The following is a 226,924-nucleotide window of genomic DNA, read 5'->3' as shown; positions in this document are numbered from 1 at the left end:
GCTGTAAAACTTGGGCTTGGTAATAACTTTCAATATTATCAAGATAATGACCCCAAACATTCTGCTTTAAATACCAAGATGTGGATGCTGTATAACTGCCCCAAAGTCATTAAAACTCCTCCTCAAAGTCCCGACTTGAACCCAATTGAACATCTTTGGGAACATCTCGAACGCAAATTGAGAACGCGCAATTTTTCGAGCAAGAGTCAAATGCAACAGGTGATAATGGAGGAATGGACTAATATAGACCAAAATATAACCGCTAAATTAGTCCAATCGATGTCAAACCGTTTAAAAGAAGTTATAAGACGCGGTGGTCGAATAACAAAGTATTAATTTTTTTAAATTATGTATGTTATTTATTTTTTTGTTTTTTTGCAATGATGAATACTTTTTTTGTTTAATTTTTTGTGTTCAGCTGTAAAATGGCCCTTTTTGTTCCAATAAATACTATTTTTTTCTTTAAAAACAATGAAATTGTGTACATATATATCACACAAGCACTACTGCATCATTAGTTTAATATGTTTTTATTCCAATTGTCTTTTGTAGACTTATTAAAAAAAAAACATTGAATGATGAATACTTTTTTTGACCGCTGTAAATAAATATATCTTGAGTAGTACTGAGTTCTTTGAACAAAATATCAGCGACATGTCGCTGCACAATTACAAATTTCGCTTCAATTAATTGCAAATGTAATTAAATGCTCACGAACTGGGTCGAAGCAACTCGGTTTAATCATAGTTGCTTTTGTTGTGTGGCTTTGTTTGACTTTTGTTTGTGTATGTCGTCCAAAAGAATGCGGCATTTTTCGCCAACACTTAATAGGCAATTTTCGCATGAATGAAGTTAGTACTAGGCATAAAGAGGTGTTGCACTGAGGTCATTGAGCTAAAACTTGAATTGGACAGCACTCATTGATATGTAAGAAATTTGCCCGTTTTCCTTAATTGAATGTTAATGGTCAAATTTGCATTTGCAATAGATTATTTTCATGTAAAAATTACAAATTTAATTATATGTTATACCCACAAGTATATCAGTCCTCTTCCGATTTTCACGGAAGTTTGCGATTACAAATCGTAATCAATTCGTGCGTTACATAGGTTGATTTTTGTGCGGTTTTTATTTTATTTACTTTACATTTCGTTTACAACACTTAAACAGCTGTAGCATAAATGAGTCAAATGTTTTGCCTAATTGCTTACCCCATCTTTAATTGTTTCGCCATTAGAAGAAACGTTCAAAATTACGAAATAATTATACTACCATTGTACAATTATAGAAGGTAGCGTCACCTGCCCACCAAATTCCCACTAATCTGTCAAACGTCTATACACTGTCAAATTGACAATCTAGTTTTTATTTTTTGCCAATTGACAAAAATCCGACATCTTAAGACCGTAAAACCTTTTCGGCTGTTAAGAGCTGTTCGCGCCTTGGTCAGCAATTATTTACATATGCAATTAATTGAAGCGAAATTGGGTTTGACGTAGCAACATGTCGCTTCTATATTGCTCATAGGACTCAGTATCTTTTCTACGGAATGTGTTTGCATTGTTTTCGTCACAATTTCTTTGTAGTGAGTTTTGACAGTTGTTTGTGCGAAAGTTGGAAGTCAGTACTAGACTTCTTTTGCAAATCTTGTACCTTATGAGTGCACACTACTATATGCGTAGTCAGGAATGCTCCTATGTTTTAAAATACAACTCATCCAACTGTTATTGTGGCTGACATTTCTTTTCAAGAGCATGACGTTTTAGAATGACATTTCTCTACAATGAAAAGTTATCTCAATAACCCATTTAATGATAGACATTTTTTTTATGGGGGCTATCAAAAAGAAAAACAATATTGCAGGCAGTAATTACGCATAATTACCTAATCTAACGTCATATTTGATTACAATACAGAGACGATAGTCATTTTTCCATAATTTAAAATCAACAAATTCAAAATGAGAGAACACCGTCGCATTCTCTCATCGTTAGATGAAATCACCAACACCACTTTACAAGTTGTCAAAATTCTGGGCACACAACTCGGGATTTCATAAAAAGCATTAACTATAAAATATACGGTAAAAATATCGCCACACATATGTTTTTATTAACAATTGACAAATTGGAATATCTTCAATGTTGGTGTGTACGCAATTTGGCCGTTAAATAGATATATGTAGTAAATGTCGATATTGAAAAAGAATGAACAAATTGATGGCTTTGTGAAAAAATACAAAACCCAAGTGGAGAGTGAAGTTGTGTGTGCCGACGAAGAAAATAAGTGACAAGTAAAAATACAGCTTTTTGCGAATTACTGGTTGGTTGGTTGAATTTCTATATATTTTGTTTTATTGTTGCTACTTCTCAGTGGTAAAAGCGAAGAAGTACGTACGTGGCGTAAAATAGTCGTTTGCACGAAAATTGTTAGCTTTCCATCGTTATTTTGTTACGAATTTGTTTTTCTCTTTTTTGGGTTTTATTTTTGAACTTTTGGAAATAAATAAAGGGCCATATTGTAGCCAGCGACAGCAACAAACGAAAGGTTTTGCAAGTGAATTTGTGGAGCAGCAACTGCTGATATCAGAAATTTACTCATTTCCAGAATTGGTCATTGATTACGAGGTTTACGTTGCAAAGTCGACGTGGAGAGGAGAGTACGACGGAAGACGACGAATATAAAACAGAACTGAGGCGCTGGTGGTGTGATAATGACAGATGTTTCCGTAGTTTCTAAAGTACCCGGCAACGACAATGAAAATGACAATGACCCGGAGATGAAAGGTTGGCTTCTTAAGTGGACCAATTATTTAAAGGGTTACCAAAAACGCTGGTTCGTATTATCTAAAGGTGTTCTCAGCTATTATCGTAGTCAGGGCGAAATGAGTCATACATGTCGAGGAACAATTTCATTGCACGGTGCCCTCATCCACACCGTGGACTCGTGCACTTTTGTCGTCTCCAACGGCGGTACTCAAACATTTCACATAAAGACTGCCGGTGAAGTTGAGCGGCAATCGTGGGTCACTGCTTTAGAATTGGCCAAAGTAAAGGCCATACGGGCTATGGAAAGTGAAGAGGAGGAGGAAGAGAAGACCTTCCAAGTTGTGCCCAGCCAAGAGATCACAACAGTCGTACGCGACTTAACCGATCGTTTGGAGAGTCTACGCACCTGTTACGATTTGATAAACAAACACGGCGTCGCTCTACAGGGGGCTCTCAATGAATTGCGATCGATAAATCTTGCTGCGAGCGATGAAGAGACGGTTGTCAGTCGTATTAAAATCGTGAATGAACGCGCAACACTCTTTCGCATAACATCCAAAGCAATGATAAATGCATGCAATGATTACTTACGCTCCGCTGAGTCGCAAGGTCACAAGTGGTCAAAGGCGTTGCAGCATGAACGAGAGAGTCGTCAGCGTTTGGAAGAAATGGTCGAACAATTGGCAAAACAGCACACACAATTGGAGCAGGCCGCCCATCTTGTACAGCATAACAAGGTTGTGCCTAATCCACCATTGGCGGCACCCCAAATCATGGACTCCTCCATGACCCAGTCTAATTTTGTTTCGGATGATGAGACAGAGTTTTTCGATGCCGAAGGCTCATCAAATTTAATGCAAGACGAGTCCAATGAGGACAGTCCACAAAACGGCTCAGATGGAGGAGCATTTATTCTTCAAATGCCCCACAGCCATAAACAGATGCAAGCTGAACAGTTTAGTTGTAGTAGCAGTTCATCGGAAGCCGATCTTTCATCTATTCGGAAATTACCGCAGCAGGTCTGCGTGTTGGATAATCAGAAACCTATGGACACACCCGATCGAGCAGCACCAACTGGCGGCTCGGATCATAACGCCCAAGTTCCTTCAGGCAGTAATCCATCCCCTAATAATTCAGGTGGAGGGCATAGTGATGGATTTTCATCAGGAGGTATTTCACATAATCAACAAAATGCAGGCGGTGGTACAGGTTCTGGTGGTAATGATGACGATGATCACAACAAACCCGATGGCAGGTTTTCGCAAGGTTCAAATTCAAGAAAAGTAGCTCGTCAAAGGCGTACACGGGTTCCCGACAAACCACACTATCCACTCAATTTATGGTCGATTATGAAAAACTGCATAGGCAAAGAGTTATCAAAGATACCTATGCCTGTGAATTTTAACGAACCACTGTCCATGCTACAACGTCTTACCGAGGATTACGAATACGCCAACATCTTAGATGTGGCTGCCCGTTGTACAGATGAATGTGAACAATTGGCTTACCTTGCGGCGTTTACTGTGTCGGCCTATGCTACTACAACCAACCGCACTGGCAAACCTTTTAATCCGCTGCTGGGGGAAACATACGAATGTGACCGTATGGACGATTTGGGTTGGCGGTGCATAGCCGAACAAGTGTCACATCATCCTCCAATGGCCGCCATTCACTGCGAAGGTCGTGAGTGGACTTGTTGGCAAGAATTCACAATGACTAGTAAATTTCGCGGAAAGTATTTACAGGTAAGAGGAACTAAATTCTATTATATACATATATTTTTTTTTTTATCAAAAAATCAACTTTAAAGCTCTGTCTTACCTCGACATACATACAATCCATTTTATTTTGATTATTGTTTTCTAATTTGTGAATCCCATTTCCTTCCTCATCATTTATTGTTGCTGTCGTATCACTAAATTTTATCAACATGACCATACTGTCGGCAACAAAAGAAAGTACGATCTACATATGCATGTTTTATAAAGCAGAAATCGAATCGCTAACTATTTACTATTTATTTGCCAGATTATATAAATATATATGTCCTTTATTAACAATTGGAATATAGATTTGTATATAAAAAATAAACAAAATTGCATGAGGATTTCAAACAAGGTGTCAAATTAAAAAAAATAGACCACAAATGCGCTTTTCGTAGCCCGAACAAATTTTGTAAGAGTCAATTTGAAGGCCATAAGTAAGCCCCTGAGCATCTTAGGGACTGAAATTTTTGGTTTAAGGAAAAACTTAATAGATTAATGAAGTGGCCGCTTAAAGGCCCGGACTTTAATCCTATAGGAAACCGTAAAAAATAGGAAAATTCAATCCAGAAAATTGCAAAATTAGAGAAAGATTAATTTTCAAGTTTTTTTTTGCTCTATGGGCTAATATCTTTTTGTTTATTTCAACTTAAAAAGATCGCCTGGGAAGCAATATCAACTGAAATAATTAATAATTTATTGCCCCCAATTTCAAAAAGATGTGAGTGTCATCCAGAATAACGAATTCAATTATTTATTGTGCATCTTAAATTGGGGGTGCCTTTATCTTGTCCGCTTATATTTACGTCTTATAGTGTGTTTCGAACTTTAACTTTTTTTTATTAAATTCTAAAATCCTTAATTTTGTGTATTCCAATAATAAAGATATAAATACACAAAAAATGTATAAAGAAATTTTTCATATCTTTGTTTTCTTAAAAAAAATTTTCATTCAGAAAAATGTTCTGAGCTAAGGTTTATGTATTGGGTTGCCCAAAAAGTAATTGCGGATTTTTTAAAAGAAAGTAAATGCATTTTTAATAAAACTTAGAATAAACTTTAATCAAATATAATTTTTTTTTACACTTTTTTTCTAAAGCAAGCTAAAAGTAACAGCTGATAACTGACAGAAGAAAGAATGCAATTACAGAGTCACAAGCTGTGAAAAAATTTGTCAACGCGGACTATATGAAAAATCCGCAATTACTTTTTGCGTTGGAAACGCATGCTTCGATGTTTTTCAAACGCAATGACAAAATGAATATAAGCCCGTGCTTCGGCGGTATGAAAAGGAATATATCCGACACCGGTTGTAAAAATGAAGTGAGCATGAAAGTAATAGGACTCATCCTTACACAATCCTTAGACCAGTACCGGGTGGACCCGGTCCTTAGAGACTGGTCAAACCATATGCAAAGTAACAGGTGGATAAATTGTGTGTCCCATGGCATAAATATAAGGGAGAAAGTGGCACAGGTGGGTATTTTATCTCAAATCCTATGGGTGACCACCATACATGACCTATTACGAACGCTGACTGAGGAGGGATTTGAACCCGTTTGCTACGCAGACGATGTTATAATACTTCTAAGGGGTAAGGATCTGAACGAACTATGCAGAAGGGCCGAAAGGGTCTTGCATATGGCATATGACTGGGCTAGACCCAGAGGTCTCAATATTAACCCAGAGAAGTCTGAAATATGCCTGTTCACGAGGAAGACGAAGGTGGGCCAATTTAACGCACCACGTTTCCTCAATAAGACGATTTTGATATTTGACGAGGTCATATACTTAGGTGTGATTTTGGACAGGAAACTGAATTGAAAGTGTCACATTCAGGAGCGTGCTGAGAAGGCCCACAGATGTTGGGCCTGAATCCGAGGATAGTCCACTGGCTCTACATGAGCGTGATTAGACCAATATTTACTTACGCCTCTGTAGTTTGGTGGACTGCTATGGAGAAAAGTGCAACATGAGGACCATACAAAAGGTTCAGAGAACATGTTGTCTTGGCATAGGCGGAGCGATGAGGACCACGGCTACTAGGGCACTGGAGACTATTCTAGATATCCGCAGCTCATACCTTGAAGTCGAGTGCGAAGCACTGCTGCCAACGGCACAGTCTTGGATTAACGGAACCCTAGTATTGCTATATGGAAGATCATGTTACACGGATGAATTAAAGCTAGAGGACAGAGTGGGCCTGAGGGTTTACATTGAGAACCCAGGGACTGAGATCTGTTTTAGACTGTCTGACCATAATACGGACATGCAGGCGTAGATCCGTGCTATCACGGAATGCGTGAAGTGATGTGGTCCTAACGCGAGGACGTCGAGTGTGAACGTCTTTACCGACAGTAAAATTGCCATAAGGGCAATAAAAACCAGGACGGTAAGGTCACGAATGTTGAAGTATATGTTTAACAAATTAATATCTACTTGTATCGTTCTTTGTTATTATGTTACTAGGCAATGATTTAATGTATTTGTATGTTCGAGAAATTATTTTTTTCAAACTTCACTTCAATAAAACTTTTCAATCTAATAGGTTATGAGCCCAGCAAGCTCGAAGAAAATAAAATAATTATTGTGAAAATTTTTGAAGTCTGTGAAAAGAAAAAAAAAAAAAAAAAGAATATTGGAAAAATTAATTTTGTGAAAAAGAGGTATCAAGAAAAGAAAATTACAATGGAATTTTGCAAAAACATAAAGCCGTTATGTGTCGAGTCGGACTGGCCAATTTGGAAGCGGAAGGTGAAGGATCTTCTAGATTACTACGAGGGAGCTCTGGATGTGGTTGAGCATAGAATTACAAAGCCGGAACCCTTGGAAGAAGGAGTAACAGAAGCTCAAGAAAAAGAACACAAAAAACGTTGTGATTTTTACAAAAAAGCTAACAGCTATGCCAAGAGTCTGATCACAAACACAATTTCGGATGACATTTTCATGAAGGTAATGGATAAAGAGTATGCATGTGATGTGTGGCAAGCGCTGCATCAGCAATTTGAAGCGACATCTAAAGATCAATTATTCAAGATGTGCACGGAGCTATTTTCTTTCGAATGGATGGCAGAAAGCGATGTTTCTACACTTATATCCAAGCTCAAGAGCTTATGGAACGAAATCAATGCTGGTTTGGTAATAAAAGGAGAAAAAAAATTACCAGAATTGCTCCTGATATGCAAGATTTTACACATATTGCCAAAATCATTTGAAATGTTTAAATCCAGTTGGATGATGCTCACACGAGATGAAGATAAGTCGTTAGATGAACTTCTTATGCAACTTTGTTTATTTGAAAGAAATTTTAAGAAATCTGAAGACACGATTTCGGAGAAACAAGAAGCATTGGTTCTAAATGAGAAGCGGAAAAATAAGAATTTTGCAAATGGCAAGAAAGATGACATTTGTCACTATTGCAAGAAAAAGGGACATTGGATTAAAGACTGCAGAAAGTGGATAGCTGATGGAAAGCCAAGTAAGTCAAAACAATTGGATACATCGCACTCCAATGTTGCTCTTCATTCGGTGTCAAATGAAGTTAATTTGAGCACATCTGTCAGCGATTGGTGGGTTGATAATGGTGCAACAAGGCACGTAACAAATGCGAAGGAATTTTTTATTGACTACGAAGCATTCAAAGAACCACATTCAATACAAGCTGCTGGTAAAGAGACTTTAAGTGCAATGGGAAAAGGAACAATTCAAGTTTTATCAAAAGTAAACAATGCTGAGAAGACAGTGGAGTTGTATGATGTTTGGTATGTTCCTGGTATATCAAGAAACCTTTTTTCTGTATTGGCTTCACATGACAGAAACCCCTCAAGTAAGTCTTATTCGACAATAAAAAAGTGCAAGCTAGATCTCAATGGAGAAACAATTTTATGTGGACACCGTGAGCCAAATGGAACTTTATACAGAATAGATTTTCGACCCGTGTCTGCAAATCAGTGTGTTTCATTCTCTGTAGAAAATTCAAAACTGCAATTATACCATGAAAGATGGGGACATCAAGATAAACGGCATGTAAAGGAGAAATTAGAAAAGGAAATGGGAATTCGAGTAAAGAACAACAGTGAAATCTGTGAGCCTTGCGTTTTTGGTAAGTTGTCAAGATTACCATTTGGAAGACGTGAGACTGCAAAAGCTCCAGGAGAATTAATATCGACAGATGTTTGCGGACCATTTCCCTCTTCATTTAGAGAATATAAATATCTTGTCGTTTATAAGGATGATTACACAAAATTTCGTTATGGATATGTTGTGAAGAACAAATCAGATGTGAAGGATACATTAATAAAAATGCTTGCACATGCCAGATCTCAAGGACACACAGTTAAAACATTGCTTAGTGATAATGGTGGTGAATTCAACAATGCAGAAGTGAAGAAAATTCTGGCAAAACATGGAGTAAGTCAACGGTTTACCGCTCCATATACACCTCAACAGAACGGTGGTGCTGAGAGAGAAAATAGAACCATTGTAGAGATGGCAAGAACATTCATGAACTCAAACAAGAATGTTGAATTTCCTTTGTCGTTATGGGCCGAATTTGTGAAATCAGCCATATATATTTTAAATCGAACGGGAAAATCGTCAGAAAAGGATAAAAGTCCATTTGAGCTATGGTGCGAAAAGAAACCTAGAATTAATCACCTAAGAATTATTGGATCAAAATGCTATGTTCATGTTCCCAGTCAGCGTAGGAAGAAAATGGACAAGAAGGCAACAGTAGGTTATCTTGTTGGTTATGACGGCGATGAGAGATATCGTGTCTATATTAAAGAACAAAATATAGTAGAAATATGAAGAGATGTGATATTTTCCGAAGAAATAAATGGTTGTGCTAATGAAGAAGTTAAAGAAGATGAAGTTGTGGAAGAGCAAAACAACAAGAATTCCAATAATATCCAAGAAAAAAATGGGAAAGAAATATCAATACGCATCGGTCCATATAATCACGAAGGTGAAGAACAAGATGAATACCAACAAGAATTAGTTAAAGAGAAAGCGGAGCAAGATGCCGAACTCCAAGATGGCGACAACGAAAATCAAGATTCGACAAGTGATTTAGAAGACTTTGAAGGTTTTGAAGAAATCCAACGTAAAAAGCGTCGAAGAGATGAATTAGATGATACGTGCGATAATACTATTGTGAAACGCTTAAGAAATCGTACTGTAATTATATCAAATTGTGTCAGCGATGAGATGGTGATGATGGCACATGATTTTGTTTGTCAAACCGAACCTCCATCAAGATATTTAGAAGCTGTTGAAAGTGAAGAGAGAATCAATTGGATACAAGCCATGAAATCAGAGATGAATTCATTGATTGAGAACAAAACTTGGGTACTCACGAATCTTCCTAATGGAGCAAAGGCACTTCCCTCGAAATGGGTATATCATGTGAAGACAAAATCAGATGGCACCATTGAAAAGTACAAGGCAAGACTGGTTGTAAAAGGATTTAAACAAAAGGAAGGTGAAGATTATGATGAAACTTTCAGTCCAGTAGCAAGAATGTCTAGTATACGCTCTGTCCTAAGTATTGCTGCAACTGAAAGACTACATTTGTCACAATTTGATGTGTCTACAGCCTTTTTATACGGTGAATTGAACGAGACCGTGTACATGGAACAGCCAGAAGGTTTTAACGATGGATCAAATAGAGTTTGTCTGTTAAAACGAAGTCTCTATGGTTTGAAGCAAGCACCCAGATGTTGGAACAAAAGAATGGGAGATTTCTTAAAGAAACATGGATTTAAGGCCAACTCTGCAGATAGCTGTTTGTTTATAAGAGAGAAAGATGGTAAAAAGTTAATCCTTGCTCTCTATGTCGATGATGGTTTAGTAGCTGCATCAGACAAAGAAGAACTTGAGCATTTTCTCAACAGTTTAAAATCAGAGTTCAAGATCGTTTCTAATGAAGCTTCATACTTTCTTGGTATAAAAATTGAAAACAGCAATGATCAAATTAGAATCTCTCAAAAGTCTTATGCCAAGAAAATTTTGGAAAGATTTAATTTCTCAGAGTGTCGTCCAGTTTCAACACCAATGGAAAATACAGTCAAATGCATTTCAAAACCAGGGAAAGCACGAATCGAGTTTCCTTATAGACAAGCTGTAGGTGCTCTGATGTATTTGATGCTAGGAACAAGACCAGATTTGGCATATAGTGTCGGTTATCTATCAAGACACCTTGACAACTACACTTGTGAAGATATTCAAAAGCTCAAGCGAGTATTCAGATATATAGCTGGTTCCATAGATGTTGGAATAGCTTATAATAAAGAAGGACCCAAGCTATTAGAATGTTATAGCGATGCTGACTATGGTGGATGTGTCACTACAGGACGTTCTACAACAGGTGTTGTTGCAACTTATGCAGGTGGAGCTTTATCTTGGATGAGTCAACGACAACCAACAGTGTCAACTTCAACAACTGAAGCAGAAATTATAGCTGCAAGTGAAGCCGCAAAAGAAGTAATATGGCTTACACGACTTTTCAAGGACATAATAAATTATAAGGACATTCCAATTATAAATATAGACAATACAGCTGCGATTCGTCTATCAAAGAATCCAGAATTTCATAAACGAACAAAGCACATTGATCTAAAACACTTCTTCGTACGTGAAAAGGTAACAGAAGGTTTATTGTCAACGACTCAAGTTTCAACTGAAAATCAACTCGCAGATATGATGACCAAGCCTTTACCAAAGTCACGTTTACAGTACTTGTGTACTCGTTTAAATATAATTTAATTAAACAAGGGAAAGTGTTGAAGTATATGTTTAACAAATTAATATCTACTTGTATCGTTCTTTGTTATTATGTTACTAGGCAATGCTTTAATGTATTTGTATGTTCGAGAAATTATTTTTTTCAAACTTCACTTCAATAAAACTTTTCAATCTAATAACGAACAGTCTTGCAGTGTAAGGAGGAGATTAACGCCTTCTCTGAGGATGGGAAATTCCGCATCGTTTGGGTGCCGGGCCATAACGGAGTAAGGGGAGATGAAAAGGCAGACGATTTGGCGGTGAAGGCCAGAGGACTGCCGTCAATAAACCTTTTCGAGCCTTTCGGGTCGACGCAGTCCGAGTTAAGGGAGTGGGCGACGAATGTGCATGCAACATTGTGGAACAGGGAAACCGTCCGTAAGACGGCGAAAATCCTATGGGGGATCCAGATCGTGAGAAGACGAGGCTATTACTGAAAGGAAGCAAGAAGGAGGTCAGTATAGCTATTGGTATCATAACGGGACACATAGGACTACGAGATCACTTAAGTAAAATCGGTGCGGCAAGTGATAGGGAAAGATGATGAAACGTTGAAGCATTTCCTTTGTCATTGCCCGGCTTTCGCGTCTAACAGATACCGGCACTAAGGTGGAGACACAACACCAGACATGAACCAACTTAGGGGAATGGTATTGAAAACAATTAAGGATTTTATAAGTACCACTTAAGATTTCCTTTTTAGATGTTACTTTATAGTTTTTAGAGCGGTATATTTTTTCATACAACTTCTATCAATACCAAATTGACTATAAAGCAAATATTAGCCAAAAATAGTAAAATATTGCAGTGTACAGTTCAAAAGTTAGTAAACGTTTGCAAATCAAATTGACCCAAACAGGGCTCTGAATAAATAGATAATGTAAAGAATTCTGTTGGTGGCAAAAATCTATGAATCCATTTTTGGGCCTTTTGCTTTTTTTTTTAAATTTTGAGCGCTTTAATACAACTACATTGGCCGCAAGGTGTTCCTTATTATCATTTAGAACACATTTTGGAATTTAGAAAACATTTTAGACACATTTTGAAAACTAAACAGTTTTTGAATTTTCTACTGTTATAGATGTAGACTAATTTATGCTCCCTATTGTATTTACATACATCGCCATGTGTATATGTACGTGTCCAAGTATATATTATTCACAATCTAAACAAGCGCAAAATATTCACTGCGTTGTTGTTTCATTCTTTTCGGTTTCGTTTTTGGTTTTGGTTATTTGATTTGATAACAAGTAAGCAGAAGTAACTATGCTTATATGTAGCACTTGCGTTTGCATCCCATTGTCCTATGCAATACTAGGCGTATATTTATAAGTATGTCCACATGTATATATATATATATATATATATATATATATATATATGTATACGTGTTCGACAGCCCATTGATAATACCTTATAAATCGTGTAGTCTTAATATTTCTTCTTTATTTGATATCAGTCAAGAAACCCTAATGAGGTTCGTTAATGCCTCGGTGTTCTTTTTCCCCCATAAAATATTCTTCAAGCAATTTGTTAATTTGTACTCCCCTCTTTGTTTAATGACTTTTTGTTTCTAACAAGAAAAATCGAAACAATAAAAATTGTCAATGAAATGAAAATAGTGCCACGTTATATAAAGTCAGTCATTTGGAATAAAAGACGTAAAGATACGCTTTTAAACAATTGACGTCTTATTTTAAACCTATCCAGTGCGGCAATGTTTTTCAATGACTTGGATGTGATCCGCTCTTGACTCGAGATTATATACAAAGCACAACAAATCCTTGTATTTTTCGCTGGCACAATCGATAACCTTGCCAATCCCATGGCAGTCGGTTGTACGTACCGGATTGATTCGATAGATTCCTTCATCGACAAGGGCTGGCGCCTCAGTGTACAACAACAACATCACCTTGAGTCGAACTTTTCAATGGTTTCCATCAAATATTACATTGTCGTTGCTCCACTTGAAAGCATCAGCCTGACCAGCCCGGTTTCCAACTGCGTCTATTGGGCTGGGCTGTTCTTACCGCCAGCTTCCGCACTATCCACAATGATCACTCTCTGGCCCGTTGAAACTGTCCGTCCCGTCCCCAGCCTGTCGGCCAACAGGTACCGTGTGTGTTTTGGGCGTTTTCTTTTTAGTAACATCATCAGTGGGAATTTTGCCGCCAAAAGTGCCCCTTCCGCCTGAAACCTGAGGGACTATCGAGATGGCATCTGTCACTTCTTCAGAGATCTCTTTATGTCTCTTCTTTTCTTCGCCGCTGGCTGATTCTCCTTAGTTGATCAAATTCTCTTCACACGAGTCTGTGGCGAGGTAGATTCCAAGAGAGAAAAAGCCTGCCGCGATGTAGAAGGTACCTCGAACAGTACTCTTCCAGGCCAAGAAAGTCAGCGCAACCACATTCGCCACATCCGGGGCACTCCTTGGCCTGGCGCCAGACCCCCCCTCACTTAACCTAACCTCCACTGGTGTTACTGCGACGTGTCCAGGACCATTGGCCGCATAGGTGGGCCCCTTGTCAGACAAGCCATCACAATCTGCTTTCTTCGTTCCCAACAGTGGTGCGAGAGTTGCAACCATTTTCCACTGCTCACCGAATGAGCCATGGGCGAAGATAAGAGGAAGCTCGATTGTAGGCATCCCTTGTTTTCTTGATCTTCGGCATCTGCTTATTTGGCGGGGTATTCACACCCGACGCATCGAGATAAAGCGCACCCTGCCTGTTTAGCCTGGACCCTCTGACGTCGAATCGCTGGATACCTCCTGAATGTTTCCGACCCCATCTAAGATGGCATATGCGCCGGCGCAGTGTCGTATATTGGTTCAGATGGAGAGGGTTCTGATTTATTTGATGCTTTGGTACTGTCTTCTGCGTGGATGTGGTTGGAATCACTGTGGTCTCAAGATCCCAATGTATTGGTGGCCTGTCTTCTTGCGCCTCACTCATTGCAATATAGTGAAGTCAGATTTATATAACGGATGAATCGCAGACTGGTTAGGGAGTGTATTATCAATATTATTCTTAGCGGACAGTCTCACCAGCTCAATGTGCCTTCCCCCGATTATCATGTTGTGTTTGTTATTTCTAATGTCTTCATTCATTTTTTCGCACGAGTGTAGGAGAAAGGAGGTCCACCGCAGCATTGCCCCATGTACTGCAGAAAGACCTTGATAGAAATTGAGAAAGATTCCATTTTAATTCCTACAGCCCTGGGGTGACGTACGGTCAGCATATTTTATTAGCAGGAGGATTCGGATTCATAGAAATGAGTACCACTTTTGCGAAATGTCTCTGTGTTCTTTTCGTCGCCATTTTTTGTAGAGCTTTTCGACAGTTGTTCGTGCGAAAGTTGAACTCAGTACTAGGCTTTAATTATTAGTAATATAGTGGAGCTCTGTTAGGGTTGGAATTAAAACAATTTATCCGAGTGTATTATGAATGCAAGATTCTGTTGATACCGAGTCCGAACGGCGTGCCGCAGTGCGATACCTCTTTGGAGAGAAGTTTTACATGGCATAGTACCTCACAAATGCTGCCAGCATTAGGAGGGGAAAACCAGCGCTGAAATTTTTTTTCTGATGATCTCGCCAGGATTCAACCCAGGCGTTCAGCCTCTTCGACCTCTGCGCTACGGTGGACTCCGACAGTAGCATACCCTGCTTTAAACTGGGAACAGAGCGTTGATGAGTGAGTTCGCTAGTACCTCTAGTATTTAAAAAGTTTTTTTGCGGAAATCAGAGGAGCTGATCGGAAAAAAATTAAAATGAATTTTTCAAAAGTATGAGATATCAACTTTTAACTTGTCAAATGAATCGCAAAGAATAATGAAAGAAATATTCATCGTTTTACTACCATGTAGGAGAATGATAGTACCAGCTTACAGCTTTAATTTGTTTGTGTTTTTTGTAAGACGACAACATGATACGAATTTGTCATATTTTATTGCTAATTAATACATATAAAAAGTACATTAGTATGTTTCGCTCTTGCAAACAATTTTTCATATATACTAAACTAAAGTCAATAGGGCTTTTATACAATAAATCTACACACGTTAATGTACACCCTTTCAATCACACCTCGGCTGCTTCGACTCATATATGTATCGTTATTGTCACGCAATGATTTCTATTTTCTCTTCATATGAAATTCGATCCTCAATAACGCTTTGCTACGCGACTATACTTAAATTTATCGGGTCCAGGTCAAAATAATAATCAATTTGTAGAGTAGCTTTGATTGCAATTAATGAAAAATGTTTGGTTTAAATTGCTAACCAGTAAAGGCATTAACAACGCGACAGTATTGTAGTATGCGCTAATTTGTTGGCATACATATTTTGAGGGATGCTTGACCGAAAATTTTTATTAGGGTGTAATACACATGTATGTTTTCCTTAGAAGTATTTTAGAGGAATAAGATAAATTGATTTGATAGACAGAACCTGAGGCTGGAACTTTGAGCTCCGACTTGTGTGGTGTCCATCGTTACCACGGGAAGCTTAGCTGAAAGCTACCGAGCGTGTCCACAGGTTGCGGATGGTGGAATGCACCGTTTTTATGCGGAGTAGCTGCAAATGCAGCCTCAGGCAGTCAGCGATTTTCGAGAGGAGAGTCTCAGTGGGGAGTCAGGTGGCACTGACTCCCCACTGAGACAGAGTGCCAACGATACTCGAAATGACAAGGCGAGTTATTGGCGCCTTCAAATAACCAATGGCCAACATCAGCGTATGTTCCCAGGTTAGGGGCGGCTGGGGGCGAGCGTCGGATCTTGAAGCAAGCGGCTAGGGACACATGTGAAATCCCACAAAACCCATGCGGTTGGGGCGCCCCGTAAACTATAAGAAATGCTATGAGAAACAAAGGAATAGTAAAAACGGACCCCCCAACGTTGCCGACCCACGCAAACGAAAATAAATTGCGGAGACTGACACACCATTTCTCCAGCTTTATTTCGGTGGATAAGAGGCTAGCCACAATCCGCATAAAAGCCAAATTCTTCAACATCAGCCTTATTTGTGCCCATGCCCCGACGGAAGACAAGGACGAGCAGACCAAGGATATTTTCTACGATCGCCTAGAGAGAGAATATGACCGCTGCCCCGCCCATGATATTAAAATCGTTCTGAGAGATTTTAATGCGAAAATAGAGAAGGAAGACACCTTTGGTCCAATAGTCGGAAAGTTTAGCCTCCACGAGATAACGTCCAGTAATGGGTTGAGGCTGATAGATTTCGCTGCGTAAAAAAACATTATGCATCATTCGACATAAAAATATTTATAAAGCCACACATGGTTGTCACCCGATCAAAACACGAGGAACAATCCCATGGCAACCGGTTGTACGCACCGGATTGACTCGATGGAATCCTTCATCGGCTAGGGATGCCGCCTCAGTGTACGTGTTTTTTCGTCTTTTTTCGTCAAGGGAGAGGCACATCCCGTAGTGCCTTCTCCGCACGCTTCTGGTCCGTGCCGGGATTGAGAAGAATCCCAGATCCTACTTCTGTTCGATTTGCCAGAACTGGCTCCATCATCGGTCGGTGAGGTGTAACCGATGCATGGAGTGGGTACATTTCCGAACTAGCTCTGGCCTCACATTACTACGGGAGTATAGAATCCCAGATCCTACTTCTGTTCAGTTGGCCAGAACCGGCTCCATCATCGGTCGGTGAGGTGTAACCGATGCATGGAGTGGGTACATTTCCGAACTTGCTCTGGCCTTACATTACTACGGGAGTATAGTCATACTGAATATGTTGCAAGGTGCTATGCGAACATAGACAGCAGTGGGTCACAAGCGTCGTCGCCTTCTGCGTCCTCGTTGTTGTGTTCTATCTTTCGTCTGCTTGATTCTGTTGATTGTCAAGACGCAGGGTTAGGGTGCGTCCACAAGGATCTGGCTCTGAGTCTAGTGGGTCTGGCTGGGCAGATAAACAGGTGACGTGTATCGTGCGGTGCCTGGTTAAAATCGGGACATACATCTTGCACGTCGGCATCAATCCTTACTCTGTAGGAGTTGAGGCGGCCGCATCTGCCGGACCATAATTTAGCCATAACTACTCAGGTTTGCCGGGGAAGGTCAATTTCTTCAGGTGCAATGGGTGGCGGTCGTTCTCAAAGGACTATATTCACGCGGTAGCCATTTACCGCATCTGCTAAGGTGTCAGCATGAATGCTGTCTAGACCTGCTTGACATGCCGCTTGATCTAGAGGTTTTCTCTTGTAGCGCTGAACCTCACGCTCTAGATCATGTATATCAACCTTAAGGCTTCTGGGCGGTGGATATCTATCCACAAGATGATGATTTGGATGGTCTCTGCGATAACAGCCCAAAAGGTATTGCATGTAGTTATGTTTTCGCACTGGTAGAATCTTTGTCTCCTGATGGAGGTGGTCCACATGAGAACTGAGGACGCAGCTCTTCGCAGTTCGGAGGACGGAAAGAGAAACAAACACAAGTTGTAAATTTTAAATTGTGTCCGCCCTAACAGGCAAAAAAAACTTTAAGGTGAAGGTTAAGCGGAGTCCGGCTGGGATTCGAAGCTGTGGACACGGAGCAACAGTGAGAGCCGTCGCCGTTGTCAAGCATTCGAAGCTATAAATACAACTTCAATAATATGCAAAGAATCATGTGTATGCCATGAGAGTAGTGTAATTGTGTGGTCAAAACATCTGTCATTACACAAACACATGTTTTGGGAAAGGAACAGCCAGAAGACAGGGTTGTCGAGCGTGGATAATGTGGTATTTATATCATAAAGGTTTTTTTCGCAATAAATACGATATAAGTACAATATACCAACATATGGCCGTCAAAGCCTTCACACCTAATATGGGCGATGAGATATTCTAACCAATAGAGCGCTCAATAAGCTGATTACCGGCTTAGGTGTATGTCCATAGTACCATGGGGCGGATTAATATCCGCACACTCTTTTCAATCTAACCTATTCTAACCAAATGACCAAACGCGTCCCATAGTGGTTGGCGTGTGTTTCGATTTCAGGCTTTCCTTTTCCATTGCAAAAAAATCTACAATCATTGAGCTCGTTTCGAAAGAGAAACAGATGAAAATTGTAAAAATAAAATGATCTTCGCCCTAAAAGGCAGAACAAAATTAAATTCAAAAAATTTTTTAGGATAAAAATAAGTATTGATATTTTTATTTTAGTTTGTTGAATTTAATTTTGATGTTTTTTATTCAAGCATGAGTTCTTTTTTCATATTAATCATTTATTGATGTTGTTGTTATAGCCATGCGAACAAGCTCGTTCCGGTCTATAAGACCGATCGCCACGGAAACATGATGACCATTGATTATTTAAAGGCTCCAATATATCGCCTTGTCATATCGTATCATAGACACTCAGTATTTAAACAATAGCCGGCGCTACCCACCCAAACTCTCACTGAGACTCTTCACTCGATACCGCTGATTTTCCGCGACTGCAGTTGCCGCTACTCCTCATGGACAATTTCACTATCCGCAACCTGCGAACACGGCCAGTAGCTCCCAGCTAAGCTTCTCGTGATAACGAAGAACACCACACGGATTGGAGCTCACGTTCCAGACTGTGTGACGCTCATAGTTATTCCGTGCCTCGATTATTATTTATCGATATTTGCATATGGAAATCGTGTTTTTTTCTCATTCAAATATATCATATCTTGAAAATGCGTTTCATTGAAGTGCAATATAGGGCTAAATAAATTTAAAAGAAAGAAACACCCCTAACTTAAAAATCAGCAATATTAAAAAGTAAAACAGTCAACATTTCAGTGAAATTTTTCTTAGAGAAACATAGAAATACGAGTATTGTTTTTAGAGAAAATGTTGCTGAGTGTTGTTTTAAAGAAACTGTCAGTAATTTTTTTCACAAAAGTTGGAAAAAAAAGTAAAATGTTTTATTAAAATGCTACTCCATGCTACTATGGACATACACCTAAGCCAGTAATCGGCTTATTGTGCACTTTAAATACTAAAAAAGTAACCTCGAAAAAAAAAATTACCTCAGGAATTCCGTGCTATTTACAAAATTCCTAATTGTTTTCCATACCACGCCCCTAAGTTGGTTCATGTCTGTTAATGTGTCCCCACCTAAGTACCGGTGTCTGTTGGCCGCGAAAGCCGGGCAATGGTATAGGAAATGCTCCAACATCTTATCATCTTTTTCACATGCTCTACATATGCTATCACTTGCCGCACTGATTTTGCCTAAGTGAGCTCGCAGTCCAATGTGTCCACCTCACACATTCCTTGATCGCCCGGATCTCTGCCTGCAGGATCGCCTGGGTTCCCAATAAAGACCTCCAGGCACTCTGTCCTCTAGCTTTGATACACCCGTGTAACATGATGGCAATACTAAAGTTCCGTGAATCTAAGACTGTGCCGCTGGCAGTAGTGCCTCGCCCTCGACTTCGCGATGGTATGACCTGCTTCTATCCTCTATCCATTCTACCAGCGCCTTCAGTCTCATAGCCGCAATGGCTGCCTCACACTTAATCGATATGCCTATGGGTCGGATCTCTAGAATAGTCTCCATGGTCTTCATCGCTCCGCCTATGCCAAGACAACATGTTCTCTGAACCTGTTGTATTATTCTAACGTTGCACTTTTTCTCCATCGCAGTCCACTAAACTACTGAGGCATAAATAAGTATTGGTCTAATCACGCTCCTGTAGAGCCAATGGACTACCCTCGGATTCAGGCCCCATTTCGAGCCTACGGTCCATCCACATAGTGCCCAACATCTGTGAGCCTTCTCAGTACACTTTTGAATGAGACACTTTCAATTCAGTTTCCTGTCCAATATCACTCCTAAGTCAGATATCGAAATCGTTCTAAACCCTAAACACTTAGAAATAGCATAACATCGTCTGCGTAACCGACGTGTTCAAATCCCTCCTCAGTCAGCATCCGTAATAAGTTATTTATGGTGGTCACCCATAGTGGCGACAAAATGCCCCCCTGTGCCGTGATCTATACCACTTTCTCCCTTATATTTGCGTCATGGGACCCACAATTTATCCATATGTTCCTAAACATATGGCTTATCCAGTGTTTAAGGACCCGGTCCACCCGGTGCTGGTCTAAGGATTGGATCAGTGTGTCAATGCATACCGCCAATGTGTACATCTTGGTATCGAAGGATTCTTCTATTTTATCCACAACCACGTGCAAGGCAGTCTCCACCGAACTTTTCTTGGCATAGGGGTGCTGTTTGTACTCGCTGGATGTTCTACTCTTTATAAGGTATCCACGGTACGTTCCATGGTTTTGGGTAGAAAGGACATAAGGCTTATAGGTCTTTAGGCCTTTGGTGTCGCATAACTTGCTTTGCCGAAATCGGAGTATATGCAAGTCCTAGGCACGCTGTGAAAATAGATAATCGGCCTGACTATCTGGCGCCCCATATAGCCTTCTGTAGTAACGGAAATTTTCAATTAGGTCCGGGTTACTTAAATGGTTTGAAGCAAAATTCTGTCATGATAAGCCTTCGATCAGTCATATTATTCCAAGATTCCGGTGTCTCTGTGAGTCCTGTCGTATCAATGGAAAATGGGTTTATATCAAAAGCCTTAACATGTCCTCCGTTGTCTATGCTCTCACTCCCATGTTGCAACTATCGATAGTTTGCCAGCTATAGCGTTAACGCGAGGACGTCGAGTTTGAAAATCTTTACGGACAGTAAACAGGCCATAAGGGCAATAACAACCAGGATGGTAAGATCACGAACCGTCTTGAAATGTAAGAAGGCCATATGGCTTTTTGTATTATATTGAAATTAATAAATAAGTTAACGCCTTCTCTGAGGATGGCTTACTGAAGGAAGCAAGAAGGAGGTCAGTATAGCTTTCGGTGTCATAGCAGGACATATTGGACTACGAGCTCACTTAAGCAAAATCAGTGCGGCAAGTGATAGCATGTGTAGAGCCTGTGGAGAAGATGATAAGACGTTAGAGCATTTCCTATGTCATTGCCCGGCTTTCGCGGCCAAGAGACACCGGTACTTAGGTGGAGACACAATACCAGACATGAACCAGCTTAGGGGCGTGGTATGGAAAACAATTACGAATTTTGTAATTAGCACGGAATTCCTGAGTTAGATTTTCTTTTTCGAGGTTACTTTTTAGTATTTAGAGCGCACAACAAGCCGATTACTGGCTTAGGTGTATGTCCATAGTGCCATGGGGCGGATTAATATCAGCACCCTCTTTTCAACCTTACCTTAAGGAAAGGCCATCGGCCTTTCCCGGCAAAACAACACGTTTTTTAAGAGGTTGGAATAAAAGAAGACGCATCGCTCTCAGGTTAATTGAGAGGCTTGGTGCTAATGATCCTAAAACTCTCACTAATAGGGAGAGAGACTCCCTAAATTGAGCTCGGGGATTCGCTGCACAGACAAACCCAAAGACTACACGTCAAGATTCGGAAACTGCATCGCAAACAGCCAAAAAGATTTTCCTGGGTCTCCTCCAGTTTGTGACGATAAAGGCTGATATCGGGGCCTATACAGACTAATTGCCTTCGGGGATCAACGCTCTATTGAAATGTATCTTTGTGCGCTAAAAAAGATTGGTGAGATCTGGCCAGGTGCAGTACTCGACTTAGTCAAGAAGGAAGATATTCCTTCTCGACCAATGGCGCATGTTTGGATAACAAGGATTCCCTCAAATCCTGAATCGATACTTGGAAGACTAAGGGAATGGCGGATTGCAGAAGACTGAAAATCCCTCTGTCACAATCGAGACAAGAGGGGATGGCATCGAAACGGGACCCGACAAGCACTGTGTGGGTGGGTCATCCGTTTAGACTGGGCTCAAGGTGTGCGCCAGCCGGGAAGCACGGAATTCAAAAAGTACTTCGACAGCAGCAACTAGTGAAGCATCGAAGGAGGAATCGTCCACCCCGCAAGTGTCCAGTGTCCTGAGGAAGAGTGCATCCACAGCTTTCTTACCTGCTCCTGGATGCGTACGAAAGCTCATCATGGCAAGATTTAACGAATCTTGGAAGGATGAACTCCTGGCGGAATCGGAAGACGAGGCTAACACAACAGTGGTGGAAGATCGGAATCCTGACTATGTTTCGGTTTGTACAGATAAATCTCCACCATTGGTAGGGGGACTTGACGTGGTTCTTATCCAGGAACCATGGGCGTGTGGAGGAATGGTTCGTGGAGCGAAAATTCCGAGATTTAAACTACTCAAGGGAACGGGGAATGGGAGACACAGAGCCTGGATTCTTGCAAAGTGTAGTCTAAGTGTTTTTCTTCTTCTGTCGCTAAGCACTGAAGATTTAGTTGCTGCCAACCTTGAAGTAATAAGGTCTCATTACTGGCTGGCTTCCCTGTATATGGCACACGATTCAGAGATTACGCCTTCAAACCTTAAGTCGCTGGTTGAAGCCGTTTCAGTAGGGAAGAAAGCCTCATTGTAGGAAGTGATGCTAATGCACATCACCAGATATGGGGAAGTTCGAATGTCAACGAAAGGGGTGAGCTGCTTATCGAATATATTATAAGTTGCAATCTGGCGATTTGTAATAAAGGATATAAAACGACCTTTATTACCAGGAATAGGCAGGAGGTACTAGATATTACCTTTGTATCGGAAGATATAAGTTGAAGAATATGCGACTATCACTTGAACCTCATTTTTAATACCATATTCGTGATCTACTCCCGAAAACATTTTATTTTATTCCCATATTATCCTGATGGTTTAATATGCCCACTTGGGACGTTTTTTGTTTTTGGGCGGCCCCTTAGGTAATTACACCTAATATGGTCCGATCGGCTCACTTTTGACTTTGGATGGTACTTTTGCTGCGGTTTGGGCCCGGGGTACTTGGATTCAATTTTTCGTTTTTCGACTCCCGAATACGTTTCATTTCGTATTCGAATACCATATTCGTATTCGACTCCCGAATACCTTTCATTTGAGTTCCATATTGTCCCGATCGGTTCACTTTGATTTTGGGCTGTTTTGGGCTTTGGATGCCTTCCTATATACTTGGACCATATTCATACTCTACTCTCGATTACCTTTCATTGGTTTCCCATCTTGTCCCTATCGGTTCACTTTTTATTTTGGGCGTCCATCTTGGAACAACGGCCTAGGTACTTGGATATAAGTTTTAACACCATATTCGTATTTTTCTCCCGAAAACCTTTTAGTTGATTCCAAAATTGTCCCGCTCGGTCTACTCGGTCTATTGTTTTAGGGGTACCATAAGGTGGCCTACAAAATTTCGTTTAAATCGCTGCACCTATCTTCGAAATCTGGCGTTTTTGAAAATGGGGCATAACGCCTTGCGTTATGTCACTTATAACGCAAGGCGTTAGTTATTGGGAAAAGTGCACGGCCAAGAGTTTTAAAGAATATTCACGAAGTTTCAGTTACTTGTAAAGCCAATATAAAAGGTGGTTACTATCATTGGATCAAAATTGGTCCAAAAGATGAAATCAAAATCCTTCTGTTAATAGACAACTAACTGGCTCAACCAAACGTTAATGATTTCAAATCTGAAAATGCTATTGGAAAAATTTTGTCCAACGAATTTCACTTCTTTAAGTCATCCGACACACCATGGTGTAAATCGTTACAATATTGTGCAAAAACTGATCATGTCATATAAAGAAAACACTTTCGTCAATGGATAATGTGAGTGAAGATAAATTCCGAATTTAACTAGTGAAGACACAAACCACTGACTTAACAGTCCTCTGTTACTGCCATTAACAGAACACTGTTAAGGAACTTTGTAGGCAATTAATTAATTAAAAAAAAGTATTTGGTCATAAAAAGTAAATTTCAAAACACAAAAAACCAAAAAAAGATCTAGAAAATAGTAAGGTGATCCAACATTAAAATTTAGTTCCCTCAATAACCGCAAGGTGTACTAACAAGATAAAGAAGATTGTAAAATTGATTGATCCACTGTGCACAAATGGAAAATAGTAAGGCGATAAGACCGGTCTCAAGTGAGAGCTAGGGATGCCTAGTTTCCTTTACATATGCACACATTTTCAAAATAATCGTCTAACTATCGAATTGCAGGCAAAAACTTGAAAAAATTACCCAAACAAATAAAAAAAGGGAATTTTGGGTGAACCACTGTGTGAAAACGGAAAATAGTAAGGCGATGAGACCGGCATCAAACGACAGCTAGGGAAGCCTACTTTTCCTATACATATGCAAACATTTTCCAAATAATCGTCTAACTATCGAATTTTAGGCAAAAACTTGAAAAAATCACCCAAAAAACTAAAAAAGGAAATTTTAGGTGAACCACTGTGTGAAAACGGAAAATAGTAAGGCGATGAGACCGGCATAAAGCGACAGCTAGGGAAGCCCAGTTTCCTACACATATGTTTGCATATGTATAGGAAACCAAAAAAAGATCTAGAAAATAATAAGGTGATCCAACATTAAAATTTAGTTCCCTCAATAACCGCAAGGTGTACTAACAAAATGAAAAAGATTGTAAAATTGATTGATCCACTGTGCACAGATGGAAAATAGTAAGGCGATGAGACCGGTCTCAAGTGAGAGCTAGGGAAGCCTAGTTTCCTATACATATGCACATATTTTCCAAATAACCGTCTAACTATCGAATTTTAGGCAATATTTATAATTAACTAGCCGAACCGGGCCCGCTCCGCTGCGCCTTCTTTAACCCTCAAATATCTTTTTAGGATGCGGACGCTTCGCCCTGAATGTTTATATCGAATTGTAGCCTATGACTCTGAACGCGTTCGAATCCTGGCGAGAACATCGGAGAAAGTGGTATTTATTCCCTCTTAATGTTGGCGACATTTGCGAGGTACAGTGCCAAGCATGGTCATTTAAAAAATTTTCCCCAAAGAGGTACACTGCGGGACGCCGTTCGGACTCGGCTAAAAAAAAAGTTCCTTAATAATTGAGTTTAAACTTGAATTGGAAAGCTCTCATTGATGTGTGAGAATTTGCCCCTTCTCGGTTCCTAAGGGTAATGTTCTCATTAGGGGAGGTATGGCATCTCCGACATTTCAAAAAATTACCCAAACAAATAAAAAAAGGGAATTTTGGGTGAACCACTGTGTGAAAACGGAAAATAGTAAGGCGATGAGACCGGCATCAAACGACAGCTAGGGAAGCCTACTTTTCCTATACATATGCAAACATTTTCCAAATAATCGTCTAACTATCGAATTTTAGGCAAAAACTTGAAAAAATCACCCAAAAAACTAAAAAAGGAAATTTTAGGTGAACCACTGTGTGAAAACGGAAAATAGTAAGGCGATGAGACCGGCATAAAGCGACAGCTAGGGAAGCCCAGTTTCCTACACATATGTTTGCATATGTATAGGAAACCAAAAAAAGATCTAGAAAATAATAAGGTGATCCAACATTAAAATTTAGTTCCCTCAATAACCGCAAGGTGTACTAACAAAATGAAAAAGATTGTAAAATTGATTGATCCACTGTGCACAGATGGAAAATAGTAAGGCGATGAGACCGGTCTCAAGTGAGAGCTAGGGAAGCCTAGTTTCCTATACATATGCACATATTTTCCAAATAACCGTCTAACTATCGAATTTTAGGCAATATTTATAATTAACTAGCCGAACCGGGCCCGCTCCGCTGCGCCTTCTTTAACCCTCAAATATCTTTTTAGGATGCGGACGCTTCGCCCTGAATGTTTATATCGAATTGTAGCCTATGACTCTGAACGCGTTCGAATCCTGGCGAGAACATCGGAGAAAGTGGTATTTATTCCCTCTTAATGTTGGCGACATTTGCGAGGTACAGTGCCAAGCATGGTCATTTAAAAAATTTTCCCCAAAGAGGTACACTGCGGGACGCCGTTCGGACTCGGCTAAAAAAAAAAGTTCCTTAATAATTGAGTTTAAACTTGAATTGGAAAGCTCTCATTGATGTGTGAGAATTTGCCCCTTCTCGGTTCCTAAGGGTAATGTTCTCATTAGGGGAGGTATGGCATCTCCGACATTTCGACTCAAATAATACCGAATACCTTTCATTTGAGTCCCATATTGTCATGATCGTCAAATAAACATATTCTAAGGGGTTTTGGGGATGGGACGGCCCCAGGGTACTTGGACCCATCTTTTATTATGAAATTCGTACTCTACTCTTGAATACCTTTTATTTGAATCCCATATTGTACCGATCGGTCCACTCTTATTTTTAGGTAGTATTTTCGGGGTAAGGGAGAGGGTCCGCCCCCCTTCTGATATCAAAAAATTATATAGCCTATGTTTCCTGTCAGACCAACCTACACAAACAAACACAAATTGAATTTTATATATAAGATGATATCAAAATTTTGATTAATTGATATTTTAAGGCATATTACCAATAATATTGGCCGTTACCAATAATATTGGCCGTGAGGCTTTAGTATTATTGGCTAAATAAATGAATAAAATAATAGGCATTGGTGATTTTTTTCTTGTTATAAAGTTATTTGCAAATAAAAATGATTAATTACAACCCATATGGTTTTTTTAGGCAAAATTTATTAAAATTCGGCAAAAATTATTATTGATTAAAAAAGTTAATTGTTGTGTTTTCATCATAAATGAGCTTTTCAAAAAAAAAAAATATATAAAATTTTCTTAATAATAATTAAAAATATTTCTTTTTTCTCTTTTTTAGATTATACCATTGGGTAGTGCATATTGTCATTTCCCTAAAACAGATCATAAGTATACATGGCGTAAGGTTACAACCACGGTTAACAACATTATTGTGGGAAAACTTTGGGTGGATCAGCACGGAGAAATGGAAATTACTGGTTTAAATGCGGCGTCAGGTCTGAAATGTATGCTTAAGTATATACCATACTCGTACTTCTCACGCGACACACAGAGGCGGGTAAAGGGAGTGGTTATGAATCGTAACAATGAGGTCAAATGGGTTATACGCGGTGCCTGGGATAGTAAAATAGAAATTGCTCCCGCTCTGTCTACATCCGGGCCACCGGATAGTCCAGTCTATCAGACCGGGGCTTATAAGACGGCATGGCAAAGAAATATACCGCACCAGGACAGTGAGAAATATTATAACTTTACAACGCTGGCAGCCCAACTTAATGAAATGGAAGAAGGTGTAGCACCCACAGATTCACGATTGAGACCTGATCAACGACTAATGGAGGATGGGGCATGGGACGAGAGCAATCGTGAGAAATTGCGACTTGAAGAAAAACAACGAGCTAAAAGGAAGCAACGTGAAGCCGAGGCCGAAAGTGCGGCCAGCAAAGGCCAACCCTTCCCGCCATACCAGCCCGTTTGGTTTTCACAAGAACGGGAAGAGGGTACTGACAATATTGTCCATGTTCACAGCGGAAATTATTGGGAACACAAGAAAAGACAAGATTGGTCCAAATGTCAAGATATTTTCTAAACAGCTACAATAATCTAAAAAATCCACAATAATAATCATAATAATAATAAACAAACAACTAAGTAAGCCTACTATTGCAAACGAAAAGAAAACCCATAAATAATTTTAAACACACATTGCAAACGTTATAGAAATCATTAAACAGATAATATATGTAGTTAAATTAGGCCTTACAACAATAAATATCGAAATCAGCTAGACATCATCTTTTCCAAGACTATGGAACCCAATATTAAGAAATAAAAATGTATGCTTCAAGAAGAATGAAACCACGAAAACCAAACAAAACCGTTGTTATGTATTATTTTATTCTTATTTGCAATAAACTTATTGATAACAAATTTAAATTTGATGTATGGAAGCACTTAAAAAAACTATGAAACATTAAACTAAAATGAATATTTCCTCTTCCTTCCCTCCCTGCTATTTTGTATCGCCGCTACCCGTCGCTAGCAGAGAACAGTAATTATAATGTAACAAATCAAATATTAAAAGTAATTACTTATTAAAAAATACAAACGTATAAAACAAACACAATCTACCAGTTTTTAAGTGTAAAACAGCCGCCATGTTAGGTATGTGTAAAACACCAATAAAAATAATTAGTAAATCAATCAAATAATAAACACCACATGACAATTTTAAATAAATACAACCTATGTAATACTATGTTTCGGGAAGCAGCCGAAAAATTACACACAGCACGCAAAAATGTATACCAATACCAATTCATACTCCAAATCCCCAAAATACGTAAAATTGTCACATTTCAATAGGCCGCATCGGGGCAATTGAGGTTTCAATTAATGTATGTATGTATATCGCATGTACAATAAATTTGGTTTTTCGCCCATATAAATAGTGCAGACGATTGCCCAACCTGTCCAATTGATGTAGTTGTTATAAAACGATACCAATGTCCTTTTTTATGTTTTGTATGTTCATATGTCATAGTCGAATTGTAACACAAATGTCCGAGTCGATTTCAAATTAAAATCTCATTAGTACATAAAGCAACACCATGAAAGGGAAATATTTTTTGTAATCGTTTATTTTGAAAGTTCAATTTCTGTGTTGGCCTGTTGCAAGAAAAAGAAAGTCGATGGAAAAAAGTTTGTACAATTTTTTTGCTCTGGTTTGTTTTTTGAATAAAATTTATGAAACTATTAAGAAAATCAGTGGACATTTTTCATCTTGCTGTGCCACAGTAAGCTATGTAAGTTATTGCATACTCGTATAATTCGTGAAATTTTTAAATTGCAGCAAGCAATGTGTATAAACTTTATACAGTAGCGACCATACATATCCGGACAACCAGGCATGGGATCTTTATGCACGAACATTAAAGAGGCACAAAAGATTTAGAAGGCTTCAAAAAAATTTTGGAAAATGGCTAATGTGTACAAAAAAGTTCTAGACATGAGACAAAAACCTTTTATATTTATTAGTGGGTGATCTTTTCGTATCCCACATACGTAAGGAAAGACATGTGGATACAAAAAGTGACGTCATATGATGAGCTAACCCAAGTACTAAATTCATTTGCCCGAAATTGTGTATTAATTGTTAGCAGGGTGTACCATTATTTATATTTTCGGACTATACCGAAAGAGTATAGATTGTTAAAACTCTTCTGCAAATGTTTATGGAATAGAACGCGAACACACCTATTTATTTATTTATTCAATCTTTTGCAATACCAAAGCCTATTGTGCTCATGCAAAACTTTGAGAGATTGTGCCAAATTATAACAATTAATTAAGGTAGACGTCAAATGCCCTGTGTTTTTTCCACAAGTGACAAAAAATTTAAGGGTTCGATTGTGGATGTCAACGTTAGTTCTATTGCGTTGTCATAGATAAATTACACATAGATACAGATTTTGAAATTCACTACACAGTAGAAAACATCAGAAAAATTTTTTCAATTTTCAAAATTTAATTGAAAATAAAAATGTTTTCTTTTTTTAATTGAATCCGTATTTATTTTTCAATTACGATCGTGATTGAAATTTGGGCAATTTTCAATTAAAAAAACTAGTAAGGAAAGGCAAACGACGGGCGGAGCCGACTATATAACAACCTACACCAGCGAGTATACGTAATACTTTTAATAGATAGCACTTATATCCAAATTTAGCCAGGCATTATATTTGCATACCTATTGAAATATCGAATAGAACCTTATACGATTTTCTTACGATGGTACGAAAAGTGAGGCCTTTACAGCCTTAAAAATCGAAACGCATTAAAGATATATATGGGAGTTTTATCTAAATCGATTTAGATGAAATTTTGCACACGTATTACGATGTCAATTAAACCATCTCATGAAAAATTTTGTAGAGATCGAACCAAAGTTGTGGCTGCTACAGCCTTAGAAGGCCATATCGGATAAAAAATATATATGGGAGCTTCGGGTTGCCCAAAAAGTAATTGCGGATTTTTTAAAAGAAAGTAAATGCATTTTTAATAAAACTTAGAATGAACTTTAATCAAATATACTTTTTTTCTAAAGCACGCTAAAAGTAATAGCTGATAAATGACAGAAGAAAGAATGCAATTACAGAGTCACAAGCTGTGAAAAAATTTGTCAACGCCGACTATATGAAAAATCCGCAATTTCTTTTTGGGCAACCCAATATATCTAAATCTAGACCGAGTTTTATGAAACTTTGCACACATATGAGGACGTTGAATGAAACGGCACATGCCAAATTTTGTAAAGATCGGACCAAAATTGTGCCTTCTACAGCCTTAAAAGGCCATATCGGATGATAAATATATATGGGAGCTATATATAAATCTGATCCCATTATGATGAAATGTTGCACACATATTGGGACGTCACAAAAAGCACTTCGTACCAAGATCGGACAAAAATTGTGCCTTCTACAGCCTTAATAGGTCAAATGGGACGAAAGTTATATATGGGAGCTATATCTAAAACTGAACCGATTTAGATTAAATTTTGCTCCCATTTTGGCAAATTTTAATCTAAATGGGTTCACCAAAATTGTGGCTCCTACAGTTTGAAAGGGCATATCGGATGAAAGATATATATGGAAGTTATATCTAAGTCTCAACCGATTTCAATAAAATTTTGCAAACATTTTGGATCGTTAAAAAAACACTTCGTGTCAAATTTTGTAAGGTTCGGACCAAAATTGTGGCTTCTACACCTCGGATGAAAAAATTAATAGCTTTCGTCCTTGGACAAAAAAAGACACTTATGCAAAATTTTGTGAAAATCAGACAACAAATGCTAAATCGAATCAAGAAGTGATTCTATACCGATCCGTATACTTATCGATGATGGGTATAGCCCTTCCCCTTCTTGGCGTAGCAAATAAATGCACAAATCTATAAAACCTTGTACCACAGTGGTAGTGCAGGGTATAATTAGTTAATTTAATAATTTTTTAGTCGTATCTGAAATTTTTTCAATTTCGATCGTGATTGAAATTTTTGTCATTTTCAATTAAAAAATGAATTGATTCAATTATTTGTTTAATTGAATCTGAACTTATTTTCAATTACGATAGTGATTGAAATATTTGTTATTTTCAATTAAGAAATTAATTGATTCAATCATTTATTAATTGGATCTTAAAAGAAATTACGTGTAAAATGTGATTGAAAATTTTATCTTATTCAATTAAACAACGTAGAACAGCGTAGAACACTAACATTTTTTCTTTTGTCACTCGATACGTTCGCCAATTTAATAAAAACAGCTGTTTTCAAAGAATTGGCGAACGAATCGAATGAAAAACCAGTAAGGAAATGCAAAATTCGGGCGGTGCCGACTATATAATACCCTACAACACCTAGTGTATGTAGTACTTTTTATATGTAGAACTTATCTCGAAATCTAGTCAGACTTTAATTTGGATACCAATTGAAATAGCAATTTAGAACCTTGTAAGATTTTCCTACCATAGGACAAAAGATTTGGATTTTCACATCTTTAAAAGGCCATATCGGATAAAAGGGTATATGGGAGTTGTAACGAAACCTGTGCTAATTTTAATGACACATATGTGAAATAGAACAAATAGAACAATAGACACATAATTGAAATAGAATAGAATGGAACATTTACACCCTATAATGTAGAGATGTGACCAAAATTTTGGATTTTACTGCCTCAAAAGTCCATATCAGATGAAATATACACATTGGAGCTATATCTAAATTAGGACCGTTTTTAATGAAATTTTGCGCACGTATTGGAACGTCAATTTAAACGTCTCATGCAAAATCGGACGAAAATTGTGGATTCTACAGCCTTAAAGGGCTATATCGGATATACGATATATATGGGAGCTATATCTACATCTAAACCGATTTTTATGAAATTTTGCACACATATGAAGACGTCAAATAAAGCACCTAATGCAAAATTTTGTAAAGATCGGACCAAAATTTTGGCTTCTACAGCCTTAAAAACCCAAATCTTATTAAAGATATATATGGGAGCTATATCTAAATCTGAACCGATTTTGATGAAATTTTCCAAATATATTAAGATCAGTCACAAAACAGTCTGTACAGTATATATGGGAGCTATATCTAAATCAGGACCGATTTTTATGAAATTTTGCACACATATGTAAACCTCTAATAAAATACCCAATGCCAATTTTGTAAAGATCGGACGAAAATTGTGGATTCTACAGCCCTGAAAAGCCATATAGGATGAAAGATATATATGGGAGCTATATCTAAATCTGAACCCATTTTTTTTCAAAATCAATAGCGTTTGTCCTTGGGCTAAAAAAGTGACTTATGCAAAATTTCGTGACAATCGGACAACAAATACGACCTGCACTTTGATTACAAGAATACATGGACTCACAGACGGACATGGCTAAATCGAATCAGAGAGTGATTCTGAGTCGATCGGTATACTTATCAATGGGTCTAGCTCTTCTCCTTCTTAGCGTTGCAAACAAATGCACAAATCTATAATATATAATAGATTAGTGTTCTACGCCGTTATGTTTAATGAAGAAATATATATTGGGTTGTCCAAAAAGTAATTGCGGATTTTTCATATAGTCGGCGTTGACAAATTTTTTCACAGCTTGTGACTCTGTAATTTCATTCGTTCTTCTGTCAGTTATCAGCTGTTACTTTTAGCTTGCTTTAGAAAAAAGTGTAAAAAAAGTATATTTGATTAAGGTTCATTCTAAGTTTTATTAAAAATGCATTTACTTTATTATATATATATATATATATATATATATATATATATATATATATATATATATATATATAATATTATATATATATATATATATATATATATATATATATATATATATATATATATATATATATATATATATATATATATATATTAAAAATTGGGTTCAAGTACCTAGGAAGTCGCCCGCCCCCACCCAATCCAGACGGCATAGAGATCATATCATGTGCGGAAGATTGTACGATCATGGCATCAGCCCCCCACCCATTGTTGACATCTGCGATAGGTTGAATGTCCACTTCAACGAACTTGCCTCATATTTCGCTGCAAGAAATCTGAATATATCCGCCACCAAATCTTCAGCCACATTGTTCGCTACAAATACGAGTGAGGTGAGTACTGAGCTGACTGTGATGGTCGATTGAGAAATGATTCCGACCATCAAGTGTCCCAAAATACTTCGCGTCACGTTTGACAGCTCTTACACATTCTCCCCACATGCCACAGCAATTTGCGATAAAGTCAAAAGTAGAAACAAGGTCCTCAAGTCACTTGTTGGCAGCACATGGGGTGCAGACAAAGAAACCTTGTTGATCACGTACAAAGCAATAGGCTGGTCTGTTGTAAGTTATGCAGCGCCAGTGTGGTCTCGTCAACAGAATACCGAACTGCGACGGGCTGTCTCCTCAGTTCTCATGTGGAGACAAAGATCCTACCAGTACGAAGACATAACTACATGCTGTCTAAACAATACCTTTTGGGCTGTTATCGCAGAAGCCTTTTCCACCGCCCAGAAGCCTTAAGGTAGATCTACATGATCTAGAGCGTGAGGTTCAACGCTACAAGAGATAACCTCTAGATCAAGCGGCATATCAAGCAGGTCTAGACAACATTCATGCAGACACGGTAGCAGATGCGGTAAATGACTACCGGGTGAATGTAGTCCTTGGAGAACGACCGCTTCCCATTGCACCTGAAGAAATTGACCTCCCCCGGCAAACCAGAGTGGATATATAGACCAATCATGGCAATAAAGGGCTTAAATGAAAAAGGACTTATTTACCGACTATGATAATATGGGGCTCATATAAAAAGTATATGAGAGTATAGCACTAAGCTTATAAAGGGTGATTTTTTAGCTACAATCTTTTTGGCAACACTGTTTAAAACAGCTCACGTACGTTTCATGTTTTGTTTCACTGTCAAACATCTTCAGTTTGATCTATAATTTAACCATGAATCGTCTTACAAACGAACGACGCTTGGAGTGAAGATCAGCCAGAGCCATTGCAAGAGGTACCAATGCATCCAAAAAGTCACAGTTTAGTGCGGTTTATGGGCTAGTGGCATCATTGAACCGTACTTCTTCAAAGATGATGCGAATCGTAAGGTAACAACATTGAAGCATTTATTCGTGAAATACCGTCCGAAATGTTGGAAAGAGTATGCCAAAATTGGACTAAGCGGATGGACCATTTGAGGTGCAGTAACGGCCAATATTTGCATGAAATCATCTTCAAACATTAAAGAATCGAGCCAATAACAGAGAAATTTTTTGCTCTCAAAATTTGGCAGCAAATGTCAAGCTTATAGGTGACGGTAATTGTTTCATTTCATTTCTTCTCAAACTATCGCTACATCAGGTTTAGAAAGCTCGGCCAGCGCCGATTCCGATAAGTTTCCGTAATAAGTTGAAAACCAATTGGTCAAAATTCCGAAGACTACTCTGAAGAAGGCTTGGGCAAGATAATTAAGATTGTCCAAGCATAGAAGACATTGACGACAATGTCAACAGGATTACGAATGCAATAGTGGAGTCTTCCGAAGATAGTTGTCCTTTTCGGGAAAGGAAATCAGCCCCAGAATACCCTGGATGACCGGTGAGATTCGCCACATTTTCGCAGACTTTTTAACAGCACGTCGTAAAAAAGTGGACGTATATTGGGATGTGTATTACACACGGCTCAAGGAGTACAGTAAGATTACCAGAGCGGCAAAACGTGCCTTCTGGAAGTTATTCTGTCGATAGCGTTAATGACGCCGCCAAGATGAAAACCCCAAAAACCCATGTCCAAACTAAAACGTTAGAAGACGACATGGTAGTGAGAGCATTTTCCACAGGATACGACGAGACTCACGGAGACAACGGAATCTTGGATCGAAGGCTTATCATAACGGAAAATATGGTTAAGGAAGCCTTGAGGAGCTTCAAACCATTTAAGTCACCCGGACCTAATGGAATATTTCCAGCGTTACTACAAAAGGAGGCCGACTATCGGGCGCCTCATCTAGCCAATATTTTCACAGCGTGGCAAGGACTTGAAAATACTCCTAAAGACTGGCAGGAAGCAAGGGTGGTGTTTATACCCAAGCCCGGCAAGGCAAGTTATGCGACACTTAATGTCTACACGCCTATAAGCCTTACATCCTTTCTACTCAAAACCATGGAGATACCATGATGAAGAGTACGACATCCAGTGAACTGTTTAAATACAAACAGCATGTCTATGCCAAGGGAAGGTCGGTGGAGATTTCCCTGCACAAGATTGTGCATAAATTAGAAGAATCCATTGATGCACTTCTTGGCATCAATGGATTCTGACACTGACGGTTTGCATTGACATCGAGGGGCGTTTAATAATGTGCCGTCCGACACATTGATCTAATCCTTAGACCAGTACCGGGTGCACCGGGTCCTTAGAGACTGGATAAACCATATGCTAAGGAACAAGTGGATAAATTGCGGGTCCTATGACATAAATATAAGGGAGAAAGTGCCACAGGGCACGAAGCAGGGGGGATGTTATTGCCCGTTTTATTTGAACCCGTCTGCTATGTAGAAGATGGTATTATACGGCTAAGGAACCGAACCAGCTATACAGAGAGAGCGGAAGGGTCTTGCAGATGGCCTACGACTGAGCTAAACCTAAGGGTCTCAATGTTAACCCAGAGAAGACTGCCTGTTCACGAGGAAGTCGAAGGTGGGCCAATTTGACGGCCCACGTTTCCTCAATAGAACGATTTCGTTATCTATGTAGACGGGCTGTAGGCTGGAAATGGGTTCTGAATCCGAGGATAGTCCACCGGTTTTCAGAAGCGTGATTAGACCAGTACTTACGCTTCAGTAGTTTGGTGGACTCCGATGGAGAAAAAGTGCAACATAAGGACCATACAACAAGTTCAGAGAACCTATTGACTTGGCATATGCGGAGCGATGAGGACCACGCCCACTAGGGCACTGTAGACTATTCTAGATATCCGACCCATTGACATACAGATTAAGTGTCTGGCAGCAACTGCGGCCACGAGACTTAAGGGACAGAGTGGGCGTGGGGTCTACATTGAGTACACAGGGCTGTTTTAGACTGCCTGACCATAATACAGTCCTGCAGGCGGACTTCCGGGCGATCACGGAATGCGTGAGGTGGTGACGTGCTAACGCGAGGACGTCGAGTGTGAACATCTTTACAGATGACAGAAAAATTACCAAAAGGGCAATAACAACCAGGAGGATAAGGTCATGAATAGTCTTGCAGTGTAAGAAGGAGATTAACGCCGGGCCATAACGGAATAAGGAGAAATGAAAGGGCAACCGATTTGGCAGTGAAGACCAGAGAACTGCTGTCTATAGTCTTGGTTAAACCGAACCATTTCGGGTCGACGCAGACCGAGTTAATGGCGTGGGCGACAAACACTGTGGAGCAGCAAACAGTCGGTAGGACGCCGAAAATCCTATGCGGTGATCAAAATCGTGAGAGGACGAGCCTATTACTGAAAGGAAGGAAGGAGGTCAGTATAGCTTTTGGTGTCATAACTACGAGCTAATTTATGCAAAATGGGTACGGTAAGTAATAGCATGTGTTCGGCATGTGAGGAAGATGATGAGACGTTTGAGCTTTTCCTATGTCATTGTCCGGCTTTTGCAGCTAACGGACACCGGCGTCGACGTCGAGTGTGAACATCTTTACGGACAGAAAAATTACCATAAGGGCAATAACAACCAGGAGGGTAAGGTCACACTCTTGCAGTGTAAGAAGGATATTAACGCCGGGCCATAACGGAATAAGGAGGAATGAAAGGGCAACAGATTTGGCAGTGAAGACCAGAGAACCGCTGTCTATAGTCTTGGTTAACCCGAAGCTTTTCGGGTCGACGCAGACCGATTTAATGGCGTGGGCGACAAACACTGTGGAGCAGCAAAGAGTCGGTAGAACGGCGAAAATCCTATGCGGTGATCAAGATCGTGAGAGGACGAGCCTATTACTGAAAGGAAGGAAGGAGGTCAGTAAAGCTTTTGGTGTCATAAGTACGAGCTAATTTATGCAAAATCGGTACGGTAAGTAATAGCATGTGTTCGGCATGTGGAGAAGATGATGAGACGTTTGAGCTTTTCCTATGACATTGCCCGGCTTTTGCAGCTAACGGACACCGGTGTCGACGTCGAGTGTGAACATCTTTACGGACAGAAAAATTACCATAAGGGCAATAACAACCAGGAGGGGAGTGGTATGGAAAACAATTAAAGATTTTGTAAGTAGCATAGAATTCCTAACTTAAAATTTTCTTTTTCGAGGTTACTTTTTAGTTTGTAGAGCGCACAACTGGCTTAGGTGTATGTCCATAGTTGCATGGGGTGGATTAATATATGCGCCCTCTTTTCAACCTAACAACCAAACGTAATTATTTTTTTATACCCTCCACCATAAAATGGGGGGTATACTAATTTTGTAACTACTCGAAATATTCGTCTGAGACCCCATACAATATATATATTCTTGATCGTCGTGACATTTTATGTCGATCTAGCCATGTCCGTCCGTCCGTCTGTCTGTCGAAAGCACGCTAACTTCCGAAGGAGTAAAGCTAGCCGCTTGAAATGCACAAATACTTCTTATTAATGTAGGTCGGTTGGTATTGTAAATGGGCCATATCGGTCCATGTTTTGATATAGCTGCCATATAAACCGATTTTGGGTCTTGACTTCTTCAGCCTCTAGAGTGCGCAATTCTTATCCGATTGGAATGAAATTTTGCACGACGTGTTTTGTCATGATATCCAACAACTGTGCCAAGTATAATTCATATCGGCCCATAACCTGATATAGCTGCCATATAAACCGATCTTGGGTCTTGACTTCTAGAGCCTCTAGAGTGCGCAATTCTTATCCGATTGGAATCAAATTTCGCACGACGTGTTTTGTCATGATATCCAACAACTGTGCCAAGTATGGCTCAAATCGGTACATAACCTGATATAGCTGTCATATAAACCGATCTGGGATCTTGACTTCTTGAGCCTCTAGAGGTCGCAATTATTATCCGATTTGCCTGAAATTTTGTACGACGGATTCTCTCATGACCATCAACATTTCGCACGACGTGTTTTGTCATGATATCCAACAACTGTGCCAAGTATGGTTCAAATCGGTACATAACCTGATATAGCCGTCATATAAACCGATCTGGGATCTTGACTTCTTGAGCCTCTAGAGGTCGCAATTATTATCCGATTTGCCTGAAATTTTGTACGACGGATTCTCTCATGACCATCAACATACGTGTTTATTATGGTCTGAATCGGTCTATAGCCCGATATAGCTCCGATATAAATCGATCTCACTATTTTACTTCTTGAGCCCCCAAAGGGCGCAATTCTTATTCGAATTGGCTGACATTTTACACAGGCCTCCAACATATAATTTAATTGTGGTCCAAACCAGACCATATCTTGATATCACTCTAATGCCAGAGGAAATCTTTTCTTATATCCTTTTTTCCCAAAGAAGAGATGCCCGGAAAAGAACTCGACAAATGCGATCCATGGTGGAGGGTATATAAGATTCGGCCCGGCCGAACTTAGCACGCTTTTACTCGTTTTTCTTAAAAGCAAACAGCTTTGCCGAAATAACTAAAATAATCAAATTTACAGCAAAAAGAAAAGAAATAAAGATACACATATTGGAAGCTACGACTGCCGAAACCCTATATATGTACGTGCATTACGCCATAGCTTTCTTCACGCGAAATAAAATAATGCACATTTAGAAAATTCAAACGACGTAAACTGCTTGCGGCGTTATTCTTTCGGCCGTATTCACACAAAAATAATGGAGGCTTTATAAACGATTAATAGGCATTCTCAACAAACCTTTATTAGCCCATTCAGGTTTTACAAAAGATTGGTTCAGGGAGCATTAATTATTGTAGGCTCTGACCTTCTTCAACATACATACACTCGCAAAATAATAATACTATCTTGTAAAATATTTCGGTAAAAAAGAGAATTATTACGAGACTCTGAAAAATGATCTCCTAACGACATGGAGATAAATATATTTTATACTATTTTATTAATTAACAAAAATGCTTTAATTTTTTTTTTAATTTAATTAACATTTTTTTTTTAATTTAATTAATTTAATTAAACAAAAAAAAATGCTTTTAGTGTCTACGATACGATCAAATAGTCAAAAGCAAAAATAAACATTTTTTAATCGGTGCCTCCCATTTTGTTTGTACGGTGTGGATCAGCTGTTTGCAAATCTATTGCAATAATTAAAAATTCATTTAATTAGTTAAAATTTAATTAAAAATTAATTTAATTAGTTAAAGGCGTTAAATAAGTCAATATAAATTGTTCTAAAGTTACGTTGATCATTGCAATTTAAGATGTTCCGATGGCTATTCGTGCAGATTTTGTGATTTTGTAATAATATAGCCGGGTTTACTTTTAGTGATGCTAACTTAATATAACGCTGCACGGTTTTATAAAAAAATAATGTTTGCGTGTTTAAAACTGAATGCTTTTTATACTCCAATTGCTTGTGACAAGAACAAATGCATATGTTCTTAGTAAATTTAATTTTTTTTTAATAATTGTTAAACAAATAAGTATGATAATTTTTGTACTCAAAAAGTTGTGCAAATTGTTAATGGAAGTCGTTCCCGTGAGAGCGAGCACAATTTTGAGAGTTTGGTGATTGAGAGCTTGCAAATTTCTGCTGGAGTTTTTCTCCGGCAGAAATTTGCAACACTTAAAGCAGTTTTATGAAGTTCAGCTATTTCATAGTTGAATTAACAGGGTTGGCTCACTTGCCCAACAACAACGAAATAAACTATATAACCCTGAATATATTTCTGGACACTTCCTAGTTGAAATTCTAGTTTTTATTTGCATTATCACGTGTAGCAACCACAAGAACAAAAAATTTGTGATTAAAAATGTGTAAATGATAAATTAAAAAAATTTAAATGTGAAAAAAAGAACAAAATGTGAAAAATTTTAAAATCCAAATAAAACATCTGACGTTCTAGTGGGATTTCGAAACAACTCTAAAGTTGGTCAGTTCCATCAGCTGGGCAAGTGAGCCAACCTTGTTACATGATACAATTAAGAAGTATTGTCAATAGTACAACAACAAAAATCGACCCCCAATGGAACTACCATGAGTGACAAACGCCGTGAATTAAAATATCAAAATGATTTTGAAATAAACATTGTTTTACAACTTTCTTTATATGTGTGTGTTTTATATTTGTATTTTCATGCTTATACTAATGTTTTGTTGCTAATGTGTCGAATATCGGATCAAATAGAACATCCCCTTAAGATTTAAGAAAAAAGACTTTAACATTTAGATGTACAGGAAAATCAAAACAAAAAAAAATTACTCAGCTGTTCGCATGACTTCACCTTATACGTGCATCCTGAACTTGTTAATTCAACCATGAGCTGTTTTATGAAGTTCAGCTGTTCAGCTGTTTCAAATAAATAGCAAAAGAGAGTAAAGGCTGTTTTTACTCTCCTGCACATTTTTACTGGAAAAGCAAGCGAAGAGACCTAATGTTCATGAATACGGCTGTTTATCTATACATAATTCATCTATGTCAGAGTTGTGAAAAACATAACTTGGCAATCCTGGAGACAGATGTACACATAGATAAATTATATATTAAGGGTGATTTTTAAGGCCAATTGGAAAATTTTTCGAAAAAAACAAAATCAAAACAATTCATGAAACCTTTTAAATCGATAGTACGGTCCATATAATTTAATGCTTTAAGAGATTATTTCATGTAAATGTTGACCGTAACGGCGCCTCAAATGGTCTATCTGATTAGTCCAATTTTGACATACTCTTTTCAACATTTCGGCCGGTGTCACATGAATAGATGCTTCAATGTTGTCTTCCAATGCGTCAATTAAAGCGAGCTTGTCTGTATAGACATGAGCTTTAAAATAGCCCCACAAAAAATAGTCTAAAGGTGTTAAACCGCAAAATCTAGGCGGCCATTGACCGGTCCCGAACGTGAAATAAAATGTTCACCGAACTCGCCTCTCAATAAGTCCATTGTTACACGTGCTGTGCGGCATGTGGCACCGTCTCGTTGAAACTATATGTCACGCAAGTCAAGTTCTTGCATTTTGGGCAAAATAAAGCTGAATATCACCCCACGGTAGCGCTCACCATTCACAGTTACTTAACGATTCGCGTCATCTTTTAAGAAGTACGGTCCAATGATGCCACCAGGCTATAAACCGCAACCTGTGTCTTTTTCTGGATGCATTGGTATATCTTGCAATGCTTCTGGCCAATCTTCACTCCAAAATTGACAATTCTGCTTATATACGAATCCATTGAGCCAAAAATGCTCTTCGTCGCTGAAGAAGAAGAAGTGCGCGATGAAATTTCTTAACAGAACACGCATTTTGATAATAAAATTCAATAATTTGCAAGCGTTTGTAAGACGATTCATGGCTAAATTATAGACCAAACTGAAGATGTGTGACAGTGAAACAAAAGACGAAACGTGCGTGAGCTGTTGAAACCAGTGTTGCCGAAAAGAAAATCTCCTTATTTCGGTTGGCGATGGCGTGATCGAATGTCGAAATTTTTACAGAACGGTATTATGGTTGTCCAAGACGAAAATTCGTATACATTTTTGGTATCACATAAGTCGAATTCGACTGTCAAATTTGACAAAAAGATCGATATATAAGTGAATTGCATTACAAACTACATTACGCCTGTTTGTCGAAAGAGTATGGAACCTACTTTTATATTATTTTTTTATTTACCACAATATTTTTCTACTATAAAACTGTCGAAAGCGAATAAGTTACAGAATACAACGAAATGTGAAATTCGCCTTCGACTACGACTACTGTCGATTTTCGCCTTCGACAACGGGAATAAGGTTGAATGGCTAAAAAATCACACTTTAGATAAAGAATTTGAACTTCGCTCATAGACTGGTTGGTGGCGTTTGTGAATGTGGATAAATGAGAATTTCTAAGAACATGCCGCAAGCAGAATTCTGTTCTCAATGGCGTGCAGTTTGCGTCTCTGCAGTTTCTAAATATGCAGTTCCTTTCCCGTGAAGGAAACTAATGCGTAAATCACGTATATAGGGTTTCAGCAGTCTTATCTTCTAATATGTGTATATTTCTTTTTTTATTCCTTTTCTTTTTGCTGTAAATTTGATTATTTTATTATATTTTCGGCAGAGCTGCTTGCTTTGAAGAAATATAAAATTTTGTTATTACCGACACCCAAGGCGTATTTAATAATAAATACGTCTTGCCGACGTCTATAAAGCTTGACATTTGCTGACAAATTTTGAAAGCACAAAAATTTCTGCTATTATGTATCTTCCTTTTTGGATGTACTTTTGAAGCCTGCACTGGATACTTACCTACAAGTTCGTTGTGCTGGATGTCACTAAAATAACACAAATCCCTATCACCAGACCTACCTTCCTCAATCCTATGGCAGCCAGTTGTACGTACCGGATTGACACGGTGGAGTCCTTCATCGGCAAGGCTGCCGCCTCACTGCTACAAAAACCTGACCTTCCTAGATCAGATCAATCCAATGGCAGCCGGTTGTACCTACCGGATTGGTCAGATGTAGTCTATCATCGGCAAGGGCTGGCGCCTCAGTGTACAACACACTGCTACAACAACAATCAGACCTTCCTGGATCTGGATACTCAACAGAATCAAGCAAACGAATGATAGAACTCAACGCACTGCTGCAACAACCAGACCTCAAAAAATGTATTGTACAAACACACCCTATAATTACTTCGAGTAAATGAGCGCGCCAACTCAAGTTTTAATAAAAGTTAAATACTAAAGTACATATATTCTTTAATGGTTTATTTAAATATAATAGTTATATAGCAACAAAACTAAAAACTTAGCTGAATATTAAAACAACGTACAATAATAATCTTACAATTCACCCGTTGTTTGTGACTCGTGGTAAATATCTAAAGATCTTAATAAAGCTTCCACGGAGGGATCACGTCCGCGGAAGTGTCGAAAAACTTCAGCAGTTGGCATGGTGCTGCCTGATGAAAGGAACGTATCTTTAAATCTTTTGCCCACTAGTGACATGTCCTGGGGGCTTTCTAAAAATGCATCAGAAATATCTGCGGCTATCATTTTGGAATAGAGATGACTAAAATATGCAGCTCCCCAATCGCCAGAGAATATTTCCGTCAAGGAGCAGGGATGCGAATCTTTTTTATCCAAAGGCATACATCTATAAACGGGCCATAATTTTCTAACAATTTCCGGCCAAAAACTTTCTGACTGATGAAGTTCTATGTCTAAGTCGGACAAATAAAGTTCTTGACATAAATTATAGCCACCCAAATGTGTCTTGAGTAATCGAATATTCTTAGCCAAGTCATCGGGTATTGTTTCATCAGTTTCTATGTGACCGGATATGGTTTTCAATATAGTAGGGTCGTCCAAAAAGTTACACATTACATATCCAGCCACCTGCGAAGCGTCCCATTCCACTCCGGATAAGCCAGCCAAGTCGGTGAATGAAGATTTCGTTAAAAGGTGTTGCATTGCTGATCCAAATGTCTTGAATACCATTTTCAAGTCGTCAATATTTAGCAAATATGGCTTGTTGTCAAGTGGGGCGTTGAAATTGAATATTAAAGCACATAATGGCGAAAGGTTTGCTGAATCGTTGCGATTTCGTACACTAACCATCCAACCGTTATTCCTTCCGAATTTATTCTCTTTGGAGTAGCAGTCAACGTAAAAGCCTCCAACAGGTTGGCTGTTATTTGGATTGTCACAGTCATAAACATCAAAGTATTTGACAGATGGTTGCCATACCTGAGCTTCATTCCTTTCAACAATTTTTATATTAAACAACTTTTCACTAAGTGCGAACAAACCCGAAAATACCCTAGGAAGAGGGAAAAACAAGCGGAGTGCTTCCTCATCTAGTCTATGCTCGGAAATTAGGTATTTTCTTTGCCAGTATGTAACGTCATACAAATCTAATTTTTGTTCAAACCCACTCTTGCCAGCAAATTGTTGTAATTTTTCTATTTCCAAATATTGTGCAGGTCCTGCAAACTGTAACAATTTTGAAAATACTTGTTTGAGCTGAGGTATTTCTTTGACCATCTTTGTTTGCATGGACATCGTTGCAAAATTAGGATATCCCAATACGTTTGCTTGCCTTCTACGCAAAGCTCGAATTTTCTCCAAGTGAGTACTATTTTCCAAACTCTGCTCTACGTAATTTGACGCTTTTCGCGTATTCGCTTGCCATATATTCCAACGCTGTGTGCGATCTGGACAATACTTGAGAAACCCTTCAACAATTTGAGGTTGTAGAGTAAATTTCCATGGCCCTTGTGTCATGGGCGCATTTGAGTCAATTACTGTTGCTTCAAGCAGAGTTGAAGGAAAGTCCCGAACAAGTTGATAGTCACTGACCACGTGAGCGAAACTATGCATTGAAACGTTTACTTTGTTTTTAAAAGTAGCTCTCTCTTTACCCAATTGCATTAGTATTTCCTTAAGGCCATTGCGAGTGTCATTTTTCAAGTTCAACCCGTTAAGCTGTCCTTCTAACAAGTACTTTTGATGCAGCCTTTTCTCTTGGGTATTCTTCAAATCATCCGTCGTGTGCCTTTGCAAGGCTTCGAATAATGTTTTATTGCAGAACCTAGATGCCCTTGCATTTCTCGCTCTTTCATGTATGTTCATGTACGATTTTGTTGGGATCAGCGTACTATTTCCCAAATACAGAGCTTTCGCAATACCCCAAGTAGTGTCCAGAGGCCCTGTGACCTCATCAAATTCCTTGAATATCCGACTAACATCCACCTTCTCATGTTCCTTCAGCTCGTGCAATTCGCTCTCTACGCGTTTTACTAGTTTCTCTACTGCACCAGCCTGACTTCCAATAGCACCTAGACAATTTTCAATTGTTATGTCATTAAAGGCTGGTAAGCCATCAGGCTTTACGATAACGTCGCCCGCTTGGCATTCCTCTCCTATCTCTGGTACTCTGCAAAACAAAAAATAATTTTTTTGGTTACCTCAACCTCATGCCGGTATAAGTTCAACTTACAATACAATGTAACCATTATTTGGTTTAGTGCTGTGTAAATATCTACGAGCAGATTGGTGTTTCGCTAATTGCCGTACTGCGCTAAGCATAATTATCGGTTTTGTTATTAATAACTAATGATATTATATTTAAATTCACTATGATTTACACAATCAACGAAGTCAGCTGTGTTACTCTGACACAATCACCCTAAAGGTATTCTTCTTCCTCTGTCTGACATTCACTTAGAATGGTACATTTCTTAAAAGATAGTTTTAAACTCTCGGTCAAGGCGTATTTAATAGGTGGCCGCATCGTTTTAAATTTAAAAATGTTCAAAATTCCAAATAGCTCCAGAGGCTTTACCCACAAAACCACCAAGATGGCAGGTTTAAATAGGTTTCATTAGATTGTGTTTAGAGCACAATCACCACAAGGAAGGGTTGTGTACCCTTTTTTGACTCTCGGATATCTGTGGGATTTTCAGGTCATTTGGAAAGGACGGTTTAAGTTTGTTGGCATCGAGGTGCATACAGAATGCTGTCAAAATTGGCCAAAGGGCTTGACGTTAACCACTACTAGGTAAATTGGTATGTTCAGGGGACCTCTCCTAGATGTAATGGGGTTGATGCTCACACCACTGAAAAGCCATAGCGGACTTTGACCTTGCGCTGGACACATGGACTTTGACCTTGCGCTGGACACATGGCGGACTTAAACTCGATTTGTGGGGATGAAGAGGAGTCATAGACGGTTGAGCACCTATTGTGGGAGTGCCCTGAAATGGCGGGAGTGGGTGCAGGTTTACGATTACACAAACACGTATTTTCCAGTCTAAATCATCTTCATGCAATAGTCCATTCACCATTCTTGAATGCTATAGCTATAAATAGCATATTGGAGAGAACTTCTCCGGACCGCCTGACTATTTTTTCATGCATGTTGACTCCCAATCTTCTTCATTCTGCCTAGTATTGTACTGAGGTAAATTTTATCAGTGTACTTCTGCGCTTTTTAAATCTTTTTCGGGGCCGCACAATGGACCTAAGTTCCCTGTGTGAAGCTGTTAGTGAATGAGATTGTTAGACGCGTGCCATTATATTCCCTAAAGGCTGGTACTACGTTCTTTTTCACGGAAAAATTTCCGAAAATCGTTTTTGGCCAAAATGTTGCCATTCTTTGGCCAAAATAATGTGACATCAAACAATTTATCAGCTATTTACGAGCATGTGTACACACACAAATGTGAGTGTGTGGGTCGTATTGAAATTTATGTATGTTTTTGTAATTTCAACCAAAACCCACCCCTTCGTAATTAATATATTATGAAACACAAAACAATTTAAAAAGAGACAAATGCAGAATTTATTTGTAAAAATAATTAGATTTTGTAGTATTTTCACTGTTATATAATAAGTTAAATAAGAACAAATTTCCAAAAGCCTTTGTCAGCATATTCCACTTTTATCCAAATATTGTTGTTGTGATTGCAAGACCAAAAGCGCAACACATTTTTTCACAAACCTTATTTTTTCGTAAAGATTGATTAAGTTGCATGTTATGAAATAAATATTTATTTTTCTTTCGAGTATATTTACACTTTATTTTTTCCAACCAGAGTAAATACATGTGAGCAACATCACTAAACTAACAAACACCCAGTTACAATTAGAAATGTGACGATCGCGTTTATTTTGCGTAAGAAAATGACTTGTTGCACAGCGTCTGTGGTTGTGCTCTCAATGGGCATCCCGAAAAATAAATTTTCGCTAGATGGAAAAATAAGTTATGACGAAACGAACACATTTCAGCAAAATTTTCCGTTTGTTTTTTTTTTTATATGGAGTTTCAACGCATTAAGGCCGGTACTATATTCAGTTTTTAAACATATTTTTCTGAAATGCCAGAGCAGCCAGAGTTCATCAAGAAATCACAAAAAAGATATTTTTTAGCAAATAATATCATCGCCATCAGTTTCATTCTGAGTCTTATCTGTGGTATTAGTCGTATCATCGGACAAAACAGCAAAATTGGGAGCATTATTACACCTGAGCTGTTTTTCCCTGTCCTTAGTTCGCTTTTGATTCTTCTGCGTTTAAGGTTTTAATACCCACAAACAGAGTCACATTCTGCACAAAGAAAAGCAAATGCAAATTTGCCCATGAACATTCCATTAAGGACCAGGGGCAAATTTCTCATATACCACTGAGTGCTGTCCGATTCAAGTTTAAGCTCAGTGATAAGGGGCCTCCTTTTTATAGACGAGTCCGAACGGCTTGACGTAGCGCGAGATGTTACAGTACCTCACAAATATCGCCATCATTAGGAGGAGTTAACCAGCGCTGAAAAAATTTCGAAATTTCACAGGATTCGAAACCAGGCGTTCAGCGTAAAGGCGGACATGCTAACTTCTGTGCTACGGTGGCCTCTCACAAACAAATGAGAACGAACGAATTCCCATCTTCGATTAATTTTAATTTTGTTTGCTTAATCAAATATAATAGTAAAGTGTGCTTATACTCCCGGATAATGGAGGTAGTAATCGAAGCAATGAAAAAAAAAAAAAAATCAAAAATACCTTATCTATTCCGGATAATCGAGTTCCGACTGTAGTAATTTTTTCTAGCACCAAGAACTTGTAAAATTCCTTGTATACGTCAATGTTTCTTGAGCGAAGTTCGTCTTCCATGTTGTAACTGCGTATTCCAAGGTCAAAAAGCGTTCAAACAAAGGTTGATCTGTTCCATACATTTATAATCCTGCATATAAAAACAACATGTTGTATAGAATGAATTTCGCCACTTTCGCAAAGTTGGTTGTTGAGAGGTTCAATCTGTGAAAATGTGACCACATTCGATTATGCCCATACCAGAGGCGGTTAGTAGTAATGGCGTTTCAAGTGAGCGAAACATCTTTTCACCACGGGCCAACACTAACAAGTGGTTCCATTTTATTTGCTATTCATTAATGGCTAGTTGCTTATTACAATGGCCTAAATCCTTATGGTATGAGGCAGAGGCCGGATTATCCCGATTGTTCGCAGCTACTTGATCTGCCACTGTGGCTCTGAACGCGCAGGAAATGCACCGATTTCCCTGAAATACGCATTTGACCGATGATGGCTTTGATGTCATAAATGTAGGTATGTATATTAGCCTTATTATACATCTTACGAGCTGTGACACTTGCTGGCAGAGAAAGTACATACGTACACTTAAGTGGGTGTAAAAATCTGGGGTGTGTTTCGAACTTGATAATATGTTGTTTAGCTACTTGTTGGGCTTTTAACATCCAGGCAAGAATATTTGGGAGTTGTGAGTGACAGTATTGTCGAATTATCGTCCATATAGAATGTTGAGGGTATGAGCATAGTTTGTTTATAAACCTGTCGCGTGAGTATTACATGTGTTGTGGTAAAGGTATTATGTTGGCTGATTGCTCCAGGCTTAACACATGTGTCGACCAGATGGCGTTTAAGCTAATTCGTACACATATGTATTGAATGCGTTGTAATTGTATAATTTTATCTGCTGCACAATCGGCAAATAAGTGTGACATATACACGATTTTCGGCCTGATAGCTGCCATGTATATTTTCAGAAAGTTTTGTGGGTCTGATCCCCCACGAAACGCCGCACACTGATTAAATAATGTTGACAAAGTTTTTGCAGTTACCTCTGATGTATTCTCTAAAGTTTAGCGGATTGCAGGAGACTGGAAATTCCGTTGCCACCATCGAACAGGAGGCGAAGAGACGGGACGGGACAAGCCCTGTATGTTTGGGTCACCCAGCTAAATTGGGTTTAAGGTGTGCGTAAGCGGGGAAGGACGAAACGACAGCAGCAGCTAATCAAGAATCTAAGGAGGAATTATTTAAACCGCAAGTGTCTAGTGTGCTGATTAAGAGTGATCCAATGCTTTCTTATCCGCCCCTGGATGCGCAAGGAAACTCATCATGACAAGATCGAAAAAATTTTGTGAGACTTGAGACCGCCCTCGATTGGCGCCACGAGATTGCTGAACTGTTCAAAATGCACCTGTACTGGGTGCCGGGCTAGAGGGATATCCCGGAGTATTGTAGAGCAAAATAGCTTGCGAGACTAGGAACTACCTTGCACAGTCCAGGGGATCTGCGAGTATGCCTTTGGCAGCATATATTGGCTCGAAGGCCAATGAATGACAGATTGCGGAAAGTGCCAGTTTTGAATGCAACAAAGAAGAGGTCTATCAATTTGTTGTGATTGGTTGTCTGAAAACATGCTAGTGGATTGAAGGACACAAGTAACAACTTCTGCGATGACGATAAGAAACGCACTGGCAAGCAACAGAAGTTTTATTTTAGGTTCTCATTTCGTTGAGAACTGAATTTGCTGATGTGAGCATTCGCAAGATCTTGAGCTTTTTTTACCGATTAACGGTAGGAAGTGGAAGGCAACTTCCTCCTTTAGTTCCTATGGTATCACAATGGACGAAAACGTCTTGTGAGTCCGGTTGCAGACTACCACTTAAACGTAATCTAACCTATAACTATCAACATCGATGATAAGTACGGTGTTTCACAGGATGTACTAATAGGGAGAGGTCATGCGAACAGCATAGTGCAATTTTTTATTATTGCTTTAATTTTACAGAAAATCTTAATGTAATCTAAACAGAGATTACATTAAAATATCACTTTTCTAAAATCTTAAAAAAATTATATAAGTTGTAAAACAAAGTTTTTTTCTAAAACCACTAACACTCACGCGAAGAGCTGTTAGCAACCGGCCAGCTTTGACGGTATTAAAATGACAGATTTTTGTTTGAATCCTCTTTGTTGTTATCTTCTTTCTCGCATATTCTCAGCCCATGTACGCACACGTAAAAAACATGCACACAAATTTCTTTATGTGTGTTGGCAAAACGTCGATCAGCTTGATGGCAAGATGGCGGCTTGCACCTTATGTTTAAGGGGTGTGTATTGTATTGTATTGTATAGTTAAGAATCATAACACACAAACAATGAAAAATGGAGCGAACAAATAATAAACACATAATCAGAGGTGCACTAATCACTGATTATGACAGATAGTGCACTCAAAATTTTGTTGTTGGGCAACTGCCACTTCCTGTAAATGAATATATCTTGGGGAAAATCGAATAAAAAACTTAATAATAGATCTGTTCGCGTACTTTTCCAGTAAAAATTTCCTGAAGAGTAAGAGCCATGGAGGCCACCGTAGCGCAGAGGTTAGAATGTCCGCCTATGACGCTGAACGCCAGGCTTCAAGGGCCGTGCGATGGTATGTTGTATTTGAATCGTATTAATTGAAACAATTGATACAATTACCACACTAACCACTCTCGATAACCCAGTTTATTAGCTGTACTCATTTCCAATGCATGTGTTTGTGTAATGACAAACTTTCTTTCTGTGGCAATTACACTACTTTCGTGGTACACATGATTTTGTGCATCTGTTGGAAGTTGTATTGATGGCTTCGAACGCTAGACAACGGTAACGGCTCTCGCTGCTGATCCGTGCGCCCAGGTTCGTATCCCGGCCGGGCTCTGCCAATTCTTTTTATTTTCAAGTTTTTTGCCTTTACGGGCGAAGATCATTAAATTTTGAATATTAGGTGTGATGGCTTCAAGGGCCGTGCGTTGGTATGTTCTATTTGAATCGAATTAATTGCGAAAACACCTCTATGATACAATTATCGCATTAACCACGCTCAACAACCCTGCCTATTAGCTGCACTTTTTCCCAATGCATGTGTAATGAAAGATTTTTTCTGCGACAATTACTTCCATTAGCACCTGATTCTGAGCATCTGTTGGAAATTTTATTGATGGCTTCGAACGCTAGACAACGGCAACGCTCTTGCTGTTGCTCCGGACTATTTTTATTTAATGGAAAAATTGCAAAATGTAATCATCATACCGCAAGTAAGCAGTTGTGTGAAACAGCAGTTTCAAGCAGCAGCAATTAAAGGCAGTCTCATTTGTATAACAACCTCAAATCATAAGGTGCAATCCGCCATCTCGCCATCAAGCTGATCGACGTTTTGTCAACACACATAAACAAATTTGTGTTCGTGTGTGTATACGTGTGCGTACATGACCAGAGAATATGCGAGGTAGAAGATAACAACGAAGAGAATGCAAACAAAAATCTGTCATCTTAATACTGTCAAACCTGGCCTGGTTAACTCCTGTTCGCATGAGACTACCTTTCTAAATCCTCCTTGGCAGCATGGTTGAATTAACAATGTTGGCTCACTTGCCCAACAACAACAAAATCAACTGCACAACCCTAAGGTAATGGTGTCGCAAATTCCAAGATCTTTACGGTTCACTACCTGGTAATTATGTCATGGCAAATTCCCACAAGGCTATCAAATTTCTGGATACTTCCTAATTGAAATTCTAGATTTTATTTACATTGTCATGTGCAGCAGCCACAATATCAAAAGATTTGTGATTAAAAATGTGGAAATTATAACTTAAAACAATAAAATGTGAAAAAAAGAAACAAAATTTGAAATTTTAAAATTCAAAACCAAGCATTTGACGTTCTAGTGGGATTTGGAAACAACTCTGGAGTTGGACAATTCCATCAGCTGGGCAATTGAGACAACCTTGTTAGTTCAACCATGCACAGCTGTTTCATATTTACATCGCCGGTTCGAATTTCATTTAGTTAAAATGTATTTCGTAATAAAACTAACAAAACAAATTCAATATTGTCGTAGTATACGGAGGCTATCGACAACTCAATTGCTCTATGGTACAAAGAAAAGAGTTGTAGTAACAGGAACTGGGGCCGTATCGCCTTTGGGCAACAACTTACAGGATTCGTGGCAAAAATTGTTAAAATGTGAATCGGCCATCTCGAGATTGGGAGACGAATTTAAAGGGCTGCCATGCCAGGTTGCAGCGCAAATTCAAAAGGATGAATTGCCCCTACAAGCTTTTTTATCGAAAAGTGATTTGAAGCTTATGAGTCCCGCGACACAACTGTCGATATTAGCAACCGAGGAAGCATTAACATGTGCCAAATTAAATATCAAAGTTTTAGATAATCAAAAGTTAGAACGTATTGGTGTTTGTGTGGGCATGGGAATGTTTGATTTGAGTGAAGTTTACGGTGCTTGGCAACAATTGCAGCGCGGGTACAATCGTGTCAGTCCCTTCTTTGTACCACGACTTCTGCCAAACATGGCTTGTGGTCATATCAGTATGAGGTATGGCTTAAGAGGACCGAATCATTCTGTTTCTACAGCATGTGCCACCGGTGCTCACGCAATTGGAGACGCCATGAGATTCATTCGAAATGGTGATGCCGATGTTATGATAGCAGGCAGTGGTGAGTCCTGCATTGATCCCCTATCAATAGCAGGTTTCTGTAGACTGCGGGCATTGAGTACGAACTTCAATGAAGCACCTGCGAAAGCTTCCAGACCATTCGACAAAAAACGGGATGGCTTCGTAATGGGCGAAGGTGCTGCTATATTAGTATTGGAGGAGTTAGAGCATGCTCTCGAACGAAACGCACCAATATTAGCGGAGATTTTAGGCTATGGTTTGTCTGGTGACGCTTATCACATAACATCGCCAAGCGAAGATGGTGCAGGAGCTACTTTGGCTATGCAGCGGGCTATAATGGATGCTCAAGTACAACCAAACGATATAACATATGTCAATGCCCATGCAACGTCCACACCAACTGGTGATCGAATTGAAGCTAGAGCCATACAAAGAGTTTTTGGCGAGCATGCTTTAAACGTACGTGTTTCCTCAACAAAAGGTGCACATGGGCATTTGCTGGGATCTTCGGGAAATTTAGAAGCTGTGTTTTTGATACAAGGCTGTTACGAAAATCAACTTCCACCATCTATAAACGTAGAAGATATCGACGATAGTGTAGAGGTACAAATTGTTACAAAACCAGAAACTTGGTCCCAGGATGAACACAAAAGACGTGTTGCGTTAAAAAATTCATTTGGATTTGGCGGTACTAATGCTTCGCTATGCATTGCTAGTTACAATAATTGATTTCAATGTCACACATAATTCATCTAAATTGGAGAAACTGCAAAATGGGAAGCATTTCTTAATCTGGTGTGTTCTGTGATTCACTTTCAGTTTCCCCTTAAATCAATTTGTCACTATCACGCAAACAAAAAGTTTAAATTAATTCAGTTTTATCCTTTTTTTTGTTTTATCTAAGAAATCTCAGAATGAAAATTTGGAAAATTTTGAAACTTTATTAACATGATAAAAAGCTGTTAATTTTAGGGGAAAAGTGGAACCCAGAACTAACAGGAATAGTTTTTGTATATTGGGATTAGGATGTATAAGTAAAATTTTAAATAAAAAATTTATTTTTTATTGTCCTTTGTCAATACTTACAAATATACTTTACGTCTATGAGGAAATACACATCGTTGTGAGGCCATAGCTTATTAGATGCCACTTCAAATTCATCTTCAATTTGTTTGTTTGTATGTTTGTGTGTTCATTATAGACTCCAAAACGGCTTCACCTATTTTCTTGAAGTTTTCACAGATGGATGGGGCGGACCCTCCCTCTTACCCCAATTTTCAGAAACGCCAGATCTCGGAGATGGGTGGCGCGATTTAAATTTTTGTGAAATTTTGTGTGCTCTTGTATAGTATCCTAAAAATAAAAATTTGGTATCCAAATTTCGGATAGGACGCCCACCCTAAAACCTACCAAACATATATTTAGGCCAAATGAAAGGTATTTAGGATAAGAAAACGTATCTGATATCCGAATGTCGGACCAAGTGTTAGGGGAACCACCCCAAGCCCCAAAACCCCCCTAAATCGGACATATTTACCGACCATGGCAATATGGGACTCAAATGAAAGGTATTTGCGAGTAGAATACAAATCTGATATCCAAATATGGGACCACGTTTGTGGGGGTCCACCACTTCCCCAAAACAACCCCCCAAACTAGAGTTATTTACTGACCATGGGAATATGGGGGTTAAGTAAAAGGTATTTGAATGTATTGGGTTACCCAAAAAGTAATTGCGGATTTTTCATATAGTCGGCGTTGACAAATTTTTTCACAGCTTGTGACTCTGTAATTGCATTCTTTCTTCTGTCGGTTATCAGCTGTTATTTAGCTTGCTTTAGAAAAAAAGTGTAAAAAAGGTATATTTGATTAAAGTTCATTCCAAGTTTTATTAAAAATGCATTTACTTTCTTTTAAAAAATCCGCAATTACTTTTTGGGCAACCTAATAGAATACGAATCTGATATCCAAATATGGGACCAAGTGTTTTGGGGGCCGCCTTTCACCAAAACATCGCCCAAAGGTGATAAATTTACGACCATAGCAATATGGGGCTCAAATGAAAGGTCTTTGGGTGTAAAGCACGAATCTGATATCAATATTCGGGAAAAGTATCTATGGCGCCACCCCACCACCACAACATTACCCAAATAGTAAATATTTGCTGACTATTGCAATATGAGGCTCAAATAAGAGGGTTTTTAAAGTGGAACACGAATCCGATATATATTTTCAAGGCCAACTCACCGAATGGCCGCCCATCCCACAAAACACCCCCAAGCCGGTCATGTTTGCCGACTATGGAAATATGGGGCTCAAATTAAAGGTATATTTTCCGGGCTTAGTGTTTGGGGGACCACCCCAATCCCCTAAACACCCCTAAATCGGGCATATTTACCGACCATGTCAATGTGGAGCTTAAATGAAAGTAATTGGCGGGTTGAGCAAGAATAAATACCCTTTTTCGAGACCAATTTACAGGGGGTCTACCCCTTTCCCAAAATACCCCAAAAACAGCAATTTTTTACTGACCATCGCAATATGGGACTCAAATGAAGGTATTTGGGAGTAAAGTACGAATTTGATATCCAAATGTAGGACCATGTATTTAGGCATCCCCTCTTTCCCAAAACACCCCCAAAGGAAAAAAAAATTTCGACCATGCCAATATGTGGCTCAAATGAAAGGTATTTGAGATTAGAAAACGAATTTGATAACCTATTTTGGGGCCATGTGTTTGGGAGACGCCTCATCCTGTAAACTTCTCTTAAGCCAATGGCAATATGGGGTTTAAATAAATGACATGTAAGAGAAGAGCGCGATGTGATATTTTTTCAGGGCCAAGTATCTGGGGGTCCACCTTTCCCCCAAAAACACCACTAAATCAGAAATCATGAGAATATCGGGCTGAAATGAAGTATTTTAAGAATGGAGTACACCTTACATCCAAACTTAAATTCGTAGACCAATAAAGATCATATGGGATTCAGATAAAGGCACTTATATTTTTAAACTCTTAGTCCCGTTAGCATGGCATTTCACTAAAAAATCTTCGAAAATAAATATTCTGAAGAAACTTTTGTTCCATATAAAGTAAAAGAAGGCGCAGCGGAGCGGGTCCGGGTCAGCTAGTATAATAATAAAAACGATAGCCCTGTCATTCGAATGCATTGATTTTAATCTAAAATTTATGTGAATGTTATTGTAGCAGTTGTTGTACACTGTGGCGGCAGTCCTTGCCGATGAAGGACACCATCGGGTCAACCCGGTAGAACAACCAGCTGCCATGGGATTGACAAAAATGCATAATACCATTTCTTTCAAAATGCTATTATGGTTGTTAAAAATGAAAATTTTTATTTTTAATCAAAGTTCGCAGTTTAATTTGTAAATTCGCTTGTTTGTTAAGTATTGAGTTTACCTTTTTGTTTTTTTCATTTACTACAATATGTTTACAAAATTGTCATTCTCGGAATAGAAATTTAAACCGATGGTTTAAAGCTGGACTAACAAATGTACATCCCATTTATATCGTGGAACGTAGTCGTTTTTAATCATGTCGTATACAACAATCTATTTTCTGACGGTGGATTTGCGAGTGCGTTGTATTCTTGATATTTTTTAAATTATTTGCACACGAAAGTTTGGTAATAGAAATACGTGGAACTTGATCGTTTAAATCTATGTCGTAAACAACAATCTATTTTCTGACAGTGGATTTGCGAGTGCGTCGTATTCTTGATATTTTGTAACTTATTTCCAAACGAAAGTTTGGCAATAGAAATACACAGTATTAAATAATAAAATCGACTTTATGACCAAAAATTTAAAAAAAAATTCTTAATCGACAACAAAATTTTTTTAAAATGTCGAAAATTTACTATGTCTATATGTGGAGGTGTATCCAAATGTTTATATGTGGAGGTGGCGATCCGTATCTAGCTCCTACAGGTAAGCAATCTCGTTCCGGTCAAAAGGACTGATCGCCGCGGGAACATCAGGCCCATTGGTTATTTAAAGGCGCCAACAAGTCGCCTAGTCATATCGAGCATCATAGGCACTCAGTATTTATGCAAGAGCCGGCGCAACTCGGCCTCTCGCTGAGACTCCGCTCCATACTGCTGATTGTCTGCGACTGCAATTGCAGATACTCCCTATGGATCTTTCCCCTATCTGCAACCTGTAGACGCGCCCGGAAGCTCGCAGCTAAGCTTCTAGTGATAACTATGAACACCACAAAGATCGGAGCTCAAAGTTCCAGCTTGTGTGGTGCTTAGTTATCCCGTGCCGGGCGAAATTATGGTGATTAAGAAAACTGTATATGAATTGCGAATAACGACAATGCGGTTTCTCACAATTTAAACAAATGGTATTTCAGCACTAGAGATGTCGAATTGATGGGCCATACTTCATGGAGCCTCAAATTGGTATTCATTGACTTATTTTTATATTCACTTTAACTTTTCGGTTGCCCTTGAAAATAACTTGAGATTACCACGCAAATAAACTTCTAAAATTGTTGACAAGGGCTAACGTATACTTTTAACAGGTGTACTTCTTGGCTTATACAAAATTGAGATATATTTTACATATTTGGATTCCATTCGGTTTCGGATACACAAATACACGTTAATTCGCACATGTTAATCAAATAAATAACAATAGTTATCTACATGTAATTAAAATCATATACTTAATAAAAAGTTTAATATTTGCATATTACCAAATCCCAACAGCTATTTCAGTTGCAACAATTCTTGAAATGATGTAGAAAGTTTCTGTAACGATAAATACTCACATACATTAAAAAAAACAGACTAATTGGGGTTTTCAAAGTACCTACCGATTTACAGAATGGGCAAGCCCCAAATGCAACATCAAGGAACGTTTTACCGTCAGCTAAAGTGCTGAACCATTCTTTTAAACATTCAGCATGAAATATCAAACTGCAGTTGGAATTATCACAGGAAATTATAGGTATTTCGCCTGTGTCTAATTTGTAAGTGTAACAAATGTTACAAAATTGCAACGAGGCTTCTGATCCATCAGGAGGAGGCATGGGGAAGAAGCATAAATCAAAAATTCGCAGAAGATTTTTGTGAACATCAAGTTCGCTATCCCAGTCACACAATCCCTCACTATAAATACGTCGCAAATTTGCTACTTCTGTAGTTGGCCCAATTATATGGACGGTCATTGAACTTAAAGGAGCGAAAGGATCAGAAAATTGTAATTTCAAAAAGATACGTTCTTTAAGTACGAATAAACGCCAATTTTCCTTTGTGGTTGGCAAAGTTGGTTGAACCACATGGCACAATTCGTCAATATCTGTAAAGTTTTCGTAAAATGAAGCCAAATCTTCCAGAAGTTTTCGAAAATGCTGCAGTAATGCTGTAAGATGTCGTGGACCCCGGAGGGTCCGAACTGTCTCAGCGGAGAAAGGGGACATAGTGTGCTGGCGGGCGCTGGCTGTTGGCGTTAGAGCTCCGGCTGTGGCTCAGTCTGGGGCGCGGTTCTTGCCAACACACCATGTCCAGAGACAGCTGACAAAAAAACTAAATTGAAACCAGCTCTGGATGGGATAACAACACAGGGTCATACTTACTTTACGGCAGGCACGTTATTCGCCTTCTTACTCGCACTTACCGCTATGGATTCGCTCTTCAGGGGGCACTGAGACATCCTACAGTGCCCTGGACGGCCCACCCCAACCATGGTATCCGTTGTCCAACAGTTTTGGATACCCCAGAATCGTCTCCCCGTTCCCCCTCTACAGCATGGTGCACTACCCCTTCCTTACCTTAATGATCTACTCTTCCATAGCGAAATGAGAATACTAAGCCAAGTGGAATTTCATTTCTACGTTATAAAAGGTATGTATGGGCTTTATTTAGAGGTTACATCCTCTGATTTTGATTCTATACGTTAAATTAACATTGATCAAAATATTTAAATGTTAAAGAAAGCTTTATAATTACTGCAATTTACAAAAACAAAAAAAAAACGCAATTTTAAGGCAATGCAAAGTAAGAAATTCAATTAATTAGATAAAGATTAAAACAAATCAAACTTCTAAAATCAATCCAAAAGGACTTAAAAAAAAAATAAAAAAATTACAATATATATATATAACTGTTTTTTTTTCTTTTCAGAAAAGTGCCTTTGTTGCGTCTGTCAGATCGCCGGACTGGAATGCTTCGACGACGGCTCCCCTGGATAGCAAGACAATTTGGTAGCGGAGGTGCCCTGGATCTCCCTTTTTATGTTCTTGGTAAGTATGTATAGGTAGTTCGTGTAATGTCTTACCCTCAATAAAAATATATAATTTCTTGTTTTTCTTTTTTTTTCTTTTAGCCAACCTGCAGGGACAACATTAAACGACCAAAGGGTCTTTTATTTAAAGTGTATTCCTAGTGCCCTAGAATGAGCTCACCCTACTTCCTAGGTTGTATCGTCCGTTCAATCACCGGACTGCAGATATGAAACCCAATGTCTACCCTGTTTGCTGCCTAAGTTATTCTGTTTTCCTTTTTTTTTATTTCTTATATTTTTATTCCAGGATGTGTGTCAAGCTAAGTTTCTCTGTGTATCGTTCTAAGTATTGAACATATAAAAAGGAGCATACATCGGCCTACCTTGGCACCTACGGGCTGCTGGTGCAAAATTCCCTCGGGGACACTGGAGCAGATGGCGGCGGTGGAACCAATGATGAAGCTGGAGATGCTGATGAGATGATGATGTTGTTGAGGATGGAAATATTGACGTTGCCGTGGATGACGATGGTTAAAATTGCAGTAGAGGTGGGTATTTATTATTTGACAAAAAGTTTTTGTTGTTCTGTTTAGTCTTTGCTATGTTTTATTCGTGGCTCAAATTAACGTTCTTTTTCAAAGCTTTTTATATTTCACAGGATCTTTTTTCCTTAGCATTAATTAGCACTAATAAGTTTATTTAGCTTTAAGTTGATCTAAAGTAACTTCAGCTTTTTTACTACAAAAGCTAGTCTTTATTCCTTTCACAAAAACAAAGGAACATTTATTTGCTTTTAAATAAAAAACTTTATGCCTTTGGCATCACATATTCTGATTTGTTTTTTTTTTTCTTTTGTTTGTCAAGCTCACAATCAAAGGTTTGTAGAACACAACATAACCTTTTCTTTTTTTTAAAGTTTTCTCTCTTTTTGTAACACCACTTTCAACACTCTTGAGTACACCACCTCTTACTGCTTGCACGGCTCCATCCAAAAAGAACTCGTCATCTTCCCTTTACTGTCCATCATGGTTCCCCCAAGCCATCATGTCCACCGAGGAACCATCATAAAATTTTGTTTTCCAAAATAGCAAAAACAAACAACATATGGTTTCCTCGATTTTCATTGTAGTAGTTACCTTTGTATGTGGAGGTAACATATGCTGGTATCGCAGGGTTGCATTCACCAGCTGCCATAAAAAAAACAGACTGTTCAAACCCAGATGTCGCTCTTCTCTAATCAGACATAGGGTGACACGCTACAAACCCAATCATCCTTTAGACGTCACCGTCATAGGATGGGAGGGAAAAACAAATTTTTGTCATGTATATAATAACATAACGTGTGAACGTAGCATTAGTCAAACCTATCTCAGTGGGTGTAGCCTCCTTAAGAAAAAGTAATTCTTCTCCAATAAATGTACCTTGGGCTATAAGTATACCTTGAGTCGAGTAGTACCTATCCGGTACTCGACTAACCAGTTATACCTTCCTTAGACATACCTTGATCAAATTAATTATATCACTAAAGCGGACGGACGGAAAAAATATGCTGAATAAGCATTTAAATTAAAAGGTAAGTAAAAGTGGTAAAACTAAATATTGTGAAATAAAAACGAAAAAAAAAATAAAATAAAATAAGCATATAAAAATGCTTTGGATAAAAAATTACAAGGTGCGTCCAAAAAAAACCAAAAAAAGTGCGGTAAACTTTACGCGTGTGCGTGTGTGTGTGTATAGAAATGAATGGACGAGTAACTACGCCAAAAAAAACTTAATAAAAAACTCTACTTGCCTAACAAAACGCAATAAAAATGAAATGTAAATAAACAAAAGTGTAATGTATAGAAAATTATATGCCGGCCGTGGAGGAATTCCCATGAAAAAGTGAATTATAAGATAAAAATTGTTATACGGTGCTGTGTGTGTGTGAATGGAATCAAACGGCAGTAAACCAAAATAACAGGCACCGGCCAGTAAATAATGCCGGACAAAGAATTAATAGGAAAAAAAAGGTAAAAACCTAAATTTTTAATAACCAACAGTGAAAACTGGCAGAAAAATAAATTTAAGTGGTTATGTACAAATCATATGTGGTTTGCAAAACGTAACCTACAAAAAAACTAACTAAAAAAAATTCAACCAAAAAAAAACGGTTTAATTTGATGTGCAAGTGTGTGTGACTTTAAGTGCGTATTACTTTACGGTATCCCTACCATCATCTGTAAACCACTCAAATCATGAATGGAGGTGGGGGTGCTAAAACCAAACTGAGTGCCAAGACAAATTACTCCGCAAAAAGTGAAGTGTGAGAAACCAACAAAAACAATTGCGGAAAATGTGTGTGTGTCATGTGCCTAATGTAATGCAAACATAGAACAGGTGTTAACACTCTCTTCTTCTTGTGATTTAAACAGATCGAAAGAAACAGAACGATAATGAAATGCTGTGAATCATTTATAAGTTCAATGAACGCAAAGTGAAAGTGTTGTGAGAAAGTTAAAGTAAAATCAAGGTAAAATCTCAACTTGGAAAACGGGAAAAAAAATAAAAGAAAATTTATAAAAATTGTGTAAACACAAAAAAAATTAAAGGAAATGGAAAATTAGAAATTTTCGAAATAAAAATAAAAAACTCTACCAAAGAAAATTTTCGGAACCAAAGCTAAAATGTTTGAATGAAATTAATGTGAAACAAAAGAATTATTTCAGTGAAAATACATACACCAAAGTTAAAAATGTAAAAAAAAACAATATAAACAAAATTGAAGTCTATTTTCGTTTGGTCAAATAAGTGAAAATAACAAGCCGCTAATTTAAATCAGAAAAATTTTAAATGACAAAAAAAAACAAGAATCTAAAAAAACTACGAAGCTCCCAAAGATAAAAATACAATGAGATTCAAAAGCAAAAATTCCTCAAAATTCTAAACTTCAAACAAAAAAAAATAAAAACAAAAATTCCTCTAAAAAAATTAAAAATATCAAACCAAAGGAAAATCTTAAAATAATAAATAATTTTAAAAAAAAAATTGCATTTTGACTAAACAAACTTCCTTCTTGGTTCTCTTTCCAGATGCTGCAACGACACCAAACTCGCATCGGCCGCTTCGCTTGAGAGCACGGACCATACCAGACGTGGACCAGCGACCTAATGTGCCCGGGGCAGATGAACTGGTAATTGTCAAATAAATAATACGCCACGGCGTATTCTTTATTACTCCTCTCAGCCCCCTACTTGCACTCACCACGGCATCCCTCGCCCCATGTCCAAGATGCCATAGCGATAGAAAGACGGGTCGGCCCGACATACACCGAGGTCGTCAAGAGGCTCTACCGTGGTTGAGTGATCTCCTGGGGCCGGCATCGAAAGATGACAATCTCTCGTCCGGACAAAACGCCTTCCGCCGCAACTCGCGCTCCATGTCCAAGATGCCATAGTGATAGAAAGACGGGTCACCCACTGCGAGGTTGACAGCGAGCTCTCCGGCGGTCGAGGCACCCCAGATAGGCAGAGAGAAATGGCACTACCTCGTTCTAACCCCTGTGCACATTACACCACTGGAACACTCCTGGCGGCCCCGCACTCGCGACTGCGTAAGACCACGAGTTTCGTCGCTCTCAGTCCCCGACGGATAATTCAGGTAAGTATAAGGTAAGTATAAAGTTCCAATCCTCTAGGTCCATTTACTCATCGTACACACACACACGTCCTTCACCGCCTGTTGACCATGGGATGTAACTTGCAAGGAATTTTATGGAAGCAATTCAAATGACCATCTATAGACGGTTTCGCCTAAACTGCCGCCCAAGGCGAACAAAAAAAAATCTAAGTTTAACCCAGAAACTGCGTGCCTGCCAAAACTAAAGCTAAGTATCCTTAAATCTAAAATTAAAAGATAATTCAAATTCTAATTCATTTCAATACTTATCCTACAGCCTACTATTCTATTGCCTTGCATCTACTATCCTTGGATTCCTAAGGAGGATTTGGAAAGTACCATCAACCAGGTAAGTGATTGCTACTTCCTCATCAAAGGTGTCGCCGTAGTATAGCGATCTATCATCGTTATGCCTATTGCTTAAGATCCTTCGCGTGGTATACCCCTATTGTCCTGCCTTTCAAGTCTTCAATCTCGTAAAGACATCTTCCCACCGGGCGTACAATCCGACATCTCAAATACTTTTTGTTGAGTTTGGCATTAACGCCCTTACTAAAATCGCTCAATTGGTGATTTCGACGGTATACCTCTTGACCCGGGAAGAATCGAACCGCTCTAGCCCTTGTATTATACTTAACGGCCCTGCCTGTATAGGCCTTCGATATGTTCTTTCGAAGCCGTTCCCTTACGAGTTCCAATTGGGTAGCCTTAGGCAAAGCGGCATACTCCGGGTCCTTCATGACATCTAACTGGCGAGCCAACCTGTACACGCTTCCATGAGTTACCATATTTGTTCCAAATAGAGCAAAATATGGTGTCATACCCGTGGAAGCATGTACCGAAGATCGCAGGGCACATTCGATGGCCGAGATATTCTGGTCCCACTCCTTCTGATCTTCCTGCAAATAGGACCTTATTGCTGCCAGTATAGATTGGTTCACTCGCTCCGAAGCGTTAGCTTGGGGCGAGTAAAGACCTGTCCTGAAATGGGTGACCCCATAGGCTTCGAGGAAAGCAGTAAAATCCTTGCTCGTGAACTGCTTACCGTTATCAGACATCAGGGTCTCAGGCACGCCAAACTTATGGAAAACCTCTGTCGTCAAGAACCGGATTACGTTGCGCGATGTGGCCCTTCCCATGGGTTTGAGCAAAACAAACTTGGTGAGGTGGTCCAGAACGATAAATATGAACGAATTTCCGGTCTTCGACCGAACATAAGGCCCCAGAAAATCTACATAGACTTTTTGGAACGGCCTATCGATCTGGACTTCCTCACCCATGGGCTGCTGCATATTCTGGAAATTAGGCTTCGACTCCTTACATGTCTGGCATCTCTGCACGTAAGCTCGCACTTGAGCACCCATATTCGGCCAGTAAAACATCTCCTTCAAACGCCTCAAGGTCTTGTGAAAGCCTGAGTGGGCGGCCGTTGGTGGGTTATGTGCCTTGGCGATAGCCTCCGAGGTTACCTCCTCTGGTACCCATAGCTTCCAGGCGAACTCTTCGCTGGGTATATCTGTGGTCACCGGAACCGTCCTTTTATAGAGGCGACCATCCTTAACGCGAAGATCAGGCAACCTTTCTCCATTCTCCTCGACCACCCTTACCTTCTCGAGGTAGTTTTCGGCCCTGAACTCCGGTGCGTCCATGTCCAACAAGCGCCAGAAACCAAGCTCATCCATATTATACCGTGAGAGAGCGTCAGGCACCACATTCTGGCTTCCTCGCCGATGCTCAATCTCAAAGCTATGCCCTTGAAGCAATAAGCTCCACCGGGCCAATCGTCCGCTTAACTCCTTGTTGGACATTAGCCATTTTAGGGACGAATGGTCGGTGATTACCGTGAAGGGCATAAGCTCAATATATGGCCTGAATTCCTTGAGTGCCACGACTACCGCCAGACACTCTCGCTCTGTTACGGAATAATTTTTCTGAGCTGCCGTTAACTTCTTTGAAACGTAGGCTATTGGGTGCTCTCCGCCGTCATCGTCCTTTTGAAAAAGAACTCCTCCCACACCCACATCCGAAGCGTCGCATTGGACATAAAAATGTCTTTCAAAATCGGGGTGCCTCAGGACGGGACTCCTCGTAAGAGCCTCTTTTAACTTTTCAAAAGCAGATTTCGCTGCCTCTCCAAATTCGAAGGTCTTCCCCTTTTTCAATGTATTAAAAATGGGCTCGGCAATTGTGGCATAACCTGCTATAAACCGGCGGTACCACCCAGTCATTCCCGTGAAGCTTCGTACTTGCTTCGCACTTTTGGGGAAGGCAAAATCCATTATGGCCGATACCTTACCAGGGTCTGGCTTCAACCGGCCTCCACCGACGATGTACCCCAGATAGCGCAATTCTCGGAAACAAAATTTTGACTTGGCCACATTAATTGTGAGGCCGGCCTGCGTGAGCAGAACAGCCACTTGTCTCAGCAGCTCTAGGTGCGTCCCGAAATCTGGAGCCACGATTAGCAAGTCGTCCAGGTAGACGAACACCCTCTCACGCAGATGTGCAGGGATGACTTTATCCATTAACCTACATAACCTTTGGGCCGCGTTACACAGCCCAAAAGGCATAACGGTAAAATGGTATAAAGGCCTCCCTGGAACGGTAAAAGCGGTCTTCTCCCGGCTTTTCATATCGAGCGGGATTTGCCAGAAAGCATCTTTCAAATCCACACTCGAAATGAAATGCGTATCTCCAAGCCGGCTGAGCAGGCCCTCTATGTTTGGGAGCGGATAAGCATCCTTAACCGTAAGGGCATTGAGCTTCCGGGCGTCCAGGCATAGTCGGTTTTTTGTGCCCTTTCGGACTAAAGTCACCGGGTTATTCCATGGGCTTTGGCTTGGCTCAATGACCTTCATGTCAAGCATTCTGTCCAGCTCGGCAAACATTAAGCGCTGCACAGCTGGAGAGACGGGATAGTGCCTTTGTTTTACCGGTTCCGCATCTGCAGTGTCGATAATGTGCATCTCTAGAGAGGTCTTGCCCAAACCTCGATGCTCAAAGGATGGATAACGCTCAATTACCGTGGCCAATCTTCTCTCCTCATCTTCGTTTAAGGCGTGACGGGATGGGTCAACTGGTTCTTCATCCTCTTCAGCCCCCAGGGACAAACTCTCGACGCTGGCCACCAACTTAAAAGCCTTCATAAAATCGATGCCCAGGTATAGGGCCTTGCTCAAGGCTGGGACCAAAAAGAACTCAATCTGTTTCTCAAGTTTCTTAACTTTTACCTTCACTCGGATGCGGCCTACGACCTCTAGGGGTGTCTCGTCCGCTGTATGAACTACGGCTCTATATGCAAATATGGGAATCCTGGCCTTTTCGACCCTTTCAATGCAATCCTGGCCAAGGCAACTCACCGTGGCGCCACTGTCCAACAGTCCCTCGACCTCTTCCTCACCAATCTTTATCCGCATGTAAAGCCGGGAATCTTCACCCTCATACAATTTCGCAGAGGCTATTTCTTTCCTAAGGTCTTTCCTTTTCTTGTACCTGAGCCTGGCTTTCTCCATTCTTGTCTTATTCACCTTGAGGTTACCTTCGCTAAAAATTCTGTTTCTAACCTCTTGGTACTTCGCCCTCCTTATGGTCCAAAGCGTTATTTCCTTTAATCTCAATTCAGAATTTAATTCATTCTCCAATTCATTCTTAATCCTATCCTTATTCTCTAAAATAGTTACTCCAGCGGAGTCCTGCTCCACATGATCGGCTACTACTGGGGGTGCATCGGTTTCGGGCGCGTTTCCCCCTCTCTCGGGCCCGCTTGTCGGTTTCCCTGACACCGCGGACATTTGGGTTTCACCACGTTCTCCATCCCGCACCCATAGCAAAACAGTTTCCTTGTGGTGGATGGGCAGTCCACAAAACCGTGGCCCTTCTCCCGGCAGTTCCAACAGATATAATTGGACTGCCTACTGATGGCTTCTATTTCCAGTTCCGGCTCCTCTTGGTCATATTCCAGCTCATTTACTCTAGGGGCAAATTGCTGGCGGTGTGCCTGAGCGAACTGCCTTTGATTTGCTAGCAGCAACTCCGCCTTCCTACACTCCTCTCTGAAGTGCTGCAACCCATACATTCTTATCGGAAAGACCAGCGCCGCCATTGCCTGTTTGAGATTGCCTTTCATCATCTCCACCATCATCTCCTCCCTCATGGGCTCCCGTTGCTGGTGGCGAAGGCGCAGCATAGCGTTACAGAAGTCCTCGAACGACTCGTGGGACCCTTGCCTTCGGTCCATCATCCTCCTCTGTATATCGAAGTCGCTCTCGAACTTCCGAAACTGCGCCAGGAATGCCTGTTTCAATTCCGGATAACTGCGAATGTACCCCAACCTCCTCTGCATCCAGTACCACTCCTCCGCCGGTCCCTCCAGCAGCTGTGGGAACTTCACCAGCACCTCATCCCACTCACACCGATAATCCTCCCGAAGCTGTTCTATACGGAACATAAAATCCTCGGCGCTCATCGACTTCGTGGTGCCATCAAACTTCACCCGCCATTTCTCCACATCTATTCTTCTAATGGCCTGACGATTCGGAATAGGCGAAACTTGCGGGTAATGTGGCGCCGGCGCGTTTACAGCATCCGGAAGATATGTGTTTCTGTCACCCAGGTGGTACTGCTCCGGTGGTGGATGAGGGGATGGCCACCCATCCGGTGGTCCCTGCGGGGCGTCTACGGCTGGAAAGGTTTGGTACTGATTCATTGTTGGCTCTCGGTACTCGCTGCCTCTCGGAATTCGATTCGATGGTGGTATCTGCTGGCCTACGGCCGTGTGTGGCTGCGCTGGTTGTGCGGTCGCTGTCTGTGGGACGCCTGTGCCCATCGGAACATTTAAGTGGGCCAAGCTCTGCTGTACAAGCTGGGGTACCAGCTGCCTCAACTTCTCATCGAGTAACCTGATGAGCTCTAACTGTCCCACACCAATGGCCGAATCTATGACCGCGTTTAGGGAACCTCCTTCTCGTGGAGCTTGGTAAAGCGCCTGGCGTGCAGCATTCGTCTCCCGGTTCTCTCTACGTTCTCTCTGGACCGTCTGAGCTGTCAAGCTGCTGAACTCCGGCGTGTCCGGAGTTATACGTACGTCCGACATATCCGATACCGACAAGGCTGGACTGGAAACCGCGGACGTGACCATCATGGGGGTGACTGTTGCTGTTGTTGTGGCCATTGCCATTGCCGAGGCTGCTGCTGTGGTCGTAATGGCTGTCGCCATGTTGGTTACTGTGGTTGTTGTTGTTGCCATAGCCGATGTGGTCGGATCAGGAACCTCACTAGTGTAACTATTTGCTCTGGTATTGACCATTAAACCTACTCCAACCTATAACCTATACTACTAATTAAACTTGATGACAATTCCAAATTACCAAATTCAGCCAACTCAAACTCTAAATACACTAATTATGTCTTCTTCTTTAAACGCAGATATGAAAACCAAAATTCACAAACAAGGTAGAAAGTGTAGTGCATATATCCTACTATAAGGTGGGGAACAAGTGAGAGAAGAGCAAATCTAAGCGGATAAGCGAAGCATTCTAAGTTTCCAAATAGGACTTCTCCAAACGTATCCGGAAACTGCTTTCTCTGCCGTAATGTATTGTATGACCCTGAGATGCTGTAGTATATTGGTATTACGTTTGCTACCTACGGACATAACCACACGGCTGTTGTTGAAAACATAAAGATAAACCCAACAACGTCTCATGTGCTTTGGCTCATGGGTATGATTGTATTAAGCGGACGGACAGGTAAGCAAAAGTAATTTGGGCTATTGCAGTTAACTATTGTATATAATGGCATCTCCTTCTCTCCTCAGGCCCGTCGCAAACGAAATGCGGATACCAAAATCCTTAAACTTCGTGACTTACGGGAGTTAAAGATTAGTAAAACACCGTGCCACATCCTGCATCTAACCAGCTTCCAGTCACCACCAGTTTGGCACGCGATCCAAGCTTTTGAAAACTTACGATCGGGACTCAATCCGGTAACCGAAATCCGATCAGTTGCTGGCTGTGGCGATAAAATGATGCGGTCAACCCGATAACTCGGGCCCCATGTTGCGGGCGCCATTCTTGTCGTGGACCCCGGAGGGTCCGAACTGTCTCAGCGGAGAAAGGGGACATAGTGTGCTGGCGGGCGCTGGCTGTTGGCGTTAGAGCTCCGGCTGTGGCTCAGTCTGGGGCGCGGTTCTTGCCAACACACCATGTCCAGAGACAGCTGACAAAAAAACTAAATTGAAACCAGCTCTGGATGGGATAACAACACAGGGTCATACTTACTTTACGGCAGGCACGTTATTCGCCTTCTTACTCGCACTTACCGCTATGGATTCGCTCTTCAGGGGGCACTGAGACATCCTACAGTGCCCTGGACGGCCCACCCCAACCATGGTATCCGTTGTCCAACAGTTTTGGATACCCCAGAATCGTCTCCCCGTTCCCCCTCTACAGCATGGTGCACTACCCCTTCCTTACCTTAATGATCTACTCTTCCATAGCGAAATGAGAATACTAAGCCAAGTGGAATTTCATTTCTACGTTATAAAAGGTATGTATGGGCTTTATTTAGAGGTTACATCCTCTGATTTTGATTCTATACGTTAAATTAACATTGATCAAAATATTTAAATGTTAAAGAAAGCTTTATAATTACTGCAATTTACAAAAACAAAAAAAAAACGCAATTTTAAGGCAATGCAAAGTAAGAAATTCAATTAATTAGATAAAGATTAAAACAAATCAAACTTCTAAAATCAATCCAAAAGGACTTAAAAAAAAAATAAAAAAATTACAATATATATATATAACTGTTTTTTTTTCTTTTCAGAAAAGTGCCTTTGTTGCGTCTGTCAGATCGCCGGACTGGAATGCTTCGACGACGGCTCCCCTGGATAGCAAGACAATTTGGTAGCGGAGGTGCCCTGGATCTCCCTTTTTATGTTCTTGGTAAGTATGTATAGGTAGTTCGTGTAATGTCTTACCCTCAATAAAAATATATAATTTCTTGTTTTTCTTTTTTTTTCTTTTAGCCAACCTGCAGGGACAACATTAAACGACCAAAGGGTCTTTTATTTAAAGTGTATTCCTAGTGCCCTAGAATGAGCTCACCCTACTTCCTAGGTTGTATCGTCCGTTCAATCACCGGACTGCAGATATGAAACCCAATGTCTACCCTGTTTGCTGCCTAAGTTATTCTGTTTTCCTTTTTTTTTATTTCTTATATTTTTATTCCAGGATGTGTGTCAAGCTAAGTTTCTCTGTGTATCGTTCTAAGTATTGAACATATAAAAAGGAGCATACATCGGCCTACCTTGGCACCTACGGGCTGCTGGTGCAAAATTCCCTCGGGGACACTGGAGCAGATGGCGGCGGTGGAACCAATGATGAAGCTGGAGATGCTGATGAGATGATGATGTTGTTGAGGATGGAAATATTGACGTTGCCGTGGATGACGATGGTTAAAATTGCAGTAGAGGTGGGTATTTATTATTTGACAAAAAGTTTTTGTTGTTCTGTTTAGTCTTTGCTATGTTTTATTCGTGGCTCAAATTAACGTTCTTTTTCAAAGCTTTTTATATTTCACAGGATCTTTTTTCCTTAGCATTAATTAGCACTAATAAGTTTATTTAGCTTTAAGTTGATCTAAAGTAACTTCAGCTTTTTTACTACAAAAGCTAGTCTTTATTCCTTTCACAAAAACAAAGGAACATTTATTTGCTTTTAAATAAAAAACTTTATGCCTTTGGCATCACATATTCTGATTTGTTTTTTTTTTTCTTTTGTTTGTCAAGCTCACAATCAAAGGTTTGTAGAACACAACATAACCTTTTCTTTTTTTTAAAGTTTTCTCTCTTTTTGTAACACCACTTTCAACACTCTTGAGTACACCACCTCTTACTGCTTGCACGGCTCCATCCAAAAAGAACTCGTCATCTTCCCTTTACTGTCCATCATGGTTCCCCCAAGCCATCATGTCCACCGAGGAACCATCATAAAATTTTGTTTTCCAAAATAGCAAAAACAAACAACATATGGTTTCCTCGATTTTCATTGTAGTAGTTACCTTTGTATGTGGAGGTAACATATGCTGGTATCGCAGGGTTGCATTCACCAGCTGCCATAAAAAAAACAGACTGTTCAAACCCAGATGTCGCTCTTCTCTAATCAGACATAGGGTGACACGCTACAAAGAGTTTGAGATTTTCCTAACATTTCCTGCCAATCAACACATATTGGCAAGCTATGGTCGACTAGTTGCAGAGAAGGTAATCTTACTTCTAAATAATGTTGCTCATATTGTGCAAAGTTGCAAAACCGCACGGCGGAGCAAGACTCATTTACTTTAATTTCATATTCAGACGGCAAAAATAAGTTTGCTATTTCAGCATATATATTCTGCTCCAGCTTAGGCACATATTCAAAATGTTCCTTTCTACTGTCCGTAGCACATTTCAGCGTTGTTAATAAATCTGGCAAATTCTCTAGAAGATCCACCACAGTCCAATCTGGACTAATATTTAAGTTTTTGTTGGAAATAGTTTCTACGTTGTAGTTCAGTTGTAACCTCATTTCCCAAATTGACAATTTTGGAAACGTAGGACATGTTAATTCTATGTTAAACCACCGCCCCTAAGTATTATAAATAATCAAAGAGATTTATAATTAAAAAATTAGTTTGGTGTAAACTACCTTAACTTTTAAAGGGCCATTGAGGTACATGCCACTTTTGCTGTTTTCGGACGATTTGAGGCCAGCATATTTTAATAAAAGGTGCTCTTTGTAATTCATATCCATCGTTCCTGTTTTCAAGTACCCATATTTCTGATTAACAAAATTTTTTTGATTAATTTATTAAATCTTGAATTTGGAGTTTGTTTTCTTGTTTGGCTTGTTTTGGCTTTCTTCTCCAATCAAATAACATAACTTGATAACTTGTGACACATAAATAAATGAGCATGGTACAATTAAGAGGTATTGTCATTAGCACAACAACAAAAATCTACCCCCAACGAAACTACCTTGAGTGGCAAATGCCGTTAATTGAATGCCAAAGTGCTTTTAGAAATAAACTTTGTTTTCACAACTTATCTTTTACAAACGTGTTTTATATTTGTATTTGCATCATTGTAACACTGTTATGTTGCTAATGTGTGGAATATCGGACAAAATCTTTTTAAGTTAAAAAAAAATATCTCTTCTGTGCTATCAAGCCTTTGACATTTATATATACTACAAAATCAAAACAAAAATAAAAAAATTGTGCTCAGCTGTTTGCATGATCTCACCTTATTAGTGCATACTGTCAAGCCTTTGACATTTATTGGGTTGCCCAAAAAGTAATTGCGGATTTTTCATATAGTCGGCGTTGACAAATTTGTTCACAGCTTGTGACTCTGTAATTGCATTCTTTCTTCTGTCAGTTATCAGCTGTTACTTTTAGCTTGCTTTAGAAAAAAAGTGTAAAAAAGGTATATTTGATTAAAGTTCATTCTAAGTTTTATTAAAAATGCATTTACTTTCTTTAAAAGTATCCGCAATTACTTTTTGGGCAACCCAATAGATTTACAGGAAAATCAAAACAAAAATAAAAAAATTGTTCCAGCTGTTCGCATGACCGCACCTTACAAGCGCATCTTCATAAATGAGAAGGAAATATCCTAGGCAAATTTATACAAGGTAAAGTCATTAGGGCAGTGTAAACTAAAGAAGTTTAAGTCACTTGCCCAGCTGATGAAATCGTGGTTGAATTAAGAAGGCTGGCAAACTTGCCCAACAACAGCGAAATCAACGATACAAACCTGTGGCGATGGTGGCGCAAATTCCCACTATGCTATCGAATTTCTGGACATTTCCTAAGTGACACTCTAGTTTGTACTTGCATATCATATGTAGCAGCCATAAGATCAAAAGATTAATGATTATAAACGTGTTAATTATAAATTAAAACCATTGCAAATTGCAAATTTTGCCCATGAACATTCCTTTAAGGAACTGGGGCAAACTTCTCACATATCAATGAGTGCAGTCCGATTTAAGTTTTAAGCTCCTCCTTTTTATAGCCCAGTCCGAACGGCGTGCCGCAGTGCAATACCTCTTTCGAGAGAAGTTTTACATGGCGTAGTACCTCACAAATGTTGCCAGTATTTTATTTTAAGAATGGAGTACACCTTACATCCAAACTTAAATTCGTAGACCAATAAAGATCATATGGGATTCAGATAAAGGCACTTATATTTTTAAACTCTTAGTCCCGTTAGCATGGCATTTCACTAAAAAATCTTCGAAAATAAATATTCTGAAGAAACTTTTGTTCCATATAAAGTAAAAGAAGGCGCAGCGGAGCGGGTCCGGGTCAGCTAGTATAATAATAAAAACGATAGCCCTGTCATTCGAATGCATTGATTTTAATCTAAAATTTATGTGAATGTTATTGTAGCAGTTGTTGTACACTGTGGCGGCAGTCCTTGCCGATGAAGGACACCATCGGGTCAACCCGGTAGAACAACCAGCTGCCATGGGATTGACAAAAATGCATAATACCATTTCTTTCAAAATGCTATTATGGTTGTTAAAAATGAAAATTTTTATTTTTAATCAAAGTTCGCAGTTTAATTTGTAAATTCGCTTGTTTGTTAAGTATTGAGTTTACCTTTTTGTTTTTTTCATTTACTACAATATGTTTACAAAATTGTCATTCTCGGAATAGAAATTTAAACCGATGGTTTAAAGTTGGACTAACAAATGTACATCCCATTTATATCGTGGAACGTAGTCGTTTTTAATCATGTCGTATACAACAATCTATTTTCTGACGGTGGATTTGCGAGTGCGTTGTATTCTTGATATTTTTTAAATTATTTGCACACGAAAGTTTGGTAATAGAAATACGTGGAACTTGATCGTTTAAATCTATGTCGTAAACAACAATCTATTTTCTGACAGTGGATTTGCGAGTGCGTCGTATTCTTGATATTTTGTAACTTATTTCCAAACGAAAGTTTGGCAATAGAAATACACAGTATTAAATAATAAAATCGACTTTATGACCAAAAATTTAAAAAAAAATTCTTAATCGACAACAAAATTTTTTTAAAATGTCGAAAATTTACTATGTCTATATGTGGAGGTGTATCCAAATGTTTATATGTGGAGGTGGCGATCCGTATCTAGCTCCTACAGGTGAGCAATCTCGTTCCGGTCAAAAGGACTGATCGCCGCGGGAACATCAGGCCCATTGGTTATTTAAAGGCGCCAACAAGTCGCCTAGTCATATCGAGCATCATAGGCACTCAGTATTTATGCAAGAGCCGGCGCAACTCGGCCTCTCGCTGAGACTCCGCTCCATACTGCTGATTGTCTGCGACTGCAATTGCAGATACTCCCTATGGATCTTTCCCCTATCTGCAACCTGTAGACGCGCCCGGAAGCTCGCAGCTAAGCTTCTAGTGATAACTATGAACACCACAAAGATCGGAGCTCAAAGTTCCAGCTTGTGTGGTGCTTAGTTATCCCGTGCCGGGCGAAATTATGGTGATTAAGAAAACTGTATATGAATTGCGAATAACGACAATGCGGTTTCTCACAATTTAAACAAATGGTATTTCAGCACTAGAGATGTCGAATTGATGGGCCATACTTCATGGAGCCTCAAATTGGTATTCATTGACTTATTTTTATATTCACTTTAACTTTTCGGTTGCCCTTGAAAATAACTTGAGATTACCACGCAAATAAACTTCTAAAATTGTTGACAAGGGCTAACGTATACTTTTAACAGGTGTACTTCTTGGCTTATACAAAATTGAGATATATTTTACATATTTGGATTCCATTCGGTTTCGGATACACAAATACACGTTAATTCGCACATGTTAATCAAATAAATAACAATAGTTATCTACATGTAATTAAAATCATATACTTAATAAAAAGTTTAATATTTGCATATTACCAAATCCCAACAGCTATTTCAGTTGCAACAATTCTTGAAATGATGTAGAAAGTTTCTGTAACGATAAATACTCACATACATTAAAAAAAACAGACTAATTGGGGTTTTCAAAGTACCTACCGATTTACAGAATGGGCAAGCCCCAAATGCAACATCAAGGAACGTTTTACCGTCAGCTAAAGTGCTGAACCATTCTTTTAAACATTCAGCATGAAATATCAAACTGCAGTTGGAATTATCACAGGAAATTATAGGTATTTCGCCTGTGTCTAATTTGTAAGTGTAACAAATGTTACAAAATTGCAACGAGGCTTCTGATCCATCAGGAGGAGGCATGGGGAAGAAGCATAAATCAAAAATTCGCAGAAGATTTTTGTGAACATCAAGTTCGCTATCCCAGTCACACAATCCCTCACTATAAATACGTCGCAAATTTGCTACTTCTGTAGTTGGCCCAATTATATGGACGGTCATTGAACTTAAAGGAGCGAAAGGATCAGAAAATTGTAATTTCAAAAAGATACGTTCTTTAAGTACGAATAAACGCCAATTTTCCTTTGTGGTTGGCAAAGTTGGTTGAACCACATGGCACAATTCGTCAATATCTGTAAAGTTTTCGTAAAATGAAGCCAAATCTTCCAGAAGTTTTCGAAAATGCTGCAGTAATGCTGTAAGAGTTTGAGATTTTCCTAACATTTCCTGCCAATCAACACATATTGGCAAGCTATGGTCGACTAGTTGCAGAGAAGGTAATCTTACTTCTAAATAATGTTGCTCATATTGTGCAAAGTTGCAAAACCGCACGGCGGAGCAAGACTCATTTACTTTAATTTCATATTCAGACGGCAAAAATAAGTTTGCTATTTCAGCATATATATTCTGCTCCAGCTTAGGCACATATTCAAAATGTTCCTTTCTACTGTCCGTAGCACATTTCAGCGTTGTTAATAAATCTGGCAAATTCTCTAGAAGATCCACCACAGTCCAATCTGGACTAATATTTAAGTTTTTGTTGGAAATAGTTTCTACGTTGTAGTTCAGTTGTAACCTCATTTCCCAAATTGACAATTTTGGAAACGTAGGACATGTTAATTCTATGTTAAACCACCGCCCCTAAGTATTATAAATAATCAAAGAGATTTATAATTAAAAAATTAGTTTGGTGTAAACTACCTTAACTTTTAAAGGGCCATTGAGGTACATGCCACTTTTGCTGTTTTCGGACGATTTGAGGCCAGCATATTTTAATAAAAGGTGCTCTTTGTAATTCATATCCATCGTTCCTGTTTTCAAGTACCCATATTTCTGATTAACAAAATTTTTTTGATTAATTTATTAAATCTTGAATTTGGAGTTTGTTTTCTTGTTTGGCTTGTTTTGGCTTTCTTCTCCAATCAAATAACATAACTTGATAACTTGTGACACATAAATAAATGAGCATGGTACAATTAAGAGGTATTGTCATTAGCACAACAACAAAAATCTACCCCCAACGAAACTACCTTGAGTGGCAAATGCCGTTAATTGAATGCCAAAGTGCTTTTAGAAATAAACTTTGTTTTCACAACTTATCTTTTACAAACGTGTTTTATATTTGTATTTGCATCATTGTAACACTGTTATGTTGCTAATGTGTGGAATATCGGACAAAATCTTTTTAAGTTAAAAAAAAATATCTCTTCTGTGCTATCAAGCCTTTGACATTTATATATACTACAAAATCAAAACAAAAATAAAAAAATTGTGCTCAGCTGTTTGCATGATCTCACCTTATTAGTGCATACTGTCAAGCCTTTGACATTTATTGGGTTGCCCAAAAAGTAATTGCGGATTTTTCATATAGTCGGCGTTGACAAATTTGTTCACAGCTTGTGACTCTGTAATTGCATTCTTTCTTCTGTCAGTTATCAGCTGTTACTTTTAGCTTGCTTTAGAAAAAAAGTGTAAAAAAGGTATATTTGATTAAAGTTCATTCTAAGTTTTATTAAAAATGCATTTACTTTCTTTAAAAGTATCCGCAATTACTTTTTGGGCAACCCAATAGATTTACAGGAAAATCAAAACAAAAATAAAAAAATTGTTCCAGCTGTTCGCATGACCGCACCTTACAAGCGCATCTTCATAAATGAGAAGGAAATATCCTAGGCAAATTTATACAAGGTAAAGTCATTAGGGCAGTGTAAACTAAAGAAGTTTAAGTCACTTGCCCAGCTGATGAAATCGTGGTTGAATTAAGAAGGCTGGCAAACTTGCCCAACAACAGCGAAATCAACGATACAAACCTGTGGCGATGGTGGCGCAAATTCCCACTATGCTATCGAATTTCTGGACATTTCCTAAGTGACACTCTAGTTTGTACTTGCATATCATATGTAGCAGCCATAAGATCAAAAGATTAATGATTATAAACGTGTTAATTATAAATTAAAACCATTGCAAATTGCAAATTTTGCCCATGAACATTCCTTTAAGGAAAAGGGGCAAACTTCTCACATATCAATGAGTGCAGTCCGATTTAAGTTTTAAGCTCCTCCTTTTTATAGCCCAGTCCGAACGGCGTGCCGCAGTGCAATACCTCTTTCGAGAGAAGTTTTACATGGCGTAGTACCTCACAAATGTTGCCAGCATTAGAAGGGGAAAACCACCGCTAAAAATTTTTCTGATGGTTTCGGCAGGATTCGAACCCAGGCGTTCAGCGTCAAAGGCGGACATGCTAACCTCTGCGCTACGGTGAACTCCATGTGAAAAAAGGAACAAGGCCTCCATATGAAAAAAGAAACAAAATGTAAAAAACCAAGTGGGATTTGGATATATTAACTCTAAAAATGGAAAATTTGATCAGCTGGGCTTATGACTTTACCTTCTAATTGTACCAAGAGTAGTACTGAGTTCTTTGGGTAAAATACCAGCGACATGTCGCTGCGCCAATGCAAATTTCGCTTAAATTAATTTCAAATGTAATAAAATGCTCACGAACTGAGTCCAAGCAACTATGTTTCATCATAGTTGCTCTTGTTGTTGTAGCAGTTTGTTGTGTTCTATATTTCGTCTGCCTTATTCTGTTGAGTATCCAGGTCTAGGAACTCTGCGACACCGATGGGGTGCGTTCAGAGGTATCTGGGTCTGAGCCGAGTGGGCTGGGCTGGGCAGTTAAACAGGTGACATGTGCCGTATGGTCTCTGATCACAATAGGGACATACATCCTGCACGTCGTCATCAATCCTTGCTCTGTAGGAGTTGAAGCAGCTGCAGGGAGATCGGTCTGTATGAGTCGCCGAAGCTTAGGTCATTTCCCGGCTTCAGTAGCGGGATCACTCTGCCCATCTTCCAGACATCGGGTACTATAAGAATGTTCAAAGACAGGTTGAGGACAGTTGCAAGGTACTCAACTACAGGCAGATCCATATTCTTCAGCATGAGTGTAGATAATCCCTAGGGACCCAACGCCTTGGATGACTTGGTGCCATGGATGACATACGTAATTTCGTCCGCGGTAAATTATGATGGCTGCTCGTCGGCTCGGAGACCACAGTACGACAAATGGCTCTTCTCCAACAAATTCAGAGTGACTATACCCCCTTGTGACGTAAGGCCAGGGCAAGATCGGAAATGTACCCACTCCATGCACCAGTTATACCTCACTGACACCGACCGATGGTGGAGACGGTTTTGGCAAACCGAACAGAACCAGAGTCTGGGGTTCCTTTCAATTCCGGAACGGACCAGAAGGGATGTGCCTCTCTCATGACGAAAAAAAAGAACGAACACCTACACTGAGTCGGCAGCCCTTGCCGATGAGGATTCCATCGGGTCAATCCGGTGCGTAAAACCAGCTGTACTAACTTCATTTTCATGTGAATAAAGTTAGTACTAAGCTTAAACGTAATCAAAGAGTCAAGGGTCAGCATCACGTTGTTTTACAATGATTTTATAGGAGACTCTCATGCCGCTGGCCTTTTGACGCCAGCATCAGCTATTTTTTGTTTGCTTACAATATACAATTTATGTAAGCAATTTTACGCTTATTCTTGACTCTTTGCATGCGTTCAGACTCTAAACCTACACAGAAAAAAATAAAAACATGGTTCAATAAAGAAGTTTGTACATGCAATTAAAAAATTCGCCGAGGTCGGATATATAAACGAAGCTGTATAATTGATTAACAATAACAAAAAAAAAATTTCTTCATCATAAAAAGTGCTGTCATGTAAAAACATTTCCAAAGAGGTGTCACACTGCGGCACGCCGTTGGGACTCGGTCAAAAAATGGCCATTATCATTGAGCTTAAACTTGAATCGGATTGCACTCATTGATATGTGAGACGTTTGCCCCTGTTCCTTAGTGGAATGTTCATGGGCAATATTTGTTGTTTGTTTTGTTAACAATTTTGAAATTTGGTTTTATGAGATGCTCAAAAATCTTATTAAAGTGGTTATTTACTCAAAAAAACAACTTATTTGAAAATTGTCCCTTGTCTCAAATAACATGTATGCCAATTTAATAAAAGGAAATAATTGAAATTTTCTGCAATAATAAAAATCTTTTTATTTTATTGGATTAAATTGCGGATAAAACATGTAATACTTTGCTTTAAAGAATTTATTTTTTAATTTATATTTTCTAAGAGAAATAAATAAATTGCCTTTCCTTTGTGAGAGGCTCATTGTCCTGGTTACCGTTTGTAACAAGTATAATGTACAAAATAGTTTATATACATATTAAAGAGAATCGTTATAAATGCCAATCTTGGCATTTTGCGTACAATTCCACGAAATATAGATCCACATAATACTGCATTTGTTATCTTCCGTCATCAGCGTTATTTTCCAAACTAATGTAGTCTCCATAGGTATAACAACATATTAAAATAAGATAATATTTATAATTCCACGTGTACCTCCTGCCAAGTCCTCAAATTTTTTTTTCGTTTGGAATGTATCTTTTTCATTTGTTCGCATCCTAATCTTTTTTGTTTTACATTTTTTTTTAATTAAAAGAAAATTAAAATGATACACCATATAAAAGATTCGTATATGGGGTAATATGATCTCGTCGTTGCAGACCATAAACATATCTGACAACATTATTAAACTCCACTTTCAATTTGTTCATCATTCTTTGACGACAACTCGACAATAATTCGCAGGCATATAACAACGTTGGAACCAACATTGCTTTGGCCAAAAGAATCCGAATCCTTAAAAGAGTATGATTATAATTAACATAGAGATTTCTTAGAATTCCGTTAGTCCTACCAACCACCGATTTTATCTGGTCACAACATGTCAAACGACTATTTTAGCGCGGTCAACAATCTCCGTATCTGACAGTCTTATCGAGATATCGTCTGGTCTGCAGAATGATCCCGTGCTTATAATTAAACATGCCGACTTCCTTGGATAAAGGCTCAAACCATTAGCCCTTGCCCAGACTACGATTCTGTCATGATCTCTATTTAAACGTTCAACACAGTTTCGAAAATCTGATTCTGGTGCATTTATGTATACCTGAATCATTCGCATACATATGAATGCTGGAATTTCTAATTTGAGACGATAAATCATCGCTGTACAAAGAATGCAATAATGGACCCAATCGACTCTTGAGGTACTCCTCTTTTATCATTGCCGGACTTTACGTTGTGGCAGTAAGATAGACAGATTGAAATCTAGATTCAAGATAAGACTGTATGAGACAACACGATTCAGACCATATTGGACACGTATGTTGAAGGTTAAAGGAGAAACCGTTGTATAAAATTTCAGCCAAATCAGATAAGATTTGCGCCCTCCAGAGGCTTAAGAATTCAAGATCGCAGATCAGTTTATATGGCAGCTATATCAGGTTATAGAACGATTAGTCAAGAAGTCAAGATTCAAGATCGGTTTATATGGCAGCTATATCAATACATGGAACGATATGGTCCATTTACAATCCCAACACTGATATGAAGTATTTGCGCAAAATTGTAAGCGCCTAGCTTTACTCCTTCGAAAGTTAGCGTGCTTTCGACAGACGGACGGACACGGCTAGATCGACTTAGAATGTCATGACTATCAAGAATATTTATACTTTATGGGGTCTTAGACGAATTACGAAGTGTAACATACGAAATGACGAAATTAGTTTAACACCATTCTATGGTGGATGGTATAAAAATGCGAACACTTCTGTAGAAGTGGTACTGAGTTCTATCAGCAAAATAGTAGCGGTAGACTATTCAAGTCCATATTAGGCCACATAGTTTTGGAATGCTCTCACCCTCTTTGTGACCATCTATCATTCGTTGTGCTTAGGGCCTGGTCTTGAAAACTTTGCTTACATATCGCTAGGGGCATACCCACAGATTCCAGTATCCCTGGAATGTGTAGGGTAGTTCCTAGTTCGTCCGCTTTACAATTCCCTGGGATATCTCTGTGGCCCGGCACCCAGAACAGGTGAATTGTGAACTGTTCAGCCATCTCTTTGAGAGATCTGCGACAGTCGAGGGCGGTTTTTGTGTTCAGAAATACGTTCTCCAGGGATTTAATGGCTGCCTGACTGTCTGAGAAGATATTTATGCCAATCGTCGTAATGACATTGTATCTTAGCCATTCCACCACTTCCTTAATTGCATGGATCTCTGCTTTTATGTTCATCAAATAGTGTCGTCCTAAGTGCGGCTGTGATGCACAAACAAGCCATCTTTTGGATCCGGTTAAGTATTGAGCAGTAGGTGGACTTTTGAAGCGCCGTCCACCAGACCACAACTCCATGTAGCATTATAGGTCTGACAACTGCAGTATATACTCAATGCATGACACGCGGTCCTAACCTCAAACTTTTGCCAATGGCTCTCTTGCAGGTGTATGGGGCAAGAGTTGCCTTTCTTACCCTTTCCAAATTGTTGAATTTGAAGTTAAATTTCTGTAGATGGAACATTCACTCCCCTCAAGGAGACAGTTGCCACTGTAGGTAACTTGTATCTCCTGCTGAAAACCCCACTTTGCTGTTGCACGTAGAGCTTCCTGAAGTATATCTCTTAGAGTGCTGAGAAACTTTCCCCCAATCGCAATTGCAACGCCATCAGAATACGCGACTACTTTTACACCTTTTTCTTCCAGAGTTGTTAATGGCTATATTTCAAAGTAGATGAGACAGTTCACCTCTTTGAGGTGTTTCTCTGCTGACCCATTTTTTTAGATCCACAGATCCCAAGCCTGCCGTAATGCATCTTTTAGTAAGTAAGTTATTAATAAAGTTTCTTACGGTAGAGTTGATGCCTAGAAACTTCAACTCCTTCATGATTGTATATTATTGAAAGTACCTTCAATGTCAAGAAATGCTACTATTGTATATTCCTTGACAGCGAGAGAACCCTCTGTGTAGCCGACTAGGTCGTGAAGGTCTGTTTCAGTGGATTTGCCTATGCCCTAAAATATGTTTTTATCAACCTCTTTATCTATGTCCTCCGTAGTTTCCACATCCTTTCCTGGTTTAGAAGGGGTAGACGTGTAGAATTTGTGCCGAAATTTATCCCAACCCGCCTTTCTTCTGTTTAGCCGAGGGACCACTACTCCCGTATTTTCTCCAAGGCTAAAACTAATATAACGATGATCAGAGAAGTTGTGGTCATCCAACACTTCCCAGTCGCATATTCTTCCACTTATATCTTCCGTTACAAAGGTAATATCTAGTACCTCCTGCCAGTTTCTGGTAATAAAGGTCGATTTATCCCCTTTATTACAAATCGCTAGATTGCAACTTATAATATATTCAATAAGCAGCTCACCCCTTTCGTTGATATCCGAACTTCCCCATATCTGGTGATGTGCATTAGCATCAATTCCTACAAGAGGCTTTTCTTCCCTACAGAAGCAGCTTCAACGAGCGACTTAAGGTTTGAAGGCGAGATCTCTGAATCGTGTGCCATATATAGGGAAGCCAGCCAGTAATGAGACTTGTTTATTTCATGGCTGGCTACTACTAAATCTTCAGTGCTTAGCGACGGAAGAAGAAAAACATTTAGACCACCCTTTGCAAGAATACAGGCTCGGTGTCTCCTATTTCCCGTACCCTTGAGATGTTTGAATCCCGCAGTTTAGTACGAATACTGCATGTCTCCGGTCACCATTAGCCTCATCCAATCTACCAATCTTCCAGTTGGTGGTTGAAAGATTTGGATTACATTGCTTTAGACTTTTAAGTATCGCTTCAGGATCTGAAGGAATCATTAGTATCCAAGCATTCGCCATTGGTCGAGAAGGAATATCTTCCTTCTTGACTAAATCTAGTGCAGCATCTGGCCAGATCTCACCAATCTTTTTTAGCGTACAACGATACATTTCTATTGAGCGTTGATCCCCGAAGCAATTAGTCTATATCGGCCTTGGTACCAGCCTGCATCGTCACAAATTGGAGGAGACCCAAGAACACCGGAGTATACTGATGACAATCCTTTGACTATCCCACTCCAATTATTCCTAGGTATGCAGCCATGTGGTTGACAAGGGAGAAACCCTTGTCGACCACTGCCATAACCAAACTGTCTCTAGCGATATTAGCAAAGGTTCTTGGACCCATCTTACTATTGTTTGCCCTAGTTCTCTTAACCCTCCAGGTGACCGCAGCCTTTTTGCTGACAGTTTCCGAATCTAGACGTATAGCCTTTGGGGTAGCCTGTGCAGCAAATTCCAGATCCCAATATAGGGAGTCTCTCTCCCTATTAGTGAGAGTTTTAGGATCATTCGCACCAAGCCTCTCAATAAACCTGAGAGCGATGCGTCTTCTATTATTCTAACCTCTTAAAGAGCATGTTGGTTTCCGGGGAAGGCCGATGGACTAGACAAATTATAGGCATGCGAAGAAAGAATAGGTTCGGCCCTGTCCTTAAGACTCGAACCAGATGTCTTCGTCAAAAGCCCCCGCTGACCAGTCATCCGTCAGCTAGTGGAGCCTGGAGGTTTCAGTAGCAGATACTATGCTACGGCCTGATACTACCACCGCAGCTGTTGGGTTTTTTAGTCCATTCTAAGCCAACTCCCGGGCTCTAGATCTGCCGCTCCATTGGAAACTGACGCAGATCATCAAGCGCCTAATGGATACCTCTTTTGAAGCTATCCTTGAGTGACTTAAATTTTTCTTACAAAAATAATGACCTATTACAAGTTACAGGAAAATTCTTTGCCCCTGTTCCTTAGTGGAATGTTCATGGGCAAAATTTGCATTGTTTGCCTGAGCAACACCAAGCCAAACTATGTATGTCAAATAATCAAAATTTATTGAAAATTATCCATTACTAGCTTAAAAACAATTGTTTAGTGAAATCTCTTTGGATTAAAGATATTATTGTACCAAGATTTTATTAACATGTAAAAGTCGAATGATTGCCGATTTCGACGCCTTCCAACAAATGTACATAGGATTGCAAATGTCTCCAATAAAAACATTTTTTTTTTGCCAATTTCTTTCAACAGTGTAGCATTTTTCATAAATTTTCAAGCGACAATGCGAAAATATTATGTTTTTGACAAAATTATCAACAAATTAATATGTGCGTGTAAGCAGCTACATGGAATTCTGCTTTATAACCGTCAAAATTTGCTTTGCTTCTCTCAAAAATCTGCGAAAATATGTCATTGACAAAATCATCAACATCATGTAAGCAGCTACATGGAACTCTGCTTTATAACCGTCAAAATTTGCTTTGCTTCCTGGGCTACTCAAAAATTATTTACCATACTAAACGTCATATTTTTACAAACCCTACAACTTTGATATCAATCGGCACACAGCCTTAAAGCGTCTGTCGAATGATAGCAATCTCCTATGATGAGATGTAAAAATGACGTAGGGGGTTGTTTTTTACACTGGTGAGAAAAAAAATTCATTTTGATGTGCCAATCGACAATTTTTTCAAAAATCAAAAGTAAACAAGAGTGCGCGTCACATAATAATACATGAAAAAGCCAGAAAATAATTATTATTTGGGTAATGAATATTTTTCAAAAATATTTTCCATTACTGCTAGCAGTTATATTGCAAATGCGAACGTTGCAATATGGAGATATTTTAGGTCTTGCTTTGGAAAAGAGAAAAATACGGCGAGTAAGACGAGTAATGTTATTTTGAAGACATCTCTATTAATTTTTTAACGGGAGAAACTATTACTTCACGAAAAATGAATGCAAATTTGCTTCTATTTTTTTCTATTGTTGAAATCATGTTTCCACGAGCCCAAATCCGCTTGATTTTAGATAATCTCCAAATCCCGTTTCCACTACGATTTATGCCGTTTTTATTTGTCAACGGTGACGTTGTTGACAGCGTTTTTATTGTGATTAGCATTTTTATTGTGTTCATCATATACAAATCGGTCAGCAATTAAGTTTGTGAAATGATTTTATTAAATTATTACTAAATTTTATAATTTCAATAAGAAATTGTCAGATGTTAAGAAAAAGTGCTGCCCAAAAATCCTAATAATAACCGGTATTAAATGCAAATGCAGTGTTGTATTTAAATTTGGAAGGAGCTTTGCTGCAAATCTCCTCAAATAAGTAGATTTGCTCGCATTAAAAATGTATGAGAAACCTCGTTGCAAAACACGAGATTTCCGAAATCTCCTCACAAATCTAGATTTCCTCCAAGTGGAAACATGGTTTTAATGTAACGCACCAACAGAAACACTATCCAACAGAGCAACTCTTTGAAAATAATGAGATAAAAGAAGAAGGACATGAAAAGTTTTTGAGTCTACAAAACTAAACTGGGGTTTTTCTAAGTAACTGAGCAGGATCGTTCACAACTCTTTTTTATGCCCTCCACCATAGGATGGTACACTAATTTCGTCATTCCGTTTGTAACACCACGAAATATGTGTCGGAGACCCCATAAAGTATATATATTCTTGATCGTCATGTCATTTTAAGTCGATCTAGCCATGTCCATCCGTCTGTCGAAAGCATGCTTACTTTCGAAGGAAAAAAGCAAGCCGCTAGCTAGTGGTTTTTTGGTATCACTTCCAACAACTGAGCTAAGTATCATTCAAATCGGTTTATAATTTGGTATAGCTGTCATATAAACCGATCTTGGATCTTGACTTCTTGAGCCAATGGAGTGCCCAATTCTCATCCGATTTGGCTGAAATTTTGCATGAGATGTTTTGCTATGACTTCTAACAACTAAGTATGGCGCAAATCGGTTCATAACCTGATATAGCTGCTATATAAACCGATCTGGGATCTTGACTTCTTGAGCCTCTAGAGGGCCCAATTCTTATCCGATTTGGCAGAAATTGTTTACAATGGCTTCCCTCATGAGCTTCAACATAGGTGTTCAATATGGTCTGAATCGATCAATAGCTTGATACAGCTCGAATATAAACCGATCTCCCGATTTTGCTTCTTGAGCCCCTACAAGGCGCAATTGTTATCCGAATGAACTGAAATATTACACAATGTTCAGCATTGATTTATGGTCCGAACCGGACTATAACTTGATATAGCTCCAATAGCATAAAAGTTCTTATTCAATATTCTTTGTTTGCCTTAAAAGAGATACCGCGCATAGAACTCGACAAATGCGATCCATGGTGGAGGGTAAATAAGATGCGGCCCGGCCGAACTTAGCGCACTCTTACTTGTTTTAATTTAATTAACAATTTTTGTTTGTTTTCCATTACAGATCATTGAGCTTGATCGGAGATTTTTTGCAAATGGAAAAGAAAAGCCAGAGATCGCAACACACCAACCACTATGGGTCGGGCTTCGTCTTTGGTTAGAACACTTTTCAACCATATTAGGTGTGATGGCTTCAAGGGCCGTGCGTTGGTTTGTTGAATTTGGATCGTATTTATTGCGAAAACACGCTCGACAAACCTGTCTATTAGCTGTACTTTTTCCCAGTACATGTGTTTTGGTGAAATGACAGACTTTTTTTCTCCGACAATTACACTACGTCCATGATGCATATGATTCTGTGCAAGTTTGGAAGTTGTATTGATGGCTTCGAGCGTTAGATAATGGCAACGGCTCTTGCAGTTGCTCCGTGTGCCCGGGTTCGAATCCAGGCCGGGCTCTGCCGATATTTTTCATTTTAAAACTTTTGCCTGTAAGGGCGATATACATTATCAAGGTGTGACTGTATCCCAATTTTGAGAGCTGTTGCTAAACACGTAAAGAAAGTACCAATTTTTAATTCTAGCTATTGCCGTTCGATGTGCACGAAAATAAACTATTTTGTATTATTTTGTCCTTTTTGGTACCAAAACGTACGAATTTTGAAGAAATTATTTAGTCACCCAATATATATTTACTAGTTGTACCTAAATGACAAATTTCAGAGTTCTAGTTCTATTCTTAAAAAAGTACAAAATGCGGTACTGAACGCACGTTTTCTGTCGTTTTGAAAATAACTCTCCACATATTTCCCCAATCCCAATTTTACGCAACAAGATCCTTTAAGGAGAATTTAAAATTTCTAGATCTATCCGCTCGCCCTGTTAAATGTTCACACATTTCGAAAATTTTTGTTACCTGAATGTACGATTTTTCCTAAACTCATATAGTCATATAGCCATAGTGTGCCTAAATAACAAAATTCAGAGCTCTAGCACAATTAACAAAGAATGTGCCAAATAGTACCAACTGCGGTACTAGCCGCACTATTTCTCCCACTTCCTGTACTATTTTGCAATTTTTTCACCAAATCTTATTTTTCGAGAAGCTCTTTCATTTGATCCCAAATTCTTGCTCGTAGCATTTTCCGTTCGTTCTCTACAAATATTCACTTGTACTTTTTTGTACTTTTTAGTAGCTAAACGTAAGAATATCACCAAATCCAGTCTTATCCCGTGCGTATGACCCAAGACCGAAATTTTTGCAAAATTTCATTATTCTAGCTTTAGTCGTTCCAGTCAGCCACGTTCGCTTAGTCAGCCACGCCTCTTTTATATATATAGACAAGCATATGCCCGGTCGCTTCGCTGCTCCCAATATATACTGTCAACGTGTAACTGTATCACAATTTTGTACGTTTTAGTACCTAAATGTACGAATTTCAAAAAATCTTCTGTTAGTCCGATAAATACTGCCGGGATATAACAGTTTTCCAATTTTGAGAGCTTTAGCTCCATACATATAAAAATAACCATTTTGTACGTTACAGTACCAAAATGTAAGTACTAAAAAATCTTCCAGTCGCCCAATAAATACTGTAAAAAAAATTGTCTAGTCGCCCGATTTCAGCACTTAAGTATGTTTCCTTCCACTCCTGGTACGATTTCAGCATTTTGTTTTTGGTACAACTTATTGTATTTTTGTCAAGACTACAATCATTTTTGCCAAATTATTTAAATTTTCCCGTTTCCGTACACTGTAAAAGTAAATAAGCTATTTTGTATTATTTAGTACTTTTTGGTACCAAAATGTACGATTTGTGAAAAAATCATCTAGTCACCCAACATATATTTCCTAGTTGAACCTATTGTATATGTTCAATTTAAGGGCTCTAGTTTAATCCGTAAAAAAGTACGAAATGGTACGAAGCGTATTTTTCGGTTTCCAGTACTATTTTTAATATTTTTTTATTTACCCCCTTTATTTCGCAACAACAATCATTTGAGCCAAATATCGAAGTTCGAGCTCTACCCGTCAGCCCTATGTAAAGTTCACCTAATTCATACCTTTTTGATACTTTTAAATGTCCAAAAGTCCAAAAATTCATTTGGCCTCCCAATTAAGGTTGCCATAGTGTACCTAAGTACTAAAATTCAAAGCTCTATCTCAATTAACAAGAAGGTTACCAAAAAGAACAGCTTGCGGTACTAAACGTACTATTTCTCCCACTTCCGGAACGATTTTCTAAAATTTTTTTACCAAACTTTGGTTTTTGAGGAGTTTTTTTCAAGGCCACCACGAGCACGGTTGCAGACGTCCAGACGCTGGACTCAATGTTCGAGGGTTTTCAAGCATAAATCGGCCGATACTGCTGCAATTTCGCGTTCGCTGGCATAGACCCAAGATATATTCATTTACAGGTGGCAGTTGCCAACAACAAAATATTGAGTGCATTATCTGTCAAAAATCAGTGATTAGTGCAGCTCTGATTTTGCGTATGTAACTAGTTCGCCCCACTTTTCGTTACTTGTGAGTTGTGGTTCTTCTATAATACACACACGCAACCAAAACTCGCTGGCAGATAGTGCACTTCGCGAGAAAAAATTGTACTCAGCTGTTTACGGTACACTACCTGGTAATTATGTCATGGACCATAGACATGACGTAGCCCAACAGGAAATAGTCTATCGCAGTCCAAGGCGGCCAATCGACTGGACCATTTCGTGAGTTGACACGTTCTCCAAATTTTACTTTAATTGGCTATAACAGAACATTTATTCCACTAGCCGAACGTAGAATAGCGTTCCAAGCGCCTCGATCTAATGCGATCATTCTAAAATCTCGAGGTGTCTCCCACCACTTGATCTTTCCATCGGGCTTTTGGTCTTCCCGGTTTGCGCGTACCACCGTGTTTGCCTTCAAAAGACTTCTTTGCTGGAGCTTTTTCATCCATTCTGACAACATGACCTAGCCAACGCAGCCGTTGTATTTTGATGTGTGTAACTTTGCTATCGTCGTCATACAGCTCATAAAGCTCGTGGTTCATATGTCACCTGTATTCTCCATTAACGCAAACTAGTCCATATATTTTACGAAGAATTTTTCTTTAATACTCCATGCACTGCCTCATCTGCTTTCACAAGTACCTATGCCTTAGAATCATATAACAACACGGGTAGTATCAGTGCCTTATATAGTGAAAATTCGTCTGTCGAGAGGTGGCCTTGTTTCTAAACCGTTTACTGAGTCCAAAGTAGTATCGGTTTGGCAGTATTATACTTCGCTTTATCTTAAAACTGGTGCCATTCGTTTCGGTTACGGCGGTGCCGAGGTAGAAAAAGTTACTGACTGTCTCAAAGTTGTGGTTCTCAACTTTCTCCATTTTCTTTATCTGCTTGGTTGTACAAGGTGTTTTGGGAGTTGAAACCATCCATTTCGTCTTATATTCTTTTCTGCCAGACCCATTTTCACTGACTCTCTTTCGATTCTCTCAGAGGCAGCAGTTACTACTTCCGGTGACTGACCTATATTGTCGATGTCGTCGGCATACGCGAGTAGCATGTGTTCTCTTGTGATTAGTGTGCCATATCTTTTCACATCTGCATCTCGTATAATCTTCTCCAGCAGGATATTAAAGAGATCACACCATAGGCTGTCTCCTTGTCGCAAACCTTGGTTGGTATCATTGGGATGTTGCCCAAAAAGTAATTGCGGATTTTTCATATAGTCGGCGTTGACAAATTTTTTCACAGCTTGTGACTCTGTAATTGCATTCTTTCTTCTGTCAGTTATCAGCTGTTAATTTTAGCTTGCTTTAGAAAAAAAGTGTAAAAAAAGTATATTTGAATAAAGTTCGTTCTAAGTTTTATTAAAAATGCATTTACTTTCTTTTAAAAAATCCGCAATTACTTTTTGGGCAACCCAATAAATGGTTCGGAGAGATTCTTTCCTATTCTTACTGAGGAACGCGTATCAGCAAGTGTCGTCCTGCAGAGTTGTGTTAATTTTGCCGGAATACCAAACTCAGACATGGCTTGAAATACCTTTGAACGTAAAGGAGTATTGAAGGCGGCTTTGTAGTCAACAAAGAGATGGTAGGTGTTGGTTTGTCCTTCTCGGGTATTTTCCAGGATTTAGCGCAGTGTGAATTTTTGGTCCAGGGTGGATTTACCAGAGCCGCATTGATAGAGCCCAATCATCTCATTGACTTTAGGTTTTAATTTTTCACACAGTACGCTCGAGAGTATCTTGTATGTGATGTGGAGGAGACTTATTCCTCTGTAGTTGGCACATTCCGTCTTGTTTCCTTTCTTGTGCACTGGACATAGTATGCTGAGGTTCCAATCATCAGCTCTCCACACTTGGTTTTCAATAAATTGTGGCATTCGCTGTGTGGCTCTGTCCTGTTTGAGCCACATTTGTACAACAACCACAAATCATATGGTGCAATCCGCCATTTTGCCATCAAGCTGATCGACGGTTTGCACAAAAAGAAATTTGTGTGCGCGTGTGCATGCATGAGCAGAGAACATGCGAGAAAGAAGATGACAGCAAAGAGAATGCAAACAAAAATCTGACATCTTAATACCGTCATATCTGGCTGTTAACAGTTGTTTGCGTGAGACCACCTTGTTAAATCCGCCTTGATGTCCTCCAAATCCATATCATCCAATTGGGGCCAAAAATATTCGGTAATCATTGAACGGTAGCGATTCCCATTCAAATAATGTGTCGGTCTTGATCATCGCGAAAGAACCACGGCACCAAACTGCAGTTTTTTCGGAATACTATGATGTCTCATGGAGTGCGTGTGGATTTTGCTTATTGGCTTCATCAATTCAGCCGAAATGAGCCCCATCGCAAAAATTTGACGTAGCGCTTTTAAAGTTGAGCCCACTCCACTGACTCCGAATTTCGAACGTAAATTTTTATAACTTTGACTCGTTGGCTCGTATATCTATAACAAACCTTACTGAAGAAAGATGACAAAACAACGACGAAAAATATGGCACCGTTTGCTGTCCCTAGCGGTCTACTTTTTTAGCTTCCAAAGAAAAATCATGTATATATACAAATATATCCTTTATTTACAATTATAATATTTTATATACATAAAAAAACAATAGAAAAATGTTTAGCGTGGACCAGCTCTCTTCATCTAACTCTATCGTTGGCCAAAGACTTGGCTTGATTCCACGAAATATGGGTTGATCCCAGTTCTCTTTTCGTACAGCGAATCCATGTGTTTCTCGAGCGTCCCTTTCTTCGCTGTCCTTGCAGGTTTCAGTTTAAGACATTTCTCGCTACATCATCGTGCTTCAATGTTGTCTTCCAATGCGTCAATTGAATCAGGTTTGTCTGTATAGACATGAGTCTGTATAGACATGAGTCTGTATAGACATGAGCATTTTTGCCAAATTATTTAAATTTTCCCGTTTCCGTACACTGTAAAAGTAAATAAGCTATTTTGTATTATTTAGTACTTTTTGGTACCAAAATGTACGATTTGTGAAAAAATCATCTAGTCACCCAACATATATTTCCTAGTTGAACCTATTGTATATGTTCAATTTAAGGGCTCTAGTTTAATCCGTAAAAAAGTACGAAATGGTACGAAGCGTATTTTTCGGTTTCCAGTACTATTTTTAATATTTTTTTATTTACCCCCTTTATTTCGCAACAACAATCATTTGAGCCAAATATCGAAGTTCGAGCTCTACCCGTCAGCCCTATGTAAAGTTCACCTAATTCATACCTTTTTGATACTTTTAAATGTCCAAAAGTCCAAAAATTCATTTGGCCTCCCAATTAAGGTTGCCATAGTGTACCTAAGTACTAAAATTCAAAGCTCTATCTCAATTAACAAGAAGGTTACCAAAAAGAACAGCTTGCGGTACTAAACGTACTATTTCTCCCACTTCCGGAACGATTTTCTAAAATTTTTTTACCAAACTTTGGTTTTTGAGGAGTTTTTTTCAAGGCCACCACGAGCACGGTTGCAGACGTCCAGACGCTGGACTCAATGTTCGAGGGTTTTCAAGCATAAATCGGCCGATACTGCTGCAATTTCGCGTTCGCTGGCATAGACCCAAGATATATTCATTTACAGGTGGCAGTTGCCAACAACAAAATATTGAGTGCATTATCTGTCAAAAATCAGTGATTAGTGCAGCTCTGATTTTGCGTATGTAACTAGTTCGCCCCACTTTTCGTTACTTGTGAGTTGTGGTTCTTCTATAATACACACACGCAACCAAAACTCGCTGGCAGATAGTGCACTTCGCGAGAAAAAATTGTACTCAGCTGTTTACGGTACACTACCTGGTAATTATGTCATGGACCATAGACATGACGTAGCCCAACAGGAAATAGTCTATCGCAGTCCAAGGCGGCCAATCGACTGGACCATTTCGTGAGTTGACACGTTCTCCAAATTTTACTTTAATTGGCTATAACAGAACATTTATTCCACTAGCCGAACGTAGAATAGCGTTCCAAGCGCCTCGATCTAATGCGATCATTCTAAAATCTCGAGGTGTCTCCCACCACTTGATCTTTCCATCGGGCTTTTGGTCTTCCCGGTTTGCGCGTACCACCGTGTTTGCCTTCAAAAGACTTCTTTGCTGGAGCTTTTTCATCCATTCTGACAACATGACCTAGCCAACGCAGCCGTTGTATTTTGATGTGTGTAACTTTGCTATCGTCGTCATACAGCTCATAAAGCTCGTGGTTCATATGTCACCTGTATTCTCCATTAACGCAAACTAGTCCATATATTTTACGAAGAATTTTTCTTTAATACTCCATGCACTGCCTCATCTGCTTTCACAAGTACCTATGCCTTAGAATCATATAACAACACGGGTAGTATCAGTGCCTTATATAGTGAAAATTCGTCTGTCGAGAGGTGGCCTTGTTTCTAAACCGTTTACTGAGTCCAAAGTAGTATCGGTTTGGCAGTATTATACTTCGCTTTATCTTAAAACTGGTGCCATTCGTTTCGGTTACGGCGGTGCCGAGGTAGAAAAAGTTACTGACTGTCTCAAAGTTGTGGTTCTCAACTTTCTCCATTTTCTTTATCTGCTTGGTTGTACAAGGTGTTTTGGGAGTTGAAACCATCCATTTCGTCTTATATTCTTTTCTGCCAGACCCATTTTCACTGACTCTCTTTCGATTCTCTCAGAGGCAGCAGTTACTACTTCCGGTGACTGACCTATATTGTCGATGTCGTCGGCATACGCGAGAAGCATGTGTTCTCTTGTGATTAGTGTGCCATATCTTTTCACATCTGCATCTCGTATAATCTTCTCCAGCAGGATATTAAAGAGATCACACCATAGGCTGTCTCCTTGTCGCAAACCTTGGTTGGTATCATTGGGATGTTGCCCAAAAAGTAATTGCGGATTTTTCATATAGTCGGCGTTGACAAATTTTTTCACAGCTTGTGACTCTGTAATTGCATTCTTTCTTCTGTCAGTTATCAGCTGTTAATTTTAGCTTGCTTTAGAAAAAAAGTGTAAAAAAAGTATATTTGAATAAAGTTCGTTCTAAGTTTTATTAAAAATGCATTTACTTTCTTTTAAAAAATCCGCAATTACTTTTTGGGCAACCCAATAAATGGTTCGGAGAGATTCTTTCCTATTCTTACTGAGGAACGCGTATCAGCAAGTGTCGTCCTGCAGAGTTGTGTTAATTTTGCCGGAATACCAAACTCAGACATGGCTTGAAATACCTTTGAACGTAAAGGAGTATTGAAGGCGGCTTTGTAGTCAACAAAGAGATGGTAGGTGTTGGTTTGTCCTTCTCGGGTATTTTCCAGGATTTAGCGCAGTGTGAATTTTTGGTCCAGGGTGGATTTACCAGAGCCGCATTGATAGAGCCCAATCATCTCATTGACTTTAGGTTTTAATTTTTCACACAGTACGCTCGAGAGTATCTTGTATGTGATGTGGAGGAGACTTATTCCTCTGTAGTTGGCACATTCCGTCTTGTTTCCTTTCTTGTGCACTGGACATAGTATGCTGAGGTTCCAATCATCAGCTCTCCACACTTGGTTTTCAATAAATTGTGGCATTCGCTGTGTGGCTCTGTCCTGTTTGAGCCACATTTGTACAACAACCACAAATCATATGGTGCAATCCGCCATTTTGCCATCAAGCTGATCGACGGTTTGCACAAAAAGAAATTTGTGTGCGCGTGTGCATGCATGAGCAGAGAACATGCGAGAAAGAAGATGACAGCAAAGAGAATGCAAACAAAAATCTGACATCTTAATACCGTCATATCTGGCTGTTAACAGTTGTTTGCGTGAGACCACCTTGTTAAATCCGCCTTGATGTCCTCCAAATCCATATCATCCAATTGGGGCCAAAAATATTCGGTAATCATTGAACGGTAGCGATTCCCATTCAAATAATGTGTCGGTCTTGATCATCGCGAAAGAACCACGGCACCAAACTGCAGTTTTTTCGGAATACTATGATGTCTCATGGAGTGCGTGTGGATTTTGCTTATTGGCTTCATCAATTCAGCCGAAATGAGCCCCATCGCAAAAATTTGACGTAGCGCTTTTAAAGTTGAGCCCACTCCACTGACTCCGAATTTCGAACGTAAATTTTTATAACTTTGACTCGTTGGCTCGTATATCTATAACAAACCTTACTGAAGAAAGATGACAAAACAACGACGAAAAATATGGCACCGTTTGCTGTCCCTAGCGGTCTACTTTTTTAGCTTCCAAAGAAAAATCATGTATATATACAAATATATCCTTTATTTACAATTATAATATTTTATATACATAAAAAAACAATAGAAAAATGTTTAGCGTGGACCAGCTCTCTTCATCTAACTCTATCGTTGGCCAAAGACTTGGCTTGATTCCACGAAATATGGGTTGATCCCAGTTCTCTTTTCGTACAGCGAATCCATGTGTTTCTCGAGCGTCCCTTTCTTCGCTGTCCTTGCAGGTTTCAGTTTAAGACATTTCTCGCTACATCATCGTGCTTCAATGTTGTCTTCCAATGCGTCAATTGAATCAGGTTTGTCTGTATAGACATGAGCTTTAAAATAGCCCCACAAAAAATAGTCTAAAGGCATTAAATCGCACTATCTAGACGGCCAATTGACTAATCCCGAACGTGAAATAAAATGTTCATCGAACTCGCCTCTCAATAAGTCCATTGTTATGTGTGCTGTGTGGCATGTAGGACCGTGTTGTTGAAACCACATGTCATGCATGTCAAGCTCTTGCATTTTGGGCAAAAAAAGCTGGTTATCATCCTACGATAGGGCTCACCATTCACAGTTACGTTACGAATTGTATCATCTTTGAAGAAGTACGGTCCAATGATACCACCAGCTCATAAACCGCACCAATCTGTGACTTTTTTTGGATGCATTGGTAGCTCTTGCAATGCTTCTGGCCGATCTTCACTCCAAAATCGATAATTCTGCTTATTAATCTACCCATTGAGCCAAAAATGAGCTTCGTCGCTCAATGGAAAAACCACTCGAAGAACTTTCTTAACAGAGCATGCATTTTGATAATAAAATTCAATAAATTGCAAGCGTTGTTCGTTTGTAAGACGATTCGTGGTTAAATTATAGACTAAATTGAAGATGATTGACAGTGAAACAAAACACGAAAAGTGCGTGAGCTGGTTAAACCAGTGCTGTTAAATTGTAATTTTTTTTATTGTAATTTTTGTGATTGAAGCAGTTTCCATTATAAATATAATTGGATCAATTAATTTCGTGATTGAAGCGGATGTTTATTTTTTCTGTGTGCACCAAGACCAAACTGAAGATGTTTGACAGTGAAACAAAACACGAAAAGTGCGAGAGCTGTTTAAACCAGTGTTGCCGAAAAGATAATAATCACCCATTATTATAATTTTTGTGCTGAAGCAGTTTCCATTATAAAAACCGATGTTTATTTTGTCTGTGTACACGCAAAAAAATAAATTCGTTGCATTCATAATTGGAAAATTTCCAAGTAAATTTCTTGTCTGAAAAACATTGTATTTCGTTTACGATACAAGTACATGTTTTTTTGCGATAAATTCTTGCAAGAATTTGTGGTAAATATAGTTTTTTTTTACACTGACAATACCTTTCATTCTTGATATATAAAATGTTATTCGGGGTATTAACTAGTTTTTCTTATACTTATACTAATAAATTAATTTTACGCTATGCTTATGCATATGTATAATCTTTTTAATTTTAAAATAGATTGAGTATATTGAAAGGGCTACCAAGTTATATTTAATGTTATAAAACAATTCTAACTCAAATTTTTGTCAATTATAAGCAGATTTAAGTTGGTAACTCAAGGTTAGGTTAGGTTAGACGTACCTATGGCAAAATTTTAAAAATTGCCAATTTTCGAGTTTACCATCCGCCCATCACTTGTCTATACGTTTTAAAAATCACCCTCTCTCTCTCTCTTTAATAGGAGAGACACAAGAGAATAGTTATTAGTCCGGTAAACGAATAATAGTTTGCCGTTATCGAAACGATTTTTTCATTAAAGAGTTTTTGGTTTTACAATAAAAGAAAGATAATTTTACCGTAGTCGAAGATGCCAGAGGGTTTACAATAAACAACGTTAGTTACATTCGATAATACTACGTTTATAGCTAACGTTTGATAAGTTGAAGCGAAACGTTACATAGTTGCAATGAAAAAAAAACTTCGTCGTAAAAGTATTTTGTACCTCTTAAAAAAGTTTCAAACGTTTTATTTTTTTGCGTGTATGCTGTTGTTACTCACTCTCCTGGAATTATATCACTTTTTTGAGATTCTAAGTTTAAGGCCTAATTAGGACTTATTTCACCACGAGTTATTTCAATGGCTGGGCGCCCTGGTAGCCGAGTTGGTAGCGTGCTTGGATTACCAGTGCAGGGGTCATGGGTTCGATTCCCGCCAGAAGCCTTAGTCTGTCGCTACTGTGGTATCACAATGGACTTAAAATTGTCAAAGTATGTCGGTAAAGGACTGCCACTCTTAACTAACCTAACTTATTTCAATGGCGGTTATTGCTTATAGCTTATTATTATCAGTCATCGCATGACATCTTAATATTCAGTACAAATTTTCACTGGAATTCTGTCCAGTATATTTCACTGGCAATGGATAGCACAAAAATAAAACACATCATTAGGTAGGTATATCGTTTTTGGTCGTATTTTTAGATTTTGTTCATTCCGCTTTTTATACAATTAGTAAATACCTATTTATAATTCATAAAGACTTCCTATTTTATTCAATTTATACACAAAAAATGATTTATATAAAGAAGTTGTGCGACTTGCGTCCTATGAGCTTGTGCTGCATATTTCTCACCCATTGACGTCACAAATGAAGACGCTATCTATAGTGAAACTATTGCTACAAACTTAATTAGTGCGTATATGAAGGCAAAAGTAAAATTCGATTATTAGACATAAAAATACGACTGCCATAAAAAACTCTATGTCTCAGTAGACGCCATTTATGTTATTATGAGAAGAAGGCGTGTTGTTATCTTGGACATCTTGGCGACGCCTTATCGGAACATTTGACGATGGCGATATAATAGCGTTTCGGCTTCCAGATACTTTTTCAGCTTCAATCCGACCTGATAAGAAAGTTGCCAAACGTTCCTGAAATCCAGATAAAAGGTGAAAATGTGTGTTCAATTTATGCTACAGGCAAGTTGTACTTTGTTGACTTAAGGTTGATACTAAGTTCGAGTTTTTCAGTGAAAATGAAAATGTATTGGTTTTATTACAGTTTCATCATAAACAGAGAAGAAATGACATCAGCATATTTTATTTCTTCAAAAAAATGAGAAAAATTTAGATTTTCACTGTGAAACACCAACTTAGTACCGGCTTTTATGAGGAAAAGATGCAGGTTGTAATAATGTTAATTTAACCAAAACACGAAACTTTGTCATGCACTTCACAGCATGGTGGGTATGCTATCTACTCTTTTCTGTTTGTAACTTCTTGAAATTTTGATAAAACGTCATTTATTCTATGGCATTCTAAGTCGATCTCTTAGTAAAACCCCTGTGCTTCGATGGCTTCCGTTATAGATATAGCTTCCATATAAGCCGATCTTTTGATTTGATTCTTTGAGTACTGAGGTATTGAGTAAATGGCAGCTATATCTATATCATCACCAATGTTAAAGATATAAAAGGGGAAGAACATCGAAAACATATCAGTGGTGGTTATTCCCCCACTAATGTTATCCACATTTTTTATGTACCCAGCCGTCTAAAAATAACTCAAAGGTGCTATCAGACAATGTATATACATACGAAACATTTTGTGTGAAAAACGGAAGTTGGAATAAACAAGTAATTTGTTTGTTTAAAGCGAGCTCATTTCATTGGACATATATGCAGTCACATGAGGATAAAATACACATGAAAAATACATGCTGATAAGAGCTCGCTCTATTCGTACCCAGGATACATAATACAAAATGTGGCATGTCGTATGACAAATACAAATCTGCTTATAGCACCTTAAGAAGTGGTGCCACTAAGCGGCACGCCGACTACTACCCTTTAAATGCAAATTTGTTCATGAATATTCCAATAAGGAACAGCGGGGATTACTTTATTAATGAGTGCTATCCCATATGCCGTGCCGCTTAGTGGCAATAAATGACATATCGTATGACACATACATAGGATCTGATAGAGCCTTAAGATATGGTTCCACTTAGTGGGACGTCATAACGAAAACGTGCTTTATTATTGAGCTTAAACTTCAATCGGGCTGCACTCATTGATATGGGAGATGTATCGTATGTTCCCTAACAGACTGTTTATCGGATAATACACATATGTATTATACAATATAGGAAATATAAAACATTAAAAAGTTTATTTATTGTTATACAGAGCAAAATACACGTTATCGACTATTATCGTATCATATCGATAACTTTAGATAGCGTTAAAGTGAAACAAGAACTATGACATCATTAAACACTTACATAGTCGAAGTACTAGAAGAATATAATGTGCAAGTCTTATGAGTATCCGTTGATATACAAATCGTATTGCAGCAACTGGTTACCTAGAGCTAGAGCAACTAAACAACCAAAAACAAGAAAACGGGCTAAGTACGATCGATTCGTCTGCACCTACCACCATGAATTATGCTAAAATTTTTGAATAATTAAATCTGTTTATGTTGGATTTATTTTAAAGATATTAAATTGGCCAATGATTTAGGCTTCTATTGTAGATGACCAATTAATCAAACCGAGGGATTGGTTTTTTTGAGAACTATATGTCCATTTAATGACTACTGTGGTTGATATTTGGTGTGAGTGTTCAATGGCTTGTATAATGCAATTTTGTTCTGCCAAGACGACAAGACACTGATATTGCTCGTGCTGTTGAATGGCTCCGAAGCATAGGTACTTACGAAAGCAGATGAGGTAATACTTGGAGTGTTTGAGATAAAATTCTTCGTAAATGCGTTTGCGTTAATGGAGAATATAGACGTCATATGAACCACAAGCTGTGTGACGATGATAGCATAGTAAAACGCACCAAAACATAACGGTTGCATTGGCTAGGTCATTTTGTCAGAATGGATGAAGAAACCCCAGCGAAGAAGTCTTTTGAAGGCGATCACGGTGGAACACGCAAACTGGGACGGCCAATAGCCTGATTGAAAGATCGAGTGGTGGGAGACACCTCGAAACACAGCGTCAGAGATTTAAGAAGGAGGCCAGAAGATCGAGTCGCCTGGAACGCTATTAAACGTTCGGCTAATGGAACAAATGCTTTGTCATGGCCACTTTAAGTAAGTAAGTTGGATGACTTGTACTTGTACTTCACTAACCAAATATGAACTAAATCGGGCAAAATTAAATAAACCAGGTGCTCAGAAAGTCAATTCCGGGGATCGGTTGATATAGTGGCTATATATATTCATTGACCTATCTGAGTGGCATAATTGTACTTATAGCCAGTTTGTCCATATCGAAAGAGGAACCCACGCAAATGGAGACAGCCACTCGTAACTTGAGTCTGGGTTGTGATATTTACTTTCAATGAGTTGTTAACCCCTTTTGACATTTACGAATCTATTTATGTATCGAAATACTTCGTTTTTTATTTGCCTTTTCAGCAAACTCTTGAGTTACACGAAAGTTTGACTTCGAGATCAACAAACAGGTTAAAATGAACCAAACTTCAGCCCAATTGGATTGGAAATATAAAGGCTATAGGGCCTAAGAATCAAATCCGGGATTGATTTATATGGGTGCTACATCTATTTATGGACATATCAGTTGATATTTGGTGTGAGATCTGGAGGCTCAAGAAGTCAAATCTTGAGGCTTATCTATTAATGGATTTATCCGGCGGCATTTGCTTTGTGGCATAGACGTGCTTTACAAATTTTAACCAAATGAAGTCGATCGAATAAGCTTTACCTAAATCGGAACCGATATGGCGCATATACAATCTCCAACGACCTTCATCGGTAAAAATTATCTGTACAATGTTTCAAGCAGATAGCTTCATTAGATTCAAATCTATCGTGATTCCGACAGACTGTCAGAGATGGAATGCCAAGTCGATCAAAAATATGTATATACTTTATGAGGTCTCAGGCCGATATTTGAAATTACGAAATTAGTGTTACCTCCAACTTATAGCTGTGGTTAATAATGGTAAAAATCAATTGACACATGTGCATAATTATTCAATATCAGTCCAAATCTTGCGAAAATATTAATACAAACCCTACTCAAGATAGCTTGGAGCACCACACGGCCTGGAACTTTAAGCTCCGATCTCTGTGGGGTTCATCTTTATCACAAAAAGCTTAGCTGGTGGCTACCGGAAGCGTCCACAGATTGCGGATTGCAGTAGCGACCTATCGGGTGGAGAGTCTCAGTGAGAGGCCGATCGGCAACGGCTCTTCCTTAAATACTAAGTGCCTATGGTATTCGATTTGACAGGGCGAGTTATTGGGGAACTTGGAGAGGATCACTAACTCCATATGCAAATGTGGGTACAACAACATATTCAAAAATAACATACATAAACTTTCAATAAGGGAGGCCTGGTAGATTTCTCACATACGATTTGAATTTTAGTTGAATGATAAGGTAGGTCCTTTAATACCAATTAATGTGTATTAGATAGGGCAGCTGACACGAAATGTTACCAATCCAAACAACTAAAAATGTGTGGAAGAATTCTAAAATTCAGAATCCATTCACTGTCGGTCGATATGACCTCCTTTTGCTTTGGCTATTGCTTGGGGTCGGTCAAAAAACTAGATGCAACTTCATTTAAACTGACACAAGTAAAAGCATATAAACCCTCCACCATGGATCACTTATTACACCTTCTTTCAATGATTTTTTCAAACATATAGGGGATAGACCTTGTCATGACTATCAGAAGTCATAAAAAAATACCATGTTGAAAATTTCAGCCAAATTATTGAGCACCCTAGAGGCTCAAGAAGTCAAATCGGGCGATCGGCAAGACTTTATGTGGAAAAATTCAGCCAAATCGGGCGGTAACTGCGCCTTCTAGAGGCTCAAGAAGTAGAATCTGAAGATCGGTTTATATGGCAGCTATATCAGATCACGAAACAATTTAGACCGTACTTGGCACAGTTGCTGGAAATCAAAACAAACACCTTGTGCAAAATTTCAGCCAAATTGGATAAGAATTGCGCCCTCTAGAGGCTCATCGACCAACATCGGTTCGTATGACAGTAATATCTAAATATGAACAGAATTGGATCATATTAGGTGCACGTGCAAAAAAACCTTCTACAAGCGACAAGTTAAAATTTCACCGAAATCGGGTAATAAATCTTTTATGGGATTAAGACCCTAAATAAGACGAGCGGTCTCTATAGCAGCTATTTCTTAATATAGTGTATGGAAGTAACACGGACCTGTGAAAAATTTCAGCTCATTCATTTAATCTCAAATTGCCGGAATACTTTCTATTCCTGCTAACCAGCTCTTGTTTTTTGAGATATGGCTTAAGGCAATAATTTAAAATTTTTACGTAAATTTTCGTTTTTCAAATAATTGGTCTAATAGGTATATTTTTAATAGATATATATTTTTAGTTGGCCGCTCGTATTTGTATTTACTCATAGAAAAACTACGTTTGACTATTCGCAGCGTCCTCCCGGTTTTCATTTTTTAAAACTAAGATTTTCGAAATTATACGTTTTTATCCCTTCCCACATCCCCACTAACCATAGTTCACCACCTTTCGATATAGCCTCCACATAGACTGATCACCATTTCACTTCTCGGAAGCACAGAAATCTTATTTTTATTTCAATTTGAATGAAATTTTACGTGATTGTATGTTACATACACTTAGGTTTTTTCCGGTTTTACTTAATGGGGGATAAGTCTACACCCTGCGCTGTCAAAATCAACCACGACGTGGTCAAAAGTGAAGCAACACATATCTGTTATAAGGTCATACTCGGAATGTTCTCAAGCTGACAAAGTATTTATAGATATTCGTAATATTTCCAATCACGGGGAAGATATAGCTCAGTGGTTACCATATCTGGCTTTGACGCAGAACGGCTGGCTTCAAATCCTGGCGTGAACATCAGATAACATTTTCAGCTGTGCTATTTAACTTTTGTAATCAATCTATCAGTCTATTGGAAGCTATATTGAAACAAGGTCCGGTCTGGACCAATTTCGGACAGGATGTCTAAGCCTTAAACAATTTTCTGTTCCAAATTGTTGCGAATTTTTGGTGATAAATTATCATTTTAGAAACTCAATCTTTAAATCAGGAAATTTGTACGTATGACAGCTAATTTCATTTGTGTTCCAATCACGGTCTTATTCTGCAAAATCAAGTCTAAAGGCCAAAAATGTTGAGGAGCGTCGCGTTGAAAATGCAACACAAAAAAATAAAGCTCAACACGCTCATTCTGTTTTGGTCTTAATACAACTCACTGCACCAATCGCGATTCTACTACAATTACCGTAATAAATTTCAGTGAAGTCGGGTGATAAATGGGAGCTACCTTCAAATGCAATTGAACTCGCATGATTTCAACAGACCGTCGGACTGACACAGCTAGGGCTGGAAATGTATGTATATTTCGATGCGTTGCTAGCCGCAAAATGAATATAACCGTCGGTAGTATGTTTAAACAAATTGTAATAAAAAATATGTTAGCTTATCGTTGTAAATCTCATCTTAAGGCCAGTACTATGTTTGTTTTTCGCAATTGCAAATGCAAATTTAGGCATGCAAATTCCATTTCACCTTTCAATGAGAAATTTAAGCCTTATGGTGAGGGACCTCCTTATTGAAGCCGAGTCGGAACGGCGTGCCACAGTGCGAAACTGTTAACATCTGCGATACGTTGGTCTCCATATCGTGATTACTTTTTTTTCAAACACTCACCCTGTGATCAACTAAACAATTTTTCAAACTTATTAACGTAGTTAGTGCTAGATTAAAAAAAAAAAAAAACAATTCTTTAAAAATAGGTGTTGATAAATTTTCAACACAGTAAGTACGAGTTATTTTTTTTTATTCTTGTTTGAACCGTTGAGTGGAGCGAAAGTTTTCTTATTCTGCTCCACAAGAATTTTTCTGTAACTCGTAATAGATCATTATTTTTGGAAGAAAAATTTAAGTCACTCAGGGATAGCTACGATAGTAGTATCCATTAGGCGGGTGATGATCTGCATCTGTTTCTAGTGGAATGGCAGATCTAGAGCCGGGAAGTAGACTTAGAATGGACTCCAAAGACCCAACAGCTGCGGTGGTGGAATCTGGCCGTAGCCTGTTGTTTGCTACTGACACCTCGATTGTTGAGCGGCAGTTCCATGCTGTCAGCAGGGGCTTTTGACGAAGACACCTGGTTCGAGTCTTAAGGACAAGGCCTAGGCCATCGGCCTTCCCCGGAAAACCAACAAGCACTTTAAGAGGTTGGAATAATAGAAGACGCATCGCTCTCAGGTTTATTGAGAGGCTTGGTGCGAATGATCCTAAGACTCTCTCAGTAATAGGGAGAGAGACTCCCCAAATTGGAGCCTAAACGCTGCGGTCACCAGGAGGATTGGGATAGTTTGGTGATGGCAGTTGTCGACAAGGGAGGAGAACTAGGCTGCATACCTAGGAATCATTGGAATGGGATATTCAATGGACTGTCATCAGTATACTTCGATGTTATTGCGCAATATCCTGGGTCTCCTCCAGTTTGTGAAATGTATCGTTGTGCGCTAAAAAAGATTGGTGAGATCTGGCCAGGTGCAGCACTAGATTTAGTCAAGAAACGGGACCCGACAAGCCCTGTGTGGGTGGGTCATCCGGTTGGACTGGGCTTGAGGTGTGCGCCAGCCGGGAAGCACAGAATTCAAAAAGTACTTCGACAGCAGCCACCGTAGCGCAGGTTAGCATGCCCGCCTATGACGCTGAACGACTGGGTTCGAATCCTGGCGAGACCATCAAAAAAAATTTTCAGCGGTGATTTTCCCCTCCTAATGCTGGCAACATTTGTGTTGCTATGTAAAATTCTCTCCAAAGAGGTGTCGCACTGCGGCACGCCGTTCGGACTCGGCTATAAAAAGGAGGCTCCTTATCATTGAGCTTAAACTTGAATCGGACTGCATACATTGATATGTGAGAAGTTTGCCCCTGTTCCTTAGTGGAATGTTCATGGGCAAAATTTGCATTTGTATTTTGCATTTACTTCGACAGCAGCAACTAGTGAAGCATCTAAGGAGGAATCGTCCACACCGCAAGTGTCCAGTGTCCTGAGGAAGAGTGCTTCCACAGCTTTCTCACCTGCCCTTGGATGCGTACGGAAACTCATCATGACAAGATCTTACGAATCTTTGGAGGATAAATTCCTGGCGGAATCAGAAGACGAGGCTAACACAACAGCGATGGTGGCCGCTTCGGCGGCACTAAAGTTCTTCTTGATGGCAGGGGGATTTGACGTAGTTCTTATCCAGGAACAATGGGTGTGGAGGAATGGTACGTGGACTGAGAATTCCGGGATTGAAACTACTCAGGGGAACGGGGAATGGGAGACACAGAAGCCTGTATTATTGCAAAGTGTAGTCTAAATGTTTTTACTCTTTCGTCGCTAAGCACTGAAGATTTAGTTTTAGCCAACCTTGAAGTATATAAGTCTTATTACTGGCTGGTTTCCCAATATATGGCGCACGATTCAGAGATACCGCCTTCAAACCGTAAGTCGCTGGTTGAAGCTGCTTCTGTAGGGAAGAAGAGTCTCATTGTAGGAAGTGATGCTAATGCACATCACCAGATATGGGGAAGTTCGGATGTCAACGAAAGGGGTGAGCTGCTTATTGAATCTTCTTTTATATAAAAATGAAATTGTTGCGCTTTGTTTGTTTATTTATTTATATGTTTGTTAGAACCGATTTTCATGAAATTTTCACAGATGGTAGAGTTTGGGCCCCCGGTGAAAATAGGGTACTACATTTTTTGATATCGGAAGGGGGGGGGGGGGGGGCGGACCCTTCCCCATACCTCAATTTTCAAAAACACTAGATCTCGGATATGCATGCACCGATTTAAGCGAAATTTTGTATGCCACCTTATGGTACACCAAAAACACGAAATCGGTATACAATTTTTGGTTCGAATAACATGGGGGACGCCTCATCCTAAAACGAACGAACTTGGTATACAATTTTCACCCAAAGTTTTCGGCGGGGTCCCCCACCCCAAAAAAACCCATAACAAAACTCTTTCACCGCTTTGGGCAATATGGGTATCAAATGAAAGGTATATAAAAGCAGAGTAAAAATCTGAAATAAACATTTATTCTTTGGTGCTTAGCGACGGAAGAAGAAAAACGTTTAGACTTCTCTTTGAATGAATGCAGGCTCTGTGTTTCTCATTCTAAGTCTGGACGTGACCCAGATTCCTGAATCCATATATCAACATTAGATTCGAACTCTACTGACATAGACCGTTCTTCTAATTCACATATTATCCCGCTCAAACTACACGTCCTATTAAAGGGTATTTAGTGGGTGGGCCTTTCCTTGACTCTATCCCAAATATGTATACCTGATTCGTAGTCAACTCCCAAAGACCTTTCATTTGATAACCATTTTGTGACGTTGGATATTCATGCCCGTTTAAGGGGTTTTGGGGTTGGTGAGCCCCCGTAGCCTTTTTTTTTGGTTGAAGCCGTAGGGAAGAAGAGCCTCATTGTAGGAAGTGATGCTAATGCACATCACCGGATAAAGTGACCTTTATTACCAGGAACAGGCAGGAGGTAGTATTACCTTTGTATCGGAAGATATTGGGTTGCCCAAAAAGTAATTGCGGATTTTTCATATAGTCGGCGTTGACAAATTTTTTTACAGCTTGTGACTCTGTAATTGCATTCTTTATTCTGTCAGTTATCAGCTGTTACTTTTAGCTTGCTTTAGAAAAAAAGTGTAAAAATAGTATATTTGATTAAAGTTCATTCTAAGTTTTATTAAAAATGCATTTACTTTCTTTTAAAAAATCCGCAAGTACTTTTTGGACAACCAATGTAAGCGCATGAATATGTGACTGGGAAATGTTGGATGACCACAGCTTCTCTGATCATCGTTATATTAGTTTCAGTCTTGGAGAAAATACTGCAGAAGTGGTCCGTCGGCTCAACAGAAAAAAGGCGGATTGTGATAGATTTCGACACAAATTCTTCACGTCTATCGCTTCTAGACCAGAAAAGAAAAAGTGGAAACTGCGGAGGGTATAAATATAATGGTCAAGTGGATTTCGAAGGCCTAGAATGACTTGCTTGTGTCAGCATGTCGTTGTGCCAAGCCAAGGGGAAAACAGCGATCATCATGGTGGTCCCCAGAGCTGGTTGGTCTAAGGAAGGACTGCAGAAAACTCTTGAACAGAGCGAAAGTCACAAGAGCACCACACGATTGGGACATCTATTAGGCTGAGTTAAGAAAATATAAGGGCGAGCTGAGAAAGGCTCAGAAGAAATCCTGGGTGGAATTCTGTAGCTCCGTGGAGGACACATCTGAGGCCTCTAGCTTAAGGAAGATTCTGTCATCGAGATCTATTACGGTGGGGTACATGCAGAAGTCAGAGAGTGTATGGACAATATCTAGTGAGGAAATACTAGAACTACTCGTTAATACACACTTCCCGGAAAATTCTCCAACGAACAACGTGGCGCCAGAGGAGGTTGTCACTGGTATGCGTTCGTCGGAGATTATTAGCGAAATTGTGTATGAGTTTCGACACCTTTAAGTCGCCAGGCCCTGATGATGTGTCACCAGTTGAATTACAAGCTGTTTCTGATAGACTGGTTCCTTGGCTTATGCCCTTCACGACCAAGCCGGCTACAGAGGGTTCTCTCGCTGTCAAGGAATATACAATGGTAGCATATCTTGCCATTGAAGGTGCTTTCAATAATGTAAACCGATGTCAATCATGAAGGAGTTGGAAAAGATGCATTGCGGCAGGCTTGGGATCTGTGGATCTAAAAATATGGGTCAGCAGAGGAATACCTCAAGGAGGTTTACAATCTCCTCTACTTTGGAATGTAGTCATTAACAATATATTATTGTCTCTGGAAGAAAATGGTATGAAAGTGATCGCGTGTGCTGATGACGTGGCAATTGCGGTTAGGGGAAAGTTTCCCAGCACTCCCAGAGATCAGAAAGCTCTACGAACGACGGCGAAGTGGGCTACTGAACGTGGTCTTGGCGTAAATCCGTGCAAGACAGAAGTAGTTCTTTTCAGCAGGAGATACAAGTTACCTACAGTGGAACCTGTCTCCTTGGGAGGAGAGAATGTTCCACTTACAGAAAGCGCAAATCACTGAGTGTTTTGGTGGACAGGAAATTGAACTTCAAATCCAACATTTTGGAAAGGCAACTCTTGCTCTATACACCTGCAGCAGAGCCATTGGAAAAAAGTTGGGGGTTTAGACCGCGTGTCATGCTTAGGATATATACTGCAGTTGTCTGACCTATAATGCTATATGGTGTTGTGATCTGGTGGACGGCGCTTCAAAAGTCTACCTACTGTTCAATATTCAACCGGATCCAAACAATGGTTTGATTGTGCATCACAGCCGCACTGAGGACGACACCATCAGATGCACTGAATTTAATGCTACATCTAATTCCTCTGGACTTTGTGACTAGACAAATTGCAGCAACCACTGCCATGAGGCTAAGGGAACTTTCTCTTTGGTTATGTGGCGGCTACGGACACTGTGTTATCCTTGAAACAATGTCAGATGTTCCAGCCAGTGTGGATTACACTCTGCCTGAGCCGCTTTTTGATAAACTGTACCACTTTTCCTGATAGAACCGATTGGAACTACGATATCCCAGATAACAGAAGTTACACTTCAAACTAGACGACCAAAGATCTAGAACTGGTCATATCGAAAAGGTTACCCGACCACTGCAGTGTGTGTCAAGCGGAGATCCTTTCAATTAAGGAAGTGGTGGAATGGCTAAGATATAATGTCATTAAGACGATTGGCATAAATATCTTCTCAGACAGCCAAGCAGCCACTTAATCCCTGGGGAATTTTTTTCTGAACACAAAAACCGCCCTCGACTTTCGCAGATCTCTCAACGAGATGGCTGAACACTTCAAAATTCACCTGTTCTGGGTGCAGGGCCACAGAGATATCGCAGGGGATTGTAAAGCGGACGAGCTTGCGAAACTAGGAACTACCCTACACATTCCAGGGAAACAGGATCAGAAACGAAGGGCAATGAATTATAGATGGTCCAAAAGCGGGGACTGTGAGCATTCCAAAATGATGTATCCTAATTTGAATTCAAAGAGGTCTACCGCTTTGGTGTCACTGGCTAGAACTGACGTCTCAGTCATTGTGTCCGTCATGACAGGATACTGTATAATCGGAAAACAACGACTTTAGCAGAAGCTGTGAGGTCATCGAAGAAGACGAGACTATGGGACACCTTCTGTTTGTGTGTTCCGCACTGGCAGTCAGAAGGAGTTCCACTTTAGGTTCTCATTTCTTTGAGAATCTGTCCGATTTCGCGGATGTGAACATTCGCAAGTTGTTGGGCTTTTTAAAGCTATCTGGATGGATCAATGGTAGGAACTAGAAGGCATCTTCCTTCTTCTGTTGCTGTGGTATCACATTGGACGCAAATGCCTAAGTTAGTCTGATGGCAGACTGCCACTTAAACCTAACCTAGGTTAGGTTAGGTTGAAAAGAGGGTGCGGATATTAATCAGCCCCGTGGATATTCATCCAAGCTAGTAATCGGCTTGTTGTGCGCTCTAAACCTAACCTAACTTAAGTACTCGTTTTTGGTTAATGAAAATACGGCATATGGATATATATTCGTTGATGCTCTTTTGCGGGTGAGGCGACATTGATGAATAATGAAAATATTTTGTTTTTACAATTATTGCTAGCTTTTGATCGGTGCTATGCCAACTTTAATTTAATTCAATGTGAATATTAGTATCAACTTAGTTTTAATCAGCTCTAATATTTATCTTGAAAGAAGATTTTAAAAAACTACCAGTCGTTGATTTTTGATTTGGTTTGTATATTTAAATTGAAGTTGAGCACAGTTCCGGTCTTGATGAGTTTATAATTACCAAATAAGTATTTGAAAGGTATTGAAGGTTACTGTAAAAGGTGATCATGCGCTTGACGATAGTCTGAACTTCTTCTTTGGACAAATCTCGAACTTTATCGAGTTTTGTGAGACCAATCAAACGGGTATTGATGTAAATAATGTGATGTGTCACTTCGGTTGAAGTATGAGCCACAGTTCTGGAAAAGAAAACATTTTAAAATATTCGTTTAGAGAAACCTCAGGCGAAATGTGTGTTTATCTGTTGTATTTGTGTGTATCCCCGAGATTGTGATGTGGTATCAACCTGAGGTTTCTTCGCAAATTCAAAGGGAAATACATAAAAAATGATTTTTAATGGGATGTTCACATTTTAAGATTTTTATTCCAATTGGTTCGGATGTATGTAAAATGATAACACATTTACACCGGTATTCACAAAGCTAAAAGCAACTTTAAAGTCAGTTCATTTGACAGTTCTTTGAAGGAAATTTGTCAAAGAAATCTACTTCAGCTGCCTGTCCCACTAACTCTATGTGACTCAAATGGGTGACTCGAGTCACTCCAGCATCTGTTTATCCATTATGAAATCAGCTAATTATGACATACGGGCGAACGAAAATCACCCACATTCAGTGATACAACGTTAGTGGGACAAATCCAGTTTTACTGGCATTTAGATTTGTGAATATGAGCATTAAAGTGAAAGATAATGAAAATAATAATCAGTTGCCACAGCTATAATTACATTATGATACAAAACTTGAAAAAAAAATATTCCGATGTACCAATTCTGTTTATTGGAGTCCATGGAACACGAAATACCTATGCTATTTTTAGCGTCACTCCACAAAATTTGCAAGTGAAAAGTTGCATAAGTAATTTATTTTAAGACATTTCTAAATTAAAAAAAAAGTTCAAACATGAAAAAGTATCTATTTTTTGTCCGTTATTATTGTTATTTGACAGCTCAATTTAATTTCCGGGTTTATTCTTTTTATGACAATTGTAAGTAATATTTTTTTTTAGCATTTTTTTTTAATTTTCTCTCTCGACGTTTCGTTGGTTATTTTTTCCAACCTCAGTAAAGTATTTTGGGTTGTAGTACACTCATAGAAAAAAGTTTGCTGCAAATAGCAAACACTGTATGTTGAATATTAAAAGTTAATTTTGCTGCTATTGTAGCAGTAGTTCTGCTATTACAGCAGTAGTGGTGCAATTTCAGAGTAGCAGGCTTACTGCTGAAAAGTCTGTTGTTTGCTGAAAATGACTGCTGCTTAATTAAGAAGGGGATGTTTGAAGAAAAAATAGAACACATATGTAAATGTGTGTCTCAGTAGATGTTTTTAATTAGCACTGAATGTATACTTTCCATAACCGTTTTTTAAATTTGGATACAAAAGGCAATGCCAGTCATGTGCACATTAGTAAAGCAATAACAAAAAATGCGAGCTAGCTCAGCCACATTTCGAAATGTACACCAATGGATGGATCAGGTAGCTTCTTTACAGTAATATTCTACAAATTAAAACCATCGTTTCCAACAACATTTCTAAAAAATGCTAAAAGTAATCAAAACAAGCAAACATATCTGCTGATTTGAATAACAAATTTGGTTGAGTGTATATATTTTGCTTCTTAGTAAGTCTAAATGAATTTTGATTAATTTAATTTTTTTTAATTACTAATATTGATAGGTATGTTTTATTTACCCACTAAGCGGATTTTCTCCTTTAGTTGGCGAAAAATGCTATCCCCGATTAGTGGCTAATATTATCGCCGCTTACTATCGCCGTTGATTAAAAAATGTGCAATCCCATGGCAGTCGGTTGTATGTACCGGATTGACCCGATGAATTCCTTCATCGGCAAGGGCTGCCGCCTCAGTGTACCACACCCTGCTACTACAACAACAACGTTAAAAAATGTGTTGTCATCATTAAATTTGAATGACAAAACTAAAAGAGGAAGAACGAAACATATATACCCATAAGCTAGGGAATCGGCTAAACTGGTAAATAAAACAACCCTAATATTGGGTTGCCCAAAAAGTAATTGCGGATTTTTCATAAAGTCGGCGTTGACAAATTTTTTCACAGCTTGTGACTCTGTAATTGCATTCTTTCTTCTGTCAGTTATCAGCTGTTACTTTTAGCTTGCTTTAGAAAAAAAGTGTAAAAAAGTATATTTGATTAAAGTTCTTTCTAAGTTTTATTAAAAATGCATTTACTTTCTTTTAAAAAATCCGCAATTACTTTTTGGGCAACCCAATATAATATAAATTATTGCACTTCGAGGGAAATATGTATATACGGGACTGTTCCGGTTTTCATAAACGCAAAACGAAAAATTTTCTTTGCCTTATTGCTTGAAAACCTTGCCACAGCCACAATAAGTCGAAACTTATTACTAATATCAAAGAACATTTATATTCAAGTTGCTGCCAAGGAATACTGCAGCTTAGTGTTGTCTTTGTCCTCTTTGGTGTTACTTGACTCTTTAAGTCTTTGTGTAATTCGTAGGCTATCTAATGTGTAACGTTAGTTCTCTATATTTTCTCTATCAAATACTTATATTGTTTTTAAGTTTGCCTCATGTCCGCTCTCTTTTACATATTGTGCTCGTGCTGTCGAGTCTTTTACTTCTTATGTTGGCCGTGTGCTTTGCCAATCTAGAGCCTTTTTCTTGATAGGTTAGGTTAGGTTAGAGTGGCATTCCTTTACAGACTAGCTTAGACAATTTTAAGTCCATTGTGATACCACAGTAGCGACAGACCAAGGCTTCTGGCGGAAATCGAACCCATGACCCCTGCACTGGTAATCCAAGTACGCTACCAACTCGGCATGATAATAAATACAATAATTGGTGGACACCTAGGCGCATAGGTTAGCATGTTCGCCGAACGCCTGGGTTCAAATCCTGGCGTGAGCACCAGAAAATTTCAGCGGTGGTTATCCCTTTACTAATGCTGGCTACATTTGTGAGGTATTCTGCCATGTTAAAACTGTTCTACCAAGTAGTGTCGCTATGCGGCACGCCGTTTGGACTCTGCACAAAATAGGAGGCCCTTATCATTGAGTCTAAACTTCGTCGGACTGCAATGATATGAGAGAAGTATACCCTGTTCCTTAATGAAATGTTCATTGGAAATTTAGTAGAATAGTGTTTGATATCTTTTAACCAACTTAGAGACCGAGGATTTTTTTTGTTTTTCTAATGCAATATTTTCACACTTCAACCACTGTAACTTAACCACTTGTTGACCTGTAAAAAAAATATGTCTATGTATGGTGCCGGAGGACACCGTAGCACAGAAGTAAGCATGTCCGCCTGTGACGGATCTGTGTGGTTTTCATTGCTTTCACGAGAAGCTACCGGTAGAGCTGCGAGCTACCGGGTAGAGCTGGCAAAATATCGATGGCACTATCGATATTTAATTTTTGACTGAATATCGATTGATATTTTTCCGATGGATACTATCGCAAAAGTTAATTTTTTTGCAAAACTAAACAAAAACAAGTAAAACCGTGCCGGGCCGAATCTTATATACCCTCCACCATGGATCGCATTTGTCGAGTTCTTTTCCCGGCATCTATTCTTAGGCAAAAAAAGGATATGAGAAAAGATTTGCTCTGCTATTAGAGCGATATCAAGATATGGTCCGGTTTGTACCACGATTATATAATATGTTGGAGACCTGTGTAAAATGTCAGCCAATTCGAATAAGTATTGCGCCCTTTGGAGCTCAATAAGTAAAATAGACCGATTCAGACCATAATAAACACGTATGTTGATGGTCATGAGAGGATCTGTCGTACAAAATTTCAGGCAAATCGGATAATAATTGCGACCTCTAGAGGCTCAAGAAGTCAAGATCCCAGATCTGTTTATATGGCAGCTATATCAGATTATGAACCGATTTGATTCTTATTTGACACAGTTGTTGAAAGTAAGAATAAAATACGTTATGCAAAATTTCAGCAAAATCGGATAGGAATTGCGCCCTCTAGAGGCTCAAGAAGTCAAGACCCAAGATCGGTTTATATGGCAGCTATATCAGGCTAAGGACCGTTTTGAACCATACTTGGCACAGTTGTTGGATATCATAACAAAACTCGTCGTGCAAAATTTCATTCCAATCGGATAATAATTGCGCACTCTATAGGCTCAAGAAGTCAAGACCCAAGATCGGTTTATATGGCAGCTATATCAAAACATGGACCGATATGATCCATTTACAATACCAACCGACCTACCCTAATAAGAAGAATTTGTGCAAAATTTCAAGCGGCTAGCTTTACTCCTTCGGAAGTTAGCGTGCTTTCAACAGACAGACGGACGGACAGACGTTCTATGGTGGAGGGTATAATAAGCAATCCCACACTGAATATATCCATTAAGATAGGCTAACATATTGCACATTGTTTCTAAGATGACTTCCAACTGACTTTATTAACCTTAGTATATAAATCGATCTCCTGATTTTTACTTCTCATTTTCGTTTGAAATATAGGTGATGGGAAATTAACGATAGTATGATACTATTGATATTTATTATTAAAACTATTGAAAATACTCTCTACTACCGGTCGCGTCCACACGTAGTGGATAGTGGAATGCTCCATACGGAGTAGCTGCAACGGCAGTTTCGGACAATCAGCGGTATCGAGCGGAGACTCTGAGTGAAAGGCCTGGCAGCACCGGCTTTCCGTACAAATACTGAGTGCCCGATACGACAATGCCGTTTATTGGCGCCTTTAAATAACCAATGACCATCTTGTTCCAGCGGCGATTGGTCCTTTGGACCGGAACGAGCTTACATTAAAATGTGGTTACAACAACAACAACGCTGAACTGCTGGGTTTGAACCCTGGCGAGAACATCTAAAACAATTTTCAGTGGCGCTACGCCACACTGTGGAGAATTTGACCTCAAAAGTGTCGTTTAATTTGAAATTGCAATTTCAAACCATAACAAAATACAATAGTATGCACCATTCGAAGGGGTATAACATTCTCATTCATATTCCGGAAAAAAATTGTCTAAGGACATACAACCTAGTTGCAGTAGGTTCATGAACGTACACTCTTTTCGGTTTTTCAAACTGACATGATTTTGTATAATTTTTGTATGATTTTTTTTGGAAAAACATTAATCATATGACGGTGAATTTTTTAAATTTTGCTGCAGTAGAAATCATAATTTTATTTATTATTTTTTTATTTTTTTTGCCCCATTTGGATTTTTTGAGCTTTTTTTAAATTAAGTCGATGTCAAAAAATACCTATTTGTTATTTGTATTGCTCGCCCAATTTTTGCCCAACCTATTGGGCACATATATTCAATAAAAACTATTAAAGCTTGAAAAATGAATCTCAGATTTTATGCAGATCTAAATCTTGATCTTTGTTGATATAAAAAACTCCGTTTACACTGCTCATTAAATCCGAATTTAAGGGATTTTATAAAGGGAAAACAGATGATGGTACCATTAAATCCAGATTTAAAGATCAGTGTAAACGGGGTTTAAGTGTATAAAACCATGTTTAGGGTCCTTAAAGTAGGTCATGTCAGGTGAACTCCAATTTACATAAAATTAATGAAACAATCAAAGATACATTCTGATGACATTCATTAAATTTATGCTACTCGCAATGTAAGGGCATAGAGTTGTTATTTAATTTCTACCAAATTGTTTCGTATGCAATATTAGCATTATATCTGATTCGATTTTCTTAAAATGTATCACATATTTTCCTCATTTACCAGTATTTGTAGTATATTTCGGCCAAATCAGTTGTTAAATGTGAGACAATAGCATTTACAAACAAAATCTTTAAAAATATATACATACATATCTGAACAACACCTAAATTAGAACCGAGTTTTTTAAAACAGCCATACATCTTCTCATACGTGTCGACAACGTATTCAGTAAATTTCGGTTGTTAAATATTGATGTTGTATTACATTGAAGGAACATCCCAAAAACCTGCCTGCCCTTTCATTCCCCCTTACTTCGTTATGGCCCGGCACCCAAACGATGCGGATTTTGCCATCCTCAGAGCAGGCGAACGGCGCGCCGCAGTGCGACACCTCATTTGAGCAAAAGTTTTTTCATAGTACCCCGCAAATGTCGCCAGCATTAGGAGGGGATAACCACCGCTGAAAATTTTATAATCCAGGATTTGAACCCAGGCGTTGAGCGTCAAAGGCGGACATGCTAACCTCTGCGTTACGGTGGCTATCATGGAGCTTAAACTTGAATCGGACTGCGCTCATTGATATGTGAGAAATTTGCCCCTGTTCCTTAATGGAATGTTCATGGGCAAATTTGCATTTCACTGTTCGTGACCTTACCGTCCTGGTTGTTATTGCACTTATGGCCATTTTACTGTCTGTAAAGATGTTCACACTCGACGTCCTTGCGTTAGCACCACACCACCCCATGCATTCCGTGATCGCACGGATCTCCGCCTGCAGGACCGTATTATGGTCAGGTCAGATCTCAGTCCCTGGGTTCTCAATGTAAACCCCCAGGCCCACTCTCCTCTAGCTTGGACCCATCCGTGTAACATAATCTTCCAGATAGCAATACTAGAGTTCCGTCAGTCCAAGACTGTGCCGTTGGCAGCAGTGCCTCGCACTCGACCTGAAGTGTCGTCTCTGGTATCCGATCGGAAACCTCTTCCCTTCCTTCCAGGTTTTCCATCGTCGCCGCGATTATACCGCGATGGTATGAGCTGTTCCCATCCTCAATCCATTCTCCCATCGCCCTAAGTCTCATAATCCATCATCAGTCAGCATCCGTAATACGTTATATATGGTGGTCACCCAAAGGAGTGACGATAAAATGCCCCCCTGGGGTATGCCCTGTGCCACTTTCTCCATGATATTTATGTCATGGGACACACAATTTATCCACCTGTTCCTTTTCATATGGTTTATCCAGTCCATATGCTAAGGACCCGGTACTGGTCTAAGGATTGGATCAATTTTTCGGTCCGCACATTGTTCAACGCCTCCTCGATGTCAATGCAAACCGCCAATGTGAACGTCTTAGTATTGAAGGATTCTTATATTTTATGCACAACCTCGTGCAGGGTACGGCCTACCCTTGACATATGCATGGTGTTTGTATTTGAACAGTTCGCTGGATATCCTACTCTTTATCATGGTATCCACAATACGTTCCATTGTTTTGAGTACACTCAAGCAAATTTATTATTCAAAACAGCAAAAATGTTTGCTAAAACAACAGTTTTTGTTTGTTGCAGGCAGTACTGCTGTTTCAGCAAACATCTGTCTGCTGTATTAGCAAACACTTCGGTCAGCTAAATCAGCAAACAAAATATGCTGTTTTAAGTACAAAAATCTGCTAAAAAAATGTTTTGCTATTTTTTATGATTGCCTGTTACTTCTTTTGATCACTTTTGGCACTTTTTTTTAGAAATTTTGTTGGAAGAGATGATTTTAATTTGTGGAATATTACTGTAAAGAAGCTACCTGATCCATCAATTGATATACATTTCGGAGTGTATGCAAGTCCTAGGCACGCTGTGAAAATAGTGGTCAGATGGCGCGCGATAGTCGGCCTCCTTCTGTAGTAACGCCGTAAATATTCCATCAAGTCCGTGTGACTTAAATGGTTTGAAGCTCCTCAAGGCTTCCTTGACCATACATTTCGTTATGACAAGCTTTCGATCAACCTCATTATTCCAAGATTCGGGTGTCTCCGTGAGTCCCGTTGTATCCTGTGTTCGTTCTCATCAATGCGTTTTCATCAAAAGCCTCAACATGTCCAGAAAGCTTCCAGGAGGCACGTTTTGCCGCTCTGGTAATCTTATTGTATTCCTTGAGCCGTGTGTAGTACACATACCAAGGAGAGTTCCTTCTCCTCCCTGTGGAGATCCTCCCATTTCTCATGGCCAAATCTTAGTTTTGCTTGTTTAAGACTTCCATCATTCGTTCCGTCGCGATTTCGAAGAAGTCAAGATTCAAAATCAGTTGCGCCCTCTAGAGGCTCAACCATACTTAGCACATTTGTTGGAAATCATAACAAAACATCTCATGCAAAATTTTTGGATAAATCGGATAAAAATTGCGCCCTCTAGCGGCTCAACTGAAGATCGAAGATCGGTTTATAGTGCAGCTATATCAAAACATGGACTGATATGGCCGATTTACAATCCCTACCGACCTACACTAATAAGAAGTGTTTGTGCAAAATTTCAAGCGGTTAGCTTTACTCCTTCGAAAGTTAGCGTGTTTTCGGCAGACAGATCGACTTAAATGTCATGACGATCAAGAATATATATACTTTATGGGGTCTGAGATTAATATTTCGAGGAGTTACAAACATAATGATGAAATAAGTATACTCCCATCCTATGGTGGAGGGTATGCATTTCAAAAACAAATCCTTTTGGTTTTTTCAGACGCCGTAACGTACACCCGTTAGTTCAGATTTTATGTGGAATATTTAAAAAGAAATCAAACGCCTTATTGAAGGGGTTTCCAGGGACTCTAAAATTCAAATAGGAGAATCGTTTTGTAAGGGCGTTATATGCATATAGATATTAAGGGATCTATTTTGACAACATTTGTTGCGAATAATGAAGTCATGTTATAAATATAAACCGAATGGCGTAAGCATTTAGTCTTCTAAGTCGTTATGTCCGTCATGACAGATCACTGTCTGATTGAAAATCATTCTGACAGACTCAAGATTGCCTGTAAAGGCTCTATTACACGGTATGTATGTGTCATGTGACATGTCAAATTAAGCATATGTAGAGTTTTTATTGCTTTAATAAAAATAAATAATTAATATTTTTCACATAAATAAAATTCTGTTTATTTCATTAGGTTAAATGGCGTATAAAACGTGTAATATATATAGCTACAAAAATATAAACAAGTTTTTTATTTAATGATTTAATTCGTGGAAAGCCTGAAAAAAAGGAAAAATCGCCGTTTCCTTTGTTAACCTCTTTTCATTGACGGGGGGAGTATTGTAAACATATTAATTTATATACATTTTTAAACTGAATGGTAATAAATACCAATCTTAGCATTTTGCGTACAGTATCATTCGTCCTCAGCGCCATTTTTCAAGTCAATATAAATCTATATGGATAATAAACTATTAAAATCATATTATAATAATAATATTTATACGTCATATATACCACATTTGCATTCTTCAATTTCCTCCATTTTGTTGCGTTTTGAATTTATCCATTCTATTGTATTTGCACACATCCTAATATTTCCGCTTTTCACTTGTTCAGCAAACGTTTTTCACAATAATTTTTTTACAATGCAATTATAATTAAATAAATTATTATTTATGGAGAGATAAACAATTACACTTTCTACTTTTCTTGGTTATTTTTTGTTTACCCACGCCAATTTGTGTCTGTATATGATAGAAGCGAGGCATGTGTTTGACTCACACTCACTTCTTTTCGCAATGGATATGAGATATGTAATCTTGATCAATGCACAATTTATACCGCTAAAAACAATTTAATTCGTACAATTAAAAACATGTTAAACGTATGCCTTGTTTACCAATCACTTGTGGTGGTACAAAAGAAACTCGAATTTCTATGTAAAATATTATTAAAACAATAAGCACCTTGTTTGAAAAGTTTTTTATAAGTGAATACCATATTTAATCGGTCAAAGACAGATGTATATTTATTTTTTTTTTGTGGCCCAATATAGACTTGAAGGTCTAACGCTTTGTTCTTGCTGGCTAGAACAGACGTCTAAGTCATTGTGACCGTCGTGACAAGTCACTGTCTGCTATTGACAGACTGAAGGTTGCAAGTATCGACTTCTGTAAAAGCTGTGAGGACGTCGAAGAAAAAGATACTATTGAACATCTGCTTTGTGTGTGTCCTGCACTGGTAGTCATAAGGAGTTCCACTTTAATGTGACCATTCGCAAGTTGTTGGGCTTTTTAAAGCGATATGGATGGTTCAACGGTAGAAACTAGAAAGCAACTTCCTTCTTGTGTTCCTGTGGCATCACAATCGACTAAAACGGGTGAGTCTGATGGCAGAATGCCACTTAAATCTAACCTTATCTACTTACATTGTGTAATCGCCTTGACAGTTCAGTTATTAATACTAATCTTGCTCATCAAACCACAGACAAAACGGCTGGACTTTTCATGAGGGTTACTAGTGGTAGTGTGAGATAGGACGGGAATTTCGTACTATTAGTATAAGCTTATGCCCACATTCACAAAACTTAAAGTAGAGTTAAATTAGGCACATTTGACAGATTTCCTTTAGAGAACTGTCATATGTATATACATACTATAAAGGGCCGTCCTAGTGGCTACCGTAGCTCAGAGTTTAGTATGTTCGCCTTTTAGAAAAAAATGTCTGCGGTGGTGATCCGTTCCTTGTGGTGGCGACATTTGTGAGGTCGCTCTGCGAAAAGCCTTTTGGACTCGGCAATGAAAAGGGAAGATACCTTGTCACTGAGATTAAACATCAATCGGACAGCAATCATTGATATGAGAAAAGTATCCCCGTTGGTCCTTAACGGAATGTTCATGGGGAAATTTGCATTTGCTAGTGCCGTCCCATCGGTAATAAGAGAAGTGATAGAGCTATAACTCTGAAAACTTGTGTTTGCCGTTATCTTAAAAACAATTAAATATATTGTACCACAATTTATATCGTTCTTTTCGACTACTAAATAGAGTACCAGTTATTTAAATGGTTTCAATTTTGTACCACTGGTTGGGGAACAGGAGGAAACAATGAAGCACCCTTCTTGGAATGGGACGAGTGTGCAGAAATGTGTACCATAAGGACTCGGTACCATATTTGGGATACATACATTTGCAATACAGTTAAGAATATTGGTCTAAGGCCCCATAAAGTACATATATTTTTGATCGCCAGGACATTTTTAGTCGATGGCTAGATCGACTGTCTGTCTATCGGAAGCACGCTGAATTTCGAAGGAGTTAAATTTTGCACAAATACCCCCGTAGATTCTTGTTTGAACCGTTGAGTGGAGCGGACGTTTGTCTTTCTCATATCAATGATTGCTGTTCGATTGATGTTTAATCTCAGTGACAAGGTATCTTCCCTTTTCACTTCCAGAAGGCTTTCCGCAGAAGAAAAATTTAAGTCACTCAAGGATAGCTGCGAGAAAGGTATCCATTAGACGGTTGATGATCTGCGTCTGTTTCCAGTGGAGCGGCAGATCTAGAGCCCGGGAGTAGGCTTAGAATGGACTTTAAAGACCCAACAGCTGCGATGGTGATATCAGGCTGTAGCATGTTTTCTGCTACTGAAACCTCGACTGGTGGAGCAGCTGCTCCAGGCTTCACTAGCCGACAGACGACCGGTCAGCAGGGGCTTTTGACGAAGACACCTGGTTCGAGTCTTAGGGAGAAGGCCAAACCTATTCTTTCTGTGCATGCCTATAATTTGCCTAGGCCATCGTCCTTCCCCTGCAAACCAACACGCTCTTTAAGAGGTTGGAATAAAAGAAGACGCATCGCTCTCAAGTTTATTAAGAGGCTTGGTGCTAATAATCCTAAAAGTCTCACTAATAGGGAGAGAGACTCCCTTAATTGGGCTCGGGAATTTGCTACATAGGCTTCCCAAAGCCTACACGTCTAGAACCTTTGCTTATGTCGCTAGGGACAGTTTGGTGACGGCAGTGGTCGGCAAGGGAGAAAATCAGGGCTGCATACCTAGGAATAATTGGAGTGGGAAGGTCAATGGACTGTCATCAGTATACTCCGATGTCCTTGCGGAATTTCCTGGGTCTCCTCCAGTTTGTGATGATGCAGGCTAGTATCGGGGCCGAAACAGACAAATTGCCTTCGGGGATCAACGCTCAATTGAAATGTATCGTTGTGCGCTAAAAAAGATTGGTGAGATCTGGCCAGGTGCAGCACTAGATTTAGTCAAGAAGGAAGATATTGCTTCTCGACCAATGGCGCATGCTTGGATACCAAGGATTCTCTCAGATCCTGAATCGATACTTGGAAGACTAAGGGAATATAATCCCAATCTTTCAATCACCAACTGGAAGATTCGTACATTGAATGAGGCTGATGGTGACGGGAGACATGAAGTATTCGTACTAAATTCCGGCTGTTTCGCAGACCTCAACAAGTCTGAAGGGGTTGTATCATACGAATTTAACAAGTTGAAATTGAAAATCTATAAAAGCTGTGGAGTTGCTGCCGAACACTTGCCTGAGGAACTATCGACCACATCTCTAAAGTCTGGTGGATTGCAGGAGGCTGAATATCCCCCTGCCACAATCGAGACAGGGAGGGATGGCATCGAAACGGGACCCGACAAGTCCCTGTGTGGGTGGTTCATCCGGTTGAACTGGGCTCAAGGTGTGCGCCAGCGGGGAAGCACGGAACTTAAAAAGTACTTCGACAGCAGCAGCTAGTGAAGCATCTAAAGTGGAATTGTCCACACTGCAAGTGTCCAGTGTCCTGAGGAAGAGTCCACAGCTTTCTCACCTGCCCCTGGATGCGAACGGAAGCTCATCATTACAAGCCCTAACGAATCTTGTGAGGATGAACTTCTGGTGGAATCAGAAGACAAGGCTAACACAACAGTGGTGGAAGTTCTGAATCCTGACTATGGTTCGGTTTCTACAGATAAATCTCCACCATTGTAAGGCCGCTCGGTGGCACTAAAGGTCCTCCTGATGGCAGGGGGATTTGACGTGGTTCTTATCCAGGAACCATGGGTGTGTACAGGAATGAACTAAGAATTCCGGAATTAAGACTTCTCAAGGGTACGGGAAATGGGAGACACAGAGCCTGTATTCTTGCAAAGAGTAGTGTAAATGTTTTTCTTTTTTCGTCGCTAAGCATTGACGATTTTATAGCAGCTAGCCTTGAAATAGACGAGTCTCATTACTGGCTGGCTTCCCTATATATGGCACACGATTCAGAGATGCCACCTTTGCTGGTTGAAGCCGCTTCTGTAGGGAAGAAGGGCCTCATTTTAGATATGGGGAAGTTCGGATGTCAACGAAAGGGGTGAGCTGCTTATTGAATATATTATAAGTAGCAATCTGGCGATTTGTAATAAAGGGGATAAAGCGACCTTTATTACCAGGAACAGGCAAGAGGTACTAGATATTACCTTTGTATCGGAGGATATAAGTGGAAGAATGTGCGACTGGGATGTGTTGGATGACCACAGCTTCTCTAATCATCGTTATATTAGTTTTAGCCTTGGAGAAAATACTGCAGAAGTGGTCCCTCGGCTAAACAATAGAAAGTCTGAGTTTGGTAGTCCTGCAAAATTAATAAGACTCTGCAGGATAACATTTGCTGATACACGTTCATCAGTAATAATAGGAAAGAATCTCTCCGAACCATTTAATACCAAAAGAGGTTTCAGACAAGGATACAGTTTTTTGCGTGATCCTTTTAATACCCTGCTGGAGTAGATTTAACGAGATACAGATGTGACTCAGGGATGATAAATGATTTTGGTTTTTTTTTTTTCAATTATCATTTAATTTTTAAGCCAAAATCATCTTCCTGATTTTTACGACCATTAAGCAATGAGGAGTATATTTTAATGACTTTGATAAAAAATCGCATCTGTGGTCTAACATAGAAGGTTTATCTACATAAATGTATTTTATATAACATAGAAACCATCAAACGCAACATGATGTTAGAACGGTCTTCAGGAATATCACTCCCAAGAATTTTCAGAAAATTTTTGTTTGAATTTTCGAGATATAAAAAATTGCAGACATTCTGCAAACAAATTTTCCCGAAAACATGACCTGATATGGCGGGACAAACGCCGAACGCTTCTCTCATGTTTATGTGTGCAGTCTGATTCCAGTTTTAAGATCATAAATAAGCGACCTCTTTGTTACAGCCAAGTCTGAACTCGGACTATAGCTTAAGATAGTTGCCATAGAGGATATTTTGCTTTAGATTGCTGTTAAACTATGAATAATATTTCATAGATCTACATTTTTACGGCAGTACTAATATTGGGTTGCCCAAAAAGTAATTGCGGATTTTTTAAAAGAAAGTAAATGCATTTTTAATAAAGCTTAGAATGAACTTTAATCAAATATACTTTTTTACACTTTTTTTCTAAAGCAAGCTAAAAGTAACAGCTGATAACTGACAGAAGAAAGAATGCAATTACAGAGTCACAAGCTGTGAAAAAATTTGTCAACGCCGACTATATGAAAAATCCGCAATTACTTTTTGGGCAACCCAATATTAAGGAAATACTTTCGAAGTAAAGAATGGGTTTTGCAAGTGCCAATTACAGAGATCAAAATCCTTTGAGTTTTCAATATATGTAATATATAATGGAATGAAATAATCTTGAGAAAGTACGAAATCACTCTCGTGTGTACCATCGTAGTTAAGATTGTTAAAAAGAATCAAAAAGTTCCAAAGTATCAAAATTATCATCCCTGATGAGAATAGCGCCTGGAATGCTAGTCTATGAAAAATCCGCAATTACTTTTTGGGCAACCCAATATTAAGGAAATACTTTCGAAGTAAAGAATGGGTTTAGCTAGTGCCAATTACAGAGATCAAAATCCTTTGAGTTTTCAATATATGTAATATATAATGGAATGAAATAATCTTGAGAAAGTACGAAATGACTCTCGTGTGTACCATCGTAGTTAAGATTGTTAAAAAGAATCAAAAAGTTCCAAAGTATCAAAATTATCATCCCTGATGAGAATAGCGCCTGGAATGCTAGTGGAACAAATGCTCTGTCATAGCCAATTAAAGTAAGTACCTCCCGTAAGTCTAGTTCGGTTGGGATTATAAATGGACCATATCGGATCATGTTAAATTCTATTATCTTACAACTAGTATGAGGCAAATCAAAATGAGTGCAAAAGAAAAAATAATAATTTGTTGGCAAGCAGTAGAAAATTTAGCTTTTTTCTTACGACCATATTGCCGATGGGTCAGTCCCAGCAACCAGTAGCGATCACAGTTTTCAATAAAAAATTGGAGGTATTACCAATTTCACAGAAATAGGAGAATTTTTCGATTTCGAACAAACGCATATTTCAAACAAATAAGAAAAACATAAACAAGTATGACGAGCTTAATGACGACAAGTAAAAGCGTGCTAAGTTCGGCCGGGCCGAATCTTATATACCCTCCACCATGGATCGCATTTATCGAGCTCTTTTCCCGCTATATCTTTTTTTGACAAACAAAGGATAAAAGAAAATAATGGCTATGGTATTAGAGCTATATCAAGTTATAGTTCAATTCGGACCATAATTGAATTGAATATTGGAGGCCATAGAAGAATTCATTGTGTAAAATTTCAGCCAAATCTAGTAAGAATTGCGCTCTTTAGGGGCTGAAGAAGAGATCGGTTTATATGGGAGCTGTATTAGGCTATAAACCGATGCAGACCATATTCGACACGTATGTTGAAGGTCGTGGAAGAAGCCGTTGTACGAAATTTTGATCTAAGATCGGTTTATATGGCAGCTATATGAGGTTGTGGACCGATTTGAATCATACTTAGACGAGAATTGCGCTCAAGAAGTCATGACCCAAGATCGGTTTATATGGCATGTTACCGAAATCGGTCCATGTTATATCGAAACATGGACCGATTTTTGATTTTGATATAAAAATTCAAAAACTGTATGTCGGCTGATCGCTTGCCATAACCTTGTTAAGTGAGTTTTGGACAAAATTTTAATTTTTATAGAAAAGTGTACATTTTTAGAATTTTGGTATCTCCTCACTTTATATGAGCGGATGTTACAATTTTAACAACCGCTTAGTTTTTTGTCCCTATAAACTTACCCAACTTAAAATGCATGATTACACAGGTCGACACGACTTTTGTTTCATTTGTTTTTTTTTGTGTTTCTATCTCAAATTGGTGCTTTATTTTCTAATCCGGCAACAGTTCTTCTCCAATAGCTCTTACTTTGAGAACTTTCAGCTCCGACTCGTTATCACGGGAAGCTTAGCTGAAAGCTACCGGGCGCGTCCACAGGTTGCGGATGGTGGAAACTCCGTTTTTATGCGGAGTAGCTGCTGATGCGGCCGCGGGCAGTCAGCGATTTTCGCACTGGCTCTTAATTAAATACTGAGTGCCAATGACACTCGAGATGACAAAGCGAGTTATTGGCGCCTTTAAATAACCAATGGCCAACATCAGCATCTGTTCCCAGGTTAGGGGCGGCTGAAGGGGAGCGTCGGATCTTGAATCAAGCGGCTCGCAACAACGAGGGATACATGTGCAATCCTACAAAACCCATGCGGTTGGGGCGCTGGGCCAGTTACCCGCCCGCGGAAAACTTTGAGAACCACTATGAGAAACAAAGGAATAGTAAAAATGGACCCCCTAACGTTGACGACACACGCAAACGAAAAGAAAGGAACATGATTTGCGGATCTGCACCTGGAATGTCCGCCTCTTTATAGAGAAGGTGCAGTATACACACTGGCGGATGTATTAGAGAAGTACAAGGCAGATATTACCGCCTTACAGGAAGTGCAACGGACTGGGAATGGCATCACTACACCAAACGGTGACGAACTATACTATAGCTGCCATAACACGAGGCATGAATTTGGTTGTGGATTTGTGGTTAGTCGGATACTGAAACACCTTGTCTTCACAATCCTCATAAAAGCCAAATTCTTCAACATCAGCCTTATTTGTGCCCATGCTTCGACATAAGACAAAGACGAGCAGACCAATGATATTTTCTACGAGCGCCTAGAGAGAGAATACGACCGATCGCTGCCCCGCCCATGATATTAAAATCGTTCTGGGAGATTTTAATGTGAAGATAGGGAAGGAAGACATTTTTGGTCCAACAGTCGGAAAGTTTAGCCTCCACGAGATAACGTCCAGTAATGGGTTGAGGCTGATAGATTTCGTCGCGGCAAGAAACATGGTAGTTAGTAGCATCAGATTTCAACATAAAAATATTCACAAAGCCACATGGCTGTCACCCGATCAAAACACGAGAAACCAAATTGATCACGTTGTGATAGGTATAAGGCATTCATCCAGCGTGTTAGATGTACGATCGATCTGTGGAGCGAATATAGATTCGGATCATTACCTTGTTGCAGCAAAGGTTTGAAAATGGCGAGGAAAGTACGATCTGACACTGCACGGAAGCTGGACATTGAAAAGCTGCAAACACAACAAAGGAAACGGCAAACTATTGCCCATTCCATGGAAAATTCTCGAAATCAGTACTTGGATGCCGGAAGCCTCCTCCAAGAAACCCATAGTACGACCAAGAGTGTCGAGATGCAACTGAAGCCAAGAATGCGGCATATAGAGCAACCCTGCAATCAGTAGCAACGCGGTAGATGAAGGAGAGGTATCGGAAGAAAAGGAGAGAGGAGAAGCGTCTTTTCCACAGAAAGAAAAAGGAATTGGAAAGACGTGAGTGTGAGCGAATTGAGATGTACAAGAGTCAGAATGAAGTCAGGAAATTCTACCAAAGAATTAAACATCAAACCAATGGCTTTGGTGCAGGCACATCCTCCTGCAGAGACAAAGAAGGAAATCTGGTAACTGACACAGATAACATGCTGCGGATATGGAAAGAACATTTTACCTAACAGCTAGTATCCGACGTTGGCGGCGAAGAGGATATCGCAGAACCAATCCCTGAAGATGGTATAGAATGTTTACCTCCTAGTCAGTATGACCCCCAAGTAGCAGTGAACGACTAAAGAACAACAAGGCAACAGGAGCCGACGGGTTACCCCCTGAACTATTTAAGACCGGAGGCGACACGCTTATAAGGCGTATGCATCAGCTTATTCGCGCAATCTGGCTAGAAGAACGCATACCCGATGATTGGAACCTCTGCATGCTGTGTCCCGTACACAAGAAGAGAGACAAGACGGAATGTGCCAAATACAGAGGAGAAAGCTTCTCCCCATCGCATACAAGATACTCTCGAACGTACTGTGTGAAAGATTAAAACCTAAAGTCAATGAGATAATTGGGCCCTATCAATGCGACTTTAGACCTGGTAAATCCAAGCCTTGCACAACCGAGCAGATAAAGAAAATGGGGAAAGTTGAACCACAACTTGAGATAGTCAGTAACTTTTTCTACCACGGCACCGCCGTAACCGAAACGAATGAGACCAGTTTTGAGATAAAGCGAAGAATAATTCTGGCAAAAAGATGCTACTTTGGACTAAGTAAGCAGTTCAGAAACTAGGCCACCTCTCAACAGACGAAGATTACACTATACAAGACACTGATACTACCCGTGCTGTTATATGGTTCTGAAGCATGGGTACTTGTGAAAGCAGATGAGGCAGTGCTTTGAGTATTTGAGAGAAAGATTCTTCGTAAAACATATGGACCAATTTGCGTTAATGGAGAATATAGGCGACGTATGAACCACGAGCTGTATGACGACGATAGCATAGTTACACGCATCAAAATACTACGGCTGCGTTGGCTAGGTAATGTTGTCAGAAAGAATGGAGAAGCTCCAGCAAAATAGTCTTTAGAAGGCAAACACGGTGGTACACGCAAACAGGGAAGACCAAAAGCCCGATGGAAAGATCAAGTGGTGGGAGACACCTCGAAACTGGTGTTAGAGATTTTAGAATGAGCGCAGAAAATCGAGGCGCTTGGAACGCTATTCTACATTCATTAAAGAAAAACCATAATTTACTATATTGATTGTTTTTAGGGTTTTTGAAAACTTAACAAAATTTTTTGGTTGTTTTTATACCCTCCACCATAAAATGGGGGTATACTAATTTCGTCATTCTGTTTGTAACTACTCGAAATATTCGACTGAGACCCCATAAAGTATATATATTCTTGATCGTCGTGAAATTTTATGTCGATCTAGCCATGTCCGTCCGTCCGTCCGTCTGTCTGTCGAAAGCACGCTAACTTCCGAAGGAGTAAAGCTAGCCGCTTGAAATTTTGCACAAATACTTCTTATTAGTGTAGGTCGGTTGGTATTGTAAATGGGCCATATCGGTCCATGTTTTGATATAGCTGCCATATAAACCGATCTTGGGTCTTGACTTCTTGAGCCTATAGAGTGCGCAATTATTATCCGATTGGGATGAAATTTTGCACGACGTGTTTTGTTATGACATCCAACAACTGTGATAAATATGGTTCAAATCGGTCCATAACCTGATATAGCTGCCATATAAACCGATCTTGGGTCTTGACTTCTTGAGCCTCTAGAGTGCGCAATTCTTATCCGATTGAAATGAAATTTTGCACGACGTGTTTTGTTATGACATCCAACAACTGTGCCAAGTATGGTTCAAATCGGTTCATAACCTGATACAGCTGCCATATAAACCGATCTTGGGTCTTGACTTCTTGAGCCTGTAGAGTGCGCAATTCTTATCCGATTGGAATGAAATTTTGCACGACGTGTTTTGTTACGATATCCAACAACTGTGCCAAGTATGGTTCAAATCAGTCCATAACCTGATATAGCTGCCATATAAACCGATCTTGGGTCTTGTCTTCTTGAGCCTCTAGAGGGCGCAATTCTTATCCAATTTGAATGAATTTTGGCACGTAGTATTTTGTTATGATATCCAACAACTGTGCTAAATATGGTTCAAATCGGTTCATAACCTTATATAGCAGCCATATAAACCGATCTGGGATCTTGACTTCTTGAGCCTCTAGAGGTCGCAATTATTATCCGATTTGCCTGAAATTTTGTACGACGGATTCTCTTATGACCATTAACATACGTGTTTATCGGTTTGAATCGGTTTATAGCCTGATATAGCTCCCATATAAATCGATCTCTCTATTTAAATTCTTGAGCCCACAAAGGGCGCAATTCTTATTCGAATTGGCTGACATTTTACACAGGTCTCCAACATATAATTTAATTGTGGTCCAAACCGGACCATATCTTGATATCGCTCTAATAGCAGAGCAAATCTTTTCTTATATCCTTTTTTTGCCTAAGAAGAGATGCCGGGAAAAGAACTCGACATATGCGATCCATGGTGGAGGGTATATAAGATTCGGCCCGGCCGAACTTAGCACGCTTTTACTTGTTTGATATGAATTCGCAACGAAGATGTTGTGTACTTACTCCAAATAGTCTTTGCTATATAAATAAGTTGTAGATATTTGACCTGTTGTTTAATAGTTTGCCCCTTAATGGAATGTTTATTGCACTTTAAAATAGAATGACGTCATCAGAACAAGCCTTAGGTTATGAATGAAATGCGTAATATAGTTAAAGTTTTGGCTAGAGGAAAAAGAGGCGCCCTAAATTTCGTGTTTAGACGAAAACCTCTAATTATATTAAAATAATTTCTTTGTAAAGTATATTGGATGTAGGCGTGTATTATTACTTTTCGATGATTATGTCAAGATATGTCATACATCATTCGCCACCATTGTCCGTACAAATATATTGTACATACATGTCAACAAGTTATTTGCAAATCAAATTTTCCAAAACGTGGGTACTACAGACTTTATGGCATCTCTTTTTTCACTGAATCAATAGTAGACATACCACGAATTTCTGATATATAATATGAGGAAGCCATGGTTTGTCCTGATAACGTTATTGTATTTTTAAGTACTGCTCATACGTTTTGACAAAGCCCGATTGAGATTTTTGAAATATTTAAATATATATTCGCGACATATGTTCATAGGAAAATCATTTGAATTTAGCACACAACATCTTTTTTGTGAATTCATACCGCAAGACAGCTTTAAATTATTTTTTAGTGTCCAAAAAAATGCAAGTCTGGGTAAAAATCATAAATTACAGTTATGTGCGAATTAATAGGGACAGTGAACACGTATGCAAACAAGTAAGATCTATGCCTTACAACAATTTTAAATGCATATGTACTCAAAAAGACATCTTAAAAAATAAGAGCCGTTGGAGAAAATTTGTTAACGGATTTGGAAACAACGCTCCAATCTGAGGTAGCAAATAACCAAAAATATCAGGGGAAACAGCTAACTTTTTCCATTTTGTTGGCCAGTGTCCATCTTATGCTTAACGTAATTCGCCATTGCCTAACCTTAGTCCCTCTAAAATAGTTTTAATGATAACTGTTGGTTTGCCATAGTTTATGAGAAATTTATTTTAAAATCACAGGTTTTCAAAGACAGCGGTTTTTCTCACAACAGCTAATGGACGTTGAATCTGCAATCTGAAAGACGAAACAATTCCATTCACCCTTTGATAAGATTTAGTAGACCTATTCCACGGAAAAGTCTTTCATTTTACTATTGTATTGCATTTGATCTCTAATGTTGTTTTAAGATATATGTATATGGAAGAAAAATCTTAAAATGCGAACAGCTCTTAAAAATATAACATTTGCCTTCGTAACAGATAAATTTCCGAATAAAATTTGACCCATAAAAGCCGCTACACTATTTCTACTTACGAAATTTGATGTGCTGCTAATTACGAATTAGGCTTGTATTGTCTATGAAATGATACTTTACAAATAACCCCATCCTATGGTGTTGGGTATGAATCCTAACCTGATCGCATCTACTTATTCACATCTAAAAATTCCGGACTTGGCTTTGGAATCTAGTGTCAAGTGACACCATTCTCATATTGTTTCTGATCAATACAACTGTTTCAATAATAATTCGCATAACAACTATGCTAGGTTCGAATATTTACGTCAAATTAGCAGTTCGATACTGATTCACTTGGACAACTTGGAACATAGCGAGCCTCTGGTGCGTATCAAACCCATGACCCCCACTAATAAGCTGATCATGCTACCAACTTGACTCCTGGGATGCCTCAAAATGGGGCTTCCCCTGACCAAGCATGACACTTTTATATTTTTATAGTTTTTATAAGTAAAAGATTGCTAAATATGAGTAGCGGCCTGACGGACTGTTCGCATTTGAATACAAAAAAAAAATCTGTTACGAAAACAATCTGCAATCTTATATAGTAACATACTTTGGAATGTTAGCAGCTACGTTTGCACCAAAATTCACTATATGCACAACTCGACGTGCTGACTCTCTGGTCAATAAAACAATCAGTTGTTCCAGTGTTGTTGGTCTAGCTTGATTTTCTGGCTCATCTTGACTCAAATATGCCCAAAGTTCTTTGGCTTTCTGCAAAGCCAATTTTGGATCAGTGGCAATCTGGAGAAAGGTAAGAAATGGGGCAAATAGTTTTTGCGATTGAATATAAGTGCGCTTGACCACATAAAAATGTTCATTACCAGTTCAGCGGCATATAGCAAAATATGTATAGCTTCTTTGCTTTGCTTCTTCAAGGCTCGCGCCTCTGCCAATGTTCTTTGGGTCAATCGTCGCTTTAGCTTTCGCGAGAAGCGTTGACCGTGATGAATTGCCTTGATGGCGCCGGTTTCATTTCGCGCAGCAGCACTGTTATCACCATCGTCATTAGGTACTGCAAATACAAGAGCATGTAGCAGGGAATATAAATACAATATTAAAGAAATATGCGTGTGAATAATGAATAATTTGCATTCAATTTGTAAAAAAAAAATGTAGATAAGAATAACTCCTTAGCAGATTTGATAATAAAAAATTAATTATCCAAAAACAATTAATAAGTGTGTGGGAACGAATAAAAACGAGTAAAAAATTTTATTAAAAAAATGTTACCAAACATCTCAAAAATATATTTATATATTTCAATACCATATCTTGGTTTATCATATATTGCTATGTTCTTTTTAATATACATATTGCCCTTTTAATTTTTTTTTAAGTATAATGTTGCACAGAAATAATATGGACTTCAATTTTACCGACTAAACATGGTATTGACTTATAAAAACAAGTGGGTTGTATTATTTACCAGTCTAAAAGTAACTTTACATTGGCCATTAAATCCGGATTTATGGCCTTTTCGAGATTTAAGCACTAAATCCTGTTTTTTTGAAGGTTTTACCATACAAAAATAAATTTATTTTTAAGTCCCAAATAAAGCAGTTTTCATGGCTGAATAATCGATAAAAGTACCAAACTATGCAACAGTTTTCAAAAAACGCATTTAGTTAAATCTAGATCATAAAAATTTCAGTGTAAACGTTCTATAAGGGATTCGCTAGCTGATGGCCGGGTTTCTTATTCTCAGTTTAAAATGTATCGTTTCCATATTCTTCTGGTTAAAGGAAATTGGTTTTCTGAATATATGCTTATTGCTTATCCTAACGAAAAACCTTAACCGGCAGATGGGTGCCGGCTAGCGACTTTTCGTCCCTATAAATACAGTTTTGTTTTGTTTACCGATTGCTACATAATATAACGGTGTGTTCACGTTTGCAAAAGAGTAAGAAACTTTTGCGGGGGAAAAAACTACCAGAAGAAATTTGCAGTCTTTCATTTATAAAAAATTTTTTCAACCTCACACTCTCTTTTACTAAAAAAACGAATGACTTTCCGCAAAAGTTTGTGCAAAGTTTTGAGTAAGCGAACACTAATCTTCTAAATAACCTTAAAAGTGTACGAGAAAAGCAAATTTGTTAATAGGAGCTACATCCCCACTATAAATTAATGTTCCGGTTAGCTAACACGATTTTTTTATCTCAAGAAACCGTCCTATGGATATATAAAACGCTCTTCCAGCTTAATGCTTTGTACTTCAACGTTGGCGCATTCATAGAAAGTAGGTCTGATGAAAATAGCAAACACTATCTGCTGACTGTTAGTAGTTAATTTTGCTGCTATTACAGCAGTAGTTCTGCTATTTCAGCAGTAGCCCTGCAATTTCAGAACAGCAGTCCTACTGCTGAAATGTCTGTTGTTTGCTAAAAATGACCGCTGTTAATTAATGATGGCTTTGTTAAAAGAAATAAAATGAAAGATCAGATTTTAAGAAAGAAATTGAGAAAAAACAAGTAAAAGCGTGCTAAGTTCGGCTGGGCCGAATCTTATATACCCTCCACCAGGGATCGCATTTGTCGAGTTCTTTTCCCGGCATCTCTTCTTAGGCAAAACAGGATAAAAGAAAAGATTTGCTCTGCTATTAGAGCGATATCAAGATATGATCCGGTTTGGACCACAATTGAATAATATGTTGGAGACCTGTGTAAAATGTCAGCCAATTCGAATAAGAATTACGCACTTTGGGAGCTCAAGAAGTAAAATAGAGAGATCGATTTATATGGGAGCTGTATCGGGCTATAAACCGATTCAGACCATAATAAACACGTATGTTGATGGTCATGAGAGAATCCGTCGTACAAAATTTCAGGCAAATCGGATAATAATTGCGACCTCTACAGGCTCAAGAAGTCAAGACCCAAGATCGGTTTATATGACAGCTATATCAGGTTATGGACCGATTTAAACCATACTTGACACAGTTGTTGGATATCATAACAAAATACTTCGTGCAAAATTTCATTCCAATCGGATAAGAATTGCGCACTCTAGAGACTCAAGAAGTAAAGACCCAAGATCGGTTTATATGGCAGCTATATCAAAACATGGACCGATATGGCCCATTTACAATACCAACCGACCTACACTAATAAGAAGTATTTGCGCAAAATTTCAAGCGGCTAGCTTTACTCCTTCGGAAGTTAGCGTGCTTTCGACAGACAGACGGACGGACGGACATGGCTAGATCGACATAAAATGTCGCGACGATCAAGAATATATATACTTTATGGGGTCTCAGACGAATATGTTACAAACAGAATGACGAAATTAGTATACCCCCATCCTATGGTGGAGGGTATAAAAAGGTTCCAGTCACACACGGCACATACCGATGTTATCCTTTTGTTGATGTTTTTTATTGCATACGCTGTTTGTTAAAGAGTTTTTAGCAAGTTTCTTGAAGTTTATAAATGTGATTTTATTAAAATCCTAGACAGGTTTGCCATTCCAGAACGTTTAATCATTAAATAAAAATGTTGCGTTCTACCTCTTTTAGTTTTGTCAATTAAATTGAATGATGGCACGACATGTTTTAAAAAACGGCGATAGTAAGCGACGATAAGATTAGCCGCTTAGCTAATCGAAAAAAATCCGCTAAATGGGTAAATAAAACACCCCTAAGGTATTGTTTTAATTATTTAATTTAACATTCAACTAAACTGGGTACTCTGTTCCGATTTCAGAAAACTTGAACAAAATGTCATATTTTTTTTAAAATAGCAAACATTGTCTGCTGTATATTAGTAGTTAATTTTGCTTCTATTATAGCAGTAGTTCTGCTACTACAGCAGTAGTGCTGAAAAGTCTGTTGCTTGCTGAAAATGACTACTAATGCAAAAGTGTGTCTCAGTAGATGTTTATAATCCCACTGAATCTATATTTTCCATAATCTTTTTTCTTTTAATTAAGATACAAAAGGCCATGCCAGTCATGTACTCATTGTTTGCAGATTTAGCTGACCGAAATGTTCGCTAATACAGCAGCTCTATGTTTGCTGAAACAGCAGTAATGTCTGCTTTCCCATTTTCAGCAGACAAAAACTACTGTAAAATTTGATTTTGGTAGTTGCAACTTTTTGGCAGTAAGGGGACGATATACAAATATAGGAGCTATATGTAAATCGGGAGCGATTTCGATAAAGGTCCCTACAAATTGGTCCCTCGTTTAGAGAAGTTTGGTTGACTTGCGGATCTGCACCTGGAAAGTCCGCACACTTTATAGAGAAGGTGCAGTATACGCGCTGGCGTATGTATTAGAGAATATACAAGGTAGATATTACCGCCTTACAGGAATTGCGATGGTGGTCACCAGCGATGGTGGGCGAACGATACTATAGCAGCTATAACAAGATGCATGAATTTGGCTGTGGATTTGTGTTAGGTCTGAGACTGAAATACCTTGTCTCCAGCTTTACTCCGGTGGATGAGAGGCTTGCAACAATCCGCATAAAAGTCAAATTCTTCAACATCAGCCTTATTTGTGCCCATGCCCCGACGGAAGACAAGGACGAGCAGACCAATGATATTTTCTACGAGCGCTTAGAGAGAGAATACGACCGATCGCTGCCCCGCCCATGATATCAAAATCGTTCTGGAAGATTTCAATGCGAAGTTAGGGAAGGAAGACATTTTTGGTCCAACTGTAGGAAAGTTTGGCCTCCACGAGATAACGTCCGGTAATGGGTAAAAGCTGATAGATTTCGCCGCGGCAAAAAACATGGTAGTTAGTAGCACCAGATTTCAACATAAAAATATTCACAAAGCCACATGGCTGTCACCCGATCAAAACACGAGGAACCAAATTGATCACGTTGTGATAGATGGAAGGCATTCATCCAGCGTGTTAGATGTACGATCGATCCGTGAAGTGAATATAGATTCGTATCACTACCTTTTTGCAGCAAAGGTTCAAACCCGTTTGAAAATGGAGAGAAAAGTACGATCTGATACTGCACGGAAATTGGATATTGAAAAGCTGCAAACACAACATATGGCTTGTGAAAGCAGATGAGGTAGTGCTGGGAGTATTAGAGAAAGATTCTTCGTAAAATATATGGACTAGTTTGCGTTAATGAAGAATATAGACGACGTATGAACCACGAGCTGTATGACGACGATAGCATCACGCATCAAAATACAACGCCTGCGTTGGCTAGGTCATGTTGTCAGAATGGATGAAGAAGCTGCAGCAAAGAAGTCTTTTGAAGGTAAACCGGGAAGACCAAAAGCCCGATGGAAAGATCAAGTTGTGGGAGACACCTCGACACGTGGTGTCAGAGATTTTAGAATGAGCGCAAAAGATCGAGGCGCTTGGAACGCTAGTCTACGTTCGGCTAGTGGAACAAATGTTCTGTCATTGCCAGTTAAAGTAATGTAAAGTAAGTTGGTTGAAAAGGACGCTTGCAAAGGTTCTTGAAGTGGAAATCACGAAGAAAAATAAGTTTCCTAATATCATCTGATTTTAATTTAAATATTTTAAACCTTTTAAGGAATTATTTTCAAAGTTTGGAACAACTGCACTCATAGCAAAAAGCTTGCTGATAGTAGTAGACTGTTAGTAGTTAATTCTACTGCGATTATAGCAGTTATTCCGCTAAATATTTGCAATGTCAGAACAGCAGTGTGACTGCCGAAATATCTGATGTTTGTTGAAAGTGACTGCTGGTAAATTTTTGTTGTTTGTTTTGTTTTTTTTGTTTTGTTGTTGTTGGAAAATAAAATAAAATGAAAGAGAAGATTTTAATTTTTTAAAAGAAAAGAAATTGCCTAAAGCAACCAGGAAAAAAACCTAAAATAATCAAAACACATGATCGGTAGTAACAGGCAAACATAAATAATAGCCTACTTTCCACAGATCATGCGTATTCTACGAAGCAAAACAGCATTCAAGTGATGAAAAATAGCAATAACCAGTAAGGAAAGGAAAAAGTCGGGCGGTACTGACTGTATAATACCCTACACCTACCCTTGAAGTACAAAGTGGACCAATTTTGATGGACCTCGGCGGATATTTTCAGATGGCTTATTAAACAATCCGTATCAAATTTCGAGCAAATATGTTCAAACTGTAATAACTACGGTCAACAAATAGAACATTATTGCAAATTATCCCAACGAACATTTATATGGGCCTACATCTAAATCTAAACCGATTACAACCAAACTCTATAAATATTGTGATAGTCGTTGAGGAAAGCGTTGTTCAAAATTTTCGCAAGTTTGGTCAATAAATGCGCTTGCAGTGGCTCTAGAATTGAAAATCGGGGGATATACATATATGGCAGCTATATCTAAATCTGAGCCGATTTCTATGAAATTCCCTAGTAATATTAAGAATCACAAAAAAATCCTCCTGCTGAATTTCGAAAGAATCGGTTCGCAAATGAGCACTTTATTGCAATATTTCTCAAAATCGGACCAACATATATATGGGAGCTATATACAAATCTAAATCGATTTTTTTCAACTACGGTCGGATTAAAATTGCGACCTGTAGTTTGTACACAAATTAATATGGACAAAAGGACAGATAGACAGACGGATATAGCTAAAACGAATCAGAAAGTGATTCTGAGTCGATCGGTATACTTATCAATGGGTCTATCTCTCTTCCTTCTGGGCGTGATGCAACAGACAGATTTAAGCAAGTTTAATGAATGGGATATTTACCAGTACGTCAACGGAGATATGTACAGCTATGACCAAAATAATAGCAGTGCTATCACCTCGTATTTCCACAAGACAAATCTATTGGTATATCAGCATCCAAACTAAGTGATTTTCAAAGTGTATTTAGAATGGTATGTAAGAAGAAAAATGACAAATATAAGCTTATTAGAAATTTTATATATTTGATGTCATTGATTGTTTTCTCGTTTGCTCTTTGAATCGTATTATTCCAAAAATAGGAGTGTGAATGATATGTTATAAAATTAAATAAAAGAAGTAAAATCCAAATATAGAAAATTGGTAATAAAGCCGTTTCAATAGTTTTGAATAAATTTTAAACAATATTTTTTCTAATAGTGGAACTTCCAAAGAAAGGCGAGAATTTGCCCAAAACTACGAAAAGTAATCAAAATAATCAAAAATTTGAGCAATAGTAGCATGCTTTGATCAAATTTTTGCCAATGCCTCATTACATAAAAAAATGGTCGATACACTCGGACTCATACGTAGGTTAGGTTAGGTTGAAAAGAGGGTGCAAATATTAATCCGCCCCATGCCACTATGGACATACACCTAAGCCAGTAATCGGCTTGTTGTGCGCTCTAAAAACTATAAAGTAACCTCTAAAAAGAAAATTTTAAGTTAGGAATTCCGTGCTACTTACAAAATCCTTAATTGCTCTCAATACCACTCCCCTAAGTTGGTTCATGTCTGATATTGTGACTCCACCTAAGTTCCGGTATCTGTTGGACGCGAAAGCGGGGCAATGACAAAGGAACTGCTCCAACATCTCATCACCTTCCCCGCATGTCCTACACATTCTATCACTTGCCGCACCGATTTTACATAAGTGAGCTCGTAGTCCTATGTGTCCCGTTATGATACCAATAGCTATTCTGACCTCCTTCTTGCTTCCTTTTAGTAATAGCCTCGTCTCCCATCCCATAGGATTTTCGCCGTCCTCTAGCTTTGATCCATCCGTGTAACATGATCCTCCAGATGGCAATACTAGGGTTCCGTCAATCCAAGACTGTGCCGATGGCAGCAGTGCGTCGCACTCGACTTCAAGGTTCATCTCAGGTATCCGATCGGAAACCTCTTCCCTTCCTTCCAGGTTTCCTATCGTCGTCTCGATTATACCGCGATGGTATGAGCTGCTCCCATCCTCAATCCATTCTCCCATCCCCTTAAGTCTCATAGCCGTAGTAGCTGCCTCACACTTAATCTGTATGTCAATTGGATCTATATCAATATCTAGAATAGTCTCCAGTGCGCTAGTGGGCGTGGTGCTCATCGCTCCGCCTATGCCAAGACAATATGTTCTCTGAACCTGTTGTATGGTCCTTATGTTGCACTTTTTCTCCATAGGAGTCCACCAAACTACTGAGGCGTAAGTAAGTATTGGTCTAATCACTATCACTATATATGGACTATCCTAGGATTCAGGCCCCATTTCGAGCCTACGGCCCGTCTACATAGTGCCCAACATCTGTGAGCCTTCTCAGTACGCTCCTGAATATGACACTTCCAATTCAGTTTCCTGTCCAAAATCACACCTAAGTATATGACCTCGTCAAATATCAAAATCGTCTTATTGAGGAAACGTGGTGCGTTAAATTGGCCCACCTCCGTCTTTCTCGTGAACAGACATATTTCAGTCTTCTTTGGGTTAACATTGAGACCTCTGGGTCTAGCCCAGTCATATGCCATATGCAAGACCCTTTCGGCCCTTCTGCATAGCTCGTTCGGATCCTTACCTCTTAGAAATATTATAACATGGTCTGAGTAGCAGACGGGTTCAAATCCCTCCTCAGTCAGCATCCGTAATAGGTCATTTATGGTGGTCACCCATAGGAGTGGAGATAAAATGCCCCCCTGTGGCGTGCCCTGTGCCACTTTCTCCCTTATATTTATGCCATGGGGCACACAATTTATCCACCTGTTCCTTAGCAAATGGTTTATCCAGTCTCTAAGGACCGGGTCCATCTGTTACTGGTCTCAGTGTGTCGCTCCGCACATTGTTAAAGCGATATCAATGCATACCGCCAGTGTGAACGTTTTGGCATCGAAGGATTCTTCTATTTTATGCACAACCTCATGCAGGACTCATACGTAAAACATCATCTATTGATGACTATTGATTTTATGACATCGCAAAGGGAACCCTATCGCGCCTTCAAAAAAAATTCTGGGGGTACTTAATATGGCTGAGATTGGTCTCAGCTTTTACCCAAAAAGTCCAAGAACGGTACCATTGCTGACCAACGAGTATACAGTTGCATGCTTTAAGTTCGCCAAAGGACACACCAATTTGCCGATTGAAAACTGGAAGAACATATTGTGGACCAACGAACGTATAATTGTATTATTTGGCGGAACAGGGTCTAGACAGATGTCTGCCGACCTGCCAAATACATAATATAAATCACAATTTACAAAACAAAAGGACAGTCAAACATGGTGAGGCAAAAGCATTGTTTCGTTGGAGCTTTTTGTGCAATGGCATATGTTCAATCTTATATATAAAAATCAATTTGTGTTTGTTTGTTTGTATGATTGTGTGTTCCTTATAGACTTAGAAACGGCTGAACCGATTTTCTTGAAATTTTCACAGATGGTGCAGAATGACCCCATGGTGAAAATAGGGTACTACCCTCCCCCTTACCCTAATTTTCAGAAACGCCAGATCTCGGAGATGGGTGGTGCGATTTAAGCGAAATTTTGTGTGCTCCCATATAGTACCCTAAAAATAAAAATTTGGTATCCAAATTTCGCTGGGGTACCTAGGGGGGCTGCCCCACCCTAAAGCCTACCATACATATATTTAGACCAATCACGTCAATATGAGACTCAAATGAAAGGTATTTAGGATAAGAAAACGTATCTGATATCCAATTGTCGGACCAAGTGCTAGGGGGACCACCCCAACCCCAAAACACCCCTAAATCGGACATATTTACCGACCATGGCAATATGGGACTCAAATGGAAGGTATTTGCGAGTAGAATACGAATCTAATATCCAAATGTGGGACCACGTATCTGGGGGTCAACCCCTTCCCCAAAACACCCCCCAAACAGGACTTATTTACTGACCATGGGAATATGGGGCTTAAATAAGAGGTATTTAAGAATTCGAATCTGATATCCAAATATGGGACCAAGCGTTTGGGGGGCCGCCTCTCCCTAAAAATATCCCCCAAGGGGAAAAATTTACAATCATAGTAATATGGGGCTCAAATGAAAGGTCTTTGGGAGTAAAGCACGAATCTGATATCAATATTCGGGAAAAGTGTCTATGGGGCAACCCCACCCTCGCAACACCACCCACATAGGAAGTATTTGCTGACTTTTGCAATATGAGGCTCAAATAAGAGGATTTTTAGAGTAGAACACGAATCCGATATATATTTTCAAGGCCAATTCACTGAGTGGCCGCCCATCCCCAAAACACCCCCCAAGCCGGTCATGCTTACCGACTATGGAAATATGGGGCTCAAATAAAAGGTATTTGGGAGTAGACCACGTATCTGATATCAACATTAGGGGCCAACTGTCAAGGGGACGTCCCACCACCATAACAACCCCCCATTGGACGTGTTTGCTCACCAAGACAATTTGGGTCTTAAAGAGAGTGGAACTATATATTTATTTATAGGATTTTAGGGCCAGTACCCCAAACCGTACATATTTGCTGACTTGACATATTTGCTGGAGTTTAAATGAGATTAGAAAACGAATTTGATATCCAATTATAAGGCCAATGGCAATATGGGGTTCAAAAAAATTATATATAGATATATGAGAATAGAGCACGTTGCTGATATATTTTCCGGGCTTAGAGTTTGGGGGACCACACTAATCCCCAAAACCCTAAATCGGGTATATTTACCGACCATATCAATGTGGAGCTTAAATGAAAGGTATTGGGGGTAGAGCAAGAATTGATACCCACTTTCCGGAACAATTTTCTGGGGGTCTACCCCTTTCTCAAAATACCCCACAAACACCAATTTTTTACTGACCATCGCAATATGGGGCTCAAATAAAGGTATTTGGGAGTAGAATACGAATTTCATATCCAAATGTAGGGCCATGTATTTAGGGCATTACCCCTTCCCCAAAACACCCCCCAAAGGGTAAAAATTTGGCAACCACGCCAATATGTGTCTCAAATGAAAGGTATTTGAGATTAGATCAGGTTAAGCTGTTCAGTCTCCTGTCGCTAATCCCATTGAACATTTATATGGAGACATGGAAATAATGCTACAGAGAACCGAATGCTAAATACGGAAAAGCTATGAAACGCAGTGTGCCAGGCACAAAATCCTTCTAAAGCTATCAAAGTAAAAATTAACCTCGAAAAAGAAAATTTTAAGCAAGAAACTCCGTGCTACTTACAAAATCCTTTATTGTTTTCCATACCTCTTCCCTAAAGTGGTTCATGTCGGAAATCGTTTCGGTGTCTGTTAGTCGCGAATGCCGGACATAGATATAGAAAATGCTCCAACGTCTCATCATCTTCCCCACATGCCCTACACATGCTATCACTTGCCGCACCGATTTTGCATAAGCGAGCTCGTAGTCGTATGTTTCCCGTTATGAGATCAAAAGCTATACTGGCCTCCTTCTTACTTGCTTTCAGTAATAGCCCCGTCCTCGTCGGATAAGCGGTGATCCGACGGATCACCGCATAGTTTTTCGCCCACGCCCTTAAATCGGATTGCGTCGACCAGAAAGGCTTTGGGTTAACCAAGTTTATTGACGGCGATTCTCTGGCTTTCACTGCCAAATCCTCCGCCCTTTCATTTCCTTTTAGGCGTTAATCTCCTTCTTACACTGCAAGACCGTTCGTAAACTTATCGCCCTGGTTGTTATTGGCCTCATGGCTATTGTACTGTCCGTATAGATGTTCAAACTCGACGTCCTCGCGTTAGTACCACCCCACCTCACGCATTCCCTAAACGCCAAGACCTCCGCGCAGGGCCGTATTATAATTTTGTTTTTTAGAGGAACGCACTCCTATTATTTTGAACACAACTGTGTGTGTCAGAAGCAATACAGCGTGGTCCAATAAAAGAATAAATGCGGGCAAAGGTAAATTTAAGGAAGTTTCATGACTAAGATGTTGACCAGTAGGCCAATGGAAAAGTGTGTCTCAGTTGATGTTTGTAAATGCAAATTTACCCATGAACATTCCATTAAGGAACAAGGGCAATTCAAATTCCATAATTTTTTTCATATGATATTAAAATAAGTTGCATCGACAGTCATGTGTACATTAGCAGAGCAATAAAATTGACGAGCGACTTTAGCCACCTCTTGAAATGTATACCAATTGGTGCGATGGGCAAGAAATCTGTTGATCAGGTAATTCGTCGTTTTCAGTAATATTCCACTATTTAAAATCTTCTCTTCCAACATAATTTCTCATGGATATTAGCTAGACTCCTTTTGGACAATTCCTAAAGTAAAAAAACACACGATCGGCCGAATAGCAAAGTAAATGATAGCATAAAATAAATCAAAAGCAAAATTATTGAAAAAATTAACAAATTGTTCAGTAATAATATGTCGTCAATATTTCAGCAGATTTTGTATTTAAAACAGCAGATTGTGTTAGTTGAAATAGCAGTCGAAAATATTTGCTAAAGCGCAGCCCTATGTTTGCTGAAACAGCAGTAATGTCTGCTTCCCCATTTTCAGGAGACAAAACCCGTGGCTTGAGCAAACATTTTTGCTATTTTGAATAACAAATTTTGTTTATATTAAAAAGCGTTTTCTGTTTTAGTAAAGTCATCCCATGTTAAAACTTCTCTACTTAGTGGTGTCGCTATGCGGCACACAGTTCGGACTCGGCATAGAAAAGGAGGCCCCTTATCATTGAGCTTAAACTTTAATCGGACTGCACTCAATGATATGAGAGAAGTATCCCCTGTGTCTTAGTGGAATGTTCATGGGAAATTTAGTTAGTAGTTAGTAATGCAAGGTTCCCATACTGTAAGGACTAAAATTTTTTAACAAAATCATTTTTGGACCGCTATAACTGTAAAACAAATAAATGGATTCAAAAATGCCCAAAGAGTTTTTCTGCATAATCTTCTAAATTTCGAAACCATGTATCACACAAAAAATCATATTTTTTTTTTTAATATTTTAGCATTTGTGCTAAATCGGATGAAAATTGCTCTCTCTAGAGGCTCAAGAAGCCAAGATGCCAGATCGGTTTATATGGCACAGTTTTTGGAAGTCATATCAAAACAGCTCACGCAAAATTTTAGCCAAATCGTATGGAAATTGCGCCCTCTAGCGGCTAAATAAGTCAAGATCCATGATCGGATTATATGGCAGCTATATCAGGTTATGAACCGATTTTGACCATACTTAGCACAGTTGTTGGAAGTGATTCAGCAGCTATATCAAAACATGGACCGATTTGGCCCATTTACAATCCCAACCGACCTACACTAATGAGAAGTATTTGTGAAAAATTTCAAGCGGCTAACTTTACTCCTTCAAAAGTCAAGAATATATATACTTTATGGGGTTTTAGACGCATATTTCGAGGTGTTACAAACAGAATGACGAAATTAGTATACCCCCATCAAGTGGTGGAGGGTATAAAAAATACTCTGAAGCATTTTCAGCAAACATTTTTGCTGTTTTTTTCTAACAAATTTCTCTGGGTGCATACTAACCGATTTGTTTCTATGGGCCGGAATAAGATAACTCACCTCTGGAGCTGGATGAGGATCGCTACCTCTACATATAAATTTGGATACAATAACAATAACAGAGCCATAAAAAAACTTCGTGACGAATTTTGTGAGAATCGGTTAACACATGACCACATTATTGGAATATTAGTTCATTTCAGACGGACCTTAATATGGGGGCTATATTAAGATCTGAATTGATTTTTTCCAGCCTTATGAGGTTTCGTCTCTAGGTTAAAAAAAAGTTATGCCCCGATAAGTATTCGTCTTGTTCATTAGAAGTCATAGAAAATAAGATGTACAAAATTTTAGCTAAATCCGATAAAATCCGCTAGAGGCTCAAGAAATCAAATCGGAAGATCGGTTTATATGGCAGCTATATCAAAACATGGACCGTTTTGGTCTATTTACCACCCCAGCTGAAACTAATATGAAGTATTTCAGCGTCTAGCTTAACTCATTCGAAAGTTAGCAATCTTTCGATGAGCAGAATGAGGACGGATGGACATGATTGGCTTAGATTGTCAAGACGATTGGGTCTTAGATCAATATTTCGATTTACTTACAAACTGAATAACAAAGTAAGTAATTATAAATGACCAAAATCACTGCACCAAACATGGAACCTACAATGCCATTATTTGTTTAGGTACCCTCAGAGAAATTTGTTAGTTAAAATATCAAAAAAATTAGCTGGAACAAAAAAGTTTGCTGAAGCAGCAAACATTTTCTGCAGTTTTCAGATGGTAAAATGTCGATTGTCGCTTACTATATCAAAAATACTTTCAAAACTTGTACATTATATCTTCAATTTTATTTTTAAACATATTAAGAATACAATTCTACCAAAACATTTGCGTCGAAAACTACAAAAAAAAATTCATTGGCATACATCACGTGTTCACAAATTTAAAAGTGTTTCCTTCAAAGGTTCAATGTGTTTAATATAAAATCAGTAGACAGTGTTTCTGCAAACTTATTTTTCTGGGTGTAGGACAATTTAAATATGTTGATCAATTTTAGACATGATTTGTGCCTTCTTATTAAAAAAAAAAACCTATCTTATCAGCAGTGCCTATGCAAGATTCCTTAGACAAATGTAAAAATTGGACGAAAAAGAATCCAAGCCCATATTATAAACAAACAAAAGATTATACTAGACATAACATGGCGATCTTTCAGAACCTGATAACCCCGGCTCTCGTCAAAGTGTTTTTACATATTGCTGCTTATGCCGACAGCTATAGCAACTATAAAAGCAATTTTATGTACAAAAGGCTGTATCGATTAAATTCGATTTTAATAGTTCTGGGGCCGAATTACCGCATACGTAAACGAGTAAAACCGTTCGAAATCTCTCTATTATAAATTATTTATTTTTTATTGAATGAGCATTTTTGAAATTTAAGAACGCGAATGTATAAATCGAACATGACTTAAAACTAAAAACTGTACTTCAAAATGTGTATAAAACTGGTATAACATTCATTAAATACGAGATGAAGCTTTATTCTATACGAAAGCGCACACGATCACGTAATTCGGTGCCTGGATATAAACATTACATTTACCCATTTGTTGGTCGGTCCATATTTTGTTGTTGTGAACCACACTCAGAGAAATTTGTTAGTAAAAACAGCAAAAATGTTTGCTGTAATATCAGAAAGTCTGCTGAAAATGAGACAGCAGTAATTTGTTGCTAAAACAGGATAAATTTTCTACTGTTTTCAAATTGTAAACAGTAAAAAACAGCTCAAAAATGTCATAAATATTTCAAAAATTTTTAAATTGATCTACTCGTTCAATTTTATAAGCATTTTAGGTAAATTTGGCTCCAATAATTTACAATTTGCTTTTTTTGAACGAATTTAAGTAACAGCAGACAAAGTAACTGCTAATGTTATAGTTATGCTCTTAAACAAAAAATTAGCTCCCAAAATTTGCAAGTATTTATACCATCCATCGCCGAAAATCCTATGGGCGATAAGAAGTTTCGACTCTTTTAAGTCGCCAGGCCCTGTTGTATCACCGGTTGAATTACAAGCTGTGTCGGATAGACTGGTTCCCGGGCTTAACGATATATACTCAGCCTGTATCAGCATGTCTTATATACCTGTGGGACGGAGGGACACGAAGGTCATTTTCATTCCGAAAGCAGGAAAACCCTACCACAAGAAGACGAAAGATTTTCGTCCTATTAGTCAGTCATCCTTTATGCTGAAGTCTCTTGAGAGGTTGATAGAAACATATCTTAGGGCAAAGATTCCTGGAGATCGCCTGTCGCGACAGCAGCATGTATATAGTAAAGGCAAATCCACTGAAACAGACCTTCACGACCTAATCGGCTACATAGAGGGTTCTCTCGCTGTCAAGGAATATACTATGGTAGCATTTTTTGACATTGCAGGTTCTTTCAATAATGTAAAACCGATGTCAATCATGAAGGACTTGGAGTTTCTAGGCATCAACTCTACCATCTCAAGGGGGTATACTGTCTCCTCTACTTTTGAATATAGCCATTAACAATATATTATTGTCTCTGGAAGAAAAAAATTGTAAAAGTGATCGCGTATGCTGATAACGTGGCAATTGCGGTTAGGGGAAAGTTTCCCAGCACTGTAAGAGATATACTTCAGGAATTTCTACGTGCAACAGCAAAGTGGGCTACCGAAAGGGATCTAAGTATAAACCCGTGCAAGACCGAAGTAGTTCTTTTCAGCAGGAGATACAAGTTGCCTACAGTGGAACCTGTCTCCTTGGGAGGTGACAATGTAACATTTACAGAAAGCGCAAAATTTCTGGTTGTTTTGCTGGACGAGGAATTGAACTTCAAATTCAACATTTTGGGAAGGGCCAGAAAGGCAACTCTTGCCCTATTGGGCAACAGAGCCATTGGCAAAAGTTGGGGTTTAGACCGCGTGTCATGCATTGGGTATATACTGCAGTTGTCAGAACTATGATGCTATATGATGTTGTGGTCAGGTGGACGACGCTTCAAAAATCCACCTACTGTGCAGTACTTAACCGGATCCAAAGGATGGCTTGTTTGTGCATCACACTCGCACTTAGGATGACACATTCTATGCACTGAACTTAATGCTACATCTTATGCCTCTGGACATTGTGGCTAGAGAAATTGCAACGACCACTGCCGTGAGGTTGAGGGGGCTTTTTCATTGGTCATGTGGCGGCTACGGACACTGTGTTATCCTTGATACAATATCCGATGTTTTTTGATAAAAAGTACTGCACCACTATTCCTGATAGAACCGATTAGAACTACGATATCCCTGGTAACAGAAGTTACATAGACTTCTCTACGGATGGTTCCAAACTAAACGATCAGCGAGTTCTTTTTTGCTTTAAAATCTAAAAAAAGTAATCGGCGGAAAGTATCGCGAAAAGCAAAAGGAGTACCTTAAGAAGAAATTTCAGTGAACATTTTGAAAAAAAAATTCTAAAGATAAAATTAAAAAATATATATATTTATTAAAATAAAATATAGAATTTTTCTAAAGGCAAGCTTTCAATAATTTTTTCCAACGACAAAATTTTACTTAAAATTTCTCTAAAAACAAATTTTCAATAACATTTTTCTGAAGACAAATTTTCAACAAAATTTTTCTAAATACAAAATTAAAAAAAAACCCCTGAAAAGAAAATTTTGATGCATTTTTTTACATATAAAATCTCAATGTAATACTTTCATATGGTAAAATTTTAATAAAAGTTTTTCTAAAGATAAAATGTCAATGAAATTTTCTGCGAATACAAAATTTAGCCCAGTCTCAAGCCTCGAAATGACTTCTTAACGACAAAAGCCAAAAAATTAATTTTAAGAGATTTTTTAAAGTCAAAATCTTAATGAAAACGTAAATTTAATGAAATTTTTTCTGAATTCTAAAGAGAAAATTTCAAATAAAATTTCTCTAAAGAAAACATATCAGTGAAAAATCCTCTAAAGATTTATTTGGTCTCGGCTCACCTTGAAATTATTTTTTTATGACAAAATTTCAATCGGTCTTTTTTAACGTCAATGAAATATTTCCTGAAGACAAAATTTTGCACAGGCTTGGGCACCTTCAACATTATTTTTCTACCGACAACATTTTAATAAATTAATTTTTATAGAAAAAATTAAAGACAGATTATCAATAAATTTTTTTTAAAGATTATATTCTAATCAAATGTTTTCTAAGACAAAGTTTCCATAAAAATATTCCTAAAGAAAAATGTTTAAAACAAAATTGGCTTTAAAACACACAATTTTATATATTTTTTTTTAAAAACAAAATGTCAATAAAATTTTTTCCACAAACTTTCAATGAAATGTTTATAGAAACAAAAATTTCATAAAACTTTTTCTGAAAACCTAAATTTTAATGAAATTTTCTATAAATACCAAAATGCGATATTTTCATGAAGTATTCTCGAAAGTGGCAAATGTTGTCAATCAGGTGAGATTTATATTATACGCAATTAGTCAGCATGCTCTATTAGTTCCAACATCTTCTTTGTTTCTCTTTTCGAAAAGCAATAGGCATATTGAGCAATAGTTGCATGCAATTTATACCCTATCTATCCAACAAAAAGAACTTTCGGTCGATTCAGACTACTCAAGTACGTCATTTGCATTTGCACATCATGCTCAAATTACGTTTTTATTTACAAAACATTTTCATATATTTTTTTTTGAAAAATCTTAAAAATGTATTTGTTCAATGTTTTCAGTTTGTGGGGGTAGTATTTTATGGAAATAAATTGCATCTAAAACCGATTGTCGAGATCGGGACAAAATCCTGTTGAAATCATATAACCAATGTGAGACAAATTAAAACTAACGCAAAATATCAATTTTTGTAATATTTAAAAAGTAAACAAGTAAAAAAGCGTTAGGTTCGGCCGGGCCGAACTTTGGATACCCACTACCTCGGATATAAATGTAAACCACCTTTCGTCAAAATCCGGTGAAAAATATATACCTTTTTATTTAAATGCGCCATTTATGGGGCCATGACTTTAAATTGAGATATCGGTCTATGTGGCAGCTATACCCAAATCTGGACCGATTCGGGCCAAGTTGCAAAACAATGTCGAAGAGCCTAACACAACTCACTGTCGAAAATTTCGGCGAAATCGGACAATAAATGCACCTTTTTTGGCCCCAAAACCCTAAATCGAGAGATCGGTCTATATATCCAAATCTAGATCGATATGGGCCAAATTGAAGAAGCATGTCGAAGAGCCTAACACAACTCACTGTCCCAAATTTAAGCAAAATCGGATAATAAATGTGGCTTTTATAGGCCTAAGACCTTAAATCGGCGGATCGGTCTATATGGGGGCTATAACAAGATATAGTCCGATATAGCCTATCTTCGAACTTAACCTGCTTATGGAAAAAAAGGATCTGTACAAAGTTTCAGCTCAATATCTCTATTTTTAAAGACTGCAGCGCGATTTCAACAGACAAATGGACGGACATGGCTAGATCGTCTTAGATTTTTACGCTGCTCAAGAATATATATACTTTATTGGGTCGGAAATTAATATTTCGATGTGTTGCAAACGGAATGACAAAATAAATATACCCAATGCTTCGGTGGTGGGTATAAAAATAGTCTTCAAAATACAAGCTAGTTCGCCGAAATGTTTGACAAAATATTGAAAAGCCCAATATCACTATAAAAGTAAACACAAAAATATCTAATCGGGAAGCAATACAAAGTTTAGCGCTTGTTTTATGGCCAAATGTCAACGACGATTAGTCCCTTCGCGGACCCTATGCGACTACAATTTCTCTTTAAAAAACATTGGAATATTTTTAACCATTTCACAGAAGGATTTTGCGAATTTTAGGACTTCGAACCACGGGTTTCCCCCTTCTGTGCAAAATTTCAAACGGATATAGTGATTTCGACAGGCAGACAGATGGATGGACGGACAAGGCTCGATCGCCATTGAATGTCAAGACGGTCAAGAATGTATTTATATGTATATACATAATGAGATCGCAGATCAATAATTTGAGGTGTTACAAATGGAATAACTAGATTAAATAGCCTACGGTGGTGGATATAATAATATTTTAATAATTTAATAAATTAAGCAAGAAAAAATAATACTCATCATGGACTAGTTTAAAAGGCGAAAATATTTGAATGGCAGACTACTCTACAATTGTTGTCGAATTTCGATCAAGTTTAACATATGCCAAATAAATGGCCCAAGGATACAGGCTATTTATTTTTTAATCAACTGGGTCAGATTTAGATATAACTCCCACATACAGTGGGAAGCAAAACGAAGTGGATGTATTTCTACCGAATATTGAAAACCAAAAATAGAAACCAATCAATAACTTTTGTAGTTGAATTCTCTTTTAATTATCACGATTTAATAACAGTTACTAAAAATTGTAAAAATTAATAAAAAATAAAAATGAAAAGAAAAAAAAAACCGCGTCAAGCGCGAGTTTTTGAAGCGATCGGATAAAGTAACTTGTGAGGCGAAAGATTATTCCTTTCGATTAGACTCAAAATTAAAAATTTATTAATAAAGGAACCAAATAACGCAATATATGTAGTCCTTTATAAATGTTGAATGTTTGTAAGGACGATGCTGAATTTGACCCCCTAGATTGTGATAAGTCGAATAGCTTCAAAATATCGTCGAAAACAACATGATTTGAATATTGAGTAAACCCTCAACCCTCAAAATACGCACCACCGAAAAGTTGCCTACTTTGCCTTTCCATATGTAACACATCGTATTGTACATTTTCAATGCTACAGAGTAATGGATCGTCGTTTTTCATGTCTGTCAGTCTGTTTGTTGAAATCACTCTATAGCCTTACATTCAAAGATGGCCTATATCTTGATATAGCAACCTTTTAAAGATCTCCCGATAAGAAATTTTGGATTCATAAAGTTATATTTGTGCCCCGATTTCAATGAACAAGCGTGCCCAGTTCGAATAAAGTGATCTCCCGACTTAAATGTCCCAATTGAAATGCGCCTTTACTACCCATTTTACCGTTGCAGTGAATTGCATGGACCTCTTAACATCTGAGTATAGGCCAGATCTGACTATATTGACATGCAGCTGCCACAAAGGCCTGTTTTCCGTTGGAAGGCACAAAAGACAGAATTTGCGAAATTTGGAAGAGATCCCTTAAAACTCGTACAAGTTAGATCAATATCAGAACTTAGGCTTTTTTACTGAAGCTTGAAGTAGTGAGACCCCTTGTAATAGTATTTGGCCCCTCGACATCCATGGTTTCGTTCTGCACTCTTAACGAATGCACAGAAACGACAAGAAGGGAATTCATTTTGAGTCGACCCCGGCGATTTTTTCATTAAGTACTTTGTACCAAAATTTTAGGTCAGCCAACCTTCAAAGAGAATAAAAACCTACCAATTTGGGTAGGAACCTACCAAAAAAAGGCAACATCGATGCTAACGTATTTTTAAAAAATATTGGTTTATGAATAAAAAATATATTTTCTAAAATTTTCGAATAAGTGCAGAACTGAGTAAATGTGCCAATTTTGTATCTACTACTAGTTTTTGTGTGGCTGAAATTAAATGACTTCTGCTTTGATCTACAACATATTTGCCTAATATGGCAATATGAATCGGTTTATAACCTTATAAAGCTTCCATATAATCCGATCTTCTTATTTGGTTTAAATTTTACACAGTGACCTTTTCTATGACCTTAAACATAATTGTCAAATATGGTCTGAATTGGTCCATAACCTGATATAGCTCCCATATAAAGCGTAATTCTTATCTGATTACTTTGAAATTTTACACAATGGCATCTACTATGGTCTCCACCATCCAAGCCAAGTATAAATCGAATCGGTTATCTATAATACTTTGTTTGCCTATAAGGAGATACCGGGCAAAGAAATTCACAAATGCGATCCATGAGTTTACTTGTTCATTCTAGAATGCGGTTACATAAAGAAAGCCCCTTATCATGGAGTTAAACTTGAAACATGGAGCATTCAATGTCATGACAATTGTTTCCCTGCTCTGACTTTATGCATTACTCTGGGTAAAAAGGAATGTTATCAATTTTCCAATAATATCCATCAGGTAGAAATTAGGCTTGACATATTTAAAGAACGGTGATAGAAAAAACTATCACAGGAAATTCACATAGCCCCAATTTTTTGTCCTATATGCTAACAGTCTGGCCGTCCGTCTATTACAATCATGCTATAGCCTTCAAAATTTGAGATATCGAGCTGAAACTTGACATAGATCTGTATTTCTTTAATGAATGTTAAGTTTATGAACCGTGTTCTGAATCGATAGGTCCTCATCGGAGGTTTGTCATTTCCATTATTCCTTGTTGATGTTTCTGTAATCGTTATTTTTAGTTGGATGGCGGATTGTGCCATCGTATCGGCACATAGTGCTGGGGCTGCCAGCGACCCTCTAGGCCGGGCTTTCTTGATGGCGAATCTTCTGAAGCGAGCGCCACCTTTGGCTCATCCGCTGCCGACCCTATTGAACGTGTTCGCATTCGTATCTGTGCAAGGGGGACACCCCCTGCTTGTGCTAACTTTTTGGTTCGCTCCACATATTTTATTCCTGCGATACCCGCCATGTCTGATGAGATTTCGTCTATCCACCACCTGAGGAGGAGTCCGATGAGAGAAGTAGCATGGAAACACCGTACGGGATTTTTGGTTTTAATTTCCATTTGGCGGGCTTTAAGGGTGGGTCGGCCGCCCTAGACATTTCACCTTAAATAAATATACCAAACCTCAATTTTTGAATTATTATTAACAAAATAAATTTCCCCACCCACCTCCGAGATCTGGCGTTTTTGAAAAAATGGTAAAAAGTTTGGATGTTAGATCCCATTAAAGTTTGGATGTTAGATCTACTTCATTCCCTTTGGGTTGGTGGTGAATTGGAGTAGCCAAACCCTTTGCCCCGAAAATGGATATCAGAATTATACTCTACTCCCAAAAACCACATTTGAGCTACATTTTGCTATAGTCGGTATATATGTGTAGTTCAGGGAGAGTTTATGAAATGAGCCGTCTTTGAAACGCTTGGCCATAAAACAGATATCAGACTTGAGGCAATTTTTGCCATAATCCACAAATATGTCCAGTTTGAGGTGTTTGTAGGGTGGGGAGGCCACCCACACACTTAACCCTGAAAAAATATCACCATCGTGCTCTACTCTTAAATTCCTTTTATTTAAGCACAATTGCAATTGGTTTAGGGGATTTTTTGAGGTGAGACTATCCCCAAACACTTGGTCTCAAAATTGGATATCAAATTAGTTTTCCACTATTGAGTACCTATTATTTGAGCCCCTTGTTGCCATAGTAAGCTAAAATGGCCGGTGTGAAGGAATTTTAGGGGCGGTCCCTGAAATAATACCCGCATCGTGCTAGAGCAAGATTTTGTTTGAGCTCCGTAATGTCCAGCATTTTGAAGTTGGCGATCCAGATATTCAGGGCTACGGGTCTCGTTCAGACCCACACAAATGAATTTTTTTTTTGTATTGGTTATCCACATTCAAAATCATATTTTAAAACTAACACTTGGGGTAGCACATTTTTAAAGATCCGCAGGTCCTTCTGTGCCTATCCCCATTTGAGAGTAAAATTGTACTCTACTACCAAAGACCTTTTATTGCTGTCGCATTCTATCCTGATCGACCTTCATATATTATATTTAATTCCTTTTTTTGGGTAGGATGGGGAAAGGGTATTGCCCTCTGACACGTCCTTTCATTTGAGTACAATATTTTCTCGGTCGTCCTACATGACAGTTTGGTGTTATTGTCATGTCATGTCATGCTGAACTACAGGAGTGTCCCAGATACTTGAATTCTTATATCAACATTACATTCAAACTCTTTTGTCATAGACCTTTCTTTAAATTCAGATACTATCCCGCTTGAACTACACATCCTTCTGAAGAGTATTTAGTGGGTGTGCCGGTCCCCATTGTACTCTACTTTTAAATGCCTATCATTTGATATCCATATTTTCCTAACCGGTAAATATATCCTGTTGCTGGGTTTTAGGTTGTGGAGATTATCCTTAAAAGTGGCTTCTGATTTCGAAATTCATTAACTTTTCTGTTATTGCTTTTTAACTAAACGATTTTCGTTGAAACATTTTACAGAATTCCACTACAAGTCATTGTACGATTTGAACATGTGTTGTATGGATTACATTATTACCAGGTAATGTACCGTAAACAGCTGAGTACAATTTTGTCTTTTTGTTGACACTATCTGTCAAAGAATTTTGGTTGTGTGTTTCTATTATACAATAGTTAAGATCCATAACACACACAAAAAAATAGCGCGAAACATACACATTTGTTGTTGGTGTGATGTAAGCAATACCAAGTGGTCCTTTGATATGAACCAGCTGTGAATTAAAAACTATTAAAATAAACAGTAAAGTCAACTGTAAGTAAATTTCAAAAGCAAACCAAATATCAAACTTTGGCTAAAGTTCTAAAGCAAAACTCAGGCTTTTCATTCAAAAACGATTTCGCTTCAATAAAATTTCGATCTAAAGCAATAAAATTATTTCAATACCATTCTTGTGGAACGATGGGTGTGAAATGCAAATTTGCCCATTAAGGAACAGGGGCAAACTTCTCACATATTAATGAGTGCTCCGATTCAGGTTTTAGCTGAACGGCGTGCGACACATTTTTGGGGAGAAGTTTGTACATGGCATAATAACTCACAAATGTTTCCAGCATTAGAAAGAGATAACCATCGCTGAAGTTTTTCTTTTTTGATGTTCTTGCAAGGATTCAAACCCAGGCGTTCAACGTCATAGTCGGACATGCTTACCTCTGAGCTACGGTAGCCGGTGAATATATTTTTCAATCGATTTAGATGAAACTTTGCTAAATTGCCTCTAAATATGATAAGACTTATGTCTTTTAGATTCTTTCGAAGTCTAGTTAGTGTACCCCATTCGAAATATTGTAGAATGTAGGGTATATAGCTAAACTACTGCTCCATATCTGTTACTTAGTTGCACGACTTTTCTGCCAATTGCTATAAATCGTTTATGTATAATATATTGTTAGTACTTGCTCTTAATAATCAATTTTTGCTCTTGATAGCGAATTGTTAGTTGTCTTCCAATGACAACGAATTTCAAGTTCAAGGTTCCTAGTCACTGATATTTTTCAAATGCATATGTTCTAAGTTGTGTCATATTTGTTTTGGAATTAATTCAAGCAATTGTTTAGTGAACATTTTTGAACTTACCACCATCAGTTTGGTCTCCGTCAATGGGCACCAAATATTTGTCAACGAATTTATCACCGGCCGTTAAAGCACCGTCCAGTCTTTCTGCTGCGAATGTTGTTATCGGATTTTCTAGAACTGCATTGCGAATCTGTTTAACAGAATCCGCTCTCTTGAGCACCGGCTTAACCAAATGATCCGACATATACTCCTTGGTATTCCAGTACATCTTTAAGCCCAAAATAATTGTCTTGTTAATTGCCAAGGTCAATATCGACAATATATATAAATATGTATATGCGTTATGTGCTAAGGCTGTTGTGGTTTCACACTGAACTTACCATTTCAGGAGGTAAATAGACGACAGGAATGTGCTGTTCTAAAATGTCTAAACTCTTGCACATAACATTGTCTAATCGTTTGAGAGGGACTTCGAAAAGCTTAACCGCTGGCTTAACCGATTCGTAGGCCGATAGTATGGTGTATTCGGCCGTTTCGAAGTACCAGTTTAGAAGGCGATTGCTGGCTTTCACTTTTCCATATAACGCCTCTGCTTGTTTCAAGCTCGACTCAACCAAAGGAATGCTACCAAGACGATCGATAGATTCCAGATGTATTTTTGTACTCAATGCAATAGCTTAAATAACAAGAATAAAATTGAAAAACCACTATTAGTTATTACACTTTTAATTTCTGTGCAACCCCATCACTACACTAACCCATTTCCAGGTTTGTGCGATCAAAATCAGCCGTATATTTCTTCAATTCAGTTTTTCGCCTCTTCAACGCGGTTCGCTCCGATAACCTCTTCGTACAAGTCTCAGTTGAAAACTGAGTCGAATGGACTTCGATTCGTCAATTTTATTTTTCAATAAAACACAAATTTCGCTGAGACATATTTAAAGCTCCGCATATGTGTTTGTAAAACACTCCCGTAGTTCTTTTGTACATACATACATACTCAGGCGAAGAAATTGATGTTTCAAGTCAGAGTTGCTCTGATAATTTTGGCTGCCGCGTCGTTTTCAAATGCCTTTTTTAAGCCTAGGGATATACAATTTAATTATTTGTACAATCAGTTCGTATGTACATACATATATGGAAAGTGACTCATAGCTAAAGTGGAAAAGATTACCCATGGTCATGACCAAGTTTGTTTTTTGCAGGCCGGATCATCTGATTTTAGTTTTCCAACAATTATATACTGGAAGTGCTGAAATCAATACAAATTCAATAAAAATCTTTGACCTTGAACACGTCCAGCTGACAGTTGCCTTTGCTTTCATTTCAAATCTCTTGGAGATGAATCTTTGATTGTTCAAACTTTCGCGTGTGCTTTCATAAGTTAAAAAAAAACAAATTGTACGTTTATTGATTTGATAGATATTTTAATCTAAAACTGTAAAAAATAAAGCAGGGAGTGTTTTTTTGCACAACCAAAATCTAAAATATATCGATCGAGATCGGACTTTTGATACCCTGGACCAAATGGGTGTAATTGCTCAGTGCTAATGTTCTCACTCGCCTGGTAGACAAGTAAACTCAATTTATACTATTTTATAAGTTGAAATAGGCCAATTATTATACTGTACTAGCTAGACAAGGCCGCCCCGCTGCGCCTCTTTTACCTTATATGGAACAAAATTATTCTTTGAATATTTATTTTCGACAATTAAACAGGTTTTGGTGAAATACCATGCTACGAAAATAGTATATGCATATCGCTTGACTAACAGTATAACAATATAAGTGTCTTTCTCTGAATTCCGTATGGTCTTTATTGGACCACGAATTCGCTCGGAGGGTTTATCGCCATTCTAAAAAGACTTTATTTCCGCCCGATATTCTCATGATGTCCGATTTAGGAGTGTTTTCGGGGGTGAGGTGGTCCCCTAAACACTTGGCCCTGTGCTCTTGTCTAAAATACCATTTATTTAAACCCCATATAGCCATTGGTTTAAGTAGAGTTTATAGGGTGAGGCGTCCCCCAAACACTTGGCCCCAAAATTGGTTATGAAATTAGTTCTCTAATCTCAAAACCTATCATTTGAGGCACATATTGGCATGGTCGGCAAATTTTTACCCTTTGGGGGTTGTTATGGTGGAAGGACGTCCATAGGCAGTTGGTCACAAATGTTGATATCATCATTTGAGCCCCATATTTCCATAGTCGGCTCACATGACCGGTTTGGGAGTGTTTTCGGGAATGGGGCGGCCACTCATTGACTTGGCCTTGGAAGTATATATATATATCATATTCGTGTTGTACTTTAAAATACCTCTTATTTGAGCCCCATATTGCAATGGTCAGCAAATACTTCCTATATGGGTGGTGTTAGGAGGGTGGGGTGGTAACATAGACACTTTTTTCGAATATTCAAACACTTTGTCCGAAAATTGGATATCAGATATGTTTTATAATCTTAAATACCTTTTATTTGAGTCCCATATTGTTATTTGGTAGGATTTGGGGTGGGGCGTCCCCGCTCGGGAACCCATCCGGGATTTGCATACCGAAATTTTGTTTTTGGGTTACTATAAGAGATCACACAAAATTTCGTTTAAATCGCACCACCCTTCTCCGAGATCTGGCGTTTCTGAAAATTAGGGTAGGGGGGGAAGGTCCGCCCCCTTTAGAAATCAAAAAATGTAGTACCCTATATTATATGCACCATCTGTGAAAATTTCAAGAAAATCGGTTCCGCCGTTTTTGAGTCTATACGGAACAGTGAGGAAGTTTAATCCGTTATATAAATATACAATAACATGGTCAACAAGTGAAAGCGTGCTAAGTTCGGCCTGGCCGAATCTTATATACCCTCCACCATGGATCGCATTTGCCGAGTTCTTTTCCCGGCATCTTTTCTTAGGCAAAAAAGGATATAAGAAAAGATTTACTCTGCTATTAGAGCGATATCAAGATATGGTCCGGTTTGGACCACAATTAAATTACATGTTGGAGACCTGTGTAAAATGTCAGCCAATTCGAATAAGAATTGCGCCGTTTGGGGGCTTAAGAAGTAAAATAGAGAGATCGATTTATATGGAAGCTGTATCGGGCTATTGACCGATTCAGACCATATTACCACGTATGTTGATGGTCATGAGAGGATCCGTCGTACAAAATTTCAGACAAATCGGATAATAATTGCGACCTCTAGAGGCTCAAGAAGTAAAGATCCCAGATCGGTTTATATGGCAGTTATATCAGGTTATGAACCGATTTGAACCTTATTTGACACAGTTGTTGAAAGTAAGAATTAAATACGTCATGCAAAATTTCAGTCAAATCGGATAGGAATTGCGCCCTCTAGAAGCTCAAGAAGTCAAGTCCCCAGATCTGTTTATATGACGGCTATATCAGGTTAATGACCGATTTGAACCATACTTGGCACAGTTGTTGGATATCATAACAAAATACTTCGTGAAAAAATTCATTCAAATCGGATAAGAATTGCGTCCTCTAGAGGCTCAAGAATTCAAGACCCAAGATCGGTTTATATGATAGCTATATCAGGTTATGAACCGATTTGAATCATACTTTGCACAGTTGTTGGGTACCATAACAAAACACGTCTTGCTAAATTTCATTCCAATCGGATACGAATTGCGCACTCTAGAGGCTCAAGAAGTCAAGACCCAAGATCGGTTTATATGGCAGCTATATCAGGTTATGGACCGATATAAACCATACTTGGCACAGTTGTTGGATATCATAACAAAATTACGCCATGCAAAATTTCATTCCAATCGGATAAGAATCGAGCACTCTAGAGGCTCAAGGAGTCAAGACCCAAGATCGGTTTATATGACAGCTATATCAGGTTAAGGATCGATTTGAACCAAACTTTACACAGTTGTTGGATATAATAACAAAATACTTCGTGCAAAATTTCATTCCAATCGGATAACAATTGCGCACTCTAGAGGCTCAAGAAGTCAAGACCCAAGATCGGTTTATATGGCAGCTATTTAAAACATGGACCGATATGGCCCATTTACAATACCAACCGACCTAAACTAATAAGAAGTATTTGTGCAAAATTTCAAGCGGCTAGCTTTACTCCTTCGGAAGTTAGCGTGCTTTCGACAGACAGACGGACGGACGGACATGGCTAGATCGACATAAAATGTCGCGACGATCAAGAATATATATACTTTATGGGGTCTCAGACGAATATTTCGAGTAGTTACAAACAGAATGACGAAATTAGTATACCCCCCATCCTATGGTGGAGGGTATAAAAATGACAATGGGCAAGAATGATAGATATTCGGATATGGCTTAATGATTTTAGGATTTTACAGCAATCAAAATCGTGCATGCATGCAGTGCTGTCGTTGAAAATTTTAAAATAGTCGCATCAAAAAGCTATTTCCCAAAAAAAACCGCGCATTTTTGTTTGATGATTTTAGTAAATAACAACGATATAAACATAAAAAGGAGCATAACAATTTATAAAAACTTTGTTTTGAGCATCTCACCATTAAAAAAAAAAAAACAATTAAAAAATTTTTTGCTCTTAAAGTAATTACATTTCATATACATCGTCAGAGTGTAAAAGTAAATTTTTATGTAAATTTCTTCTTTGGGACCTCAATTCTGTATTTTTGTACGAGTTCGTCACATGGTACATGGTTTAAGCTGATGTGACAAATATCTACTTTTAATCTATTGTGAATTTATTTTTCATCAAACCCAATTTAAGCGCATGCTATGATATATGCAAAGTTAATATGTGTGAAAATTCATATAAATTGGGCTGGCGCAGAATATATAAAATAAAATTATACCTACTGAAAGAAAACAAGTAAAAGCGTCCTAAGTTCGGCCGGGCCGAATCTTATATACCCTCCACCATGGATCGCATTTGTCGGATTCTTTTTCCAGTGTCTCTTTTAGGCTAACAAAGGAAAGGAAGGGATAAAAGAAAATAATTGCTATGTTATTTGAGCTATATCAAGTTACGGTCCGATTCGGACCATAATAGAATGAATGTTGGAGACCATAGTAGAAGTCACTGTGTAAAATTTCATCCAAATCGAATTAGAATTGCGCCCTTTAGGGGCTCAAAAAGAAAAAAAGGGATATTGGTTTATAGAGGAGCTCCATCAGGCTATAGACCGATTCAGACCATATTTGACTGGTATGTTGAAGGTCATGGGAGAAGCCGTTGTACAAAATTTCAGATAATAATTGCGCCCTATACAGGCTCAAGAAGCCAATATCCCAGATCGGTTTATATGGCCGATATATCGGGTTATGGCAAAGTCATAACGAACACGTCATGCAAAATTTCAGCGAAATCTGATGGGATTTGAGCCCTCTAAAGGCCAAAAAAGTCAAGACCTCAGATCGGTTTATATGACAGCTATATCAGGTTATGCACCGATTTCACCCATACTTGGCATATTTGTTGGAAATCATAACAAAACACCTCATGCAAAATTTCAGGATAAGAATTGTGTTCTCTAGTTGGTCATCCAAAGTCAAGACTCAAGATCGGTTTATATGGCAGCTAGGTATTCTTGTTTGAACCGTTGAGTGGAGCGGACGTTTTGTTATTTCACTCCGCAAGAATTTTCCTGTAACTCGTAATAGGCAATTTTTTTGGAAGAAAAATTTAAGTCACTCAAGGATGGCTCCGACTGAGGTATCCATTAGGCGGTTGATGATCTGTATCTGTTTCCAGTAGAGCGGCAGATCTAGAGCCCGGGAGTAGGCTTAGAATAAACTCCAAAGAACCAACAGCTGCAGTGGTGTTATCAGGCCGTAGCTTGTTGTCTGCTACCGAAACCTCCACTGGTGGAGCGGTTGCTCCAGGCTCCCTAGCCGACAAACAACTGGCCAGCTGGGGCTTTTAACGAAGACACCTGGTTCGAGTCTTAAGCACAAGGCCGAACCTATTCATTTTTCGCGTGCCTATAATTTGCCTAAGCCATCGGCCTTCCCCGGCAAACCAACACGCTCTTTAAGAGGTTGGAATAATAGACGCATCGCTCTCAGGTTTATTAAGAGGCTTGGTGCGAATGATCCTTAAACTCTCACTAATAGGGAGAGACTCCCTTAATTGGGCTAGGGAATTTGCTGCACAGGCTATCCCAAAAACTACACGTTTAGATTCGGAAACTGCACCGCAGTCAGCCAAAGGGTCCAAGGGACAGTTTGGTTATGGCAGTTTTCGAGAAAGGAGAAGAACAGGGCTGCTTACTTAACAATAAATGGAGTGGGATAGTCTATGGACTGTCATCAATATACTCCGATGTCCTTGCGGAATTTCCTGGGTCTCCACCAGTTTGTGACGATGCAGGCTGGTATCGGGGCCGATACAGACTAATTGCCTTCAGGGATCAACGCTCATTGAAATGTATCGTTGTGCAATAAAAAAGATTGGTGAGATTTGGCCAGGTGCAGCACTAGATTTAGTCAAGAACGAAGATATTCCTTCTCGATTAATATTCCTTCTTCGACTCTTGAGAGGTTGATAGAAGCATCGAAGGCGGATTCGTACACACCGCAAGTGTCCAGTGTCCTGAGGAAGAGTGGTTCCACAGCTTTCTCACCTGCCCCTGGATGCGTACGGAAGCTCATAATGACAAGATCTAACAAATTATGTAAGCATGAACTCCTGGTGGAATCAGAGGACGATGCTTACACAAAACTGGTTGAAGTTCTAAATCCTGACTATAGTCCGATTTCTACAGATAAATCTCCACCATTGTAAGGCCGCTTCGTCGCCATTATAGGTCCTCCTGATGGCAGGGAGATTTGGCGTGAATGGATGGTTCGTGGACTAAGAATTCCGGGATTCAGACTTATCAAGGGTACGAGGAATGGGAGACTCAGAACCTGTATTCTTGCGAAGAGCAGTCTAGATGTTTTTCTTCTTCCGTAGCTAAGCACACGATTGAGAGATGCCGCCTTCAAACCTTAGGTCGCTGGTTGATGCCGCTTCTGTGGGGAAGAAGGGCCTCATTCTCGGAAGTGATGCTAGTGCACATCACCAGATATGGGCTGCTTATCGAATATTTTATAAGTTGCAATCCGGCGATTTGTAATAAAGGGGGTAAACCGACCTTTATTACCAGGAACAGGCAGGAGGTACTACATATTACCTTTGTATCGGATGACATAAGTGGAAGAATATGTGACTGGGATGTATTGGTTGACCACAGGCTGATCATCGTTATATTAGTTTTAGCCTTGGAGCAAATACTGCAGAAGTGGTCCCTCGGCTAAACAGAAGAAAGACGGATTGGGATAAGTTTCGGCAAAAATTCTTCACGTCTATCCCTTCTAGACCAGAAAAGGAAGTAGAAACTAGGGGGATAAAGACATAGTGGTCAAGCGGATCACGAAGGCCCTGAATGACTCGCCGGTGTCAGCATGTCCTAGTACCAAGCCAAGGGCCAAACAGCGATCGCCATGGTCCAGAGCCCTACATGATTGGGACATCTATAAGGCTGAGCTAAGAAAATATATGGGCGAGCTAAGAAAGGATCCGAAAAAATCCTGGGCAGAATTCTGCAGCTCCGTGGTGGATACATCTGAGGCCTCTAGACTAAGACCTACTACGGTGGGGTATATTCAGAAGTCAGAGAATGTATGGATAATGTTTAGTGAGGAAACTCTAGAGCTACTCGTTGATACACATTTTCCGGGAAATTCTCCAACGGACAACGTGGCGCCAGAAGAGGTTGTCAATGGTATGCATTCGTCGGAGGTTATTAAGGAAATTGTGTCTGAGCCGAAAATCCTTTGGGCGATAAGAAGTTTCGACTCCTTTAAGTCGCCAGGCCCTGATGATGTACCACCGGTTGAATTACAAGCTGTGTCTAATAGACACCCTGGCTTATATATACTCTGCTTGTATCAGCATATCACATATATAGCTGTGGGATGGAGGAACACGAATGTGTCCCTACCACTCGAAAGATTTTCGTCCTATTAGTCTGTCATCCTTTATGCTAAAGACTCTTGAGAGGTTGATAGAAACATATCTTAGGACAAAGATCCCTGGTGCTCGCCTGTCGCGGCAGTCGGCTCCGTAGAGGGTTCTCTCGCTGTCAAGAAATATACATTGGTAGCATTTCTTGACATTAAAGGTGCTTTCTATAAAGTAAAACCGACGCCAATCATGAAGGAGTTGGAGTTTCTAGGCATCAACTCTACCGTAAGAAAGTTTATTAATAACTTATTACTAAAAGATGCATTACGGTAGGCTTGGGATCTGTGGATCTAAAAAGATGGGTCAGCTGAAGAACACCTCAAGGAGGTGTAGCCATTAACAATATATTATTGTCTTTGGAAGAAAGTAATCGCGTATGCTGATTACGTGGCAATTACGGTTAGGGGAAAGTTTCCCAGGACTCTAAGAGATATACTTCAGGAATCTCTACGTGCAACAGCAAAGTGGGCTACCGAAAGTGATCTAGGTATAAATCCGTGCAAGACAGAAGTAGTTCTTTTCAGCAGGAGATACAAGTTGCCTACAGTGAAACCTGTCTCCTTGGAAGGAGAGAATGTTCCATTTACAGAAAGCGCAAAATACCTGGGTGTTTTGCTGGACAGGAAATTGAACTTCAAATCCAACATTTTGGAAAGGGCAAGAAAGGTAACTCTTGCCCTATATACCTGCAAGGAAGCCATTGGCAAAAGTTTAGACCGCGTGTCATGCATTGGGTATATACTGCAGTTGTCAGATCCATAATGCTATATGGTGTAGTGGCCTGGTGGACGGCACTTCAAAAGTCCACTTACTTCTCAATACTTAACCGGATCCAAAGGATGGCTTGTTTGTGCATCACAGCCGCACTGAGGACTACACCATTTGATGCACTGAATTTAATGCTACATCGTATGCCTCTGGATATTGTGGCTAGAGAAATTGCAGCGACCACTGCCGTAAGGTTAAGGGAGCTTTCTCATTAGTCATGTGGCGGCGACGGACACTGTGTTATCCTTGATACAATAGCCGATGTTACAGGTAGTGTGGAATTCACCCTACCTGAGCCGATATTTGATAAAAGGTACTGAACCACTGTTCTTGATAGAACCGATTGGAATTATGATAGAAGTTACATATACTTCTATACGGATGGTTCCAAACTAAACGGCCAAGCGGTCATTGTGTTCGTCATGACAGGTCACTGTCTAATCAGAAAACATGCTGACAGACTGAAATTTGCCAGCAACGACATTTGCAGAAGTTGTGAGGACAACGAAGAAGAAGAGACCATAGAACACCTTCTGTGTGTCTGTACCACACTATCAGTCAGAAAAAGATCCACTTTAAGTTCCCATTTCTTTGAGAACCTATCTGATTTAGTAGATGTGAACATTCGCAAGTTATTGGGTTTTTTTAAATCGATATGGATGGTTCAACGGTAGGAACTAGGAGGCATCTTCCTTCCTCAGTTCCTGTGGTAACACTATGAACGAAATCGTCCAAGTGAGTCTGATGGCAGACTGACACTTAAACCTAACCTATACCTATGCGTACATGAGCAGAAAATATGCTAGAAAGAATATAACAACACCGACAATGCAATCAAAAAGCTATGGTCTTAATACTGTCAATTCTGGCCGGCTGCTGTTCGCATGAGATCACTTTCTTAAATCCGCCTTGACGTAGTACCAGATTTTATAGTTAGTTTAATTAATTTTGTAGACAAACAACGGTTTTTATGTTATTCTCTAAATCCTAGTTAACGGAAATCTTTATCTATTGTTGGCAACTCTACCCAAAAAAACGAAAAGCACAGAGAAGAATAGACAAAAATAACGAAAAATTCTTCCCAAATTCTCTTATTTAAAAACTTAAAAACATCACCAATCTTAATAAAAAGTACACAATTATTTGGGGAAAGTGTCAGGATTCACTGAATAAGGTTAGGCCAAGCGATCAGCCGACATAATTTTTTTTTTTTTTTTCATTTTTTACAGTACTCGGCATTGAGGATGTCTAATTGCTCTTTGTTTACATTCTCCCATTCGTGGTTTGTTTACATTTAAAAAGGTAACTGTGGCCAATATATATTACAGGTAGTGGCAGTTGCCCAACAACAAAATATTGAGTGCACTATCTGTCAAAATCAGCGATTAGTGCAACTCTGATTTTGTGTATGTTACTAGTTCGCGCCATTTATCCCGAGAAAAAAATTGTACTCAGCTGTTTACGGTACACTGCCTGGAAATAATGCGTGGATATGCAATATGCTGAATTTTGTATGAGAAAAAATTTTACTGACATTTTTTAATATTCACAATAAACAGATTTTGACAATCTTTATGATGTTCATGGGACTTTATGTTTTTGTGACTTAACTTTCTATTGTATAAGTGAATCCTGGCGTACATCATACGCTGAGAATTACCACCGGCGGTTATTAATGGCTGGTACTATGTTCGCTTTTCACTGTTGAAACCCATTTTTTCGCGATTAAATGTGCTTTTTCTTAAGTAATAAAGAAAGAGGAACCACTGAAACCAATAAAACAAACAAAAACTATGCCGACAATAGTTTTAAGTGTTGCCACTATAGTAATTGTCTAAACATGGTTGTTTAGCCTTATTGCATTACTATGAATGAAATTTAAATTTAACCGAAATATATACAGCGGTCAAAAAATGTATTCATCATTCAATGTTTTTTTTTTAATAAGTCTACAAAAGACAATTGGAATAAAAACATATTAATCTTATGATGCAGTAGTGCTTGTGTGATATATATGTACACAATTTCATTGTTTTTAAAGAAAAAAATAGTATTTATTGGAACAAAAAGGGCCATTTTACAGCTGAACACAAAAAATTAAACAAAAAAGTATTCATCATTGCAAAAAAACAAAAAAATAAATAACATAATTTAAAAAAATTAATACTTTGTTATTCGACCACCGCGTCTTATAACTTCTTTTAAACGGTTTGACATCGATTGGACTAATTTAGCGGTTATATTTTGGTCTATATTAGTCCATTCCTCCATTATCACCTGTTGCATTTGACTCTTGCTCGAAAAATTGCGCGTTCTCAATTTGCGTTCGAGATGTTCCCAAAGATGTTCAATTGGGTTCAAGTCGGGACTTTGAGGAGGAGTTTTAATGACTTTGGGGCAGATATACAGCATCCACATCTTGGTATTTAAAGCAGAATGTTTGGGGTCATTATCTTGATAATATTGAAAGTTATTACCAAGCCCAAGTTTTACAGCACTATCTTTTAAATTCCTCTTTAAAATGTCAATGTAATACTTATGATCCATTACTCCATTAATAATTTCAAGATTTCCCGCTCCTGAAGCCGCCATACACCCCCAAACCATTAAACCACCTCCACCATGTTTTACAGTAGCAACTGTGTTTCGTTCTTCAAGCTCTGTATTTGGTTTTCTGTACACTATGACCTTTCCATCGCACCCAAAAAGATTAAACTTGCTCTCGTCTGCAAAAATGACTGTTTTCCAAAATGATTCGGGCTGTTTTACATACATTTTTGCGAAGTTTAGCCTTTTCACTCGGTTTATTTTATTTATAAAGGGCTTCTTACGTGCAGTTCTTCCTCTGTAACTATATGCCTTTTGAGTGTATTTCGAATTGTTTGTGTAGTAACTTCCTTCCCTAAATATTCCATAGTGTTTTTACGAAGAATGGTCGCATTTGTCTTCGGAGTTTTCTGAACTTGCCGCACTAGCCAACGCACATCTCCAACTGAAAGTGCTTTTGGTCGACCAGATCTTGGTTTATTGTCAACAGTTTTCGTTTCTGTCCACTTTCTGATGATGGATTGTATAGTAGATCGTGGTCTATTTAATATTTCACTGATAGTTTTTTGAGTTAAACCATTCCTGTGGTGTTTTATTATCAAAACTTTTACCTCATCAGAAACCTCGTTTTGCTTACGACCCATTTTGACAAAAACTATATTTTCAATGAAATTAAATATTTGCTGTCAAGGGCAAAGCCTCCTTTACTAAATAAAACAGAAAAGGGGGATTCCCAAATAATATTTGAATTTGACTTTGATGATAGCACATCAATGATGAATACTTTTTTTGTTCTGTTTTTGGTGTTATTATATAAAATTGCATTTTTTGCGCTAATTAAATTTATTTTTTGAATTTATTTTAAAACATATTACGAAAAATAAACTATTGCATAAAACTGCATTATTTGTTTACTTTAAATTTTCTTCAATTACCCAAAATAAGTGAATTTATTATCAATTTTGCTAATGATGAATACTTTTTTTGACCGCTGTAGTTTGAAAGTCATATGAATTTAAAATTGAACTGTTATAAAAATGTACAAATTGCACTAAAATTAGTGTCGACAAGACTGTCAAAGTTTGTTTTAAACTTCAACTAGTTCTTAAGGAAATCAAATAAAGTCGATAACTTTCCTAGTTGAAAGAAAACATTCAATCTGTCACTTACTTGGCAGCCGCAAACCAAACTACATGGTGAGAACTTATCTTCAAAACCCCACTCGAATTCTAACCTTGTTATTCTTTCATTTATCTAACTTATTTGGTGTGGTGGGTGGTAATTTCCATATCTCGAAATTAATCTGCCATGTGGTTCTGCTAACTTCACCGTGTGGCAGATAAACTCCTCTGCGACACTTATATGCAATCCACAGTCATAACAATAACCTCTGGAGACGTTTGTCCAGCCTTCCACCATAGTCACAGTTGGCGCTCATCCACACTCTCCTAATCCCATTTTATTCAGTAGATTTTTGTCATTTTCCTCGCTATAATCAGAGTACTACTTTTCCTACAATTTTTAGCCAACGTTTCGCCGACGTTTTTTTAAATGGAGTTTGACAGCATACCGCCTGAAAAGTTGAACAGAATACTCAGCTTTAGAGAGCATAAATGACGATTATTCGATATTACTTATCGACTTTTTCACACAACAAGTCGAACAATCGATAAATCGAATATCGTGTTGTAGATCCCATTTAGATTCCATTCCATAGTTATATTGTTTGTTTTTTTACTTTGTTTTGTTTCATTAATTAATATATGTTTAAAGTATGAAAAAATATTAATAAAAAATCAGTTTATTTGAGTAAAATGAAATCATATATTTTGTGTACCCTTTTGGGTATTTTAACCACAGGTAAAATTTGAAGCTTGTGTGATTAAGTCTAAGCCACACCCCTGGCTTAAGACATCACACTACAACAACCAAGATCTGATTCACGGCAATTTGCCAAGCATTTTAATTAATCAATACATCATTACTCTACTATAGCAAGTGCCCAGTCGTATACAGAAGTGGATAACAGACAGCCTTGCGTTATACCCAAAATATTGCAAGGATCATGGTTTTCTTGGGAGACGGGCTTTCCTACACAAACAGTTTTGGATGCCAAGCAGATGTCTCGAAGAGGTTATTGTGTGGCAATGGAAAAACACCACGGTGATGAATATTCGTTTGTTTTCAAGGAACAAAATGTCAATTGTTACCATTGCGTGAAAACTTTTATAAGGACTCTGAATGTTTTTGAAAAATTCGAAGGTATGTGTAAATTTTGAAATTGTTCATATTTTCTAAGCAAGAAAGAGAGGATAATTTATTTCCATACACATGTACACAATTTTCCCAAGCATGAGTTTAAATTCATATTATGAGGTCGTAATAGGTGGCCACCCGTAGCGCAGAGGTTAGCATATCCGCCTATGACGCTGAACGTCGGGATCGAATCCTGGCGAGACCATCACAAAAAATCTGAAGCAGTGGATTTCCCCTCCTAATGCTGGCAACATTTTTGAAGTACTGTGGCATGTTAAACTTCTCTCCAAAGAGGTGTCGCACTGCGGCACGCCTCTCGGACTCGGCTATAACAAGGAGGCCCCTTATCATTGAGCTTAAACTTGAATTGGACTGCACTCATTGATATGTGAGAAGTTTGCACCTGTTCCTTAGAGGTATGTGTTCATTGGCAAAATTTGCAATTTGCAATAGAAAGGCATATACAAAATCAATCAATAGAAAGGCATATACAAAATCAAAAGGAACAGTGGGGATACTTCTTTCATATCAATAAGTGCTCTCCGATATTAGTTTCACTCCTTTTTATTGCCAAGTCCGAACGGCTTGCCGCAGAGCGACATCACTTACAACAGTCACCGGCTCTTGCATAAATACTGAGTGCCTATGATGCTTGATATGACAAGGTGAGTTATCGGCGCCTTCAAAATGACGACAATGTTCCCGCGGCGATTGGTGATCGGAACGAGCTTACTCACATACAGCAGCTTGATGAGGATCGCCAACTCTACGTTCAAATGTGGCGACGACAAGAACAATCAACGCTGACATTTTTTTCTGATTTGTAAAATTGAATTACAACCCAGAGCTCTAAGAATAATACCAAAAAAACATTCGCCAGGCACAGCTGATTTGTATGAATCCATTGAATAGCAGTTGATTGTTGTTGTAGTCACATTTGTATGTGAAGGTAGCAGTCCTCGTCGAGCACCTTTAGATGAGCAAGCTCGTTCCGGCCTCATTCTGGTTATTTTGGAGTTAATAATTCGGCTTTTCATATCGATCATCATAGGCACTCAGTATTTAAGCACGCCTCTCACAGAAGCTCTCCACCAGAGAACTGCATAAGACCCAATATCTGACACTCAATAGACACTTATGTTTTGTTTCGCATGCCACATAAAACTTAAGTTATAACTTAATTTTTAAGTTACATGTAACTCATTTTTGTGGTGGCATGACAAAGAAGGTGGCATTAGTGTCTATTGAGTGTTTTTCATAAGTATATATTGCGTGCCAAAAATTGGGTCATATGCAGTTTTTCCGCTCTCCACTCGATATCGCTGATTGTCCGCGACAGCAATTACTGTTACTCCGTCTGGAGCATTCTACTATCAGCAACCTGTGGACGCGCCCGGAAGATACCATCTTAGCTTCTCGTGATAACGATGCACACCACACAGTTATTTGTTGAAGTGAGACTCCGTGTTAGATTTAGAAATCAAGAATCCAGAAATATTTGAGGAGCAAATTTATTTGTCAGCATTTATGGAGAAAACTTATTATTCAAAATTAAAAAAAAAAAAATGTTTTAATACATACCTTCCAACATTTTCCTTTTGATGCCAAAAATTAAATTACGAAATATTATGGCAATCGGTTAATCATAATAGGCTTCGATTATATGTTTGAATAAATAATTCTAATCTAATTTAAAGCATTCTAATTTAAAAAGCTCGATTTTCAATCGATTGAATTCATGTACCTAATTTGTATGTATTTATATAGTTAATTAATTTTAAACTATATGTTGTTATTAGGTCCTTGTGTATCGATTCCTGACGGCGTTGAACCAAGCGTTGAAAACGTTTGTCATGGCATCAAAGATGATCAACAGTTAATCACCCTATTTAATGAGAATTTTGTACCCATTAATTGTCGCAGTTCTTTAGAAGGCGTTTGGCATTTTACATATCAAAATAGATTCCGCTTCACTGGTGTCTGTAATAGACCCGATGCACGCATCCATTCTTGCCAAACAGCTGGTACACAGTTTTTGATACAGAATCAAAAATTCAACATTACGTATCAACAGTGCCAAGGTATGGATGGCACCTTTAGTGGAATTGTGGAGTACAGTTGCCTAGGTGACTGGTTTGTTGGCAAAAATCATTACTTTGCTGTGGCCAACACCAAAGAATCTCGCAAGGATGAAAAGTATCGATGCTTTTTAAAAAATCGTGACGATGACTTGTACATAGGCGTTTCTATCACAGCTGAGTGCAATACATTAAAAACGCCAGAAAAATCTCCAGAACGTTTAAAGCTTACGCCTGTCAAAGCGGAATATGTGGAGCCAGGTTGTACATTGCCTCAGAATTTCAGTGGAGAATGGGTTAACACTGCCAACATCGATGCTGATGTCATTATTGATGACACCCATATCAACGAAACCTACTATCCAGATAGAGCACGTTATAGACGAACCATTTACATATGCCGGGAACGACGTGGAAATCGCATTATGATGGCCCGGCTAACAGTTGATGGTTGTCAAAAGGATTATGTGTGCTTTGATTTTATGCCTAGGCATCATAATATAATACGCTATCGCAAGGGTTTGGCTGTTATAAAGGATGACTTTAGCACAGTCTGTTCATGGGTACAATTTAAAAATGCGGAAGCTTGGAAATATGATTTATTTTTGGCCAAAAATCCTGTACCAGTCAGATGCCCTGTCGCAGGCAAATTTAATTTTACACAACGTGGAGAGCATCCATTCAAAACAAGGTAAATAGAACAAATAAAACCGAAACGAATATATTGACACTTTTCTTGGGTTTACAGAATTTTAGGTGGTGTAACATTGAGTCCCCGTCCCGATATTCGATGCAAACAAAATATTTCCGATTTATCTGTATGCGATACAGATCAAAAAGAAATGGCTGTCGACGAAAACTACTGCCTTTCGGTTGACCATTTGGGCAGACCCGTAGATATTTACAGTAATGCCGTCACTTGCCAGTTTTCTATCATAACAATTCACAAAATTTTGATTTATTTTTCAGGTGATCCCGATTATCGAATGAAGTGCATAGGATTTTGGAAAGAGAATTTAAAATCATATCTCATAACCTACGACGATTTGGATCCGTTGTCGAAATACAGATGTTGGGTTTATCAAAGAGCTGATTTGAACAGAGTGTTAATGTCACAAGGTAAGTACAATAGGCCAAATCCCATGGCAGCCGGTTGTATGTACCGGATTGACCCGATGAATTCCTTCATCGGCAAGGGCTGCCGCCTCAGTGTACCACACACGGCTACTACAACAACAACAACAATAGGCCAAATAATAATTAGAATTAAACCATGCATAGGAATTACAAATAGTCGAAAAGATTAAAGCTGAAACGTCGAAGTATAAACACTAGGCTAGTAAAATTTTTTAATTTGTGTAAAATAACAAAGTCAGTGTACATTCATCGTTTGGAAAGATTTAATGAAATACATGGGAACGAAAAAGTATATTCATTATTAATAAACGTTTGCACAAGCCGAAGTGAATGAATACTCGACAGCTGTGACAGCATGACATTCTCATGCCGTATAAATTAACTAACAGGCCATCACAACTGCATATTACACACACAAATGCGTGCAGCCAAGCCCAAGAGCGGCATGGCGTTCAATAACAGTGACATGTAGGTGGCGATCGTCATAGGTAGATCAAAAACAAATCAGCATTTCGTCTAGCGTGATTTGTTGCCATAGGCTATTTCATACGCGAGTGAGCTCTGCAAAAAAACGGTTGCCTGGAAGTGAGAAATATGGAATAGATAATTCAAAACCTGAAACAAGGTGAAGAAAATACAGTTTATACTATTAAGAGAATTTCTAAGTGAAGAATACAATTTTTCTATTCTCATTCAATAAGATAGGTTGGGTTATGTTAGGTTGAAAAGAGGGTTCGGATGTTAATCCGCCCCATGCCATTATGGGCATACACCTAAACCAGCAATCGGCTTCTTGTGTGCTCTAAATACTAAAAAAAAAGAAGTAACCTCGAAAAAGAAAAGCTAAGTTAGGAATTCCATGCTACTCACAAAATCCTTAATTGTTTTTCATGCCACGCCCCTAAGTTGTTTGTCTGGTATTGTGTCCCCACCTAAGTGCCGGTATCTGTTAGATACGAAAGCCGCGCAATGATAAAAGAAATGCCCCAAAGTCTCATCAATTTCCCCGCATGCCCTACACATGCTATCATTTGCCGCACCGAATTTATATAAGTGAGCTAGTAGTCCTATGTGTCCCATTATGATTGCAAATTGCTAATTTTGCCCATGAACATTCCACTAAGGAACAGAGGCAAACTGCTCACATATCAATGAGTGCAGTCTGATTCAAATTTAAGCTCAATGATAAGGGGCCTCCTTTTGATAGCCGAGTCCGAACGTCGTGCCGCAGTGCGACACCTCTTTGGAGAGAAGTTTTACATGGCATAGTACCTCACAAATGTTACCAGCATTAGGAGGGGAAAAACCACCGCTGAAAATTTTTCTGATGGTCTCGCCAGGATTCGAACCCAGGAGTTCAGCGTCATAGGCGGACAAAGGCGGAGGCCACCGTAGCGCAGAGGTTAGCATGTGGAGGCGACCTTCCCGTTATGATACCAATAGCAATACTGACCTCCTTCTTACTTCCTTTCAGTAATATCCTCGTCTTCTCACGATCTGGATCTCCCTCATGGGATTTTCGCCGTCCTACCGGCCTCTTCGCTGTTCACCAGGGTTGCATGCGCATTCGTCAAAATCGTCTTATTGGGGAAACGTGATGCCTTAAATTGGCATATTTCAGTCGTCTCTGGATCAACATTGAGACCAACTAACAAAATTTCGTGTTACGTTTTAGGGAAAAATCGGCTACTCAAAATTACAAAATTAAACAACTGCTACCGCACACATTCCAATGTGGACCCGGCACGGGGTAGCTGAGAGCACCACACAGGCCGGTAGATTGGGGTCCGATCTGTGTGATTTTCATTGCTGTCACGAGGAGCTTAGCTGCGAGCTACATGGCGCTCCGCTGTTTCCTTTTGGGGCCCTTTAAAGGATTTGGCGCAGTGTGAATATCTGGTCTACGGTAGATTTACACGGTCTAATGCCGCATTGATAGGGCCCAATTATCTCATTGACTTTATGTTTTAATCTTTCACACAGTACGCTCAAGAGTACTGTGAGAGTATGGGGATGGGGAGGAGAATTATTCCTCTGCACATTCCATCTTGTGTACGGGACATAGTATGTTGATGCTCCAATTATTGGCAATGCGTTATTCTAGTCAAATCGCGCAAACAAACTGATGCATACGCCCTTTCAGCGTGTCGCCTCCCGTCTTAAATAGTTCAGCGGGCAACACGTCGACTCATTCAGCCTTGTTGTTCTTCAGTCGGGTCACAGCTACTTGGACCTCATTCTTACTAGGAGGTAAACATTATATACCATCATCAGGGATTGGTTCTGCGGTATCCTTTTCTCCGCCAACGTCGGATACTAGCAGCTGGGACATGCAAATACGGTAGCAGATGCGGTAAGGACTACATACACCGGGTGTATGTAGTCCTTGGAGAACCACCGCCTCCAAGAAGAAATGGACCTCCCCGTGCAATCCAGAGTAGTTCTGGCTCAAATACGATGCAGCAGATGCAGCCGCCTCAACTTCTACAGAACAAGGATTGATGCCGACGTGCAAGATGTATACCCCGATTGTGACCAGCCAGACCCACTCGACTCAGACCCAGATCCCTCTAGACGCACCCCATCTTAGTCGCAAAGTTCATGGATCTTGATACTCAACAGAATCAAGCATACGAAAGATATAACACAACAAACTGCTATAACAACAACTAGCAGCTGGGTAAAATGTTCTTTCCATATCCTCAGCACACTATCTGTGTCAGTTACTAGATTTCCTTCTTTGCCTCTGCAGGAGGATGTGCCTGTACCAAAGCCATCGGTTTGATGTTTGAATTTTTGGTAGAATTTCCAGACATCATTCTGACTCCTGTACATCTCAATTCACTCACACTCATTGACTTCCATTTCCTTCGTCTTTCTGCGGGATAGAAGTTTCTCCTCCCTCCTTTTCTCCCGATACCTCTCCTTAGCTGGCGCGTTGTTATTGATTGCAGGGTCGATCTGTATGCTCCATTCTTGGCTTCAGTAGCAACTCGAAACTCTAGGTGGCGCTGCATTTTCCATGGAGTGGGGAATGAATTGCCACTGTGCCGTTATATCATCGAGTAGTGTTTGCAATACGAAATCCTTAATTACTTCTCCCATTTTGTCAAATGTTCGTTTGACGCCATCATTTAACAAGCAATTCTTTGGGTTTTTTTTTCGTTTCTCATATATTTTCATGCCGTATGCCATGTTGATGTTTTAACAGTCATTGTGATTGCTTCGGCATTGCAGGATATAACAAAAGGTTGTTATATCCTGCAATGCCGAAGCAATCACATTGACTGTTAAAACACCAACATGGCATACGGCATGAAAATATATGAGAAACGAAAAAAAAAAAAAAAAAAAAAAGACCCAAAGAATTGCTTGTTAAATGATGGCGTCAAACGAACATTTGACAAAATTCCTATTTTGTAATTAAGGATTTCGTATTGCAAACACTACACGAAAACAGGACATTGAAAATTTGCAAACATAATAAATGGCAATGGCATACTCCACTCGACCGCTTGATGAAATCATTTCTTGTCTCGATGATATAACGGCACAGTGGCAATTCATTCCCCACTCCATGGAAAATGCAGCGCCACCTAGAGTTTCGAGTTGCTACTGAAGCCAAGAATGGAGCATACAGATCGACCCTGCAATCAATAACAACGCGCCAGCTAAGGAGAGGTATCGGGAGAAAAGGAGGGAGGACAAACTTCTATCCCGCAGAAAGACGAAGGAAATGGAAGTCAATGAGTGTGAGCGAATTGAGATGTACAGGAGTCAGAATGATGTCCGGAAATTCTACCAAAAATTCAAACATCAAAAGGTTGTCAATCCCATGGCAGCCGGTTGTATGTACCGGATTGACCCGATGAATTCCTTCATCGGCAAGGGCTGCCGCTTCAGTGTACCACACACTGCTACTACAACAACAAAAGGTTGTCGCATAGCCCTCATTGCTCGCATATCGTAATAATGCATTTGTATCCGACAGATGACATTAATAGAGAAAGATCTGACATGTGCAGGCCTTTAATAATTATTAAATTATTAGAAAGTGGACTAGAGAAATATATGTATAACAAAACATGTTCATGATGCCATTAAACCATCATAGATTATAATAGAAATTTATCATACCCCTATTTTTTCTTACCGCATGGACTAACGATTGGGATCGCAAATTATATCATACGTAGAATAGAGACAAAATACATACATACAAAATATTCTAAAGATCTGGTCAAAAAGTTCAACAAACTCTTATATTGGCTTAGATTTATTAACTACACTTTGGAATATTCTATAATGAAGCGATCTATAACAAAAGATTAAAATTACATATGTATATGGAGGTGAGATCATTAGTCCTATGCAAAATAATATTCTACAATTTTAATTTTTTTGCCGCTAAAAAGTGTTATTATAAAAAAAAAATACGCGTGGAATTGAATTTCCAAGCCATTATAACACACGTTTACAAAATTACAACAAATAACAGAGCAAAATTTCGATTTTTAATTAATTTAACGAAATTTTTAAATCTTTTTCTCATACCTTAGCTGTTGGAGCTTTCTGTAAATTGAACCAAGATGTTACCTCATGGAATCACAGCGAAGGTGCTGCTGTATCTATAGATGCCATAGAATATGAGCGTGAACGAGATGATTGTCCCATGTATTTTGATGATGGCGAAAATCCTTGGCGCCAATCTGATGCTTCTAATGTAATTTTTGATTGGGACTTTTACAAAGCAGGCGCAACTCGCTTAGTGTCAATAATCAATCTAGAATTAATGTTAACAATGTCATTTGGTTTTATTATCTTAAGATTAGTGAAATTTATGTTCTGAAAAAAAAGTTCTAAAGAAACCTTCAGGTTCATGAAATATGAAAAATGTTAGCTTCTTTTACATTTGAATCGAATAGCGTTGAAATTTTATATAGACCAAACACAAAACCCGATTTAAAACAGAATCTCATGCGCAAAAACCAAGTGTCTTATTAATATTAAATATATACAAAAGCCTATATGCCTTTACACTAGTATAAGTTACTTGCTAATCCGTCCATTACCGATTTTTAGTCATAAAATTATACAAAACATGTATGTACTCCAATAATTTCTTTTGCATTCCGTATTTTAAGGTTTATATTCTTTTAATAAAATTGACAACTTGTGACAGTTGAAGATAAACGAAAACAACACTATCTGATCATTCATACAAAAGTATCATAAGCTTATATAGTACTAAAATAAAGTAATATCCCATATATTGCCTTTAATTTTTATAACGGCTTCAATCAACATCAACACATTGGGGGATTCCGATCCCTTAGGGCTTTCATTTGAGGGCCACTTTTTTGTTTTAATCTCTTTCAGAAATGTCCGAAATGTGGCCCTTAAAGTTTATAAAAATGTAGGCATCCATTTTGTTGGTTTGGTTTTCAGCTGCCGCGAAGCAGATCATATGATAAAATAATACTCTCCTTCAGCTTTTCAAATATATAAAATTTTTGGAAGAATTTCATCCAAAGATGTTCAAACGGTAGATTCCATGCCCATTCAGAAAAATTTTAATATCTCGAATTCTATAACGAGCTCAGACAACATCAATACAACGGCGGATTCTGCTCCCTTGAAAATTTGAGGCCCATTTTTCTGTTTTAATCTACTCCACATATGTCCAAAATGTGACAAAGGGATTTCGAACCTGGGCACACGGAGCAACTGCAAGAGCCATTGTCGTTGTCTAGCGTTCGAAGCCATCAATACAACTTCCAACAGATGCACAGAATCATGTGTACCACGGAAGTAGTTTAATTGTCACAGAAAAAAGTCTGTTATTACACAAAAACACATGCATTGTGAAAAAGTACGTCTAATAGGGTTGACTAGCGTGGTTAATGTGGTAATTAATACGATTACAACAACATACCAATGCACCGCCCTTGACGCCATCACACCTAATATGGTTGAAAAGTCCTTTAACCAAAGGCGAAACGCGTCCCATAGTGGTTGGTGTGTGTTACTATCTCTGGTTTTCCTTTTCTATTAGCGGTCTCCGATCATTGAGATAGTCTCGAAAGAGAAACAAACAAAAATTGTAAAATTTAATGATCTTCGCCCAAACAGGCAATAAATTATTGATGTTAATTTTGTGTTTTAATCGCACCCCTCCTGTGGCGTAATTCTCGCAACCACAATCGACTTATAACGAACGAGTTACCCATTTTTTGGATTATGGCAACCGTTGTCGATTAATTCTATTCGAAACTTCGAATAGAAATGTGCAAGTTTTTGCCCGCAGCAATTTACCTATCGTAAATAACAAGTTATCGTCTATTTTCAAGACACTAGGCTAAAAATAGGACGTCGAAGTATTTATTTCATAAAACAAAACAATAATTATAAATTTGCCGAAACTTAACTTTGTGCTTAAGCCAAATCCAGCAAAGCAAATTATCTACAAACATGACCAAACCAACAGTTGTACTCATTTAACCACTAAATTTAAGACAGCAAAATATTTTTTCAAGGAAAAGGTTTTAATTTTATCCAATTGTATTGTGTTGGCTATTGTTCTCCTTGTGCCTGCCCGAAAAAAACAAACATAAAACAAAGAAACAGTCATCGCAGCCGAATCGAGAGATGAGGATAGCAGGATGATGGCAGTAGTAGGCGATGGCTTTGCTAAGCTCACAAGCATACCGATAAAGCGATCCGGTGTACGACGAAGGAAACAGGAAGCGCAGGATGCTGGAAGGGATAGAACTGATATTCCAGGCACTTCTACGGAAGCTGGAAAGAGAATCAGATCTCCCGAAGAGTGTACCACTGCCAAGACGCTTAAGAAGAAAAAGAGCTCCCCGCTTCTAAGTACTCTGGGAAGACAAAGCCAGCCCCTGCAATGGAGACTCCAGACAGTATCCTGCGGAGGGAAACAAAGTTGGAACAAGAACGAAGGAAGCGCGCACGGCCCCTGAGTCTTCATGGCTGACTGTGACTTCCAAAAGGATGTCATAGCCATCATGGAAGGAGAAGATGGTCGCTGAGAAACGCCCTTTTACGTCAGAGTGGTGAGGAAGCACAACAGAGATGAGATGACTTATGCAGTCATCGGTATTGGCTGTGCATTCGGTAGGATTCTACCAGATCGTCGGTCGCAGGTGAGACATTTGGTAAACGAAAGGGTTATCGAACATGTGTTAAACTCTGAAGGGGGTTCACCCATACGAATTATGAGCTGCGAGTATAGAGGGGACATGTACTTTGCGTCAGCGAAATGTATTTATACCGTCAAAAATCTCGTTGGAAGTATCCACAAAAGCGACGGTATTTACAAGGATGTGGGGGAGAAACCGCGATGGAACGCATGATGAAAGTCTTAAACAAGCAAAACCAAGAATTGGCCGTGGAGAAATGGGAGGTCTTCCACAGGGAGGAGAAGGAGGAAGGAACTCTCCTTGTGGTGGGCATTGATCAAGTCTCCGTGACAAGTTTGGCTAAGACTAAAGGCATGGCGTACTAAGGGGCCATGGCGTTCTTTTTCAAGATTGTGAAGACTAGGATAGCCAAATATCCTCATATTGACTGAACCGTGGGACACTCAATACCGCCTAACGGACAGAGTGCCGACGACGAGATTATCTCCGGCTCCCTCAATATTGGGAAGACTTGGATAAGCAAAGACCCTAATATTAAAACATCAGGCAGTGCAGGGGCGAGAAACCCAACACCACCTAACGTAAAAGGAATCGACGACGGAACCATCAACGACTTTCTCGAGATTAGGAAGACAAGGATGGACATCTGTCAGTGCAGTGACAGAGAACTCAATGCCGCCTAACGCACAGGGAGCTGACGATGAGACCAAAACCTATTCCCACGAAGCTCATTTACTCAAAATTTTGAAGACTAGTGTAGGCAAAGATCCTAATATTGGAACATCAGGCATTGCAGGGACGGTAGACTCAATACAGCCTTACGAATAGGGACTCGATGATAGAACCATTACCGGCTTTCTCAAGATTAGGATATGCAAAGATCCTTGTATTAAAACATCACGAAGTGCAGTCAGTGATGGGAAACCCAATGCAGCCTCAAGAACAGGGAGCAGACGATTAGACCATCACCCACTCCCAAGAAGCCCATCTAATGGAGGACCAATTATTGAGATAAACCTCCACGGGATGGAGGCAGCTACACATTGCCTTAATTCAGGAGCCATGGACGACCCGGAATAAAGTTTCTGGACTGAACCATATCAACTACTAATATTTCTATGCTAACACTGGTACTGCGAGCCGAGGACCTGCGTTATTTGTCATAAAAATTTAAATTATTTATTTTCCCCAGAGTGGTCAATGTCGAATGCAACAGTGAATAAGATTAGAATAGCACGGTCCCGAATCCAATAAGCTTCCGTAATAAGTTAAAAACCAGCTGGACAAAATTCGGAAGACTACTCAGAAGAAGACTTGCAAATGCAAATTTTGCCCCTGAACATTCCACTAAGGAACAAGGGAAAACTTCTCACATATCAATGAGTGCAGTCCGATTCAAGTTTAAGCTCAATGATAAGGGGCCTCCCTTTGATAGCCGAGTCCGAACGTCGTGCCGCAGTGCGACACCTCTTTGGAGAGAAGTTTCACATGGCATAGTACCTCACAAATATTGCCAGCATTAGTAGGGGAAAAACCACCGCTGAAAATTTCTCTGATGGTCCCGCCAGAAGAAGACTTGGGAAAGATAATTTAGATTGTCCAAGCATAGAATATATTGACAACAATGTCAACAGGATTAGGACTGTTTCGAGAAAGGGAGAGTCGTATCTTGGGGAGGAGGTCTGCAGACTTAACAACAGACCACGTCATAAAAAAGTTTACTGGGATGTGTAATACACACGGCTCAAGAAATACAATAAGATTAGCAGAGCGGCAAACGTGCCTCCTGGAATCTTTTCTACCAACAGGTCGATAGATGAAAAAATTTCTCTCAAACTGAAACATTAGTAGACGACATGGGAGTGAGAGCAGAGACAACGGAGGACGTGTTGACGCTTTTGATAAAAACGCATTTTCCTCATGATAGACGGGACTCACGGAGACACCGGAATCGTTGACTAATAAGGTTGTTAGAAGGCTTATCATAACAAAATTTATGGTAAAAGAAGCCTTAAGGAACTTCAAACCATTTAAGTCACCTGGACCTGATGGAATATTTCCGGTGTTATTACAGAAGGAGGCGGACTATCTGGCGCCCCATCTGGCCTGTATTTTCACAGCGTGCCTAAGACTTGCATATACTCCGAAAGCCTGGCAGGAGGCAAGGGTGGCATTTATACCCAAGCCCGGCAAGGCAAGTAATGCGACACCAAAGACCTACAGGCCTGTAAGCCTTACGTCATTTCTACTCAAAACCATGAAACGTATTGTGGATACCATTATAAAGAATAGGACATACAGCGAACTGCTCAAATACAAACAGCATACCTATGTCAACGAAAGGTCGGTGCCTTGCACAAGGTTGTGCATAAAATAGAAAAATCTTTCGATGCCAAGAGGTACACAATGGCGGTTTGCATTGACATCGAGGGAGCGTTTAATAATGTGCGGACCAAGACACTGATCCAATCCTCCCTTGACATAAATATAATGGAGAAAGTGGCACAGGGTACGCCACAGGGGGTTTTTTATCGCCACTTCTTTGTGTGACCACCATAAATAACTTATTACGGATGCTGACTTTCCTCCCCGTCAACTATGCAGACGATGTTATAATACGGATTACGTATTATAACATCGTGAGGATTACGAGCTCACTTTTGTAAAATCGGTGCGGCAAGTGATAGCATGAGTAGGGCATGTGGGGAAGATGACGAGACGTTGGAGCATTTCCTTTGTCATTGTCCGGCTTTCGCGTCTAACAATACATGACAGGACACAATACCAATACATGAACCAACTTAGTTGCGTGGAACACAACTAAGGATTTTGTAAGTAGCATAGAATTCCTAACTTAGATTTTCTTTTTCGAGTTTACTTTTTTTAGTATTTAGAGCATACAGCAAGCCGATTACTGGCTTAGGTGTATGTCCATAGTGGCATGAGGCGGATTAACTTCCACACCCTCATCTCAACCTAACGTTACCTAAGTAAATTCAATTAAAGGCTATTTTGTCCCGTATAGTTTAAAGGGAAGACGATATTAAAGGTCCATACGTCCCACATTTCGACAAATCTATGGAAATACCATGGTAGCCGCTTCTACGTGCCCGATTAATTTGATAACTAATCGGCCAAGGGCTGCAGTGCACAACAAACTGCTACGACAATAACAACACCCGGCACGGGATACCTGTGAGCACGACACAAGCTGGAACATTGAGTTCCGATTTGCTGTCCCGAGAAGCTTTGCTGCGAACTGCCGGGCGCGTCCACAGATTGCGGATTGTGGAATGCTCTCCCGGGGTAGCTGTAACTGCAGTCGCGGGCAGTCGAGTATGCTCGACATGAGAATGAGTTATTAGCGCCTTTAAATAACCTATGGCCAACCTGTTCCCGCGGCGAGCTTGCTCACCTACAGGAGCTTGACGAGGATCGCCACCTCCACATGAAAACTTGGTTACAACGGCAATAACAACAAATCTATAGGGCACCCTTACCCGACACCCGAAATTTTTTTGAGAACCTACGGGAGATTTTTCTGTAAATTAGCCCACGGACCTCTAGCCAAACACAATTTTAAAAATTTTAATCACTTTTTAATATATCCAATAAAAAAATTAATCGAAAATTTAAAAAATTTCAATCATTTTTTTTAATTGAATATCCAATTTTTTCATCTATTTCTTCAAAAACGGTTATTGAAATTATCATCTCGTGGTTGAAGCAGTTTCAATTAAAAGAGTAATTGGATGAATTAGTTTTGTGATTGAAATCGATTTTTATTTGTTGCTGTGTAGGGAGTGTTCAGAATTTGGCAGTTTTTGGGGTTAATAAAGTGCTCATTTTGAAATAAATGCAATTTATTATTGTAAATACCAACATTTTCACAAAATTGAGTCCCATTAAAATTCTTTCTTCTTGTTCTACAAACCATCCAAAGATTTATTGAACATTTCAGTCGTATGCGTTTTAGTTTGAACAAGCATACAATTTTTCAAAACTTACTATTACGTGATTAATACCAGACTTTGTTAAATAAAGTCTTCCTATAAAAAGGCAACAAAAATAACTCAAACGATAATGATGAGGGCTTTGGATAAAAGTACCAAGCAATGGTTTTGATGATTTCAATTTCAGGAAGAGGCATTTTATTTAACGCTTCTTGGGCTTTATTTCAGGTGGGTCAATTAAATTTGTTTGACGAACGACATCAATATGACCTAAACGTATCATCTTCTCCTCCCATTGGGCTATTTCTTTTCTGTAAATACAAATACCTTTTTCAATATGAATTGCCAAAAATCCTATCATTTGACGTAAACTCACCTATACGTTTCAAAGTCCTTGCGAGATTCTTGCATGTAAATCTCTTTTTCTGTCGGTGAAAGAACTGACCATCTTTGTGTTGCAGCTTGGTGCCATTCACGGAAAGTTTGTTGGGCTGTCTGTGGCGTTCTGATTCTTTCCTTAGCAATAAAACGTATAAATGCCGATGCTGGTTTCTTAGGACGTCCTAAGTCCTTAATTCGTCTTCTCATCATGCGTCTCTCTTTTGCCTCTACTTTTTCTTGCTTAAGTTCCTTTATCTGGTTGCGTTGCTCATCTGTAATTTTGGACTCGTATTTGGTACGCTTTTCTACATATTCCTGTTGCTCTTTTTTGTACTCTTCCTGCAAGCGTTGTTTCAATGAAGGATCCGCAGATTCCCATTTTTTTGATACTTGTCGCACTATATCAACGAGCGACATTTTAGGATTAGACGCCACTATTTTTGGTCTAAGCTCTTTCATAAATCGAAAGTATGGAGTTAATGGCTTTTTAGGTCGAATTGGTAAACCCACTTTTTCCTCTATTGTTACTTTTGTAGAAGCTGCAACCGAGGGAGGGCCGCGTAAACTTATATTCGCAGGTGGTGCAAGTGGTCTGTTAGTAAATGCAATGGCCGATTCAAGAGGGACATTTGGTGCGATTGTTGGAGTATTGGATAAGTTTGGGTTCAGATTAATATTTAAGGACTTTTCGTTTTTAATTCGTACAACTTGCCTGCATTTGTTAATCAAAGACCCCAAGAAAGAGCCCTTGTTAAAGAGCGAAACTGTTAGTAACATTTCGAATGTATTGTGGTTTCCTATGAAAATACAACAAATCGGCTGTAAGAATTAAAAGAGCGAGAAAAATATGAGAAATTGACCAAAATAAACAAAATGCGGTGATAAACTAAAAAATTTACAGAAATTTACATAAGAAAACGAGGGAAAAGCAATCAGCTGGTTTTGACAAAGGTGCCAATAGGGTAACTAAAACATTTTCAATGTCTAGCCGGTTATACTGTCGTAAACGTAGAACAGTGCATGGAATTACTGAAACGCTTTTAAAAGGTCTGTTCGCAGTAAACATTTGCAGAGGGTTAACACAATCATGACATAGTTACCAGGTAGGGTACCGTAAACAGCTGAGCACAAATTTTTCTCGCGAACTGCAGTATCGACGAGTATTGGTTGCGTGTGTGTATTTTAGTTAGGAACGATAAAATACACAAACAACGAAAACTGGCTCGAACTAGCAACGTACACAAAATCAGAGTTGCACTAATCACTGATTTTGACAGATAGTGCACTCAATATTTATTATTATTATTATTCATACCACGCCCTCCACTTATGCGTGCTTAAGCAATCAAATGCGCTCACATGCGTTCATTTAGTTGAGTTACATACCATGCGCATTTTGCTGCAAACGAATTTCTAAAAATTTGCTTATATCATTTCCAATGTTAATTTCAATGCAAATTACTAAAAATTTTGTTTAAAATGATTTTAGTAAAAGAGTTTCTTGATTTAATAGCACGTTTACATTGAAATTTTTATGATCTTGATTTAAGTAAATTCAAAAACAAATCATGTCCATTTACACTGTGTCAGGGTGTACTAATAGAAGGTTAAAACACTTTTACACTGCTGATTAAATGCCATGGCGAAACAATTAAAGGTGGTCTCATTTGTACTACAACCACAAATCATAGGGGTCAATACGCCATCTTACCATAGAGGTGATCGACATTTTGCTAACACAAACAAAGAAATGAGTGTATGTGTGTTTGTACGTGTGCAGAAATTTTGCGTACGTGAGCAAAGAATATACGAGGAAGAAGAAAACAACAAAAAAAATGCAAGGCGGATTTAAAAAGGTGGTCTCACGCGAAAATGTGTTTACAGCCGCCAAGATGTCAGATTTTTGTTTGCATTCTCTTTGTTGTCATCTTCGTTCTCTTATGAAATGGAAGAAAACGCAAACAAAGAATAAATTAAAAAAAAGAACAAATTGACATCCACAATGTCAAGTACTGCCAAAAATTAAAAAAAAATTGTATGTCGGCCGATCGCCAGGTTTCACTCAACAAGGTTACCCCAAGCGATCAGCCGACGTGGAATTTTTTGAATTTTCGTCATTAAGCTTGTCAAACTTTTTATTGTTTACGTTTTTCTTACTTGCTTGCAATGTGCGTTTGTTCATATTCAAATTCAAATTGAATTAAAAAATACATAAAATTGAATCAATAAAATACACAAAATTGAATCAATAAAATACACAAAATTTAATCAATAAAATACACAAAATTTAATCAATAAAATACACAAAATTTACACATATCAAGCAGTATTAGGAAAAGATGTGAAATAAAAAGAAAAAAATAATGCGTGGATGTGCAATTTGCTGCATTTTGTAAAAAAAAAAATTTACTGACATTTTTTAACATTCACAATAGACAAATTTTGACAATCTTAATGATGTTCTTGGGACATATCCACCTTATGTTTTTGAAAGTGACTTTACCTTATATTGGGTTGCCCAAAAAGTAATTGCGGATTTTTCATATAGTCGGCGTTGGCAAATTTTTTCACAGCTTGTGACTCTGTAATTGCATTCTTTCTTCTGTCAGTTATCAGCTGTTACTTTTAGCTTGTTTTAGAAAAAAAAGTTTAAAAAATGTATATTTGATTAAAGTTCATTCTAAGTTTTATTAAAAATGCATTTACTTTCTTTTAAAAAATCCGCAATTACTTTTTGGGCAACCCAATATTAGTGAATGTGTCGTGGACCCCGGAGGGTCCGAACTATCTCAGCGGAGAAAGGGGACATAGTGTGCTGGCGAGCGCTGGCTGTTGGCGTTAGAGCTCCGGCTGTGGCTCAGTCTGGGGCGCGGTTCTTGCCAACACACCATGTCCAGAGACAGGTGACCAAAAATTCAAATTTCAAACCAGCTCTGGATGGAAATGAAAAACACAGGGTCCCACTTATGTTAAGGCAGGCATGTCTTTCGCCTTCTTACTCGCACCTTCCGCTATGGATTCGCTCTTCAGGGGGCACTGAGACATCCTACAGTGCCCTGGACGGCCCACCCCAACCATGGTATCCGTTGTCCAACAGTTTTGGATACCCCAGAATCGGTCTCCCTTATCCCCCCTTACAGCTTGGTGCACTACCCCCTTCTTACCTTAAATAACTACTCCTCCATTGTGAAATGAAAACTAGGCAAAGGCGAATTTCATTTCAAACGTTATAAACGGTATGTATTTATTAAGCCAAATCAAAAATTCATTGCCAGACAAAGTTCAATCAAACGAAAAAGCAAAGAAAACAAAACAAGGAATTGCATAGTGGCAATTAAAAAAACTTCAATTATATAGACTCCTCTCCTTCAAAGAGAAAAATAGTAATAAAATTCTCCTTCCTCCACAGGTGTATTGGGTCTTCTCTTGGTGTCTGGCCTTCCTTCAGGGTCGTCTCTCCTAACTGGAGTCAGTGCTGGGGCGGCTGAGCAGTGCCCACGCTTTCCTCTTGTCTGTCCGTCCGTCTGGTTGTGGTAAGTATGTGTATTCCGGCTGTATTGTATTTCCCGTAAATAAAAGCTTTGGCTTTTTTTTTTATGTCTTACATGTTTATTCCTTTTTAAAGGCCTAAGTTCGCAAAGCGAACACCAACAGCAGTAAGGGCTCCTTTCCGCCCCAAAGGTCTAGAATCTTTACCCCCTGGCCCTAGGTTGAGCTCGACCTAACAGCTGAGGACAGCGCCTATTTATTCTAGCGCTGTGTTACTTATAGAAAGGTAAGTGTCTGGTGTTTGCCTGCCTAGCCGCTTTATTAACAAATAACCTTCTTTTTATTCGTAGGAAATATGTGTGTCAAGGTCCTGTCCGTCCGTCTAAGTTCACGTATACGTCCCGCAATAGTGTTTGTGAGGAAAAAGGGTACCTGCAGCACTGTCGGCTGACCAGTGCTTTTGATATAGAGCTTCCCACGATGGACAGAGGAGGTGGAGGTGTAGCTTTATGTTTTCGCGTTTGGCTTTTTGTTATTTTGTGATCAACTTTAGTGGTGTCTATTGTCTTTGATTTTCAAGTTTAGGATTTTTAACTATTGACTTTGATTTGGTTTTTAGTTTTTCTTTTCTTTTCAGGTCTTTTATTATTACATTGGTATTTTCCTTTTTTTTTTTCAGGTTCTTTGGCTTTGTTTCGAAACTTTTCCCTTTTCAGGTTCCTTTTTATTTAATTTGATAACATTTCTTTTTTTTTCCAGAGTTTTCATAGATTTTCTTTTTCAGCTTTTAATAACTTTCAGTTCGATTTATTTTAATCACCTTTTTTTTTCATAATCTTCTTTTTCAGCTCTTTAGTTTTTTTAATTTGTATTTATTTTCATTTATTTTGTTACAGCTTTTAAAGCTTCTCAATAATTTATAGTTAATTTTTTTTCCTCTTTCAGCAAATGTGCTGAAAGTTCAATAAATCACTTTAAAACTTTGAATTTGGTCTTTTTCTTTGTTGTTGGGTAAAAGCCAGTTCCGCCTCCTTTTCTCTGCCGAATCCAAAACCAAAAAAAAAAAGCCTTCTCTCTTTTTGAAAACACCACTTTCTACACTCCTGATGACACCACCTCTTACTGCTTGCACGGCTCCATCCAAAAAGAACTCGTCATCTTCCCTTTACTGTCCATCATGGTTCCCCCAAGCCATCATGTCCACCGAGGAACCATCATAAAATTTTGTTTTCCAAAATAGCAAAAACAAACAACATATGGTTTCCTCGATTTTCATTGTAGTAGTTACCTTTGTATGTGGAGGTAACATATGCTGGTATCGCAGGGTTGCATTCACCAGCTGCCATAAAAAAAACAGACTGTTCAAACCCAGATGTCGCTCTTCTCTAATCAGACATAGGGTGACACGCTACAAACCCAATCATCCTTTAGACGTCACCGTCATAGGATGGGAGGGAAAAACAAATTTTTGTCATGTATATAATAACATAACGTGTGAACGTAGCATTAGTCAAACCTATCTCAGTGGGTGTAGCCTCCTTAAGAAAAAGTAATTCTTCTCCAATAAATGTACCTTGGGCTATAAGTATACCTTGAGTCGAGTAGTACCTATCCGGTACTCGACTAACCAGTTATACCTTCCTTAGACATACCTTGATCAAATTAATTATATCACCAAAGCGGACGGACGGAAAAAATATGCTGAATAAGCATTTAAATTAAAAGGTAAGTAAAAGTGGTAAAACTAAATATTGTGAAATAAAAACGAAAAAAAAATAAAATAAAATAAGCATATAAAAATGCTTTGAATAAAAAAAATTACAAGGTGCGTCCAAAAAAAAACCAAAAAAAGTGCGGTAAACTTTACGTGTGTGCGTGTGTGTGTGTATAGAAATGAATGGACGAGTAACTACGCCAAAAAAACTTAATAAAAAAACTCTACTTGCCTAACAAAACGCAATAAAAATGAAATGTAAATAAACAAAAGTGTAATGTATAGAAAATTATATGCCGGCCGTGGAGGAATTCCCATGAAAAAGTGAATTATAAGATAAAAATTGTTATACGGTGCTGTGTGTGTGTGAATGGAACCAAACGGCAGTAAACTAAAATAACAGGCACCGGCCAGTAAATAATGCCGGACAAAGAATTAATAGGGAAAAAAAAAAAGGTAAAAACCTAAATTTTTAATAACCAACAGTGAAAATTGGCAGAAAAATAAATTTAAGTGGTTATGTACAAATCATATGTGGTTTGCAAAACGTAACCTACAAAAAAACTAACTAAAAAAAATTCAACCAAAAAAAAAAAACGGTTTAATTTGATGTGCCAGTGTGTGTGACTTTAAGTGCGTATTACTTTACGGTATCCCTACCATCATCTGTAAACCACTCAAATCATGAATGGAGGTGGGGGTGCTAAAACCAAACTGAGTGCCAAGACAAATTACTCCGCAAAAAGTGAAGTGTGAGAAACCAACAAAAACAATTGCGGAAAATGTGTGTGTGTCATGTGCCTAATGTAATGCAAACATAGAACAGGTGTTAACACTCTCTTCTTCTTGTGATTTAAACAGATCGAAAGAAACAGAACGATAATGAAATGCTGTGAATCATTTATAAGTTCAATGAACGCAAAGTGAAAGTGTTGTGAGAAAGTTAAAGTAAAATCAAGGTAAAATCTCAACTTGGAAAACGGGAGAAAAAAAATAAAAGAAAATTTATAAAAATTGTGTAAACACAAAAAAATTAAAGGAAATGGAAAATTAGAAATTTTCGAAATAAAAATAAAAAAACTCTACCAAAGAAAATTTTCGGAACCAAAGCTAAAATGTTTGAATGAAATTAATGTGAAACAAAAGAATTATTTCAGTGAAAATACATACACCAAAGTTAAAAATGTTAAAAAAAACAATATAAACAAAATTAAAGTCTATTTTCGTTTGGTCAAATAAGTGAAAATAACAAGCCGCTAATTTAAATCAGAAAAATTTTAAATGACAAAAAAAAACAAGAATCTAAAAAAAAACTACGAAGCTCCCAAAGATAAAAATACAATGAGATTCAAAAGCAAAAATTCCTCAAAATTCTAAATTTCAAAAAAAAATAAAAACAAAAATTCCTCTAAAAAATTAAAAATATCAAACCAAAGGAAAATCTTAAAATAATAAATAATTTTAGAAAAAAAATTGCATTTTGACTAAACAAACTTTCTTCTTGGTTCTCTTTCCAGATGCTGCAACGACACCAAACTCGCATCGGCCGCTTCGCTTGAGAGCACGGACCATACCCGACGTGGACCAGCGACATAATGTGCCCAGGGCAGATGAACTGGTAATTGTCAAATAAATAATACGCCACGGCGTATTCTTTATTACTCCTCTCAGCCCCCTACTTGCACTCACCACGGCATCCCTCGCCCCATGTCCAAGATGCCATAGCGATAGAAAGACGGGTCGGCCCGACATACACCGAGGTCGTCAAGAGGCTCTACCGTGGTTGAGTGATCTCCTGGGGCCGGCATCGAAAGATGACAATCTCTCGTCCGGACAAAACGCCTTCCGCCGCAACTCGCGCTCCATGTCCAAGATGCCATAGTGATAGAAAGACGGGTCACCCACTGCGAGGTTGACAGCGAGCTCTCCGGCGGTCGAGGCACCCCAGATAGGCAGAGAGAAATGGCACTACCTCGTTCTAACCCCTGTGCACATTACACCACTGGAACACTCCTGGCGGCCCCGCACTCGCGACTGCGTAAGACCACGAGTTTCGTCGCTCTCAGTCCCCGACGGATAATTCAGGTAAGTATAAGGTAAGTATAAAGTTCCAATCCTCTAGGTCCATTTACTCATCGTACACACACACACGTCCTTCACCGCCTGTTGACCATGGGATGTAACTTGCAAGGAATTTTATGGAAGCAATTCAAATGACCATCTATAGACGGTTTCGCCTAAACTGCCGCCCAAGGCGAACAAAAAAAAAAATCTAAGTTTAACCCAGAAACTGCGTGCCTGCCAAAACTAAAGCTAAGTATCCTTAAATCTAAAATTAAAAGATAATTCAAATTCTAATTCATTTCAATACTTATCCTACAGCCTACTATTCTATTGCCTTGCATCTACTATCCTTGGATTCCTAAGGAGGATTTGGAAAGTACCATAAACCAGGTAAGTGATTGCTACTTCCTCATCAAAGGTGTCGCCGTAGTATAGCGATCTATCATCGTTATGCCTATTGCTTAAGATCCTTCGCGTGGTATACCCCTATTGTCCTGCCTTTCAAGTCTTCAATCTCGTAAAGACATCTTCCCACCGGGCGTACAATCCGACATCTCAAATACTTTTTGTTGAGTTTGGCATTAACGCCCTTACTCAATTCTTGTCTTATTCACCTTGAGGTTACCTTCGCTAAAAATTCTGTTTCTAACCTCTTGGTACTTCGCCCTCCTTATGGTCCAAGGCGTTATTTCCTTTAATCTCAATTCAGAATTTAATTCATTCTCCAATTCATTCTTAATCCTATCCTTATTCTCTAAAATAGTTACTCCAGCGGAGTCCTGCTCCACATGATCGGCTACTACTGGGGGTGCATCGGTTTCGGGCGCGTTTCCCCCTCTCTCGGGCCCGCTTGTCGGTTTCCCTGACACCGCGGACATTTGGGTTTCACCACGTTCTCCATCCCGCACCCATAGCAAAACAGTTTCCTTGTGGTGGATGGGCAGTCCACAAAACCGTGGCCCTTCTCCCGGCAGTTCCAACAGATATAATTGGACTGCCTACTGATGGCTTCTATTTCCAGTTCCGGCTCCTCTTGGTCATATTCCAGCTCATTTACTCTAGGGGCAAATTGCTGGCGGTGTGCCTGAGCGAACTGCCTTTGATTTGCTAGCAGCAACTCCGCCTTCCTACACTCCTCTCTGAAGTGCTGCAACCCATACATTCTTATCGGAAAGACCAGCGCCGCCATTGCCTGTTTGAGATTGCCTTTCATCATCTCCACCATCATCTCCTCCCTCATGGGCTCCCGTTGCTGGTGGCGAAGGCGCAGCATAGCGTTACAGAAGTCCTCGAACGACTCGTGGGACCCTTGCCTTCGGTCCATCATCCTCCTCTGTATATCGAAGTCGCTCTCGAACTTCCGAAACTGCGGCAGGAATGCCTGTTTCAATTCCGGATAACTGCGAATGTACCCCAACCTCCTCTGCATCCAGTACCACTCCTCCGCCGGTCCCTCCAGCAGCTGTGGGAACTTCACCAGCACCTCATCCCACTCACACCGATAATCCTCCCGAAGCTGTTCTATACGGAACATAAAATCCTCGGCGCTCATCGACTTCGTGGTGCCATCAAACTTCACCCGCCATTTCTCCACATCTATTCTTCTAATGGCCTGACGATTCGGAATAGGCGAAACTTGCGGGTAATGTGGCGCCGGCGCGTTTACAGCATTCGGAAGATATGTGTTTCTGTCACCCAGGTGGTACTGCTCCGGTGGTGGATGAGGGGATGGCCACCCATCCGGTGGTCTCTGCGGGGCGTCTACGGCTGGAAAGGTTTGGTACTGATTCATTGTTGGCTCTCGGTACTCGCTGCCTCTCGGAATTCGATTCGATGGTGGTATCTGCTGGCCTACGGCCGTGTGTGGCTGCGCTGGTTGTGCGGTCGCTGTCTGTGGGACGCCTGTGCCCATCGGAACATTTAAGTGGGCCAAGCTCTGCTGTACAAGCTGGGGTACCAGCTGCCTCAACTTCTCATCGAGTAACCTGATGAGCTCTAACTGTCCCACACCAATGGCCGAATCTATGACCGCGTTTAGGGAACCTCCTTCTCGTGGAGCTTGGTAAAGCGCCTGGCGTGCAGCATTCGTCTCCCGGTTCTCTCTACGTTCTCTCTGGACCGTCTGAGCTGTCAAGCTGCTGAACTCCGGCGTGTCCGGAGTTATACGTACGTCCGACATATCCGATACCGACAAGGCTGGACTGGAAACCGCGGACGTGACCATCATGGGGGTGACTGTTGCTGTTGTTGTGGCCATTGCCATTGCCGAGGCTGCTGCTGTGGTCGTAATGGCTGTCGCCATGTTGGTTACTATGGTTGTTGTTGTTGCCATAGCCGATGTGGTCGGATCAGGAACCTCACTAGTGTAACTATTTGCTCTGGTATTGACCATTAAACCTACTCCAACCTATAACCTATACTACTAATTAAACTTGATGACAATTCCAAATTACCAAATTCAGCCAACTCAAACTCTAAATACACTAATTATGTCTTCTTCTTTAAACGCAGATATGAAAACCAAAATTCACAAACAAGGTAGAAAGTGTAGTGCATATATCCTACTATAAGGTGGGGAACAAGTGAGAGAAGAGCAAATCTAAGCGGATAAGCGAAGCATTCTAAGTTTCCAAATAGGACTTCTCCAAACGTATCCGGAAACTGCTTTCTCTGCCGTAATGTATTGTATGACCCTGAGATGCTGTAGTATATTGGTATTACGTTTGCTACCTACGGACATAACCACACGGCTGTTGTTGAAAACATAAAGATAAACCCAACAACGTCTCATGTGCTTTGGCTCATGGGTATGATTGTATTAAGCGGACGGACAGGTAAGCAAAAGTAATTTGGGCTATTGCAGTTAACTATTGTATATAATGGCATCTCCTTCTCTCCTCAGGCCCGTCGCAAACGAAATGCGGATACCAAAATCCTTAAGCTTCGTGACTTACGGGAGTTAAAGATTAGTAAAACACCGTGCCACATCCTGCATCTAACCAGCTTCCAGTCACCACCAGTTTGGCACGCGATCCAAGCTTTTGAAAACTTACGATCGGGACTCAATCCGGTAACCGAAATCCGATCAGTTGCTGGCTGTGGCGATAAAATGATGCGGTCAACCCGATAACTCGAGCCCCACGTTGGGCGCCATTCTTGTCGTGGACCCCGGAGGGTCCGAACTATCTCAGCGGAGAAAGGGGACATAGTGTGCTGGCGAGCGCTGGCTGTTGGCGTTAGAGCTCCGGCTGTGGCTCAGTCTGGGGCGCGGTTCTTGCCAACACACCATGTCCAGAGACAGGTGACCAAAAATTCAAATTTCAAACCAGCTCTGGATGGAAATGAAAAACACAGGGTCCCACTTATGTTAAGGCAGGCATGTCTTTCGCCTTCTTACTCGCACCTTCCGCTATGGATTCGCTCTTCAGGGGGCACTGAGACATCCTACAGTGCCCTGGACGGCCCACCCCAACCATGGTATCCGTTGTCCAACAGTTTTGGATACCCCAGAATCGGTCTCCCTTATCCCCCCTTACAGCTTGGTGCACTACCCCCTTCTTACCTTAAATAACTACTCCTCCATTGTGAAATGAAAACTAGGCAAAGGCGAATTTCATTTCAAACGTTATAAACGGTATGTATTTATTAAGCCAAATCAAAAATTCATTGCCAGACAAAGTTCAATCAAACGAAAAAGCAAAGAAAACAAAACAAGGAATTGCATAGTGGCAATTAAAAAAACTTCAATTATATAGACTCCTCTCCTTCAAAGAGAAAAATAGTAATAAAATTCTCCTTCCTCCACAGGTGTATTGGGTCTTCTCTTGGTGTCTGGCCTTCCTTCAGGGTCGTCTCTCCTAACTGGAGTCAGTGCTGGGGCGGCTGAGCAGTGCCCACGCTTTCCTCTTGTCTGTCCGTCCGTCTGGTTGTGGTAAGTATGTGTATTCCGGCTGTATTGTATTTCCCGTAAATAAAAGCTTTGGCTTTTTTTTTTATGTCTTACATGTTTATTCCTTTTTAAAGGCCTAAGTTCGCAAAGCGAACACCAACAGCAGTAAGGGCTCCTTTCCGCCCCAAAGGTCTAGAATCTTTACCCCCTGGCCCTAGGTTGAGCTCGACCTAACAGCTGAGGACAGCGCCTATTTATTCTAGCGCTGTGTTACTTATAGAAAGGTAAGTGTCTGGTGTTTGCCTGCCTAGCCGCTTTATTAACAAATAACCTTCTTTTTATTCGTAGGAAATATGTGTGTCAAGGTCCTGTCCGTCCGTCTAAGTTCACGTATACGTCCCGCAATAGTGTTTGTGAGGAAAAAGGGTACCTGCAGCACTGTCGGCTGACCAGTGCTTTTGATATAGAGCTTCCCACGATGGACAGAGGAGGTGGAGGTGTAGCTTTATGTTTTCGCGTTTGGCTTTTTGTTATTTTGTGATCAACTTTAGTGGTGTCTATTGTCTTTGATTTTCAAGTTTAGGATTTTTAACTATTGACTTTGATTTGGTTTTTAGTTTTTCTTTTCTTTTCAGGTCTTTTATTATTACATTGGTATTTTCCTTTTTTTTTCAGGTTCTTTGGCTTTGTTTCGAAACTTTTCCCTTTTCAGGTTCCTTTTTATTTAATTTGATAACATTTCTTTTTTTTTCCAGAGTTTTCATAGATTTTCTTTTTCAGCTTTTAATAACTTTCAGTTCGATTTATTTTAATCACCTTTTTTTTTCATAATCTTCTTTTTCAGCTCTTTAGTTTTTTTAATTTGTATTTATTTTCATTTATTTTGTTACAGCTTTTAAAGCTTCTCAATAATTTATAGTTAATTTTTTTTCCTCTTTCAGCAAATGTGCTGAAAGTTCAATAAATCACTTTAAAACTTTGAATTTGGTCTTTTTCTTTGTTGTTGGGTAAAAGCCAGTTCCGCCTCCTTTTCTCTGCCGAATCCAAAACCAAAAAAAAAAAGCCTTCTCTCTTTTTGAAAACACCACTTTCTACACTCCTGATGACACCACCTCTTACTGCTTGCACGGCTCCATCCAAAAAGAACTCGTCATCTTCCCTTTACTGTCCATCATGGTTCCCCCAAGCCATCATGTCCACCGAGGAACCATCATAAAATTTTGTTTTCCAAAATAGCAAAAACAAACAACATATGGTTTCCTCGATTTTCATTGTAGTAGTTACCTTTGTATGTGGAGGTAACATATGCTGGTATCGCAGGGTTGCATTCACCAGCTGCCATAAAAAAAACAGACTGTTCAAACCCAGATGTCGCTCTTCTCTAATCAGACATAGGGTGACACGCTACAAATGCTGGCTATTCGCTTGGCTTAAAAAGAAAGTTAACGCATTTTTAATAAAACTTAGAATGAACTTTAATCAAATATACTTTTTTTACACTTTTTTTCTAAAGCAAGCTAAAAGTAACAGCTGATAACTGACAGAAGAAAGAATACAATTACAGAGTCACAAGCTGTGAAAAAATTTGTCAACGCCGACTAAACCAAAAATCCGCAATTACTTTTTGGGCAACCCAATAGTAACATACTCAAAATCAGAGTTACACTATTCACTGATTTGGATAGATAATACACTCAATATTTTGCTTGAGTAAACTATGAACTACAAGAAATGTTATGTGGATAGTTCTGACTTCATATTACTAAAGGAGTATGTAATTGTTTTTAAGTGTTATCTTAGTCCTAAGCGCTAAAAAAGAATTTATGCTTTAGTAGCACACAATGTGACAGATTGGCCAAATGAATGTACTCTTGTCTGTCGCCAGTGTTTGCGTAAATTTCGTAGAGTAGCGTACCTGCCGTTAAGAAAAACACGCCCATTACATTTATGCTATACGCACCTATTGTTGCCATTGCTTAAGCAGTTGATATCTGTGCATTTTTAACAGCCAACCTAACAGCTGATTCATTTTAATTTTATGTTTGGCAAAACACTGCAATGACCAACGAGGCGACCTCGTCAAAGCAGAAGGACTCATCATCGAATACTTTGGAGATAACTGACAAAGTGCGGGTGTTGTGCTTACATGGATACCGTCAGAACGGAGATGCGTTTAAAAGTAAATTAGGATCTTTCCGAAAGCACGTAAATAAATATGCTGAATTTGTTTTTGTTGATGCTCCTCACAAAGCGAAGCCTCTGGAAGAGGGAGCCGAACCTCAAGCGGACCAGCTAAGTTGGTGGTTTAATAATGACGATGGTTCCTTTAAAGGCACTAATAAAAACGGTCCTGCGTTTGGCTTTCAAGAAAGTTTGAAGTTAGTTGAACAGACTTGGAAAACACAAGGACCATTTCAAGGTCTATTGGGATTTTCACAGGGAGCCTGCTTTGTAGGCCTCATTTGCGGTTTGGCAAAGAAGAAGCGTAAGTGAAAACACTAAAAATTTCTAAAATATTGAGATTGAAGTTCTTATTTATCACAGTAACTTCGATCAAACCGGAATTTGCCATCTTGTCATCCGGCTTCCTTTCGGGGAGTTTAGTTCACAAAAGTGCCTATGAGGAATCGGTCATTATACCTACCCTTCACATATATGGGTTATCCGATGAAATAATACCCAAAGAAATGAGTCAAGAATTGGCCAACCTCTTTAAGAACGTTGAAGTTCTGGAGCACAATGGAGGTCATTACTTTCCTGCTACGTCACAACAAAAACAAACATATATCAACTTCTTTCAAGACCGATTACAAGAATATCTAGAAAATCTTGAATTGCAACAAACGTCTAATGCGACATTCGTAGAAGATCAGCCACAAAATGTGATGTCTGATGAACAACATGAAGAGAGTGACTGAAAATTGTATTTAATTGAGGCTTATTATTTAAAATAACAACTTAGCAAATAATGGGCTGCATAGACTTCTATACATTTATTATATAAAATGTAAATGAAAAAAATCCAACTATGAACTTCAATAAAAAACAAAAAATTACATATACATGTGTACACTAGAGTGATGACTTTTTTTCCTTAAAATTATATCCTGTTGCACGATTGAATGAACTTTGTCAACTAATGACTAAAATAAATATTAAGAAAGGTCACGCGAAACCTCTTTGAAATAATATTTTTGTAAAAAAAATGTGTTCAGTCCCTTAACTTTCAAAAAAAAAAAAGCACGAAAATTAGTGAGAAACAAAAGGTTATGCCATTTTTATGATCGCGGTAGAAAACTAATTTTGATTTGTGTTTTTCCGTTGTTAGTAAAATATTTTAAAATACGTAATATAAATATTGTAGTTGTTCATTGGTCGTTTTGTGCCATTTAACAAGTTCAGACAAACCTGAATAACGGGATGGCATTTTCCATACAAGTTATTGAATACAATACATATCAAGAAGAGCTCTTTTAACACGGATAAGAAAAATAAAACCTGAACAAGGAACCTAGCCCAGTTTCAAACACCATCATGAAGATACAATGTGATAACTGCTGATGGACCATTAGATGAACGGTGTCGCATGTCCCTGAAAAACCACGTCATTGGACGCTTCAAATTTCTTAAGTCCACTACCAAAGAACGGAAAGATAGGATCGATCTAGAGCTTTAGTCCCTATGGAACAAAATATTGAATTACCCACATATATCTGATCAAGCCATTTGTGCAAAACTAACAAAACTTCTGAAAGACAACGAGCGTTGCAGAAAAAAAATTAAACTTTGGTTTATAGAAAGAATTGTTTGATATAAACAAGGTGAAAAGCGAATGGATGTGCAAAGAAGGCAAGAACTTCTTGCCTTCTAGCTTCTAGCTCCGATCTGTGTGGTGTTAGCTGCGAGCTACCGGGTGCGTCTACAGGTTGCGAATAGTGGAATGCTTCATACGGAGTAGCTGCAATTGCAGTAGAGGACAATTAGCGGTTTCGAGCCGAGATTCTCAGTGAGAAGCCGGGCGGCAACGGGTCTTGCGTAAATATTGAATGTCTATGATAATCGATACGACGAGGCGAGTTAATGGCGCCATTAAATAGCCAATGGCCATTATGTTACAGCGGCGATCGGTCTTTTGGACCTCCACATGTAGACATGTGGCTACAACAACAAATAGTTGAAAGCAAAGGACGCGTTGGCTAATCCACCGGTGCAATTCCTGTTGGTGCCAATACCATCCACCCATCCAAGCGAAAAGGGAGCAATATAAGCGAATGTGGCCACACTTACCAACTCAGCGATATTTGATTTTTCCAAATTTAACCCGAACTCATTCGAAAACAGTACAGATCGTCCTTGGGAAGATTACAATACAAAATCAACGAGAAAAAGAAAGCATAACCCAACAGGTATTGCAAAACGCTTTGATACACGCTCAAAGCAGTCGTCCCACGGAGCAGCAACGGTCTGCCACCAGCCTATCGCTGAGGGCAGTGAAATCCCAATCCCATGCCAGTCAGGAATCCACAAGGCTATATGCAAGGAAGCCGCTTGGTAAGCACGCTTTACCTGTAGAAGTGGAGCATGCACTTTAAAGGCCTTGAAAGGGTTGAATACCAGGCCGTGGTCTTCAAATTAAAGGGTTTCCCCCTCGCCCAAACAAACGTAGAAGGACTCCAGAATGTGTTAGATGTGTTCAACCTGTGGGGATCAATTGTGATATTTCCAATACAACAAGCGTGAATACCGGCAAAACGATAGACGTTTTAGTTCGACTGCAGTAAATGTTCGAAGAGAAAGGTCACTCCACACCCAAGTATATCAGTCACCAGCCAAATGTGCTGGATCGCGTTGTCGTGGACCACGAGCTATATTGATCGACTAGATCGTTGTCTTTTTAGAGTTTGGATACGGTCGCAACATAGGAATTTAAAAATTGGTAGCATTACCCCTAAGACTCGATTTAAAACCAAATTATAGTGGAAAGTGGAACTTATATGAACGCGAGGGGAAAGAGAGTACGACGTTGGTTTCCCTTTCCTTTCTATACACACCCTAACCGTTGCTACTATTTCGAAACTACAGCGAAATTAAATTTAAGTAAAAATTGTATGATATATGAATATTGTATATTATAAAATTATTCATAAAAAATGTAATTATGAAAAAACAAAAATTTAATATTTTAATGTTAATCATTGGTGAATCAATCCCTATTTTCTCGTTGTATTGATAAATTTATACAAAAATAATTTAAGAAAACACCAAAGCTGTAAATGTCCCTCGCTGACTGCAGGTCTGTAGTCTTGAGTTCCAGTCGAAATGTTTACAAAATTGTATTATGGTTGTCGAAGTCGAATTCGACCGTCAAATTTGACGAAAACGATCCACATATAAGATATTTGCATTCTAAACCAAATCGAGCCTAATTGTCGAAAGAGTATGGGACCTACTTTTATATCATTTTTTTTTTTATTTACCACAACATTTTTCTATTATCAAACTTTCGAAGGCGAATAAGTTGCAATATTCCACGAAATGTGAAATTCGCCTTCGACTAGTTTTTTCGGTCAAAATTTAATTTCATTCTCTTTGTCAATGCCTATAATAATTTTTTTTCTTCCTTAACAACAGAATAACAAAACCTTTAGCAAAAAAAAAAAAATAAATTAATGTTTCGTTTGAAATAAAATATATATATTTAACAAGTATCGACATATAATCCGTGGCGCCAAATATCCAAGACGTTGGAATCTTTGTACTGATGCAGAAAAATCGGGATCAACCTGGAGTTGAGTACTTGACAACTGTCCTCAATGAGAGTCAGTGCGGCACAAATACTGAGTGCCTATGATGCTCGATATGACAAGGAGAGTTATTGGCGCCTTTAAATAATCAATGGCCAACCTGCTCCCGCGGCGATCGGTCCTTTGAACCGGAACAAGCTTGCTCACTTACAGGAGCTTGACGAGGATCGCCACCTCCATATGTAAATGTGGCTGCAACGGCAACGACGACGATGGTCCTGGTGGCACTGGACCTATCGAAAGCATTCGGTCAGCCATGCCAAACTATTTACGGACATCGTCAATACCTCCCTCCAGCCTGGGCTGAAACTCTGGGTCGCGAATTATGACTGGCAGCCAAACAGTCATTTGTGGAATTTAGGGATAAGAAGTCGAAGCATCGTAGAATGAAACAAGGAGTACTCCAAGGCGCGGTGATATCTCCGGCACTGTTTAACCTCTACCTATCCTCAATTCCACCCCCTTCAGACGGCATAGATTGTACGATCATGGCATCAGTCCCCCACCCATTGATGACATCTGCGATAGTTTGAACGTCTATCTCAACGAACTCGTCTATTTTTCGCTTCAGAAGATATCTGCCACTAAATTTTCAGCCACATTGTTCACTACATACTCGTATGATGTGTGTAGGGAGCTGAAAGTGATAATCGACGGAGTGACAAATTCCGACCATCAAGTATCCCAAAATAGTGTCACATTTGACAGCTCTTACAAATTCTCCTCAAATGCCACACCAATTTGCGATAAAGTTGAAGTTGAAACAGGCTGGGAAGCCCTTTTCGTGTAAAACAAGTTTTTAATTCAAAAGCGTTGAGTAGTTTATAAATAGTAAATTAAAAAAATTGTTATTTAATTTGCCGCTATATTATATTAAGAAATGAATTTAATTATCTGTTATACTCAGGTTACTGAAATGTTTGTATGTAATTATTTTATGGGCCTTATTGGCTTTATATTACATATTTGGTTAATAAATGAAATGAAATGAAATGAAGACACAACTCACTGCTTCAACAACAACGACAGAAATTGGCTGTAGGTACTTTTTTCTTCCTCGAATTTCTCTTCTCAAAATCTTTTTTAGTTTTAACCAGAGCAATAATACACACAAATTTTTTTTAATCGGTATTCATAAACAATGATGGTATCCATGCTGTTTTACGAGATACTTTGAAAAGTTATATTTACAGCCCAATTCTGAAAACTCCTTGGGAATAAACTCCCAAGGAATTAATTTCTCCCTCGAATAAAATCGTCCTATTCTGATTGAATGGGGAGAGGAAATTTTTGGGAGAGGGAATTTCGAATTCTCGAAAACAGCTGTTTTATTTAGGCCAAACATTTTACTTTTGGGTTGCCCAAAAAGTAATTGTCGGTAATATAGTAGTAATATAGTCGGCGTTGACAAATTTTTTCAACGGCTTGTGACTCTGTAATTGCATTATTTCTTCTGTCAGTTATCAGCTGTTACTTTTAGCTTGCTTTAGAGCGTCAATTTTAATATGGGTACCACATGTATTGAAAGAAATTCATTTAACAAACCGAATCAACGCTTGTGATATGCACCTTAAACGCAATGAATTCGATCCGTTTTTAAAACGAATCATAACTGGAGATGAAAAATGGATTGTTTACAACAACGTTAGTCGAAAACGATCATGGTCCAAGCATGGTGAACCAGCTCAAACCACTTCAAAGGCTGATATCCACCAAAAGAAGGTTATGCTGTCTGTTTGGTGTGATTGGAAGGGTGTGGTATATTTTGAGCTGCTTCCAAGGAACCAAACGATTAATTCGGATGTTTACTGTCAACAATTGGACAAATTGAATACAGCCATCAAGGAGAAGCGACCAGAATTGGTCAATCGTAAAGGTGTCATATTCCACCAGGACAACGCTAAACCGCACACATCTTTGGTCACTCGCCAAAAACTGAGTGAGCTTGGCTGGGAACTTTTGATGCATCCACCATATAGCCCTGACCTTGCACCATCAGACTACCATTTATTTCGATCTTTGCAGAACTCCTTAAATGGTAAAACTTTCGGCTGTAAAATCGCACTTGGTTCAGTTTTTTGCAGATAAAGGCCAGAAGTTCTATGAGCGTGGAATACTAAATTTGCCAGGAAGATGGCAAAAGGTTATCGAACAAAATGGAAATTATATATTTGATTAAAGTTCATTCTAAATTTTATTAAAAATGCATTTACTTTCTTTTAAAAAATCCGCAATTACTTTTTAGGCAACCCAATATTATTTTTTGGAAAAGAACATAAAAAGGAAAAAATAAGCAAAAAGAAGTTAAAAAGGTTGATAAACAAAAGTTTACAAACATGTTAACTGTTGCTTTTATAATGTTTGTTTTAATTTTTGTATTTTAATAGTGCACAATTATGGCTTACAGCTTGTCACCATATTTATGTGTTGTGATAACAACTTTCCGCCTTCATCCAACAATCATAGGCTAAATTAGATGCTTCCAAAGTGGTCTGGTAGACAGATTAATTGTGACGTGTTGTCCCTGGTTGCATGCGGGGCACACATCCTGCATGTTGGCGTTTTCCCTTGCCAAAAGGAGTTAAGGTGGCTGAATCGTATGAATGCTGTGGTGGTCTGTTGGAAGACTTCTTGCACATCATTGACTGCCGCCCGATTCTACTTTAAGCTCAATAATAAGGGACCTCTTTTAAGTATCCGACACGGAACGGAGTGCCATTTAAAATTGAAAAACTTAAGAAAATCGTCTATGGTGTGTACATGACATATTTAAACCGGGAGAACCTAACAAAATTTGTACTTGTTTTTGATGAAAAAGTGAAAAATATTTTCCATATATTTTAAATTGTTCGTCAGTAATAAGTGGTACAATTTTTTTATAAAAGCAAAAAATTCACAATTTTGTATCCTAACTCCCTTTCATTTGTTTGGGGGAATTTTTCCCAAGTTTTATCGCCTTATTCTCCCTTTTATATCGATTCAGACTAGCTACTTTTTTCCCTGGGAGAGATTTCCCTTTTTCGAAGTTTGTTTAGAATAAGGAAAGGGGGATTAGGGAAAAAACTCTCAGTAAATTGTTATTCAGAATAGGGGAAAAGTGAGTAGGGAATAAACTCCCAGGGAATTGTTATTCAGCATAGGGCTGATAATTTATTTTAATTAAGTTAGTATCGAAAAATAAACATCAATAAAATTAAATTAATTTTTCTGGATAAAAGTAATAGTACTTCTTAGCGCATTGGTATTTCATATTTTTGTTGTGTTTTTTATTTATTTTTTTTACTGCTTCCAAAGAAATGAGTCCACAGACACTTAGATTGGTAATTGTGATATAACAATACTGTGTACCGATTGATTATTGTTTGTTACTTTTAATTGTTAAATCTAATGACTCACTGCCACACTTTTTTCGCTCCACTTAAACTTGTCTTAACGAAATTCAACAAGGCCTTTATTCGAAAATATTTCACTCACTTATATTTTTCCTAACAAGTTCCATTTGTTGTCTAAAATAAAACATTCTTTATAATATAAATTAAGCAATGAAAACGTCGGGTTGAATTGTTCGTATGAATTAATTGTATGTATGTTGTTTTCCTTAGCTTATAATAATTTATTTGCTTTTAGATTTACAATTAGATTTAAGACAAAAAACCAAAAGAAAAAAATCTCCATACAATTAAATTGAGCCCTTCTTCTCTCCATGCAATGCAATAAAAAAAACAGAACCTTATTCATATAGAAGTTCAAACGCTTGCAGTTTTTAGCACCGTTATAGTAAGCTTGCGGTTTCCTCTCAAAAAACCATTTTAATTAGCAGTTGTTACTTTCCTAGAATGTAGGATGGAGGACGATGACGTTTCGTAATCGGTTGTGTACATAACTATATTTTTGCCACTGCTCGGTGTTTGTTTATTTCTTCATTCGACTTAAATAGTTTTAAATATTAAATATTTGTTTAAATTAAATGAAAGGAGAAGTTGTTAATTGATTTTATGATTTCGAAAGATTTGTTGTTATGTTCTTTGCTAAATTACTACTGCATGTTCTTTGCATGTTGCTGTCTCAATCTTAAATGTATGCATCTATGCCACTTGTTCCTTGCCATTTGCTGCCTCTTGATTTTTCATAACTTCTGGTAAATCTGGTGGAGATGAATATGATGTAACATCGAGTGATTCGAAGTCGCCGTTTTCCTTTCTGCAAGTAAAAAACAAACGTTCACTATTAATTATGCGCATTATGTTTGCAATTAAAAAACTATGTAGTCTTTCAGAAAATTAAAAAAAAAAATCTTGAAAATCACTTAAAAGTCGAAGGCAAAATTGACACATAAAGAGATGTTGTACAACGGCTGAAGGGATTAACTTATTATAGCCAAATTAAATCTCCATATTCCAATTCGGATGTGCAATACATTTCAAAACTACCACAAAACAAATGCTATGCACTGTAGGCCCAACAGACGGGAGGTTGGAGAGAAACACTACTGAGCTGAAGAGCAGTCTGCTTGCAACAAAACGTCTACAGAGTGGCCTATGATCGAATCCGTCTGTTGTCTGGCAATTTCTTTTCAGCAATCAATAAAAAATCCATAATTTCTTGTGAAGTTCATTCCCTTGGTCAAATAAGCTCGACTCTCTCCCCCTTTAGGAGTTGTCGAAGGCGCAGTCGAATTTCGACACTTTTACAAAACGATATTATGCTTGTCAAAGACGACGACGACGACGATGCTGGGAAATAATATTTTCTTTATTTTTGCTAAACCATGAACGGGTTTATTATTAAGATTAGAATTAAATTATGTATTCATTCATTTATTATTTTTTATTTTTTATGAGTAGTTGTTATATGTCGAATTCGACTATGAAATTTGGTAAAAATTGTCGATCGGAATTTTTATTACGCCCGGTTTTAAGAAGAGCTTATTACCTATTTGCTGTCATTATTTGTTTGAAATTAACAAAAAAAATACGTACACTCAGACAAAAGTGATTCCATGGTTAAGTTAAAACGAATAAATTTTCAATAAAATTTAACTTCACATAATCGGCATTAACAAATTTTTTCACAGCTTGTGACTCTGTATTCTTTGCATTCTTTCTTCTGTCAGTTATCAGCTGTTACTTTTAGCTTGCTTTAGAAAAAAGTGTATGGAAATGCATTTAAAAATCCGCAATTACTTTTTGGGCAACCCAATATTATGGTTTATCCATCCATAACTCCATTTGCCAAAACAAAATATTTTGCAATAAAAACTGTATTAGGTACTATATCCGATTTTCGCGTTATATTATTCACACCTTTGATTAAAAGCTGACTAATGTTAAACGATTGCACAAGACAAATATATAATTAATCTAAACATATTTATTTATTTATTTAATAGGTACTAGGTTGGGTTAGGTTTAAGTGGCAGTCTGTCATCAGACTCACATAGACGTTTTTGTCAATTGTGATACTACAGGAACAGAAGAAGGAAGATGCCTTCTAGTTTCAACCGTTGAACCATCCAGATCGCTTTAAAAAGCCCAATAACTTGCGAATGTTCACATCCGCTAAATCAGACAGGTTCCCAAAGTAATGAGAACCTAAAGTGGAACTCCTTCTAACTGCTAGTGCGGGACACACACACAAAAGGTGATCCAAAATCTCTTCTTCTTCGATGTCCTGACAGCTTCTAGAAAAGTCGTTGCTGGTCAGCAGTCCGTCAGCATGTTTTCCGATTAGACAGTGACCTGTCATGACAGACACAATAACTGAAACGTCTGTTCTAGCCAATGACAGCAACGCAGTAGACCTCTTCAAGTCTAGACTAGGCCCATTGTTTTGGTATGCTCACAACCCCCGCTTTGTGACCATCTACCATTCGTTGTCCTTCGGGCCTGGTCCTGAAAACGTAGCTTACATGTCGCGAAAGGCATACTCACAGATTTCAGTATCAATGGAATGTGTAAGGTAGTTCCTAGACTCGCAAGCTCGTATGCTTTAGAATTCACTGGGATAGATCTGTGGCCCGGCAACCAGAAAAGGTGAATTTTGAACTGTTTAGCCATCTCGTTGAGAGATTTGCGACAATCGAGGGCGGTTCTTGTGTTCAGAAATACATTCTCCAGGGATTTAATACCTGCCTGGCTGTCTAAGAAGATATTTATGACAGTCGTCGTAATGACATTATATCTCTCTATATAAAGCCCACCTGGTCGTTTAGTTTGGAACCATCCGGAATAGTGGTACAGTAATTTTTATCAAAAAGCGGCTAAAGGTAGGGTGTAATCCACACTGCCTGGAACATCGGATATTGTATCAAGGATAACACAGTGTCCGTAGCCGCCACATGACCAATGAAAAAGCTCCCTTAACCTCACGGCAGTGGTCGCTGCAAATTGGGTAGCCACAATGTCCAGAGGCATAAGATGTCGCGTTAAATTCAGTGCACCAGATGTTGTCGTCCTCAGTACGGCTGTGATGCACAAATAAGCCATCCTTTGGATGCGGTTAAGTATTGAGCAGTAAATGGATTTTTGAAGCGCTGTCCACCAGACCACAACACCATATAGCATTATAGGTCTAACAACTGCAGTATATACCCAATGCATGACACGCGGTCTAATCTTGTAATTTAATTGTCGAAGGATCTTTATACAATATGGCATATTCTTCGAGGCGATGCATCATTGAGTTGTAGTCGGTATAAACAGTTTGAGAAGAATCTACACAACCTTTCAGCTGTGAAATGATGTACATTGTAAGTTGAGGTAGGTAGAAATTTTAAAGAAAAAATCGTCAAGCGTAAAAAGGCCAAATTTTAGCCAAAAAATCGTCACGCCTGACAGCCCTGAGTACATATGACGATTTAATTAAGAAATTTGTGATTACATTCAGCAAATATATTCCTAGAAAGTTAGTGGTTTCGCTTAGTTCAGTTAAATAATCTTTTAAACCAACTACATTTTAACAAAATTTAAAGTTAAAACTTGTGCTTTTTTTAAGTTTCTCTAGTCTATTTAAATATAGGAATTTTAATAAACAAATTTTTTTTCACAAATTTATATTCAACTTGAAGAAAATCGTATTTACGGATCGTTGAAATGAAACGAGGAAACTTTAATCATGAGTTAATAAAAGCATTGACCACCAAAGGAATATTTTACTTGTTGAATATAATTTTGGTTTAGTTAAATTACTTACCAAACTCAAGTTTATGAGCTATTTGCAACTAACTAAAGATGTGTACAATTTAGCAAACACCTGAAATGTTTGATTGTTTTATGCAAGATTTAACCAAATTATATTAAGATTGGCTTACTTTATAGGAATAAGTTTTTAATTAATTCTATGAACAACTTTTTTTCTGAATGTATGATCGGATGTGGGTCGTATTCAGCATGGATGTTGAAGGTTCCAATCCGAGTCATGATTCTAAATTTTAGCTATGTCGATATCGCTCTAAATGTGGCTTTATCGATGTATATTTCTAACATAGAGCCCAACTGGAACTTAAACTGCCAATGGGAAAATTAAATCAAAAATAACTTTCGGCTCGGTAGCTTATAGAGTGCTTGGCACTGACAGACATACCGAAATTACCAAATACTCTTTGATTTTAAAGACGATAAAGAATAATATTTTTCCTATATAGGACTGACGGTGTAGGTATATTTTTGCTGTTTACTAATTGAAGTTCAGCGTCTTCTTGGTAACTATCTTCATGCAGAATGCGTAAGTAATAGCCAACTTTGCCTTATTTGGCACTGCCGACGGATTTTTTTCAAATTTGCAGTGTTTACTCGTCCTAACGGCTACAAAAATATAAAAATCTAAACCAAACTAAACGTTTAAAGCTTTTCTTTTAATTTTTGTTTTCGGCGGGTGAGGAGGAACCAAACATTCTACAAGTACCTCGAGGCCACCCGGCACGGGATAACTATTAGCACCACACGGACTAACCTTGAGCTCTAAACTGTGTAGCTTTCATCATTTTCATGAGAAGCTAAGATGCGAGCTACCGGGCGTGTCCACAAGTTGCGGGCAATCAGCGATATCGAGTGAAGAGTCTCAGTCTCTTGCATAAATACGGAGAGCCTATGATGCTCGATATGTCAATACGAGTTATTGACGTCTTTTAATAACCAACAGCCATCTTACTACCACGAAGATCGGTCCATTGGACCGGAACGAGTTTGCTCATTTATGGAGCTTGACGAGCATCATCATCTCGACATATATGGGCATGTGGTTACAACAACAACAATCTCGAGGAACAAAGGAACAATTTTTACTTTTGGAGTCTCAAGAAGCTCCACTTTGTGTCCAAATTTGCTGAAGCACGCTTAAGAGACATGTCCATAAATTATTATAGACAACCTTTTTTGGCACCTTATTTTTATCATAGAGATCGTGGTGGGCACCCAAGGATTTTTAATGCTAAAATTTGTATAATTTCATAATTTCACTTTTTGCTAAAAAATTCTCGCTCGAAACCAAATTACCAAGTGACTGGTTAAACATTTGCTTCGCATTGTTGACAACTGTTACGAACCCATACATGAACCCATTTTTGTATGGGAATGCTTACGTTTTTGTTCGGCTTGTCGTTCGATAAATTGTTTGTTTAAAATTAGATACAAAATCGAAATCAGTTATTTTTTCAATTAGAGGATGAGGATGTATATATATATTTACATATTAATTTATTAAATCATAGGAATTTATTATTATTACAATTTTACTCACCCTGCAATATATTCTAATAGCAAAACGAAAATGTGATATATCTTGCCTTATATATGTATTTGAACGTTCGATAGTTCATACACACGATCTGTGATACTTTACTACATTTATTATTTGGTTAAACCATTCCGATCTGTTCGATATAGTGATTAACAGACTTATTGTTATTTCGTTTTAGATGTTTTTTTAATTGTAAGATTATTTATTATTTAACAGACAATCAAGCTCTGTTAGAGACAGTGAGGACCGGGAGCAAGTCTTCTATTTACAAAATTCATTTGTTATGATTTTTCATTCATATACACAACTTCATGTTAAGCAAGTAGCAAATAAGACAAATAATCGTGTATTAGAACCAAACAACAATAGTTCTTAGTATATTATATTGTTATCGATAAGTACATTCCAGTATTCCAATGTAATCGAAAAAGAAAAGACTCAATAAATACTACTACTACTACTACTACTACTTATTTTTTCAATCCTATGGCAGTCGATTGTACGTACCACATTGACCCGATGGAGTTCTTCATCGGCAAAGGCTGCCACCTCAGTGTATACATTTTTCCGATGCCACTAAGTCTTTTCGCGTACACTATTTGCTAGCAGGAGAGAGCGAAAGTGATTTGTTACAGGATTTTCCCTAGCAAACAAATGCCTTCCGCGAACTTATTTTATTTTGTTTTTCCAAAGTACTTTTCAGTAAAAATTTAGAGGAGAGTACTTTCATAATAGTAACTGTTGAGTGGAGCGGTCGTGTTTTCATTTTGCTCCTCGAAGCAAAATATCCGTACCACGGAATAGGTACCAAAGGCTGGCACAAAACCATTCATTGGTGATTTTTTTTGCTGAACGCTGAACACACATGATGTTGTATTTTAAGACTACTGAAGATAGAGTTGTTGTTGTTGCTGTAGCCACTTTTCATATGGAGGTGGCGATCCTTGTCAAGCTCCTGTATGCCAGCAAGCTCGTTCCGATTCAAAGGACCGATCGCCGCGGAAACATGGTGGCCATTGGTTATTTAAAGGTGCCATTTACCCGCCTTGTCATATCGAGCATCATAGGTACTCAGTATTTGTGCGGCGGCCTCTAACTTAGAATCTCCGCTCGATACCGCTGTTTGTCCGCGACTGCCGTTGCAGCTACTCTGTATGGAGCATTCCACCATCCGCAACCTGTGAACGCACCTGGTAGCTCGCACCTAAGTTTCTCGTGACAACAATGAACACCATACAGATAGGCCCTCAATGTTCTAGCCTGTGTGGTGCTCACAGCTATCCCATGCCGGGACTGAGGAATATGCACTATGCTGGAAGGGATAGAACTGACATGCCAGGCACATCTACCTTGAGTCTCCATGGAGGACTGTGGTTTCCAAAAAGGATACCACGGCCATGCCGGAAGGGGAAGATGGTCGCTGAGAAAGTTAAGGAGCCGCCCTCTTACGCCAGATATCGGTAGTACACCCAGTAGGACTCCACAAGATCATCGGCCTCAAGTGGGGCATCTGGTAAACGGCGATGACAAGACGTACACACTGGCGGTATGCATTGACATCTAGGGGTTTTTCAAAAATGTGCGGATCGAGACACTGATCCAAGCCCTAAAATCAGTACCGGGTGGACCAGGTTCTTCCAAATTTGCCAATGAACATTCCACTAAGGAAATGGGGTAAACTTCTCACATATCTCCGATTAAAATTTTAATCTCCTCTTTGGTGAGAAGTTTTAACATGGCATAGTACCTCACAAATATCGCCAGCATGATATCAGATTCGTGGTCTATTCCCAAATGGTGTAATGGGGGTGGGGTGGCCCCATAGACACGTTTTTCTGAATATTGATATCAGTTTCGTGCTATACTCCCAAAGACCTTTCATTTGAGCCCCATATTGCTATGGTCGTAGATTTGTCCTTTCTGGGGAGGGAGATTTGTCCAAAACGAATACGAATCTGTTATCCACAATTCTTCTCGCAAATACCATTCATTTGAGCCCCATATTGCCATGGTCGGTATAAAAAAACACACAAACAAACAAACCGACAAACAGACACAAATTGATTTTTATATATAAGATTGTTTTTAATTGTATTATTCCATTCACAATAGATGTATTTCTGCAGGTGGCCACACTTATTATTGAAAAACATATCATGCCAATCCGATACATGTTCTACATAAGCCCGGGTATTTACCCATTTATAACCAAAATCTGGGTATTTATGATTTTCCCGATATCTTGGGTATAAAAAAAATTCCAAACAATTTCGTATTCTTTGTATATAAACCTGAACTTCTGATCTCATAAAATCGGATTTTAGTTATATATAGCCGCTATATAAACCGATCTCCAGCCTTTAAGTCTTGAGGCAATAAATTGGCCATTTCTCATCCGTTTTCTATCCCATTTCTGTGAAGTGTAGTTCAGAACGGACTATATTTGGATAAAGCTGCCCTATTGCCCGACCACACGATCTCCCAATGTAGGGTATTGAGGCCATAAAAGATCTATTATGGTCCAGGTTGGACCACATTTGAATATAGACCGATCTCCCGATAAAGTGTAATGAGCCTATAAAATGGGCATTTTCGACATTTGAAACAGTGCATTTTGATAGACCTTTACACCTGTTTGTTGAATGTTGTCCAGATCTGATCATATTTAGATAAAGCTGCCATATAGACCGATCTCCCGATATAGAGTATTGAGCCCATAAAAGGAGTATTATTCATCCGATTTTGATGAAATTTGAAACAGTACGTTTTGGTACCCCTCTAAACTTTTTTGTTGAATTTTCTGATGGTCTCGCCAGGATTCGAACCGAGGCCACCGTAGCGCAGAGGTTAGCATGTCCACCTATGACGCTGAACGCCTAACCCCTTATCATTGAATCGGACAGCGCTCATTAATATGTGAGAAGTTTGCCCCCTGTTTCTTAATGGACCATATTTGGTAAGGATGTCGAGGGACTTAGTACATCGATTATTTTAATTAGTACAAAAACGGATAATAATAGCGCAATTTTATATATATACATATACGACTATGTTCAATATAATAGGAGTGTTACCTCCTCATATTTGGAAAAGTCAAATTTGTTTGCATATCAATATCCAAATTAACTGATATTCTAAGGGTACTTAGAAGGATATGTAAAAAGTAAAAAAAAAAAAACAAATATGAGTTCATTATAAATACTATTTTTTGATGCCATTGATTGTTTGGTCACTCCATGGTCTTGTTAAAAAAATAAGAGTATGAATGATTTGTAATAAAAAAATTAAACAGTATTAAATTTAAAACAAAAAAGTTAAAACTATGTATAGAAAAGTCGCATTAAAACTGTTTAAATTGTAATTAATTTATTTTTTACAATAATTTCTACAATAGTAGGACGAATAAAGCACTGTTCCAATGAAAAGCGAGAATTACCACAAAACAACGAAAACTAACTAAAAAACTACAAAAAATGTAGAGAAATTTAGAAAATAGTAGGATGCTTGATCTAATCATTGCAAAAAGCTCATCAGATAGAAAAAGTCTGAAACACTTGGGCTCAAACGTTAAACATCAACTATTGATGACCATAGTTTGTGTGATATAGCAAAGCAAATCCTACTGCGTCTTCAAAAACGATTCAAAAATGGCTGAATCTGACTGTAGTTGGTACCATAGTACCAATGCTGAGCAAGAAACAATCAGCTTAGTTTGCTAAAGGACATATTGATTGCGTAATGGAAAAATTGGAGGAACATATTTTGTTGACCGACAAATGTAAAATTATATTATTTGGTGAAACTGGGTCAAGACAGTTCGGATGTCTTCCGAACATATAATATAAAGCACATTATTCGAAAAAGATAATCAAACATTGTGGGGGAAAAAGTATTGACACATTGGACCCTTTTATACAATGGTGTAGGCCATAAATATGCACGTCTATGTTGGAATTTCGGAACATATAATTTTACCTAATGCAGAATGGGATATACTTCTGAAATTGGCATTCCAATACCGGAAACATATTAGTAAATTGACAAAGGAGTGATTAAAAGTCAATGTTGGCCAGGTTAAGTCGTACCTGCTCAGTCTCCTCCCATAGAACATATATTGGTAGACATTAGAAATTATTTTACAGCGACACGAATACGGAAGAGCTATGGAACGCAACTATAGTGCCTGAAACAAAATCTTTTTAAAGAGATACCAAAAACTCCTTGTAAAGAGATGCCTGTATATCTTTGGGACTCCATGCATCGTAAATGTGTTGAAGTCGTCAAAAAATATGTTATTACTCTAGAAACAGAAATAATTTATATTTTTATTAATTAACTTTTAATTTTTGTGCCGTTTGCTTTAAAATACATTTCAATACTCCTACTATTTTTAACAGAAAATTTTTGGGATTATTCATTGAAATGTTTTAAATTACTGTAGCTTCAATTACATAATTTATTGTAATAAAATTAGGGAATTGGGAATTTGGTTAATAATTAATCTTACGTACAAACATCTAAATAAAACAAAATATATGTATGCAAAAATCAAAATTTGCTTTTAGCTGGCCGCACTGCCATTTTTTCTTTGAACACATATGCATGTATATTTAAGAATATAGCCCCTATTCCAAAAAATAAATTTTTGGCCGAAGTTAGAGTCAAGTAAAAGTTTTCGACTCCGACTCAACAAAGACTCCGACGCCCTGATTTAAACATAAACTTCTGTCCTATCAATGAAGAAGTTTGATTGATTCATTATTAATAAATAAAATTAACAGATGGTCTAATCGAAAGAAAAACTGCTAATTGAAGAGTCTCAATGATTGATTTCTGCCAAATTAAAGCTTTACAAGACAGATAACAAACACTTGCCTAAATTACATTATTGCTATTTTGTGTTGATAAGCATTGATCTTGAATAAACCAAGTGTAAATGAATAAATTATAAAATAATCAACAATTACAAAAATTTGAAGGGAAAGAGCATGTTATATTTGATCTAGATCCATAAAGCCATTCAGTTTATCGAAGACAAAAATCGACAGCAGTCGTTTTACATTTCATACATGCAATTTCAAATTTGCTCATGAACATTCCATTAAGGAACAGGGGCATACTTCTCATATATCAATGACTCCTTTCTATAACCGAGTCCGAACGGGGTGGCGTTCCTCTTTGAGGAGAAGTTTTTACATGGCTGCAATACCTCTTTTTCAAATGGCATAATTCCTCACAAAAGTCGTTACTGCAACCTTCAGTCTGTTAGTATGTTTTAATAAAAATGATTGAGAGGAAGCAATGGGATTCGTGTTAGGATGAACAAAACACTGCACAGCTCTGAACGTATGAGAACACATGAAATGTAATCACAATCATTAAACTACACCATATGGCTTATGACCGACAATCTCATAAGTCTCTCAGCGTTAAGCTGTATTAAATCCAGACAGAATTAGCCCATTTTCTTTGCACATTCAAAAAATTGACATACATAAAAATTAATATTGAAAATAGGACAAACAAAAGTCCAGCAGCCTCAATATCAATATTTCAAAATTCAATGTGTTATTCAGCGGTTTGGTTTTGCGATAAGACTTCGTTGGTTTTCAATTAGGCAATAAAAAAATATTACAAAATTTTAAGTCTTATATCAACAAACGGGTCTTATTTATTGTTGATTGTGGCCTATGGACTATGAATAACATTATTATTTGATTAAGCAGTCGGTAACCACAGTTTTATAAGAAACAAGGAAACAACTCACCTTAAAGCCAAACCTAATTGGGCCGGTGCTTGCGCTTTAGCTGTTGACATAGTGATACCATAATCCTGTAAAGTATTGTCATCTTCCATAATATCATTGTCTTGGTTGTACAAACGCTGGTCTGATGGTTTAACTTTTAAAATACCTGTAACAAAAAAGTGTTCCAATGCTAAATAAAATATAAAAAAAATTGCGTAAAACGATTCAGTTTACAAACATATGTAACTCCAAAGTAAAGCAGTTTCGGTTTCTGCCAATACCTAGAGATCTGGACAAATTGTGGATGGTGTATAAAATTCGGTTAGCAAGTCTGCGCAGGGGTTAGTTTGTCCGTCTTTGTTACTGGAAACTTGGGTTCGAATTCTGGCGAGAACATAAGAAAAATTTGTAAAGCGGTGGCTGTCCCGCTGGTGAAATTTGTAAAACTTCTATATTACATGGCGTCGCATCGCGGCACGTCGCACAGTGTTGCCACTTTGTACTTTCGTTGGACAAAAATAGTTACGAGTAAATATAGAGCTCTATAGAATTTGGTATATGGAGGTTTTTTTGGGAAGTAAAATCCAAATAGGTCTATAAACTGAAATTCCACCCATATAAAATGATGTTCAAATTTAATTTCTTGAACCTTTGTAGGGCGCATATATTATCCGAATTGGCTGAAATTTGTATGATGACATCTGGTAGAACTCTGTCAAGTATGGTCCAAATCGGTGTATCCATTTTAGTTCTTATGGCTATAGATGGCATTTGCTTTAACGTACGCAATATAAATGCAAATTTGCCCATGAACATTCTATTAAGAAACAGGGGAAAACTTCTCACATATCAGTGAGTGCTGCCCGATTCAAGTCAAAGCTCACTGCGACACCTCTTTGAAGAGAATTTTTTACATGGCTGCCATACTAAATGGTTGAACGTCTACCTCAACGAGCTTGCCTCATATTTCGCTGCAAGAAATCTGAAGATATCCGCCACCAAATCTTCAGCCACACTGTTCACTACAAATACGCGTGAGGTGAATTCTGAGCTGACTGTGATGGTCGATGGAGAAATGATTCCGACCATCAAGTGTCCCAAAATACTTGGCGTCACATTTGACAGCTCCTACACTTTCTCCCCACATGCCACAGCAATCTGCAATAAAGTCAAAAGTAGAAACAAGGTCCTCAAGTCACTCGCTGGCAGCACTTGGGGTGCAGACAAAGAAACCTTGTTGACCACGTATAAAGCAATTGGCCGGTCTGTGGTAAGTTATGCAGCGCCAGTGTGGTCACGTCAACTTTGTGACACGCAGTGGAATAATATTCAGATCTGTCAGAATGCCGCCCTCCGAACTGCGACGGGTTGTCTCCTCAGTTCTCATGTGGACCACCTCCATCAGGAGACAAAGATCCTACCAGTGCGAAGACATAACTACATGCTGTCTAAGCAATACCTTTTGGGCTGTTATCGCAGAAATCATCCAAATCATCATCTTGTGGATAGATACCCACCGCCCAGAAGCCTTAAGGTAGATCTACACGATCTAGAGCGTGAGGTCCAGCGCTACAAGAGAGAACCTCTAGATCAAGCGGCATATCAAGCGGGTCTGAACAACATTCATGCAGACACGGTAGCAGACGCGTTAATTGTCTACCGGGTTAATGTAGTCCTTGGAGAACGACCACCACCCATTGCACCCGAAGAAATCGACCTCCCCCGGCAAACCAGAGTGGTTCTGGCTCAATTACGTTCCGGCAGATGCAGCCGCCTCAATTCCCACAGAGCTAGGATTGATGCCGACGTGCAAGATGTATGTCCCGATTGTAACCAGGGACCGCACGATACACGTCACCTGTTTAACTGCCCGGCCAGACCCAGATCCCTGTGGACGCACCCCATCCTAGTCGCGGAGTTCCTGGGTCTTGACACTCAACAGAATCAAGCAGACGAAAGATAGTACACAAAAACTGCTACAACAACAACAACAACAACTAAATGGTACAGTCTCACATTTCATGTAAATAAAAATAAATAAAACCTTGGCAGAAAAACAGCAATTACTTGAATGGGGACTTCGAACATACATTTGTTTAATTCTTCTTATATGAAGTGTTCTTTAAACGATACCCAAACAATTAAAAAAATTAACGTTAGATTTTTGCATTTTTCCCAACGGAGCAAAACTGTGCGCCGTTAGGAATAGAGGAGCCCTTATCTTAAATAAACTTGTATCCGACAGCACAGCTTAATATGGGAGAAATGAACTCCGCATTTCCTTAATGGAATGTTTATGGACAAAGCCATCCCCTTATTGAATACATTTGTACTTAATGTTGTTGCTCGGCCATACGCCTTTTGTGCTCGGCTATAAAAGAGACATCCCTCATCAAGATAAGACTTGCATCAGACAGTACTCTTTGATATAAGGAAAGTATCTCCGATGTACCTTATTAGGGGCCCATGAAGTACTATTTAATAAATAAATTTTTACCCTATATTATAGATAAAGCCACATGGTAGTGTATAAAAATCATTTGGGGCGAAATCTCCCCCAAAAATATGTAGTTTTATGTAAATCGGTTCGGATTTGAATACAGTAGCATATATATTTGTTACCAAAATTTTTCTCCCAACTTTGACACCTGCGCTTGAATGTGACTATATGTACCACATAGGCTGGTGAATGAAGAAAATATGTTGTGAATTTTAAGAAAATGGAATCAGATATATATACAATTTCGATAAATATTTATGTTTTCAAATATTGTTTGCACTTCATAGACGTCAGGAGTATAAATTGAGCAAATGACCCATGAGATTAATTCAAGAATCTGAACAATGTTGCAACCATTTACAACAATTTTATTTTATTTAAAAAATTCTACAATGACAAAACAACCATGACCCGATGGGACGTACCGGATTGACCCGTTGTAGTTCTTCATCAACAAGGGCTGCCGCCCAAAAAATTTTTTTTATAAAATTTCAAGAAAATTAACTATCTTTTGAACCATTTTAGATTATCGATTATATATAAGCAATATATATAGCAGAATATTCGAAATGGGAGCTACCATAAACCCGAGTTATTTAAAATCGCAAAAATTGTATTGGGACAAAAATTTTTTTTTGTGATAATATAGACCACAAACGCTCTCGGAAGTCGGAAAAACATGTTCGAAAGCCCAAATCTCCTTTTAAAATTTGAAAGCATGTGCATTTAAATAATCAAATTTGTTGATATTTCGTCAACCTTTTGTATTACAAGGCTTTGCAGTAATAACGTCCGGAGACCTCATCATTCGGAAATCTTGTATCGGCTTTAATGAGGTATCCCACGACAGCTAAATGTGCCAACCTATACAGGTGTAATTTATAACGAAAACATTTTAACGGCCTATAATATACGGAAGCCTGGAAGTTGTGTTGCCAGTCGCTTAACTTGTTGTTGAGATCGATCATCCCGGCACGGGATAACAATGAACATCACACAGCCTAGAACTTTGAACTTCAATCTGTGTGGTGCTCTTCGTTATCGCGACAAGCTTAGCTGAGAGCTACCGAACGCGTGCACAAGTTACGGATAGTGGAATGCTCCCTACGGAGTGGTGCAACTGCAGTCGCGGTGCCACCAGCTCTTGCTTAAATACTGAGTGCATATGATGCTCGATACGACAAGGCGAGTTATTGGCGCTTTTAAATGTAACCAATGGCCATCATGTTCCAGCGGCGATCGATCGTTTAATTCCAATTCCAAATAAGTTTTATTGGAATTGGGTTTTGTAATATTTATGTAATTTGACAAACAGAAAAATATGTCCATCCATTCGGCATATGAGGCTCTAGAGATATAAACTGTCATGATGCACATTTTCCAGATTTGAATGTAAAATCATTATATGGGCATCTTAATTATAAACTTTGGGGAATTCTACGGCTATCTGAGATTTACATTTCTTTGTTTTTTATATATTTGCGACTGGATATTGGTCATATCCATGTATATAGACATAGTTATTTCCCATCGCGTACGACTATCGTGAATGTATTTCGTACATATATATTGTATAATGACATAGGAATTAAATATACATTTGCTTTTTCAATTCTTGGCGTAATGCATTGCACATTTTTTGAGAGATTAATGTACTATATTGTGGAAACATGTACATATTTGAGCAAATAAACGTACATACGTACAATAGATATCTGCGAGCACTGAATTTTTGTCATTGAATAATATGAATTCTAAATTTTAGATTCTAATTGTTGTTTACCTTCCAGCATGCGTTTAAGTTCGGCCACCGATGTATTCTCTTTGGCATCCGTGAAGATGGTAGTCTTGTGCTTTCTAATCATCAGGAATACGTCCTAAAATGGCAACAAAGAAATTATGGGATATTATTAGCATTCCGTTGACCATCGTCAAGAGAATTGTGAGCTTAAGTAATTTTATAATTTTTGGTCAAAGTTCAGTTCTGCAAGTTGTTTGTTGTCAGAGCTCTCATAAACATGATGACAAACAGCCGTTGGGTTATAGCAGCGGCATGCAGAGTTCATTTGTAAATGTGTGTGAGAAGGAACTACTCGTTGCTTCCGTCGCTACACAACCTTCATTGCCATCAACTCGTACCGTACGCTGCTACATGTCCCTTGTGTTACTAAGTAATCCTTTCGCTGGACTTACCATGTTGCTTTTGTTGAATTTTATATTTTTTTTTACTGAGACAACAGTGACGACCTTGCCTGATTTTCTCCGATTTGATTCACTTCACAGCTCTGTGGTAAGGTTCACTCACAAAAAATGATTGAGAATCTTGGAGGTCTTCTTTCTTTTTGGCAACCGCCTCCTTCGATTTCTATACAGCCGTCTAGTTTTTTTTTTAGCAAAGTGCCGACAGTTGACTTTCGGCAAAATTGTAACAAAAATATATAATTAAAATATTCAAAATTTCTTTTAGCCTATTCTTCTTTTATTTTTGCTATTTCCCCTGTGCCGCACAATAAACGGGAGACATCTAATCAAACTACGTTCCGTTTGACGTCTGTCAAAATTAACTGCTCTTCGTATTATGTTTGATACAACTGAGTGCGTCATACGTTCCAAATACGCTAACAAGCATATCGCTGAATAGTTTTGTCATTGTTATACGCATTAGAGTAAAATAAAGCACACATAAGCACAGCTGCAAATATCAAAACAATTTTGAATTCGCCTTACAAAAACCTAATGTAAATGTCATGGCGAAATAATTAAAGGGGGTCCCATTTGTACAAAAACCACAAATCACTTGAACCAATCTACCACCTTGTAACCGATCAGCTATAAGCGTTATGCCAACACAAACAAAAAAATTTGTGTGCGTGTGTGTACATGAACAGAGAATATGCGAGAAAGAAGATAACAACAAAGAGAAAGCAAACAAAAATGGGACATCCTAATACCGTCAAACCCGGCGGGCTGGTAACAGCTGTTCCCGTGAGACCACCTTCTTATATCTGCCTTGTGTAAACATAAAATTCAAAATAAAAATTTGGTTTTTGTGATTGCAACTATGTTGGTTGTTAAAATTAGGGTATATTAGATTTAATGGTAAGCGGCCAGCAAACTTAACAGCTATCCAATGCCTATAAGTACAATGGGAGCCAATCGGAAGGACGGAGTTCCCTCTTATCTGCCATATCAAGCTTCCACATTAGTCAAGAATGGTGAGTGGCCGTAGAGAATCCAGACAGGAAAAAAGTGTTTGCCATATTCCTGTGCCTTTCTACCCATAATTGCAGGGCAGTGAACAATGTTCAACCGTCTATAACTTCTCATCTCCACAAAATTCTGAGAAGTCTGCCTCCGTTTACACTGCTCATTAACTCCGGATTTAATGGCTCGATCATCTGTTTTCCCTTTACAAAATCAACTGACAAGAGCCTTTAATCCGGATTTAATGAACAGTTTAAAATCCCCAAAAATGCATGTTTAAACGGACACTATTTGTTTTTGGATTTAGTTAAATCCAGTTCATAAAAAATTCAATGTAAACGTGCTATTAGTTTTTATATAATGTTACATATATTTTTTATTTTATATAATAAAATGTATACATGTATATAGTATTCTGTAACGATATTTGTTATTTATTAACTTAATAAATAAATAAACCATGGCGAAACAATTAACGTTGGTCTCATTTGTACAACAACCACAAATTATATGGTGCAATTCGCCATCTCGTCATCAAGATGTTATTTCAAAAATAACACTGTTCTCAACACAACCAAACAAACTTGCGCTCGTGTGTGTACGTGTACAGGTAAAACGATAGAAAGAGCACGTGTAAAAAATGGGGTGGTTTGCTGTGAATGTAAACACAGAACTGACATCTTAATACCGTCAGCCGTTTATTAATAACCCTTGAGTCATAATCTTTCTATTTGAAACGTTTCGTAGGCTAAATAGACTGTACTTCAACATCTTCCAAACCCAGTTCATTCGGATGGCAGGAATTCTCTTGTCTGCCGTGGGGGAATCGGCTTTACCTCTACATTAAAAAAAAAGTGGTTCATAGAATTAATTAAAAATTAAGTAAGTCAATATTATTATAATTTAGTTAAGTTTTGCACTAAACAAGGAAAAATTGCAAGTGTTAAATAAATTTTTCACATCTTTAGTTAATCGTAAATAGTTCATAAGCTTGAATTTGGTAAGTAATTTTACTTTACCAAAATTCTATTGAACAAGTTACATATTCCTTTGGTAGACAAAGCTTTTATTTACACATGGTAAAAGTTTCGTTGTTTTCAGTTCAATGATACCTAAAATTGATTTTCTTCAAGTTGAATATAAATATGCAAAAATTTAGTTCATAAAATTTCCTAAATTTGAATAGTTTTCTGCAACTATAAAAAAGTTACAAGTTAAACTAAAAATTTTGTTAAAATGTAGTTGGTTTGATAGATTTTTTAAACTGAACTAAGCAAAAACTCAAACTCCCTAGGAATAGTAAGATTTGCTTAATGTTATCACAAATTTCTAAATTAAATCGTCACATTCACTTGACAATTTTCATTTCTTAAGCACTTTCATTAACATAAAATGTTGAAAAGGATGCTTAATTTGTAGCATGCGACGTTGTGGAAAGTGGTGGATGTTGTTGTGGCACATCGAGAAAGCCCTAGCACGCATTGTCTCCGGCCTTAGTGCTCGTCGGTGGGGGGGTTCGTTGGGCATCAAGGCACCTTATACCACTGAGCTACATAAAATTTAAGTTTTTTCCATGCGTGCAGAATTCAAGATAAAAAAAGAAGGAGAACGGAGGGATAAGTTAAAAGGCAAAGGGAAACGGAAACCAGGAATTGGTGTTAATTAACAGAACCACCATGTTTATGCAAAAATAGCAAAAACATAGGGATAGCTGTTGTGATTCAAAGAGAAAGCTATGAAAGTAAAGAGAAAGTAAAAGAAAGTAAGAGAAGGTAAGAGATAGAAGTAAAGAGAAATTTGGCAGATCGAAAGACTTAAGCAACATGGTGTCTTTTGTTGCTTTCAACGCCCTCCCAACCATGGTCATAACGAAACAGACAACCCATTCGTTCACAGTCATTTATGACCCCAAAGATGACCCCGTTCAACCTTAGCAAAAACCTGAGAATTCAATCAGATAAAATTCGGAAGCTTATTCAGAATACATATTGACAACGTTTATTAAAAAAAAAAAAGGATTCATTTATACAACTCATACCTTAAACCTAATTAAGTTCGAACATTAACCATTATAAACAAAGGAAAAAAAAATGTAAGAAGTAAGATTAAACAAAAGCAATTAATTAAATGATATCATAATATAGAAAAACTCTAACCTAAGAAAATTCTGTCCATTGCAGAATGTCTCTAACATTTAATTATTTACTTTTTTTGTTTTTTTTTTTTTCATGTAATAAAATAAAACAGGAAGAAATCATAGAGAATATTCAAAAGGAGTTAACGAAGGAAACTCCTTAATTAGGTTTTAATTTATCTTGACATAGCCAAATCTTATTAACACAAACGCAAAAACAAACTACAAGTGCCAAAGAATTTCGAGTTTTTGTGCATAATTTTTTTCCAACTCACTTTTTAGCATAATAAAACATGGGTAACAGTTTTACCTTGATTTGTATTCTAAAATCTTAATTTAATTTATGAAAGATATGTGCGCAGAATAATTAAACGCGAATCTTAAAGATTTCAAATTAACTTCAAAAAAAAAAAAAAAAAAGTTTCGCAAAAAAAAATATTGTTAGATACACACCTGGTCACCCATAATTTTACTCTTACTGGCAATCAAAACAGAACGAGCAAAATAATAAAAAAAAAGTTAAATAAAAAAAAACAGGTCAACGACTTACTCTGCATCCATGATCCCACGACGAAAGTACTTTCGAAGAGATGATGATGACTTTGATGGCTGCGCTGATAAGAGACTGACAAATATAAAGCTCTTAGGTGGAATACTCTTACGGTTGACTCTTAATGACGGCTCTTTCTGATGTTTGACATACCATAAAAATTGTTGCGAGAGTGGGAGACCAAAATCTAATCAAACTGTTATACACCTAACATAAGAATTGTGATAGAGCTGCTGCTGAATAAACTTTACATTACACCCACCACATGTGGTTTAACGGTAGCAACAGTCGCGGCAAACATCATCCAACACACAAATTTTAATGATCATTATTGCAGAAAAAAATGTTTAATCCATAGTTATGGGAAATTGTTTGTGTTTTAGATGATGGTCTATCACAACGGCACCGTTTATAAATTGTTTTTCTATTTTGTCGTTTAAGAATTCTTTTGCACTTTTACACTCAAAAAAAAATTAAACTAAAAAAAATATGGTATTTTTTCCTTTTTTTGGTTCTAAACAATAATCATAAAAATTACTATATTCTATGAAATAGAGCTTGGAATAGTTTCATAATTTAATATATATTCTCGAATTTCTAAAACCTTTTCCTCACGAACTTTTGTGCACAATACCTGATATAGATCACTCTTACACAATAGAGGTTCCCCAGGAATTTTGGACTACTTGAGTTATTTCCAATGTATTATCTCCTGGTATCCAAAGTCGAAATAAGGCCAAATACTCCAGTTGGACGCACAAATATTTTAGTATAACGCAAATATTTTTTTCTTCTTGATCTTCGCCACACGACGGTCACTTACAAATGGTATACCATCGAAAACTTGTTTGCTGCTTAGGCAGAAGACGGAATGATTGCAGTTCTTGTGAGAATAATTGACACTGGCAGCATACCCCCGCAGTCTTTCGGTTATGCAAAGAAACAAAAGAAACCTCTCCTTCGGAATTTTGCCGTTGAAACACTAATAAAACAGCTTCTATTAGAAAAAAATAACCAAAAGGCGCATAAAACCAAAATTCATTACCGATGGAGTCAAATGTGTTTTTTTTTTTTTTTGGTTACCAACCACATAAAGTGGAGGTCAAAATAAAAGGTATTTCTCCGATGGACAGGCAATAGAGTAGTGAGTACTGTGAATTAAAAATTTAAGAAAATTAACCATGACACTTATTCCTTACCGGTAAAATCAGAACTTACTATCCGACAACTGATAACAACGAGTCGTTGTAATTGTTGAAAAAAAATAAATTTCTATGCCCGAAACACCACGATTCAATAACGGATTAAAGAAACACAATCTCTTTTCCTATAGAATCACGTAGTAAATTCAATATCTTCTCTTCCGATGTTGGCCTTAAGAAGTTCAACAGACAAAATGGACGAGGATATACGGTTTCCGTTAATCGAAACCTCTGGAACGCTTCTTACTCAGCATTTTTATTCCCAGAAAAAAACGAAAATGTTGCTAGCAAACTAAGAAAGACGTCAAGATACCGATAGGTAAATTCTGCAAATGTCGCAAAACGACAACTAGATGGCGCTGAATCTTATCTTAGCGCAATCAAAAATGAATACGAAAATCATGGGGCAAGCGACACTACATATCCCCCCTGCCGAAATCAGACCATGGGGGATAGCCATTATCACCCAAGGCTGATCACGCTTGCACTCAATAAGAAATCACTGCCGTATGTCCTTGGCGTGATATATGCCCACCAATTGTCCCTGCAAATCCTCGAGCTCATAGTAGCTGTTACCTAGTTTACGGCGGATGCGTGCTTTCAGAAAGGTAGGAGCTAATTTCGCGTTATACCCGTGTGCGAAATTACTTTGCTTAAAATTACGACGAAACACCTCCTGCCCTTCATCATATGCTACCTCCCTAGATCGAAGATTGTAAGACCTTTCATTGCGTTCAAATTGTCTGTTCCTTATATCCTTTGCCCTATTACCCATGATAGCCAATGAATCATCTTTGTCAAATCGAACTGTTCTATCATCCAACATCTGCAGTTGTCGTAGAAGAGGATAAACCGAAGCGTTGGTGATCATATGCTGACCGAAAGCAAGGAAGTAGGGTGAGGTTCCTATGGCGGAGTGAGTGGTAGACCTTAAAGCGCATGCAATGCTACTCAACAAGTGATCCCAGTTTTTCTGATCGGGAGCGACATAAGACTTTACGGCAGCTAGGATAGACCTGTTTACGCGCTCCGACGCGTTTGCCTGCGGAGCATGGTTGGCTGTGAAAACATGGTTGACATTATATCGTTTGAGAAACTGGCTAAAAGAATTTGATCTGAATTGAGACCCATTGTCGGAGACAATGGTCTCAGGTACTCCGAATAGGTGGAACAGCTCGTGCTCTAGATAATCGATGACTATATCTGACGTAAATTTTCTTACGGCTTTCAAAAATGGAAACTTACTATAATGATCCAATGCTACAAATATGCCAATATTTCCCGTTTTCGATCTGGGGTAGGGTCCTAAAAAGTCAATATAGACCTTCTGAAAAAAACGACTCGAATCTGATGGCTTACCAAGTGGTGGTCGTAAAGGCTGACTAGGGTGCTTGCTTGATTTACAAATGTCACAACTATTTACATACTTCTTTACGTCCACTACCATATTCGGCCAAAAGTAGAACCTGCGAATTTTGTATAGCGTCTTATTTATGCCACCATGTGATGACAAAGGGTCATCGTGAGCACGTTTTAGAACTTCCGGAATCAAGTCACGAGGTATCCAAAGCTTCCATGACAGGTCATCATGTACCTGCTCGCCAGTTGCATGCTCCATTCTACGGTATAAATATCCATCGATTATCTTCAAATCTGGCATCTTATCTAAGCTATTTCCCACCTTTTCAAGCAACTGTCTATATTCATCCGACTTAAAATGCGCTGAATTTAAATCCACGAAAAATCCACTGCTTAAATTCATCTCGGATGGACATTGAACTCCCGAAACGGACAACCAATCGAAATCCAGTGCAGACAAATCCCCGGAGTTAACCCTAGAAAGGGCATCAGGGACTATGTTTTGACTACCACG

General features: G+C 38.6%; 11 protein-coding genes and 3 long non-coding RNA genes across 21 annotated transcripts; 8 read left to right on the top strand and 6 right to left on the bottom strand.

Moving 5' to 3' along the window:
• The first annotated feature begins 1,875 nt into the window (after window positions 1-1,875).
• LOC106090863 (oxysterol-binding protein 1) lies at window positions 1,876-28,909 on the top strand. Of its 4 annotated transcripts, none has more exons than XM_013257202.2 (3): window positions 1,876-2,322; window positions 2,608-4,513; window positions 26,985-28,909. In XM_013257202.2, exons 2-3 carry the CDS (start codon window positions 2,714-2,716, stop codon window positions 27,732-27,734), a joined length of 2,550 nt encoding a protein of 849 aa, XP_013112656.1. In that variant the 5' UTR covers window positions 1,876-2,322; window positions 2,608-2,713; the 3' UTR covers window positions 27,735-28,909. The 4 variants fall into 4 exon arrangements, with proteins under 4 accessions (XP_013112656.1, XP_059218285.1, XP_013112655.1 ...); XM_059362302.1 differs by having other exon boundaries at window positions 2,512-4,513; XM_013257201.2 differs by having other exon boundaries at window positions 1,876-2,326; window positions 2,512-4,513.
• A 7,747-nt stretch (window positions 28,910-36,656) lies between these two features.
• LOC131995081 (uncharacterized) lies at window positions 36,657-43,087 on the top strand. Of its 2 annotated transcripts, XR_009397131.1 has the most exons (4): window positions 36,657-36,789; window positions 36,872-37,281; window positions 37,364-37,475; window positions 42,623-43,087. XR_009397131.1 is itself a non-coding variant. In XM_059362875.1 (2 exons), the coding sequence occupies exons 1-2, from the start codon at window positions 37,560-37,562 to the stop codon at window positions 42,960-42,962; spliced, it is 402 nt and encodes a 133-aa protein (XP_059218858.1). In that variant the 5' UTR covers window positions 37,501-37,559; the 3' UTR covers window positions 42,963-43,087. The 2 variants fall into 2 exon arrangements, 1 of the variants encoding a protein (XP_059218858.1); XM_059362875.1 differs by lacking the exons at window positions 36,657-36,789; window positions 36,872-37,281; window positions 37,364-37,475 and adding an exon at window positions 37,501-37,621.
• A 4-nt stretch (window positions 43,088-43,091) lies between these two features.
• On the bottom strand, window positions 43,092-45,535 carry LOC106090866 (uncharacterized). The gene is made up of 2 exons (XM_013257204.2): window positions 45,340-45,535; window positions 43,092-45,276 (listed from the first exon to the last, which is right to left on the bottom strand). Exons 1-2 carry the CDS (start codon window positions 45,426-45,428, stop codon window positions 43,182-43,184), a joined length of 2,184 nt encoding a protein of 727 aa, XP_013112658.1. The 5' UTR covers window positions 45,429-45,535; the 3' UTR covers window positions 43,092-43,181.
• A 5,839-nt stretch (window positions 45,536-51,374) lies between these two features.
• Window positions 51,375-53,719, top strand: LOC106090857 (3-oxoacyl-[acyl-carrier-protein] synthase, mitochondrial). Its single transcript, XM_013257191.2, has one exon. It carries the CDS (start codon window positions 52,006-52,008, stop codon window positions 53,353-53,355), a length of 1,350 nt encoding a protein of 449 aa, XP_013112645.1. The 5' UTR covers window positions 51,375-52,005; the 3' UTR covers window positions 53,356-53,719.
• Window positions 53,720-57,142: 3,423 nt separating this feature from the next.
• Window positions 57,143-58,024, bottom strand: LOC131994759 (E3 ubiquitin-protein ligase FANCL-like; the record flags this gene model as incomplete). The annotated part of the gene is made up of 2 exons (XM_059361636.1): window positions 57,143-57,404; window positions 57,470-58,024. Coding segments are annotated over 2 exons (597 nt in total), but the record flags the coding sequence as incomplete, so codon positions are not given.
• A 7-nt stretch (window positions 58,025-58,031) lies between these two features.
• LOC131995389 (uncharacterized) lies at window positions 58,032-59,618 on the top strand. The gene is made up of 3 exons (XR_009397453.1): window positions 58,032-58,499; window positions 58,779-58,897; window positions 58,981-59,618. It is a non-coding gene; the product is annotated as an uncharacterized LOC131995389 (long non-coding RNA).
• A 13,936-nt stretch (window positions 59,619-73,554) lies between these two features.
• Window positions 73,555-75,899, bottom strand: LOC106090856 (E3 ubiquitin-protein ligase FANCL). Its single transcript, XM_013257190.2, has 3 exons — window positions 75,658-75,899; window positions 74,605-75,597; window positions 73,555-74,539 (listed from the first exon to the last, which is right to left on the bottom strand). The coding sequence occupies exons 1-3, from the start codon at window positions 75,760-75,762 to the stop codon at window positions 74,498-74,500; spliced, it is 1,140 nt and encodes a 379-aa protein (XP_013112644.1). The 5' UTR covers window positions 75,763-75,899; the 3' UTR covers window positions 73,555-74,497.
• Window positions 75,900-97,245: 21,346 nt separating this feature from the next.
• LOC106090862 (lipid storage droplets surface-binding protein 1) lies at window positions 97,246-156,629 on the bottom strand. Of its 3 annotated transcripts, none has more exons than XM_013257197.2 (7): window positions 156,507-156,627; window positions 156,129-156,424; window positions 155,809-156,037; window positions 131,951-132,141; window positions 131,680-131,870; window positions 109,717-109,894; window positions 97,246-97,730 (listed from the first exon to the last, which is right to left on the bottom strand). In XM_013257197.2, exons 1-7 carry the CDS (start codon window positions 156,508-156,510, stop codon window positions 97,566-97,568), a joined length of 1,254 nt encoding a protein of 417 aa, XP_013112651.1. In that variant the 5' UTR covers window positions 156,511-156,627; the 3' UTR covers window positions 97,246-97,565. The 3 variants fall into 3 exon arrangements, with proteins under 3 accessions (XP_013112651.1, XP_013112652.1, XP_013112653.1); XM_013257198.2 differs by having other exon boundaries at window positions 155,809-156,016; XM_013257199.2 differs by lacking the exon at window positions 109,717-109,894 and having other exon boundaries at window positions 156,507-156,629.
• Window positions 156,630-168,752: 12,123 nt separating this feature from the next.
• On the top strand, window positions 168,753-177,792 carry LOC106090864 (uncharacterized). The gene is made up of 6 exons (XM_013257203.2): window positions 168,753-168,911; window positions 169,047-169,313; window positions 171,107-172,076; window positions 172,134-172,291; window positions 172,355-172,504; window positions 177,082-177,792. The coding sequence occupies exons 1-6, from the start codon at window positions 168,866-168,868 to the stop codon at window positions 177,369-177,371; spliced, it is 1,881 nt and encodes a 626-aa protein (XP_013112657.1). The 5' UTR covers window positions 168,753-168,865; the 3' UTR covers window positions 177,372-177,792.
• A 5,650-nt stretch (window positions 177,793-183,442) lies between these two features.
• On the bottom strand, window positions 183,443-185,020 carry LOC106090859 (transcription factor A, mitochondrial). 2 transcript variants are annotated; one of them, XM_013257194.2, is made up of 4 exons: window positions 184,929-185,018; window positions 184,732-184,838; window positions 184,015-184,611; window positions 183,443-183,949 (listed from the first exon to the last, which is right to left on the bottom strand). In XM_013257194.2, the coding sequence occupies exons 2-4, from the start codon at window positions 184,794-184,796 to the stop codon at window positions 183,841-183,843; spliced, it is 771 nt and encodes a 256-aa protein (XP_013112648.2). In that variant the 5' UTR covers window positions 184,797-184,838; window positions 184,929-185,018; the 3' UTR covers window positions 183,443-183,840. The 2 variants fall into 2 exon arrangements, with proteins under 2 accessions (XP_013112648.2, XP_013112646.2); XM_013257192.2 differs by having other exon boundaries at window positions 184,015-184,838; window positions 184,929-185,020.
• Window positions 185,021-186,787: 1,767 nt separating this feature from the next.
• Window positions 186,788-188,915, top strand: LOC131994908 (uncharacterized). The gene is made up of 3 exons (XR_009396945.1): window positions 186,788-187,552; window positions 187,645-187,794; window positions 187,859-188,915. It is a non-coding gene; the product is annotated as an uncharacterized LOC131994908 (long non-coding RNA).
• A 4,690-nt stretch (window positions 188,916-193,605) lies between these two features.
• LOC131994907 (uncharacterized) lies at window positions 193,606-196,578 on the top strand. Its single transcript, XR_009396944.1, has 4 exons — window positions 193,606-194,120; window positions 194,189-195,217; window positions 195,310-195,459; window positions 195,524-196,578. It is a non-coding gene; the product is annotated as an uncharacterized LOC131994907 (long non-coding RNA).
• A 586-nt stretch (window positions 196,579-197,164) lies between these two features.
• Window positions 197,165-198,252, top strand: LOC106090860 (esterase GA18864). The gene is made up of 2 exons (XM_013257195.2): window positions 197,165-197,660; window positions 197,720-198,252. The coding sequence occupies exons 1-2, from the start codon at window positions 197,234-197,236 to the stop codon at window positions 198,091-198,093; spliced, it is 801 nt and encodes a 266-aa protein (XP_013112649.2). The 5' UTR covers window positions 197,165-197,233; the 3' UTR covers window positions 198,094-198,252.
• Window positions 198,253-204,408: 6,156 nt separating this feature from the next.
• On the bottom strand, window positions 204,409-220,450 carry LOC106090867 (elongin-B). The gene is made up of 4 exons (XM_059363231.1): window positions 220,155-220,450; window positions 219,745-219,838; window positions 215,483-215,627; window positions 204,409-205,179 (listed from the first exon to the last, which is right to left on the bottom strand). Exons 1-4 carry the CDS (start codon window positions 220,155-220,157, stop codon window positions 205,065-205,067), a joined length of 357 nt encoding a protein of 118 aa, XP_059219214.1. The 5' UTR covers window positions 220,158-220,450; the 3' UTR covers window positions 204,409-205,064.
• Window positions 220,451-226,924: the final 6,474 nt, after the last annotated feature.

Source organism: Stomoxys calcitrans, chromosome 2, assembly GCF_963082655.1.
Source record: "Stomoxys calcitrans chromosome 2, idStoCalc2.1, whole genome shotgun sequence".
In the NCBI taxonomy this organism is placed as follows: domain Eukaryota; kingdom Metazoa; phylum Arthropoda; class Insecta; order Diptera; family Muscidae; genus Stomoxys; species Stomoxys calcitrans.
This window is presented reverse-complemented; position numbering and strand designations above follow the sequence as displayed.

What these genes read in the sequence shown, in the direction of transcription:
- LOC106090860 (XM_013257195.2), top strand. Translation starts at nt 197,234, where the DNA reads ATGACCAACGAGGCGACCTCGTCAAAGCAGAAGGACTCATCATCGAAT. An exon ending in CGGTTTGGCAAAGAAGAAGC is followed by an intron (nt 197,661 to 197,719) that starts GTAAGTGAAAAC and finishes TATTTATCACAG; the next exon opens with TAACTTCGATCAAACCGGAA.
- LOC131995081 (XM_059362875.1), top strand. Translation starts at nt 37,560, where the DNA reads ATGTCCATAGTTGCATGGGGTGGATTAATATATGCGCCCTCTTTTCAA. An exon ending in TTTCAACCTAACAACCAAAC is followed by an intron (nt 37,622 to 42,622) that starts GTAATTATTTTT and finishes GTACTTTTGAAG; the next exon opens with CCTGCACTGGATACTTACCT.
- LOC106090859 (XM_013257192.2), bottom strand. Translation starts at nt 184,796, where the DNA reads ATGTTACTAACAGTTTCGCTCTTTAACAAGGGCTCTTTCTTGGGGTCT. An exon ending in AAGGACTTTGAAACGTATAG is followed by an intron (nt 183,950 to 184,014) that starts GTGAGTTTACGT and finishes TTGTATTTACAG; the next exon opens with AAAAGAAATAGCCCAATGGG.
- LOC106090857 (XM_013257191.2), top strand. Translation starts at nt 52,006, where the DNA reads ATGTATTTCGTAATAAAACTAACAAAACAAATTCAATATTGTCGTAGT.
- LOC106090863 (XM_013257202.2), top strand. Translation starts at nt 2,714, where the DNA reads ATGACAGATGTTTCCGTAGTTTCTAAAGTACCCGGCAACGACAATGAA. An exon ending in TTCGCGGAAAGTATTTACAG is followed by an intron (nt 4,514 to 26,984) that starts GTAAGAGGAACT and finishes TCTCTTTTTTAG; the next exon opens with ATTATACCATTGGGTAGTGC.
- LOC106090864 (XM_013257203.2), top strand. Translation starts at nt 168,866, where the DNA reads ATGAAATCATATATTTTGTGTACCCTTTTGGGTATTTTAACCACAG. An exon ending in CAGACCCGTAGATATTTACA is followed by an intron (nt 172,292 to 172,354) that starts GTAATGCCGTCA and finishes TTTATTTTTCAG; the next exon opens with GTGATCCCGATTATCGAATG. An exon ending in CAGAGTGTTAATGTCACAAG is followed by an intron (nt 172,505 to 177,081) that starts GTAAGTACAATA and finishes CTCATACCTTAG; the next exon opens with CTGTTGGAGCTTTCTGTAAA.
- LOC106090862 (XM_013257197.2), bottom strand. An exon ending in CGGAGACCAAACTGATGGTG is followed by an intron (nt 132,142 to 155,808) that starts GTAAGTTCAAAA and finishes TTGTATTTGCAG; the next exon opens with TACCTAATGACGATGGTGAT. An exon ending in ACCTTTCAAATACTTATTTG is followed by an intron (nt 97,731 to 109,716) that starts GTAATTATAAAC and finishes TCTGGATTTCAG; the next exon opens with GAACGTTTGGCAACTTTCTT.
- LOC106090866 (XM_013257204.2), bottom strand. Translation starts at nt 45,428, where the DNA reads ATGCTTAGCGCAGTACGGCAATTAGCGAAACACCAATCTGCTCGTAGA. An exon ending in AATAATGGTTACATTGTATT is followed by an intron (nt 45,277 to 45,339) that starts GTAAGTTGAACT and finishes TTTGTTTTGCAG; the next exon opens with AGTACCAGAGATAGGAGAGG.
- LOC106090856 (XM_013257190.2), bottom strand. Translation starts at nt 75,762, where the DNA reads ATGGATATGAATTACAAAGAGCACCTTTTATTAAAATATGCTGGCCTC. An exon ending in ATGGCCCTTTAAAAGTTAAG is followed by an intron (nt 75,598 to 75,657) that starts GTAGTTTACACC and finishes TATAATACTTAG; the next exon opens with GGGCGGTGGTTTAACATAGA. An exon ending in CTTGCCCATTCTGTAAATCG is followed by an intron (nt 74,540 to 74,604) that starts GTAGGTACTTTG and finishes TTATCGTTACAG; the next exon opens with AAACTTTCTACATCATTTCA.
- LOC106090867 (XM_059363231.1), bottom strand. An exon ending in ACTTAAACGCATGCTGGAAG is followed by an intron (nt 215,628 to 219,744) that starts GTAAACAACAAT and finishes TTTTTGTTACAG; the next exon opens with GTATTTTAAAAGTTAAACCA. An exon ending in CAATTAGGTTTGGCTTTAAG is followed by an intron (nt 205,180 to 215,482) that starts GTGAGTTGTTTC and finishes TTTTACTTGCAG; the next exon opens with AAAGGAAAACGGCGACTTCG.